The 254,043-nt window shown below is 38.1% G+C and overlaps 32 protein-coding genes, 4 long non-coding RNA genes and 6 pseudogenes across 48 annotated transcripts; 20 read left to right on the top strand and 22 right to left on the bottom strand.

Moving 5' to 3' along the window:
• The first annotated feature begins 4,181 nt into the window (after window positions 1-4,181).
• Window positions 4,182-6,245, top strand: LOC106445408 (GDSL esterase/lipase At4g26790). Of its 3 annotated transcripts, XM_022694799.2 has the most exons (5): window positions 4,182-4,259; window positions 4,429-4,505; window positions 4,592-4,989; window positions 5,323-5,812; window positions 5,882-6,245. In XM_022694799.2, exons 3-5 carry the CDS (start codon window positions 4,618-4,620, stop codon window positions 6,073-6,075), a joined length of 1,056 nt encoding a protein of 351 aa, XP_022550520.1. In that variant the 5' UTR covers window positions 4,182-4,259; window positions 4,429-4,505; window positions 4,592-4,617; the 3' UTR covers window positions 6,076-6,245. The 3 variants fall into 3 exon arrangements, with proteins under 3 accessions (XP_022550520.1, XP_022550519.1, XP_013742421.1); XM_022694798.2 differs by lacking the exon at window positions 4,182-4,259 and having other exon boundaries at window positions 4,361-4,505; XM_013886967.3 differs by lacking the exon at window positions 4,182-4,259 and having other exon boundaries at window positions 4,475-4,989.
• Window positions 6,246-6,482: 237 nt separating this feature from the next.
• On the top strand, window positions 6,483-9,211 carry LOC106445419 (pentatricopeptide repeat-containing protein At4g26800-like). 2 transcript variants are annotated; one of them, XM_013886986.3, is made up of 3 exons: window positions 6,483-8,287; window positions 8,384-8,807; window positions 8,909-9,211. In XM_013886986.3, exons 1-2 carry the CDS (start codon window positions 7,058-7,060, stop codon window positions 8,561-8,563), a joined length of 1,410 nt encoding a protein of 469 aa, XP_013742440.1. In that variant the 5' UTR covers window positions 6,483-7,057; the 3' UTR covers window positions 8,564-8,807; window positions 8,909-9,211. The 2 variants fall into 2 exon arrangements, with proteins under 2 accessions (XP_013742440.1, XP_013742432.1); XM_013886978.3 differs by having other exon boundaries at window positions 6,483-8,807.
• A 37-nt stretch (window positions 9,212-9,248) lies between these two features.
• LOC106445432 (upstream activation factor subunit UAF30) lies at window positions 9,249-10,294 on the bottom strand. Of its 2 annotated transcripts, none has more exons than XM_013886995.3 (3): window positions 9,983-10,294; window positions 9,673-9,869; window positions 9,249-9,579 (listed from the first exon to the last, which is right to left on the bottom strand). In XM_013886995.3, the coding sequence occupies exons 2-3, from the start codon at window positions 9,844-9,846 to the stop codon at window positions 9,445-9,447; spliced, it is 309 nt and encodes a 102-aa protein (XP_013742449.1). In that variant the 5' UTR covers window positions 9,847-9,869; window positions 9,983-10,294; the 3' UTR covers window positions 9,249-9,444. The 2 variants fall into 2 exon arrangements, with proteins under 2 accessions (XP_013742449.1, XP_013742457.1); XM_013887003.3 differs by having other exon boundaries at window positions 9,673-9,853; window positions 9,983-10,083.
• A 1,241-nt stretch (window positions 10,295-11,535) lies between these two features.
• LOC106445449 (small ubiquitin-related modifier 1) lies at window positions 11,536-12,913 on the top strand. Of its 2 annotated transcripts, XM_013887030.3 has the most exons (4): window positions 11,536-11,792; window positions 12,346-12,495; window positions 12,585-12,645; window positions 12,694-12,913. In XM_013887030.3, exons 1-4 carry the CDS (start codon window positions 11,715-11,717, stop codon window positions 12,705-12,707), a joined length of 303 nt encoding a protein of 100 aa, XP_013742484.1. In that variant the 5' UTR covers window positions 11,536-11,714; the 3' UTR covers window positions 12,708-12,913. The 2 variants fall into 2 exon arrangements, with proteins under 2 accessions (XP_013742484.1, XP_013742468.1); XM_013887014.3 differs by having other exon boundaries at window positions 12,585-12,913.
• Window positions 12,914-16,645: 3,732 nt separating this feature from the next.
• On the bottom strand, window positions 16,646-19,340 carry LOC106445470 (GDP-L-galactose phosphorylase 1). The gene is made up of 7 exons (XM_013887041.3): window positions 18,660-19,340; window positions 18,484-18,578; window positions 18,326-18,385; window positions 17,961-18,203; window positions 17,687-17,872; window positions 17,325-17,573; window positions 16,646-17,234 (listed from the first exon to the last, which is right to left on the bottom strand). The coding sequence occupies exons 1-7, from the start codon at window positions 18,769-18,771 to the stop codon at window positions 16,875-16,877; spliced, it is 1,305 nt and encodes a 434-aa protein (XP_013742495.1). The 5' UTR covers window positions 18,772-19,340; the 3' UTR covers window positions 16,646-16,874.
• Window positions 19,341-21,632: 2,292 nt separating this feature from the next.
• LOC106445472 (pyridoxal phosphate homeostasis protein) lies at window positions 21,633-23,450 on the bottom strand. Its single transcript, XM_013887045.3, has 7 exons — window positions 23,127-23,450; window positions 22,954-23,020; window positions 22,793-22,839; window positions 22,513-22,600; window positions 22,274-22,407; window positions 22,028-22,126; window positions 21,633-21,860 (listed from the first exon to the last, which is right to left on the bottom strand). The coding sequence occupies exons 1-7, from the start codon at window positions 23,346-23,348 to the stop codon at window positions 21,783-21,785; spliced, it is 735 nt and encodes a 244-aa protein (XP_013742499.1). The 5' UTR covers window positions 23,349-23,450; the 3' UTR covers window positions 21,633-21,782.
• Window positions 23,451-23,643: 193 nt separating this feature from the next.
• Window positions 23,644-26,076, bottom strand: LOC106375877 (stigma-specific STIG1-like protein 1). The gene has a single exon (XM_048744275.1). The coding sequence runs from the start codon at window positions 25,761-25,763 to the stop codon at window positions 25,314-25,316; it is 450 nt and encodes a 149-aa protein (XP_048600232.1). The 5' UTR covers window positions 25,764-26,076; the 3' UTR covers window positions 23,644-25,313.
• Window positions 26,077-30,549: 4,473 nt separating this feature from the next.
• On the top strand, window positions 30,550-34,339 carry LOC106360479 (mitogen-activated protein kinase kinase kinase 18-like). Its single transcript, XM_013800084.3, has one exon. It carries the CDS (start codon window positions 31,934-31,936, stop codon window positions 33,281-33,283), a length of 1,350 nt encoding a protein of 449 aa, XP_013655538.2. The 5' UTR covers window positions 30,550-31,933; the 3' UTR covers window positions 33,284-34,339.
• A 7,011-nt stretch (window positions 34,340-41,350) lies between these two features.
• On the bottom strand, window positions 41,351-43,329 carry LOC125579835 (meiosis-specific protein ASY2-like). Its single transcript, XM_048743706.1, has 5 exons — window positions 42,945-43,329; window positions 42,732-42,866; window positions 42,029-42,651; window positions 41,668-41,957; window positions 41,351-41,618 (listed from the first exon to the last, which is right to left on the bottom strand). Exons 1-5 carry the CDS (start codon window positions 43,327-43,329, stop codon window positions 41,351-41,353), a joined length of 1,701 nt encoding a protein of 566 aa, XP_048599663.1.
• A 4,096-nt stretch (window positions 43,330-47,425) lies between these two features.
• Window positions 47,426-51,314, top strand: LOC106445482 (imidazole glycerol phosphate synthase hisHF, chloroplastic). Of its 2 annotated transcripts, XM_013887054.3 has the most exons (19): window positions 47,426-47,686; window positions 47,766-47,848; window positions 47,927-48,021; window positions 48,110-48,213; window positions 48,306-48,475; window positions 48,581-48,695; window positions 48,787-48,842; window positions 48,933-48,971; window positions 49,089-49,187; window positions 49,302-49,364; window positions 49,450-49,512; window positions 49,604-49,686; window positions 49,773-49,881; window positions 49,942-49,995; window positions 50,158-50,245; window positions 50,491-50,528; window positions 50,612-50,717; window positions 50,811-50,977; window positions 51,060-51,314. In XM_013887054.3, the coding sequence occupies exons 1-19, from the start codon at window positions 47,518-47,520 to the stop codon at window positions 51,117-51,119; spliced, it is 1,761 nt and encodes a 586-aa protein (XP_013742508.2). In that variant the 5' UTR covers window positions 47,426-47,517; the 3' UTR covers window positions 51,120-51,314. The 2 variants fall into 2 exon arrangements, 1 of the variants encoding a protein (XP_013742508.2); XR_007317907.1 differs by lacking the exons at window positions 50,811-50,977; window positions 51,060-51,314 and having other exon boundaries at window positions 50,403-50,528; window positions 50,612-50,657.
• A 252-nt stretch (window positions 51,315-51,566) lies between these two features.
• LOC106445490 (pentatricopeptide repeat-containing protein At5g62370-like) lies at window positions 51,567-55,773 on the bottom strand. Its single transcript, XM_013887063.3, has 5 exons — window positions 52,674-55,773; window positions 52,497-52,537; window positions 52,136-52,410; window positions 51,922-52,026; window positions 51,567-51,844 (listed from the first exon to the last, which is right to left on the bottom strand). The coding sequence occupies exon 1, from the start codon at window positions 55,594-55,596 to the stop codon at window positions 52,804-52,806; it is 2,793 nt and encodes a 930-aa protein (XP_013742517.2). The 5' UTR covers window positions 55,597-55,773; the 3' UTR covers window positions 51,567-51,844; window positions 51,922-52,026; window positions 52,136-52,410; window positions 52,497-52,537; window positions 52,674-52,803.
• Window positions 55,774-55,911: 138 nt separating this feature from the next.
• LOC106445519 (NADH dehydrogenase [ubiquinone] 1 alpha subcomplex assembly factor 2-like) lies at window positions 55,912-58,360 on the top strand. Of its 4 annotated transcripts, none has more exons than XM_013887092.3 (9): window positions 55,912-56,117; window positions 56,359-56,415; window positions 56,542-56,594; window positions 56,708-56,759; window positions 57,008-57,073; window positions 57,168-57,227; window positions 57,756-57,798; window positions 57,911-57,952; window positions 58,121-58,360. In XM_013887092.3, the coding sequence occupies exons 1-9, from the start codon at window positions 56,006-56,008 to the stop codon at window positions 58,182-58,184; spliced, it is 549 nt and encodes a 182-aa protein (XP_013742546.2). In that variant the 5' UTR covers window positions 55,912-56,005; the 3' UTR covers window positions 58,185-58,360. The 4 variants fall into 4 exon arrangements, with proteins under 4 accessions (XP_013742546.2, XP_048600235.1, XP_013742563.2 ...); XM_048744278.1 differs by having other exon boundaries at window positions 55,933-56,150; XM_013887109.3 differs by having other exon boundaries at window positions 55,949-56,121.
• LOC106445502 lies at window positions 58,330-61,459 on the bottom strand. Its single transcript, XM_013887069.3, has 11 exons — window positions 61,180-61,459; window positions 60,835-60,956; window positions 60,597-60,745; window positions 60,441-60,504; window positions 60,327-60,354; window positions 59,980-60,194; window positions 59,538-59,795; window positions 59,161-59,259; window positions 58,996-59,046; window positions 58,804-58,894; window positions 58,330-58,720 (listed from the first exon to the last, which is right to left on the bottom strand). The coding sequence occupies exons 1-11, from the start codon at window positions 61,328-61,330 to the stop codon at window positions 58,545-58,547; spliced, it is 1,404 nt and encodes a 467-aa protein (XP_013742523.2). The 5' UTR covers window positions 61,331-61,459; the 3' UTR covers window positions 58,330-58,544.
• Window positions 61,460-61,756: 297 nt separating this feature from the next.
• LOC106445510 (polyadenylate-binding protein RBP45C) lies at window positions 61,757-64,739 on the bottom strand. 2 transcript variants are annotated; one of them, XM_013887081.3, is made up of 6 exons: window positions 64,334-64,739; window positions 63,733-64,201; window positions 62,698-62,753; window positions 62,478-62,608; window positions 62,135-62,393; window positions 61,757-62,033 (listed from the first exon to the last, which is right to left on the bottom strand). In XM_013887081.3, the coding sequence occupies exons 1-6, from the start codon at window positions 64,631-64,633 to the stop codon at window positions 62,031-62,033; spliced, it is 1,218 nt and encodes a 405-aa protein (XP_013742535.2). In that variant the 5' UTR covers window positions 64,634-64,739; the 3' UTR covers window positions 61,757-62,030. The 2 variants fall into 2 exon arrangements, with proteins under 2 accessions (XP_013742535.2, XP_048600234.1); XM_048744277.1 differs by lacking the exon at window positions 61,757-62,033 and having other exon boundaries at window positions 62,123-62,393; window positions 64,334-64,730.
• A 138-nt stretch (window positions 64,740-64,877) lies between these two features.
• Window positions 64,878-74,673, top strand: LOC106445539. Its single transcript, XM_048744276.1, has 14 exons — window positions 64,878-65,021; window positions 65,235-66,324; window positions 66,402-67,107; window positions 67,245-67,740; window positions 67,827-67,975; window positions 68,067-71,348; window positions 71,424-71,615; window positions 71,977-72,180; window positions 72,269-72,472; window positions 72,629-72,775; window positions 72,942-73,373; window positions 73,476-73,905; window positions 74,164-74,251; window positions 74,333-74,673. The coding sequence occupies exons 1-14, from the start codon at window positions 64,985-64,987 to the stop codon at window positions 74,538-74,540; spliced, it is 7,665 nt and encodes a 2,554-aa protein (XP_048600233.1). The 5' UTR covers window positions 64,878-64,984; the 3' UTR covers window positions 74,541-74,673.
• A 48-nt stretch (window positions 74,674-74,721) lies between these two features.
• Window positions 74,722-77,417, bottom strand: LOC106445550. The gene is made up of 7 exons (XM_013887129.3): window positions 77,033-77,417; window positions 76,526-76,666; window positions 76,072-76,437; window positions 75,712-75,957; window positions 75,468-75,560; window positions 75,181-75,381; window positions 74,722-75,106 (listed from the first exon to the last, which is right to left on the bottom strand). Exons 1-7 carry the CDS (start codon window positions 77,342-77,344, stop codon window positions 74,891-74,893), a joined length of 1,575 nt encoding a protein of 524 aa, XP_013742583.2. The 5' UTR covers window positions 77,345-77,417; the 3' UTR covers window positions 74,722-74,890.
• A 309-nt stretch (window positions 77,418-77,726) lies between these two features.
• Window positions 77,727-78,731, top strand: LOC106445558 (fatty acid desaturase 4, chloroplastic-like). The gene has a single exon (XM_013887140.3). It carries the CDS (start codon window positions 77,727-77,729, stop codon window positions 78,627-78,629), a length of 903 nt encoding a protein of 300 aa, XP_013742594.2. The 3' UTR covers window positions 78,630-78,731.
• On the bottom strand, window positions 78,700-112,679 carry LOC106445569 (annotated as a pseudogene).
• LOC125580165 lies at window positions 82,959-85,022 on the bottom strand. The gene is made up of 3 exons (XR_007317909.1): window positions 83,899-85,022; window positions 83,446-83,809; window positions 82,959-83,366 (listed from the first exon to the last, which is right to left on the bottom strand). It is a non-coding gene; the product is annotated as an uncharacterized LOC125580165 (long non-coding RNA).
• On the bottom strand, window positions 95,040-97,424 carry LOC111212585. The gene is made up of 7 exons (XR_007317908.1): window positions 97,153-97,424; window positions 96,935-97,047; window positions 96,721-96,768; window positions 96,315-96,655; window positions 96,087-96,232; window positions 95,910-96,001; window positions 95,040-95,831 (listed from the first exon to the last, which is right to left on the bottom strand). It is a non-coding gene; the product is annotated as an uncharacterized LOC111212585 (long non-coding RNA).
• Window positions 97,578-98,790, top strand: LOC106360488 (annotated as a pseudogene).
• A 2,490-nt stretch (window positions 112,680-115,169) lies between the features above and the next one.
• LOC106445594 (microtubule-associated protein TORTIFOLIA1) lies at window positions 115,170-118,970 on the bottom strand. Its single transcript, XM_048744279.1, has 4 exons — window positions 118,087-118,970; window positions 117,459-117,650; window positions 115,636-117,165; window positions 115,170-115,537 (listed from the first exon to the last, which is right to left on the bottom strand). Exons 1-4 carry the CDS (start codon window positions 118,807-118,809, stop codon window positions 115,340-115,342), a joined length of 2,643 nt encoding a protein of 880 aa, XP_048600236.1. The 5' UTR covers window positions 118,810-118,970; the 3' UTR covers window positions 115,170-115,339.
• A 1,001-nt stretch (window positions 118,971-119,971) lies between these two features.
• On the bottom strand, window positions 119,972-121,258 carry LOC106445602 (60S ribosomal protein L14-2). The gene is made up of 5 exons (XM_013887185.3): window positions 121,025-121,258; window positions 120,806-120,907; window positions 120,444-120,573; window positions 120,257-120,369; window positions 119,972-120,165 (listed from the first exon to the last, which is right to left on the bottom strand). The coding sequence occupies exons 1-5, from the start codon at window positions 121,025-121,027 to the stop codon at window positions 120,109-120,111; spliced, it is 405 nt and encodes a 134-aa protein (XP_013742639.1). The 5' UTR covers window positions 121,028-121,258; the 3' UTR covers window positions 119,972-120,108.
• A 165-nt stretch (window positions 121,259-121,423) lies between these two features.
• On the top strand, window positions 121,424-124,710 carry LOC106445611 (TBC1 domain family member 15). 2 transcript variants are annotated; one of them, XM_013887206.3, is made up of 12 exons: window positions 121,424-121,850; window positions 122,368-122,463; window positions 122,547-122,650; window positions 122,738-122,877; window positions 122,972-123,070; window positions 123,155-123,277; window positions 123,346-123,434; window positions 123,532-123,637; window positions 123,723-123,820; window positions 123,905-124,165; window positions 124,256-124,339; window positions 124,435-124,710. In XM_013887206.3, exons 1-12 carry the CDS (start codon window positions 121,761-121,763, stop codon window positions 124,444-124,446), a joined length of 1,302 nt encoding a protein of 433 aa, XP_013742660.1. In that variant the 5' UTR covers window positions 121,424-121,760; the 3' UTR covers window positions 124,447-124,710. The 2 variants fall into 2 exon arrangements, with proteins under 2 accessions (XP_013742660.1, XP_013742652.1); XM_013887198.3 differs by lacking the exon at window positions 124,435-124,710 and having other exon boundaries at window positions 121,464-121,850; window positions 124,256-124,360.
• A 419-nt stretch (window positions 124,711-125,129) lies between these two features.
• LOC106445635 lies at window positions 125,130-128,878 on the bottom strand (annotated as a pseudogene).
• A 319-nt stretch (window positions 128,879-129,197) lies between these two features.
• Window positions 129,198-137,080, bottom strand: LOC106445626 (DDRGK domain-containing protein 1-like). Of its 2 annotated transcripts, none has more exons than XM_048744280.1 (9): window positions 136,934-137,080; window positions 136,705-136,831; window positions 136,517-136,619; window positions 135,940-136,049; window positions 135,630-135,731; window positions 135,391-135,549; window positions 135,173-135,229; window positions 135,044-135,080; window positions 129,198-129,653 (listed from the first exon to the last, which is right to left on the bottom strand). In XM_048744280.1, exons 2-9 carry the CDS (start codon window positions 136,822-136,824, stop codon window positions 129,442-129,444), a joined length of 900 nt encoding a protein of 299 aa, XP_048600237.1. In that variant the 5' UTR covers window positions 136,825-136,831; window positions 136,934-137,080; the 3' UTR covers window positions 129,198-129,441. The 2 variants fall into 2 exon arrangements, with proteins under 2 accessions (XP_048600237.1, XP_013742669.1); XM_013887215.3 differs by having other exon boundaries at window positions 136,517-136,625.
• A 113-nt stretch (window positions 137,081-137,193) lies between these two features.
• Window positions 137,194-138,946, bottom strand: LOC106445643 (protein translation factor SUI1 homolog 1-like). The gene is made up of 5 exons (XM_013887236.3): window positions 138,744-138,946; window positions 138,096-138,176; window positions 137,764-137,969; window positions 137,548-137,601; window positions 137,194-137,460 (listed from the first exon to the last, which is right to left on the bottom strand). The coding sequence occupies exons 2-5, from the start codon at window positions 138,130-138,132 to the stop codon at window positions 137,416-137,418; spliced, it is 342 nt and encodes a 113-aa protein (XP_013742690.1). The 5' UTR covers window positions 138,133-138,176; window positions 138,744-138,946; the 3' UTR covers window positions 137,194-137,415.
• Window positions 138,947-145,668: 6,722 nt separating this feature from the next.
• Window positions 145,669-146,416, top strand: LOC106445652 (napin-like). The gene has a single exon (XM_013887245.3). The coding sequence runs from the start codon at window positions 145,725-145,727 to the stop codon at window positions 146,265-146,267; it is 543 nt and encodes a 180-aa protein (XP_013742699.1). The 5' UTR covers window positions 145,669-145,724; the 3' UTR covers window positions 146,268-146,416.
• Window positions 146,417-152,920: 6,504 nt separating this feature from the next.
• LOC125580166 lies at window positions 152,921-156,369 on the bottom strand (annotated as a pseudogene).
• Window positions 156,370-158,264: 1,895 nt separating this feature from the next.
• Window positions 158,265-159,041, top strand: LOC106445672 (napin-like). Its single transcript, XM_013887268.3, has one exon. The coding sequence runs from the start codon at window positions 158,326-158,328 to the stop codon at window positions 158,866-158,868; it is 543 nt and encodes a 180-aa protein (XP_013742722.1). The 5' UTR covers window positions 158,265-158,325; the 3' UTR covers window positions 158,869-159,041.
• Window positions 159,042-160,107: 1,066 nt separating this feature from the next.
• On the top strand, window positions 160,108-160,884 carry LOC125580167. The gene is made up of 2 exons (XR_007317910.1): window positions 160,108-160,743; window positions 160,805-160,884. It is a non-coding gene; the product is annotated as an uncharacterized LOC125580167 (long non-coding RNA).
• A 5,294-nt stretch (window positions 160,885-166,178) lies between these two features.
• Window positions 166,179-166,960, top strand: LOC106445681 (napin-like). Its single transcript, XM_013887279.3, has one exon. It carries the CDS (start codon window positions 166,236-166,238, stop codon window positions 166,785-166,787), a length of 552 nt encoding a protein of 183 aa, XP_013742733.1. The 5' UTR covers window positions 166,179-166,235; the 3' UTR covers window positions 166,788-166,960.
• A 397-nt stretch (window positions 166,961-167,357) lies between these two features.
• LOC106445688 (kinesin-like protein KIN-14M) lies at window positions 167,358-171,541 on the bottom strand. Its single transcript, XM_013887293.3, has 17 exons — window positions 171,347-171,541; window positions 171,007-171,204; window positions 170,709-170,853; window positions 170,514-170,623; window positions 170,322-170,441; window positions 170,037-170,240; window positions 169,771-169,947; window positions 169,618-169,692; window positions 169,378-169,524; window positions 169,161-169,299; window positions 168,980-169,089; window positions 168,678-168,839; window positions 168,399-168,607; window positions 168,237-168,318; window positions 168,045-168,149; window positions 167,859-167,963; window positions 167,358-167,774 (listed from the first exon to the last, which is right to left on the bottom strand). The coding sequence occupies exons 2-17, from the start codon at window positions 171,172-171,174 to the stop codon at window positions 167,595-167,597; spliced, it is 2,238 nt and encodes a 745-aa protein (XP_013742747.1). The 5' UTR covers window positions 171,175-171,204; window positions 171,347-171,541; the 3' UTR covers window positions 167,358-167,594.
• Window positions 171,542-172,697: 1,156 nt separating this feature from the next.
• LOC106360515 lies at window positions 172,698-176,360 on the bottom strand. The gene is made up of 3 exons (XM_048744281.1): window positions 176,142-176,360; window positions 174,954-176,050; window positions 172,698-174,860 (listed from the first exon to the last, which is right to left on the bottom strand). Exons 2-3 carry the CDS (start codon window positions 175,544-175,546, stop codon window positions 173,792-173,794), a joined length of 1,662 nt encoding a protein of 553 aa, XP_048600238.1. The 5' UTR covers window positions 175,547-176,050; window positions 176,142-176,360; the 3' UTR covers window positions 172,698-173,791.
• A 196-nt stretch (window positions 176,361-176,556) lies between these two features.
• Window positions 176,557-182,613, top strand: LOC106445701. Its single transcript, XR_001288531.3, has 4 exons — window positions 176,557-177,039; window positions 177,789-177,990; window positions 180,669-180,729; window positions 182,341-182,613. It is a non-coding gene; the product is annotated as an uncharacterized LOC106445701 (long non-coding RNA).
• A 1,397-nt stretch (window positions 182,614-184,010) lies between these two features.
• On the top strand, window positions 184,011-186,794 carry LOC106360525 (annotated as a pseudogene).
• A 1,959-nt stretch (window positions 186,795-188,753) lies between these two features.
• Window positions 188,754-196,636, top strand: LOC106376074 (annotated as a pseudogene).
• A 38-nt stretch (window positions 196,637-196,674) lies between these two features.
• On the bottom strand, window positions 196,675-197,567 carry LOC106376083 (probable histone H2A.3). The gene is made up of 2 exons (XM_013816131.3): window positions 197,275-197,567; window positions 196,675-197,109 (listed from the first exon to the last, which is right to left on the bottom strand). The coding sequence occupies exons 1-2, from the start codon at window positions 197,461-197,463 to the stop codon at window positions 196,897-196,899; spliced, it is 402 nt and encodes a 133-aa protein (XP_013671585.1). The 5' UTR covers window positions 197,464-197,567; the 3' UTR covers window positions 196,675-196,896.
• A 2,348-nt stretch (window positions 197,568-199,915) lies between these two features.
• LOC106376081 lies at window positions 199,916-201,601 on the top strand. Its single transcript, XM_013816130.3, has 2 exons — window positions 199,916-200,712; window positions 200,881-201,601. The coding sequence occupies exons 1-2, from the start codon at window positions 200,112-200,114 to the stop codon at window positions 201,513-201,515; spliced, it is 1,236 nt and encodes a 411-aa protein (XP_013671584.1). The 5' UTR covers window positions 199,916-200,111; the 3' UTR covers window positions 201,516-201,601.
• A 14,456-nt stretch (window positions 201,602-216,057) lies between these two features.
• On the bottom strand, window positions 216,058-216,917 carry LOC106373185. Its single transcript, XM_013813399.1, has 2 exons — window positions 216,595-216,917; window positions 216,058-216,511 (listed from the first exon to the last, which is right to left on the bottom strand). Exons 1-2 carry the CDS (start codon window positions 216,915-216,917, stop codon window positions 216,058-216,060), a joined length of 777 nt encoding a protein of 258 aa, XP_013668853.1.
• An 18,965-nt stretch (window positions 216,918-235,882) lies between these two features.
• On the top strand, window positions 235,883-237,016 carry LOC106373186. The gene has a single exon (XM_013813400.1). The coding sequence runs from the start codon at window positions 235,883-235,885 to the stop codon at window positions 237,014-237,016; it is 1,134 nt and encodes a 377-aa protein (XP_013668854.1).
• A 6,653-nt stretch (window positions 237,017-243,669) lies between these two features.
• Window positions 243,670-246,505, top strand: LOC106376087 (indole-3-acetic acid-amido synthetase GH3.5). Its single transcript, XM_013816133.3, has 3 exons — window positions 243,670-244,077; window positions 244,403-245,331; window positions 245,684-246,505. The coding sequence occupies exons 1-3, from the start codon at window positions 243,752-243,754 to the stop codon at window positions 246,265-246,267; spliced, it is 1,839 nt and encodes a 612-aa protein (XP_013671587.1). The 5' UTR covers window positions 243,670-243,751; the 3' UTR covers window positions 246,268-246,505.
• The last annotated feature ends 7,538 nt before the right edge of the window (window positions 246,506-254,043 follow it).

The following is a 254,043-nucleotide window of genomic DNA, read 5'->3' on the forward strand; positions in this document are numbered from 1 at the left end:
TGATGTAATTCATTTGATTCTCCACAGACTCTTCACCCTTTGCTTCTTCCTTGGCTACAGGGATCACACGCGTTTCTTCTTCACTCAAGAGCTCGTTTATAAAAACCAAGCTCTCTTTTGTCTCCTCAACGCATTCAACAACCAAATTCTCATCACCCAGATCTTCAAGAGTGTTCTCAACAAAGCCTACTTCTTCTTCATCGATGTTTGCATAATGACTCATGAATGTCATAGTCTTGGTTTGTTCTTCAGATCTTATAATAAGATTCTCATCTACCATGCATTCAGAGAGTGATTTAGACTCGTATATAGGCTCTTCAGCTTCATGTTGAAAATCATCCTCAAGCTGAGCTTCCTCTTCAAAATCACATTCCATGTATGTGGTATGTGCTTCATAAGTGTTGGCGTTGTGAAGAGGAGTGGCGCTTTCTTCTTGGTCTTCGATCATGTGAGAGATGTTGTTGTTGAAAGACTTCACATGTGCTACAACTCTATCCAACCTTGAGCTAAGAGCTTTGCCATTAGCATCTATCTTGTTAGAAAGAGAATCAAGTTGCCTTTCCATCTCAATCCTTCCCCTTTCTTGATTCTCCAACAACTTCTCAAGCATGTTGGTGATGTCTTCTTCATTTGAGTCTTGGGGGAAGTTATCTTCTTCTTCTTCATACTCTAAATCCCAAGGTTGGTGTCTCTCACCATATCTATATTGGTGTCCTTGACCAAAGTCTCCGTGTGGTTGATACTCCAATGAGGTGGTTGGTTCATAAGCTCTTTCACAAGATGTGGAGCTTCTAGATATCACCCTTTCTTGACTCTCTAAAATAGCCTTGAGCATTGATTCCAAGTCAAGAGACATGATCTTCCTCTCTTGTGGATGTATCTTGCAAAAGAGCAATCACTTGAAAGGGAATTAGTAACCAAACAAAGCAAAATAAAACATATGAAAATAAAACTTAGTCTCAAGAAAGTTTGAAATCCTAATGACAAATCTACTTAGTTCCCCGGCAACGGCGCCAAATTGATTACGCGTTTAAGCACACACCAATTAACCTAATGTGCCAACAATACCACAATCGAATGGTATGTCATTGTAGCATTTTAGGATCGAATCCACAGAGAACTAGAGACTTATAACACCAAGAATACACAAACCTTCCTAATCTAAGCAAACAAGAAGATAGATGATTTGTAACAAACTAATATCCTAGAAATATAAACAAGTGAATCCATGGGCTAAGGGAATTGACTTCAAGTAACTAAGATCCAATCTAGGTGACAAGCTTTCAATCAAAGTAATCTCTTAAGTCTAAACACAATTTTAGACAAGTCCTATGTCTAGGTAAATGTCCATTTGCTTAGAAATCATTAAACATCAAATGTCTTTGGCTTAATTCAATCAAGCAATCTTTAAGTTCAAGTTTAATAACTATCTAGCAATTTTAACATCAAGTGTCCTTGGCTAATCTCACTAGAGCTTAGTTGAGTTGATTCAAACACTTCATCTAATCATGTCTGATGAGAAGTGTTTAGAAATCAGGTTTAGAGTGATCAAGACTAAACAAGCATTAAAAATACTCAACAAGCAAGTTCATACAAGGATCTAATACAATAACACCATAGATCTTCACTAAGTTACTCTAATCTCCCTAACCCATGAATTCTTAAGGAAACTACTCACTAATCTCCATGAAAACACTTAATCTCATAATAGATTGAAGCATATTCAAGTAGATACAACAGAGAATAAAGATAAACAAGGATTAAACAAGCAAATTCAAGAGAATAAGAAGAAAAGAAACTAAAGATTCAAGCTTTCTCTCTCAAGAGTTCTTGTGTTCTTCATAAAAAAGTAGATAGATCCCCCATTATTGTCTGAAAAGTAGTTATATATTACTAAAACTCGAGCTGGGGTTGACCCATAAAAACAGATATTTTTCTCCGTAGTGACCATAAAAGGTCGCTACAAGAGGTCACTACGCCTGTAGCGACCTGAAATGCCCGCTACGGGTGGCCGCTAGGACACTTAGACGATTTTTCGCATTCTTGAACTCATAGCGACCTCATTATGCCGCTACGGAAGACCGCTACAGAAAGCGCTTCAACTATAGCGGTCTCTCTAACCCGCTACACACTCCCGCTACGGTACTTAGGCGCCTCAGCTCTATCTTATGTAGCGACCATCTTTTGCCGCTACGCCTGGCCGCTAGGAATGTCATATTGATATGTGTGTAGTATTTTGATCATAAATCCCTCAATACAGCTCCAAACGACTTGAAACCACCTCCATTGTAAAGCTAACTCAATTTCCAGTGTCTCCACAAATTTTGAGCTTCAGAAGAGATCTTTAAGGCCTTCATCCGTGTTCATCTTTCACTCTTTGGACTCAAAATCCCTCCAATGGTCTTCTAACTCATCCATGGTGCTCTCCAACACCTGATATGTACAAATGCAATGATATGCAACCTAAATGTGCCTAAATGATACTCTAAATGACCAAACCATGCAAGAATAAGAAGTTAAAAACATGTAAATTCACAAGATATCAGTTTGCCACTCGAGATTTGGATAATGTTTTCGTTCGTGTATGCTATGTGGGCTTGGAAGGTTATTTCTGGTCTCAAGTTTAGTCTCTGATTTTTTGGTGGTTGTCTTCCATTCTCCCTCTCTCAAGTTGTTTCTTTTCTTTCCATGTTTTCCTTGGTATAGGTGTGCGGAGTTAATCTCTTGGAGCTTTGATCCCTTCTATCCAGAGCTTTGTAGTTTTTCAGTTGCATGTCGTCTTGTATGTTCTTGTTTAGTCTGTGAGGTGTTTCTTACTTTTTAGCTACTGGTTGTGATTCCTGTGTTTTAGGCATATATTTTCCTGCTTTTTGGTGGCTTTGGCCTTTCGATTATTATTCTCCTTTTGGCCCGCTTTCTTAGTTTATGTGTTGGTTGTCTAGTTTCTTATTCTTAATTTGATTATCTTATGATACTAATAGTAAAATAAATATAATTTGTAAATGAAATAATAAAAATTAGTAAAAGTAATAAAATGATGAAAAGTCTTGCTATTTTTAGGTGTGAATAAATTAAATAAAATATATTTATATTATTTTATTTATTTCTTGAATTTTAGAGACCAATAAGTGTGAGAAGGATTAGATAATACACAATTAGAAATTGATGGAGAAAATTGCAATAATTTAAAAGAAGAACAATTTAAATACAAAAAAAAAACATGAGGACACATGTCAACAAACCCCCCTTCCACATGTCATAAGAAGAGAAAAAATCAACTTTATATATATAGATAGATTATTTTATGATTTAGTTGAAATATCTTTTGTGAACAACATTTGTTATTATTTTTAACATTTTTTTAACTAATATGAAGCTTTAGAATGTAAAATTTAGAGTTTTTAAATGTTTTGTTTTAATTATTAATAGTTTCATTTACGTTGTTTTGTCAAATTTTAGATATATATGACAAATATTCAACTAAAATTGATGGAATTGGGTATATCATGTCATTTTCAGATCCTAAATATCCGAATCCGACCCGGACCCGATATGAACCCGAAAAATTACGGGTATTTTATGGGTATTTTAATTATAGACCCGAACCGACCCGGACCCGAGAAGAACCGACCCGAACCCGAACCGAAAATTTCTAAGTACCTATTGGGTCTAAATATTTAAGACCCGAAAAGATCCGGATCCGAAAAGAACCGATCCGAATCCGATCCGAACGCCCAGGCCTCTTTCTAATAAGAGAACTACTGGTAAAAAAAATCTATGAAATCTTTGAAAACACCTATCCACCCATTACCAATCAGAACCCAACCACATCTAAACAAAAGAAGAGGTTATACAAAATCAAGGAAATAGAACTTACTTTAGGTGAACTAAAAGAAACAAAGTAACTTTTTAACGCTCATTGTCACATTTGACACATGAGCTACACTTCGTGACAAAAAAAAAAAAAAAACATGAGCTACACTTTTCTTGCCGTTACTTGTTGTTGTCGCTGCACCAACCAAACTATATGGGTGAACCAAAAAGCCCCAAAACGTGCAAACATAGATTACAAAAGCATCCGAGCGTTAAGAATAAACCAAACTTCATTGGATACTTTAAAGCTTTCTTTGTCATGTGAACACAATTCTTAGTTTGAAGACCCTGTACGAAAACAAATGTGACGACAAGACGTAGTCACACGTAGAACTCAGTGCGTGAAACTGGTCAGAAGAAGATGCGTTGCTATACACCTGAAGCTTGTAAGACTACGAATCCTTCTACTTCAAGTTATTCTTACCTGTCTCTCTTTTTAAGTAGATATTTAATACCGTTTCTTTGGTGCATACTATTAATGAGTCTTATCATTTTCGGCTCATTACTCACCTCAACTAACTCCAGACCAGTCTCTGTGGCCAAAATTAAACATAGGCTAAGGAGTATTAAATAAGCATTATCTAACAAAGGGACCAAGCTATTCAGTACAAAAAGAAGGCAAAGGTTGTCAGGTTTGGTATTAAGTACCTCTCCTTCCTCCAGTTATATGCTTGCGTTGGCTGTTCTTCCCAATCACTTGTGAGAGTCTTGTTTGCAGAATTTGAAAAACTTAACGTAAAAAGCATGCTGCGAAACAGAGTTCTTGCGTTCTTGCTGCTTGCAACTCAGCTCTTGGTGGAGATACCTGGAACGAGTGCGAAAGTAGCAGCACTTATAGTATTCGGGGACTCAACAGTGGACTCAGGGAACAACAACCAGATCTCTACGGTTCTAAAGAGTAACTTCCAGCCGTATGGCCGGGACTACTTTGACGGCAAAGCAACTGGGAGATTCTCAAATGGTCGGATAGCTCCAGATTTCATTTCTGAAGGTTTAGGACTCAAGAACGCAGTCCCTGCTTACCTAGATCCATCATATGACATTAAAGACTTCGCCACTGGTGTCTGTTTTGCTTCAGCTGGAACAGGCCTAGACAATGCAACCTCTGATGTGTTAGTAAGTCAACCATAGCTCCATGTCTTCAACTTCATACATTCTCAGTTCCAAAATAAATTTTTTTTAAGGTAAAATACTCATAAGAAAGTTATCTTTTATTTAAAAAGTATTATCAAATTATAAATTAAAAACTGCTCAATCAATTATAAAATAGGCTATAAAATATAACTGGTTACTCACTTACTCAGCTTTTGATAAAAAATAATATTTACCTAGAAATCTAAAAACATCTAAGATATTAGAACATAAAAATGATTAGAACATAAAAATGATTTTTAACCATGTTAAAAATTATTATAATGTAACCGACATGGTTTCTTTGAAATGTCAAAGTCTGTGATGCCGCTTTGGAAGGAAGTGGAGTACTACAAAGAGTACCAGACCAAGCTAAGAGGCTACTTGGGTAAAGATAAAGCTAATGAAGTTATCAGAGAATCACTTTACCTGATTAGTATCGGAACCAACGATTTTCTTGAGAATTACTATCTTCTTCCTCGCAAGTTGCGTAAGTACTCTGTTGATGAGTACCAAAACTTCCTGATAGGACTCGCTGGAGAGTTCTTGACAGATATTTACAGACTCGGAGCTCGTAAGATGTCTTTCTCTGGACTATCTCCTTTTGGATGCTTGCCACTTGAAAGAACAACACAGATCTTTTATGGAAGCAAATGTATAGAAGAGTACAACATTGCTGCTAGAGACTTCAACACCAAGATGCAGGATAAAGTATTTAAGTTGAACAAAGAGCTGAGTGGAGTCCAGCTTGTATTTTCAAACCCGTACGACTTGGTTTCAGACATCATACACCATCCCGAAGCATTTGGTTAGTACAAAGTTGTAACACGAGCACTGATGAAGAATTGTTCTGTTAATCTTTCTGATTGTGTCACAGGTTTTAATAATGTAAGGAGTGCATGCTGCGGAACTGGGTACTATGAGATGAGCTACTTGTGTGATAAAATGAACCCTTTCACATGTACTGATGCGAGCACGTATGTGTTTTGGGACTCGTTTCATCCAACAGAGAAGACGAACGAAATCGTAGCAAACCATATTCTGAAGTATGATTTAGCTCGGTTTCAGTGATAAATAAAAGTGTCATTAATCCAAGCAGAATGTTTTTTACCTACTACTACATTCTTTCTCCTACATGGTACCAATGTCTTAGTCAAGGTTCTTGATATCTCGTCAAGCTTCTAGAGTGTTGTATAAGAACCATTTTAATCGGTGGCCGTATAATTATCTTAAACATGCTCTATAATGTTATCAAGATAGATCAGATTTTAGTGTGAAGAAATAATAACGCACAAATGGAATTGAATCCTGAAGCCAAAAAGCATAACCGTTAACAGACGTGCCTCTCAATGTATATAGGAATAACATATTGTGATGATTCTACATCAAAGTTTTGAAAGACTAACATAAATATACATAAAGAATTTGAGCTAATTAATTTTGAATTAAAAATCTAAAAACTTTAACATGATGGTTAACTCTAATTAGAGAGACCAAAATAGGTTTTTTACTGGTCACAAAATGGAATTCAGTTTATAATATGTTGATAAAAACAATTATTTTACATTGAAAATTTGAAAAAAATAATATACTGTTATATGAAAAGTTCGAATCAACTCATTTATTATCAATTGATTTGATTTGAATTTATTTTTTTTTGTTTTTGCTAAAAAATTTGAATTAGAATTTCATAAAAGTTTAATGCATATATCTATTCGATTCCAGAATAAAGAGGAAATGTAATCTCCAAGTAAAAAAATATGTCAGTTTCAATGGTAAACAAGAAGAGCAAAATATTGAATTCGTGCAAACCGGTTCAATTTTGAAAAACCCGTTTTAAAGCGACTGGTTTATCAATTTATTCGGATCCAATATAAACCAAAACCCTAAAACCTCGATTGTCCGTTAACCGGTTATTTCTCTCTTGCGCCTTCTTCTCTGTCTCAATTCTCACTTCAGTTAACAAATGTATCCCCGGTTCAGGGTTTAGGGTTTATGGTCGAGCAACTCATTTGGGAGCGAACCCAAATCAAGCTGAAGGCAAGTCGATTGAATGCGGTGGCCGATCCCGACTGCGATTTCGTCGACGGCTAAGGCGCTTCTTCACCGATACTTCCCGAAGAACGGTATCATCGCTCCTTCGTTTCGGCTCTGCAAGTTTCGAGCTTTCTCTAGCGCTGTTGACTACCGAGAGATACTGAGAACTGGGCTTCGCGGTATCAAGCACGATGAAGCTGTGGACTTGTTCGGTTACATGGCTGAGTCTCGTCCCCTGCCTAACATCATCGAGTTCAACAAAGTACTGACTGCTATCGCCAAGATGAAGAGTTACGAAACTGTGATCAGACTCTGGAGTATTGTGGAGGATGATGAGGGTATAGAGATCTCGCCTGATATCTACACCTGCAACATCTTAGTGAAGTGTTTTATCCGCTGTTGTCATCCTTGTCTTGCTATGTCTTTTCTTGGGAAGATGTTGAAGCTTGGTGTTGAGCCGGATGTGGTTACGGGCAGCTTGTTGGTTAATGGGTTTTGCCAGATCAATAGATTTGATGAGGCTTTCTATGTGGCTGAGCAGATGAAGAAGATGGGTGTTACCCTTAATGTTGTAGTCTACACCATACTCATTGATGGTCTCTGTAGGAATAGGTTTTTGAATGAAGCGATTAATGTTTTTGGCCTTATGGAGAACGAAGGAGTTACTCCGAATGTGTTTACCTACACCTCTCTCATTAGTGGTCTTTGTAACGCTTGTAAGTTGAGTGAAGCCTCTCACGTACTTCGGCAGATGATCTCCAGGAAAATCGACCCGAATGTAGTCACTTTCACTACACTTATCAATGCGTATGTGAAAGCTGGGAAGTTTTCGGAATTTTGGGAGCTGTACCAGGAGATGATCAAGATGTCTATAGATCCTAATGTTGTCACTTACACTTCAGTGATCAATGGGTTGTGCATGCACAATCATGTAGATAGGGCCAAGAAAGCTTTTGAAGATATGCTAAGGAATGGGTGCGCCCCAAATGTATTGACTTACTCTACTCTTGCATATGGACTTTTCAAGTCCAACAGGTTCAACGAAGGGATTGAACTTTTAAAGGAGATGTCTGACAGTGGAGTTGCTGAAAACACAGTCTCTCGCAACACCCTTATCCAAGGGTGTATTCAAGCAGGCAAAATCAGTTCTGCGCAAGAACTTTTTGAAAGGATGCCTTCTGATGGTCTGCCTCCCAATATTAGGAGCTACAACATTGTGTTAGCTGGTCTATTTGTTTATGGAAAGGTAAAGAAAGCATTGAGTACATATGAACTTATGCAAAAGACTAGAAATGATCTTGATATTGTTACATATACTATCATGATTCATTGGATGTGCAAGGATGGTAAGGCGGATGAAGCATTTAAGTTGTTCTTCAGCCTAAGCAGTAAAGGAGTGGAGCCTGATGATAAAGCGTACACGGCAATGATCTCAGGGTTGAAGAAGAACGGCATGCTGGCTAGAGCGCATGCATTGACCAGGGCTTACCAGAAATACAAGCGGAACAGAGGAAGTATATAGGGGATTTCTAATGGGACACATTTACGCACTCCAAGCTCCTTAAGATATCTCTGTCCAAGCTCCATTCAATGGTATGCCTGCGCCTGGAAAGAGCAACACGTATCTGTTACAGAAGCAAGTGTATCAATGAAGAGGCCAGAGATTTGAAAAGGCAAGTTGGAGAATGAGCTGAACAGAATCCAGCAGGTTTTTCAAATCCATACAACATTGGTCTTTGAAAACATAAAGAATCCTGAAGCATTCGGTTAGTCATATAAGTCTTGTATCCTCTGCTAAGTTTTTATGAGTGTGTCAGCTACTCTTATAGCAAGAACTTTTCTGACCGTATTCTTATTCCTCTTGCAGGTTTCCAAAGTGCAAAGGGATACTAGGAGTTGAGTTACTTGGCTGATAGAATCGAAGCATTTCACAAACTGACTGTTTTACATCAAAACATTTCATAGGGATACTAGGAGTTGAGCTACTTGGCTGATAAAATCAAGTCATGCCACAAACTGACTGTTTTACATCATACATTCTTTCTTCTACTAACTAACTTTCATTATGTGTTGTTCTTACAAATTTGTAGCTTGTACCAATGATCAGTCAGGTTGCTTGGTCTAATTTTAACCAAGCTTCCAAAATGTTGTAAAAGAACCATTTTTATCACTAAATGTTTGTGAAAGTACTTAAGATGATATTTAGATGTTATAAAAGACGTTAGATCACTACCCGGCAGAGAGCAACCGTTTACAAAATAATACAGACACGGAATTTAATCCAGAAAACAGAAACGCTGAGAGACCACTTGTATTTCAAATATAATTCAACTATTAGAACAAGTATCATATCTCTATGTACTCCATAACAGAGATGAAAACAAACAAAGAATCCAATGTTCTTCAATTCGACTTTGGTGTCTTGGTGAAATGCAACTTGATAAGAGAAGGAAGATCAACTAGCTCCACTCGCTGCCTCCCAAGCAAAATGCTCTTCAGCTTTTCATCACAGTTAACCACATTCTTGTTCTTTGGATCCTTTTTTTTAAGAAACAACAATAAAACAATCAGGCAATGATACGAACAAAGAAACAAAGAAACATTATAACTAAATGGTCCCTTGTTTCTGACCTGGAGATTGTTGGTCTTGATGTAAGACCAGACACGCATGAAACAACCCAGACGAGAAATCTGAGATTGACCAAGGAAGTCACGCAGAGTAGATGGAAGGTTCACGAGGTCAATCAAATTCCCAAGCTTCTTGGGATTATCAGTTATCGCCTTCTTCAACCTCTGCGGCTGCATCTTGATTCTAAACAGCAAAAATTCTACGCCAATACACAACCAACACTAGAAATTCAACTACTGATTCCTCTTTGGGGAATTTTATCGAGCACTTAGTGCGCAATGAAAAGAAAACGAAACTCGAACTTAAACTTACCCAGGAGATGGTAATGTAAGCTAAACGCAACAACAAGTTAACGCAAAAGTAGCTGAAGCTTTTACACCGCAACAGTCGCAGTTTAAAATGCTTCGACGTTTGAAACGCTGTAAGCTTGCAACTTTGATAAAGGAAGAAAGTTAAAAGACTAGAGGCTAGGCTTGAGCGTTTTTAACTCAACCCGAAGTATCTACCTAGACCCGAACCGGAAAAACCGAAACCGAATCCGAACTGTTATACAAAAATATCTGAACGGGATTTATGAGTTTAGTATTTTGGTGTTTGGCTATAATCCGAATCGAACCAACATCCGAATTAGGATTCGAAGATATCCAAAATTAGTTAAATATGTTAAAGTTTTTATATATTAAAATGATTTAGATATTTTAGGATATTCAAAATATTTTTTTAGATTGTTTTAATTGTTATTTTGAATACTTTTTTAGTCAATTTAGATAGTTTAACTAATTTTTAATTAGATTTGTAAACAATTTATATATTTATCAATAAAGTTTTTAGCAATTTGGATATGGACCCGAGAGATACTCTCAAACTGGCAGAAACGAAATCGTTACTTTGGGTGGAAGCACAAAATTCTCAGACTCAAGATATGGAACGCACCCAAATTCAAGTATCTTTGATAATAACGAGTATACCAGGTAGATGGTGTTTTACAGACGGATCTTGGAAAAATGAGGATAGTTTTTCAGGGCAAGGGTGGTATAGTACCCTGGAAGGCTATGATGGACTAATGGGAGCAAGGAACTCGAGAGCGAGTCAGTCGCCACTACACTCAGAGATAGAGGCTCTTATATGGGCAATGAAATGTATGAGGAATCTTAGACAAGCATGGGTTACTTTTGCAACGGATAGTGCTCAATTGGTGAAGATGCTGTCGGAACCAGAAGAGTGGCCAGCCTTTGCAAGCTATTTGGAAGACATAAAAGTTTTAAAGAGGAGTTTTAACAGCTCAGAGATCATTCATATACCACGGACACAGAACTAAAAGGCGGACAGTCTCGCACGCAGTGTAAGAAAGCAACCGTCTTTTGTCGTCCATATGGATGCAGAGCTACCAGGGTGGTTCGCAGAGTCTACATGAATCTGCTTTTTTTGCTGACAAAAAAAAAAAAAAAAAAAAAAACAATTTATATATTTTGAAAAAAATTTGTCAATTTTTGGACGATTTTAAACATTGGTTACATCCGATCCGAACCGAATCCGAAAGGAACCGAACAGAAACCGATCCAATAATTAGTAAAACCCGAATGGTACTTCTGAGCATAACACCGAAAATCCGAAAATCCAAATTATCCGGACCGAAACATAACGGTCCACCGAACGCGCAGGCCTACTAGAGGCAGTACGGATTAATGTACGGGTTTGGTCGAATACATGTATTGGGCTACTAGTGATTAATGGGCCGAGGTACATCCATCCTATAGATTCGATTGATTTTGGATAAATCATAAATGGAAGAAGATCTATTCGTAAAGCACTCTCAGCCGTTGGATTAAAAAGTGAACCATCAACCGTCCGATAGATGCCCTACGGTTCTTCCACTTTATGATAAAGAGAGGTATCCGATGCGTCCTTACAAATTCGCGGCGTATCAATTTTGAGAGTTTCGTCAATTTAATTTTATTTATAACCTCTCAGGACGCTCTCTCACCCCATTCCTCACATTGACTATCGTCTCGTTCTCTCTCTCACCGGAAGTAGAAAGCTAACGATGTCTGCAACACAGGAAGAAGACAAGAAGCCCGGTGGTGACGGAGGAGTTCACATCAATCTCAAGGTCAAGGGTCAGGTAACTTCTCTTTCTTTCTTAGCTTTTGTTTTGTGCTGAGATCTCGTGTAGCGTGCGATTAAGGTTTTTCTTATTGTTGGTTGGTTTTAGATCCAAAACCTAGTGATGTTTGTGAGACATGAGTAGAGTGTTTTGCTTTCGTTCGCATATTATTTATCATAATTGTGAACATGTAACCTTAGTTTTATGTTTATCTGTTTTGTTTTTGGTTGCTGTTTGTTGCTGCTGTCCGAATGTTTTACCCTTCCCGAAGGATAAAGTTGAAGCCTTTGTTATTGTTCTGATGATTGTGAATTATTTTGTAAACCTTTTGGTTGCTGTTGTCCGAATGTTTTACCCTTTCCGAAGGATAAAGTTGAAACCTTTGTTATTGTTCTGATGATTGTGAATTATTTTGTAAAATAGACCTAAAACTTTTTGTAGTCTTTTCTAAATAATTTTCCATAGAAAAAAAAATCCTCCTTTAATTTTATGTATGTGCTTCACTTTACGTCTTTTTAGATTACATTAACAGTTGTTTCCTTTTTCTCCATGGTATTTTATTTTTTTACAGGATGGGAATGAGGTTTTCTTCAGGATCAAGAGAAGCACTCAGCTGAAGAAGCTGATGAATGCTTACTGTGACAGGCAATCTGTGGACATGAACGCCATTGCCTTCTTGTTTGATGGGCGTCGTCTTCGTGCTGAGCAGACTCCCGATGAGGTATAAACATTCCATCTAACCAGCCAGTTTTTTTTCCCTTGAAAGTTTCCACCTATTCTAATGGTTTGGGTTATTCTTTGTTACTTCAGCTTGACATGGAGGACGGTGATGAGATCGATGCCATGCTCCATCAGACCGGTGGCTGTGGTGGTGGCGGCAGCCTGACCCTTTCCAGGGTTTAGGGTTTCTTGATGTGTGATAGGACTGGCTAAGGAGTAATCGGCATTAGGATTTGCAAACTTGTTTCTTTTTATCGTGCAGACTTTTTTATTTTATTGTCACCATTGTCGTTAGAGAACTACATGAGGCTAAAAAAATCCTTTTGTCGATTTATGGTCTTGTTCGTTTGATATTGGATCTCAATATCCTATGATACTATTTTCGCTTTAAGTTATTATACAACCTGTTTGTTTAAATCTGTGAGAGGAGTCTAACTCGTAATATCTTTTATCTGTCGAATGATAAAAGCAATTAATAGTGATGATGAAATGGCTCATGTTTTTTTAGAATGGGGGGGGGGGGATTAATAATGTCCACTTAACTAATTTTGTTGAAGCTATTTTATGCACCAGATTTTAAGGCAGACAAATCTTATTGAAGTTTTCAGTATTAGTCAATTGAAATGGAGGACCGGGTTTTACCTTGCACTTCTAAGTATAAAAAGCTCAACTTCCATAACTGCATAATCTAGTTATGGTATCATAGTAGATGCAGCAGACAATCCTCCAAGCCGTAATATGATCAGCGATAGCTGTGTCTTGTAAGGAAAGTTGAAGCATCATCTGACTCTCATTATGTGCATTTGTAATCTAGGTGAAGCCTGCGTACTGCAATTAGAATTACGTCCTCGCAACTAGTACTGATGATGTGGTATTGTGTTTTATGTGCAGGCTTCTATTTCTCACTTCCCCACCTGCAGCAGCATGCCTCTATTGTTGGTCATTTTCTGACATAAACTTGGTAACAGAAGTATTTTACTGGATTTCATTGAACTTTTAAATATACGATCAATTTTTACGATGGATTCTAATGTAATTCTTGTAATTCAAATCAATTTTTTTTAGAGATATGTTAGTTGTGGAATGTGAAAAAAAAATGTCAGCTAACGAAGCGTAACCTGATAAGGAAGGAACAGTGGAATATTTCCTTCACGTTCAACCCTTTAAAAAAAATAGGAGGTCAAACATTTTTCGAGTGCCTCAACTCTTGCAGCTTCATTCAATGGCTGCTTAACAAAATTATGCATGTTATAACAATATCACAGTCCAAAGTACTGTCTGCGTACTCCATTTTCAATTGCTTCATGTACTCGACTCTCTCCTCATCAACCACCAATTTTCATATTCCAAAAACTTCTTGAATAAAGCTGAGAATACAAAGCACAAAGGCGTGAAGTAATAAGAGGCTGTGTATGGTGCACCTTCTTCTTCTTTGGAGGTAAGCTCAAGCTAATGGCTCTCTCAAACAAAGAACTAATCACATCAAATTCTTCCAACCAACATCTTTGTTATACTGAACATAGTTTAGCGCTTGACCCACGTTTTTTCTGCTGCTTCATGTTCTTGTTAGGCATGGCCTTCCTGCTGAGCATTCTCTCATCAGATTGCAGAGATTATCCAATTGTATCATCACTTGACGCTGTCCAAGCGAGATGGTCAATATCTGGTTGCGCCATAAAGAGAAACTAAGCGTTTCAAAGCAATGTAATAAAATCCAGACTTCATAAACGAGAAGATGTGAAGTGACTTACCTCTTCCATTAATGGCGAACCCTTGGCTAATTGGGAATATGAAGATGAGTAGGGGATTTTGTCAAACAGCCATTGCCTATAGCATCTATGTTAATGTCATTGTTACTTAAAATAAATTTATATATATTTTTTATGTATAATTAAAAACGAATTTATATTTATAATATCATATTTTCTATAAAAATTAATTCTTGTACATTGTGTTGTTATCTTAATGAATATATATGCATATATATATATATTTTAATTGTATAATTAAAAAGGAATTTTATATTAATAATATCATATTTTAAAAAATAAGATAATTCTTATATATTGTGTTGTTATCTTGAAATAATATTTTTTGTTATAAATTTTTTAAACTAAAATATATAACAATTTATAATAAAATATTAATCAAGTAAAAATATTTGCATAAATATATGTTCTAAAACATTTTAAATATTTGAGTGTTTTAAATGAAAAAAAAATAATTAAATATAAATAATTTGATGTTTGATTTAATTTTTTTAAAGACATAAACAATAACTTATCGTACTGGTTTGGTTTAAACTAATAAATATCTATAAGAAAATTATACCCACTGTTGAACTATAAAAGTTGTACTCTTCAAATTCTTGGAAGTAGCATCCATATTGAAAAGCAATATTTTGCCTATTAGATCGTTCAGAGTATTTGGCAAAACTGAGTCACCATCCTCAGATTTTTAATAATAATCAGAATCTATGTTGAATTTTGTTTTCAGTATATATATATTAACAAAGACAATAACACAATCATTATACCTCAGCCACTTCTTCAGCTAATTCATCTGCTGTCTTATGAAGAAAAGGATAAGCTATATTGTCAAAAATAAGAAACCTAGTTTCTTCAGTGGAATCAATTGAAAATAATATATAAAGTAAATAATATAATTATAAAATTAAACTTAAAATGATGATGACTAACTTTACTTGGCTAGAACTTCGATTACATTCCAATTACATAGTAGACAATCAAACATGACTGGGCCCTTATACCATCTTGGATTGGTGAACCATCTTTTCGCAAACAGCACACAGGACATAATACCATCTTGGATTAGTTTCCACCTACTTAACAGTTGCAGTGGTGACATACTTTCCAATCTATAAACAAATATATATACACACACATTTCAGCTACAAAGTCTAAAGTCAAGTAAAATATATATATATACAAATTCCTCTTCAATAAAAAAATTATATTTTAGAAACATAGCATATTGTTTAACATTTAAGTACCTCATTAGTTTTTTTAAACAGATTTTTAAGTACCTCATTAGTTATTAACAAACATTTAACAAACAGCGGACGGCTGAACTCCGGCTTCAAATCCACAAGCGAAAATCCCTAGCACTGCCGCATATTGCAGGAGGAAGAGCTCCAAGTTTGAGGAACAAGAGCTTTTGGTATGTTTTCTCATTATCTAGTTTTTGACTTGGAGAAGGAGAATTTACTCGCTTTTCAGAATTTGGCTTTAAAGAACACATTTAAAGAAAGTCAACAATCCAGACAAGAAGTGTAAGATTTTGTTTAGGGCTATTTTACGTATAAAAGTACATCATACTCCAGTAAAACTAGATTCCAATAAAATCTCATAGAAATTGAATAACAGGTGATTTGGATTCTTTCTAAGATTTTGTTTAGGGCTATTTTACTTATAAAAGTACATCATACTCCATTAAAACTAGATTCCAATCCAATCTCTTGGAAATTGAATAACAAGTGATTTGGATTTTAAGATGTGAATTCCTTTAATTTCCATTGAATTGACTAGTTCAATAACACTCCTTTAGTCTTGTTTTTTTGTTTAAAAAAAAGGATACATTGAATTCCACTAAAATTCACCAAAGTACTTGAATCCAATAACACTAGATTTAGCTCTGAATTTAAATTACATTCAATTTCTATTAAAGTACCTTGGAATCAAGTATTGGAATCTAATGGATTGATGAATCCACTATGATGCACTTAAAGATTTTGTTGTAATTCAGTGTCATGTATTTCTGCTGTGAAATTTTTGAGGCAGTTAAGATCTTGAATTTTTCTTCTATTAATGCGACAAAGGCTTTTTCATATCGTCATCAATTTATTAACGTTATCTCTTCGTATTATGATCTGCAAAACCTTTCACAAAATAAGTCCTTTTGTGCATGTCTTTGGATTAAATCAAATCAAACTAATGGCTAACACAACTGAATCAAACTGGGACTTGGGCCTCCCTGTAATCAAATTGAGCTTTCTTGCGAAGCAAGGAATAAGTTGTGCATTAACTCTTTTTTTCTTGAACAAAGTTGTACATTAACTCTATTTTTTACAACTGATGCCAAAAGAAACAACAGAGGAAGAAGACATATACAACCGTCCACGAGACCACGACTACAAAATATTCGAATTTATTAAATAATAATCACCAGAAGGAGAACATATGCATCATCCAAAACATAAACTTACAACCAGAAAAGGAGCCAGCAAGTCTAGGGCACAACACCCATAACCATCATAAGAAAACACCAACAAGTTTCAAATGCAACTGCCAAGAGAGTTTGCTTATTTATGCATATTATACAAAGACTAATTATACATAAAAACCACACTGCCACCGTTGTTCACTGAAGAACAAGGCACTCAGAGGCAGTCCCGTTGGTGATAGGACCTCCATGGGTTCGGTTGCTTTTCTGGTTAACACTGCCACTAGGGTTGTCCTGTCCAATTACGGTTCCTTCAAGCTCCTCCCCTTGGTAACTACAACCTATGGCTTCAAAGATGAGAGCATTAACCTCCTTAAACCTTTCCTCTGACAGAGAAGCTTCTGCTAGGAGCCTCCATGCGTTCTCCTCCGAAGCTCCTTCGTAATCCTCTTTCCTCTTGAGCACCATGTGACCACTTATCTCCCACACAGCTGGGTTCACTTGCGTCTCCAACACCTCCGGGCTTACTTCACCTAGAGCCTGCTTCTCTGCGTAACACTGCAATTTAAACATTCAAACTGTTATTTACTTTCATTAGATGGATTCAAAACCAAAGTGATCCAACTGTTTGCAAATTCAAAGTGATACCTGTGGCATCAGGAAGATCTGCCTTCCACAATCAGCGATGAGTATGTTGAAAGGAATGTTGTTGTTCTGGAGACAAACGCAGGCGTCTGATACAGTATCAGATAGGTCTTGCATAGAACTTCCACCTTCAAAGAGAAGACTTCTCACAGGGTAACTCAGAAGCTCTGAGATTTTCACACCACTAGCAGTAGTAACCATCTTCTTGGAAGGAGCTTTCTCTAATGGGAAAGGCATGGCCAAGTAATATGCCTGTTTCCAAGATAATCACCACCAAACCAATCAGACAAAACTCATCTGAGAAAAGTTGGCGGAAAACATAAACTAAAGAACCAAACTCCAATGGGAAAAGCATGGCCATATACCTGAAAGTGAAGATGGTTGATAGTGGCAAAAGCACCCAAGCTGTTGTAACCGAGTCTGAAGTAAGGATTAGCAGCTTCGGCAGCCATGTGAAGTGCAAGCAAAAGGCTTTTGTGATCGATCCTCTGAGGCAAGCAGTCAAGAACACGAGGAATCAGCAGCACGTGACCATACTCGATTGGACTAACCTGTTAAAAAGGCAATAAAGAATTAATCTTTTGCTAGATAACAAGTATTATCGAGAAAAATAAGTCAGTCTCTGCAAAAATTCTTTACATTGATGGCAACAACACTGGGAGAATTCTCAGCGTCAAGAGGCATGCACGGGAAGAACTGAACTTCACTATCTTCACCAGCTTCAAACTGGAAGAGCAGCTCTTCCTGGCCAACTTTAGTGAAGTTGAACTTGTTGCCATCAAAAGACTGCAAAACCTTGTCTACACGGAACTCGGTAGGCCTCTTCTTCAGGTGACGACCCTCGTTTAGCTGAGCAACGAAACCATACTTCCCTGGGATCACCTAAAACAACCAGAGAGACAATCTTAAAAACAATACGAAACCCATCTTGGATTCCTCAGAAGCCAACAAACATCACAAGATTGCCTTGAGAGAATAACCATAAAGTTAAGAAAGACAATTACTTTGGTCTCGCAGGCAGTGACATCGTAGCGAAAGAGTCCTCTTTGGAACCTATCCTCCCACTGAAACAAGAAGAAGTGATATTATAATGATTAGCCTCACTCAAACCACATAAATCTACAAACCAAACACCAAGGGACTCATGTTGTTTATGCTCTACCTCTCCGAGGACGAGGGACTCAAGAAAAGCCACCGGCTTCTCTCCGGCGCCAGATTTATCCAGCTTCTTGCAGGCGTACAACGGAAGCCTTGCCCCTGAACAAACCCTCGTCAAAAAAGATGAATTAAAAACAGGAAACTTTTACCAAAAAGCAACAATTTAGCTTCAAAGCATACCGTTAATGCAACAAGCACCGAGGCAGTTCCGTCCACAGCCGACGGATTCATCAGAAGCCTCATCCTTCTGGTAATTAGACACAACAGTCGGAACCCTCTTGATCTTCAACATTCTCACAAAGAAAGAAAGACTTCCCCCACACGAAAGAGCGACTCAACAGCAAAAAAGGAAATAAACAAAAGTTTATTGAAACCTAAACCCTAAAACCTAATGGAAAAGGAAAGAGATGATTTTGGAACCGCCTCCGGCTAAAAAGAGGAGATCAGAAGGGCTGCCGCCTTCAGACGGCAGAGCTCCACGTCCTCCGTGCGGCAAAGGATTAGTCTCGATTAAACAACCCTTGCGTACAAGATGGACATGAAAGCTAACACCCGTTGATATCCCGTGTATAGCCGTGATTGCCGAAGATCAAACGCCAGAGAGAAGATGACAGGAGAGAACGAACCCGACCCTCAAAACAGCTGAATCTACGGAGAGATGGAATGTAAAACTCGAAAAGGAGAGATCTTTCGATGTGGGTTTTCAATCTTAGAGAGATTAGCTTCTTTCTTTCGGGGTTTGGGGGTATTTTGCTGATAATATGTTTCGGGGAGATTGAATGGCTTTAAATAGATAAGGAGATGAGTGAACCATAGACGAGAGACGTCACAATTTTTTTTTATTTTTTTATATCAACTTTTTGTGTGGTTGTGATCCGGACGTCACGTGTCTTATTAGGTCTTTTCTTGGTGAGTTTCCTTTTTTTTCTTAACTCAATTTATATTCCAAATATTTTGTCAAATTGTAAAAAAAAAAATAGTTCCAAAATATGATACATTTAGTTGACGAAAAAAAAATGATACATTTATGATCATTTTTAATATATATTACTACATATTAAAACATTAACATTAGTAATATAAAACAAAAGAATATAAAATTATAAATTAACTAATTTGTTGTAGTTAAACTTAAAACTAGTTGATGTCAAAAAAAAAAAAAAAAAACTAGTTTAATGTAAAAACATAAAAACCCTTCATTACGTGATCCAATTTTTACAGCAAAAATTTAGTTAAGTCGGCTAAAAATACGAGATTAATAAGTATGCTTTATTATCAGTTGTAGGCATGGACGTTCAGGTCCGGATCGGCTATTTCAGATTTTCGGCTTTTTTTATTTACACTACTAGATATTATTCTAATATTTTATTAGTATGGATCGGGTTCGGATAATAACATTTCGGATTCAGTTTAAATTTGTATTGCATCCTAAAACCCATAAAATAACCATATAATTTTCGGATTCAGATATATCGGTTCTGTTCGGATATATCCGAAGTAAAATAAAATAAAACAAAACATAAAGAAAAATACTTAAATTGAATAGAAATTAATCTAACACAAATTGTATCGATAAAATAATAATAAAATATTAAATCAAACATGAAAACAAATATCATTTGTAAATAATATACATTACCTTATAGAAAGAGTAGACTTGTTATTTCAACGAGCAAATTAATGAAATAATTATTTATAACTAATTGAGTATTTAAGATATTTATCTAAATTTTAATATTTATTTTATATATCATATCAAGATAAACATTAAATTGATTATTTAAAATACCTATATTTATTTTAATTGTTGTAGTGACTATTAATTTCAGATTTTTCGGGTTTGGTTAATAAAACTTCGGGTTCCAATATGCTTCATGCCATCCTATAAGATTTTTTTCAAGTATTTTTTACATCGAATCGGATAACAGATCGGGTTTTCTGGTTTTGATTTTGGGTTCCAAATTTTGTGCCTAATAAGTTGAATTGATAATATTTTTTTATAACCGTGGAAATCCCAAAAATTTTAAAGTTCCGAAAACTAATCACACGAGTCCTTGCATCTAGATATACAACTAATACATAAATATGGTATGGCTAGGTGGGCAAGGTGAATCGAACCAGAACGGAAACTCCTATTAGAGCCCTTTTACCGCTAGACCCAGACAACTCGGTTGACGTGACAATGTTTGATCTACATTAATCTTACAACGCGAAAACATGACTTATTCGAATCAATGAACTCTGACAAATATCTTCAAAAGAGGAACTCTGACAAATAAAGATCACATATGTGAAAATTTAACAACTTGACTATATACATTTCCTAACCGTTAAAAGAAATGTTTTTTTTTTTTGCTAAAAAGAATTGCTATAAATACTTATCAATAATAAGTTATAGAACATTTAAACAAACAAAAACTCATAGAACTTTATTTATTTTTTGTTTGAACATATAAAGATGCTGTTATGTTATGTTGTTTTTATATAAAATTACATTTAGATTTTATATGGTCATGCTTTTTTCGTCGGACGTTGTGTGGTCGTAGCAGCTACTGCAAGGCTCAGCATGGGGTCGATATTTTGCGAACCATATCTTTTTGGAAGTTTTCGTTTACGTCATACAAAGTTACAAAATGAACAATAAAAGATGGGAAAAACATAAATGAAGATTCGGTGTCTAAGGGAAGGAAATAGCTCTTGAACCACATAATTTTGGTACGTGGTCCATTACTTGTCTGACAATCTCTACCATTTGGTACGCTCACCTTACTTTACCATTACCCAAATCGCTTCAGTGCAGGATCTAGATAATCATCCATATGTGTACAAACAGCGACACGTTACTATAAAGTAATAATAGTCTCAGTTACGCAAATAAACTTGATTACACATCCTGAGAATTAAGCTTCCAGGGATTAGGTTTGCTTTTCTTCATTGGTTTACTAACAGTTATTAGTGCAGAGTAAAATTAGAAACCGTGGCAAAACTAGAAAACAGATAAACATTTGAGAATAGCAGGAAGAAAAAACTAAGGTTAGTTAGTGAATAGTGATGACAAAACAAACTAATATAGCATTCAAATGAAAATAGGTTCAATTGAAGGTTATGCAAATTTATGCATAGGTTAGTTAGTCATGACAAAAAATTACTAAATCAATCACGAAACTAGGTTCAATATGTTGATTTGGTTGATAACAATGTGTTGATTTCTATAAAGTAACTTGTGAATACACATTATTTTAACCACAAATGAATAAAATATACATAATCTTACAAGAACAAGTATTCTGAGCAATGTAGTAGCTAAGTTGTTTTTTTGGGATAATCTCTTGGTCCGAAAATGGTAGAACCTACCCTCACATTGGTGCTTCCCATCTCAATCTGCAGTTCCATAAGTTAAAAAACAAAAACAAAAACAGTCAAAGATCATCTTCCACATTTAAAGTTACTTGGAAGATCATGAAAGTAAAAAGAACACATTCAAAATGATTCTACGTCAGCTTGGCTGCATCTCTGGGTGGGTTTTATAAGAGATACAAAGATATTACCGCTTGTTCGAAGTCACCAGACATGCCCATAGACAGTTCAAATTGATCCTCAGACATTCCAAGTGCCTTGCAGACCTCAGCTCGACAGTTTGTAAGTGTCTGGTCCAGATTATGGGGAGAAAAGAACAAAACTTTTGTAAGCAAATTAGTCCAGAAAAACCAAGAAGTTTGTATGTTGTGGTATTTGAACAAGAGCCTTATCTGAAACTGAAAGAAGCATTCAACAGAGTGGATGAAGTAACATACCCTGAAGTTCTCTGGAGTAGAAGTATAGTCAGGCATCCCAATAGTCATTAAACCAGAGAACACCAGATTCGGACATTGCATATTCACATGTCTTGCTAACTCCACAACACTAGAAGGCTCTACCCCAGATTTAGCTGCATCGATTTTCAGGAACAAAGAGTTAGCCACTGTATGAAGCTGGAGAAAAGAAATCAACTTTACAGGAATGAAAGCTCGGTGGGTAATAAAAAAATACTCACAAGCTTCTCCACTTGTGTTCACTTGGACCAAAACCTTAAGTGGGTGTCTCCCAAGACTTGAAACAGCTCGATCAAGATGATTTGCTACCTGTAGACAATTTGCACCAGAATAACACCCAACGAAAAAACATCTTTAGTGAACCGAACTGGTGCATCTTATAAGCCACATTTGTCAACGTTCCAACCAAAGTAGTTGCACACAGAACACGTAACAAAACTCGAGTAACTTGAAGAATCTAATCATACAATACAAGAGAGATATCAGGGAATGTAAGATTACCTTTTGTCCATCGACACCATGAACCATTGCCAAGTTTGGGACTCCAGCTGCAAACAGTTGATTAAAAGACTCTCACTTTCACTTAACTCCTGAATAAATGGGGACTCGAATTACAAAATTTGGAGCTTCGTTATTCAAGATGGGGAAATTTAAAGCCAGACCTAGTAAAGTTTTGGCCTTGTTGCTCTGTAGATGTCCCACGAAATGCCACTCTATATCTTCCGGAAGCTGAGCAATCAAAGTGAAACGAGAACGAGCTCTATTAGATTCAACAAAACTGCGAACTCGTCGAGGATTAGAGAGAGAGAGAGAGAGAGAGAGAGAGAGGGGGAACCTGTGGAGCTTTGTCGATGAATTCTTGAACGTAATTCTCGCCGAAGCAGCGGTGGCCGGCGTCGTAGATTTGGCGGATAAGTGCGACGGGTTTAGTCTTGGAGACGGCGACGACTCTTACCCGCTCCGGATCTCTTCCTACGCGCTCCGCCGCCTTACGAGCCCTGAGAATGACGGAGCGTAGCGCGGTTGCGGCGGTTGCCTCCACCGCAGGAGCTGCCATCGCCAATCGCTAGGGGTGTTTTCGGGAATCCTCGAATAATTGACCGGTCACACTTATTTCTCACTTGGTTTGGTAACGAACTACATGACGTTTTGAATAATTATTTTATTTTTATTGGTATTTGAATGGTTTATAAAAGCATGATTATTGAGAGGTTTCTAAGGTGAGCATCCGTCTTTTAACTTTTAACTAAAAAATTAAAAATTGGCTCTTAAATAAGAGTTTTAAAAAACGGTTCTTAACTTTTTTAGTTAAAAATTAAAAAACAGATTCTTATATTCCGCTAAGAACACCACTCTAAAAACCTCCAATAATCATGTTCTAATGTTTTTAGGTGGCTCTGTATTGCCAGCTCTAAGGGGTGGCAAACATGGCATATGCCATAGGTCCATCTTAAAATTAACTAAATTTAATGATAAAAATGGTCCATATTTATGTTTGTTTCTTACAAAAAGGATCTAAAATATCATGCTTAACCAATTATAATATATAAAAAAAATTTGTCCAAGGGTCCAATATAGTTTTAAGCCGGCACATGTGTTACTTTATTCATTCAATATGTTTTTGTGTTTATTTTCACAAACTTCGAAATATTATACTATTATTCTATGTTCAGTTGTGAAATTGATAACCCGACCGAGTACCGGAGTCTAGCTGGTGTCTTACAGTATCTCACCTTCACAAGGCATGATATCATTTATGGAGTTCAGCAGGTATACTTTTTCATGCATGCCCCCACGATGCAACATATGCATGCACTCAAGTGGATAATATGTTATGTTCAAGGAACTCTGACCCTCAGATTACAACTATTTCGTTCTTCTCTCAACGAGTTGGTGGCTTACTCTCATGTTGATTGGGCAGGCTGTTCGGAAGCTTGTTATTCTACGTCACTACGACAGGGTTTTGTCTCTACCTAGGTGAAAACATCATTTCTTGGTCTTCAAAACGCAACCTACAGTGTTTCGGTCAAGCGCAGAGGCTGAATACAAAAATATAGCGAATGCAGTTGCAGAAATTTGTTGGATACGCAATCCTTCTACTTGAACTACAGTGTCCCAGGCCACCATTGTGTACTGTGACAACACAAGCTCGGTTTACATGTCCAACAACCCAGTTCAGCATCAACATACAAAGCATATAGAGATTGACATTCATTTTAGACAGAAGATCGCCATGGGTCAAGTTAAAGTGTTGCACGTACCCTCCTCTTTACAGTACACAGATATTTTTACAAATAGCTTGCCAACTACATTGTTGAAAGACTTTCAAGGCAACCTAACCGTCAAATCAGTCGACTGCGGGAGAGTGAAAGAATATGGATTATTCCTCTTTCATATTCGAGATTTTGTTGTTAAGATTTACATGCCATATTCTTAGGGAAGTTGTACCAGGATCACTTGTATATATTGTAAACGTTACTCTGTAAATAAAGGGAATATAACTTCTTTTATGAAGCAAGCACAATGAAACAACCTAGATGACCTGCGGTCCGAATCCGGTGCCGCATTAGGTTGAGCTCCGAACCTGCAGAGACGAGATCTCTACTCCTAGAGCTATGGAAACTAAGTTTTCAGTATAGCGAATCCACTTCCTTTTGCCAAACTAAAAACCATGCGATTTATATCTTTAGCTCATTAGTAAGAATATCTTACATCTCTAAAAGACTTTACCATTCAGATTCATATAAATGTCGTTTAAGTTTGTCAAACTACATAACTCATGTGTATAAATTATTTTGTTACTTGAAGAGGATGTTCCTCGAGATCGTTTCTTTTTTATTCCTCCAAAACATAATGGGCTTCAGTATTGCACTCACCACTTATGTTCTTCAATTAACTGGACGCAACATCCAATATATATTTTAAATACATGTTCACGTTATCATAAATAGACCCTTTTAATTAGCTTTAGTTTCTTTGTTAGTACTTAATTAGTAGAATACGCCACCACCCGATGGATCGATCACGCGTAGTTACAGAGACCGTAGACGCATAACTCGTCCTGCTCACACGAATGGTTACATTGTCCACAGTGGCGTTTGTCGTAACTCAAGTAAACGCATTGGCCTTGACAACACGTCTGTGAGAACTTGCACTTGTTCTTACACGCGCCACAGTTCTTGTCGTCACTGGCCACGTCAATGCATTTGTTGTTGCAGCACGTCACCGTCGAGTTGCTTCCTCCCCCTCCGTAGAGGCTACATATCTCAGGATCCTTGTTGCAATGGTCCGCCGCGCTAGGGCTTCGCTCGCCTACTTCCTTCTGAGCCAAGAACCTGCTCGGCCTTGTAGTTTGCGTTCTCGGTGCATCAAAGCTCGTGCGTTCCACGGTGGTGGTGGTTCTGGTGGTGATGACTGCGATTGTGATTGCGGTTGTTATTGCGATGGTCACAAGTAGCTTTACGAGGGCCATTTTCTTTTGGATCTTGTTTTGGTTTGTGTGTGGGAAAGAGAGATAGAGGGAGAGTGATCGTTGGGAACTTGGGATTGGTAAGGAAAGTATTAGGTGGGCTTAGGGTTTTATAGTTGTCATCGAGTAGAGTTGACGCTGGAAATGCGGTGAAAAACAAGTGATTAGATATGTATTTTGCTTTTGGGGTTATAAATATTTTATGATTATATAGTCATTAAAGAAAAACAGTTCTATGCATTTAGACCAGAACTAAAATGGATTTTACCGCAAGAGATGATTAAAGTCTGAAGAATACGAAAAAAATATAGTTCATATGGATTCATCCCCCCCCCCCCCCCCCCCCCCCATCCCCCCCATAGGCTGACCTAAGGCAAGTCAAGCGAGTTGAACGGAGAAGCAAAGGCGTACATTCTTTTAATCAGCTTATTTTAATATCGGTTTATTATTGGTCGTGAGAATTAAGAAACATTGATTTACATTTCTAATATAGGCAAAATTATACGACAAGGTAGCTGTAACTTGTGTATTAAAACTCGTACCTCTTTATAATCTACAAACGGTAAAGATGCATGTTCATTGAAGATATAAAACTAATAGAAAATGTTACGGCTTGTAACTTTTTGTACACGTACAAACAACGATTCATTTTTATGATAATTCCCATACTTATAAAAAAAAAAACAATTCTTTCGAATAGCCATTTTTAAGTTTTTGTCACAAAAATAACCCTAAAAAATGACCAAATTAGCTCCTTTTTATTTTGAAAATTTTAGTTTTAATTTTTAATTTTTAAAATTTAAAACTCTATACCCAAAACTCTACTCCTTAACTCTAAACTCTAAGTCTATATTAGTTAACGATGGGGGTAAAAATACATTTTTAATCTTTAATAAAACTTATTTTGGTCATTTTATTCATTGTGAGCTATTTTTGTGACAAAAAATTAAAAAAAAACTATGCCAAAGAATTTTTCAAAAAATAAATATATAGAAAATGTCACTGATGCATGCAATTTCACATTAAGGGCATCATTAACTCCGATCTCTTAGCCGGAGTTTTTAAGTTATGATTTGATTATTTTTTTTTACACTTTTCAGCTAAGTGACGGCTCTTATATCTCTTATTTAAGAGACGATGCTTAATTTTTTTAGTTAAAATCTAAGAAAATCTAAGAACCGTCTATTACCCGAAGCTAAAACCTCCTGTTAAGAGACTGAGGATAACGATGATCTACGTATTTGAGAAGATTCGACGAGAAGAAGTTAACATAGGTACCCTCTTCTTGACACGACATGGTTGTTAGCTTTTGACTCATTTTCACGTTTTTGTATTGCCATTCACCTCCTATAGGTCGTGTATACGTCGAGTAATGTATAACCTAGACAACAAGAATACTACTTAAAGCTGTTCTGATTAATTATCAATTTAGTTGGTTAGAAAACGAAACTTAATATATAACTCATATATAACCAAGATTGCTCATAACAGACTTGAACAAACAAGTACTGGATCTTTACTTTCTTGATCCAAGTGATTTATCAAAAGTAAGTACAAAAAAACACTATGACTAGTAAATTTTCAATAATCTTTGTTTAGAACATTTAACATTGTACAAAAGATATATTTAACTATTAGTTTATAAATTATGTTTATTAATATAATTTACTACGATTTCTCGTACGTCTAAATTTCCGAATTGAACATTCTAAATGCCGAAAGTACAAAAGGTCAAGGGGCCAATTATTTTTATCGCATTTGTTACTCTTCAACTTTACGATATAAAGTCAACATTTAATATTCTACTGGCTGCACATTGACCTCTGCAGATTATAACGTGTGTCTGCATATTTTATTTTCATGTTAAGTATGAAACCACATGATTTACGGTCTTGTCAACAACAAAGTTGAACAACAAATGGCATTGTTCATGTAAAAGATAAGATAGAATTGGGCTTAGGTTTAGAAATCAATCTTATAAATATAAATTGGTTCTGCCACCAATTTGTACAATTGAGGTATCAATATGGGGCCTTCATCTAAACATGTAACAAAAAAGACTTATGGTTGTTGCCTTGTTGGAAATAACAATGTTCCCCAGAAAATTTAACTGAATATTTTGTGTTCATCTAGTAGTATACTAGTATCTAACAGAATTAACAAAAAGTCTGCATTGTTGCTGAAACAGGTTTTTTACACATATGATACAATATACCTTGGACCAAGGTCCTTGCTACATAACAGGAAAGTTATAGTAAGGCCTACGGAGTAGCTAGTATGATGTAATGATCTAAGACCATACAAAATTCAATAGTTTGTTCTTCATGTATGCCTCTATGCTTCATAGACTTACTGAGATGATGTAATGATATAAGATCATACAAAATTCAGTTGGTAGAAGTCGCCTTCACTACAAACCGTTACCTAAGTAGAAACAAATATAAACTCCCTATCTTCAAAAGTTCCTTCCTTTCTGATTCTCTCTCTCTCTAACCCCATCTCTCTCTAAAACCTCCACAAAACAATTCAAATTTTTCTTCGGGCCGGCTCTTGCCGGTGCCGGAGACATTCACTCTCCTCCCTTTCTTTTTTCTCTTTGCCTTTCTCCTCATCTTCTTCGTCCTCTTTGACATGCAAGCTGTTACTGAGTTGTTTGGTGTCTCACCGGAAAACTTCAAGTCGGAGGTGTCGTCTACCGGGAGCGGCGAGTCTAGGGTGTGGTGAATGCAAATAAGGTCATCATTTAGGGTGAAGTGCAAGGCAGAGCTGATTTTCTCTTTTTGTAGATTTCTAGAAAACCCTTCACGGCGGCGGCGCGTTGCTCAGTGGGTTCTCTGGTTTGGCCTCTACTTTCTGGTGAGACGGTGTCCCCAACGGAGGAATTGGCGGTGGAAAATGCTATTGACCTTTGGTTCTCGTAGTAAGGCGTGTCACAGAGGCCTCGTTCCGCCGGACTTGTCAACTGATGGATGAAGTCTGTTTCAGGTACATGGTGGTGCTCTACTTCCCAGCACTGGAGGCGGTTTCTCTAGCATCTTCAGTAGCATGGACCCACGGCATTGGAAGCTTTGATAGATGTTTTGGCAACATTTTTGCTAGACGTTGAGCCCGTATTTTCTCAGCACTGGACTTGCTTCCGTCTTTCTTTTTGAATTATACACAGTTTCCCCAAAGGCTTCCTAGGCCCAAGAGACTAATCTGTGTCGCCGGCGATGCCCAAATGTTAATTCCCCGGTGGCCGGGATTCGAACTCGTGATGGCGGGCACCTCAGCTGAGGTTCCTTTACCACCAGACCACGAGGCCCGGTTTGCTTCCGTCTTTCAGGCTATGAAGTAAGGTGTTTGAGCACGACAACGACGACCATGCACGAACTTGCACCGTATTACAAAGAGGGTGCATATGAGGTATGTTTCCTTGTTATTAGTGTCTCAAATACAGATTTGTTTAGATATTTTTTACCATTAAACTATTCTTCCTTTGGGTTTTCAGATTAGCTTCTTAAACATAACTGGATTTCGCGATTTTCCTCTAGGGGATTTGTCGATGATACATGTACTAAGATTAGTTGTTATTTTTTTTTCTCATTAGAGTTTTAAGTATTACTTCTGTAGTTATGTATTTTCTGATTTAAAACCTTTTAACATCCTTTATAGGTTTTGAGGTACACATCAGAGTACGTCTTTGTACCACTAACCGTTGGAGGTGGTATTAGAGATTTTACAGATGCTACCGGCAGGTACATGTTAAGATTTTTTGTTTCAGCCTATTTCTTTTGGACATGTTCTCCATACAGGTGAACTCTGTTTCAGGTAAGTGGTGGTGCTCTACTTCCCAGCACTGGAGGCGGCTTCTCTAGCATCTTTAGTAGCATGAACCCACGGCATTGGAAGCTTTGATAGCTGTTTTGGCTACGTTTTTGCTAGTCGTTGAGCCCGTCTTTTCTCAGCACGGACTTGCTTCCGTCTTTCAGGCTATGAAGTAAGGTGTTTGAGCACCGCAACAACGACCATGTCCGGACTTGCACCGTTTCGGTGAAGATGTTTTGGTCCAAGAGCTGAACTTGTACTCTTTAGTGACTAAAGCTGGAGCTTAAATGTATAATCTTGATTTGGTCTAGTTAGTTTGTGTCTTAATGCTTTCACCTGGTGTGGTCAAATATAGGTGGTTTACGAGGCAACTGATCTTCCCGGATCGTGGGGTGAGTTTGTAGTCATCAGGTAAATTAAAATTACAACAAAATAGAAGATTAGGCAGCGCATGATCCATCTATGTGTTATTATTAGGTGATACTAGATCATTTTGTTGGTAAGTGTGGTTGAATCTCTTGTAGTTGCAAATCATGTATTGGCCTCATAAGTTGAAGTTGAGAAAAAAGTATATATAAGCCATCGAGCTTTGCTTCATAAGGTCTTTTTTTTTAAACTGCTTCATAAGGTTATTTTAAAATGAAGTCAAATCCATGTATAACCTTTTTTTCCTGTAAAAGAAATCCCATGTATAACTACTTCCCCTAACAAAACTAATCAGTACGCAATACACGTTGTCTTCTCAACTCTTATAAATATGTTCATCTTTAGTTTTCTATATACACGCTTAATCTTGCGGTTAAAAATATACATATCCCAGTCTGGCACACCTTTGTCCAGAATCACATGCATGAATCCGCGTTTCCCATCCAAAACTTACAAAACTATATTATACTAAAATTTAATAACCGAAAAAATGTAAACTCTGAACTCACAACTGTATTCTCGGAGCAAAAGCAAACCCAAATAAATTGTCACAGCTTGCATTCTAATTAAAGACATTATCATCTTCATTCACATTTTAGATTCGACCACACAGTTTTCTTCTTTACAGCCCATTAAACAAATAAATAATAATTAATTTTAAACTTTGATGCGTTAATAAATCTTTTTAAGTAAGTGTGGCTTAATCTCCTTACCACGTTAAAATGGTCTGTACTTGATTTGCTCCACGCGCTTCCGTCACGTGATTTAAAACTCATGGCGGAGGATCGAAGTAACGGCGCCGTCCACTCTGTCTTCATGCCGTCGAAGCTGTCTTTACACATTCCCCTCAGGCCACGTAGCTCGTTTCACTCTCTCTCGTTATTATATTGCCCACACATATAATGCTACCAGAATCTGTACGTTACTATATGTGAGGATAGTGTGTTAAATGCAACAATTAACTCAAAATAAACTCTGCAATTAAGTAACATTATCAATAACTTAATGCTAATGAACATGCAGCTGTTGGCAGCTGTTCTTCAATCACAGGATGATATTGCATTGAACGCAATACCATGCTGATTTTTTTTTTTTTTTTGTAACTTGGCTTAATACCATGCTGATTTGGGATATTATACACTACATTTAAACTACTTTCTCCCTTCCTAAAAGATTACCTTTCTTATAAAAGATTATTATGCATATTAAAAATATAATAACTATTTACAATGATTTTATTATTTATTTTTACTATATATTTTTCAATATACATTTAATCAAATCATATGTAAAACTTCTTAATATCAATCAATGAAAGTACTTTAAAAATCTAGAAAATCTACATTTGTGAAAAAAAGAAAAAAAAACTATAAATTATAGTAACTTTTAACAATTGAGAAAATATATAATAAGGAATAAAAAAGATCTACATCATATGCTTAAATTTTTATTTGTTTCCTTTTATAATAAAAGTATGGTTATCCTTGGTATGAATCATGCTAAATATACTCAAAACGCATATTAAGTGACGTCTGTATGTCATCATAATATTCAGGCATCTTGAGTTTCGAAACTGCTATAACACAGAACACAAATAGTAATCTAAACATAAATAAATATTATTTTGATGACAGAAAAAAAAAACATAAATAAAGTGAAAGATAAGCTTAAAGTAGTGACTCTTAATTGGACAAAAAGAAATCAAGAAAAAAAATGTATAAAGAATGTCGTCTCCGAGTTTGAACCAAAACCCATGCCAAAGTCACATACACACACTTCAACTTACCCATAACACATACACACATAAATGAATTTGTATACTACTATATAATAAGCTTCTTATGAGCCATTTGCTTAAAACAATTCAAAACCTCTAAAGATCATTTCTCCAAACTCGCTAACCTCATACCTACTGTTTTTTTTCATTTCCTCTGTTACCAATGGATATTATTACTTGGACAAGAGGACCAATCATCGGTCGAGGCTCCACAGCCACCGTCTCAATAGCAGTTTCAAACTCCGGTGAGATGTTCGCCGTCAAATCAGCCGATTTCTCTTCTTCAGCGTTCTTGCAGAACGAGCAATCGATTTTGTCTACATTGAGCTCTCCACACATAGTCAAGTACATAGGCTCTGATGTAACACCGGAGAAGGAAGGATTGGCTTACAATCTCCTGATGGAGTACGTTTCCGGCGGGAGTCTTCACGATTTAATCAAAAACTCCGGCGGGAAGTTGCCGGAGCCGGCGATCAGATCATACACGCGTCAGATTCTCAGGGGTCTGAGTTATCTCCACGAGAGAGGGATTGTTCACTGCGACTTGAAGAGCCAGAACGTGCTGGTCGAAGAAAACGGCGTCGTATGTAAAATCGCTGATATGGGTTGTGCTAAACCGGTTTTAAAGTCTGGATTTTCCGGTACACCGGCGTTTATGGCGCCAGAGGTTGCTCGCGGCGAAGAACAGAGGTTTCCAGCCGACGTGTGGGCGTTAGGGTGTACGGTGATCGAGATGATGACCGGGGCAAGCCCTTGGCCGGAGCTAAACGACGTCGTTGCTGCAATGTATAAGATTGGATACTCCGGCGAGTCGCCGGAGATTCCTGAGTGGATATCGGAGAAAGGTAAGGACTTTCTGATGAGTTGTTTGGAGAATGATCCGAAACAGAGATGGACGGTGGAAGGGTTGCTTAAACACCCTTTCCTCGACGAAGACGAAGACGTAGAATCTCATCTGCAGAGTTCGTCTTCTCCGAGCACTGTGTTGGATCAACGGTTTTGGAACTCATGCGAAGCTTCGGAAAGTCGCTCGCTTTCGATGGATCACGAATACCCTTTTGCTGGTTACTCGGGTGCTTGGGATTCACCGGCTGATCGGATCGAGCAACTCGCCGGAGATGAGTTTTCAAGCGTTCCGGATTGGGATACGGTAGCTGACGGCGAGTGGATTCAAGTGAGAGGCGACGTTCTTCAAGACGCGGTATGCGTCGAGGAAACGTCGTCGTCTTCGCAAGAGATTGAAGTAGTTGACGAATGGATATCGGATCAAGACAGCTTGTTCTCGGAATATTCTCTTGACGGCGTCATTACCAGTTTTTACTATAATGTTTCTATTCAAAGAAATGTTATTGTATTTTATTATTATCGTGTTGGAGATCAAAATGTACCAATAAAGAAAATGTTTCGTTATACCAATGAGAATAAGAAAAACATTTATCCGTCAAATTGCAAGCTCTTTCTAATTCACCAACCAATTACGAACAACCATGTCCTAATAAGTCATAACAAATAGTTTTTGATTGCTCCATGGAGATAAATATATATGATATGCTTTTGAACGTTAAAGCTTGAACATCTTTTATCCGGTCAGGCTCAGCCAAACCTTTGATATCTAGAAGATGCAAACAAAATGGTTCTTTTTTTTTTGATAAAATACTTTGTCTTTTTGGGGGGTTAAAATACTATTTTCAAAGCTCGAAACAGAAGTCTTTGCGTTCTTCTTGGATGTCAAGTAAAGAAGCAACTTTACAATATGAGATTTGACTAGACAAAAGTATTTGTCCAAAAAAAAAAGACTAGACAAAAGTCAAATATGTAATTGGTCCAAAATTTACCTGCAGACGAAGATCAGAGAAGACCCCGTGTGTGAACACAGACGACTCTTTAGGGGTATATAATCAAAGACAACGTATGCTTACGACTAAGCCACTCGGTTTCACAAAAGAACCGACTGACAAATCATCCCATACGGTCAATTTCCACCATTTAATTTCTAGAAACACACATACACCGACACCGACGATTTCGCCGGTCTTGATAGTTGATAGTTCTACTAATGTGTAAAAGATCATTTGAATATTCCTACTTTTACACCTACACCTAACAAATACATTTTGATATTTTAAGTCAATGCCGTACAATTTATTAGGTAACGTCTCTAGAAATTCGTTAAAACATTATATTACCCGTACTTATCCAAGTACAACGATTTAAGAATACCATTTTAAATAAAATAAAATTTGGTCGACAGAAACTCTTATGATCAGAATAGAACAGTTACTTTTTATCATTCATTATCTATCTATTTTTTTAACATTCAGATTATCTAAACTATTGTTTTTTTGGTAAAAATATCTAAACTATTGTTCTAATAACATAATAATATTTCACACAGTTTCTTTCTTTGGGTTTTACTTCCACTAATGTTGGATAGATCTCACTAAGTGCCAAGGTCCAGGAGCTGACTCGGCCCGATCCTAAAACTGAGCCCAAGACAGGAGCGACGCGACGCGGCCCAGAAAAGAAAGCAAGACCCGCGCCGAATGACATCATCACATCGGGGTAAACGGTTCACCAACTCCCTGAGATGACCTGACAACACGCCATCATCTCAGGGAGTTGGTGACCAGATAAAAGTAGACATCATCTCAGGGAGTTGGTGAACCGTTTACCCCGATGTGACATCATCACATCGGGGTAAACGGTTCACCAACTCCCTGAGATGACCTGACAACACGCCACCGAACGACAGGAAGGAATAGGCCGAGGCTCCTACCACGGCGCAGAACCTACTCACTGACAATCCGCCGATCACTGTAGCAGGTCAGAAAGTAATCATGACGCATCCACAAAACCACGCAACTAAAATCTATAAAAAGAGGAAAACAGATTACGGAGAGGGGACAGCGAAATAGAGAGAGAAAGACTAGAGAGATAAAAGTAGAGAGAATCCTGAGTTTGTTTTTACGACTACGAGTTCTTCTTTTATTCTTTGCTTCGCCTTTTTGTAAACATTGTATTAAACGAAACCTTTGGCCCCCATTAATCATACTTATATCTTTGTTTAGTCTATAAATCCTCTGTTACTGGATTTAGGATTCAACAATTGGCGCCAACCGTTGGGCTGAAAAGTTTCTAACGCACGAAGTAGAGTCCACTAAAAAGCCGAAAGATGTCGTCTTTACCGACGTCATACGAGTCGGACGATCCGACCGCCTCCGATTCAGAAACTTCATACAACCCGAGAAGTCCAACGTCCCCTCTCTCGCCGCTAGGCGAACCAATCAACATCCCCCAAGACCCGCCGGCCGAAACGACGTACGACTCTCGAACCATGCTTTACTACATACTGAACAAAATCGACGAGATGAGTCAGCAGGGAGGAGTCAGAGCCGCAACAATAAATGAAGTTCATGCGGCGTGTCATAACTGAATCGACGAACTAGAACGCCGCGTAGCCAGATTGCAAAACAGGTCGGAAGTTCAAGCCATCAGAATTCGAAGTTCTCAGATGACGAACATACCACCGGCGAACGAGCTCCGCCAGGAAATGACCGCAGCCTTGACTGATCAAGTCCAAATCCTCAGAGACCTCCTGGTACAATTACGCGCTTTGACCAGGTCAACTTTGCGAGCACCAGACGTCACCGCTGAAGAAAATACCCCTACGACCGAGCGTACGAACAAAAGAAGGAACATCAGAAACCCAGAAAGAAGAAACCAAGGAAACAGAGCAAGAATTCTCTACATAGGAGGAGGACCTTCACCAAGTATCCTGACAGTCGCGCAACAGCAATCATACTGCCAATATCACCGATGCGCAGGCCACGAGACTACCTGCTGCAGACAACTAAAAGACGTGCTCTTCGGGAAATACCAAAGAGGCGAAATCTCGGTTCAAAATTACAATCCGTCTGGATTCAACACCCTCTGGAATCTAAGACAACAACTCCGACAAGAAAACCCTAGAGTAAGCGAACGAGGAAGAAAAAGAAACAGAGAAAACGAACCTGACTCCCCGCCATGTTTTCAACGACGAATAAACGTGATCATGGGCGGACTCACCTCTTGCAATGACTCAGTCAGATCCATCCGGGCGCATCAAAGAAGAGGCGACATCACGAACCGATGGAACGTTTGGAGCCGGAAGGAGATAAAGACCTTTGGAATTCCAACCGCAAATGACGACGCAACGACCTTCACTGACACCGACGCTGAAGGAATAAGTTTCCCTCACAATGACCCTTTAGTCATCGAGATCATGGTCGCAGACTGCGAAGTGTCCAGAGTCCTAGTGGACACCAGAAGCTGGGTAAACCTGATTTTTCAAGAAACCTTGCAGAAGATGGAACTCCGCGGATACAAATATAAGCCCAAAATCCGGCCATTGACGAGTTTCGCCGGGGAGACCACCTTGTCCGTCGGAACGATAAAACTGCCTGTTCATGCAGGTGGGATAACGAAAATCGCGACGTTCACCATAATAGACAAACCCGCAGTCTACAACATCATCATAGGAACGTGGTGGCTGCACGACATGGAGGCGGTACCTTCCTCATACCACCAATGCCTGAAGTTCCCGAAAACATTAGGGACGCACGTGCTAAAAGGAAGCCAAGGGATCGCACGGGCATGTTCCATCATGGGACCCGTGGAGATGAGGGTCCTGAGAGCTTGCAACGCCATCATCAGAGAAATCCCCACCGAGCAAACCATAACGGGAGAACCGCCGAGAGAAGCCATCGAACAAGTCCCCATCGACGACAATGACCCCGAAAGACGCGTCAGAATAGGAAGCGAGCTGAGCCCAGACATCCGCGCCGAACTAATCGACTTCCTCAAAGAAACTGTTTCGACTTTTGCGTGGAAAACAACCGATATGATCGGGATCGATCCCAGCATCATCTGCCACGAACTAAACATCGACCTAACCTATAAGCCGATTAAACAGAAAAGAAGGAAGCTAGGACCAGAACGTGCGGCAGCCGTAAACGCGGAAGTAGAACGCCACATGAATGCCGGTTCCATAAGGGAGGTCAACTACCTAGAATGGATTGCAAATCCAGTGGTCGTCATGAAAAATAACGGATCCTGGAGAGTGTGCGTAGACTTCACCGATCTTAACTAGGCATGCCCATAGGACAGCTTTCCACTACCTCACATAGATCGCATCGTGGAAGCCACAGTAGGAAACGAGCTACTCTCCTTCATGGACGCCTTCTTCGGGTATAACCAGATCCTGATGCATCCGGAAGATCAAGAGAAAACCTCATTCATCACCGTGAGAGGAACTTACTGCTACAAAGTCATGCCATTCAGACTCAAAAACGCAGGAGCCACCTACCAGCGATTGGTGAATGAAATGTTCTCGGATCAACTAGGAAACATAATGGAGGTATATATCGACGACATGCTGGTGAAATCATTCATGGCAAATAGACACGTCAACGACCTGTGGGAATGTTTCGCGATACTCAACGAATATGAGATGAAGCTGAACCCGGCGAAATGCACCTTCGCGGTGACATCTGGAGAATTCCTGGGATACATCGTAGCCAAAAGAGGAATTGAAGCTAATCCAAGAAAGATAGCCGCCATAATGGAGCTCCCGTCGCCCAGAAGCACAAGAGAAGTCCAGCGATTAACCGGCCGCATCGCCGCACTCAACAGGTTCATCTGCCGGTCCATTGACAAATTTCTCCCCTTTTACCAACTGCTCCGAGCAAACAAACGCTTCGAATGGGACGACGACTGCGAGAAAGCCTTCGCCGAACTCAAACAATACCTGGCGACGCCACTAGTTTTAGCCAAGCCCGAAGAAGGAGAGATCCTATACCTATACGTATCTGTCACGGGATCGGCGGTTAGCGGAGTATTGGTAAGAGAGGAACGAGGCGAGCAAAGACCTATTTTTTACATCAGCAAGACGTTGGACGACGCTGAGTCACGATACTCAACTCTGGAAAAGCTAGCGTTAGCAGTCGTAACCGCAGCCAAAAAACTCCGCCCATATTTCCAATCGCACTCCATCGCAGTAATGACAACGCAACCGTTGCGAAATATTCTTCACAGCCCAAGCCAATCGGAAAGGATGGCCAAATGGGCGGTCGAGGTTACTCACTGACTTCCTCATTGAACTAACGCCGGAATTAGAAACGTCTATACCAAATCCAGAGGCCGCATGGACTCTTTATGTCGACGGATCATCATCGCGTCATGGAAACGGGATCGACATCCGTCTCGAATCGCCAACAAAAGAAGTCCTAGAGCAATCTTTCCGACTCGCATTTCCGGCGTCCAACAATGAGGCGGAATACGAAGCCCTGATAGCGGGTCTTTGACTGGCAAAGGCAATAGGAGCAAAAAGGATAGACGCTTTCTGCGACTCACAACTGGTCGCAATGCAGTTCTCGGGTGATTATGAAGCGAAAAATGATCGGATGGACGCCTACCTCAAGGTCGTCCATGAATTAGCAGAAGGTTTCGCGAATTTCACCCTGACTAAAATTCCGAGAGGCAACAACACTTCAGCAGACGACCTGACGGCTTTAGCGTCGAGTTCTGATCCTACGCAGAAATGCATAATACCCGTAGAAAGCATAAAAAAACCAAGCATCGACATAACACCGAGCCTAAACCTAATCAACGAGCAGATAGCAATCGAGAACGACGAAGACGAAGAGGCAGAAGAAGAACCGCTAGAAGAAGACGAGCCGCATGTCGACTGGAGAACCGAAATACTCCTTTACATAGAAGACAGAGAACTTTCGGAAGATAAATGGGCCGCAAGACGCTTGAAGACCCAATGCGCGAACTATATGCACCTAGACGGAAATCTCTACAAAAGAAGCCCAACGGGAGCATGGCTAAGTTGCATCGACGGCGCCGAAGCCGACAAAGTAATGAGAGAAACCCACGATGGCGCAGGAGTTAATCATTCAGACGACAGGTCCTTAACCATAAAGATTAAGAAGCTCGGATTCTACAGGCCGACGATGGAAGCAGATTGCCAAAAGCACACAGCAAGATGCGAAAAATGCCAGCGACACACACCGATGATACACGCCCGTACCGAACTTTTTAAAGCAACAGCACAACCGTACCCCTTCATGAGCTGGGCAATGGACATAGTAGGACCTTTACCCCGGTCGAGACAACGAAGATACTTACTCGACATGACCGACTACTTCACCAAATGGGTAGAAGCCGAGGCGTACCCATCCATCAAAGACGAGCAAGTCAGAAAATTTGTATGGAAAAACATCATATGCGGCCACGGCCTACCTTATGAAATCGTCACCGACAACGGCTCGCAATTCATCTCCAACTACTTCGAAGATTTCTGCGCGAGCTGGAGAATCAAGCTAAGCAAATCAACCCCACGATTCCCGCAGGGAAACGACCAAGCCGAAGCAACAAACAAAACAATCATCGACGGAATGAAGAAGCGGCTGGAGGCCTGATGCACCCTAAGGAATGAACACTCGACCGGTAAGGAAAAATATGGACTCGATCCGTGAGGAAGGAGAACTGAAGGAATGAACGGAGACACAAAGGGTTGCGGATGGCCCAATGATACTACCTGACTTTGATCGTTGCCGGATGTGACGCACTGGTCCAACAAAAGAAGGATCGAAACTTGGAGATAAACTCAACAAGAAACTAAGAAATGTTCTAAACAAAGAACAAAGAGATAAACTCATAAAAAGGGGAAAATAATCTGTATTATTTCGTGGCTCTTAGGCCTTATTTATAGGATTACAAGTTGTAGAAATCCAAAGAAGAATGTGCTAAAAACAAGACATTGAAACTAGAAATGAAGACTTTGACTAAAGACCGAAATTAATGATTTTTGTCGAATTCTTTTTCCCATGCATGACCAAGACTTCCTTGCTGACTCCCTCTTGATATTCTTGATGAGAATGGGCTTGAAATGGACTGAGGAAAAGGCTGGTCGAATTTGGAAAGAAACAATTCCATAATGAACTTTTTATGAACTTTTCTTTGGGCTGAAAAGGCCCATTTCGCTCAGCAGCTGAAACAGCTCCATCTTCAGTGTTACTTAGCTCATTCAGCTCCAACATAGTGTCACTTAGCTCACTCAGCTCATCCAGCTTCAGAGTAGTGTCACTTAGCTCACTCAGCTCATCTAGCTCGCCCAAGTAAATGTCACTTCGCCCAGCTCGTCCAAAGTGGATTCTACCTCGACCATATGTCTTAAAATGTGAAGTTGGACAGGAAATGCAAGCTCCAGAACGGTTAGATCTGTCATCCGGCCATGGTTCCAGCCAAAGCTCCTTTCCGGACGCATGCGGGACGGTCCAGTACACTGCACGGTCAGTCTTTCCGGTACGGTGAAAAACATGAACCTCGGTTGAAATGTTCAGAACGTCCTGAACTCCATGCTGAGCTGGTTCCATGTACTGATCTGTGGACTGCGGCACATCAAGGCCAAAAAGGGATAATGGGCCGATGAGCTAGATGGAGTATTATGGTCACACCGAATCACTCCCAGACGAGCAACCGGTAGAACCCCGTTCTCATTATGTCACGGGGTGGAAGCAATGGCACCCGAAGAAGCCGCAATAACTTCAGTAAGACGCATGATCATGCCATAGGACGAAGAGCTGAACAACGAAAGACTTTGCCACCACCACGATCTCACCGGAGAGGACCGGGACCAGTCATTTGTCCGCATCCAATACTACCAGTACCAGGCGGCCAAGTACTACAACAAAAGGGTGAAAGAAAGACGTTTCGAAGAAGGAGACTTAGTACTCAGAAAGACATTCAAAAACAAGGAAGAATAGAAGGCAGGAAAGCTCGGCCCCAACTGGGCAGGGCCGAATATAATCTCAAAAATAGTCAGACCCGGCGTCTACCAACTCATGGAAATTGACGGAACGGCGGTTCCCCGCTCATGGAACGTCGTAAACCTGAAGAAGTACTACTACTAAGACGAAGCCAAAACCCCTCCTTTTAGCGCCAAAAAAAAGCAAGAACTACGAATGACTTGATCCCTCCGGGGTACGTAGGCAGCTCGTTTACGTGTCCAGTCATAACTCCAAAAAAAATCCAAGACCAAAGAAGAGCTTTCGAATAAGCAGATTTTTTTTTAACATCGTCACCCTGGCCAGGTGTTCGATATAACGCGTTCCACACGGATGCAGTGGCAAAATAAACCACACTCCCTAACTCCGACTTAAAAACTCGGGCTAGGGGGATAAAAAGCTGGGCCCAGACCCGCATCGTCGGTTTTTTAATACTCAGTAAATAAGTCGGGCCCATCTCGCACGAGTATTATCAATCCCGATTAAACGAGATAAACCGAGTCAAGTCTCGACCTCATAAACACCTGAAAAGCCGAGGGTATCTCGCAAAAAGAACAAAATCCAGCAAAATAACAAAGGAGCAAAAATAACGAAACTCAGACGAAATATCAAAGGAACAAGAAGACAAAAAACAGCAAAAAGAAGTCATTCAAACAAGGCCACCAACGACCCTAAGTCAAGACAACAAATTAAAAAGAGCACCAACGCCCCAGAACTAAACAAAGTCTAAAAGACTCCCAAAGGTAGCCTCAAACAACATTATCATTTTTAATACTAAGTCTTAAAGAAGAAGAAAGAAGGGGAGAAACCACGAGATCGTCATCCTCCAAAGCCGCGACCTCGGTGTTGTCCAGAAGGTCAGTGTATTCCCTCAAAGCCACCCGGTGACGCCTCAACTTCTCCGAAGGAATCGGAATGCCTTCCTCAATACAAACCTCAAGACAAGACACGATCCCGGTCATCTGGTTCTCCTTGAAGACAAGCTCCTTCACATGCTCTTGATCATCCAAGTACGCCCTTACCCGCCCCGATACTTCGCAACGGCCTCACGAACAGCCCGAGCCACCTCCTTCGCAGCACAATCTTTGCGACTTTGCTCGAGATAACTGATCCTCGCCCAAGAGCATTTTGCTGATCCCCAATCTGAGATCGAAGAATGGCCTCACGACTCGACGACGCCGCAAGCTCCGCCCGAAGAACCTCAGCGGAGGAACTTAAGCCGCCGACGGCAACCTCCAGCTCTTTGATACGAGTATCGCACGACTCCTTCTCCGCGAACATGTCCTCCAGCTTGGCCCGCACCCTCCGAAGATCCCTCTCGTAAAGATACACAAGCCGCACCGCATGGGCATTCGACTGCACCCAAGAAAGAAAAAACTTAAGCCAAGAAGAACAAAAGACCACCATGTTAAAGGAAAGAGAAGAACCTGAGCAGTAGAGCGAGACATATCCTTGAACTCCTGAGAATGCACTAGATTATCAACATCAGGAATGTCCGTGAACGCATTCCTCGGAAGACAGAAGTACTCGGCGCAAGCGCGCTCATCGTTCACAAAAGGAGTGTCGTTGTTATAACGGAACACCCGGGCATGGGGATCCCGCTGAGATCTCTTCTCTTCAGGGGCACCCTCCGTCGGAACATCTTCGGACAGACGCTTGAGAGACCTAGACTCTCGACCTTCCCGGACATCAGAACGGATGGCATCAGCCATAAAACCACCTGTCGGGGCTGTATCAGAAGCCCCCCTTTCAACACTAACCGGCTCCCCACCTTCAGGAGCAGCCGGATTCATTCCACCAGATTCACCAAACGCCCTTTCGGGCTCAACATCACGATTCAAGGGGCTGAACTGGGCCATTCCCATGTTTTCTTCCCGCAAGGAAGAACTCGTCACCTCATCATTCATAACACTCGAATACGGAGGGATGTCATGACGGGCGCCCCCGGTCCGCACCGAAGGAGAGCGAGCGGCTCGACAAGGCATCACGAGTGAAGGGGGACGCGACGAAGACCGACCACGAAGACCCGATCGACCGCCGGAGGGAGCACCTTAAACGGCTAAAAACAAGAAAATCGAGTAAGAGACGAGATACTAAAAGGAAGCCGTTCGCATAGAAGACAGAACATACCGGCCGAGATACGTGGAACGCTACAAAAGATACGATCACGATCGAAGTCGGACCACTGCTGAACCCCCAATTCACGAATCTTTTCTACTCCGCGAGAAAAAACCGCCGGCGGAGGAAGCAGGATTGGATGACGCTCTAGAAAAACCCCAAAAAGCGCAAAAATAAAGTCACACGCAAACTACGACGAAGAAAGAGATAAAACAAGAGACTCACTAGGCGAAGAGTTCCAAGTCCCTCTCAGGACCGCGTTAAGATCCGCCACAGAAGCCGAGTCAATCCAGACGAAGAAATAACGCTGAAACCACTCATGCGCCTTATTCACCCTCCCCCTAAGAATGTCGTGACGAGACTTAATATTTATGTAGAAAGTATTGGGAGTCCCTAAGTTCCTGCTAATATTAGCCAATTCCTCGAAGAAACGAAGATCGACATCAATGCCGACCTCTGCCCCCAAAACCAGAGCCGCAACTACATTCTGCATGGCGGCAAGAGTAAATTGAGTCAAGACGATATCCCGGGCAGCAGCATACGACGTCAGAAGACGAGGGAGAGGAAACCAGAGACGCAAATGAGTAAAAAATGCCTCGTACAGACACATCCATACGGGGGGGGGGGGAGGGGCGTCCATGGCCGAGCACGCATCTGTAACTACCTCGGAAAGAGGCAAGTCCTCGCGATACCATCAAGCATCGCACATGTCCGAACAGAGGGAAGCCCCGTCGGAGGAACGTCCTCCACTGGAGCATCAACCGCGTCCTCTCCGTCATCCTCGAGGTCGACAATGTCTTCATCATCGAATTGAGGAAAACGACCAGAACTCTGCTACGGTGTCGTCCGAACATTCCGGCGGAGAAAACTTCCTTCGTCGCGATGGAAAAAGGGCCGACGGGTAATCGGAGTATTATCACTCGTAGACTCCGATCCTCTCCCACCAGTCGGAGACGGAGGAAGAGACGGAGAAGATTGCGGATAATCCACACGATCCTCGACAGAAGCAGAAGAAAGGCTAGATTTGATTCTCATGATGAAAAGAAGAAGAAAGTAACTCGCCGAAGAAAGAGAAAAAAGTAACTACGGGAAAGGAGAGCGAAAGATGACAAAGAAGGAAAACAAAACCAATTTATAGAGAAAGGAAGCACAACTTCCAAGACCCAAAAGACAACAAAAACATTATAATTCAAAGGACGCGACTCTTCGCTGACGCCCTCCGCGATACACGAGAAAGAAGTTAGTACCAACCATAGGATGCCACGTCATGATAACGAACGCATGCCGAGCCGAGTCAACTCCCATCCACGACTCTTCATCGTGTCATCCTAGAAATCCCGAATAGACACTTAGGGGGGGGGACTGTTGTTGGATATGGGCCTCACTAAGTGCCAAGGCCCAGGAGCTGACTCGGCCCGATCCTAAAACTGAGTCCAAGACAGGAGCGACGCGACGAGGCCCAGAAAAGGAAGCAAGGCCCGCGCCGAATGCCATCATCACATCGGGGTAAGCGGTTCACCAACTCCCTGAGACGACCTGACAACACGCCACCGAACGACATGAAAGAATAGGCCGAGGTTCCTACCACGGCGCCGAACCTACTCACTGACAATCCGCCGATCATTGTAGCGGGTCAGAAAGTAATCATGACGCATCCACAAAACCACGCAGCTAAAATCTATAAAAGGAGGAAAAATGATTACGGAGAGGAGACAGCGAAATAGAGAGAAAAAGACTAGAGAGATAAAAGTAGAGAGAATCATGAGTTCGTCTTTACGACTACAAGTTCTTCTTTTATTCTTCGCTTCGCCTTCTTGTAAACACTTCATTAAACGAAACCTTTGGCCCCATTAATCATACTTATATCTTTGTTTAGTCTATAAATCTCCTATTACTGGATTTAGGATTCAACAACTAACTCCTCTTGGCTCTTACCACGCGATTGGCATTTGCCACTATCTTTCATCGTTTATGACCTCATAACATAAATTTTACCTCTAGATTTAAGAAAATAACTAGATTTTGACCCGCGCTTTCAAAGCGCGGGTTTATTTTTTTATTCTTTCAAATGTCAAAATATTTAGTAAATGTCATATTTCATATATTTGTGTTTTATTTTATAAAAGACTTAAACTTTTTATCTTTTTTTATCGTGTTTCATTTTAAATGATTATTTATGTTTAAAAAATTAAACTTTATTTTTTTAATGGATTAAGTTGGTATAACTCTGATAAATTAATTTTATTATGTGGTTAATATTTTTAATAAAAATAATTATATACTTTTAATAAAGATTTATACTTTTCAATGAAAAAATCAATTTTTTTTTATGAATGATTAAATTATATTAAGAAAAGAAAAAAAATAATTAAGAATGGTTGAAAAAAAATTTGAACTTGGACTCAATGGCCCAAAGGAAAAAAAAATCTGAGAATTGGATATGATTTCTTAATCGGTCCAAATGGCCCAAGAGAGATCTGATGTGGACAGTGGACTGGATCCGAAAAAATGGCCCAATATAAATGTGTTATTAATATTACTTGATTGACCTTAATGAAACATGCAATGTTAGTAAAGAAAAAACAAGTTAAGGTAAAAATGACAATAGGATCCTGATTTAATAGTATAGATCACAATAGGAGAGAGATAGAAGTTCATTATTTTTAAATAGTTTCTCTAATGCGAAAGGGACACGGTGACTTTAACTGACGACTCATAGCAGACGTCGTGATGGCTTCATAAAACACATAACATACAAAATTACTTACTTGTTTCAGAATTGGCATGTTATATTTAATGAGTGGTTAATGCCTAATTTTGACCACCGCACATCAAATTGATTAAATCATTCTTAGAACTTTCTTCATCCGTTTTCGGGATTTCTCCAAACATGCTGAAACCGTACCATGCTGATGAGGACGACCAAACCCGATGAGTTTCGACTCGAGCACCACCCGTGGTGACTAAGTCTTATGACAAAGAGATCGAAGAGGTTTTGGCGTCCAAAGAAGTAAGGAAGCGGGGAGTCCCGAGACAGACCCATTTTCTCATCAAGTGGAAGGGACTGCCAGAGGCAGAAGCAACATGGGAATCAGAAGAGGACTTGTGGCAATTCCGGGACATACTGAAGGCATACACGGCGACGAGGGCGTCACCGGCTTAGGTGGGGGAGGATGTCACGGCCCGTTTTAACCCAAAACGTCCATGAAGACAACCAAAGATCGGGTCGGGCCAGAGGTGAATCAAGTCCACTCCACTAAGTATTTTCTTAAGCTTTAAGTCTTTTGTAAAATATCTTAGGTAGGGAGAAGTGTAGAAAAGTGTGGAGCTTTGTAGAACCTTTGAGAAGGAACCTCACAACCGTTAGATCGTTTCGATCTGAACCGTCCGTTGAGGAGGAGAAAGTGTATATAAAGGGGTGATCCCCTCTCTTGTAAATCACCAAGTTTTAATAAGAAAACACTTCCACAAACTCTCTCTCTAAAAACGTCCATATTCTCTCTCTAAGTGCTGAGCGAGTTGTCCGAGAGGCTGACTTAGCAAACCACAAGGGTGAAAGTTGCTAAGGCCGCACGTCCTGATTGCTGTGAAGAAATCAGTCCGTGACAGTTGGTATCAGACCAACTGTCACGGACTGATTTCTTCACAGCAATCAGACCAACTATCACGCACTGATTTCTTCACCCGTTCGGTCTGTCCATCAGATTGTGGGTGAAAGTTAGTTGAGAAGCTTAATTCCGTCCCAAGAATTTTGAACAGCTCTGTCCATAAACGTCCAGTGAACCGGGGATCCCGGTCACTTACAATGTTCCGAGGCATTGTTAGTAAAGAAAGAGCAATCTAAAGTAAAAATGACAATAGTATCCTGATTTAATAGTATAGATCACAATGGGAGAGAGATAGAAGTTCATTATTTTTAAATAGTTTCTCTAATGGGAAAGGGACACGGTGACTTTAACTGACGACTCATAGCAGACGTCGTGATGGCTTCATAAAACACATAACATACAAAATTACTTACTTGTTTCAGAATTGGCATGTTATATTTAATGAGTGGTTAATGCCTAATTTTGACCACCGCACATCAAATTGATTAAATCATTCTTAGAACTTGAAAACATAGGTAAGAAAAATTAGCCGGTTTGGTACTACTGCAAATAAACTATCTGGTGAAAATCTCGATTGAATTTTGGTAGCTATTTATTCAGATAAATTTTTTTTTTAAAATAAAATAAAAAGGGTTGACTTGAGAACAAAAGGATGGGACGAGTTATTGTTGGCACACACACTCAAATATCATACAAAGTCCATAACCTCTCTTTTATTTTGTCCTTTTGCGTGTTTGCTCAACTTTCATGCCCTCCATTGGATGCTCGGAGTAGGTGAATCTATAGGCGACCCTAACCCCTAAACCATTATTTAATCTCGTTTATTTTTTTCGCCACGCTTGTTATTATTAAAAACAGCATGGTAGGAATATTTTTCTTCTAGCAAGACTTATGTAGGTCTTATAATTAACTCGTACTTTGATGTTATATTAGGAATGCAATTTAAGTGACCACTTTTTTTCTGTTATAACAATTTTAAAGAGTCAACAAAACTCACTTTAGAAGTCGCGTTATTTGAGTCAAGTGAAATCTAGGCCCAATATTCAAGGCCCAATTATAATATTTTAAGACACTCAGAAACGACGTCGTAAACAGTGATGTTTTGTTTAGTCGTGGCTCTTGACAATTGAGACAAGTGACGACGTCCTTTTGAATTAACAAATCGAAGCACAGTCAGTGAATCGCAATCAATGGAGGCTACGACGGCGGCTCCATTCTCATCCTGTGTCACTCCAAGACAAAACCTTTCTTCATCCCCAAGTTCGTTGCTCCTCTCCCGGAAAAAACTCGGCAGTGCTAATCTCAAATTCAAATCTCCGAGAAGCCTATCGGTTCGCGCATCTTCTGCCTCCGATTCTGGTAGTTTCTCTCACTTCAAATTCAATAAAGTTTCACTTTTCCGATCTCAAAGCTTTCGTCTTTTTCGTGCCGCCTCTAGTTGTGACTTTGCTTGACTACGGAGCTGGGAATGTCCGTAGCATCCGTAACGCTCTTCGTCACCTCGGTTTCAGCATCAAAGACGTAAGCTTTTTTTTTATTTTTCTCTAATCTACATGTTAATGTAGTGAGTGGTGTCATTGGGGGAACTTGAAATGTCAGGTGAAAACACCTGGTGACATTCTTAATGCTGATCGGCTAATCTTCCCTGGCGTTGGAGCTTTTGCACCCGCCATGGATGTACTTAACAAAACCGGGTAAGCATCACTAAGCTCTGAGGATCTCTATTTTGATTCAGGTGCTCTTTTAAGTTACACTGAACATGTCTTATTTGATGTTTTGAAGGATGGGAGAAGCTTTGTGCACATATATTGAGAATGACCGCCCCTTTCTAGGCATATGTCTTGGCCTACAACTGCTTTTCGACTTTAGTGAGGAGAATGGACCAGGTTCTGCTCTATTGCCCCCTCTTCATATTATCTCCTCTTCAACACAATCAGCATTATGATATCATATACTCTTAACTGTATATTTGTGTCAGTCAAAGGTCTTGGTGTGATACCGGGAACAGTTGGACGCTTTGATTCTTCAGCTGGTATAAGAGTACCCCACATTGGCTGGAATGCTTTGCAAGTGGGGAAGGATTCTGAAATTTTGGATGATGTTGGAAGTCGTCATGTGTATTTTGTTCATTCTTACAGGGCCATTCCGGTATGTATTTGAACAATCTCTTCTTTTTTCTGTCGTGTTTGTATATGTACCACTGTCTATCTCGTCCTCTTATGTTCATAGTTTTCGGTTTTGTGATTGTTGCAGTCGAATGAAAACAAGGATTGGATTTCGTCTACCTGCCACTATGGCGAATCCTTTATATCTTCCATAAGAAAGGGAAATGTGCATGCAGTCCAATTCCATCCAGAGAAGAGCGGGGGTATGATGTTTTACTCTAGTTATTTGTTGTTGATATCTTCATTACTTCATATATAGTATCTCATACTGATTCAGAATCTGGATATTCTCAGAGGTGGGGCTTTCTGTTTTAAGAAGGTTCCTGGATCCAAAATCACCCTTGAAACAGGTAAGTTCCACTCTAGCCTTGCGTGCACAACGTAAGCTTCCTGAGTTTTTTGGGTTTTGCTAATGGAAACTACACTTCACTTGAAGACAGAAACCAATGGAAAGGAAGGCTTCAAAGCTTGCAAAGAGGGTAATAATTTTTTCCTTCATTATCGTAGTGTCTTATCCACAGTATTGTTGGGTTTTCTCTTTACTATTATTGCAGGAATTTTTCTAATGATTATATATTTTTTTTCCATTTCTCTAGGTGATTGCTTGTCTTGACGTGAGGACTAATGATAAAGGAGATCTTGTAGTAACTAAAGGCGACCAATATGATGTGAGAGAGCAATCTAACGAAAACGAGGTCTGTTAAAATTGTTGCTTTAATGTTGTATTCTGAGCTGTGTTGACTAATCTGAGAGGTACTGAGGTTGACTATTTTATTGTCGCCGTTAAGTAATTAACCTTTCTTGTGCAGGTTCGTAATCTTGGAAAACCTGTGGATTTAGCTGGGCAGTATTACAAAGATGGTGCAGATGAGGTATGTTTTCTTGTTATTCGTGGCTCAAATACAGCTTTGTTTAGATTTTGTTTGCCATTAAACCATTCTCCCTTTGGGTTTTCAGATTAGCTTTTTAAACATAACTGGATTCCGTGATTTTCCTCTAGGGGATTTGCCGATGATACAGGTACTAAGATTAGTTGTTTCTCATTAGAGTTTTAAGTATTACTTCTGCAGTTATGTGTTTTCTGATTTAAATCTTTTTACATCCTTTATAGGTTTTGAGGTACACATCAGAGAATGTCTTTGTACCACTAACCGTTGGAGGTGGTATCAGAGATTTTACAGATGCTACCGGCAGGTACATGTTAAGAGTTTTCTTTTCAGCCTGTTTCTTTTGAACATGTTCTCCATAACGATTAAAATATCAAATTACTTTTGGCTCAGGTACTATTCTAGTTTGGAAGTTGCTGCTGAGTATTTCAGATCCGGTGCTGATAAAATCTCCATAGGAAGTGACGCTGTTTATGCTGCGGAAGAGTTTGTTAAATCAGGGGTAAGCTTGTACATGCCGTCTCATTTTGTCGAAGACGCTAATCCCCTTGTTTTTTTGTAGGTGAAGACAGGAAAGAGTAGTTTAGAGCAAATATCCAGAGTTTATGGAAATCAGGTATGTTAATCGCTTTACACTAGAACGTAAGTAGCTTAGTTACAGATTGAGTAGACAGTGAATATACATTTGAATGCGTTTAGATAGTTGTTTTCTTATATTCCCCAATTTACGTGAAGCAGCTTTTTCAGTTAATTGATTTGAGTTTTTTTCTCGTCACAGGCAGTGGTTGTAAGTATTGATCCTCGTAGAGTTTATGTGAACCATCCTGATGATGTGCCATACAAAGTCATCAGAGTAACTAACCCAGGTATGCCAGTATTCTCACCTCTTTTTTCTTTGCTTTGTCATGGTCTAAAACGAACATGGTTGAGGCTGGCTACATATCATACATTTACATGGCAAAATTGGGCTGCACTGAAAGCTCAAGGAAAATACTCAAAAAGCTATGTTAACTCTAGTTTCAGATGATATGGTTCATCTTGCATAGCCTTGAGTTCTTTGTACTAAACATTGAATAGAGTTTCTCCACCGATGTTAACTTGCTGTTGTTAGGTCCGAATGGGGAAGAATATGCATGGTACCAGTGCACGGTAAAATTCCAGCCAGCTTTTTTTGCATGTTATTTCTGAATTTTGTCTCATTCTTTAACACTATTGGTTCCTCTGACTAAAAGGTAAGTGGAGGGCGAGAAGGTCGGCCTATTGGAGCGTATGAGCTTGCAAAAGCGGTGGAAGAGTTAGGTGCTGGTGAAATTCTACTGAACTGCATAGACTGTGATGGTATGTTCACTCAGAAGTTCCTTTTAAGTCTCTAAAGCCGCGTTGTTCCAGATGTTAAAAATCATTCTATGCTTAATTTTCTGCGAGTTTCAGGTCAAGGGAAAGGATTTGACACAGACTTGGTAAAGCTCATCTCTGATGCAGTGGGCATACCGGTGATCGCAAGCAGTGGAGCAGGCACTCCTGAGCACTTTTCCGAGGTGTTTGAGACGACAAATGCATCTGCTGCTCTTGCTGCCGGCATTTTCCACCGGAAAGAGGTAACAAACCTTTTATATTCTCTTTAATACCTTTGAATCTAAAACCGAGCCTGCTAACTGTTCTATGCCGTTTTGTATGAAGGTACCCATCCAATCTGTGAAAGAGCACTTGCTAGAGAAGAGCATAGAAGTCAGGATGTAAGAAATTCCGTTTCTGTTCAAGACTTCACGTGCTACCATTATTCATGTCACACTTTCAACAAGATCGATTATTATTTTCAATAAGTTATTATTATAACAGATTAATCGATCACTGATCATTCCGTTGTATGAGAGTAGATGAACTTATGTTATCTTTTTATTTCATCATAAGAAAGCATATACGTTTTCAAAATTATTCACTTTTCAGTTTTCTCATCTAAAATTTTTATTAATAATACAAGAAAGAAAATGAAATCTGATGATCCTGATTCCTTGTAAAGGCCCTGAGAAATTAGAAAAGAAGTTCATATAAAATTCATAAGGGTATGTATAACTGGTTCAAGCATAACGGTGTGGGAGTGTGCCTTTTGCAGCTAAAATCTGCATTTTCTGTGTGCAAATGCAAAAGATTATAACGAAATAAGGAGGCCAAAATGCACTTCTCAGCTCAGTTCAAAAGATACATACATACAAACATACATAAACTGTGTTCGTTTAGACTCAAAGGTGTGTGTCTATATTACAAAATGTTGAGCGGATTTGTCTCTGTACTCTTCGTCAATGTGTTTCTGCTGTTATATTGTTCAGAAGGATGCAGCCAAGAGAGCATTTGGGCCTTCTCCACACCTCCTCCGATGAACAACATTCATCCGGTCTGCTGATCTACAAATCTCACTGCAGCTCCAATCAAACGAAGCAAGCCCGCCTGCGCCTTCCACTCACAATCTGCAGTTTCTCATTGATCAACATGGGAACTGATCCATACTAGGGTATAGATAAAGGAATTTGAATTTTCTCTTTACCTGTTGCACCACAACATAGCCTACGGTCATCTACATTCTCCAAATCCAATCCAAAAACAATATCCTAAAGAGACATCTTCATTCACGTACTTGTGAAGTATGATTCTGTATGCACATTTTTTCCTTAGTTAATACACAAATCAATATATAGATCGTATACACACAAAGCAGATTAGTTGTTTTTGATTTGTCAAGGCTGTAGGAAAGAACTCACTGGTTTATGGATATGTAAGACGCCAATTCCCTGGAAATTGCATAGAGCTGACCAGTGGCATGGCGGAAGTATATGACCCGCCTCTCCAAATTTCCATTACTCCGGTTCATGATATCTCTCTCCTCTAACAATGGAGATTTCATGGAGACTTGATTGTGAGATAAACATTAGTCTCTCTTGAAGTTACTTCTGAGCAAGAACGGGTCCAGATTTCATGCAACCAATGTAGACTCGGGGCGTCATCTGGTATCTTGCTAGTTCTTCTCCGAGCGTGGCTGCAAAAATACCCATAACAGAAGTGAGCATTGATATGACAAGAAACATAACAACTGAGATAAAGTAAAGAGGTTTATTCTCTCACCTCTACTAACATGCACGCATCATCAACTTTCACGTAGAAGTCTGCATCCCACAATGCAAAAGCCGTAGTCAATAAATTTTGTATCCACCGACATCCCCAAAGAATATTTTTCGGTTTATTTCCCGGAAAACTCGTAAACAGAAAAGTTAATGGGATAACAGAGCATTGTTCTGTTACCTGTCGGAGAAGAGAGTTCCCGCGCAGAGGAATCCGATCCAGAGAAATCCTTTATGTTGCCTCAACATCTTAATGTGTGTAGTCTAAGCAAAACCACGATAAGCTATAGAGAAAGAATCTCAAAGAGTGACTACGTGTGACTAATCGAACGAGGCCAAAAACCAAGAGCAGCCATGTCTTTAACTATTTTAACCGCTTCCATGGTCAATCCAGAGTAACAGAGACACTGAAGCAGCGTTTCATAAGAGTCTCTGTTTGGATACACACCATCCTTCTGCATTTCTAACATCAGAGCCAAAGCATCACGAGGTCTTTCACTTTTACAGAGACCCTTAAGCAGAGTACTGTACATAACTCGATCTGGCTCACAATCTGAGTCCTCAAACAAAGCTATAGCAGACTCAACGTCGCCTGCTTTGATATGAGCTTTCATCAGGATAGTGAAAGTCACCTGATTCGGAAGCACTCCTTCCTTTTGCATTGAGTGGAGATGGTTATAAGCTTCATCAAGCCTTCCCGCAGCACAGTATCCTGTTATAATGGCGTTGTGGAGGTATAAGTTAGGGACTAGAGACGTTTTCACTTTCCCAATCACTTCCATTGCAAAGCTTTTTGATCTGTAGTTGCATATAGAAGAGGGGATTGATGCTACAGGATTTGTCTGAAGAAGACGTCGAAGAAGCTCTTCTTTACCAGGCTCAACAAACACTCGTCTCTTTCGTGCCATTGCTCTCCATAAACCGCTAAGCAGTGTGATGTACGCAACGTGATCATGTTTCACCTCGTTTTCTCCCATTAAACCAAACAATGTAAAAGAAAACTTGAAGTCTCCCTTCTTCAAGAAATGACCAATGAGTGAAGTGTACAACACCACGTTTGGAGATAACCCGTCTTCCACCATCTTATCAAGATACTCACATCCTTTCTCGATCATACCAGTCTTCACGAATCCACTGATCAACACCGTGTAAGTAAAAGAGCTAGGTCGGACGAAAAGCTTGACCACTTCTTCAACCAACTCGTTTGCTTCGTTGATCCTTGCGTTTCTCGCGTACGCATTGATCATAATCATGTAAGCAATCTCATCAGGTTGAATCCCAGACTCGAGCATCCTGGCAAAGGTCTCTTCTGCCTCAACAACTCTTCCTCGTCTGCCAAGAGAACCAATGATTGAACTGTAAATAGCAACTGTAGGTCTCAAACCAATCTCCTCCATCACATCTACAACAGCAAAGGCAGCGTCTATGTCGTTATTCTTGCATAACTCATTAACAACTATCAAGTACGTATCAGGATCTGGAACGAATCCCCATTCTTGAATATGATTGACTAAAGACCCCAAATCTCCTATAAGACCTTCTTGAAACAGACATTTGATCACTGAGTTGTATGAAAAGGGTAAAGGCGTGCATCCTAGATTCACCATTTTCTTGATACGAGACAAAGCAGCGGTGAAGTTTCTTTGCGAGCATAGAGCGGTTGTGACAACGGCAAGTCCCTTGGCAGCTAGCTTTGCGTTTTTTCCAGCAACCTCCTCGAGCAAAGACTCAACTTTCACTTCAATGTTCTCAAGGCCATCATCAATAACCGGTGGACTTATTATCCCACATCCGTTATCCACAATCGCTTGTAAGATAACCATAGCGTACTTAAGCTCGTGGTACTTGGGAAGCATCTTCAAGAGCACAAAGTAAGTAATATGGTCAGGGACAACCCCGTTGTCTAACATCCTCATCAACAAGCCAAGAGCTTGATCCAACCCGCCCTTCTTATGAAACGCAGATATAAGATTCGTATAACAATGCACATTGCGTGATAAATCTTCTACCCTCCCTGCGCTATTCTCGAAAAGCCTCAAAGCATAATCAACATTCCCTTCTTTACAGTAGCTACCAATCATTATATGGTACGTGAAAACATTCAACCGCACACCTTTTTTCATCATTTGACTAAACATAACCCTTCCTTTATCGAGCACACCCAGCTTCACGAACCCATGGATCAAAGTGTTGAAAATATAAGTATCAAGCTCGCAACCTTTCTCAACCATCCGCGAGTAGAGCCGCGTCGCCATCGTCATATCATTGCCCTTGCAATACTCTCTCATCAAACAAGTGTACATGACCTTATCCACAAAGTATCCGTCAGCTTCCATATGATCAAACAGAGCCTCAGCTTCCGCAGCGTATCCTCTTGTACAAAACCCGTAGAAGAGAGACTTATAAAGATTAACCGGAAGAGGCATTCTCGTCATCTCACAGAGAGTATCTAACATCCCAACCGCTTCATCCAAGTGACCGTGACCGCACAGTCCTTTAAACAATCTCTTGCAACACCAGAGGCGTAAACCACCGCCACTCGCTTTGACTTGCTCAAAGTAAAGATACGCCTCGAGATACTGACCTTGATTACAAAGCTCGTCGACCACTAAGCTACAAGCGTTGGTACTAGGAACATAACCAGAAGCTAGAACTCTATCTAAACATGCTCTAGCCTCGTCGAATCTCCTTAACTTAACCAAACAGAGAACCATCGAATCCAAAACAGAGGAATCAGGAACGACACCGTTTCCGAGTACGCGTTGGTTGTAGAAAGTTTCGGCCGATTCAGGCTGGCCCATCTCCGTGAGCTTCCTTATCAATGCGCCGCAGCAGTGAGAGTCGAGTTCTATTCCGTTGTTGACTGCAAAGTCGGCAACTAAAGCTGCCTCTGATGTCGAAGAACAACCGTCGATGACGCGGCGAGTGACTTCACGAGCAGAGTCCAGGAGACCTCGTCGGCGAAGGTTAACTATCAACGACAAACATCTGGAGCGGTGGTCAGAGGAGGCGGAGGTTGTTGATGGGTCCGAGGGAAGAGCGCAAGTCGTAGCCTTTCTCGATTTCACTATGCGATGACACAAAGCCTTCACCTTTAACATCATTTGAAACCCACCCAAATCTCAAGGTTTGGCAATCGAAAGCTTCTTCACGAGTTGCAGAGGTGAAACAAAGAATCGTACTTTAGAGTAGTTAGTGAAGAGAAAGATAAGATTTTGAAGAGATTTTGGCAAGAATTAACGGCGAAGTGAAACGATGAGAGGCAAAGCGCGGGGTTTGAAACAGAGTCATCGAAGTCGTACTAAAACCCTTGTCATCGTCGTTAGTCTCTGTAAATTGGTTTAATGTGTTAACCGGTACATTTGGTCGAATTCCTTTTAACCTAAACCGGGTTTCCTACAAAACAATCAATTTTAAAAAGTATTAATCGGGTCGGGTCTTTATTCCAACCAGATATAAAGAAACAGTGGTTGATCCGGATCTAGACGGAGCAGACCTTTGATCGGGGAAACAATGTCGAGGCTATGGGGGAGAGTAGCCGGATTATTCAGAAGCAAGAGTTTCATCGGAGCAGACATGACTGGTAACAAGTACTTCTCCAGAATGGAGCAGATTGACGGTCTGGGCGAGTATTGTTCCTCCAATCTTACTGTCTTTGGTTTTTCATCCGAGGCTTGTTTTTTTTTTTTTTTTAATTCATGGGTTTTGAATTCGATTGATCAGCGATGCTTAAACGAGTCCTATTCTACGTGTGATCGTGTAAGAGATCATGTGTGTTGATACTCAATACATATGTGAAACTTTATTTATAACGTTTCTTGTTTTGTGCGCTTACATGTTCTGATTTGCTTCTTTCTACTTTGCAGTGAAGGAGAAAAGATGGGTTGTCTTTAGACGAGAAGAGGACCCAACCTCTATTCCTGGTAACTTTCCTCCTTTCTATCAAATGTTGCTTGTTTCATGGTTTCGTTTGTATTGATGAGCATATATGTAAATATATTCATTCTCTCTAGTTACATTGTCTTGTTTGATCAATGTTGTTGTTGTAGTTGAATGGATATGTTGGCTCAATGGGCAGCGAAAAAGAGCTCCTACTCCAGAGGTAAGATCAACTCCTCTTTAACCTGATATTATTTTGTAATGAGCATAGCGTTCTTTCACGTTCATGGTTTCGTTGCATTTAGTATCTGATGTTGGTAATTCTTAATGGTCCAGGAAATGGCTGAACTTGATGCAAGGCGTGAGCGAGTGAGGCTTAATGTTGCTCGTATGTGTTTCAAGTTTCTTTATTCATTCTTTACAAGCTACCTATCCTTCTACATGTCCGAACATTTATTTTTCATTGCTTTCGCTTTCATTGCAAACAGTTTATGACTTTTGGAACGAACCTATACGTTCTGAATGAACAAAGTCGCTGTTATATTAAAAAGTCAAGAAATTCTTGTGCTTTTATCCATTTGGTGTCGCTTTAATTTCTTTGTAAATGTTAATTGTTTTTTCTTTTGCCTTCTCAAGTTCTCAAGAAAGAAGAGGAGGAGAAGAAAGCCAAAGAAGGAACTGGACGCAAAATCACGAGCATCGGTAAATAACATTTAGAGAGTTCCCACAAAACTTGTTTAATTTGTTTTCTTCATTTATGAAGTGGACACTTAATGTTGGCTCTCTTTGTGTAAAGGTAAAGCTGAGGGTCCAGAATTGACAAGCTTTGTTCGCCATTTCCCAGCGGATTCAAAAGGTTCTACATTTTCTCTGTGTCAATTGATTAAGGGAGTCACCATAAAGTGCTGAAGGCTAGCCTCTTAGGTTTAGTATGATCTGATAAAGATTGTTATGGACAGGCATTTACACTTATAACTAAATCTGTCTTGGTAAAGTGTCTTTGGAATGACGTCCATATGCGTAATAAGAAATGCTTCTGAGGGAATTGGTGGATGCTTGTTCTGCTGTTCTGTGTGTATCTGTTGCAGTGATGATCAGAGTAGTGTTGTTGTTAACATAAATGAGAAACATATTGTGCATTGCTTTGTGAATTCTGCAGTTATGATGAAGTAATGATAGTAAAAGTGTTTCTGTACGTCCATTGTGGTTGGGATTAGATTAGAAGGGCAATAACAGTTTTTTCTCTTTGTCATTTGTTGATTCTTAGGGTGAGGTTTCTACAGTTGCTAGTTTTCGTATAACACAATAAATAATTTATTTATTCTGCCATAAACTCATGAAAGTAGGACTGACAGATTTTTTGTTTGTTTGTTAATGGTTTAAGGTGATAAAGCCGAGGAAGCTAGTAAAGAAGCAGATCAATCAAGGTAAAATATCTATGCACAAATCATATCTTGTGTTAAATCTTTTCACTTTGCCGAATGCAAGACACAGCATCTTTCACACCATAACCAAATGTTCTACACGTTGCTTTTACAGGGTCAAGGAACATGAATCCGAGATAGTTACTGCAGAACCAAAGTAAGTATACCTTTTTAACCTAACACACATATTCAGACTGATGTATATCAAACTTTTAACTTCTTTCTAATTGTTACAGACCACTAGCAAGTAGAATCTGTTCTCTGTGCTAATATATTTTTTGGTATGCTTAAATCCAAACTAATGACACTGATGATGATAATGCAGGACAACAGAGCCATCAGGGTCTGGATCATCATTTAGGCCCGGGACATGGCAGCCACCATCTTAAACATATCTCATTTTCACGTAGATAAACAACCAACTGATTCTTTGTGCAATCGTCTGTTTGTTTGTTGTAGTCTACGTAAACCAATTGGTTCGAGATGATTAAAAGAGCTATTAAGGACCCTAAAGTTGTGATTTCTGATCCCACATCAATGAAATGCAATTATTTAGCTCACCAAATATGGATTTATAGCTCACCCAAAGAATGATATAATTCACATTCTACACAGTTTTTAGTTTTTACCCAATCCAACTCAACAAACCAATGAATCAAAATAGCCAAAATCGAACAAAAAAACACAGAACGCATCTTTTTAAACCCTTATTAGGTTGGAGAGGCAAAAGAATAAAGGTATGGAAGCGACTATTTATGGAAAGTGCCAAAGAAGCCATTAGGAACCGCAACTGGCATTGGCTGATTCGTCGGGAAAGGAGGCTGCATAACCGGAAATTGGGCGGGAACGCTGTAAGGTTGCAGTCCAGCCGTCGTGAACGGCTGGGAAACGCATAGCTGCAACGGCTGGCCACTTGCGACTACACCTACATCACAAAATGGTTCATCCTAGTTAGGAGCAAAAAACATTGTTCTTTAGGATATCTACTAAGAGATTCAAGTATTTTACCTTGATGCTTCAGGTATTGGACATGTTGTGCGGGAGGTAGAGGACGGGAGAGCATAGGTGGTGGAAGAGGCGGTGTTCCTTGAACCAGATTCTGGAAGAAAGAAGATAGACGATGACACTACACTAAAGAGATTTTCGAACCAACTAACCCAATGACCATATAAACTTAAATTATATGCACCAAGTTCTTACCTGAGAAAGTGGCTGGGCAAATACAAACTGTCCTGATCTCGCAACCAGTACCTGGAGAAAGAGCATTTAGAAACATATACACCAAGTAAAGCTCCTACAGTGCAATTCATTATAACATATACGTTTTTCAAAAAGTGAGTTTTGGGATCTTCCATGAAATACAACCTGAGGATTTGGGTTTACAAACATTGGTGATGCTTGAACAGATTGGTATGGAGAAGTGAATGTCTGTGGTTGTGCCCTGTTAACAGTAGGCCCGATCATCTGCAAAAAGGTGGTACGCAAATGGAAGTCTGATTCATTGATTGCAAAAGAAAAACTAAGTTGGTGGAAAAACTAAAGAAGGCATTTTGTATTACTAAGTCAGGTCAATTCAAAGCGATCTATAATCTGGTCTTCTGTACTGACATTTGTTAAGGATCAGGCTCTTCGTGCTGAAACAAGTAATCTACTCTCAACTACTAGCTGATGAGGCCCCTTTCACATAATATGCCCGAAGAGACAAAGAAAGGCAGAGACAATACTGGAAAGATAATACTTACGTGCTGAGGAAAAGGAACACCGACAGCATTTCCAGCAGTCAAATTACCATATGGTACAAACTTGGAAGACGGAGATGTTTGGGGCATATAAGGGTTGTTCCCCAGATTTGGGTAAACAGCTTCAGGAACATGTAGCATGGGAGTGTTGTTTGGTATATAAGCAACATTTCCAATGTCAGGCATAGCAGTAGGAGCCGGTGAAAGACGTTTTGTATAAGATGGAGAAAAGGTCTTTGCCTCTGGATTCAACTTAAACTCCTGTAAGTATGTGGTCAAAGTATTAAAGATAGAAACTTGGTAATTAAGTAACAGATAAAGTGAAAATGAACCTCAAACTAAGCATATACCAACGACTCCGAAGGTGTTCTCAAAGAAGAAGGAATGGCTAACAAATCTTTAAGACCGAACAATCAAACAAACATAACATGTAATTAGGAATTACCTTAGCCTTTTTGACAGCTTGGATAGGTGCTGGTTCATTAGGAGGTGCCTCTACACCCTGCCACAACCCTGAGGTTTCATCAACGGCTGTACTTTGTGGGGATGAATTGTCACTGGAAGAGGGCCTTTCAGCAGCATCGTGACAACCATTACTTAGAGGTTCCATCACCAACTTATCTTCTTCTATTGGTTTAACTCTTTCGGACATGCTATCCACTGGATGATCATATGAATGAAAGTTGAGGAGAAGCATGTAAGAAAACACATCAACTTAAAAAAGAAGAAGCAGAAACAACTCAACCATAGCAATAACAAAGCCAAAAACAACTATGGAGAAAATGAACTTACAGCTAGAACTTGAGCTTTGGATATCAACCTGCAATAGGAAAATTAACAAATAAGTAGCTGTTAAGTAAAATAACTAAATCGAGCAATTGGTACTATCCATTGTGCAAGACTAACATTATCCAACGGGCGAACATCAGGAACTTTTTCACTAGGGTTCAAAATCTTGGCTCCTGCACGTCTGGTCAACAAAAGCATTCAAGAATCAAAGAAAAGAAAGAAAACTTATCTAAAGGCAACAATGGCCGCGTGACCAAGATAGTAACTGTTTACCTAAAATGATGATTTCTCCTTCCCTCAAAGCAATTATTTTTAGACTTGTTTGCAGCAGAGAAACGAGGCTCAGAAGGTAGAGTTTCAGTGACTGATCCAACATTCGCAACCTCATAATTGCCTGTAACATTTGACGGAAGCGAGACTCCCTATCAATTCAAAGCACGTCATACACACTGTCACAACACGAAGCTCTAAAAGATGATAAAAAGGGAAGTAAATAAATAAAAGGAGAGACCTCAGCAACTATTTGAACAATATTGGAAGACGTAATAACAAGTGTCTCCACCACAGTTCCGCTTGCTACGTTCGCTTTACTCTTCCCTTTCTTAGTTATTTTAGCATTCTTCAAAACAATGCCTAAACAGAACAAAAAAAAACAAATCAATAGACTGCTTAACCTATCTGATCTCATTGTTACATATAACAAACCAATTAACAGAATCTTCAATTCGATATCGAAGATAACGTTCAGATCTCTAGTGCGACATTGTACCCAATTACTAGAGAGGAGCTCGAAAAACACCAAATCAAGCTAAACATATTGATCGAAGAAGATCAATTGACCAAATGAGAAGCATACCAAAGCCGTTATCGACGGAAGCAGTGTAGAATAAACCGGAAAACACAGAACCGTCCTTGACGTGAACGTGAACCTGCGATCCGATGATGCACATGGTCGCTATTAACAGCGTTGAGTTCTTGTCGTCTTCCAATTTCCTTTCGTACCCCATCTTTTTGAGCTTTCAACGCAAATCCAAGTTTGATTCTCTCTGAAAATGTTCAAATCTGTAGAAGTATCTATCTATGTACCAGAAACGAAGAGATCTAGAGAGGTGCGAGGGAAGCGACTCTTCCTTATTTTCCCTCGTTCGTTCTCAGGAAGATACATGGGCCCTTACTTCGTATAACATACCCAGCCCATTTAGAACTATTAAAGACATTATTTGGGCCTTATTAGGCTCATTTATATCTCCCCGGATGTTTGGGGGAGAACCGGCGTGTATACACACATTTTAGATCATGTATTTGTCTTTATATGGTGACGACTTCATGACTAAGACTAGTCTTTTTACAACTGTTGGGAGTTCTTGACAGTAGATTCAAGAATTTTTATATTGACATTATGTTCTTACACGATTTGATGGTTGCAAGGAAAGTAGGAAACAGTAAAAATAAGCATAATGGTCGAATTAGTCAAATGACAAAAAGCCTTTTGTTACGACTTCAAAGGACGTCCAACAATAGTCTGTCACGCGAGAGAGAAACAAACAAAAGAAACCAAGAGTCTTGTATAGAGATATAGAGAAAAAAACTGAGACAAAGAGCTAATACACATCCACTTCCATAATTCATTCACCATTTCCACACGATGGTTCATTCACCAGACAGCTTTCTGCAACTTCAGCTCCATCACGACATACAGATCATGCTTCACTGCATTTCGGAATAACAAACAGAGGGAAAAATAAGTAAGCACTAAGCTCGCAACAGAACATTTATAACATTTTCAATTGCTTTAAACCTCAAACAAGTACCTGCTGGTAGCCACCAGGCTGCTGGTGGTAGTTTCCATAGCCGGCACCAGGGTAGCCACCATAGTGGGCGCTAGGGTCCTGAGGAGGAGGTGCATATCCGTAACCTTCATATCCCTGAGGAGGATACCCATAGTATCCCTGGTCAGGTTGAGTGACATGAGTCTGTTTGTTGTTAGGACTGCGACCCCATGAAAGACGAATGCTTTGTCCGCCAAGTTGTGTTCCATTCAACTGGTTCAGTGCTTGCTCTGCACATGCCCTGATGCACACATACAAGAGAAACAGATATGTCAAACACAATTCTCAAAAATAAAAATGAAGTTCATCTACACGGTCACACTACCTATTAGCATACTGAACAAATCCACAACGTTTTCCTGCTGGAATTTTCACATGAACAAGTTCGCCAAATTGACCAAAAACTGACTTCAAACCATCTTCTGTCACACTTTCATCTAAAGCTCCAACAAAAATCTGGTAAAGCAAAAAGGAATGCGCTTATATTCACTCAATATGCCCTCTACATAGAACAGACCTAAGGAAACCAAAAACAAAGCACGTACCGTTGTGTTAGTTGGATCACTTTCTCCGGGATTTCCTTGAGTGCTCTGATATGCACCTGCAAGTAACAGACAAGAGAACTTAGTTGAGAAAATTAAACTTCTACATTCTAAAGCAAACAGACACTAAAACAAACAGGTGACGGAACAAGTTGCAAAATTATCCAAAAATATCAGCAGATAAAGAAAGTGGCATATTTTATACAACTTGGAGATTCTGAAGCTAGTAGATTTACTTACTGAATCATTAACGGGTGTTCTAGGCGCAATGTGGATCTAACTTTGAGAAATTAGAGCACGTGACCAAAATTCTACGGGGATATCACATTATCACAAGTAACCTAAGTTCCTTGCATGGTCCGACACTCGTTACCAAAGTAATCAACTTGCTGAACCAAGATAACTAACTAACAACAAAGAAGTGTTGCTAGCATAAACTTAGAGGAGACCAGTAACTGAAAGAAGGAAATAAAAAAAATTGTAACACTAACTACTGAAAGAAATTGAACTGAGAGGCATGAAGAAGATTACAAAAGGATTTCATACTGGAAAAGAAGCGAAATGTAATGAACTGTGTAACATGAAAAAAATAAACTTAAAGGTAGGGCTTAAGAGTAAAAGACTTATGCTTGAAAAGTAAGGAGCTGAAACAGATAAATTAACTTCTTCTGAAAACATAACCAACTGACCTAAATGAGGCCACGCAATAAAGTGGTATCATTTTCAGCTGTAATCAGTTCCAGACAAAGCCTCTTGTTCTCCTGCTTTAAGACAACATGAGTTTTTTTCTCATAAGCTTTAGGATGTTTTGCGAAATTAAATTCGTAAGTGCTGAAAGGTATGAACCGGAAGGAAAAGGACGGTATTAAATATAATTTTAAGGCCTTAACTAATCAGAAAGATAAAGGTAAATGAATACCCCAAGGAATATACAATGAACTAACATAGACAGTTAAAAGACAAAAGCGAGTCATATCACCACTCTCAACATACTCATAACTCATCAGATATCTGGTTCAGCTTAATAGTAAAACATACCTGGTTGTTGCATCGTAAGAGGCTTCTTGTTAGCAGCTGGACCAGTACGCATAGGCCTGGATGAGCAGTATTGACCATTCATCTCAGTCATGGCACGAATCTGCTCACTCTCATCCCCAAACTTGACAAATCCGTACCCCTTGGACCGTCCAGTGGTCCTATCAGCCACAACTTTAGCGCCCTTGACAGAGGAATACACAGCCTTAAACGTCTCAGTGAGCATATAGTCGGTAACATCAGGTGCCAGATCTCCAACAAAAACTGTGTGCTCAGGCCCGTCAGCCTGGCGTCTCTCTCCAGCTCCAAGCTGAGCCCAGTTCAGCCTGAACGTCTGCTCACACCCCGGCATTTGAGCACCATTGTAAGTCTGCAAGATCCTCTCGGCTGCAGCGTGGCTAACAAACTCAATAAACCCATAACCTTCAGAGTATCCGCTCTGTTTATTCCGAATGACTTTAGCTTGTTGAACCTGCAACCACCAAAGCAAAAAAAAAAAAACATTGAGTCTTCACCAACAGTCATAAGGTTAAAACTTATAAAGAACGAAACTTTTTCAAATGAGTAAAAATTGATGCTTTAGATTAATGAAATTGACTATTACCTCACCAGTGAGTGTAGAGAAGATGTTCCTGAGGTAGCTCTCGTCCATCCATGGCTGGAGGTCTCCGATCCACAAGGACCGGATCTCTCCACCTGATCCTGGATTCTGAGATCCACCGCCATACTGCTGCTGTTGACCAAGAGACGGCGACGACTGAGGATTCCATCCTGCCGGAGGCTGACCCTGTTGCTGCTGCTGCTGCATCATCATCATCCACTGCTGGTGGTGGTAAGCTTGCTGGTCCCGCCCTGATCCTGCTGCAGCAGCACCGTTAGCGGCTGGAGGTGGCTGCTGCATCATGACGTTCACCTAAAACAATGGAGGATGCCGCTCGGACAAAAGGGCAAAAGGACAGAGAGAGAGATAAAGTTGTCTCTGTTTGCATTTTGTAGGAAAAGAAAAAATATCTTTTAATGATTTTGGACCTCACATGGCCCAATATAAAACTCTTCCGCCCATTATGAGAGCACTGCTACAACCCGGTTTAATCACAAACCGGTAAGAAGCGCGATGATTTCGATTCGCAATAACCGAAGATTTGACCGGTCTGGATCCGGTTTTTGGGATTTTTTTTTGGTCGGCGGTTTTTGGGATTTAAAACCCTACTTTCAGCTGTAACACGTCGCCGGAATCTTTTCTCACCTTTCAGACATGGTGGAATCAAAATCAGACATTCAAGAAGAACAAGGTACGTTAAGTGGTTGAGCTCTGCTTTAGCAAATTCTGTTTGATTTTGCGACCAAAAACAAAAAAAAAGTTTCGAGCTTTGTTTTGCTTAACAAAAAAGGTTTGTCTTTGAATAGCTGTGTTAAAAAAAAAAAGAGTCTTTGAGTAGCTTTGATTCTCTTGACTAGTTGTGAGTAGTTTACTTTCTAATTGAATCACCTGTTTGCCATTTCAGGAATGGTGGTGAACGGAGGAGGGAACAGTAATCTAGAGGTGGTGATGGCTTTTGGACCGTCCCACGAAGCTAAACTTAGGGAACTGTTGCATAAGCTTTGCTCAGAAGAGATTAAGCTATGCTCTGATGCCTCAAAAGAGTTTGTCAAGTTACTAAAAGGAGAAACCGGCGGCGATTTGTTGCGTTTATATTTCCAGAAGTCACCGGAGTTCGCTGAGCTTCTAGAGGCATGGAGGATTCGTCATGGAAAGCAAGGACTACACTATATATTCTCGCTTATCCAGACGGTGTTGAGCCATCCAGAGGGGAAAGGTAGATCAACTGATATCGGAACAGCTCTTGACCGGTTCTGTTTGTTACTTATTCAAGATAAAATGGATGAGATTTGCAAAGGATTAAATAGCAAAGAGAGTAAACAACAGAACGCTGCGCTTGGACTGTTGACTTCGATGGTTAGACGTGGTCCACGCTTGGCGTCAGAGATAGCTGGGAAGTTTGATTTTAAGGGTTTTGCGAAACTGGCGGAGTATAAAACGAGAGGAGGGGGTGGCAACGCGACGAGGAGGGCTTGTGTTGTGTTTGCAGTATCGTTCTTCGAAGTTGGGAAGCCGAGGTTGTTAAGCGATGTTTTACAGAAGAAGGAAATGTATTCGAAAGTCCTAAGAGGCCTTGGGAGAGACGATGATGACGACGACACTGTGGCGTATGTCTTGTCTACGTTGAATGACAAGATCCTCGTTGAGGAATCAATGGTTCTTCCTAGTCTAAGGAGTGTTCTTTTTGGGATTGCTACGCTAGAGCAGCTAGCCAGCATTTCAGCGAGAGGCGATGGTGGGAGTGTGAATGAGTTGGCACATGATGTTCTTCTTAAAGTTTGTACAGACCCGTGTAATGGATTGATGCCAGATGAAACGAGAAAGTTGACTGGCAATTTAGAGAGACTGCTAATGTTCATGAAGAAACTTAGAGCAACAGAGATTGTTTATCACAGGGATTTGCTTCTAGCAATTGTTAGGGGTAGACCGTCTTTAGCGTCAGCTTTCTTTGAAGAGTTTCCATACAATGTGGAAAATTTTGCATCACCTTCCTGGTTAGTCTTCTTTAGAGTACCAATGCGTATCTTTATTTTTACTTTTGGGTGCTGCATACTAACTGAAGTTATTGCAGGGTTTCTTCTATTTCATTGGCAGCAGATTTGGTATCTTCAGTAAGAAATTCATTTTCTTTTGAGTTTCTCAATCCAGATCAACGTTCTATGCCTCCTTCAGGTGGTTCAGAAGTTCAGACTATCATGAAAGAAGTTCAGACTATCATGAAGTGTATATGCCCCCGACCATTCAGCCGGTTGTTGATCACCAGAGGGATGCTTTGCCCTAAATTTTTTGTGAAACATGGGACCTTGAGATTCCTCTCGGAGACGCTTTTGCTCTGGGATTCGTTTGTTACGGCTTCTCATGGCTGCTCGGAGCAAATTCAGGCTTCTCTTGAGCGGGATGTCATGGGTGAGGTGAGAAGCTTTTTTCCAGATTCACAGGTGCTATTGACTGAACTGAAGTCTCAGAGCGATGCTAGTGGAATTCAAAAGGTGTCTTTGAAGAGAAAAGCAGTGTTGGAGAGTGGAGTAGTAGGTAGAGAAAAACGCATTAAGAGATCTGAGAAGGATGTTTTGGACGATGTGGCTGGTGATATCGTCATTGGTGGGGTAGGTTTGGCGGAGGATCCTGTGGATGCTCATATGACAGATGGGAAGGAATATCTTCAGAATGTTTCAGAAATTTGGGCTTCAGAGCGTTGTTCCAAGCCTGTTGATTCAGTCGAAGAAGCAGAGATGTACTTGCGCATAAAGATTATGGATGTTCTTAGAATTTATGTGGTACGTTGATTTTTCACATTTTGTACAAACTTTTGTTAAGATGTATATGCATTAATAGTAGGCTAGTAGCTTAGACATTCCTCATCTGTATTTGATGAGTTTCAGGTTTTAAGCTACATGTTTTTTCATCTTTGCAGCGTACTGTGCCTAATGTTCTTGAAGGATCGTTTGATGTCTTCATGAAATTTCTGCCTAATCAGCGTTCTTCATGGTTGCCAGCTGAATTGCAGAGAGCAGTCTTGTCTTTTCTAAATGAGTACATCAGCTGGTCGCCAAGGTCCCAAAGTGAGAGCGTTCCTACAAGAATGCCACCACTTATGTACATGCAGTTGGAAGTATTTGTGAATTTGTTTCTTTTCTCATCAGACGACAAGGTGAAGGATCTAGCGTACAGTTTAGCAGTGGTAGCTATGAGCAGCACTGGTGCTTTTGACAAAAATCCAAGTGAAATTGGTGCATGGTTTCGGTTTCTACAAGGTTTTGGAAAGACTAAAGGACCTCTTAAGGTTCAGGAGGCTGTACAGAGCACGTCAGCAGTTGTCATCTCCTTTTTATATGATGCAGTTAGGACAGTTGGAAAGAATATGTTCAAGTACTTGGATATTATCAGAAGTAGCCTGTCCCATTTAAAAGGTATTGCTACCTTCAAAATCAATATGTTCAGGTGATAAACCTAGAGGAATTTATTGATTGGTCCATCTTCTATGTTTTGGTTGCAGGTGTATCAATTGGTTTCAGCCCCCTAATTGTTTGTGTTCTGCAAAAGTGTGTGAAGCTACTAACTGTATCTAAAAGCCTTACTTTCCCGGAGAAGTCAGCAATATCTCTGTACGTTTCCGCCACGCTGAAATATCTTTTGCAAACTCAGGTAACTATACATCTGCAGATATATAGTATATATACTTTACCATGCAATCGCTTAAGATACCAATACCTTTTCTGTGTGTTGATTATTGTAGGTAGATTCCAGACCACTCTCATGTTTGGTGGAGTCAGTTTTGTCTGAGGTGGTTGATGATTCTAAGGATTCTCTATGTGAATGGTGGCCATTGAGAGCGTTGCTGCTTTTCTCACAATCTTTGTCAGACAAGAAACCTTTCATCTTGCATTACAGAAAGACAACAGGTCAACTTGCCGACGCTTCTTTTGCAGATACTCTTGACGAGATCAAAGGGCTGGTGAGACGTAGTTCCCCGGATGAAATTGCTGGAATCGTTCAGTCGTTCTTTTCTGCATTGATATGTGCAAGACCTGAATCGATTCTGAAGAATTTTGATTCTGTGATGGCTATTTCTTGGAGTCTCTACGGAACATCATTCTCAATCTTACAGGCCATCGCCTTTCTAGAAGAAAACTTCCTCGGAGACCTTTCAAAGCTATCGCCTGACTTACTGGTGCGAGGTTCAGAACTTACTGGGTCAAGAAATCTTCGTGAAGGAACAGTATATAGTGAGACTGTTTTTGATGACCGCTCATCCATAACTGAAGAAATCAAAAGTAAGATGGACGTTTGCGATACTGAATCTCCTGCCTTCCCTACTTTCTTAGAGCAGCTTCCTTTCCCTGAATTGCTTACCGCAATTAAGAGCATGGATATATCTTGGTTACCAAGAATATCAGAGTTACTGCTGCTAAAAGTTTCGCATCCTAAAAGTGATAGTTTTGAATCTATCAAATTAATACTCTTCCATCTCTACCATATACGATCATCTTACAAGGTTCAACCATCTCCGGTACTCTGTCAACTCTCTGAGATCTGCTTACGTCTCATCAAGCACTTTTTCTCTCAAATATCAGAGCTGGAACCTTCTTCAGAAAAAGTGCTTGCTCCTTCTGCAAAGTGGAAGCATCAAGTGGCCCAGACTGTTCTTTGCCACCCAGTTGTGATGGCACTGTTGGAGAGTCCCTTGGATTGTGGCACATTACCTCAAGTGCAGAATGTTGAGATTTTTCCAGAAACGTCACTGGCAACGGGCATGATAGTTCTTAGTGAAATAGATCAGCACATCCTTGATCTATTGGCTTCTACTTGTGAACACTTTTTGTTTGATGAGCGACACATTGTGCAGAAAGGGGAGCTCAGGGAGAATAAGTCAATTGTGGCTTTTAAAAACTTGGTGGAAACGCTTCTCTTGGAATTCAGAAGCAAGTTGAAGCTTTGTGTCGGTACTCAAAGTTACGCGCCGCTTCTACAACCATCACAAGTAATTCATGCTTTGTTGAGGTTTATATCACCTTTTAAACTCTTAAATCTTGCTCGCTCCATGCTGATTGATGTGGAAGAATTGGCAAGCCCAAATTTGAGTAAGATTGTCAGTTTGGGATTGGATATTGCTGGCCGGGCTTTCGAAATGCTTACATTGTATTCACAGCAGCCGGCTGCTAAGAGAAAGACATATGATTTGCTATGGGATTTAGAAGAAAATAATTATGACAGTAACCTCCTTGAGGAAGTCTATAGCCTAGCATGCAGGTTTTCTACCTCTTTTGGTTTGGTTTCGGCAGACATGTGTTTGCTTAAAGTTGGGGGTGGCATTTTCAGGGGGAAACATAATCAGCATAGTAGTGCTCACCTGTTGACCTTGATAATCTCACAGATTGTTGGTAGAACCCCTGAAGACTTGATTATCCATTGCATTAACCAGGCAAGCATGACCAGAGCCAAGATATTGTTTTATCTTGTGGAGTCCAGTCCCTTGCATCGGTCAGTCTTTGGACACTTTTTCTATACTATGCTAAGTAAGCAACAGGGTGACGCTGCGCTTACTGATGATCAGCTTATCATGCTTCTGCCTGCTGTGCTATCCTATCTGTCACCGGTTTTTGCTAAACCCGAGAAACCGTGTAGTAGATGTTTGGATATAACTTCATTTTATTCAAATATACTAAGAAATGGTTTTCTACAATGGCCGAAGTTTTCTTCTGGGTGCATCTTTGAAGAGAAATATGAAGAGATTCTTCTGTCGGCGAATGAGGATATCGACACTATGTTCAAGGCGAGTCTTCTTGGGAAGGCAGTACGTATGTTTCAGGAGCACTTGGCCTGGACTGAAAGTCCAACTAAAACAGAAGATCTCTTAAAGGTATTCCAGTCCATGTTTCCTCACACTAGTGCTGGCAAAGAGATGTTGGATTGCGAAATTAAGGAAGTGGACGTTCAGTCTGTAGACTGTATGTTCAATGTTGCCATCCGTGAAGTTGCCAAAGTCGAACTCTCAAGGATCTGCTTGTTTCCTGCGGATAGCAATTTCAAACGTCAAGCAGCTAGTTGTGTGAAGGAGAACCCCTCAGAAATGGGATCCAACAAAGAGAGTTTATTCACGGCGTTATTGGATTACTTAGTTGATAGGTGGCAATGTGTTGTCAAGAGATTTGATGGTTCTTTTAAAGGGAAGTCCGAGGAGAAACAAGACAAATGTGGGCTACTGTGCAAAAGTCTTGAAAACTTCATTCTGAGAAATATTCTAAAGTTTTTGGAAGACATGTGCGAGGAGCTTGTTCACTTGGATTCCCTTCCTTTCCTGGAGGGACTGATGAAGTCAGTTCTTCTGTACAGATTTGAGGACTCGATGACATTGAAGATACTGAGGGAAATTTTCTGCGTATTGTCTAGAGGAAAGTACTCATATGCGTCATATATACAACTCCTAATATCTCATTCTCAGTTTACACCGACTATCAGTTCTCTATCATCCTCACACACTGGTGATTTATTTAGGCCTATCTCCAGCATTCTAAAACATCTTATCATCCCAAGTCCAAGTTCTGTCGGAGTTGGAAGTTGTCGTCTCCAAGCACCTGACTATGTGAAGCAGTTGGAGATTGTCAAAATTCTCAGAGTGCTGCTCTCCAAATGTGGAAAAGATTCAGGAATCATTCTGAAAGAACTGCATTTTCTTCTTCTGTGTTCTTATGGTGCAACACTAAGAGAAATCGACATAGAGCTCTACAGGCTGATACGTGATATCGAATTAATTGACGAAGAGCACACGCTAGATGTTTCTGAAACAGGTTATTTGTGGGGCAAAGCTGCCTTGAAAATGAGAGAGGGACTACGTCTCTCTCAGGATGCATCTGACGGTGGTGAAGATGATTTAGTGGAAGATCTCCGACAGAGACTTTTCAAAGAGAATCTTTGTGTTGATCCCAAAATATGTGCTCTAACTGTTTTGTATTTTTCTTATCAACGGAGCGCAGAGGTATCTGATAACTCTTACCTATCTGACGATCCAATAAGCGAGGTACTGTCTTTTATTTTAATTCAGTTAAAAGTTCTTGCCATTGCATTTTCAAACAAGTCTCTTTTCCGTGTGTAGGACATTGAACGATATGATCCGGCTTTCATCCTGCGATTCTCACTACACTCATTGTCCGTGGGATATATTGAACCTTTGGAATTCGCTAGTTTAGGCTTGCTTGCAGTTGCATTTGTGAGCATGTCTTCAGCAGATCTTGGGATGAGAAAATTGGCCTATGACACTCTTAAGATGTTTCTGGATGTTCTTGAGGTAATAGTTATTTTATGTTTAACTTATATGTATGCATTGCCTGTTTTGACTGTCTACTGATGTTCTCCTTAGAACCTCTAGGTATTAACACTTCTTTAGTACATTGTATTTTTAGTAATTTAAAACTGTACACAGTATGAGAAATGATATTAAAAAGGGAAATATTTGGGCCTACAGAGAATTTGTAATTGCAACTGCTAAAAGTCATTTTTGGTTTGCTGGGATTATGGGTCCTAGGCCTACCAATCCTTTTCGCTCCTGTCTTCAGTTAATTGGTTTTACAAAGGAACATTGCTCAGATTTGTTCTTTGATTATTCCAAAGTTAGATTGCTTCTTTTTAACTAAAACTTTTTGATGTAGAGTGGTACGAGGAATAAGCAAGTAAAGTGGATTAAGCTTCTTCTGCTGTGTCTGAAAAATGGAGTCGAGGAACCATGGCAAAGAATCCCAACTGTTTCTGCTGTTTTTGCCGCTGAGGCATCTCTGATATTGTTGAATTCTTCTCACGAACATTATGTTCCCATAAAAAAACTGTTGAAGAGCTCACCTTCACTGAATCTTAGGGTACTTATTCTCTGAAAACTATGAAACATCATCTTTATTTTTCACACTTTGCCAGCACTGAAACTGTTTTTGGTTTTTCTCTTTGTAGGGAATACCTTTGTTTCATGAATTTTTGTGGAGCAGTACATTTAACTTTAAATCACAGAGGCTTTGGGAACTTCGCCTAGTGTGCGTGGGCTTGAAATCAGATGACGATGCTAAACTCTACATTAAAAACTCCATCCTTGAGGATTTGATGAGTTTTTTCTCAACTCCTCTTGCTGATGATGAAACTAAAGGACTAATCCTTCAGGTGATACTTTCTTTTCTAAATGTCACTTCGTGTTAATTTTGCATTATACAGCTTCAAACTTAAATTAAGGCTAACTCTGAAAACATATTTCTGTGGTATCTTTTTCAACTTTGAGCAATCCAATGCGACAAAATCTTAAATTCTTTCACTTTTCAGGTTTTGAGGAAGTCAGTCAAATTCCATAAGACGGCCAGACATCTAGTTCAAAATTGTGGTCTGTTTTCATGGTGTTCATCACTTATCTCAATGTTTACTACAAAGCCCATTAGAGACGAAGATTTTCGCTTGGTGGTTGTCTTGGAGGTATGTACAGTATCAGTCCATTAATGCTATTAGTCATGGTCAAGCGTGCACATTGTTTTATTGAATCAACCATATGATTATTGTCTATATTGCATCAAGACTCAAGAGTCCTTATGTAGAATAGTGTATTCGTTAATTGAATTTCTTTGTGATATTGCTTTATCAGGTTATAACTGATGTTCTTGCCTCCCGAAGCGTTACAGAGTGGTTGCAAGAGGAAGAGATAAAAGGGCCCTATGAAGAATGTGTTCAGAAAACCATAATAGAGTCCAACCACAAAAAAAAACGAATTGCATTTCCCCTCGAAGGGCTAATGGAAGTCTCATCGCGATTATGCAGACTTTTAGGTGATGGATTGGTTTCAGTACAAGAAAATAGTACTTTGGTTGATTTAATTCTGCAGATACTGTCTGCTACTCTAAAGATATCACAGAACCTACGAAAAATGTACCAGCCACATTTCACCATCACTATCGATGGGATATTACAACTCTTTGAGGCTGTTGCTAACTGCGATTCTCCTGAAGTCGAAGCTAGTGCAGAGCGTGGGCTTGATACTATATTAATGAGCACCCCACCATTTGAACTTATATGCATGGTATTTTTCTCCCTCTCTCTTATTCTCTGACTTATTGAGCATCCCTTCAATTTGCTTTGAACAGTTTAAAAAGTTTTTGTATTATTTGATATATTTGTTCAGGACGCAGACAAGCTGAGAAGGTTTCTTTTGTGGGGAACCTCGACAGCCTTGAAGAGTGATCTTAAAAAGGGATCTAAGCCAAGTGAATCTCATCAAGATACTAAAACACTCACTGAAGAACCACAAGAGGAGACTATGGTAGCAAAGTTTCTACGTTGGCTGTTGGCTTCTGTGATTCTTGGGAAGCTTTATTCTAAAGCTAATGATTCGGAGCCGGCAGTCTTAAGTAAAACAACGCCAGAATCTTTGTTGACGTTGTTAGAATACTTTAAGACAATGAATCTCGAAGGTAGCGAGACGAAGTCAGAGCACATAATAGGGGAAGTAATCGTATACCTCCAACAGCTTTCGTCTACAAACTACAGTGTTCTCCCCTCTGTTGTTTGTGCACTTTCTTCCTTGCTTCTTCGTAATGGCCTCGAAATTGCAGGTATGCTACTTTTCACCAACTTATATAACTCTTGTGCTGGGAATTGAACTTTGGGATGGAATAGGTTTGGGTTTTGATATTGGAATGAAGCTTGCTGCATGAATTTCGGTTGGTTAGAGATATCTGCTGAAACTATAGTCTTTGATGTGTTCGTTCTTAGGTGTTAAGCTACATCTGTGTATGTCCGTCCCAATATGCTCACGTGTTTCTGCCTATCAACATGTCTGAAACTTGAAATTTTGCTATTCTTCTGCATAGGTTCAGAGTCTGATGGCGATTACAAGCTCATCAAATCTCTGTGTTCCAGAATAAGCAGTCCTCCTGAGGCTACACCAGACTGGAGATGGTAAACGATTCATCGATTGTTCAGTCACTTTGTACAACTTTGTTCATCATTCCAAAGCTTGACCTGATTTTTTATCCGCAGGTCATATCATCAAGCACAGAAGGATCTTTCATCCGAACCGGCCAGAGATCTGCAAAAGATCGATGAACGCCATGCATGCCAACACCTTCTGCTGATATTCTCTGATATGCTAAGAGTAAAGCCAGGGGAGTCTCAAAAGGTGTTGCTTCATAAAAGTTTTGACATGTCTAGTTTATTTGATTGGGAAAGAGGTTTAGTTGAGACCTAGTCGTTTTGTTTCATCATCCAAATCAATCAGTTTTGCTTTATCAGTTATCAGTGACATAAGTTATTGATTGACACATTGAACCGTAGTCAAGTTTTGTTGTATCAATGATAAATGTTACCAAGTGATTTCCATATAAAGTTAAGAGTAAAGCAAATAAAAGCTCCCAGCTAATGAGCCCACGGAAGATAACGTCTGAACTATTTTATACACAAAATGTATACATAATCTTATTTACTTTGAATCCAAGTGATTTCTAATGTATCTGAAGAGACCTTCACGTGTGATTCGTGGATCATTCATTACACGAAAGTCATACCTAACAAACAGACAACACAGTTCATAAGTTGGTTCTAGCAGTTCTTTGGTCTGTGGTACTTTGGAGGTAGAGACGGGCAGTGTTCGTTCATATGCGGGTATGGCTCCATAGTGTTGTAACCGGGAAGCTCCATTCTGTATTTCCCAAGTATTTGACAGTACGGAAGCTTTACATCATCGTTGTCATTGCACCATGTGGGCAAACGGCTTGCATTGTTCTCGAAAAACTTGAGCATGTAAGCATCTTTGATCTGCAAAAAAATTGATTCCTCTGTTCAGTGTGTGTGTAGTATCTTCTAGATTATGCATATGTTAGTTCCCTTACCGTGAATTCAGTGACTTGGATGGAACTAGAGATTGGATCAAACAAGCCACCTTCTTTGTACATTTCGAGGATGAAGGCGATACAAGAAGTTGATTTCCCATCGCTATATATCCAATGATCTTGTTCAGGAACTGCTAGCAACTCGTCAAAAGAGGATCCACGCTTTTCGACTTCCACGAGTACATCAGGAAGATCAAGACCCTGCCATTTCACAACATCTCAGAGAAAGAACTAAACAAAACGAATAACATGACAACAGAGAAGAATTTTGAACAAAACGCTAATACCTCTGTCCCGAGACGCTTGTTAAGAGCTTCATTCCAGATATTAGCAGCATAATCAGGCTGGATTTTGCTCCAAACCGTCATGACAGAAGCAACCTGAAAACATATAAACACAAAAGAAAAGAAGATACAGAGCAAGGATTCATTAACCTCAACAAAGATGTTGTTTAAAGAGAGAACAAGAAAGAGACAAATTAAAATTTATATTTTCATCAACGCAAAGGTTCTTTAAGAAATGAAAACGGACAAGATGAGCATCCAGAGGAGGTGGGTAGTTCCCGCTGATGGTATCGATCCAGCTAAAAATCAAGTTGTGATAGCCATACGGTTTACCATCCATGCTGCGAGCATATTCCCATGCAGCTGTAACATTAAACCTGGCTCGATAATCAGGATGCAACGGTAGCAATGCAATATGGGGATTTGCGTCATCCTTGGTTTGTTCGAACTCCCACCACTCTTCCCATGGCAATACCGCTATCACATCTTCTCCCTATGACCCAAGGAAAAAATCATTGGTATAAATATGAACATGTCATGTCAAGTTCACAGTAACCATTTGCAAATGATGTTCAAACAAAATTCATCAAAGCATTTCAAGTGTTACCTTTTCATTTTCATTCCCGGATTCACCAACCCATAGTTTCCCATCAGAATCCCTTAAACAGACAGCAGTGTGGCCAGCATAAGCCCCGCTTACCCACTTCTCAAGGGTCTCAAAACCACCCCACCGCCCACGGATCTTTGAGATAGCTAGCATGTCTCCAGAGTGGATTTCATCGGTAGTAATGTTAGTAACCCAAGGCTGAGGACGAGCATAGAAATTAGCACCCATATGCTTCTCAAGAAACGCGATGTTAGAATTCTCCCCCCAACCAGTATTGGTAAAGAGAGGGAAGACATCCCACAGAGCTCTGAGAGTTCCCACCATCCCTGCTTCCATGAGGAATATAGAAACTCCTTTCTGCTTAACCTGATCAAACGTGAGAATCATCCATTAGACAAATGAATACTCAAACTGAAGGAAATACAAAAAAAAAAAAACAGCAGCTTGAGCTTACATATTCATACTCAGCTTTTCCTTCCCACTCGTTGAACTCCATGGTGTGCTCCCTTGAAATAAAGTACCAATCCCATGTCACACGGTATGGTGTCACAAAGACATAAATATCCATGCAAGTCCAACTATGTGCCTTGTCAACCTGCATAAGCTTGAATCAACCTTAAGATACAAATCAATCAAAAAAACAGTTTGACACAGTGTTATAAAAATTGGTCTTGGCAACTTATTGGCAAAATCGGACCTAACTAGAACTTAAAAATCAGTTTAGGCATTCAGAAAACGGTGTAATCATCCACCTAATAGATAATCCTCTGTAAATCTCGTAATTACCGACTAGTGATGTCTTGAACATGTGAAACACATGATCCTATACAAATATGGAAACAAAGCAAATGAAGTAAAATCAACGAACAAGTCTCTCTCTATTAGGAACCTTTAAAACTCTAACCTTTCAAAACATGCCCCAAAAAAAAGAAAAAAAAAAAATTAATCATTTCGTAACAACCTTAATGTGAAGTGTACCGCCGCCGTACTCGGAACCGGACTTGTTATTGAGCTCCAACCAAGCCTTGTTCTCGTAAAAGCAAGCACCTTTCCACTCCACGACGTCGTTTTTAATAGAGGCGGCGCCGATGTAAGTGGGGAGAAGGTCGACGGCGGAGTTTACAGAGTTGAGAAGCGGCCACGAGAGCTGTCTGGGCAAGAGAGGGAGCAGGTCTCGAGGGTGAAACGGTAATTTTACGGATGAAACGGTGAGAAGCATCAGTACGGTAACGGCGAAGATGATTGCCGGTGACGACGATGAAGAAACCGCCATTGCTAAGGGTCAAGTGTCTCACTTTCCGTGTCGAACTCGCAAACTGTTAATGACTTGGTTTAACGTATTTATTCGAGTATATTCTTCAGGTACATGTCATGAAAACTTTATTTTAATTTTTAAATATATGTTTTGTTTTGGGGGTGTAATAGCTATTTTAAATATGTTAGGTGTTAGTTCGTGATTTTAGAAACTAAGAAGCCAAATTCTGAAACGTTCTAAATAACGTTTCAGAGCTGATCATCACTAGTGATCAGTGTAGCCCCACGCATCTCTTCCGTACACCACAACATAACTTTAGAGTAATCTCTTCCTCTTTATCATTGGCTTAAGCTTCCATACAAATTTGGTGTCTTCCACACATCATCTCTTTCAAATTTCAATGGCTGTGTCATTTCAAACCAAGTACCCTCTAACACCCATCACCAACATCCCAAGAACTCATCATCGTTCTTCGTTTCTCCATGTTCGTGTCACGTGCTCTGCTACTACCACCACCACCACAACCACAAAGCCTCAGCCTAACCGTGAGAAGCTTGTGGTTGAGAAACTTTTTGTGAGTCCTCCTCTTTCCAACGACCAAACTCTGCAGTCTACGTGGAGTCACCGCTTATGGGTTGCAGCAGGTTGCACCACCTTGGTGGCTTCTTTAGCTAAGTCTGTCATTGGAGGGGTTGGTTCTCATCTCTGGCTTGAACCAGCTTTAGCCGGTTATGCAGGGTACGTCTTGGCTGATCTTGGCTCTGGTGTGTACCACTGGGCCATTGATAACTACGGTGATGAGTCAACGCCACTAGTAGGATCTCAAATCGAAGCGTTTCAGGGTCACCACAAGTGGCCTTGGACAATCACCAAAAGGCAATTTGCCAACAATCTACACGCTTTGGCACGAGTCATAACCTTCGCGGTGCTTCCACTAGACCTTGCCTTTAACGACCCTGTGGTTCATGGCTTTGTGAGCACATTTGCATTTTGCATAATGTTTAGCCAGCAGTTCCATGCTTGGGCTCACGGAACTAAGAGCAAGCTTCCACCTCTCGTCGTGGCGTTGCAGGACATGGGAGTGCTTGTTTCAAGGAAACAGCACGGGGAACATCACCGAGCACCGTATAACAACAATTACTGCATTGTGAGTGGGGTTTGGAACAAGGTTTTAGATGAAAGCAAGGCCTTTGAAATACTGGAGATGGTGTTGTTCTTCAAGCTCGGGGTGAGACCGAGGTCATGGAGCGAACCAAACTCTGAGTGGACAGAAGAAACTGACCTCTCCAGTAGCCAAGCGTAACCAATAGTTACAAGGTGGCTCTACAGGTGTTTGAAACACACAATTATTTATACATGTACAAGAAAATTGATGGAATAAACAAATAAGATTATTTTTACGTAATTTATATGCAATACAGAGTGAGTTTATTGAGTACAAAGCATGAAGAAAAAAGAGAGCATGTAATAGTTTTTAAGTATCAGAACCAACAAATGAGTAAACAGAAGAGACACAAGGGAACCAGTACTGACATTTTCCGTCTTTAATGCCATTGTCGATCATTGCAAGGCCCTCCTGTAAATAAATTAATAGTAAAATTACAAAGTTTCAGGACCCACACTGGTTCGTTGGTTGGTTGCATTGTGTTAACCATATTGGAGAAAATGCATACCTCTAACAAAGTTTCGAGAGCATCTATGACCCGACCTGATGTCCACGAGAGCCGTCTTCGTACTTGTTCCACAGTCACAAAGCCTTGACCCTGTGGGGAAAGCAACATGAATCCTCTAGTTAATTCAGTTAAAGGATAATGCAAAAGATGAATGTTATGATTATAACCTGAGCCAGCTCCAAGATTTGGTTATGGTCTTTGTTGAGCTCAGTGGGGACTGAACGGACAAGCTTTTTCTTGCCAATTGTGATGACCTCAAATCCACTACCCAATACCTAAGGAAAAAAAAAGCTCAAGATATTATCAAGAGCAGTCCAAAATTTACTTTTTCTGTTGAAAATCTGAAAAGAAAAAACACAAGTCAGATAGTACCGACTTAAGAGAATGGGAGAAGACGACGTAACTACTGTTCATTGATTATTCAAACGTTGATTGTCTGTAGTTTTTAAAATAGTTTCTGGCTTTTGTTTTTGAAAAACTACTTTATTTGCAGCTCAAGATTTTGTCAAAAATGATTTTCTAAAAATCAGGAAAACTAATTTTTCAAATAATTACGTAAAAACCAAAATCTGTTATTTCTTAGCTTTTGACCAACGTTGATGTTTCTATTTTTTATTTTATTTATTTTAAATGATCTTTCCTTTAATGTTTGTCTTATGTTTGTCTTCTTTCCACTCTCATGATATGTTCCCATTTCACTAACATCATATCATCAAATAAAATTCTTAACTTTGTTAATATTAAATAAATGGTTATACTTACAATTAGACCAATTATTTTCATCCCAACATATGATCGAATATTTGTGTGTGTTGGGATGAAAATAATTGGTCTAATTGTAAGTATAACCATTTATTTAATATTTACAAATATTCGATCATATGTTTTCATACTAGATTATACTATTAATTTACATTAATAGTAACTATGCAATAAAGAAATAAATGAAAAATAAAATATCATAATGACAAATGGTTGACGATCATATTCATATAATTTTAAACATTATGTTCCACATTTTCTTAATATCAAAATTTTACAATTTGTAAATTTTTATTCATATTTATAATGTTTCAAATTTCCGGATAACTTATCATTAATATAGATAAATTAAATTAACTTTTTGGAAGTAAACATATTTCATCTGATGATGAATACTATAAATTTATGTGTGTGTTTATGATAACATTTTATATTTTTACTAATTTTAGAAAATTCAAAAAAGTTTTGTTAAATTTATAAAACGAATTAACGGGCTTTTGTTTCATTAAATTTAAAATAATGATAATTACGAATAAGCCATTAATAAATATCATTTTGTATATAAGGGAAAAATTATGGTATTTATATATTAAAGATTAGAATTTTTTTAAATATAAAAATATAATTTAAATTGTTATTTTAGATTTATTTTATTATTATTATTGATTTTTAATTGTTTATTTTTTTCAAAAAAATAAATAACCAGAATTTAAAATCTAAAATCTACAATAACCATTCAAGTTTTTTCAAAAAACTAAAATTTACAGAAAATCAAAAACTAAAATCAAAAACCAAAATCTAAAAATCAAAAACTAAAATTTAAAAACCAAAAACCAAAATCTAAAAACCAACCAAACAATCATCACCTTAGTTTCTTAAGTTGCCAACAATCAGAGTGGCACAGCGGAAGCGTGGTGGGGCCATAACCCACAGGTCCCAATATCAAAACCTGGGAGAGTAGGGAGAGTAGGGGTAGCTATGAACCTTTATTTCCAGCTCAACGGCCATACCGAGAGATCATGTTTCTTCGCCGGCGATGGGATAGTCTTCACGACCAATCCCGGCACCGGTGATTGCGCCTTTGTATGCCCCTCCTCCTCCTCCACCACCACTGCATTTTTCCGATGATTGGTTCAATGATTCTCCCTTTCTTTTTCTGTCTTATGTAATCGCAATGCTTCAAAAAATGTAATTGCAATGTAATCGCCGTTAAATTAAAAAAAAAAAAAAAATATTTGGACGGCCTGATAAGAACGACAAGGCTAAATTGGTATTTTATCATGGGAAATACTCTAGGATAGCAATAAAAAAGTTTATGTCACAAATATAGACTCTAAGAATCAAAATGACCAAAATGTTTCATTAAAAAGGTAAATATACACTTATACCTTTAGGGTTAATTAATCCAAACCTTAAGGTTTAGAGTTAAGGGGTGGAGATTTGGGATTGAGGTTTAAAATTTTATAAAATAGAAAATAAATATTAAAAATTTGAAAATAAAAATTTTAAAAATAGTTTCAAAAAGTATTTTCGAATTACAAAAAGAAAATTTGAAAAAAAAATTATAAAAAAGTTCAAATTTGAAAACATACAATCTAAAACTATTTTTTATTATTTTTATATTTTTATATTTTTTATATTTTTCCTTATTTTTTCTTATTTTTTCTTATTTTTTTATTTTTTATATATATAGGATATTAGTGTCATTTTACCTATTAAATAAAACATTTTGGTCATTTTTCTTCCTGTGGTCGATTGATGAGAATCGACCTTTTATCATTCATTTAACCTAATTCGTTTTATAAAATGACAAAATGGGTCTTAATTCTATTTATTTTACCTATTAAATAAAACATTTTGGTCATTTTTTTCCCGTGGTCGATCGATGAGAATCGACCTTTTATCATTCATTTAACCTAATTCGTTTTATAAAATGACAAAATGGGCCTTAATTCTATTTGAACCAAGGTCCAGCATTAGTATACCCATGACATTTACCACCAGGCTACATGTCAACGACGATCCATAATCAAAGTGTATTATGATCCAACTGGAAATTTAGTGTACCAAATGATCCATAATCAAAGTAAGGTGTGTCTAGCCATATTCCCATGTCAATCAGAAAATTCGAGTTTTGTATAAATACGTTCATCTCCTCCTACAAAATATCACAAAACCAAAATCATATATAAAATCAAGTAAATATGAGTAATTTAGTTTTCATAGTTTCTTTTATTTTAATGACCATTGTTTCTCCGATTTTCAATGCTAAGCTGGTACGTAGTATCACTTGTGAAACGGCGAAAGCCACAGTAGAACCTTGTTTGCAGGGGACCAGGATACCAGGTCAGGAGCCAACGGAAACTTGTTGTAATGCTATTTATAGCATAAACCGCCAAGCAACGACGAAACAAGCTCGACAAGATCTTTGCAAGTGTTTAAAGATGTTATAAGTTCATCTCCATATTCAAAACTTATCAACTTGCCTGAACTCTGTCATATTTCTATGGCTGTGCCTTTTACCCCATCAGTTGATTGTAATGGGTACGATTGATTTTTATACTTTTCAAATTAATAATTATTAATACTAATTTTATGTGAAACCAAAAAAAAAAATTGTTACATACCGTTTGAAACCTTCTACCAATATTTCAAATTCGTGTTTCCTTACTTTTAAATAAATAAAAGTGAAATGTTTTTTTTTCTTTAGTTAGTTTCTAATTTAATTTTTGAATTTTTAATATATTTTCAGCATTACAGTCTGAAGCATAAAAGAAGAAAAATATGCAAGGGGCAAGAAGATTATTAAATATTATTATTAATGTAATACTATATTTTCATAAATAATAAGATACAATTCTATCTCTATCCATCATTTGTGAGCATATTTTCTTTTATCAAGACACATGATGCACAAAAATATTTTTTTGGTAAAACAAATTTCATTAACAAACAATAGAAGCAGAGAAAACAGAGCACCAAAGCGAAGAAAAGAACGCACGCAGAGTGGTAACCGAATAACACCCAGACAGAGACGATACAATTTCAAAGAACCGCGAGAAATCTGAGAAGACAAGGAATGAACAAACAAAAAGAAGACCACACTTAAAACCCAAAACCACCTGCTACAAAGAAGAAACAGAGACCGGAAGACTCCATATTAAATAATTATATTGATTACCATAATTTTTTCTTTCATTATTATATATATATATATATATATATTTTATAAACATTAAAAATTTGATAAAGCATTATTACTCATTCTATAATTTTCACAATAGTTAACATAAAACATTAATTGTAAGATTTTTTTTGATTATTTGACAAGTATAATTAATTAGTAATAGTCTTACCTTATATTTTAGATCAAATTAAAATAATTAAAAGTTAAAAATCATGGACCAATCAAATTATAACAATTTTCTTAAGATTTCATCAATGATCAACACCTCATCCGAATAAGTGACTTCTCAAGTAACATTAAACCTGGCTCGATAATCAGGATGCAACGGTAGCAATGCAATATGAGGATTTGCATCATCCTTGGTTTGTTCGAACTCCCACCACTCTTCCCATGGCAATACCGCTATTACATCTTCTCCCTATGACCCCAAAAAAAAGTCATTGGTATAAATAAGAACATGCCATATCAAAGTTCAGAGTAACCATTTCAAGTGTTACCTTTTCATTTTCATTACCGGATTCACCAACCCATAGCTTCCCATCAGAATCTGTCAAGCAGACAGCAGTATGGCCAGCATAAGCTCCGCTTACCCACTTCTCAAGGGTCTAAAAACCACCCCACCGTCCACGGATCTTTGAGATCGCTAGTAAGTCTCCGGAGTGGATTTCATCGGTGGTAATGTTAGTAACCCAAGGATGAGGACGAGCATCAAAATTAGCACCCATATGCTTCTCAAGAAAAGCGATGTTAGAACTCTCCCCCCAACCGGTATTGGTAAAGAGAGGGAAGACATCCCACAATGCTCGGAGTTCCCACCATCCCTGCTTCCATGAGGAATATCGAAACTCCTTTCTGCTTAACCTGATCAAATAGTGTGAGAAACCATTAGACATATGAATACTAAAACTGAAGAAATACAAAAAAAAAAAAAAATAGCAGCTAGAGCTTACATAGTCATACTCAACTTTTCCTTCCCACTCATTGAACTCCATGGTGTGCTCTCTTGAAATGAAGTACCAGTCCCATGTCACACGGTACGGTGTCACAAAGACATAAATATCCATGCAAGTCCAACTATGTGCCTTGTCCACCTGCATCAAAAAACGCAATAGCTTGAATCAACCTTAAGATACATCAATCAAAAACAGTTTCACAGTGTTGTAAAAATCGGTCTAGGCTATAACGGTTTAGGCGTTCAAAGAAAACGGTCTTGTCGTCAGCCTAATCAATAATCACCTATTAATTTGACGGAGGAAGCAGTGAGAAGCATCAGTACAGTAACGGCGAAGATGATGGCCGGAGACGACGAAGAAACCGCCATGGTTGGTTAACGCCGTTAGTCAAGTACTGTTTCCCTTTCCGTATCGAACTCGCAACTCTTAATGACTTGGTTTAACGTATTTATTCGAGAGTATATTCTTCAGATACAATGTCATGAAAACTTTCTTCCTTAAATTTCATATTTATATACAGTACTAGGGTAGGTCCGTCCTACGGGCGGGAAGTTATAATAAAAACTATTTTATATGAATTTATATTAATTTTGAAGTATTTAAAACTATTATTGATTGAAAATGATATTAGAGTAAAACCCACCTAAAGCTGGTAAATGAATAAAAAAAACATTATAACCATAAATTCTCATGAAATTTTAATAAATTATTTACAAACATTTAGTTTGGTTTCAACTAAATATGTCATTAAATTTCACTTATTTCTTAGATTGTTTTCAACTAAATATATCATTAAATTTCACTTATTTATGTTAGAATTTTTTATATTTTGAGAATTATTATATTTTGAAAATTTATATATTTATTTACAGACTACTACATTTTTGAAAATATAATAATTTTTTTTGAAAATGGTCTATTTATAAAAATTGTCCATGATTAAACGTCTAAAATAATATAATATATAATTTAAGGTTGTTTATTGTTATATGTCTTGTTGAACTTTATTTTGTGATATAAATTAACATAGCTTGATATAGTATACATAAATTTATCGTTAATTATATATGAAAAATGTTTATAAGATATTGCTCATATTTTTATAAGATATTGCTCATATGTTTATAGATCCAATAAGTTTATGTAGTTCGGATATATTATATATAAATTTATCTGACAAAAATTTTCGGAAGATATTGTTCAATAAATAAAATTTTACTTAAGAGTTTGGCTGATTAAATATATTATATACAATTTTAAGCACATATTTTTATTGTAAAATATTTTAAGTAAATCGTTAAATATTTTTTGATCAGTTAAATTATTCATAAACCTTGATATTGATTTATTTGTGTCAAATTAAGTTGGGAGAATTGCCAAGTGTGACTCAAAACTTGGAGTCAAACCAAAACAATACCCCAACTTGGGTCAAAGGCAAAAGTAACCTAAAAGGCTATTGAAATTACAACTATCCCCTTGTGACCAAACAAAAAAACGGAATTTTTTTTACGTTTCTACCCCTCGCAAGTCGTCTGTTTAGACGACTTGAAAATAAGTCGTCCAGACGACTTAACTGAAAATCGTCTGGACAGTTAGTCTTAAACATTATTTAAAAATTTTGTAAAAAATATTTTGATAAGTGAAAAATGGGAATTATGTAATTAACATATGTCTTAGGAGGTATAAATTAAGATATAACAAATTTCAATTGTTTTCAGCATAGATGAGTGAAAGTAGTGAGTCATGATATTCTTTAGTTTATGTTTCATCAACATATGTTGTAGTATTGTATGTGTTCTTAGGGTTAGATTTTGGAAAGCATTAAAACCGTTTTTGAAAATTTTTAAAATTACTTATGCGTGTTCATTTCTGTGTATAGTAAACACTATTTAAGTATAATTTGATTTTATAACGTGGTTAGTTAGTTAATCTAGTCATTTTAGTTTAGGGGTTCATTTTAGGGTCTAGGACGACTTAATATTTTGTCGTCTGAAAACAGACGACTAAATATTAAGTCGTCTGTTGTACATTATCAGCCAGAATAAGTCGTCTAAACCGGACCAAACCTTAAAGTTTACCAATGTACTTTTAAAGCTAACCGGATTATTTACCCAATATATAAGGTGATTTTTTTTTTGTTTCATTTTTCGCGAAATTCAGAAACCCTAACAGTTCTCTCTCAAAACCCTAACAGTTCTCTCTCAAAGGCGATTTCGAATTCCCACGATTTCCGAACAAACCATCGTTCTCAACGTCGGCTATCTATCTCACTTCATTCTCACCGTTGTCGCCGCAGCTTCTTCTAACCCTAGCGCCGCCGATTCCTCTAAACCCTAGCGCCGCCGATTCCTCTAAACCCTAGCGCCGCCGCTTCCACTATTTCCGAACAAACCGTCGCCCTCGCCACCGTGGTCACCAACGTTCTCACCGCCGCTTCCTCTAAACACTAGCGCCGCCGCTTCTTCTAAACCCTAGCGCCGCCGCTTCTTCTCTGTAAACCTTAGCGCCGTTTCTCTGTAAACCCTAACGCCGCTAAGTCATCAATCTCGAGGAAAAGATGAACATAAAACGTTGTCTCTATCAATTTACTCATTCTCACCGTTTCACGTTTATTTTTTCAGATCTATAACCGCAATGACGAGTACTCCAACTCCTTCTGCGACTGGAAGACTTGTAAGTAATTTAAGTCGTCCGGCTTTGTCTTCCAACTGGACGACTTAGTAGATGACTTAAATATAAGTCGTCCATTTGGAAGACTTTCCAGACGACTTAATTATAAGTCGTCTACTAAGTCGTCTGGACTTATATTGTTGTCTTTGATTATTTTGCAGACAAAAAGGATGGATATTCCAGAACTCCCCCGTAGGTTATACACATCAGGGGAAGAGCCAGAAGCCCACAATAGCATTTCGTATCATACGGATAACAGCAAGTTGCATACTGCTCTTAGGAAAGCTCTTACTGATGACGAATTTGAAGAGCTCAAGGAGTCGAGTTTGGGAGTTTTCATCAAGTTCAAGGAGCAGGGATTTGGTTGGGCTTCAAGGCTGGTTCACTACATGCTCAGTTTCAAGCTGGACATTAAGAAGAAGTATGAGATGTGGTCTCTCGTTGGTCCAGAACCTTTGAGGTTTTCACTGTTAGAGTTTGAAAACCTCACTGGTCTAAACTGCGAGTACATCGAGGACCTTGAGACACCAAAATGTGACGTTACCCCAGAGATGGTTTCTTTCTGGGGGATGCTGGGAGTTCATCTGGAAGCTGGGCCAACTACTGATCAGATAATAGCAGCACTGAAGAGATGCGGGGATTGGTCCAGGGAAGATCGCAAGCGGCTCGCGTACCTCTCCATCTTCACTGGATTCATTGAAGGGAGAAAGTTTTCAACCGCTACACGATCTACTCTGGCAAGGCTAGTGATGGATTTAGAACGGTTTGAGAATTATCCATGGGGGAGAGTCGCGTTTAAGGTGCTGATGGACTCTTTGTGGAACAAAGAAATTGCTGGCTGTTACACCGTGGATGGGTTTATACAAGTTCTTCAAGTCTGGACGTACACAGCTATGCCGGAATTGGGTGCTAGTATTGGTGGTCCCAGAGCAGACAGTCCGTCTCCACCGATACTGGCTTACGAGGGCAGCAGAGGCCGCAGATCAATGAAAGCTGCTATCTTGAGTCAGGTATTTACTTCAATCCAAAAGACTGCGCAGACGACTTATTATAAGTCGTCTGGAAGGTCGTCCAGCTTGACGACTTATCGGACGACTTATAATAAGTCGTCTGGAAAGTCTTCCCAGCTGGACGACTTATCGGACGACTTAATTAAGTCGTCTGGAAAGTCTTCCATCTGGACGACTTATTAGACGACTTATAATAAGGCGTCTGGAAAGTCTTCCCAGCTGGACGACTTATCGGACGACTTAATTAAGTCGTCTGGAAAGTCTTCCATCTGGACGACTTATTAGACGACTTATTATAAGTCGTCTGGAAGGTCTTCCATCTGGACGACTTATTAGACGACTTATAATAAGGCGTCTGGAAAGTCTTCCCAGCTGGACGACTTATCGGACGACTTAATTAAGTCGTCTGGAAAGTCTTCCATCTGGACGACTTATTAGACGACTTATTATAAGTCGTCTGGAAGGTCTTCCAGCTGGACGACTTAGTAGACGACTTATAATTAAGTCGTCTATTTAGTATTTTTTTTCAAATATCTAACTCGATTCTTCTATTTACTGCAGACCCGCGTGATCAACTTTGTTGAGAAGGACATTAGTGAAATGTGGCCAAAATGGGACTCTGAGGTTGAGGACCTGCCCGCGGAGAACATCATTAAAGTCATGTATGAGCGGAGACCGTGGAAGTGGACCATGGATTGCTGGGAAGTCACTGGTACTAAGGTCAATACAAAACCTAAGGTTGTGACTCCATCGAAGAAGGCCAAAGAGATGGTTGTGTTGGAGGAGGAGGAGGAGGAGGAAGACAATCCAAGACCTCGGAAGAAAGCTCGTAAAGAGGCTCCTGAAGAGGCTAGAGAAGAGGCTAGAGAAGAGGCTAGAGGGGTGACCAGAGAGGAGTTGGAAATTATGTTCAAGGGCGTAGCTGAGGCTATGAAAAAAGGGTTTAATAAGTGCATGAGGGAGTTTAGGAAGTTGTCTGATAGATTGGAAGCTGTGGAGAAGAAGGTTGGTGTCACCAATCAGGCTACCCCTCCACCTCTAACCAATCAGGCTACCCCTCAAGATAAACAGCCTACCCCTCTTGCCAAAGAAACCGGGGGTAGAAACAAACAGGCTACCCCTCATGCCAATGAAACCGTGGTTAGTAACCAGCCTCCTCCTCATCAAACCAAACAGCAGCCTCCTCCTCCTCAAAAGAAACAGCAGCAGCCTCCTCCTCTTCAAAAGAAACAGCCTCCTCCTCAAAAGAAACAGCCTCCTCAAATCAAAGATGTTAGTATCAAATCCAGGGTTAACTAGTTGTCCAGACGACTGTAAAAGTTGTCTGGACGACTAGTTGACCCTGGACGACTTAAACGTAAGTTGTCTGGACGACTAGTTGACCACGGAAGACTTAATTTTAAGTCGTCCAGGGTCAACTAGTCGTCCAGACAACTTTTATTTAAGTCGTCCAGGGTCAACTAGTCGTCCAGACAACTTTTATTTAAGTCGTCCAGGGTTAACTAGTCGTCCAGACAACTTTTATTTAAGTCGTCCAGGGTTAACTTGTGTGCAACTTTTATTGCAGAGATGGTTGCCGGAGGATACAGCAACCGAGGCGAACTCGGTAAATAAAGCAGATGGTGTCACCTCCAAAGAGATTGTTGCTGTCACTTCCACCGATCACCAACCGAGCCTCGCTTCCACAGATCAACAACCGAGCCTCGCTTCCACCGAGCCAAGCGATCCAGTTTCACAACCGAGCCTGGTTGTATTGGACAAGCGTGCAAAGAGTAAACGAGCGAAGAAACCTGCTCCTACTGTGAGATCTCCTTATATGGCAGAGAAAAAAAAAGATAAAGTGGCAGCCTATAATCCATTTCCGCCAGTAAACAAAGAAAAGTTGAAGGAACTCGCTGATTGGTTGAAAACTGATCCGTAAGTGATTGCTTTACCCATAATAGCTTGATTTAGTCGTCCAAAACTGATTGCTTTTTTGTTTGCAGTCATTATTTAACTAAGATCGAGGACAAACCACGTACATCACCAACAAGGTGGTACCACTTCCTCCGGACAGCCAGAGGATGGCTGGAAGACTGCGTAAGTCTTCTGCACACGATTTAAGTCGTCTACAAAGTCGTCCAAGTAGACTACTTTCCAGACGACTTAAAGATAAATCGTCTGGAAAGTCGTCTACTTGGACGACCACGTAGACGACTTAAATATAAGTCGTCTTCGTCTGGTAACTTCTAACTTGTTATATTTAATATGCAGCATATAGATGCTTGGATTAATGTGCTAAGGCAGAGGTATCAGGAGAACCCACAAGCTTTCAGGAGCGAGCGAATGTGCTTCCTGGATCACAACTTTTCTCAGTCTTGGAGAGAGCAGTATCAGCTCTTCAAAACATCGGAACCTGATCACAAAGGTTTAGGAAGAGTTCTACCTGGTGGGGCGTCGTATTTTTATGACGGATCAATACCTTCATTTTGCCAATCAAACAAGAAGTGGGGGGAGGACATTGATGATATCTATGCGCCAGTGAACTTGGACGACAAGCATTGGGTTGCTATTTGGATATCGATCCCTAAGAGGCACATAGTCGTCTGGGACAGCATACCTTCATCTAGTGTACCAGACGCATGGGATGCGATAATGGAGCCTTTTCTCCAGATGGTCCCTTATCTGCTTGTTGAGTGCGCAGCCACCGACGAAATGCGGGTCAAATACGGGTTGGAGCCATACACATATGAGAGACCGCTGAAAGGTGTACCCACGGCCAACAATGGTGATTGTGGCGTGTACACTGTAAAGTACATTGAATGTCATGCGCTCGGGGGCTCCTTTGACCCTAAAGACTTTGCTAGGTGCAACGCGAAGAAAATGAGGGATAATATGGCGGTGGATATATGGAAGGAGCTTGTTGATCAGCATCTGAAAGAAAATGTGGATGGTGATAAGTTCGTGGGCATGTATGATTTTTGAACATGATTTTTGAACATGATTTTTTAACATGATTTTTGTATTTGAACATGATTTTTTAACATGATTTTTGTATTTGAACATGATATAAGTTGTCTGGAAGAAATAAGTCGTCTGGAAGGTTTTCCAACTGGACGACTTACAAATAAGTCGTCTGGAAGGTTTTCCAACTGGACGACTTACAAATAAGTCGTCTAGAAGGTTTGGACGACTTATTATAAGTCGTCTGGAAGGTTTTCCAACTGGACGACTTACAAATAAGTCGTCTAGAAGGTTTGGACGACTTATTATAAGTCGTCTGGAAGGTTTTCCAACTGGACGACTTACAAATAAGTCGTCTAGAAGGTTTGGACGACTTATTATAAGTCGTCTGGAAGGTTTTCCAACTGGACGACTTACAAATAAGTCGTCTAGAAGGTTTGGACGACTTGAAGGGATAGTAGAAGGTCGTCTAAAAATAAAATACACTTGAAGGGATAGTAGAAGGTCGTCTAAAAATAAAATACACTGGACGACTTAGTAGAAGGTCGTCTAAAAATAAAATACACTGGACGACTAAATATTTAGTCGTCTGGACGGGTAATCAAGACGGGACGACTTAAATTTAGGTCGTCTGGACAACTAGTCAACTGGTTGTGTACATTGTGGTTTCGTATGGCCAGTTTCCTTGCAGTTTGAGCATCTCCGTGCCCTGTGTTTCTTCCTGGGTTTGTGTCCTCTCATCCTAGATAGCTCCAACCAAGATTGCCATCTTGATTTCTTCGGTCTCCCCCGACCACGCTTTAGTTCTGGAGGAAAGCATTCTCGTTCCTCAATATGTTGTGACACGATAGGATATATATTCTCTGAGTATCCTGCATACAGATAATTCTTTGAGTACAGTGGACATACAAGTGTGGAGATATGCAAACCAGCATGTATTCCAGCAGCTATAGCATGAGAGCAAGGTATTTTCTCCACTCCATAGACACCACAATCACACTTTGCATGTTCCAAATCAACCACACAGTCCATTTTGCCACCTTTGACAAAGAAATGCCATCCATCAATTGGTTCGACCGTCATCATACCCGCTATCTCTTCTCGAACAGCAAGCAAGTATTCAACAGCCCGGCTATGTTCAGTTGTGAGACTCAAAGCATCTTGTCTCCTTTTCCAATACCATTTTCCTAACTTCTGCCTTATGAACTCCAGCAGGAACGTAATCGGAAATCCTCTTGCTCGCTTCAGTGCGGAATTAATAGATTCAGCAATGTTGCTTGTTTTTATGTTGAACCTGTTCCCCTTACAATAAACCCTTGACCATAGCCTGACGTCGGCTTTCTCCAAATACGTTGCAAGTTCCGGGTTTGCACTCCGTATCTCAGCCATGTACCGGTCAAAATCGTAAACCGTGTGAGCATAAGCAGCCCCTTTCACCAAGTACATGAGATGTTTCCCTTTAAACTTTTTGACAATGTTATCTTGAAGGTGATAATAACATATTCCTCGGGTTGCCCAAGGAAACACCTTATCACACGCACTTTTAATGGCCTTGTGCCGGTCGGAGACTATCACCAGAGGCTTGTCATGAGATATACAACTAGCCAATTTTGTGAAAAACCATTCCCAAGAAGGTATATCTTCCTCATCCACGATCCCAAAAGCCAATGGGAATATCTGAAAATTGCCATCTTGTGCGGCTGCAACTAACATAGTTCCTCCATACTTTCCACTTAGGTGAGTTCCATCCACCACAATGACCCTTCTCTGATACTTAAAACCTTTGATAGAAGCTCCAAAAGAGAGAAATAGATACTTAAATCTTTTCATAGAATCAAGTTCTATCGCCGTGATAGAATCAGGATTTGCAATGGAGATTTGCTCGAGATATGATGCCAGACGCGAATACCCTTCTTCTGCTGATCCTCTCACCAATCTTTGTGCATATAACAGTGCTCTGTATGAAGTGGTGTAATCAAGCGCCATGCCAAACATGTTCCTCATTGCATCAGTGATATGCTGCGGAGTTATCCCATCAATGATTCCAACACGATCAATGAAAAGACTACCTACATACTTCGGAGTACAGTGTCTCCGCTGAGCGATTCGGTCTCCCGCTGAGCATAAATGTTTTTCCACATACTTTGTTACCCAAAACGTGTTTGTCCCATGTTTGACACTCGCTCTGACCTTCCATCCACAATAGCTAACCGGACATGTTGCCACAACGAGAGTTTTCGTTGATTTGTATAATCTGAAAGAAAACTTACCCCTCACTGCTGCCAACCGCAGCTCTGAAAGCAGTGCACCCTTGCTAACAAAACTCTGGTTGACATAGATGGTACCATTCGATTTTCCTCCTTCAATAGCATTTGTCTTAGCATATGCCTTTTGGATTTCTTCAAAACAAATATTATCATCATCTTCCTCGTCCTCATCTGGAACCTTTCCATAAAGACTGTAATCCCCACCATTCTGATCCGTTTCACCAACAATAGAATTATCAGCATCCTCCTCCCCATTTTCCTCCTCCCCATCTTGATTTTCATCTTCAACAAACTCATTATCACCAACATCTTCATCATCACCACCAACATCTTCTTCCCATTCACCAGCTTCATCATTATCACCAACATCTTTTTCCCATTCACCAGCTTCATCAATATCCCTTTTCTCTGAAACCGTTTCGACCTTGCTGCGGCTTGATACACAAAGACATACTCTATGGGTTTTGAGTATCTCCAGCAAGTTTCGAACTTGTCTATCACTTGTAACATGAATGGGAAGACTGCCTGGAGCCATCATCATTTCTGCTGGTAATGAGTAGCTAATCTCCACACTCACTGTTCTCATGTCCAGGTTATAATCTTCTTGAGCCATTGCAACAAGTTCAGCATGTGTTGAATCTTCATTCAATAAAAACAATCTTGCTCCTTTGAGATCATCAACCACAAAATCCCAACGGAAATCTCTCAACAACCATTCTCCATACACTGCATGTAACTGAAAAATCATCTGCAAATATTCAAAATAAAACACATTAGTAAACATAGAGAAAATGAAGAAGTTCAATAAACATTGCCGCAGACGACTTAGCATTAAGTCGTCCAGAAGACTTAAAGGTAAGTCGTCTAAAGAGGTCACTTTTGCAATTGAAAATTAAAAGGGACGACTTAATTCTAAGTCGTCCGGCTTTGTTTGTTAAAAAAAAAACTTCAGACGACTTATATATAAGTCGTCTACGAGAAACGGGCTAGTTTTGCATTTGACCGAATCGTGTCAGATCTTTGACTATTTCTGGACGACTTATAATTCAGTCGTCTCTGGGAAAGTTAAAATTTTAATATTTTATGAAAACTTGACGACTTACGTGTAAGTCGTCCTAGGTTAGTTTTGTAATTGAAAAATAAAACTTCATAATTTAACTTTAACCAGACGACTTAATATAAAGTCGTCCCTCCAGAAGACTTAATTTAAAGTCGTCCGGGGAAAGCAAAGTCGTCCAGAATTTTTCCCAATTTTCTGGTCAAACCTTGCTTATCCCGGACGACCTTAAATTAAGTCGTTTAGCTGGACGACTTTCATCTAAGTCGTCTGGAGAAAGTTAAATTTCAAGTTTTATTTTTCAATTACAAAACTAACCTTAGGACGACTTACACGTAAGTCGTCAAGTTTTCATAAAATATTGAAATTTTAACTTTCCCAGAGACGACTGAATTATAAGTCGTCCAGAAATAGTCAAAGATCTGACACGATTCGGTCAAATGCAAAACTAGCCCGTTTCTCGTAGACGACGTATATATAAGTCGTCTGGAGTGTTTTTTTTAACAAACAAAGCTGGACGACTTAATTTAAGTCGTCCGTTTGACCAGAAGACTCATCAGTAAGTCTTCTACATACAGATGACTTACTAGTAAGTCTTCTACGCGAACAGATCTTGAAAAAAAATTCAAATTCGTACCTTAAACTAGGTGAGATGACTTCGTTTGCACACAGGGTCTTCTCCAACCACCCAGAACCTCAAACGAAAGCAACCGTAAGTAAAAACGAAAGAAATATGGCTCTGTCAACCATACCCATATTTTGAATCAAAAGCTTGAGTTTTTTGGATGAATATAGAGAGAAAGTGAAAGAAATGTTGTTTTTAGTTCATAACAATTGAAACAGAGAGAGTGTAAAGAGATTTACGTGCATTAAAGGGCATTAAAAGCTCCAAACAGTTCGTACAAGGTTGTTGCCACTATTCATTGCAGTGGCAATATTGTAAATACTTGAAGAAGATGAGGTTGAGACAGTAAAGAAGCCATTTTCGAAAAAAAAAAAAAACAAAATGTTAATGGCATTTTCGTAGATAAAATGCAGGTGTGGGGTTAAAATCTCAAAAAAAAAAGGAGTCAAAAGAAAAGGTTAGTTTTCTGTTTGACTCCAAGTTTTGAGTCACTTTTGCAAAAAACCCAATTAAGTTAGAAGCTTCATAATTGTATTTGGATAGTTTCTTCCCGATATATGTGTTACTTTGAGAAGATATATTTAGCTATAGCCATTATTTTTGGAAATTGATATAACAAAAAAGAAATTATATTGTGAACAAAAGCTTTGAAAATCTGATATCCAAGTAAATAAAAGAATTAGCTTAAACTCCAAAACACAACTACCGCAGCTTCCTTACTTCTTAGGGCGCACACATTGTGTGTAACTGAGAGCTTTTATTGGAGCTGGATCAGAGAAGCCTTTAACTGGGATGCTCTTTAGAAAAAAGGGACACATAAGAAAGCAATTCGTCAGGGCTTATGGAGCCACATAAAGTACCATTCTCCCATAGCAGAAGGACAATTCCGTTTCTGTCTAGACCCACCGGTGAATTATATGAATCATCATTCAGCAACATCTAAAGGTTCTTCCATGAGCTTTGGGTGAACTGAAAGCCATTTCTAAAAAAAAAACATTACCCACTAAAACAGGCACTCAAAATTATTAGCAAAGACCCCAAAAATGACATAGTATATGTCATCAGCTCCTCTAAGAGAAAAATATCGTTCCTCGAACAAAAGAGAGTGTACATGACAAAAATTATGATTCTACTCAGTGTATATCTGCCGGTAATTTTTTTTTTTGAACAATTCCTGCCAGTAATTGTTAATGTCTAAATTTACCAACTCTCGTAAGATAAATATGGCTAGCAGATTTTAGAAAACTGCAATGATACCTTAGAAAATAGTTCCCACCACTAACCACTAAATTAAACAGGAAAAAAACAAAAGGCGCAGTATGAGAATATAATATAGCCCACATACAGAAAGATGTCCCCTGCAAAAAACCAAGAGATGTTAGTTTCAATCTGACTTTTGTACAGAGGAGAAACAAAACTAAAATTTGCAGTCATACCATCAATATGTGTTGCAAAATCCACTTTCATAACATCGTCGTATTGAAGTACAGTCTTGTCTCCGGAGTTTGGTGTCCAATGAGCAGCAACCCTGGAAGTTAAAAAACATCAGAGATGAACATGAGTACTAAAGAAGAATAGTGAATTGTGGATAGGAAGAGAAAGTTGAAACCAACCAATTCAAAGAGCATCCTGTAGGGAAAGTAATACCAGCTTTCAGACCATTCTCTGATATAAGTTTACGAACAGTATCCTCAAGTGTCTCGCATACATCAGTCGTCAACATTCCAGGCTTCACTATGCTTCTTACATATTTTCTAACCTGAAAATTTATGAAGAAAAATATTAAAATATTCCAGGAGAAAAAATAATCAGTAGTAATTTAATATGTTAAAGAGATCAACCTGGCTATGAACTTCTGCAGCCTGGCGTACAGAGTTGTATATTGGCTTTTGTCCAAACGCTCCAAATCTCTCTCCTCTTCAGATGTTGTTCTCCACAAATTGCTACATTACAGAGATCAAGATCCATAGTCTTAAAATCTAATAAAGTTCAACAGAAGCAAAAACAAAAGCTGTATGGACTATATCGACACGCATATTGCATACTAAAACGTATTAAAAATATTCCCTTAAAGCTAAATAGAGTTGTATGAAACTTCCTTGTCCTTATACTGTTGGATTTCACCTTCAGGAAACTCTCCAGATGGAAATAGCTTAACGACAGGGATTGTTGGGTCGTCTTCCTGCAAACATAAGACAAACCATTAAGTCTTATTTGAAAGAAAAGAGAGAACGAAACACTTCTTACATGCTTTTACTCTTATTTTTCTTCTTCTTCTTCTTCGTTAAGTCTCAGCTTGAAAGAACAAAAGAAACATGCAATATACTAATCAATCAGCCATGAATCAATCTTTCTGGGCCTGAATCCAACTTTCTTCCGGCAACCGGAAGACAACGGAAACATTAAAAATGTAATAAAAAAAAAATCTAGTTATGAACTCAAGCTGAGGAATAAAACAAACCTGGGAATCAAGTCGCAACATATCGACTCCCATGAGTTCTCCACCGCGTCGGACGTTTCTAGCCTCCCAATAACGGAGAAACCGCACTTTAAGGTGGAGGAGCAGTGTCCGATCTTCAAATCGGAAAGGAAGATTGTATGTTAGCCATTCTACTCAGAATAAGATTAATGGTTTGTGAAAATGAATAAGGAGATCGTTCTCATAGCATGAAAGCCTACTTTTTTATAGTCGCAATTCCACCGCCTCCCATATTAATGATCGCATTGAAGAGAGATTGTGGGTCATGGATTTAAGCAACGACTTTAAGAAGATGAACCTGTAACTGATTGACTCTCAGAATTTTTAGGAAGAAGATGAAAGAACTCTTTCGAAACCATAGATCGAGTTTAGCTTTCGTATGGCGGAGACGAAGAATGGTTTAATCCCTAAATCAAAAACGTTGCGTTTCATTACATATCGAGTTGCTCTTTATTTTGTTTGGATCAATTCCGAACATAAAACCTGTATACAAATTGAAACCCAAATCCATTAATTTATATATATAGATAAATAGATGTTTTGATAAAAAAAAAAAAAAAAATATATATATATATATATATATATAGTATGTTTTGTTTTTGGGGTCTAATAGCTCCTTTTCGAAATGTTAGGTGGTAGTTGGTGAATATAGAAACTAAGAAGCCAAATTCTGAAACGTTTCTATAAGTTTCAAGAGCTGATCATCTCTATTCTCTAGTGATCACTATAGCCCCACGCATCACTTTAAGTGAATCACTTACGTACACCACAACATAACTTTAAAGTAATCTCTTCCTCTTTATCATTGGCTTAAAGCTTCCATACAAATTTGGTGTCTTCCACACATCATCTCAAACCAAGTACCCCCCTAAGACCCATCACCAACATCTCAAGAACTCACCGTCCCTCACTTCTCCATGTTCTTGTCACCTGCTCTGCTACTACCACCACCAAGCCTCAGCCTAACCGTGAGAAGCTTGTGGTTGAGAAACGTTTTGTGAATCGTCCTCTCTCCAACGACCCAACTCTCCAGTCTACATGGACTCACCGCTTATGGGTTGCAGCTGGTTGGTGGTCTCTTTAGCAAAGTCTATCACTGGCGCGGTTGGTTCTCATCTCTGGCTTGAACCAGCTTTAGCCGGAAATGTAGGGTACGTCTTAACTGATCTTGGCTCTGGTGTCTACCACTGGGCCATCGATAACTATGGAGATGAGTCAACGCCACAAGTAGGAGCCCAAATCGAAGCGTTTCAGGGTCACCACAAGTGGCCTTGGACAATCACCAAAAGACAATTCGCCAACAATCTACACGCTCTGTAACGAGTCATAACCTTCACGGTGCTTCCGCTAGACCTTGCGTTTAATGACCCTGTGGTTCATGGCTTTGTGAGCACATTTGCCTTCTGCATAATGTTTAGCCAGCAGTTCCATGCTTGGGCTCACGGAACCAAGAGCAAGCTTCCACCTCTCGTGGTGTCGTTGCAAGACATGGGGGTGCTTGTTTCGAGGAAACAGCACGGGGAACATCACCGAGCACCGTATAACAACAATTACTGCATTGTGAGTGGGGCTTGGAACAAGGTCTTGGATGAAAGCAAGGCCTTTGAAGTATTGGAGATGGTGTTGTACTTCAAGCTCGGGGTGAGACCAAGGTCATAGAGCGAGCCGAACTCTGAGTGGACAGAAGAAACCGACATCAACATCAGCCAAGCGTAACTAATAGTTACAAGGTGGATCTCTGCAGTATCTGATCTATACGGTGTTTGTTTGAAAACACAATTATTTATACATGTACAAGAAAATTGATGGAATAAACAAATAAGATTATTTTTACGTAATTTATATGCAACACAGAGTGAGTTTATTGAGTACAAAGCATGAATAAAAAAGAGAGCATGTAATAGTTTTCAAGTATCAGAACCAACAAATGAGTAAACAGAAGAGACACAAGGGAACCAGTGCTGACATTTTCCGTCTTTAATGCCATTGTCGATCATTGCAAAGCCCTCCTGTAAATAAATTAATAGTAAAATTACAAAGTTTCAGGACCCACACTGGTTCGTTGGTTGGTTGCATTGTGTTAACCATATTGGAGAAAATGCATACCTCTAACAAAGTTTCGAGAGCATCTATGACCCGACCTGATGTCCACGAGAGCCGTCTTCGTACTTGTTCCACAGTCACAAAGCCTTGACCCTGTGGGGAAAGCAACATGAATCCTCTAGTTAATTCAGTTAAAGGATAATGCAAAAGATGAATGTTATGATTATAACCTGAGCCAGCTCCAAGATTTGGTTATGGTCTTTGTTGAGCTCAGTGGGGACTGAACGGACAAGTTTTTTCTTTGTTGAGTTCAAATTTACTTTTTCTATTGAAAATCTGAAAAGATAAAACACAAGTCAGATAGTACCTTTGTTGGGCCTAATTATTAAGCCTAATGGCTCAAATAATATACGGCAAAATGTGAAAATGAAATGGGTCTTTGGGTTCTTACAAAAAGCCTTGCTGGCTTTAATGAAATAAAGTTAACAACATCCCATATTGGTTGGGAGAGTTGATTTTGAGGAGTATATATATGTCTTCATGACATGAGAGGTTAAACAGCTCAGAGGAAGAGAGAGCTCCCCACGCGCGCGCCGCCGCCGCCGTCCGGCTCGGTTGGGCTTGGGCTTGGGCTTGGGCTTGGGTGGAGGGCCTTTGGCCCGATAAGAACTATTCTTTTTGGACCAAGTTAAGCTCAACGTTTTGATGACTGTATTTTGTAGAAGCCGGAAAACCGGAAGGTTCAAAACAAACTCGAGAAGAAAGAGACAATGACAAAAACTCAGAAACTGAGACAAACGTCGAGATTTTTATAAATGATATTTCAGAAAATGAAGAAAAAGATGAACCTCGAAGGAGCAAAAGAACTCGAAAAGAAAAATCTTTTGGAGAAGATTTCCTAATGGCATTTTTAGTAGAAAATGTTCCAAAAACTTTGGCAGAAGCCATGGCTTCACCAGAAGCTCCATTCTGGAACGAGAATAACATCAATAAGACTGATGATAGCAATCGCAGCCTTAAGAGACCTAGAAATCCATCAAATGGATGTAAAAACTGCTTTTCTAAATGGTGATTTAGAAGAGGAAATTTACATGAAACAACCTGAAGGTTTTTTCATTCCCGGACAGGAAGACAAAGTATGTCGACTTGTAAAGTCACTTTATAGGCTTAAACAAGCTCCTAAACAATGGCACGAAAAATTTGACAATACAATGATGTCAAATGGGTTCAAAATAAATGAATGTGACAAATGCATATACTACAAAACTACCAAAAATGCGTATGTTTTGCTATGTCTATATGTAGATGATATGCTCATTATTGGAAGCAATAAAGACATTATCAATCAAACAAAGAACATGCTCAAAGGGACATTTGAGATGAAAGACTTGGGATTAGTAGATGTAATTCTCGGGGTTAAAGTCACAAGAAATTCAAACGTAGTTATCTTAACCCAATCTCATTATGCTGAAACAATATTAGAGAGATTTGAAAAGTACTCTAAGAGTACGGCAAAAACTCCGTTAGATCCCCAAATGCACTTGACAAAGAATTCAGGTGAAGCGGTTTCACAAAACGAGTATGCACGTGTGATTGGAAGTATCATGTACTTGACCAATTGTACTAGACCAGATCTAGCGCATGCAGTAAACGTACTTAGTCGATATACAAGTAATCCAGGTCATACACACTGGAAAGCTATAACGAGGGTACTCAATTACTTGCGCTACACCAAAGATTTTGGGCTTCACTATGGTAAAGAACCAGCAGTTTTCGAAGGATACAGTGATGCTAACTGGATATCAGATTCCAAAAACTCAAAATCCACGAGCGGATATGTCTTTACACTAGGAGGAGCAGCAATATCATGGAAATCTACCAAACAAACAGTGTTAGCCAGATCTACCATGGAATCTGAGTTCATAGCCTTAGACAAAGCAGCAGAAGAAGCTGAATGGCTTAGAAATTTTTTGGAAGATATTACTATGTGGGAGAAACCTGTGCCAGCCATACGCATACATTGTGATAGTCAATCAGCAATAGCTCGGGCTCAAAATAATCTCTACAATGGTAAATCTCGTCACATCAGAAGACGACATAAAACCATTAGACAACTTATCTCAACTGGTGTAATCACAGTAGACTACATCAAATCGGCTGACAACCTAGCGGATCCATTTACTAAAGGTTTGCCACGAGATGTTGTTGCTAAATCATCAAAAGGAATGGGTTTAAAGCCTATAACGAATGAGGATGCATGATTGCAACCCTACCTATCATGATTGGAGATCCCAAGACGTAGGTTCAAACGGAAAACAAAATCAAGCAGAATCTAACCAAAGCACTTGAGACAAAGTAGTCTCTTCCCAGCTCCTAAGATGATAAAAGTGCTAACAAATGTGTGAAGGATAAGCATAAGCTTTTAATGATTCCATAGCTTCTAAGCGGGGTATTACTCAATACTTTTCATGGTCAATCACCTAATGAGTGTGAAATGGGGCCGTTTCTAGGAGAATGAATGCAAGGCTATATTCTCTAAGTTCACTCATGAAAACCAGGTATAGTTCAGGGCCACAATGAACACAATAGAGAACTAAGTTCTACGAGAAAATGAAGCTGCGTTATGCATGTTGTCTCGGTTTACATAAAACACCGGTTGGTTCAAGACATCATGTTCACCTTCTGGTAAAGTAAATCCGACAGATATTAACTATGAGTGGTTCAAGGCTTAAAAATGCCACCAACTCAAACACAGTGAATTTTTCGCAAACACTCTCGATAAGTCTGTCTAGTCTAATCATGATTAGAATAAGTATAGTTTTTTCTTTAGAGTCTATCGAGTCTGCATTTAGTCTGCATATGTTTTAGAAGAGTCATTTCTATTCATGTGGGGGGGATTGTTGGGCCTAATTATTAAGCCTAATGGCTCAAATAATATATGGCAAAATGTGAAAATGAAATGGGCCTTTGGGTTCTTACAAAAAGCCTTGTTGGCTTTAATGAAATGAAGTTAACAACATCCCACATTGGTTGGGAGAGTTGATTTTGAGGAGTATATATATGTCTTCATGACATGAGAGGTTAAACAGCTCAGAGGAAGAGAGAGCTCCCCACGCGCGCGCCGCCGCCGCCGTCCGGCCGGCTCGGCTGGGCTTGGGCTTGGGCTTGGGTGGAGGGCTTGGGTGGAGGGCCTTTGGCCCGATAAGAACTATTCTTTTTGGACCAAGTTAAGCTCAACGTTTTGATGACTGTATTTTGTAGAAGCCGGAAAACCGGAAGGTTCAAAACGAACTCGAGAAGAAAGAGACAATGACAAAAACTCAGAAACTGAGACAAACGTCGAGATTTTTATAAATGATATTTCAGAAAATGAAGAAAAAGATGAACCTCGAAGGAGCAAAAGAGCTCGAAAAGAAAAATCTTTTGGGGAAGATTTCCTAATGGCATTTTTAGTAGAAAATGTTCCAAAAACTTTGGCAGAAGCCATGGCTTCACCAGAAGCTCCATTCTGGAACGAGAATAACATCAATAAGACTGATGATAGCAATCGCAGCCTTAAGAGACCTAGAAATCCATCAAATGGATGTAAAAACTGCTTTTCTAAATGGTGATTTAGAAGAGGAAATTTACATGAAACAACCTGAAGGTTTTGTCATTCCCGGACAGGGAAGACAAAGTATGTCGACTTGTAAAGTCACTTTATGGGCTTAAACAAGCTCCTAAACAATGGCACGAAAAATTTGACAATACAATGATGTCAAATGGGTTCAAAATAAATGAATGTGACAAATGCATATACTACAAAACTACCAAAAATGCGTATGTTTTGCTATGTCTATATGTAGATGATATGCTCATTATTGGAAGCAATAAAGACATTATCAATCAAACAAACAACATGCTCAAATGGACATTTGAGATGAAAGACTTGGGATTAGTAGATGTAATTCTCGGGGTTAAAGTCACAAGAAATTCAAACGGAGTTATCTTAACCCAATCTCATTATGCTGAAATAATATTAGAGAGATTTGAAAAGTACTCTAAGATTACGGTAAAAACTCCGTTAGATCCCCAAATGCACTTGACAAAGAATTCAGGTGAAGCGGTTTCACAAAACGAGTATGCACGTGTGATTGGAAGTATCATGTACTTGACCAATTGTACTAGACCAGATCTAGCGCATGCAGTAAACGTACTTAGTCGATATACAAGTAATCCAGGTCATACACACTGGAAAGCTATAACGAGGGTACTCAATTACTTGCGCTACACCAAAGATTTTGGGCTTCACTATGGTAAAGAACCAGCAGTTTTCGAAGGATACAGTGATGCTAACTGGATATCAGATTCCAAAAACTCAAAATCCACGAGCGGATATGTCTTTACACTAGGAGGAGCAGCAATATCATGGAAATTTACCAAACAAACAGTGTTAGCCAGATCTACCATGGAATCTGAGTTCATAGCCTTAGACAAAGCAGCAGAAGAAGCTGAATGGCTTAGAAATTTTTTGGAAGATATTCCTATGTGGGAGAAACCTGTGCCAGCCATACGCATACATTGTGATAGTCAATCAGCAATAGCTCGGGCTCAAAATAATCTCTACAATGGTAAATCTCGTCACATCAGAAGACGACATAAAACCATTAGAAAACTTATCTCAATTGGTGTAATCACAGTAGACTACATCAAATCGGCTGACAACCTAGCGGATCCATTTACTAAAGGTTTGCCACGAGATGTTGTTGCTAAATCATCAAAAGGAATGGATTTAAAGCCTATAACGAATGAGGATGCGTGATTGCAACCCTACCTATCATGACTGGAGATCCCAAGACGTAGGTTCAAAGGGAAAACAAAATCAAGCAGAATCTAACCAAAGCACTTGAGACAAAGTAGTCTCTTCCCAGCTCCTAAGATGATAAAAGTGCTAACAAATGCGTGAAGGATAAGCATAAGCTTTTAATGATTCCATAGCTTCTAAGCGGGGTATTACTCAATACTTTTCATGGTCAATCACCTAATGAGTGTGAAATGGGGCCGTTTCTAGGAGAATGAATGCAAGACTATATTCTCTAAGTTCACTCATGAAAACCAGGAATAGTTCAGGGCCACAATGAACACAATAGAGAACTAAGTTCTACGAGAAAATGAAGCTGCGTTATGCATGTTGTCTCGGTTTACATAAAACACCGGTTGGTTCAAGACATCATGTTCACCTTCTGGTAAAGTAAATCCGACAGATATTAACTATGAGTGGTTCAAGGCTTAAAAATGCCACCAACTCAAACACAGTGAATTTTTCGCAAACACTCTCGATAAGTCTGTCTAGTCTAATCATGATTAGAATAAGTATAGTTTTTTCTTTAGAGTCTATCGAGTCTGCATTTAGTCTGCATATGTTTTAGAAGAGTCATTTCTATTCATGTGGGGGGATTGTTGGGCCTAATTATTAAGCCTAATGGCTCAAATAATATATGGCAAAATGTGAAAATGAAATGGGCCTTTGGGTTCTTACAAAAAGCCTTGTTGGCTTTAATGAAATGAAGTTAACAACATCCCACATTGGTTGGGAGAGTTGATTTTGAGGAGTATATATATGTCTTCATGACATGAGAGGTTAAACAGCTCAGAGGAAGAGAGCTCCCCACGCGCGCGCCGCCGCCGCCGTCCGGCTGGCTCGGCTGGGCTTGGGCTTGGGCTTGGGCTTGGGCTTGGGTGGAGGGCCTTTGGCCCGATAAGAACTATTCTTTTTGGACCAAGTTAAGCTCAACGTTTTGATGACTGTATTTTGTAGAAGCCGGAAAACCAGAAGGTTCAAAACGAACTCGAGAAGAAAGAGACAATGACAAAAACTCAGAAACTGAGACAAACGTCGAGATTTTTATAAATGATATTTCAGAAAATGAAGAAAAAGATGAACCTCGAAGGAGCAAAAGAGCTCGAAAAGAAAAACCTTTTGGAGAAGATTTCCTAATGGCATTTTTAGTAGAAAATGTTCCAAAAACTTTGGCAGAAGCCATGGCTTCACCAGAAGCTCCATTCTGGAACGAGAATAACATCAATAAGACTGATGATAGCAATCGCAGCCTTAAGAGACCTAGAAATCCATCAAATGGATGTAAAAACTGCTTTTCTAAATGGTGATTTAGAAGAGGAAATTTACATGAAACAACCTGAAGGTTTTGTCATTCCCGGACAGGAAGACAAAGTATGTCGACTTGTAAAGTCACTTTATGGGCTTAAACAAGCTCCTAAACAATGGCACGAAAAATTTGACAATATAATGATGTCAAATGGGTTCAAAATAAATGAATGTGACAAATGCATATACTACAAAACTACCAAAAATGCGTATGTTTTGCTATGTATATATGTAGATGATATGCTCATTATTGGAAGCAATAAAGATATTATCAATCAAACAAAGAACATGCTCAAAGGGACATTTGAGATGAAAGACTTGGGATTAGTAGATGTAATTCTCGGGGTTAAAGTCACAAGAAATTCAAACGGAGTTATCTTAACCCAATCTCATTATGCTGAAACAATATTAGAAAGATTTGAAAAGTACTCTAAGAGTACGGCAAAAACTCAGTTAGATCCCCAAATGCACTTGACAAAGAATTCAGGTGAAGCGGTTTCACAAAACGAGTATGCACGTGTGATTGGAAGTATCATGTACTTGACCAATTGTACTAGACCAGATCTAGCGCATGCAGTAAACGTACTTAGTCGATATACAAGTAATCCAGGTCATACACACTGGAAAGCTATAACGAGGGTACTCAATTACTTGCGCTACACCAAAGATTTTGGGCTTCACTATGGTAAAGAACCAGCAGTTTTCGAAGGATACAGTGATGCTAACTGGATATCAGATTCCAAAAACTCAAAATCCACGAGCGGATATGTCTTTACACTAGGAGGAGCAGCAATATCATGGAAATCTACCAAACAAACAGTGTTAGCCAGATCTACCATGGAATCTGAGTTCATAGCCTTAGACAAAGCAGCAGAAGAAGCTGAATGGCTTAGAAATTTTTTGGAAGATATTCCTATGTGGGAGAAACCTGTGCCAGCCATACGCATACATTGTGATAGTCAATCAGCAATAGCTCGGACTCAAAATAATCTCTACAATGGTAAATCTCGTCACATCAGAAGACGACATAAAACCATTAGACAACTTATCTCAACTGGTGTAATCACAGTAGACTACATCAAATCGGCTGACAACCTAGCGGATCCATTTACTAAAGGTTTGCCACGAGATATTGTTGCTAAATCATCAAAAGGAATGGGTTTAAAGCCTATAACGAATGAGGATGTGTGATTGCAACCCTACCTATCATGACTGGAGATCCCAAGACGTAGGTTAAAAGGGAAAACAAAATCAAGCAGAATCTAACCAAAGCACTTGAGACAAAGTAGTCTCTTCCCAGCTCCTAAGATGATAAAAGTGCTAACAAATGTGTGAAGGATAAGCATAAGCTTTTAATGATTCCATAGCTTCTAAGCGGGGTATTACTCAATACTTTACATGGTCAATCACCAAATGAGTGTGAAATGGGGCCGTTTCTAGGAGAATGAATGCAAGGCTATATTCTCTAAGTTCACTCATGAAAACCAGGAATAGTTCAGGGCCACAATGAACACAATAGAGAACTAAGTTCTACGAGAAAATGAAGCTGCGTTATGCCTGTTGTCTAGGTTTACATAAAACACCGGTTGGTTCAAGACATCATGTTCACCTTCTGGTAAAGTAAATCCGACAAATATTAACTATGAGTGGTTCAAGGCTTAAAAATGCCACCAACTCAAACACGGTGAATTTTTCGCAAACACTCTCGATAAGTCTGTCTAGTCTAATCATGATTAGAATAAGTATAGTTTTTTCTTTAGAGTCTATCGAGTCTGCATTTAGTCTGCATATGTTTTAGAAGAGTCATTTCTATTCATGTGGGGGATAGTTGGGCCTAATTATTAAGCCTAATGGCTCAAATAATATATGGCAAAATGTGAAAATGAAATGGGCCTTTGGGTTCTTACAAAAAGCCTTGTTGGCTTTAATGAAATGAAGTTAACAACATCCCACATTGGTTGGGAGAGTTGATTTTGAGGAGTATATATATGTCTTCATGACATGAGAGGTTAAACAGCTCAGAGGAAGAGAGAGCTCCCCACGCGCGCCGCCGCCGCCGTCCGGCCGGCTCGGCTGGGCTTGGGCTTGGGCTTGGGCTTGGGTGGAGGGCCTTTGGCCCGATAAGAACTATTCTTTTTGGACCAAGTTAAGCTCAACGTTTTGATGACTGTATTTTGTAGAAGCCGGAAAACCGGAAGGTTCAAAACGAACTCGAGAAGAAAGAGACAATGACAAAAACTCAGAAACTGAGACAAACGTCGAGATTTTTATAAATGATATTTCAGAAAATGAAGAAAAAGATGAACCTCGAAGGAGCAAAAGAGCTCGAAAAGAAAAATCTTTTGGAGAAGATTTCCTAATGGCATTTTTAGTAGAAAATGTTCCAAAAACTTTGGCAGAAGCCATGGCTTCACCAGAAGCTCCATTCTGGAACAAGAATAACATCAATAAGACTGATGATAGCAATCGCAGCCTTAAGAGACCTAGAAATCCATCAAATGGATGTAAAAACTGCTTTTCTAAATGGTGATTTAGAAGAGGAAATTTACATGAAACAACCTGAAGGTTTTGTCATTCCCGGACAGGGAAGACAAAGTATGTCGACTTGTAAAGTCACTTTATGGGCTTAAACAAGCTCCTAAACAATGGCACGAAAAATTTGACAATACAATGATGTCAAATGGGTTCAAAATAAATGAATGTGACAAATGCATATACTACAAAACTACCAAAAATGCGTATGTTTTGCTATGTCTATATGTAGATGATATACTCATTATTGGAAGCAATAAAGACATTATCAATCAAACAAAGAACATGCTCAAAGGGACATTTGAGATGAAAGACTTGGGATTAGTAGATGTAATTCTCGGGGTTAAAGTCACAAGAAATTCAAACGGAGTTATCTTAACCCAATCTCATTATGCTGAAACAATATTAGAGAGATTTGAAAAGTACTCTAAGAGTACGGAAAAAACTCCGTTAGATCCCCAAATGCACTTGACAAAGAATTCAGGTGAAGCGGTTTCACAAAACGAGTATGCACGTGTGATTGGAAGTATCATGTACTTGACCAATTGTACTAGACCAGATCTAGCGCATGCAGTAAACGTACTTAGTCGATATACAAGTAATCCAGGTCATACACACTGGAAAGCTATAACGAGGGTACTCAATTACTTGCGCTACACCAAAGATTTTGGGCTTCACTATGGTAAAGAACCAGCAGTTTTCGAATGATACAGTGATGCTAACTGGATATCAGATTCCAAAAACTCAAAATCCACGAGCGGATATGTCTTTACACTAGGAGGAGCAACAATATCATGGAAATCTACCAAACAAACAGTGTTAGCCAGATCTACCATAGAATCTGAGTTCATAGCCTTAGACAAAGCAGCAGAAGAAGCTGAATGACTTAGAAATTTTTTGGAAGGTATTCCTATGTGGGAGAAACCTGTGCCAGCCATACGCATACATTGTGATAGTCAATCAGCAATAGCTCGGGCTCAAAATAATCTCTACAATGGTAAATCTCGTCACATCAGAAGACGACATAAAACCATTAGACAACTTATCTCAACTGGTGTAATCACAGTAGACTACATCAAATCGGCTGACAACCTAGCGGATCCATTTACTAAAGGTTTGCCACGAGATGTTGTTGCTAAATCATCAAAAGGAATGGGTTTAAAGCCTATAACGAATGAGGATGCGTGATTGCAACCCTACCTATCATGACTGGAGATCCCAAGACGTAGGTTCAAAGGGAAAACAAAATCAAGCAGAATCTAACCAAAGCACTTGAGACAAAGTAGTCTCTTCCCAGCTCCTAAGATGATAAAAGTGCTAACAAATGTGTGAAGGATAAGCATAAGCTTTTAATGATTCCATAGCTTCTAAGCGGGGTATTACTCAATACTTTTCATGGTCAATCACCTAATGAGTGTGAAATGGGGCCGTTTCTAGGAGAATGAATGCAATGCTATATTCTCTAAGTTCACTCATGAAAACCAGGAATAGTTCAGGGCCACAATTAACACAATAGAGAACTAAGTTCTACGAGAAAATGAAGTTGCGTTATGCCTGTTGTCTCGGTTTACATAAAACACTGGTTGGTTCAAGACATCATGTTCACCTTCTGGTAAAGTAAATCCGACATATATTAACTATGAGTGGTTCAAGGCTTAAAAATGCCACCAACTCAAACACGGTGAATTTTTCGCAAACACTCTCGATAAGTCTGTCTAGTCTAATCATGATTAGAATAAGTATAGTTTTTTTCTTTAGAGTCTATCGAGTCTGCATTTAGTCTGCATATGTTTTAGAAGAGTCATTTCTATTCATGTGGGGGATTGTTGGGCCTAATTATTAAGCCTAATGGCTCAAATAATATATGGCAAAATGTGAAAATGAAATGGGCCTTTGGGTTCTTACAAAAAGCCTTGTTGGCTTTAATGAAATGAAGTTAACAACATCCCACATTGGTTGGGAGAGTTGATTTTGAGGAGTATATATATGTCTTCATGACATGAGAGGTTAAACAGCTCAGAGGAAGAGAGCTCCCCACGCGCGCGCCGCCGCCGCCGTCCGGCCGGCTGGGCTTGGGCTTGGGCTTGGGCTTGGGCTTGGGTGGAGGGCTTGGGCTTGGGCTTGGGCTTGGGCTTGGGCTTGGGCTTGGGTGGAGGGCCTGGGCTTGGGCTTGGGTGGAGGGCCTTTGGCCCGATAAGAACTATTCTTTTTGGACCAAGTTAAGTTCAACGTTTTGCCAGTTATTTCGGGAAAAAACAGCATACAATTTTATTTAAAACGACAAGTAGTTTGTCTAAAAAATAAAAAACGTCATGCATGTTATCCTCTCGAAAATTTAAAACGAGATAAGAGAGAGTCGGAACTCAACTTCCCTCGATCTCCGCGAGATTCTCGCCCACGTGCAGCAGCTGTTGCGGGAAGTGGGTCTTCTCCGGCTCTTTAAAATATCGTCTCTCCTCTTCCTTCATTTAGAATTTTTTTTCCCTGATCGAAATCCAACAGCAAAAAATCCCTCAGCGTAAGTCTATATTGCGAGAGTGTTTCGTAGAGTTTATAGTTCGATAGGGCGATCATGAGTGAGGCGTGATTCGCCTACCATGGTTGTATCCTGGGACTCTATATTCGTACAGTCCCGTCTCACTAACGGAGCGAATATTTTGAGTTAAGGAAAGAGATCATATCTCGCCTCCATGTCTATTTGCGAATACGGTTTCTTATCGTCCTCGTATTCGTTTTTATATATTCGTCTATTTCCTTAACTTCGCTTTTATTATGTCGTATACATCGGTCCGGTTTTCCGGCTTCTACAACCTTTAGCTTGCTAATAGCTCGGAGACAATCATCTTCGTTGACAGCTTCACTGTCTTTTTTCCTTCTCTGACGAAGATGGTTGCAAAGCTCTTGCAAGCTGATCAAACCTCCATTGAGGGACCTTGTAAGCATGCAAACTTCAATAATCTGAACGCCTGTTTGATCAATTTACACTACTGTTCAGATAGATACGCCAGTGTTTACGTTCCCTTATCCAAACATAGACTTAAGAAGTCATAGCAAACAAATATAAGCCTATCTTCTATGGCATTAGAAGAAAAACATGTCAGGTAAGGAAAGAGAACAAACATACCAAGTTCATAGTAAAAGTCACCAATTCCCAGGAGCTCAGCCCAGAAGCCCTTGTTAGAAGCTAGTGGATCCACACCAACTTTAGCACACATTTCATGGAACTGAGCTCTAAAGGCTGGATTTTTACGAATGTCATTCTGCAACCATAGGCAAAAACTGCTTCTTTTCCAGTTAAATTAACCACACTAAATCCAACAGATCATGTTACTTATGTAATAGCAGAAACCATCATAGGAACAAATACATAAACTTCAACAGAAAAAAAAAAATTTGGACCTTGTGTTTACGAGCGAACTCTTCAAGCTGGGACTTGAACGTGGCGAGCTGTTCTTTCATCATATCCGTTTGTACTTTACCACATTCTCTCCTAATAACCGGTACTGATCCTGATTGATTTTTTTCATGGAGATCATAAGAGTTATAGCGAAAAACAATCGATATGAGGTATAGATTAGAATATCAAATCTGGTTTAGAAGTAAAACCCGCGCAGCCGCGGCCTTTTGTAGCCCTCCGATTCCTGGTCGTCGCCGCATCTCTCACTGTTTTTTTTTTTATCTTCGCAATACTCCGATTGGGAATAATAGTTCCGACTTAAGGGAATTGAAGAAGACGACATAACTACTGTTCATAAGTATTTTGTTTCCATACGTTTCAACAATCAGAGTGGCGCAGCTGTTTGATTCAATAATGGTGTTTATGCTGAAATGTTTGTTGAATCAATACAATAAAAGAATCTAAAAATGATGATTAGATTTTTTGAGGCTTAAGAGAAATCTTGAAAAAATCAAATGAGAAATGAACATGAAAAAGAGTATAAAAGAGATCATATTGATTATAGATTACATTACAAAGATGTTTGAAGTATAAAGTGAACCTATGAATCAATTAGATCTCTATATGAAAGTGTCTCAAGTCTAAGAATGGAGAAAGAGTCCCCCTTCTCAGAAGGAGATAGTTCCTTATTTATAGAAGAGAGTTGTAGGGTTTGATGGTAAAATGGGCCTAATTTGGTTATCTAATGGGCCTTGAGGGAGGATGTAAATCCACCTCCAACAGTAAGCCCCCCAAATTCGTAGAGAGAGATGAAGTCGATCTCTATGAATTTTACGAATAGGGTTTATTAGACAATTAAATAGACACATTCATGCCTATGACGATTTAGACAAGTTTACTTTGAACTTGTGCCTAGTAAAAGACGAGTTTGCTTTAAACTCGTGCTTAGCGAAAGACGAGTTTAATGGACTCACGCTGAGACAAAGGCGAGTTTACTGAGAACTCGTGCCTAGTAGAAGGAGAGTTTCTGTAAACTCATGCCTAGCCAAAGGCGAGTTTTTGTAAACTCGTGTCTAACAATAAGCGAGTCGACTGCAAATTCGTGCCTAATAACAAGCAAGTTCAATTTAAACTCGTGCCTAAAATACAAGTTTACCGAACTATTGCCGATCGTGTGTCGAGCAAGTTGTGGCGTGTATGCTTGATGAATGCACTGTTTGCTGTCAAGAAAAACATGGCGTGTCCGAGATCAGAGTCACCGGCAAGGGCAGCGTCTCGTAGAGCACCGTCTCCGGCAAGAGTGGTGGTTAACACGCGCAGCAACGCTATGCAAAAAGTCTGGTCTCGAAGCTTGGGTTGATGACACGGCAGTACTTCAGAAAAGCTCATATCGGCTGTAGCAAGCTTGTCTTGAGAGCTTGCTTGACGAAGAAGCAAGGTGTTGATGTCGCTGAATTTTTCCTTGAAGAAAAAAGAGCTTGATGTGAACTCGTTGGTGAGCTTGAGACAACTTGTCGAACTCAAACGAACTTGCGGAGTTAAGTGGGACTGCAAGAGAGCAGTTCGCTCTGTGATTGGCATGTTGTCGTGATCGTTGACTTCGATCTGCAAACAGGACAAGTTCGAAGACTCGCTCGATGGCGAGAATTTAATTAGTAAATTTATCACCACGATAGTAATAAGAAGTACTATTTCATACTGATAACTAATTCAATTATGTAACGTGAATTACGATGACAAGCACCTTAGAGTTGTTTAATTATTTAAACCAAAGCTACAAGCCTACCGTAACACACTTACGTAGCTTAAAAGTGATTAAAGTTTGTGATGATTTAATAAAGGAGCTTATCTTTGGTGGTGAGGAAGAAACAAGCGTTGAGGTTGCCGAACTTTCGTATCTTGGCAAAGAAGTTTTTGTGGTCATCATTTCAAGACTTCGTCCTCATCATAACAACTCATCTTTGGCAAAGTCTGACTTGATGAAAGCGTTTCATCATTTCCATCTCGTCCTAAGAAACAGGGGCAAGCCAAGAAGTCAGGTGAACTAGCAGCTAAGAGACAGGCTAACGCTGATCAACACAGGAAAAGCCTTCTCAGACTGTAGTCCAGAACAATTCCAAGCCTCAAATGAGATGCTGAGCAAGTGGCTGAGCCTTCGTCGCCGTCAAGTGTTGAGTTTAGCCGAGAACCATTCCAGTAAACTCAGCTTCTTGTGACGAAGATGCAATGACATTCTGTCACTGATCCTAAAACTGCTCGCGGCAAGACTACGCCGAGATAAGTGCGACGAGATGAGGAGAAGCCTTTTTGATTCTTGCATGCTCGTGAGCTCAAACTTTCAACAAGGCTGAGAGAAGCACCTTGTCTTATATAAGCTTCTGACGGCAAGATGGTGAGACTTTAGAAGAAAGTTTCTAACTTTGGTGGGTCTTTCATAAACAAGCTTCTTCCTTTATCTCATCAGCTTAAGAACCAACCCACAACCGCCTCTGTTTCCCTCGCCAGAGAACGACGATGTTACCATCCCGAGAGCTTTGTCTGAATGGTACAGCTACTGCAAGAGAACCTTTGTCCATCGACGGAACACACCGTAATAGCTTTGCTTGATCTTTCTGTAAAAGACTCAAATCAGAAAGCAACAAGATTAGCACCAGATATGCTTCTCTGTTTTGCGCCGACATGGTGGTCATGGTGAACTCTTGTCGGAGGAGAAAAGTTTGTGCCAATTACGGAAAGCCTGTCTCGGGAGCTTGAGTGAAGAAGTAAGACCTTGCCGCCACTGAGTTCATCTTGAAACTCGTTTACAAGTTGGCAATGTGCCAAGTCTGCAACTAGCGGCCACTGACGAAGCTTGAGCCATTGCTGAGTTCATCGTTCTTGAGAGCAATACACCGATATCAAGTCTACAGCTTTGCCGACATCAAACTCTGAGATATCGTCAGCTTTACAGAACAGGTGACGAGGTGATTGATTCAAGATCCCTTTTTTCTTCTTCTCTTATCCTTTCTCAGCCTTTACAAACAAAAGGGTGAGATGATAAGAACGTGACGAGGTGATTTCGAGATCTGTCGTCTTTGAGCCCAAATTGCCTAGTTGTTGTAGGTGTCTATGGAGTCGAAATCGGCGAGAACAGATCCATGATTCTTCCCCGTTCTAGATGGATCGCAATGGATCGAGACACAGACACAGACTAGTTGAGAAGTCGTGGACGTTGAAACTCAAAAAATTGGGCTCCTGCTCCTTCAGTGGAGAATTGGGCTTGTGGGCCCAACTGATATGCTTGACCGAAGATTTACAGAATCACGACTGCCTAGATGAACCGAGAACGCCGAGATCACACTTGATTGCAAAGAAGCCCGATTTCTTTGAAGATACTTCTTTGAAGTCGAAAGCAAAGCTTTCTCATCCTTTTTCTAGAAATCACCATGGTCTGACGAGATCTTAATCTTCTAGTTGCTGGACCGAAAACATGAGGTGAAGTTAGATCTAGGATTCTCCCAAGTTCAATATGCTTTTGAAGATAGTTTTCTTTGGTCTCCTCTTTCTAGCGCCAACTGTTTGATCCAATAATGGTGTTTATGCTGAAATGTTTGTTGAATCAATACAATAAAAGAATCTAAAAATGATGATTAGATTCTTTGAGGCTTAAGAGAAATCTTGAAAGAATCAAATGAGAAATGAACATGAAAAATAGTATAAAAGAGATCATATTGATTATAGATTACATTACAAAGATGTTTGAAGTGTAAAGTGAACCTATGAATCAATTAGATCTCTATATGAAGGTGTCTCAAGTCTAAGAATGGAGAAAGAGTCCCCTTCTCATAAGGAGATAGTTCCTTATTTATAGAAGAGAGTTGTAGGGTTTGATGGTAAAATAGGCCTAATTTGGTTATCTAATGGACCTTGAGGGAGGATGTAAATTCATCCCAACAGCAGTGGAAACGTGGTGGGCCCATAACCCACAGGTCCCAGGACCGAAACCTGGCTCTGATAAACTTTTTAATAAATTGTTTAATATATTTTTTTTCAGACAGATATATATATATATCCAACCGCTCACAGTATCTCGAAACACCTTTAAAAACGACATAATGAAATTGTGAAACAGAGACCTCATGATTACGTCTTATGCTTATGTATGAACAACAGTACTAAAGCCAAGCTCTGTTCCGACAATACTGTATCTTACAGACATAGGACATTTGCTTCAGAAAACTTTTAATGGAAGAGAACCAAGACAAAGACAAAATCTCTCACAAGTTCAAGTTTATTTGTCGAATTGTTGCAGATCGATTTCCCAAACTGAAGCGAGCTGCATCACGAGCTCTTCCGGCGCTGGACCTTCCCAGTCTTCAGGCGGATCCATGGTGGAACACGCGTCTTGTAAGTTGAACAAGATATCACTCTTCAGTTCCATTGGAACTCCAAATGTGTCTGCACCGTCTTGTAGAACCAATTCCAGCAACTGCAAATGACATAACAAGAGAGAGACACACACACACACATGTTAAGATCGAAATCATATGATTCTTGGAACCTAATGTCATGTAAAAGAAGATATACCTGTTGAATCCAAGATAAGCAGATGTCGTAGAGATTGTGATCCAAGAGAAACTGAGCGATGAAATTAAGAGCTTCGTTTGCAATCTCATTTGACATCTGGTCAAGAGAAGGTCCTGTCTTGTCCATCAGCTTGATAATCAAATGCTGGTCACCGGCGCAAAGGACTTCTGCGTAAGCAGAATCAATGTCACCAACACGGAGTGAGTGCATTGCACTACTCCATGAACTCCATATCGGGTCACGTTCCTGCCCTTCGCTTTCTTCATCTCCCATGGCTTCAGCTTCAGGGACAGCAGCAACTCGGGTTGGACGAGTGACTGCACCATCCTCGCCTGCTACTCTAATAGCTTCAAGTGTAGCTTCATCCTTTGATGCTTGCCACACACTTCTTGCTGAGGGACCTTCACCATATCTAATAGTCCCAGCTGCCTTGTTATCCCAACCTCTTCTGCCATTTCCCATGTGCTCATTCTGGTATTGATCCGACCGGGGTGATCTTCTTGGCCCACTTTGTCCGTTTCTTGAAGCACCATGTTGATGCATGAACCAGTCATCCGGCATGTCAGAACCCCACATCCTGCCCCTCATAGCTCCATCAGGTTGTGAGCCTCTGTCTCCTGGACCTCGGCCATTATATTTTCCAGTGGAGTAGTTTGCAAAGCTATTATATTTGCCAAATCCAGCTGTCTGATTACCCCTACGACCTGATGATATTGAAAGATCTCTTGCCATATCTTCAACAATCCTCTCTAAACCCCTTACCCTGCCCTCTAAGGTCACCATACTGTCATGTGAACCACCAATAAACTCCTGGAGCATGTTCATAAGGTTAGTCTGTTGTCTCTCTAGCTGCAATAACTGCCTCTGGATCGCCGACCAATTTCCTCTGTTGCTTGTGAAAGATCCGTCAGAATGGTTATCAGTATCGATGATAGCAGCGTGATTTCCGGCTGTCTGCTTTCCATTTACACCACCAGCCTTATCATCAGCAGATGTCCCAGCCTGTGATATGTTCCCGTCAGACCTACCTTTTACCAGTTTATCACTCCCAGACTCTAAGTTGTGGAACTTGGAATCTGGAAATCCATGATCATTTGATTGGATATTCTTGAAGCGATTTGAAGATCCCATGGCATTGAGATCATCGGGTCCTAATTCTTCCTCATCTTCGTTTTTACATCTACGAGGAACTACTACTTCCACGGATTGCCTTCTTTCTAGTCTTTGGAAAAATTCAGGATTAAAGTCCTTGTCACTTAACGCAGGTGCTTTCTTCTTCAACATGACTGCTGCTTTTTCAGGAAGACCTCCTTTTGCTTTAGAAGCAGAATCCAGTGAGAGTATTGAACCATCGGATCCCTCCTTTTTCATTAGATCAGATAGATTAGACCTTTTATCCCCGTTCTTCTCCGAACCAAGCTGCTCACCAGATGAACTCTTTGACTCATCTTGAGCACCATCTACACATTTTCCAGAAATTTTTTTCCATAACTGTAGCGCCTCTGTCACAGTTTCCCTGACAGGTTTAATCTGTCCAAGAAAATATCATCATTAAACTGTTTTTAGAAGATCACCACATAACCTAACTAATATGTTTTCCATGAATTTAGCACTTCACAAAACATTCATCCATTACAACGCTCACTAGTGAAAGAAAACTTATAGATGACTGAAACTTAAGATAATGCAGATCACTGTAAATAAATAAAAGACAGGATCCGGTGATTATTCACAAACAATCATTGATCTTATGATTTTTTAAACACGTTCATGGTGTAACTGGATCTGTTCTAAATACTATTTAGAAAAAAGAACGTAGGTACCTTGTCAAAGCGACAGGTCTCAAGCGCCGCAAGAGTGGAATCTGTTCTGTCCTTTAGCAAACTGGTAGAATGTGATGCGAGTGAAGTCAAAGTCTCAGCCGCAGCCTTTCGCGTTACCCAATCTGTACTTCCAAGGCAATCATGAATACTTTCTAGCAATGACTCCAAGCTCTGAGGCGCAATGGCTCCTACCTGAACAAAAATGATTGCTCTGTTACTACTCTTTTTTCAGACAAGTTAAACCATTGAACCTACTAGCAACGAACTATCAGAAGCAAAGAGACAGAGAGCTTCTTAAACCCTCCACAAAATTTCATTATCCTAGTTAACCGAAATGAAAACAATAAACTTCAGCAAAACCGAGAATAAAAAATTGTCGGATAAGACTTAACCCTTAAGCAGTAAGGTCAGGTGATAGAATGGATATACATACATACTTAATCTCAAAAAAATCTATTTAACAATTGTAATATACAACTCAGCCCATCCAACAATAAGATACTGATCTATTGACACTAAGCTTCCTCAAGAATGGCACTAAGTTCAACATTCAACATATTCTTCCATTCACCACCACATCAAACATAGAGCCTATTTTCACAAGGAGGCTAAGTGGTTCCGAGCAAACCTGAGAGAGACTCGAAACAACGGGCAAAAGGGAAGCTTTAGCCAAGAAACTAGAATTGCTCAAAAGCTTGCAGATTCTAGGGCAAAGCTTTTGGAAAGAAGCAACGGGAGGAGTAGCAGCTGATTCCACCATCCTAGCCATACACATCGCCGCACCAGATTGCACCACTTTATTCTGCTCCCCCATTGCCTCAAACAACGGCTTAACGAACAGTCCCACCGCCAACGTATTGCTCCCTTCCTCTCTCCCCTTGAGATATATCCCAGACAAAGCACCAATCGTATCCCTACACGCGTCCCTAACCCCCGAATCGGAATCCTTCAACCGTTTAACGATCTGCGCGATGATCCTCGTGAGATGCGCCGCGGTGGAATCGGAATGCAGGCTGCAGACGTAGGAGAGGAGGTGGAGGCACTCCTTTTTGACGGCGGGTTTGGGATCGGAGCAGGAGTCGTAGAGGCAGTTGAGGAACATGGGTAGGGTTTCGGGGGTGAGGGATTGGATCGTTTTCTCGAGATCTTCGACGGCGATCTGGTACGTGTCTCGATCGGCGAGTTTGGAGATTGAGGTGAGGATCTTCTGCTTCTGCTCCACCATGGCTTGGAATGAAGTGAGGGAACTGGAATTGGAGTTGGAATTGGAGGATGACCTAGCTGTTGCGTTCGATGATCTTGCTGGTCTCGTTGGCTTCGCGGCGGAAGCGGACGACGAAGGCGTGCTCATTCTGAGAATGCTGATGAGAGAAGAGATGAATTAGAGAGGCGATTTTGGAGAAGGAAGGTGAGATCTGTCAGTGGAGAGAGTAACAATGGTTAAGACTGGGATTAGGAAAACGAGTCGCCCAATCTTTAAGCTTTGTCAAACTTTTTTGTTTTCAAATTTTAAAAATAAAGAAATTATTTATTTCACTGCTGGAATATTAATTTGTTGCGTAAAAAGTGGGCTTCGTACTTCCGGCCCAACAAATTTATCTCTGTTTTGTTGGTGCAGTGAGTTTATGAGTTACTTGTTGCAAGATGACGATGGTCAAATCACTGAACCACGCTCCATCAGTGCCGGGTGAGAGATTCTTCTCTCTTCCAATGATCTTCCTTAACATTCATTTCCAAAGAGTGTTAATGTTCAAGTTAATAACAGCTTGGACTACCCTGGAGTTGGACCTGAGCATGGTTTCCTTAAAGACGTGGGACGGGCTGAGTATTCAGCGTTTCCGATGGAGAAGCCTTAGAAGGTACTCTACTTACTTGGCACATCATTTTTTGTTGTCTCTTTAACATGTAATTAGAACTTGCATTTGATCTCCGTGTGTAGCGTTCAAGAGAGTGTCTCGATTGGAGAGGTTATATAATTCCGGCGTTGGGGACATCACATGCGTTGCTCCATCTGGAAAAGCTTTGTCCGACGCTAGCAGATGGAACCAGAATGGTCTTAATCTTCGGCGGGAGAGGTGATAAGGATGTTCAGACGGCCATTAAGTATCTTGAAGTTTAAAGAGAAGATTACTTTTATTTTCAGACAGTGACTACATTTTATTTTCGTAGATTGTCTCGATTGGAGGGGAAAACCCAAAATAGGAACAAAGAATGAAGGAGGAATGTATCCTATAAAATAAGACTTCTCTATTGAAAGTTTGATATTCTTATAAGAAACAGCGAACTATTGTTGGCTCTTCAATTACCTGTTTTGTTTCCCTGCCATCTTAATTTGACCAAAACAAAAAAACTTAACAACTTCATTACAATTAGTTTAATTCCCAAATAAGCTTATTTCGAGTTTGTTTGTCTTGTTTGCTCATAGCAGTTCTTTGTTTCTCTTATAAGTTTAAACGAAGAGATTAAAGAAAAAGGCAATAAGCAAATGGAACTTTTGTAAAGAAGAGGTAAGATGAAATAACAAACTAAATTTTAAGAAACAAGGTTTCAAAATCCGACAGATAGATATTGATGTTGAGATTCGTAAAAACACTAATTGCCAATCAAAAGTACAAAAAAAAAACAGATAAGCAGATAGTACTCAATCTGATCAAGCAGTGATCTCCTTCTTGAGTTTAGCAAGCTCTTGCCTGACAACGCCAGCTTTCTGCAAACAAACAAAGACAAATTAACAATTCAGTTAAGCACAAGACCCCAACACAGTCATAAAATCACAACAAATTAACATACAGACTGACCTTGATTTTGGCCAACATGATCTTGAACCTGTCGAAGTCATTGAGGCTAGCCCTACGCTTCTGAACAATGAGCTTCCTACCCCATGAGCTCTTCTCCCACTTGTTCTTCACGTCTGCAAACACTTTATCGGATTAGACCAGAACAACTAACAAGTTTCAACATTAACACACTGAACTCATCACTAACCAGCCTTTTCCATGGCCTCGATCAAAGCCTTCTTCTTTGGGACTCTGTTGATCTCAATCACGATATCGGTAAGAGACAGCCTCTTGAAGTTCATCTGGATTCTCTCCATATCAGGAGCATCTACCAAAGCCTAAATAGGCCAAGAACAAAACAAAGACCCAATAAGAAGAGTCTTTAAGGGTAAAGGTATAGTCTGTATCATCAAATCAATTAGCTATAATAATCACACATCGATCAAAACCAATTCGCAACAAGGCAATGTTCATAAAATTTTCCAACCAATGAAAGATCTACGGACTAAATTCTCAGACAGCTCAACTTCACAACAAGAGATAGATAAGGGATAACACAAACAAACTTACCCTGTTCTGGTCAACGACGTCGACGATGACGACAAGCTTTCCATGATCTTTTCCGTAGTTGACAAGTGCAACTCTCCCAATCTCCACGTACCTCTTGAACACCTAAACAATCACAAACAAACATGACAATCTCAGTGACAACCACTTCACTCAGGAGCCACCTAAACCCTTGTCCTCCATAAAAATCGAGAACAAAGAAACTGGAAATGTAAACCTCACCATTTTCGCGGCGGTGGATTTGAAGGTAGATGCAAAGTGAAGGAGCAACGGCAGCTGAAGGCGTCTTACCACTCGCTGAAGAGACTATTTAAACCTAAAGTTTTTTTTTAGGGTTTTCCGTTTTGGGCCGTTTCTTTTTAAATAAAAACTCAATAGGCCCACCCATATAATGGTTCAACTTCAATAACTAAAAGCCTAATTATTAAACGGCGTCGTTTATCGTGGCTTGCTCTTTGCCCTTCTCTATCAACGTTTAGTTTGCATTTCGTTAATAATCATTCCACCGATCATCTGCGACAGAATGTTACACAAGTCAACTATTTTTAATTACATGGAATATTAAGGATTCTGTTAGAGAAATAAATAAAAGAAGGGGGTGACAGCAAAAATCGAGACTCCGACTAACTGTCATGACTAATGAGACCAGGTCATCGTTATCAGAAAAGAAGAAGATACTTATTATAAGCGACGACCAATCAAACAAACAAACAAAAAAAGAGAAAACTAAAGAAACACAATAACAAAGTTTCTGTCTTTTCGACTCCAATTCACTGGGTCGCCCCCCCCCTTCAATTCTCGATCTTTTTTTTTCTTCAAAAAAAAAATCGAGAAATTTTAAACAAATTTCATCGTTGTCGATCGAGTTTTGGGGATTCCGATCCAGTGTTATTGGTTTCTTTTTTTTTTCTTTTTTTTCTCCGGGTAAATATTTGCGTGTATATTTGGGTGGTGGGAGATGTGGGGAGCTGCAGCTGAGCCGGCTGATTCTTATTACCAAGTTCGTCCTGAGTGCACAGATGTGGCCAAAACTAGATTCAAGATCAAGGTTACATTCTTCCTTTCTGTTTTTTTTTTTTTTTTGTGTTGGCGATTAAGAAAGCGTGATTGCATTATCCAGATTCATTGCTTATTGATCTTGTCTGGAATGCAATTGTTTTCTTTATTGAATTATGTAGATCATTGTGTGCTTGGGTACATGATCTCTCCTAATGAGGACCCATTGATCTTATGAGCTGTTTAAGCTCTCAGATCTATTCTTTCTTGATCACATTTTATATTTTTTGCTTGGGTACATGATCTCTCCTAATGAGGACCCACTGATTTGTGTGTTTAGAGAAAGACAGGGACTTGATTGTCTATTTTTTTTGTGAAATATAATTATCAAAAGCTTTGAGAGGAGTTTGGCACACAACAGTAATTGACAAGATACATATAAGACAATGTCTTTCTCATCGGTTATGCATTTGATGTTTGGCACTAAAGTTGCTTGCATAAGTTTGGTAGTTGCATCATGTTAATCCACTCAAGTTTCTGACCGGTCATTTTGTGATGGCTATGTGCAGCCAGGGAAAACTCTAAGTGTAAGAAAATGGCAGGCTGCATTTCTCCAAGACGGGACTCTCGATATTGGCAAGACTCTAAGACGAATCCGAAGAGGGGTATGTCATTTTCCAAAACTCTTTTTTTTTTGCCAAGATTTGTTTTATGGCTTGCTTTAATCTCTTCTACAATTGATCTTTAGGGAATCCATCCATCAATTAGAGGCGAAGTATGGGAGTTCCTACTTGGCTGTTATGACCCATCAACTACTTTCGACGAAAGAGAGCAAATCCGACAACGCAGAAGGTATATATTATTTTGTCCTTTTCTCCTTTATATGTGTATCATATATGCTTCCACGTTGCTTTATTTATGTGTTAATGTCTCCTTCAGAAAGCAGTATGCTTCTTGGAAAGAAGAGTGTAAGAAAATGTTTCCTGTGATTGGAAGTGGAAGTTTCATTACCGCGCCTGTAGTTACTGAAAATGGTCAACCCAACCTTGATCCTCTTGTTGTTCAAGAAATAAACTTAGGTAATAAAAAAAAAGAATATCATCTTCTTCCCTTTTTTTCCCATTAGCTTAAGTTTTTTTTTCTAATTCCATGTGCTTCTTCTCTCTCTCTCAGGTACAAACTCAAATGGTTCAGTTTTCTTTAAAAAGCTCACAAGTCGTGGACCTCTTGATAAGAAAGTTATCCAATGGCTGCTATCACTTCACCAGATCGGTTAGTGTGACTTTATCATCATCATGGCTTCCTCTTATCTCCAAAAGTTCGCTCAGTTGTTTAATTTTTTTTTATTTTTGTCAGGTCTTGATGTGAAGCGTACAGACAGGTCTTTGGAGTTTTATGAGAAAAAGGAGAATCTGTCCAAGCTTTGGGATATTCTCTCTGTTTATGCCTGGATAGACCAAGATGTCGGTTACTGTCAAGGTAAAACCAATGGTTTTATATATCATTGTGTCCTCTGTTTATTCTGATTCTAGTTGCTATGATTTCAGGAATGAGTGATCTTTGTTCTCCAATGATTGTTCTTCTTGAAGACGAAGCTGATTCATTCTTTTGTTTTGAGAGATTAATGCGTCGATTGGTACTAGTTAACCCTTAACCATACTTTCAGTGTGTCTTTTTGTATTTGGTTTGGTACTAAACGTTTGTGTTTTTGTTGTGTTTTTCGAAATGAAAAGCGAGGAAACTTCCGGAGCACAGGGAGATCTGTTGGAGTTGAAGCTCAACTTACTCATTTGTCTTCAATTACTCAGATTATTGACCCCAAGCTTCACCAACATCTAGGTATAACTACTACTACTACAGCTTTTTTGCCTCTCTATATGTAACATACTCATCTGTTAACCAAGCTCTGGTTCTTGAAATGAAGATAAACTAGGGGGAGGTGACTATCTCTTTGCCATTCGGATGCTAATGGTTCAGTTCAGAAGAGAATTCTCGTTTTGTGACTCTTTATACCTTTGGGAGGTAATGATTATTTGTCTCTCACTCTCTCTTACATGTATTAGTCTTTCTTCTTAATTCTCAGTGACAAACTCTGTTCTCTTATAGATGATGTGGGCTCTCGAGTACGATCCTGATCTCTTTCACGTGTACGAGGCGCATCAATGCGGGAGTGAGAAAGTCGAAGTGTCCAACGGTAAACCAAAGTCGATGAGCCAATGCGGAAAGTATGAGAGGCAAAACATGAGGAATGGAGGCAAAAGCGCCGAAGGTCCTTTGCCTATATCGGTTTTTCTAGTGGCCAGTGTCTTGAAAGACAAGAGTTCTAAGCTCATGACTGAAGCTCGTGGACTTGATGACGTTGTTAAGGTTAAAAACATAGATACGTCTTTCTTTTAACTTCTGTTTTACTCTGGTGATCACATTCCTCATACCATTTACTTATGATGATGCTCTTAGATACTTAACGACATGAGTGGAAACCTGGATGCCAAGAAAACATGTTCTGGAGCTATAAAGATTCACAAGAAATATCTGCGAAAGGTTATCTCTAAGTTTCTTTGATCTTCTCTCTGAGCTGTCTTTGTGTCTCTCTTGCTGAAATTCTCATCTTATGTTGTGTTCTTCTCTTATTACAGGCTAAGAAGTAGCACTGCCGAACATTCATGATTCTCCTGCTTAAACCCATGGAATCATGATAAAACCTTTTTCATTATTCCTTGGGTAGAAAGCAATCTGGAAAATCTTGGAGGCTTGAATTAATACACCCAGCATATACACACAAATACACAAGAAAAAAACATATTTGTAAGCTGTTCATAAAAGTTGATGTTGCATTTATATATGAACAACAAGATGGTTTCTTTTTGTATTTACCAAAGGGGGAAATGAAGATGGAAAAATACTTTTCTTAAGTTCATAATGCTCATTTTCTGTTATAGAAATTTTAAATATTTTTTATGAAGAAAAAATGTATGCAAATGAGTTGGCAGGATAGGATCTTCTAAACCAAAGTACAACTTGTAGTAATGGGCAAAAGTGTATTAACAAACCCATTAATGGATACATGTTTATTTATTCGATCTCAAATCTTAGAATAAAGAGATATATAAACATTCTCTTCAAGTTACTTAACCATGGCAAAACACATAATCACCCTATGCATCTGCAGCCACTGGACTTATGTTTTTGTTTGATGGACTGTTGTGTATTTTGATGTGCCAGAGTCGTTACCAATCAATTTTTTAGACAGATACACAATTTGTAGTAACGGCAAGAGTGTATTCAGTGCGATTCACTCTGCATCAGTTCCTTTGACTAATGGATACAAGTTTCTTGGACCAAACAAAATTTTTAAATAGAGGTACATAACAATTTTCTTCAAGTCCCTTCACCATGGCTAAACAAAAAGCAACTTACATAAATAACTAATGCAAACACCTCTTAAAACGAACACATGAACACAAGAAATGTTGTGATCACGAGGAGAATCGAGGGCAAGAATCCAATACCAGATAACCTCTTCCCGGAACTCTTTTTAGGAAAGAACTTAGGAAGCTCACACTCTTCTCCATTGAAGAAAACTCTCTTAGGAAACCCATCTCCTCTTGGGATATTCAAACTCCCCAAATGCTTTTTAAACGATATAACCGACTGCATTTTCCCTGGCACCTTGGGGTCTCTACCAGGGTGCGTCCCGTTCGTGAGACCGATCAAGAAGTTCATACCACGAACTCCTTGGAAGAAAATGGTCTGGTTCTTAGGTGGAACTCTTGACCCATTGAAAGAGTAAACATTCTCATAGCCTAAACCAGCTTTACCCAAATCCACAGCAGCAAACCAGTCCTCCACTGCATTAGCTCCCCAGTTAAAAACCGTCACCCTCGCCGACCATCCATCAGCGTAGTCAGAGTTAACGTGCCAGTTTAAGCTGATTCCGCAGTTGTCAGGACAAGGAAGCTTCTTTGGGAACGCCATGTGTTTCCTCTTTGCCCATACTTTTGCCTTGAGCGTCCGGTTTTCAAACGGTACTAAGAGCGAGTCTGGAGGGAGGAGAAGCTGTCTGGCGTTGGCGTTGCATGTGTCGGTGTCGATGTCTCCGCAACCGCAAGCACATGTGTTGCAAGGGATGGCTGAGTCGTTGTAGAAGGCTGAGTAAGAGACGCAGCAACGAGCGGCTTTTGGTTTAGGTTTGGTTATGTTGCAGATGACTTGCCAGGTGGCAAAAGCGTAGGTGGTAGCTTGGAGACCGCTCGGGTCAGGGAACCCGGTTGGATCCACCCTTACTGGTGGTCCACACTTGTACTGTGGATTGACTATACCGTCGATTTTCCAATGCTGAGGAGGAAAGAAAGCTGTTCTGTTCTGATCAGGTGGCACCTTGTATACCTAAACCAAACACATTCAAACCCTAGATGAAAAACTCCTAACTAGTCTGAGCACATTTACTTGGAACCAAAGAACCTAACCGTACTAAACAGAAAAAAACAGAACACAGAACCAAATTTCATCTGAACAGCTCTTTTATCTCTATTATAATAAAACTAAACCGAACCGGAACCAAACCAAAATCTAATTGGGTATCCGAATTTTAAAAAATATAGTTTATATATTTAAAATATTAATTGTATTTAGTGTTTAAATAATCAAATATCATAAAAATACTATTTATAAAACTGAATTACCCAAAATATAGAATTGTCAAATATATTTTATTCGATCTTTTAAAAAATATCCGAAATTCGATATTTTTTTCAAAAATTTCGAATGACTTGAAAATTGACCCGACAAAAAAAAAATCGAAACCGAATTGGACCCAAATTTTCTTTGACATTCACCAGTACTCTTGACCTTGTTACCCGAACCGAATCTAAAACTGAATTAACCGAACCAAATTTCAATAATCCGAATGAACCCTATATTACTATTTCTAGAACCGAAAACTAGAAAACCAGAAAAAACAACAGAAACCGAACTGGACATGCCTACTCCTAACTATTTATTCACCAAACACTATACTCGTTTTGTCTTTGGGGCTAACCTGTAACTGAAAGATGGCTCTGGACTTAGAGGCATCCATGAGAGCTGGCAAGAGAGTTCCATTCTTGCAGCAGAAAGGCAACATCCCGAGGAGTTTATCTTCTTTACGTTCAGCTGGTAAGTCTTTGATAATAGGCTTCTTCTGACAAGTAGCTACCTGAGAGAAATCAAGATCCCCATAAAACTGTCCTGCCTTGCTGTGCAAGCATTCTGACGGGTTCTTCTCAGCTGAGTAAGCTCCACGCAAGGAGTGGATGAACTCTCCTCGCATCCACTCCCATGTTAGATTCCAGTGGTCTAACCGTCCCAATGGACTATCATTGTCTATAGTAACCTGTTCAAAACATATAAACCCAATACTTTATGTATATATGAATCTCTCAAGGTTATATTGGTAGAACTGATGTAATAAATTGCCTGCGCCATGTAGTTGCTTGTGTAGGCTTGAAGAACATCATATATTATATTCAAGTCTCCATGTCGTCTAGGCGTGAACTTGGTTTTGGCTTTTTTCTTAGCTTTAAACTTAGGGTTCCTCTTACAACAAACTTGCATTGTACCACCTGACTCAAAAACCAGACCGGAAAAGTAAGAAAACAGTCACAAAAGTAGTTTCTTGCATAACAAGTAACTTAACAATTTTATGAGTTAAGGTTTTATTTACCTTTTGAAGTAGCAGCAGGGCATTGCCATCCATCATTAACAAGCTTGATCGATTTCGGAAGTGGCGTAGCCGTACCTCTACCACCGAAAAGCGTTCCTGTTATCTCGATATTCGTTGAGATCTTAGTGTAGTCACCAGCTGTTTCTATCGAGGTTTTTAGATCTGTATTAGGAGAACCAATGAACGTTGTCCCATTACTTGCATCGTAAGGAAAGTCACCATCCGATGAGACAGCTCCCGTAGCAGAAACAATTATCTCTCTGTGACGATACCCTACGAACATTTCCCAACCTTTGACCTCTTCTATCCCCGTGTTCACGATCATAGCCGTTGCCTTGAACGACCAGGCTTGAGCCGTGGCGTTTTTGGTGCGTGGATATAGCTTTTCGCGGCCGCCGGAGTTATATGACATGTAAACTCCATTGCAACGGGCAAGACCTGGCGGAGGAGTGTCTGTTTTCGTGGCATCTTCGCCGTAGTCTTGAGCACGAGATAATGTCGGAAACAGAAGAATGATTAGAGGTAATACAAGGAGAAGTAGGTTTGAATGAAGGTAACGTATCTTCATCTCTACCGTGTTACCAAGTTTCTTAGGACGCAAGAAAGAGAAAGGAGAGATGATCAAGAAGCTTAAGCGAATTAGAGAGGCAGAGCATAACTGTTTCTCTTCCTCTAGTTTTTTTTCCCTGCTTCTCCGGAGAAAACAGAGATAAAACAAAAGGAGAATACTAATATCACAAAAAAAAAATGTCAATTCTGATTGAACCGGATCTGACCAAAGTGTATCAAAACCTCAACTTAAACCGAAACAGTTAGAAAGCAAAATACATTTGAAGTTTAAAAATCTTTCAATCCAAAACCACCAATGCTTTGATTTCATTTATGTTTTTGTTTACAATGTCAAATGGAATGGATCAAACGGGGATTCTCTTACCGGTTAAGCTTAGTTCTCACTTAACCATTTTGTTTTCCGTAATCTTATTAAAAAGATAAGCAACCATGATCTCAGACAAGAACTTTTCATGTGAGTACAAAAACTGGTAACACATTAATTGAACAAAGTGAGACATCAGTATCTTTCTCTATACATGTAACTGATCAGCATGGACGAGCAGGCAGGAGAGAATGTATATTTTGTTTGCATGTGGCTGGACGAAATTGGTTCTGGACAACATTCTCTAAGATGAAACATACTTTTGACTTAACCGTGGCTGCGAAAATTTGATCACAGCTACATAAGTCAAAAACATTTTCCATCTTGAAAATGTTGTCCTGAGCAAAACTCGTTGTTTAAGGCAAGCAAATCTCATGAGAGATCGCTTAAAACATGATTCGAAGAGTAACCTTTTTTTAAGATGGAAGAGACAGGAGAGAGCTTTAAAATCTATGTTCATAAAGTGAATAGTATAACAAGGCTGAGTTTATGCACTGCCACTGATGGATTCTCGTCCACGTTTCTGTAAAGTTTACACGCATCAATTCAACAGCTTAAGACTTTGAAGAATCGTTGAAGCACACATCACTGGCAGGCATGGATGATGCATGAAGCATTAGAGCAAGATGGTGGTGTTGAAGTATATAAAAAGAGTCGAAAGATGTTTCAGAGTACGTTCACTCATTTAAGAGACATTGAAGTTTGGTCATTATCAAATTGAATCTCTCCTCCCACCTACCATAACCATTATTATGGATACATAATAAATACACCCATTATCTTACCAACCACTATCTCGTATGTATTTTTCTACTTGTTACAACTTTAAACCCATGGAATATGTAAAAGATACTGTATAATAGATTTTCATGAACTGCATATAGATGTAAGGATCTTATACTAGTGAAATCAGAACAAGACCTATGTATGACCAAACCACTAAGGGCTTTTTCTTACTCTTGTTTTTCTGACAAAAGGATTTTACACGAGAATCTGTGAATGGGTGAACTAAGAAACTGAGATCTCTTCCATGCCGCTTATTTCTCCAGTTAGCTGATCTTGTACTTTGGGCTCCAAGTCGATGAACTGGTTCGACTTGCTCGCTAGATGTGAGATGCTTACTCTTCCTTGACGCTTGATGTAATCGGCAACAGCATTCATCTCTTCCATTGATATGTAAATGTATTTTCCTCTATCGTCCATAACACCAGAGAGCCGTCCTGAATAAAAGTGAGGAGGCTTTTTGATACGAGTGAGGCTATACGACCACCTATCTTATATCAGTACAGTCGCAGGGCCTATAAGGGAAAACAGGGGGAGACAGTTAAGGGCCCAAGTGAGGGCGTGATGAAGTAAAAGATCTAGAAGATGGGGGAATAATGGATAACAGCAGAGCGATGCAGTTGTTGGTCACGAATAGAGCATGAGTACGTGATCAGCCAGTAGTATAAGAATAAGGAGAAGACGTAGGTAAAAGGCATCAGTTGTATAATCAGGGTTTTCATGGAAGAGAGGAGATACTCCTAAGAAAAACTCGATTGTACTTATCTCTTTTCATCAATAAAAACGTCATTTCTCTTATTTGGGTTTTTTTTTACAAGTTCGATACATCAAAAGTGTATCAAATTGGTATCAGAGCCCTCGAATCTGTGAAAATGCCACCGAAGAAATCTGACATGGATCTTACCTTGGAGCAGATGCAGCAGCAGCTGAGCCGTCTTCCGATCTTGGAGCAAGGGATGAGTCGTATGGAGACGATGGAACAGTCGCTGAACGTGATGCAGCAACAGCTTGCGGTCATGTTCAGTCGATGGGAGATCGACCAGCAGGAGAAGGAAGAGGCGCAGAAGAAGCTTCGTGAGGCGGAGAAAGGAAAAGCGCATCAGACCGATGACTCTTTTCCGGAACCGGCAAGCGGGAGCAGACCCACTTTCGACGGTGACCGTAGGAGCCAAATGATGATGCCAACTCCTATGGGTCCTCGATCGGAGGGGTTTTTTCACCAGAGCCAAGGCTCGAGCCAGTGGGAGGGGACACAAGCATGGCGACATGCGGCTCTCGCTAGGCGTCTGGATCTACCTTCGTTTTCGGAAGAGGAGGCTGAGAGTTGGGTGTTGCGTGTGGAGGAATTTTTCGAGCTGGGAGACATGACGGAGGACGAGAAGTTTCGCGCGGTGCGGATGTGTTTCACCGGCGACGCTTTACTGTGGTTCCGGTGGGAGCGCAATCGAAACCCATTCCGGAACTGGGCTCAGTTGAAACATCGGGTGCTCGAGCAGTATTCCATGGTGCTCGATGTTTCTTCCGGGGAGCGGCTGTAGACCCTCCGTCAAGAGGGAACGATTAAGGAATACAACCGGGATTTTATTGGTCTAGCTTCAAACGCGCAGGAACTTTCAGATCCGGTTCTGGAGTTGGCGTATTCGATCGGGTTGAAGATGAAGATCCGGGCTGGTATGAAAATGTTTGATCCCCGGAACCTTCAACAAATGATGAGAACGGCGATTAAAGTGGAGGAATGGTCCGGTGATTCGGAGACGGTGGGCTCGAAATCGGCAAAACCCACTTTTGGGGCCCAACCTACTAAGCCCAATACCACCTCTACTTCACCGACTAAGCCCAAGCCCAACACTTCGACTCCTGCGTCTACAACGATTCCAAAAGGGGCTGGAGCTAGGGTTACAACGGCTCATGGTCGATTGAAACCTCCGTTTCGCCGTTTGACACCGGCAGAGGTGGAAAAGTGGAAGGCTGAGGGCCTGTGCTACAAGTGTGATGAGAAGTTTCACCCTAATCACCCTTGTCAGCAAGCCCAGCTAACGGTACTCGTTCTTCACGCAAATGGGGTGGAAGAGGAATTGTCGGAGGAGCCTCGAGAGATTGCGGTGGAGGCAGATGAGGTGGAGGCGATGGTTGTCGAGATCTCCATCAACTCGGTGGTGGGTTTCACATCTCCTCGCACAATGAAGTTGCGGGCCACTTTGTTCGGAGAGGATGTCATCGTCTTGATCGATAGCGGCGCGTCACATAACTTCGTCTCGGAGAAGCTGATTCAGAAATTGGGATTACGACCAAGCGCAACAGCGGCCTACGGGGTGTTGGTGGCTGGTGGCGTGAAAGTGACGGGCAAGGGAGTTCTTAATGACGTCGAACTGAAGTTACCATCTTGTACGATCACCACCAGCTTCTTACCTTTAGAGTTGGGAGTAGCTGACGTGATTCTCGGGGTACAGTGGTTGGACACCTTGGGCGAAATGCGCGTGAATTGGAGGTCGCAGTGTATGAAGATTTGGCTCAATAATGAGTGGGTGATGATAAGGGAAGATTTGAGCTTACATTCGGAAGCAGTGTCGTTCAAATCTCTTTGGAAAGCAATGGGGAAGGATGATGAAGCTCTCATTGTTGAGTATGGAGGCATTCAGAAGAATGAAGTAGGTCTTGCGGTGGCAGCAGACGGCGACTGGGCCGAGTTGTTAGGCCAATATGCGGGGGCGTTTGCCGAGCCAACGGAGATACCTCCTTCTAGAGGCAAAGAGCATAGCATCACACTTGAGGAAGGGGCTAGACCGGTGAGTGTTAGACCATTCCGCTATCCTCAGGTCCAAAAAGCAGAGATCGAACGGCAGATAGCTTCGATGCTGGCAGATAATCCAAGAGAGTGGAAGCCCATTTTCGAGTCCGGTTCTCTTGGTCAAGAAGAAGGACGGTAGCTGGAGATTCTGTGTCGACTGCCGAGCCTTGAACCGAGTAACCGTTGCTGACAAATACCCCATTCCGATGATCGACCAACTGTTAGACGAGTTACATGGAGCGAGAGTGTTCTCCAAGTTGGATCTGCGTTCGGGGTATCATCAAATATTGGTGCGACAAGAGGATGTGCCCAAGACGGCTTTTCGCACTCATGATGGGCATTATGAGTGGACTCTCCAATGCGCCGGCGACATTTCAGTCCTTAATGAACAAGGTCTTTCGTCCTCATTTGCGCCAGTTTGTTCTCATCTTCTTTGACGACATTCTCGTATACAGCAAAGACGAGATCACACATCGCGAGCACTTGAAGGCGGTGTTACAAATACTGGAGGAGAAGAAGTTGTACGCAAATCTTAAAAAGTGTCAGTTTGGGAGCTCTCAGGTGGAATACCTTGGCCACATCATATCGGGCCAAGGCGTGGCGGTTGATAATGAGAAGATTAAAGCCATGTTGGAATGGCCAGAGCCCAAGAATATTAAGGCATTACGAGGATTCTTGGGGCTTACTGGCTATTATAGGAAGTTTGTGCCACTATGGAAGCATTGCGCGACCGCTTACCTGTCTGTTGAGGAAGGATCAGTTTGGTTGGGGAACTGAGGCAAGAGGGGCGTTCCAAGCTCTACAGAAGGCAATGACTACGGTTCCGGTTCTAGCCATGCCCAACTTCGACATTCCTTTTGTCGTGGAGACAGACGCATCCGGTTACGGGTTGGGGGCGATGCTTATGCAGAATCATCAACCGATAGCCTTCTATAGCCAAGCTCTCACTGAACGGCAGCAGCATAAGTCAATCTACGAAAGGGAGCTGATGGCAATTGTGTTTGCGGTTCAGAAGTGGCGACACTACTTAATTGGGAGGAAGTTTACGGTGCGTACTGATCAGAAGAGCCTGCGGTTTTTGTTGGAGCAACGCGAGGTGAACATGGAGTATCAGAAGTGGTTGACTAAACTGCTTGGGTTTGATTTTGAGATAGTCTATAAACCCGGCCTGGAAAGTAAAGCGGGAGATGCTCTATCACGCATCGTGGAGGTTAAGGAGTTGTAAGCGGTTTCAGTGACTACAGTTCTTCAGCTGGAGGAGATTGCTAGTGCGGTTGATAAGGACCCTGAACTGCAGAAGTTGATTTCTGAGTTGAAAGTCAATCCTAGTACACATCCAGACTTCATGATGGTACAGGGCCGACTCCTACGTCAGGGCAAGATGGTTGTTCCCCGAGCTTCTCCTCTGATTGGAGTGATTATGTCAGAGTATCATAGCGGCAAGATTGGGGGCCATGGAGGCATTTTAAAGACTCAACGGCGCATATCAGAGTTGTTTTTCTGGTTTGGGATGCTCACTCATATTCGTCGTTACGTAGCCGCGTGTCAGGTGTGCCAGAGACAGAAGTACTCTACCTTGGCTCCAGGGGGATTGCTCCAACCTCTACCTATTCCGGAGCAGGTTTGGGAGGATATTTCGATGGATTTTGTGGAGGGTCTTCCTCGTTCTCGCGGTTGGAACACAGTGATGGTAGTGGTTGATCGTTTGACGAAGTATAGCCACTTTGTGGGGCTCAGTCACCCGTTTACAGCGACGGATGTGGCACTGATTTTCATACAGGAGATAGTAAAGCTGCACGGGTTCCCTCGAACGATCGTCTCCGACCGAGATAAGGTGTTCACAAGTATGTTTTGGAAACAGCTTTTCAGGTTGTCGGGAACACGCCTCTGTTTCAGCACCGCGTATCACCCTCAATCTGATGGTCAAACCGAGGTGACTAACCAAGGGATGGAGACCTATCTGCGTTGCTTTGCCAGTGAGAAACCGAAGACTTGGTCTACCTATTTGGCTTGGGTGGAGTTGAGTTACAACTCTGCGTACCATTCCTCACTCAAAATGACTCCGTTTCGAGCATTGTACGGGCGAGATCCGCCTACTTGGATCAAGTATGAAACAGGTTCCACAACAAATGCGGAATTGGAGGGTCAGTTAGTGGAGAGAGATGCAGCCTTACAGCTACTGAAGGAACATCTTCATCGTGCTCAACAAATGATGAAGCTGCGGGCTGACACACATCGCAGGGAGGTCGAGTTCGAAGTGGGAGATAAGGTCTTTGTGAAGTTGAGGCTATACAGACAGAGAACGTTGGCTAGAAGACTGAATGAGAAGCTAGCTGCACGTTTCAATGGGCCATTTGAGACCGAGAGCCGAATGGGGAAGGTAGCTTACAAGCTTAAGTTACCAAATGACGCGCAGATCCATCCCACGTTTCACGTTTCACAGTTGAAGAAGACGATAGGGGAGGTTACTGAAGTATTGCCACTACCCACACAACTCAATAGTGAGGGAGAGTTGGTTGTGGAACCGGAGGGGTTTGTGTCAACAAGGGTCAATGGAGGAACATGACAAGACGAGATTTTGGTGAAATGGAAGGGTTTACCAATTCATGAGTGCATTTGGGAGTGGGTGTCTGCAATAAAGAAACGCTTTCCGAGCTTTGACCTCGAGGACAAGGTCAATTTCATTGGGGATGGTATTAATACGAGTGAGGCTATACGACCACCTATCTTATATCAGTACAGTCGCAGGGCCCATAAGGGAAAACATGGGGAGACAGTTAAGGGCCCAAGTGAGGGCGTGATGAAATAAAAGATCTAGTAGATGGGGGAATAATGGATAATGGCAGAGCGATGAGTCATAGACAAGGCACGTGCAGTTGTTGGTCACGAATAGAGCATGAGTACGTGATCAGCCAGTAGTATAAGAATAAGGAGAAGACGTAGGTATCACTTTTCAGATCTTAAAAGTCCCATTACGGTTTCGCATGAGTAGCTACCGTACGAATCCTAGTTCAATGGTTGGATAGAGAGAAAATTTACCAATGCTCTCCAAAGAGGCGATCCTATTGATGCATTCCTACACCAACAAACAATTGAATCAGATTCAGACTTAGAACAATGACAAAATGTATTCATATTTGCTTCATAGAAGATGTAGCCAGCAGAAACCTGAGTTCGTAGATTAAATTCTGCAGCGAGATCTTCAAGTGGAACACATTTCTGTTTCTGCAATCACATAACAAATCAAAAGGAAAAGCTACTTTTCCTGCACATTGATAAGGGATGAGACAACACTTGTATATATACATCATCATTAAGTGTGTTTCTGTTGGCAGAATAACGATTATAATGGGAGGTGGGAAAGTGTTTGATTATTCAAGATATACCTTTATGTATTCAACAAATTCTGAAAGCAAATCTTGGTTTCCACCCTGTACTTCCTCTATAGTACCTTCAGCGTCAACTGAGAACTCCCCTTTCCATTTGTCAAACTCTAACGCAGCAGCCTCTTCTTCCTTGGCTTGTCGTGCTTTTTCTTCTTCTTCCTACATAACAGCCAAGTTCAGTATTTACTAGAGCAGGACGCCTAAACAGAAGAGAATTGGAGATGAAATAATTGACCCACCAGCTTCCGCTCCTCTGCCTCGCGCTCCTCATCTTTCTTCCTCCGCATCTCTGCATACCAATCTTGTTTTGTACTCCTTGACTCACGTGCAGCTTCTTCAGCCTTTACCAGAACATATGAAGAGAATTTTGATCAGGAAAGACTTGCCACGTACTATTCTGATCCAAGGGTAAATGCTCTATCCTTGAGCAACAATCTAAGACTTTCACAGTTGGGACTGTAACTGGTGAAACGATATTCCTATAATTTCCTATACTTAGTACTTGTAGAACATTAGAAGAATTCATGGCGACAGAGACTGTTTAGGCACCTGTCTTTGTTCTTCTCGTTCTTGACGCTTCTTCTCCTTCTTCTTAGATGCTCTGGCTTGATTTCCAATGGCTTCACCTTCTTCTTCATCTTCACTCCCACTGATGTTTTCTGTTTTCAAATGTACCCAAATAAATAATCCAAGCCCAGTAGTTCATTTGTTTTCAGACCCTCCCTAATCATAAGCTAGCTTTAAAGCAAGATGAATAACAGGTTTCTAGTTCTCTCAGGCTTGACAGTAAACTCTAACCAATAACACACGGTTGTGGTCACCAGCTATAAAAGTAATCAGAAACTTGATATTCCATTCATCTGAAAGCCAGGTCATTATTTTTCAGACCCTCCCTAGCTTTGCAGCAAGATGAATAACAAATTCTCCAAGGCTTGACAGTAAACTCTAACCAATAACACACGGCTGTTGTCAACAGCTATAAAAGTATCAGAAACTTGATATAGATTATCATCTGAAAACCATGTCTTTTATTTGATAGTTGATACTGTCTTTATACTTGGAAAACAAAACTCAACACTTGACACTTAACAACGTTAAAGAGACACAGAAGCTGTAAAGTACGAACCTTGAACGTTAGATGCTGAGGAGGAGCTAGCACCAGCAGAAGCTGCGGGTCTCCGACGCATTCTACCCCCACCACCAGTCCCACGTACCACGTTTTCACGTGCCTGAACCTTTAGGCAACCCCAAAACAGAGGAATTACGTAACAATCCATTTCGCAACAATGACAAAAAAAAAAATTGAGAAGTTACCTGCGGCGGTTCTGCATCTTCCTCACGTGATCTAGCATCTACCCGACGTTTCCATAAGAACAAAGGAATCACTGCAGCTATGAGGATCATCGACACTATCAAAGCGAATATCTCCTCCATCTCTTACCTGCGATCGAAATTTAACCCAAAAAAGGGAATTTGAAACAGTTTTGAGAAAAATCAAAATATAATAACGAAGCGATCGACTCAGATCGTTCCACAATCTAACCTAATTTTCATAGTTTAACCTAAAGCGTCTTGCTCGAGGATTGCAGAGCTCCCTCCACCTTGACTCGCAAGAGAAACGATCGACAGGGTTAGTTTCGTAACTGTACACGACTCCCAGAATCCTCTATACGAGTCAGAGTCTTTGGTTTTTTTCTCTGTATAATATGACTTGTTTAGTTTCATGGTTTGTTATTAAGAAATTTGCTATACGGATCCAAGAGATCTATCTTGGTAAGAAAGATAATCAGAGAAGAGGCCAAGTTAACGAGAAATTCTTAACATTCTCATATTAAAGAAGTGGCAAAGCCAAAGTACATAAGATGGTAGTCTCTTAGTATCATACCAAAGGTGAATAGAGAGAAAACAGCAACAAGAGAATCAAAGATGAAAGTTGAAGAAATGTTTTGGAAAGGGAGGATAACAGTAATGATTCACTAGAGCAGAATGAAGCAAACGGCCTAGGGAAACTGCAACACAAGCAGCTCAGAAACCATGTATCTTGATGTTGTCCTTCTTCACAAGGCCAGCCTGTTGCAAGAGAAAAAGTAAAAGAAAATGAGATAATGCAACAATGTTTTTATGTTAGCTTTGTTCGTGAAAGAGTGTGATTATTACCTGGACTAGGAACGTGGAGACGTTCTTCCTCTGGTCGCCTTGAAGCTGAATAACCTACAAATTTTCACAGTAGCACAATTAAAGAGAGAGCACACATACAAAAGCTAAAATTCTTAAGCCAAGTCTTTAACTGTCTGTTTGCATTATTTGAATGATACTACACCAACTGTTAAAAACAGTAGTTGATGATATACCACGGAGCTTCAAAACACGCACCTGTCCGAGTTCAGAGTCTTGAACCACAGTTCCGTTGCAACAAAACTCCTTCTTGAGGTCCTTAAGTATCTTGCTGTAACTATACTCTTTCTTCAGCCCCTGGACCGTTGTCAAGCTTTTCCTACCATTGCGCTGCTGCACACGGATGTGGACGTACTCCTTTGTTCCCGCACCTGAGTCCTCAGCATTAGCATCAGCAAACGGGTCTGCAGAAAAATCAAAAAGAAACTCATTAGCCCTTATCAAATCCAACATGAGAAACATTTAACAAAATCATATGAGCCAGATATGCAGAGGTATTTCAATCAACAATGGATACAATTGGAGCTTACCGAAGGCAGTAGGGACCTGGGAATCAAGTTCAGACATGAAACTTTGTTGATCTGGTGGGCAAACTACAGAGAAACTGAGACCTGAGAAATAATACCAACATCACATAAGAATTTGACAAACACAAAGAGAAGGGCAACAACACACAGTATAAGATGTAAAGTCTCAAACCACAATCGACTTAGGTACTGAGATTATTAACTAGGGATAAAATAAACATAACACGATAACAAATCAATAAAACACAATTCTAGTACGAGCCACATTCAATTGGAGATTACTGATAATTAATAGTATATAATCAAATGGGAAACTAAAGATTATCATCACCAACTGAAGATACGAGATGGGCAAAATACCATCTGATCATATCCCAGACACGATTCAGTCAAATTACCCAAACAATGTAAAGAGGAAACATCAATCCATCAAAAGACTACGTTTTTTTCTTTTTCAAATTCAGCTACAATTATAATAGATCATAAGCAAAAGCTCGCGTCCGATCTTCAGACGGAAAAAAAAAAAAAAAACGAACCAGAAACGCAATAAATTTCACCTCGAAATTATGGAAATCAAGGAAATTACAAGATGTAATCTGCGATCAGCTAAAGAAAGAAGACAAAACGTGGATAGAAGAAGGGCAATTCTACCTGATTCGAGGAGTAGAGTTTCGAGGATCTGATTATCGGGAGAAGAGAAGAGAGAATGAAACCCTAGATTCGGATAAAGTGCGACTTATGTTTCGGTGGAGGAGAGGAAGACGTAGTCTCAAATTATATTTTCAAGGTGGACTTGGGCTTTGTACTTAACCCCTTGGTGGGCTTGTAATTGGACTTCACACGTATCCACTTGGTAGATTTGATTTGTCCACTACACCAGCTCCAATTCCATCAGATATGTGAGAAGATAATACTAAAGTCGGTGATTATCCTTTGTTAAATAATAGTGATTGTCCAGTTTGGCACACGTGGGGCAACAACGCCTATCCTTCTCATGTTGCAGATGTCATTTTTATAATGAGACACAGTATACGTGTCTTTTTACTTCTCTACTATAAATACCTCTTCCCCTTTGTATTTGTATTAAGGGGAAAATAATAAAGACTCTCAATTCTCTACTCTCTCGTTGTTATACAAAACATAAACATACATATATAATTTATAGATACATCTGAGTTAGTAGTTTACAACACGTTATCAGCATGAAGTTCTGACTAACTGAGGTTTATCAATCCGAAAATTTTTAAACCAGTCGAAGTAATGTTTAAATTTATGTGTTTTAATATACTTAATTTATTTAAATTTTATTATTGTTCCGGAGTGAGAGGCTAGGTCTTTTCTGTTTATTTTCGGGATGATAGGCGTTGCCTTCCCCGACTGATCGTTATGGTAAGCTATGCCTTCACGATCAGAGAAACACGTGGTAGACGTTGCCTCCGTGAATAAAAAAAAAATAAAGATTAAAAATGGCAGACTAAGTCTCCTCGGACCTTGAAATAAGTAAAAGTCAAAATGGTATACCATGTCTCCTCGGACTTTGAAAAATGATTAATATGGTAGTCTAAGACTCCTCAGATCATGTGGTAGGCTAAGCCTCCAATTTTATTTATGCTCTTTAAATTTTTGCAATTTAAATTTATGCCTTTAGTTTCTGCATTTCAATTTCCGTCTTTATATATTATTATTCTATGAATTCGGTTATTATATCAAATTTGACAAATCTCAAAATAAATGCCCTTGATATTACGGGAAATAGTTATATGACCTGGGCAGCGGGTGCAAAGATGCACCTGAGAAAAAATGAGCTTTGAGAAATCATCGATAAGTTGAAACTATATCGGATGAGAAAAAGATAAAGCCATGATAATTTACACCACTTTAATGATGGTTTATAAGATGAGGTGTATCATGAGAAAGATCTAGAAGATCTTTGAATAATCAAATCCTTGAAAGAAAGGATTCACCAAATTGTTGGAGTTGATGTAAATCCTCCGTGAGAATTGAAAAGAAAAGAAACTCATGATACTAAACCATCAAATTGGTCCTTCTTGAAAAGGACAAGGATGTGGATGCGGTTGAAACCGCTATCGTGGTCGTGGAAGAGGATGAGGAAGAAGATTCCATCCCTATGATAATAATGGAAATTTCCACGAAAAATGAAAGTGGTCGGGTGATAAAAGGCAAACAGAAAAAGTTTGCTATAGATACGGCCAGAAAAAAATTGGGTACGTTGTTTTCGTACGCCAAATATTTAGCCGATCTGTATCGAGATTCAAAAAGAAAAAGAGAAAGGAAGTGAAATAAACTTCATCTCTTATGAGCCTGGACCATCTTTTCATAGCTTGAATACTCATCTTGATGATTCAGATTTTCTGGTTGGTCCAGAAAATGAAAATAAAATATCGATGTGATATAAAAATTATCTTCCTGAATAAGATTTTGAGATTCAGGATAGAGATAGATGTACTTGGCAGATGTTGGGTCATCGTACATGACTACTAAAGGTAACAAATATTTCTCCTCTCTCAAAATAAGTAAGTATAATATCTATTACTATAAAATTTATTATTAGCTCTAGAGGAGCTTATGATGAAAAGACATGCATAAGAAAAGGATGGCAAAAGTATAAATGAGTGGTAAACCTGAAGTTTACTGATATATAGCCATCTCCAATAATGTTATCCACATTATTGTGAAATGTTGAAAAACCAGAAGTTTTTCACATATAGTATGTCAAAAAAATAAAGGAAACCATCATGGTGATGAATCATCAAACAAGTTCACTAGATGTGATTTCTTTAAGCAGACCCCAAATTAAGATCTCACTCTAAGGGATTTGAAACATAATTCATCCCAAATGGGAAAACTGAATATATTATTGGTTCTAGAGTGGGATTCAGTACGAGATTTTAGACATGGAGTGTCATCATCTCGAGGGAGAGAATTAAAAAATCCTAGTAAGTGGAACATTGAAAAAATTATGTTCGCTCTCGAAAAAGAACTTGATAAAGTAAATTCGAATAAGATGATCCCCATGATCAGGTGTAAACATGCAGTTGTGCATGTAATAAAGACATATACAATCCAGAGGGATAAAGTATATGGATAATTAGAAATATGCTCGCAAGTTTGCTAGAAGCATATGATAAGCTGATGGAATGAGATATGTGAAATGTATTACAATGAAAAGTAGGATAATCCATTTACAAAATGTCTGCTAGACATTTTGATTAAATAATGATATCTCATATTCCAGCTGAAAATGCTCCAATAAGAAAATAGTGTCCTAAACGGACGATATATGAGCCTATGGCACACTAGAGACGTGATAGACCACTTTGGTTCCAAAGAGTCCTCGAAAAAGAGCAAAAATATAAATAGAGGATGAATCTCATGATGAGACCATTGATATGGTTAATATAATAGTCAGGTACCTGGGTAAATCATTGATGATGATAAAGAGATCTCGATTAACCATATCAGTACGAATAAAAAGATGGAACCAAAGAGAAAATAGATTGTCGACAATAAATAAAAAAGCGCTATATAAATAAGGATTATGAATCTACCTCTATGTATGAGGGTAGAGTGAATTGATTGGCCATCAATTCGATATAAAGTTCGTTAGAAAAACGAGATATTTTTGGACTAAAAGTCCAAGGTATATATTTCTCCAGAAAATGAAATGAAAGATGACCTTGAGGTATGAAAAACGGCTTGTTCCAAGGTCACTGGAGTAAATTTAAAATAGATGCAATATATTGAAATGTCTGGGAGGACAAAAACGACTTGAGTTGCATCTTGATATTTAGAAGTCCCTGGAGAGCTAAAGATGCTCTCGGAATGTATAAAACTTTGGAAGAGTTAGAACAAGCCGTATATAAGGTATATTGAACCGGTAACTGGTGATATGTTTACGGCATGATTTGCCGATTGCCATTTTAATGAGGATGAATTTCTAGCGTTAGGGAGAGGAATTTGAGAAATTCCTAAAGAGATTACATGGTGTACATAATCGTTGTTACACCTTTGTCCCCCTACGGATCAAAGAGAGCTGGAAGTTCAGAAAATTGTGCATTTGCAAACCAGTTACCAGAAGATACGACATGATATACCCGCTGAAAATGTTCCATCAAGAGTTGATGTTCCTAAAAAACAAAGTGATGGTAACAAAATAAATGAACCTAGGGTTCAGTTAAAGAAGGGGAGACTAGCGGGTTCTAGAGATAAAAATCTCCGAAAGAAATTGGTTGAGAAAAGTTGCAAGGTTCCTGAAGAACCTGATACTGAAAAATGTCTGAAAGAAGACATAAGTGGAAAGGTTCAAAGAGAACATGATACTGAAAGATGTCTGAAAGAAGACATAAATGGTAAGGTTCCAGAAGAACCTGATATTATAAGATGTCTGAAAGAAGGCATAAGTGGAAAGGTTCCAGAAGAACATGATACTGAAAAATGTCTGAAAGAAGGCATAGATGAAAAGGGTCAAGATGAACCAAATAAAGATGATCCAGATGACGAAAAGTGAACAGAAAAGTATGAGATTTCCATCAACTACACCCTTGATGAAAAGTTATAAGATAAAAGATGTTGATGGAATGTTCTCCTTTTCTGTCCAAAGAGATCGATCATAAAAGTGATGATCCCGATCCAAGGTCCATTTTGGAATGTTAAAAAGACATGATTGGGAGGAGTGGCAGAATGCCATTCAAATTGAATTATTCTCCCTAAATAAAATGAATGTCTTTGGACCTATAGTCATAACGCCTGAGAATATAAATATTGTTGTGTATCAGTGGGTATTCGTGAGAAAAGTAACACGATATAAAACCTGATTAGTTGCCCAAAGATTTTCTCAGAGACCGGAAATTGATTTTGAGGAAACGTATTCCCCGGTAATGGATGCAATTATGTTTAGATTTTTGATGAGCCTAACGGCATCTAAAAATCTTGAGATGCATCTCATGGACGTTGTGACTGCGTATTTGTATGGATCGTTGGATAACGATATATATATGAAACTCCCTAAGGGATTGAAAATGCCAGGGGCATTGAAAGAAAAATCCAGGGAGATTTGTTCGGTCAAGTTACAGCAATCACTTTACGGATTAAAGCAATCCGGACGCATGTGGTACAATCGCTTAAGTGAATATCTTTTGAGTAAAGGATATGTAATAATGCGATATGTCCATGCGTTTTTATAAAGAAATTGTCATTTGACTTTGTGATCATTGTTGTATATGTAGATGACCTAAACATAATTGGAACTCAAAAGGAGGTTGATGATGCTTGAACTTATATGAAAGAGGAGTTCGAAATGAAAGATCTCGGAGAGACAAAGTTTTGTCTTGGGCTCCAGATAGAGCATCTCCGAGAAAGAATAATTGTGCATCAATCAAATCATACGAAAAGGTTATTGAAACGCTTTTGTATGAATAAAGCGACTCCTTTGAGTACTCCAATGGTAAATAGATCTCTCGATGTTGAAAGAGATGTTTAAAATATCCTGGTAAGATCTTATATAAATAAGTACTTTGGAGATGCTAATGGTAATAAAGCATATATGAGCTTATATATCTTGCGAGTTGTATTTGATTAAATATACTTTTAGACACTAATGTCTTTGCGAGATATAGCTCATTTCCTATTTACGGAAATTAGAACGGCGTCGAGAACCTATCTGTTCTCTCCAAGGTACGTATTGATTTAGGAGTAATTTATCCTAGAAACCCCGAGTTTGGTATGTTTTGCAGATACATGATATTTATAAAGTCGAAAACAAACCGGCTATGTTTCTACAATTGGTGGAACCGCGATCTCTTGACGGTCCCAGAAACAAACTCTGGTTGCGACATCTTTGATTCATGCATAAACTATTGCGCTTCACGAAGTATGTCGAGAATGTGTGTGGCTTCGGTCAATGAGTCACCACATACGAGAATCAAGCGGAATAGTTAACGAGAAAGATCCGACGAAAATATTTGAAGATGATTCGGCTTGTGTCGCTCAACTCAAAGAAGACTACATTAAGAGTGACAAGACAAAGCACATCCCTCCAAGATTTTTCTCGTACATAAGGGAGCTCGAGAAAAATAAAGAAATGGACATCAAGTATGTACGGTCATGCGACAATCCGGCTGACTTGTTCACAAAAGCCCTTCCCACTACAACATTCCGAAAACACGTTTATGGTATCGGAATGCGGCATTTGCGTGACCTCTGACGAGAAAGCTATGTCCACTATTTTTAGGGGGAGATTACGGTAGTGTACTCTTTTTTCCTAGTCATGGTTTTTGTCCCAATGAGTTTTTCCATGACAAGGTTTTTAACGAGACACTACGTAATACAAAAAAGATAATCAAGAGGGAGTCCTAGAAGATAATACTAAAGTTGGTGATTATCCTTTGTTAAATAATAGTGATTGTCCAGCTTGGTACACGTGGGGCAACAACACCTATCCTTCTCATGTTGCAGATGTCATTTTTATAATGAGACACAGTATACGTGTCTTCTTATAGCATGATAAGTTCTTAGAGCATCATTATTGGTGGGATGAAGAAAGAGAGAAAGATAGTCCTTTGTTTTATTTTTTTTTTATTTTTTTTGGTCGTTGGAGAGTAAGGGACAACCCTTAATTTGGGGCTTTTCCCTTCTCTTTCTTCCTCGGTTCCCACCCCTCTCCTCTAAAGGATGCTGTAAGGGATTTCCAATAATGATGCTCTTAGGATAGGGTTCTTAGCGGAATATAAGAACCCGTCTCTTAACTTTTAACTAAGAACCGGCTCTTAAATAAGAGATTTAAGAACCAGTTCTTAATTTTTTTACTATTTAAGAACCGGTTCTTAGTTTTTTTAGTTAAAAATTAAGAGACGGGTTCTTATATTCCACTAAGAACTCTATCCTAAGAATTCTCCGTTAATCATGGTCTACTTCTCTACTATAAATATCTCTTCCCCTTTGTATTTGTATTAAGGGGAAAATAATAAAGACTCTCAATTCTCTACTCTCTCGTTGTTATACAAAACATAAACATATATATATAATATATAGATACATCCGAGCTAGTAGTTTACAACAAGATATTCTTCTTTTTTTTTCTTCATCGGATACATATTCTCCGATCGATATTATGGGATTTAATAAGTTGACTGACTTTATGTCTTAACGATCCCGAATTACATGGTTACGTGTTCTCACACTTTCTTTTACGAGTGTTTATAACCTCGTGCTTAAACTTTAAATTTTAGTTTACCATGTAATTGATTATGATCAGTGCCATTGTGTGATTCTTTTTTCTTAAATGTCTTAACTTGAATTAACTAAATGCTTAAAAGGAAATTCGTTTTTTATAAAAAAATATACAAAATGTCAGAATATGAACTACACATCATACATGCATGGTTGCATGGCATGTAGACGCGGAAACTTGTCACTCCTCCACATTTGAGATTCCAACACCTAATCGCTACAAAAACCTTATAGATTCTCCCTTTCTCACAAACAAACACATTCATGCAATGTTACACGTGATCTCCATGCAGAACATCTTTCACGCCTATAAATACCAACCAACACTCCACTTCCCTCTTCACTCAAACGAAAACAAGCAAAAAACATACACACAAATAGCAAATGGCCAACAAGCTCTTTCTCGTCTCGGCGACTCTCGCCCTCTTCTTCCTTCTCACCAATGCCTCCATCTACCGAACGGTCGTAGAAGTCGAGGAAGATGATGCCACAAACCCAGCCGGCCCATTTCGGATTCCGAAATGTAGGAAGGAGTTTCAGCAAGCACAACACCTAAGAGCTTGCCAGCAATGGCTCCACAAGCAGGCAATGCAGTCCGGTAGTGGTCCAAGCTGGACCCTCGACGGTGAGTTTGATTTTGAAGACGACATGGAGAACCCTCAGAGCCCACAGCAGAGGCCACCGCTACTCCAGCAGTGCTGCAACGAGCTCCACCAGGAAGAGCCACTTTGTGTTTGCCCAACCTTGAAAGGAGCATCCAAAGCCGTTAAACAACAGGTTCGACAACAGCAAGGACAGCAGGGACAGCAGCTGCAGCAAGTAATTAGTCGTATCTACCAGACTGCTACGCACTTACCTAAAGTTTGCAACATCCCGCAAGTTAGCGTTTGTCCCTTCCAGAAGACCATGCCTGGGCCCTCCTACTAGATTCCAAACGAAACCCTCGAGTGTATGAATGTGGTTGTCGATATATGTCAACGCCACACTTCATCGCGTAATATGTAAGGTCTTATCTAGGATGTTTGAGGCTATGTAATTAGCACTACTCCATAATAAAAGAGGATTTTAGTGTTTTATTCGGTGTGCATGCTCTCTAAGTGGTTCAAGATTTTAGTTTTCAAGCAAATTCCAATCAAAATTGTGCGTTACTTACATCGGCTGTTTAACGGCGTGCAAAACACCGATCGAACTGATCTACGAGGGCATATGCCATCGTTCAATCTCTGACCAAGTCTCTTACAATAAATTAATGAATAATAATACTAATTAAGCAAAAAGAGAGAGAAGTGAACGATCAGCTCTTCAGACCACCTCCAGGACCCCTAATGGGTACTGAAAATTAAATTAGTGTTTAATTTAGTGATTTGAAAGGTTTAGAACCTCTATTAATCTATTTAATTTTTTCATCTTCTATTGGTAGAACTTCATTGAGGTACTTAAAAAATAATTTATTTTTTTTAAAGTTGAATGATTTGAAAGACCATGATACATAAAATTTTCAGGGGAATTTGTCAAAACTAACCCACAACTTAATTTTAATCCCAAACATATACTCAAACTTGAATCAAATGCAAAGCTAATATAAAAGCCTTGTGAAATTACAGCTCAACCACTTTTTCTAAGTCATTTTTACGAATATAGCCCTAGTAAATCGTCTGAGTCGTCTGAGATGTTGGAAGTCGTCTGGACGACTTCAAATTAAGTCTTCTGGTGTAGTTGATCTTAAAAATAACTTTTAAATTTTTTAAAAAATATTTTGATAAGCGAAAAATTAAAATCATCTAATTATAAACAGTTTTAAGTGATATAAATTAAAATATAACAAAATTGAATTGTTTTCAACATAGATGAGTGTAGGTAGTGAATCATGGTATTCTTTGGTCTAGGGTTTGACAACATATGTTGTAGTATTGTATGTATACTTAGGGTTAGATTTTGGAAAGCTTGAATGTTTTTTTGAAAAATTAATTTTTTACCTATGCATGTTTATTTTTGTGTATAGTAAATACTTTTGAAGTTTAATTTGGTTTTATGAAGTGTTTAGTTAGTTAATTAAGTTTAGGGGTAATGTTTATGATCTAGACTACTTACATTTCAGTCGTATGGTGAAGAAATTAAAACAGACGACTTACATGTAAGTCGTCCAAATATTTCCGCCTAAAATTTTTTTAAAAATTATTTTCCCGCTTAAATAATATAAACCAGACGACTTACTTGTAAGTCGTCTAGAAAGTGTTCTATTTTAGTTTCTCACTAAAAATATTTTAATTTCCCGCTAAAAATATTAAAACCTTCTGGACGACTTACAAGTAAGTCGTCTGAATCAAACATATTTAACCTAATTGAATTTTTTGTCTCCCTATATAAAGAAAAATTTACACATTTTCTCTCCTCCTCTCAAATGGCTGCAACAAAAATGTAATGTTCATCACTCTAAAAGTCTTCAACCTCTCTCTAATCTTTTTGACTTGAAAACACCAAACTTTATATGAATTTTTCAGTTTTGTCTCATGTCTTTCTTAATAATCTATCTTTTTTGCAGGTTTTTAATCAGATGGTACTCATCTTCCACTCATTTAAAGGTAGATCTATTAATTTTAGATATATATTTTTGTGTGTTCTATAAAGGTAGATTTATCTAATCTTCCACTCATTTTCTTTGTTTTTAAATCATTTGAACGTTTTTGGATATACAGGTTTTTCAGATCTGGATTTGATATGCAAGATTTTCAGATCTGGAAGACTTCTGGGACGACTTACATGTTAGTCGTCTAAAATATAATGCACTCGACGACTTCCAGGAAGTCTTTCAGACGACTTCCATTTCAGTCATCTGGACTTCCTGGAAGTCGTCTGGACATCATGGAAGTCTTCTGACGAAGTTTCCCTTTCATAATAGATCTGAGCATTTTGGTAAGTTTTTATGTCTAATTTTTCTTCATTTGGTAACTTCTTGTTGTATAAAGTTCTTACTTTTTTTCCCAAACTAAAACTCTCCAGACCCACTCTAATCTCTTTGACTTGAAAACACCAAACTTTATATGAATTTTTCAGTTTTGTCTCATGTTTTTCTTACTAATATATCTTTTATGCAGGTTTTTATTCAGATGGTACTCATCTTCCACTCATTTAAAGGTAGATCTATTAATTTTAGATATGTATTTTTGTGTGTTCTATAAAGGTAGATTTATCTAATCTTCCACTCATTTTTCTGTTTTTATGCCATTTGAACGTTTTTGGATATGCAGGTTTTTCAGATCTGGAAAACTTCTGGGACGACTTACCTTTTAGTCGTCTAAAATATAATGCACTAGACGACTTCCAGGAAGTCTTCCAGACGACTTCCATTTCAGTCGTCTAGACTTCCTAAAAGTCGTCTAGACTTCCTGGAAGTCATCTGGAAGTCGTCTGGACTTTCTGGAAGTCTTCTGACAAAGTCTTCTTCCATATCAAGTGGAGTCCAAGCTTGTCTTTGTAGAGGAATGATCTATAATAGTTTTGTTTGTGTTATGTTTTGTGAATTGCATGTCTACTCTTTTAGTTGTGAATTTTTTGTAAAATCAGTAATAATGTTTCCCAAGATGTAATACATGTGCTAACAATGTGTTTACACATTTACAAATCAATGAAATAAACTTCAGTAGCCTTTTTTCAATAATAAACAAATCAATGAAATAATAAACTTCAGTAGCCCGTCTTCCGCTGATCCTCTCACCATTTCTTGCGCATATAACAATGCTCTGTATGAAGTGGTGTAATCAAGTGTCATGCCAAACATGTTCTTCATTGCATCTTTGATATGCTGCGGATTCAACCCATCAATGATTCCAACACGATCTATGAAAAGTCGACCAATGTACTTCGGAGTACAGCGTTTCCGCTGAGCGATTCTGTCTGGAATGGAACATGTATGAGTTGCCACATACTTGGTTACCCGAAACGTTTTAGTCCCATGTTTCACACTTGCTCGGACCTTCCATTGACAACCACTAACATGATATGTTGCCACAAAGAGAGTTTTCGTTGACTTGAATATTCTGAAGGAGAACCTACGCCTCACCGCTGTCAACCGCAACTCTGAAAGCAGTGCATCCATACTAGCAAAACTCTGGTTGACATAGATTCTGTCTACAGATGATCCTTCTCCTTCACAACCATATGCCCAAAACAGATTTCATCATCTTCTTCCTCATCCTCGTCTTTAACCATTCCATACTCACTATAATCATCAGCATCAGCGACAACAGGGATGTCAGCATCCTCTTCCCCATCATGATCCTCAGCTTCATGCCCCTCCTCAGCTTCATCCCCCTCCTCAGCTTCATGCCCCTCTTCAGCTTCATCCCCCTCCTCAGCTTCATCCCCCTCCTCAGCCTCATCTCCCACATGATCTTCATCCCTTTTCTCTGAAACCGTTCTCATCTTGCTAAAGCTTGATACACAAAGACGTACTTCATGCATTTTAGTTATCTCGAGCAAGTTCTGAACTTGTATATCACTTGTAACATGAATAGGAGGAAGGTCTGGAGCCATCTGTTGTAATGAGTAGGTTAACTCCACAGACTCTATGTTCATGTCCAGGTTATAATCTTCTTGAGCCATTGCAACAAGATCAGCATGTGTCGAACCTTCACTCAAAAATAACATTCTCGCTCCTTTGAAATGACCAACCACAAAATTCCAACATCCATCTTTCAACAACCATTCTGCATACACTGCATGTAACTGACGCATCATCTGAAAAAGTCAAAATAAAACACATTAGCAAACTTAGAACAAAGAAAACGAAAGTTTATTAAAGATCGAAGCGGAAAACTTCAATCTAAGTACTCATGATGACTAAACTATACGTCGTCTGGTCAACGCAGAGGTTATTTTTGCAATTGACTTTGAAATCTGTTATTTCAGACGACTGAAAAATAAGTCGTCTACTTTTGTTTGGTTTAAAGAAAAAACTCCAAAAAAGCTAGACGACTTACATTTCAGTCGTCATGGGTTAGTTTTGCATTTGACTGGATTATTTCAGAAGTTTTACTTTCCTGGACGACTTAGATTTCAGTCGTCTCGTGAAAATTAAAATAATAATATTTTTTTTAAAACTAGACGACTTACAATTAAGTCGTCATATGTTAGTTTTGCAATTGAAAAAGAAAACTTCAATATTTAATTATATATAGATGACTTACAATTCCGTCGTCCGTCAGACGACTTACGTGTAAGTCGTCCAGGATTTACGAGGTTTGACCAGAATCTCGGAATAAAATCCTGGCTGAATTGTAAGTCGTCTGGGTATGATTAAATATTGAAGTTTTTTTTTCAATTGCAAAACTAACCTATGACGACTTAATTGTAAGTCGTCTAGTGTTAATAAAATATTGATATTTCAATTTTCACCAGACGACTGAAATGTAAGTCGTCCGGGAAAGTCAAACTTCTGAAATATTCTAGTCAAATGCAAAACTAACTTATGACGTCTGAAATGTAAGTAGTCTAGGTTCTTTGAAGATTTTTTTGTAACCAAACAAAATCAGACGACTTAACTTTAGTCGTCTGAGAAAACCGATTTCAAAGTCAATTGCAAAAATAACCTCTGCGTTGACCAGACGACTTCCAGGTAAGTCGTCTACAGCCAGACGACTTCCCATGTAAGTCGTCTGACGAACAAATCTGGAAAAAAACTCGATTTCATACCTTAAATTGGTGAGATAACTTCCTTAGCACACATAAGGCTTCTCCAAGCACACATAATCTCAAACGAAAGTGACCCACCCAAAATCGTTAGCTTCTATGACTCTATGAACCATAAAAAATGTAGAATCAAAATTTTGGGTTTTTTTAGCTCGTTGTGGAGAGAAAGTGAGAGATATGTTGTGTTTAGTTCACAAGAATGGAAAAAGAAGAAGGGTAACTCGATTTTGGGAGCATTAAGAGCTTGAAATTGGTTGTTCATGATGGTTGGGGTATTGATGACAATGGCAATATTGTAATTACTTGAAGATGATGAGGGTGAGAGAGTAAAAATGTTATTTTCGAAAAGAAAAAAAATTGATGGCATTTTCGTAAATTATATGAACTTGTGGGGTGAATAGGGCAAAACCAATTTCCAAAAAAAAGGAGGTTAGTTCTGTGTTTGACTTTAAGTTGTAGGTCAATTCTGCCAAAAGCCTAAATTTTTATTAAAAATGACATAAAAGCATATTAAAAATGCAAATACAAACCGTAAACGAGAAAAACAGATTAGTTGAAATCTTGATTTGTTCCAAATTTTTGCCATATATTCTCAACCAAATCCGCTTTCAATCGTTGATGTATTGTTCTATCACAAACTTGATTCTGAATGCTCATCATATTGCCGAGATTTGAAGGCATATCTGTAGAAAACGAGAAATCCACTTCTGAACTTCGGTTTGAATCCGAATTTTTGAAAATTGAAATATCAAACTGAGTGTATCCATCTCGTTCGTCTTTTACGATCATATTATGTAGAATGATACATGCTCTCATTATCTTTCCAATTTTTATTTTATCCCACAAAAGAGGTGGATTTTTTACTATGGCAAATCGAGCTTGCATGACCCCAAAACCTCGCTCGACATCTTTACGTACAGCTTCTTAAAGTGTAGCGAATAAAGATGCTTTTGGACCTTGCGGAAGTGGAATAGATTGGACAAAAGTAACCCATTTTGGATAAATATCATATGTGAGATAGTAAGCCATTTGGTACTCGTGTCCGTTGACAGTGTAGTTAACTTTCGGAGCTCGACCTTGTAATATATCATCAAAAACTGGTGATTGATCAAGAACATTGATATCGTTTAATGTGCCTAGAGGTCCGAAAAACGCGTGTCATATCCAGAGGTCTTGTGAAGCTACAACCTCTAGAACAATTGTTGGCTTTCCTGATCCACGTGTATATTGTCTTTTCCATGCGGTTGGACAATTCTTCCACTCCCAATGCATACAATCAATGCTTCCTATCATCCCGGGAAATCCGCGTAGCTCTCCAATATCGAGTAGTCGTTGAAGATCTTCTGGAGTGGGTCTTCTTAGATACTCATCTCCAAATAAATTTATGATTCCTTGAACAAAATGTTCTAAGCATAAAAGCGCGGTAGTCTCACCAAGTCAGAGGTATTCGTCGACCGCATCAGCTGGGCAACCATATGCCATCATACGAATTGCTGCCATTTTCTTTTGTAACGGAGAGAGACCGAACCTTCTAGTAGCATCTCCTCTTTGTTGAAAGTATGATATTTCAGCGGAGAGTCGATCAACAATACGCCTGAACAAGGATTTGTTCATTCGAAAACAGCATTGAAACATGTGCGAAGGATATGTTGCATCTTCACTAAAATAATCGTTCCATAACTGCATGTGTCCTTGTTCTCGTTGTCTTTCAATGTATGCTCGTTTATTTTTTGGCGTTGATGTTTCTTGACGATCTTCATAACGAGTGAGAAGATTTTCAAATTGTTGATCGAAAATTTGGTCCAATCTCTCCTCCATCATATCTTCGTAATTATTATTAGAAGAAGAAGCCATTTAGAAGAGAAATGGTAAATGAATTTTTTTTTTTTTTGTATAAAAGAAATGTTGGATGTTGTTTTCTTGTACGATGGAAAGAGAAGGGAGGTAAACAAATAAAAGAGCTTCAAACTTGTTCTTCTACACTCAGAAAAAAAAGAAACAAAGGAAATATTTTTTTTTAATATGGTATAAGAGAAATGTTTGATGTTGTTTTCTTGTACAATGGAAAGAGAAGAGGGGTAAACAAATAAAAGAGGTTCAAACTTGTTCTTCTACACTCGGAAAGAAAAGAAGCAAAGGAAAATTTTTTTTTAATGGTAGAAGAGAAATGTTCTTTTACACTCGGAGGAAACACAACTTAGAAAGGAAACACAAGTTGCTTTACAACTTGCAAACCAGCTATGCAGCACGTTGGTTTTCTTGTACTGTCTTCTTGTCTTTACAAGTCACATGTTCCTGTCTTCTTGTTCTGTCAATGCACTGGATGATCCACATGCTACTTTATGTCACACGCTCTTCTTGTCTTCTTTATGTCACATGCTATTGTCGCTTTACCTGCACAAGCACGAGACAAGTCTCAGTACAACACGAGAGAACAACACACACGTCTCAGTACAATACACGAGAGCAACAGAAGAACACACACAATTTCATTAATATGTCACATGCTAATACAAACTCGACATCAAGCATAAAGCAACGAGAGAGAGCAAAAGAAGAACACACACAATTTCATGCTAATACAGACTCCATTAACTAACAGACTCGACACAAACATCATAAAGACACAAACAACATACATACTTGGCAATTTCAACACAAAAATCATAAGACTCAAACTAACATATCATTAATAAGCTTGTTTTTTAAGGCAATTTCGAGTTCAGTTAATGGTTCAGTCTTGGCAATGAGGCTATCAAGCAATTTTTGCTTGTTAAGAGTTTCCTTCAAAGCAAAATCCGCTTGCCTAATCTCCCAGATGCTCTGAAATTCCCTCCTCTCCTTCTCTTCCTCTTCCAAAGTAGCTTGCTTCCTCACTGGTTTTTTTCCTTTTGCCTTTGCTGCTTAAACCCCAACTGGCCGACCCATAGCTTCCTCTCCATGGCCATCTTGCACAGAGGATGATGATTGTGTCGTCTGGGCATCCAACTTCCTTCTTTTAGACTAAACTTTATCCTTAGTAGAAGAAGCTCCACTCCATTCCTGATCATAACGAAGTTCCAACCATGCATGCTCCATTGTGAACTTCTTCTTGTAATCATCAAAGTAAATCTCGTGAGCCATTTTCAAGACGTCATTCTCGTTCTGTCCACTCGATCTCTGTTTCGTTGCAGCTTCATAGCACCCAACAAACTTACACACGGCTTCATTGATTTTCCCCCACCTTGATTTACAGTTGTTGTCTCTCTGGGCTGCAAACCATCGAGCTTGGGACTTGCAGTATAGTAAGCAGCAATTCGTTTCCAAAACGTACTTGCTTTCTGCTCATTCTCAACCACTGCATCCTTGGAAGTGTTCAACCAAGCACTTATCAGCACACCATCTTCTGTTGGTGACCATTTATGCCTCTCTTTACGGTCAGACACAGTCTCTGCGTCTTCATTGCCATCTTCATTCCATTATGAACAGAAAACAGAGGCATCAGACGCAGAGACAGACTGATAAGGCTCACGAGGGACAGACTAATAAGGCTCATGAGGGACAGACGCAGAGACTGACTCATTCCATTGAGTGTTTGGTTGTTGACTGGTCAAGAAGTTTTGAAAGCTATATTGTTGAATATAAGGATCCATACGAGTTTTGGAGAAGAGGTTTTGAAAGCTAAAAAGAAAGAACAAAATAGAAGGAAATAGTTTTGGAGAAGTAAATAAATTTGGAGTCATGGTTTATAGTTGTTAAAGTTTTTTGTTGTTGAAGTTTTAATGGAAAGTTTTAATGGCAAGTTTAAAGTTTGAAGTTGGAGAAGTTTTAAGTTGTTAAAGTTTTAATGACAAGAGAATCAATATCCCTTTATTATTATTTGAGGAGCATTATAGATAATTAACTTTTAGTTCATGTGTTATTTTCAAAATTGTCATTTCCTGCGTGGCAGCACCATAAACCCTCTCACATCTTATATTCAAAAATCATTTGTTAACTAGATTAATTACAATAATTGTCATTGCTTGCCATTGATCATTTGATTATAATTTTACTAATATACTGTAAGCTTCTTCATTACAATGACTAACAAAACATTGACGTCCATGTTTAATGCGTTTTCATTATAATTCAAACTTACGGGCGTATAGTCATTTATTCCCAGATCCGGTCCACAAAGTTAATTATATATGAGATAACGATTTTGTAGATGGTATAATCCGATACATATATAACTAAAATAAGTATAATTTATAACACGTGTATGTGGACCATCTATAATGATTCGGATTATACCATTATGTGCATATGTATCGGATTTAATGTAACAAAATATTACCGTTAAAATTATAATCTCTTCACAATGTTAGCAGAACTCTAACATATGTTATAAATTATACTTATTATAGTTAATATTTAAATAGAGTGAGACAAAAATATATGCACACGTTTTTACAAGTATTCATCATATAGCATTTTATAATATGTTAGACATTATATATATAAATGTGATATAAGTATAATGCCTAACTATAGTCTAATTCAAAAAAATGTCTAACTATAGTGTCTACAAATTAATTTCGTTTAAGGACTTATCGTAACAAGGGGATGTCTAACTATTACGAAATCACGATGGCCCATATAACTCCGTTTAAGGACTTATCATAATTGTAATTGTAAACCATGATTAATGATTGCTACGAAATCACGACGTCTAACTATTAATATTAAAAAGAAACATGATTTGCAATAACTTTGTTCAAATCTGGGTGAAAGTTAAAAAGACACTTCTAATAACGTTGCAATATATATGATATATATGAAAGTTGAAAGGAAACTTCTAATAATTTTAGTTGTTCTATCTCTTAATGAAACGTGATTTGCAAGGACAACCGTAATTAATGATTGTTAAAAGGAAACTTCTAATAACTTTGATATATTTTTAAATTACGAATTTGGTAACGTTTTGGTAATAATACTTGAATCAAATCCGCCATTATTTTTTATAAAATTTTGGTAATAATAGGGAGTCGATTATGGTTACAAAATTTTGTCAACTATTAATATGTTGTATATAAGGAAGTTATATTGTGGATTCAAATTATTCGAATCAATTAACAATCGTGAATTTTATTTATTTTGTTCAATTGTAATTTATAAAAGGAAGTTCGATTATAGTGTCTACAAAATTTAGGTAAGTTACGATTACCATTGGAGCCCAAGTTATGTGAAATTAAATACAGTAGAACATCTATAAATTAATAATGTTGAGATTTTGAAATTTAATTAATTTATAGAGATATTAATGTACAAAAGTTTCCTTATTTAGATTTTTTATTTTAAGATATATTTATTCTAAGATAAAAAAAAATATTTGATTTTAGTGTATAAACATTAATTATTATTTTTTGAAAATTCACATTTATATTAATTTTATTATATTATTTGGTGTATATAATATATATCGCATAGAAGTTAAATGTGCTTTTAGATATAATATTACTAAATCTCATCAAAATTTATTAAGTGTTAAGAAAATATAAAGATAATTCTATTGTGAATATAAAACAAACAATATAATAGTAGGTTCTTACTTATATAAAATATGTATATATAGAAATTATTAATTTATAATTTTAATGGGACCATATATTTACATAGAATTTTCTAAAAAATTATTATCTTATTATTTTATCTATTGTGTCAAATTTTGAACCGACCCAAGTTGGGATCGGCAAAATTTATTAATTTATAGAGATTATTAATTTATTGAGTATTAATTTATAGAGGTTCTAGAGTATGTAATAATATATTTAATTACAGTGTATCATTAATCACATGGGCGCTGCCTTCTTAATATAAATATATGTTCTCTAAAATTCATCGACTCACCACACACTTCTTCTCGACTTCCTAATTATCAAAACATTCTCTGGAGCAAACAAATGGTTGGCTTTAACTCCGTTTCAGAAAGTGGTATATCAGTTCGTTTAGTGAATTTTTTAAGTATGTATGTTTTGTTCGGTAAACTAATTCTTAGTTATTTCTCTCTATAGGATTGCAAACCAGAAGTTCTGAAGACCCTTTATCAGTTTTTTATTTGTTTCCTTGTAATTTGTTTCTTTCGTATTTTATTTTTCTATTACTTATGTTTTAAATATTATAATCATAATTTTATTTATGAAATCAATAATTATATTTCCTATGTTTTGTTTTGTCTTAAATTCATAATAAATTAATAAAAGTTATTGCATACTATTATATATTTTTTACATAAAATATATCTAATTTACACATAACCAACTACAAAAAACAATCTTTTTCAAAAAAAAAACAATATTTTTCAAAAAAAACACTTAAGATTACATTATATTCACACTTTCGTTCCATATATATCATTAGATCTAATATTTTTGTCTATAACTTTAAAATTTCTAATATCTGTAAAATTATTTAAAAAAATTTCTTTTGATCATTCACTCCGCGTATGGCGTGGGTTATCACTTAGTGTATACGCTAAAACAACCACGCAACCTAAATATCAAAACTAAAGTTCATTTAATTCTCAACCATTTTCTAAATCACGTAATCAATATCATGCTCACCATTAAAAGCAAATCTACTTAGACAGAAAATCTACCTTACCTCTTCTTAACTCTGAAATTAAAAGACATAAGCTTTGATGACCATGAATCCATTGCCTTTCTTCCACAACCAACAAAGAAAGTAAAATTAAAAGTTATTCTCTGTAAAGAAATAAAATGATCAAATATATATAAAAAATTATCGATAATATATACAAATTATATACAAATAAGCTTATCATGCGCATGGTGCAAGTTTTATCCTAGTTACATATCGAATGAGACGCATTTAATTTTGACCATGACTATATATATCAACTTTAACTCAATATTTCTGATTAAGCTCCCAATATATATTTTCAACTACCTCCAGAGTATATAGACTCTCATCCCACTTAATGAATGTTTTTATTTTATTTTATGAAGTTAAGTTTTTACCTTCTTTTTTAAAAAAATATCGTTCATAAGATGTCACGCCAGGACATGAACTACACATGCGTCACACATAGCATGCAGATGCGGACGATTGTTTTTGTTCGTCATTTGTCAATCACTTCAAACACCTAAGAGCTTCTCTTTCACAGAACACACACACACACACACAATCATATGCATGCATTATTACACGTGATCGCCATGCAAATCTCATTTCTCACCTATAAATTAACTCCTCAGCTTCACTCTTTACTCACACCAAAACTCATCATTACAAACAAGGTTAAACACATACACAAATGGCGAACAAGCTCTTCCTCGTCTCGGCAACTCTCGCCTTCTTCTTCCTTCTCACCAATGCCTCCGTCTACAGGACGGTTGTGGAAGTCGACGAAGATGATGCCACAAACCCAGGCGGCCCATTTAGGATTCCAAAGTGTAGGAAGGAGTTTCAGCAAGCACAACACCTAAGAGCTTGCCAACAATGGCTCCACAAGCAGGCAATGCAGTCCGGTAGTGGTCCTAGCTTGGCCCTCGCCGGTGAGTTTGATTTTGAAGACGACATGGAGAACCCCCAGGGCTCACAGCAGAGGCCGCCACTACTCCAGCAGTGCTGCAACGAGCTCCACCAGGAAGAGCCACTTTGCGTTTGTCCAACCTTGAAAGGAGCATCCAAAGCAGTTAAATCCCGGGTTCAACAACAGGGACAAATGCAGGGACAACAGCAGCAGCAAATAGTGGGCCGTATCTACCAGACCGCTAAGCACTTACCTAGAGTTTGCAACATCCCGCAAGTTAGCGTTTGTCCCTTCCAGAAGACCACCCCTGGGCCCTACTACTAGATTCCAACGAAACCCTCGAGAGTGTATATACCACGGTGATGAGTGTGGTCGTTGATGTATGTTAACACTAAAAAGTCATCGTGTGTGTTTTATAAATAATGTACGTTAAAATGTTCGAGGCTAATGTAATAAGAACTACTCCGTTGACGGTAATAAAAGAGAAGTTTTTTTTATACTGTTGCTCCATCCTAAAAAGTGATAATTAACGACAGATACGCCCAAAAAAACAAATTAATATACTCACAATGAATCAGTAGTCTAATGAACATGTTAGACTAAATGTCTAATTAAGCCGTTTTTGCCAAAAAAAAAAGGGTTCAAATCGTCCATTGGGATCAAACAATGACTCAATCAGGTTTGATCAGATACTCGAAATCCTTTTTGATCGCATTCTCATGAATCCACTGTAATATAACGATTTCCTATGTTGTAAAGCCTCTTTAGTAGAAAAATAACGATAAGCAGCAATATAAATGTATTTCAGTTTAAGATTAGCACTACAAGAAATTTGGGTTTTAATAGCAGACTAGTATAGCATTTTTTTCGATTGTGCTATTGTTGACATACCTCTTACTTTTAGATAGCGTTTGTGAAAATGCAAATACTATCTTTGGTTGGTCCGATTTTAGGAGGAACCCCTATCCCGGAGCCAATCCCCTATTGGTCCTGCGTAAATGTTTTTTCTAAACCTAGTATACATAGCATTTTCAGTTTTGAAACGCAATGCATAATTAAAATAATTGATTTTTCCTTTCACCCTTGTTTCGCTTTCCTACTCACTATATTTTATTTGCCTCCAAAAACCTTAACACTAAATTTAAACCCTAAAGTTTTAACACAATCCCTAAACTCTAAATAAACTTTAAATTCTAAAATTTTAACATTAAATCTTAAATTTAACTTCATATCTTAATATATAAACTAAAAAATTACTATTTTCAAAAGTTAATCTCAAATCTTAAATCAATACTCCAAACCCTTAACCCTCAAACCCTTAACCCTCAAACCCTATACTCAAAACTTTATTCTAAACTCCAAACTTTAAATCTAAATTCATATCAAACTTTTCTAAAATTTAATACAGTACAATTTTTACCCACATGCTAGTCTTAACTTTTATATATATATATATATATATATATATATATATATATATATATATGTATGTATTTTGCAAATCTTGAATTTTGGAGTTTAGGGTATGTTTAGAGTTAAGATCTAAATTTAAATCTGAAAAAATTCAAGTTTTTAGAACTATGTACATATCTACTTTAAATGAATTAAACATAGAATTTTAATCAAACTTATAATAAACATTAAAATTAAAGAAAGATTAGAAACAAAAAAAATCTGTCGATGTACAACAAGATATAGAACCAAAATACTACCAAAATAAACTTTACTGTCCAAAGTGAAAATAAAGTAAAACAACTAAAAGAAAAAATTCCTATTGGTTAGTTCATAAGCACAAGGATTGAGCTTTTCACCGTCAGATGACGGGATCCTCATCCAATGGACCAAAATTATTTTTTTATTCAGTTCTGGAATTTTTTGAGCAAACAGATCTCATATCTTTCGACACATTCTCTTAGACAACTTCATCTCCTCATCTCTTTCTCCTTAGGCTTTATTCACTACTAGCCCCCTCATTCTCTTTGCCAATCTCTGCTCCATTTCTCTCTACCCTCGCGAGATCTCTGCTCCATGACTCATCTTCTCTCCCTTTGTCGATTTATCTTTTCTTCATCTTCTTCTCTCTTATCAAGAATACTAGATCTAGAAGCAGAGGCTAAGCATCGATGTTTCTCACGATACTGACAAATCTCATTCCGCCGCGAGACGCGGCTGAGGTGGTCGACGACTCCGACACTCGCGGTACTCTCTCTCTCTCTCTCTCTCTCTCTCTATGTTGAATATGACTTTTTTGTTTGTTAAGGTGGTCGCGAGCAGAGATGGTGGTGCGGCGGGTGAGGACTGGAAGATGAAGAAGACAACGAAGTGCATGGATTGATGCGACAACGAAGCGCATGGAAGAACACAACGACGAAGGTGGTGGTGCGATGGGTGAGGATTGGAAGATGAAGACTACAACGAAGGTGGTTGTGCGGCGGAGTTTAGTTAGTAATTAGGTTAAAGCTTAGTTTAGCTTTTGGTTTATTATTTAATTAGATTTATTTTTATATTTTTGTAATCCAATTTAATTATAAATCAATTTAAGTAATAAAGAAATTTTAAATCTATGAATTAATTTTAATTATGTTTTTATTTTTAAATAATTTACTAAAAATAAATATAAAATAAATAATTTTAATATAAATAATAACAAAAAACAAACACTATTAAAAAATGTTTAATTGCATACAAAAAAATGCTATAATATATGACAATAAGATAGCATCACGAAAAACCGCTATCTAATGTGCTTGACCTACTATGACGGACGATGATACAGCGCTTCATAAACCGCTATCGTATCATTAGATAGCGTTTTTCGCCCGCTAAGAAAAACTTTTTTTCTTGTAGTGATATAGTTGTTTTCATCACAGCATAGCATGATAAAAAATGATCACTTAACAAATATAATGATTTTGTTTATCTAATGCTTGTCTATTCAAGATTTAGAACATTAATGTGATGTTTTGTCCACACATTGATAACGCAGACACACTTAAGGTTAACTAGAGATTGATCCGCACATCTGCGCGGATATTGATTCTTACATTTTTATACATTGATATTTATTTTTCATAATTAATGTTATATATTTTACATGGGTCTTAATATAACTAATTGTATTCAAATGATCTAGACCGAATAGGGTAATATTGTTATTTTTGGTACAAATATCCTAATCGATTTCAGATACATTTGTAATTTAGATATTTTTAGGTTTATATACATCATTACCAAACTCATCCATACCGAGAAGAACCCAACTCAAAATCCACACATAAATTTATAATCAAGTGGGACCTAATTTCAAAAAAAAGCGATACCCGAAAAGAACAGCCCGTACTTAATTGGATAGCCAATGTTCATGCGTTACTGATTTTATAAACTAATAAAAATGACTCTAACTGATTTTATAAACTAATAAAAATGATTATTTCTATGTGTTTGGTTAAATTAAGTGAAATAGAAAGAGTTTTTTATTTAGTAAAATAATTATATGGATTGAAAAATTAAGTGATAAAAAATGTAATACATTTTTATTACATTGATTTAAGTTATTATTTTATTCATAAAAACATGTCTTTGAATTATTTTTTGGCTTCGTAATTTTCCACCGATTGAAACTAAAATAAATAAATAAATTTTAATAAAACAAACTAAACCGAAAGTTTAAACATATGAAAAACTCAGTTATTTTACATTTTTGATTTTATAATTGGCACAAAATTAATATTAATTAACTAATAAATAAAAATCTGCTATATTATTATTATGGTAATATAATTAATGATGTGATGTATTGATAAGATAATATAATTAATGAAATTGTTAAACTGAGTGAAATATGGAAAGACAATTAATGTAATTATATTAATGAAACTAATAAAAAGACATTATACTTCTTTTTTATACTATTATCCATGTTTTCAAAAAATTCTTATTTATAATGATATTCATGTTTTCAAACAATATCAAATAGATACTTCAATTTTAATAATAACTAGATCTTGATCCGTGCGTCCGTACGGGTGTTTGCTTTAATTTGTAAGAACATTATAAAATTCATAACTATTTTAAAAATTATGGTATCGTTATATATTAAAGTTTGACTATTATTGTATTTGTAATATGAATAAAGGAATACTAATACATTCATATATTAATATTTTTGTTTCATTGTTTATTTGATATTATAACCCAAATATTATAGTTATTTATAGTATTGTATATTTAATTCTATTTCGGTGGTCCATAAAAAAATTAGAAAGAATGTTTACTCAATCTATTAGATCCTTCGTATTGTATTTTTTTATATATATATTGAAAACAATTTTATAATGGTTGTTGAAAAATAAATTTGTAAAAATTAAATTTTGAATACATGTATATTTTTGAATCAATTTTTGTTTTGAATTTTGTTTAATGATTAATTTAGAAAAATATGTTTTTAGTTAATTAGATTCGATCAGTTGCACAAAAAAAAGTAATTAGATTGAGTCATTTTTGAAATCTGGTCGAAACAGATAATTTATAAAAATATAATGGACATCAATTTTTTTAATAACATAAACCCATTATTTTTTTTAATATACTGTTATTAATATTTTCACACAACATTATATTTCTTTTTAATTATGTTATTCTTGTTTCCAAGCATTTCCAAAGGTACTTCTACTTTAATAAGATAAAAGATATAATATTGCAAAAATATGTTGTTATTTATTTTTTCATGTCACTATTAAATATAATATATGTCTCATCATATAATTAATCGTGTTTTTTACCTACCATCATATAAGTAATCATATAATTAATAGTATTTTATATGTATCATCATATAAATAATTATAAATATTATATTTTTAAAACTTAATATGAAATATAAAAATCATAATTTACGTTGGTGATTGAAATTGCTTTGTATTGAATTTTTCTTAAATAATTTAAAACATTTTTATAATGGTTATAAAAAACATTTTAGTAAAATAAATTTTTGAGTATATGTATATTTTTGAATCAATTTTTGAGATAAATTAATTTTAAATTAATATTTTGATTTGAAATATGTCTATAAAATTTAAATTTTGTTTTATGATTATTTTAGACAAAAATATTTTTAAGTAATTAGATTGGGCTAGCCATTTTCGTATATTTTAAAGCTGACTCATATATATTGTTTTCATAATATAATGAATTCCCAATTTTTCTTGATAACGTAAGCCCTTTACTTTTTTTCTTTAATATATTGTTATTCATGTTTCCAAACAACACTATATATTTTTTTAACTTCTATCTTCTTTTTTTGTCATCAACGTATATACATACTCATACAGACTCTGTGAACCAAGCCGGGAGATGTTGATCCATGTGAACGACGAAAGACGGTTGCTTTCTGACACTACGTGCTAGGCTATCCGCCTTTGTATTTTGCGTTCTTGGTACATGGACAATCTCTGATCGGAGAAAACTTTCTTTCAGGAATTTAATATCTTCTAAATAACTTGCAAAATCTGGTCATTTTTCTGATTCCAAAACCATCTTCACCAATTGAGAACAATCCATTGCAAACGTAACCTGAAATTGACGTAAATTCCTCATACATTCCATTGCCTAGAGTAGTGCTTCCATCTCCGCATAGAGAGGAGATAGACTAGCCCGAACATTCCTCGCCCTCATCTGCCCATCAAAACCTTCTAAAGTACTGAACCAACCATGTCCGGAGAAAACGTCTTTCTCTTTTCAGGAACCATCTGTGAAACACCATCTACCTGGAATTAACGGTAATGACTAACCTCTACCTGTGATACTATCCTCTGTTTCTTTGCTATATGCGCTTCAGTCCAAAGTGTGGACTATGTTTCTGCTAATTTTAAATTCTATCTATGTTACCAAACAAAAACTTAAAGTACTTCTACTTTAATAAGATAGATATAATATAGATATAAGTTATATAAAGATTAAGCACCAACATTAAGTCAAGTAGTGACCACGTTTAGGTTTCAAGACAACTTCTTCTCTTGTTTCTGGCCTTGGAGGAGAAAATCACATCCAAGACTCAAGCGATAATTCAACCGCACCGCAGTACCTGCAAAATATGTAGAGTTATTCTTGGGTTCACCCTCAAGAGGTTCACCAACTAATAGGATTTCATTATTTTAAATTCGATATTTTTTAGAAAAGAAAACAAAATATTATCAGGTTATATTATATTTTTAAAATAAAAAATAGTAGTTACAGAAAAAAAATTTAAAAAAATATTTTTGACGTCGTCAGCAAAACATTAAACCCTAAATTCTAATCCCTAAACTCTAAATCCGAAACTCTAAACCCTTGGATAAATTATAAACTCTAAATCAAAAACAATAAACACTAAAACCCTAAACCATAAATCCTAAACCCTAAACCTTTGAGCGTTTTAGTGTTTAATATTTTTGATTTAGAGTTTAGGATTTATCCAAGGGTTTAAGATTTACCCAAGGGTTTAGGTTTTAGGATTTGGGGTTTAAGGATTAGGATTTAGTTTTTTCTTGACGATGTTAAAAGTATTTTTTTTGTAATTACTACTATTTTTAATTTATTTTTTATTTTAAATATATAATATAACCTGATAATACTTTGTTTCTTTTAATAAAAGATATCGAATTTGAAATAACACAATCCTATTGGTTGGTGAACCTAGAGGTTCGCCCTAGGGGGCGAACCCAAGAATAAGTCAAATATGTATATAGACTTTCGTCCCATTTTAAACCAACTTAATAAGGGTTTTCTATTTTATGAAGTAATTTTTTACTAGAGGTGGGTATTTGGATATCCGTTCGGGTTTGATTTTGTATTTATTCGAGTTTTAAATTTTTGGAGTTAGAAAGTTAAACTTCACTCGGGTATTTATACATTTTGGTTTGAATTTATATAAGATTTTTGCGGGTTTGGTTCCGGTTCAGTATCCATTTAAATTACTTTAATAAAATAAAAAATATATACTTAAAAATTCTAAAAGTCCAAAAATAAAATAACATATAGCATATAAGTTTGAATAGTTTATGTCTTAATATCTAAATTAAAATAAAATTGTTTTGTTATTGACATTTGGAAGGAAAAATTGTTACGTATTTTGAGTACTTTTGGTATTTTGAATATATTTTAGCCATTTTGGATTTTGGCTGCTTGTATATATTTCTAGGTATTTTAGACACTTTCAAAAATGTATAGTTTTAGATATTAGATTTAAAAAATTAATGTATTTAGATAAATAATATATATTTGGATATTTTTGGATACCTAAAATATTTCAGTTCAGATAAGTTTGGTTTCGAGTTCTTCAAATACCAAAATTTTGACTTCATCTGGATATTTAATCAGATTCGGTTCAGGTATAGTATTACTTTTCAGATAAATTTCGATTCAGTTCTTCGGGTCTGGGCATTTTGCCCAGCACTAGTTTTTACCTTCCTTTTTAAAATAATCGTTCATAAGATATCATGCGAGGACATGAGCTACACATAACATGCAGATGCGGATGACTGTTTTTGTTCGTCACTTGTCACTCACTTCACAGCGATACACACACATGCATGCATTATTACACGTGATCGCCATGCAAATCTCCATTCTCACCTATAAATTACGTCCTCAGCTTCACACTTTACTCAAATCAAAATCATCATAATTACAAACAAGGTTAAAAACATACACAAATGGCGAACAAGCTCTTCCTCGTCTCGGCAACTCTCGCCTTCTTCTTCCTTCTCACCAATGCCTCCGTCTACAGGACGGTTGTGGAAGTCGACGAAGATGATGCCACAAACCCAGCCGGTCCATTTAGGATTCCAAAATGTAGGAAGGAGTTTCAGCAAGCACAACACCTAAGAGCTTGCCAGCAATGGCTCCACAAGCAGGCAATGCAGTCTGGTAGTGGTCCAAGCTGGACCCTCGACGGTGAATTTGATTTTGAAGACGACATGGAGAACCCCCAGGGCCCACAACAGAGGCCCCCGCTACTCCAGCAGTGCTGCAACGAGCTCCATCAGGAAGAGCCACTTTGCGTTTGCCCAACCTTGAAAGGAGCATCCAAAGCCGTTAAACAACAGGTTCGACAACAGGGACAACAGCAGGGACAGCAGGGACAGCAGCTGCAGCAAGTAATTAGCCGTATCTACCAGACCGCTACGCACTTACCTAGAGTTTGCAACATCCCGCAAGTTAGCATTTGTCCCTTCCAGAAGACCACGCCTGGGCCCTACTACTAGATTCCAAACGAAATCCTCGGGAATGTATATACCGCGGTGATGAATGTGGTTGTTGATGTATGTTAACACTTCATAGTCATGGTGTGTGTTCCATAAATAATGTACGTTAAAATGTTCGAGGCTAATGTAATAAGAACTACTCCGTTGACGGTAATAAAAGAGAAGTTTTTTTATACTGTTGCTACTTCATAAAAAGTGATAATTAACGACAGATACGACCCAAAGAAAAACAAATTAATCTTATCCAAAATGAAGCAGTTGTCTAATGAACATATGATAGACTAAAAGTCTTATTAAGCCTTCAAGACCAACTATAAACTATCATCTATTGGGATCAAACAATGACTCAAATCTGGTTTGATCAGATACTCAAACTCTTTTTGATCGCAGTCTCATGTATCCACTATAATATAACGATTTCCTATGTTTTAAAGCCTCTTTAGTAGAAAAACAACGTTGAGCAGTAATATAAATGTATTCAGTTTAAGACTAAATGGTGTCATCACAGCCATAGTACATGATAGAAACGGATCACTTAACAAATATAGTATGATTTTTGATTAAAAACAATAAAACAAAAACAAAAACATATATAGTATGATTAATGTAATATTGTTTATCTAATGCTTGTCTATTCAAGATTTCAGAACATAATATATGATTTTGTCCACACAGACAAAACAGACACACTTAAGGTTAATACAAGTTATATACAGATTAAGCACCAACATCAAGTCAAGTAGTAACCACGTTTAGGGTATCAACATAACTTCTTCTCTCTTGTTTTTGGATTTGGAGGAGAAAATCTCATCCAAGACTAAGACGATTATCCAACGGCCTGTTGTTAACTTGACGGTGTGCAGTTCCAATCTCACAAGCATTCACTCTTGCTGCGAATCTGAGGGAGCACAAAGACTCACCAGTCGAGGAAGGTTCCGGTGTGATGTTAACAAACATTAGCGTCTTCGAGTCGCCACCTAAGCAAGGCTGATAACAGAATTCGACAAAATATCATTTCTGTTCGAACATATGATAAGATGGTGAAATGATCATGTAATTTTGTTTCTTTACCTGAAGAAGATAAGTGAGCTTCGAGTTTCTGAAGGGTACGTGATCTTCTTTCTTGGCTAAGGCGAATATGACATCGCCTAGAGACGATAAACTCTTGTTGATTGCCTGAACAAGAAGAAAAGAATCATTATTCATGAGGTGCCTCTAAAGAATGTGTTGTGTTATTCATTTTCTTAAGATATTTACTTGAGTTTCTTTTAGTCTATCACCGGTTGATCCACTCTTAGATAAACGCTCACTACCGGCAAGATCAATCAAGTTCAAGACACCTTGTACTTGTTGTTCTGTGCTCTGTAAGAAAAAAAAAAAAAAAAAAGAAAAAGGATTTGGTTTAGGTGAAACCTCTCATGTTGTTCTAGTAAGAAACTCAATTAGTACCTCGTTAAAACCAGTGATTCTTAAGGTGAAAACGAAATGGCTTCTAGATGATTGCTCATTCATCGCTGTCTTCCCTACAGACCTGTACAGAATTTAAAGAAACAGTTTGCATCATTAGCAGCTTCACTCAAAGATGAACAATTCTTCAAAACAGATACTTGCCTGTTCCGAGCTGCATGATCTAAGAGAAAGGAAACCTCTCTGCTGCTTCTAACATCAACAACAGTAAGTTCCACAACATGTGTGTTCCCACTAGCATCATGTTTGATTGCATACTTCTGAGGAGAAACGCCATTGTCTGCTCTCACAGCTTCCTTGTTTGTTGACAAGAGATCTCTAATTGTTTCGTTGTATATTTCCAACATAGACACCTATCATATAAACACATAACAGAATCAATATGTACACTATCTATCTCTAAGTCCCTAGGAGATTTGTTACCTGCAACTCATACTTCCAACCCTGTGATCGAAGAGACTGCCTCGTTTGAAATATTTGCTCCAAACATCGAGGAATCAGTCCTTTTTCCTCAGGGTTCCCTGGCCTGCCCATCATTGTATATGTTTTTCCAGATCCCGTTTGTCCATATGCGAAAATGCAAACCTGAAAATGTTTTAATATCAGCCTCAGTCCAAGAATATACAATGAAACATAGCATTATTATTATTTTTATTATTATTCTGTAGCTTGATTAACTTGTTTGACAGTATATGAAAATGAGCAGATAGAGAATATATAAGTACCTTGTAACCATCAAGAGCACTCTGAACAAGCTGAGAAATCTCTACAAAGATATCTTCTTGTGATGCATTAGGTACAAAAACCTTATCAAATGTGAAACAATGCTTTTGTCCTGTCCATAGCAGAACATCAAATGAGTCTCTTTCTTCTTTTGTTATTTCAAGAATCAAATTTTATCATTACCATTTTGCATCAAGTCAATGCCACGACCAAGTGCTTCCAGAGATGTAGGGTAGGAAATGGTTTTGGCCTCCTCACTAGAATTCTCACCCGTTAATAGAGGTCTAACCCTACAGAATACGCGTATGTTTCCCTTCAGCTCCTGCAACATTTAAATGTTTTCAGAATCAGCCAAGTTAACTCAACATTACACACAAGGGAAATGGACAAAATTTTTAACCTGTATGGTATTGTGCAACTTCTTCCGTAGCTTTTCTCCTTCGATGAGTTTAAGTTCAGCTTTTTCTAAGCGAGCTTTCAGCTCCATAATGCTTTCCTTTTGCTCTTCAAACTCGTTCATTTTCTCAAAGGTTGACAAATCCGCAACCTAACCAAACATGAACAAATACGAAATAAGAATGTAAAACATTTTCATATAAATATTCATTTAAATGTGTTGAACTCAAGAATGTGATGAGACCTGCAGTTTCCTCTCAGAAGCTGCTAATTGATCTTGTAGCTCTTGTAGCTCCTTATTTTGAGAAGAACACTTACTCTATAGAAAACGAGAACACATAATCATTTAGATACTTTTTTGGAACATACAGGAGTGCAGTCAAGGATGAAAATAAACCTCAAGCTCATTTATGGTTCCTTTGAAGTCATTTTGCTTGGTCGCTTCAGCTTGCAGATTTTTAACTTCTGTAATATGGCGGTCACGGTCATCCTTGACCTGCTGAATCTCCACCTTGAGACTAACAATTTCGTTCACCAATTCATCTTTTTGCTTCATGATATCTTCTTGAGACACCTAAGGAAAAACAAGACACACACAGGTCATACCATGATCTAACAAAGAGCTTTCTCTCTTTGATTGAATAAACTGCAGATTCAAATCACCTTTGAGGCAGCAAGCTGATCCTGCAGTGCTTTGAACTGACCCTTTAAGTTGCCAATGTTTTCTACAATGCCGGTCCGTTCTTTCTCTCCTCGCTTTATAGTTTCATGGGCTTCATCAAGATCACCTTGGATCTTGCTATTGTATAGTTGCAAGCTGGAGTTATACTCTTGCAAGAGTTTGTACATGTCATTCACAGCTTGAATCTGAAACACAGAAGAAAAAAAACATTCAGTGTCAGCTATAACAAACCATTTCTCAATTCGAAACTTTCAGAGATTCCTCACCCTTTGGTTAGCTGTTTGAAGGTCTCCTTGCGTTTTCCCCAGCTCTTCTGTGAGAGCAGCTTGCAACTTCTCAACCGCAAGTCTTGCTTCTTTCTCTTTTTCAAGCGAACCAGTTGCAGCCTTAACAAGAACAAAACCAACTTAGAAAACCACAAAAGACGAACTTTTAACCAGAATCTAGACATTTCTTACCAATTTCTCAGCTTGTTCTTTGGCAAGTTGCACCTGAACAGAAGAAAAATTCTTCCTCAGCTCATGGATAACCAAGTTCAGCTCTACTTCCTTCTCTTTCAAACTAACCTCTGCAAGCAAATGCATTCACGTTAAGTTTTCTTTTTTTTTGTTAAATCCCAAATGTCCATAATAAGAACCAGCTCTGTAACACACCCAAGTCTGCACAATGCTTCTCGTTCAACCCCATAGCGTTCTTCAACTTCTCTTGCTCAAACGCATAGTCTAACTCAAGCTCTTGAAACCATCGAATGCAAAGCCTAAGCCTTTTCACATAGTCCATAGTATTCTCGCATCTCTCCTGCAAAACCAAGCATAACACTTATAGATTAAGCAACTAACAATGTCGAGACTAAACTACAAAAAAAGGAAAACTCTTTTGATAGATAGACTTGTTCTAGTAAAATTGCATGAAACTGAGAGATCTAAGAAAGAGAGAGAGAGAGAGAGAGACCTTGTAGTTGTACTTGCTCTTGTACTTGATTCGCTCATGAAGAAGAGCGTCAACGTCTTCTCTGGTGAACTCAACGGGACCATACTCAGATCCTTCAGTGCTCGTCAGATCTCTAGCTCCCGGAAACGATTGCCGGATTCTTCCACCGTTGGTCATCTCCCCAAACATTTTTTATTTATTTATTTTCAGAGACTTGAGCTAAGAAAACAAACACTATCAGTGAATAACAAGCTATAATAAAGACTGAAGCTTTCGGTAAATGGTAGACAAATTCCAGATTTTTAGAGTTTTTTTTCAGAGAAGAACATGCAGACAGAGATTAGAAAGGAAAGAGAAAGACCTTTTGTTGTAATAATGGGTTAAGCTTTAAGTTGTCGTAAGTCACCGTTCTGTTGTTCCCCCGTCGCTCTCGCCGGTGGCTACTTCTATTTCTGTTGTTGTTTGGAGAGAGAGAGAGAGTGTGATGAATGTGGGGCCGTTGATTGGATCTTAATTCACCGAGCTTATGCGATCACATCCGTTGCTTTATTTATTGCTTTTTAACATTTTTTACGAAATAAATATTGAATATTTTAATTTAAATCGTAGAGAAAATTTAATTGATTTTGTTTTTAATTGGAGGAGGTAAAGCAAATTTATTTTTTTGTGAACTTGTCTCTTCGAAAAACTCGGAAAAGGTCAAGCGGATCCATTGTATTTGTATGTTTTTCCCCTATTCCCAAGTGTTATATTCCAGTTTTTAAGAGTCCTTTTCTATGAAAATCTGCTAGTTTAAAAAAATAAAAGTTGGTATTGATGAATTCAATGTATTAACCACTAACTAACGTTATGTAATTCAGCTGCAACTAGATAACTCTTGGAATTTCAGATATGAGTAGATATTGCACTTATTAGTTCATGTACAACGTGTATAGGTGACAACTCTAAATCTAATATTATCGGTTCATTTGGATGAAAGAATCTAACGTTTCTTGAGCTATAGATTTTATTACATAGTAGTAGTTGGAAAAGTTATAATTTCGTCAAAAGAAAAGTTAAAAAGTTATGCTATATAGTACGTACGCACAACAAGAAGTCTTCATTCTTTTTTATATAGCATAAAAGTTTGATATTTTAATTGGTTAATACTTAATACCACTACTTTACAGGAAAAATTCACAGAGTGAAACATGAATGTGACATCAATAAACGATTATGAAGAAAAGCTAACAGCAGGTGTCGGTAAAATACTATACGTCGGCAACATGGCGTTTCAGACGACAGATTCCTTTCAGAAAAGTTGATTATTTTAGATTTACCTGAATTACCCTTTTCTTTGATCCAAAACTACAAGGCTTGTTCACGCTCATGGGCCTGGAGGTTATGGGCCAAACTGTCCAGTTACATAATTTTCTCTTTTTTTTGGAAAACAATTTCTCAGTTTTAGTATAATACGGTGAAAACCATCCAGAGTATTGAAATGTGTCTATAACTACATGATATATATGATAATATATGTCACATGTACAAAGTAAATAAATATATGGTGCCAACATCCCAATTGGTTTTAATTGAATTTAATGAAACATTTTGGAGTCAATTCGTAATTAAGAAACTTAACTCCGATTAAGGCAAAACCCGAGCCAACTCCTTCACCCGCGACTCGTGTCTTGTTACTTCTCTTGTTTCAATCCCCAATTTCGAAGATTAGGGTTCATATCTGGAAAATAAGATCTATTTCAAACAGAGAGAGAAAGAGAGATGGAATTGGGTGGCGGATCCAACAATAGGCGACGAAGCAAGGCAATTGCAGGCAGTGTGCTTTCTTTTTGTGGGCTACCGGCAAAGATATCTCAAGCTTGGACTGACAAAAATCCGGGTCAAAGGTTCTATGGATGTGAACGATACAAGGTACAACAATTGTGCTTTCTGATATGTTGAATTAAAGTGTTCCTTACTAAATTCTTAATTTCGTTTTCGTTAGCGGAAAGGTGAATGCAATTTTTTTCAGTGGTTTGATTAGGAAGAAGCTTTTGGATGGCAAAAATAAGCTTTGATTGAAGTGAGAAACCAAATTCGCAAGAAGGACAAGATTATTGCGGAACTGAAAGTGACAATTTCTGAGCTTCGAAGTGATTTGGTCAAGAAAGAAGAGGCAGAAAAAGACATCATTAACAGCTTTCTTAAGCGATAAATCTTTCTTATTATGATGCTTTAGACATGTATTGTCCTTATAAATCTTTGTAATGGTTTGAACATCTTTGTAATGCTTTGAACATCAAGTGGTATTTCATTAAAAATAGAGTTTCATCTCATTAGTTTTAAACATTCATCATACATAAACATTCAAAAAAGGCGATTCATCATAAATAAACATTCAAAATAAAGACATATCTGAGTAATGCCGTAGAAGTTCAAAAAAGACATAGCATAGACAAATTAAGCTTGTGTAGCAGGTGGTGCAGTTGAGGAAACGTCCTCAATTGCTTGTTCCTGAGCTGCTTGTTCCATGTTGAGGCGCCTACGCTTTCTGCTTTCTTCAGACTGCAAGAAAATTGAATAAATCAAACACAACAAAGACAAAAGATTGACAATTTCAAATGAAATATACCTCAAGAGGACACTTCCTTGAGTTGTGGCCTTCACCACCACATAGACCACAATGACCTATTCTTCCTTTTCGATCAACTTTGGTCGCATTTTTCTTGGGAGATTCATTCATTCCTTTGATCCTTGCCTTCCCTTTTGGTCTTCCAGGAGGTCTCTTGTATGGCGGTGCTTCAATACGGTCTGCACCAGATTTCTTCTAAAACTTTGGGCCATTGACAGGACTCAACCCATTCATGTACAGACCTTGCCACTTCGATGTCAGATAATAATCTGAAATAAAATCTTCAACCTCGAGACCGTTCTCACGGATAACAGATACAACATGGCGACATGGAATTCCAGATAAGTCCCATTTCCTACAAGCGTAGCTACGAGATGGCAAATTCACACTGTAACCATTTTCAAATTCAACACACTCATAATCACCACTTGTGCTAGGCAAAGAATAACAATGCTTAGCTTCATCACAATACTTTTCAACCTCCTTTCTCGCCTTCTTTGTAACGAGACCCGTCTCATCTTTCGCTGTCTTACATCTAGTAGCTATCCGCTGCATTGCATCTCTTCTAATCAACTCAAGCATCTGAATGAAAGGCTTCTTTCTTGCTATCTTCGAAGTTCTATTGAAAGACGCAGTGAAGTTGTTGTGTGTATCAGAACAACACGAACCTATCCGGAAAAAAGCCCTGCACCAAGTAGAAAGATCCTTCTTCAAAAGCTCGTCAGCTGCTAATGGATCAAACTGTTTGAAAACATCCAAACTCTTCTCATAGTATGCCTCATTGTAGCTACATGCAATACGCCAGAAGAGTGGCTTCAGTGTATCAGACTTATGATTCTTCTTCAGATTAGAATAAATGTGCCTAGCACAAGCTCTATGTTCAGCTCTTGGCAACTCAACTGTAACTCCATGAATCAATCCCTTATGCTGATCTGAAATGATTGTCACAAGATCACCCATGCCTAAACCCAAATCAATCTTCAACCTGTGAATAAACCATTGCCAATTATCATTGCTCTCAGAGTTGACCACAGCCCATGCTATTTGACATATCTGGTTATTGGGATCCCTTCCTATTGCAATGAGAATCAGTCCTTGAAGAGAGCTGTGTTTGAGGAATGTCCCATCTAATCCAATAACCGGCCTGCAATATTCCTTCCATGCCACACGAATTTGGTGAAAGCAGATATACATGGAGTGGAATGCTTTCGCTCCATTTGGTTTTGTTGTTGTATTGATCTTTATTTTGCTATCAGGATTTGAACTGCATTTGAAAAAAATAAATGAAAACATTTAGCTTATCAAGAACAATATTAAGAAACAGTTACTCATAAGTATATTTAAATAAAAATATTACCGTAATAGTTCCATCTCATAGTCATTTAGCCTTGCAAAATGCTCATTGCACTCGGCCTGTAGCTTATCAAGAACAATACGCCTCGCAATCTTGGCCTGCTCGGGAGAGATTATGATGTTGAACTTATCCCTAAACTCTTCTCTAATCATTGGAGCACTCATTTCAGATTCCTTCCTGATTTTCTCCAACATAACTTCAGCAATGGCAGGGCTTTTGATGAGTTTACTTTTCCCTGTGGGATGGCACGTATGTGTGTTAACATACACTTTCACCATCCATTTCTTGATGGGTCTCTCTAATGAGCAGTATATACGCCACACACATCCTTTACCACCACATTTAGCACCAATCTTTGTCTTCTCCCATCTGCTGAAGACTATATTTCTTCTCGTTTTCAGAATATATTTGATCACTTGCTTCTTGAACTCTTCACCGCTGTAAAAGGTCTGCCTAAGACTAAAAACACCATCTAATTCACCCCTATTAGCCATCCTCTCAGCTTGTTCCTCTTCATCATCAGATAACTCCTCCGTGTCAGGATATACCTCCTCCTCGTCTGGAATCTCCTCATCATAGTTCTCATCCCTAAACATCTCAACATCCTCTTCAAAATTTCTGTCAATATCCTCTTCTTTATCAGATTCATCACTCGCTTGATACTCATCTTCACTCTCTCCTCCTTCATGATCACCATCAGAATTATCATCTTGTTGCTCAACATCCAACTAGTCACCATCAACAGGTTCGTTCCCAGTCACTGCATCCACCACAACACCATCACCAGTAAGAACATCAGTTTCAGGTTTCTCTATGAAGACATCAAGCTCCTCGTACCAACGACCATTAGAACTCATCTTCTTTTTGGTTTTCTCGTCTCTTCAAGCAACTCCTTCTTCTCTGATATATCCTCAAATGGTAACTTGTACCACATTCTCCCCACTCTAACTATCTTAACAATGATCTTCCGAACTTCCTCATAAGCAGCATCACCATTGACTTCAAACTGCTCCAAAAGACCATCGACATAATTTAGCTTCCCATCTTCAGCTTTGAACACACCCGAGTGGAAGCCGTTAATCTTCACTGATATTGAATCACTATTATCAAAAAAATATCATTAGAACATCGTAAAGACATCGATTGATTCCAATCATCGAAGTAAACAAGCAAGGGTTCAAAGATTCTTACCTCGTCGTCGCCATATTTCTTCTTTTAGCTCATTCGGATTCGATTAGACCAAAACTCAATCGATTAGACCAAACCCAGTTACAATCACTCTCTCTGACTCTGAAATCTCTCTCAGTTTCTATCTTCTTCGAAATCTCCAATTTTTTTCGGGTTGGAACCCTAAGGAAATCGATTTGGGGGAAAATGGTTGTGTCGAGTCGGGTTTACGCATTGGGTCCGGTCGGGTTTTGCCTTAATCGGAGTTAAGTTTCTTAATTGCGAATTGACTCCAAAATATTTCATTAAAATCAATTAAAACCAATTGGGATTTTGACACCATATATTTATTTACTTCGTACATGTGTTGTATTATCATATACATCGTGTAGTTATAGATACATTTTAATACTCTGAATGGATTTCACTGTATTATACTAAACATCGTGTACTTTTTATCGATTCTGTTTCAGATGCTCTCTCGCAATGTGTCGTCACAGTTTCATGTGAAATCAATGAAAAAGAAAAACGCAAAAGCTGTTTCAGATTCTCTAATGGTCCCGTGAGGTGGTGGTGGGCTCTCTAAATTGCCTGTGGCAACAATCGCAATTTCTTAGCTCTAAGTTCTGGAATTTCAGTCATAGTCGTCGAGAGTTTTTGGTTAAAATTTTCAAACTTGATCGAATTTTGGGGGAAGAGTCTGATTAAAAAGCTCTAGTCTTTCCGCAATTTAGCCACTGTTTACTCCATCGTGTAGGGGTTTGATTAGATAAGAAGCCTTTTGGAACGATGCTAAGGGGATATCAAAACAGTAGCTGTTTATATCCCTGGGTGATTTTGCTTTCAGTGTTCTCAATAGTAACAGAGTTCAGGAAAAGACGAGAATTTCTATGGCGCCAAGGGACGGGTCAATGAGCAAATGGTATGTACTGTTTCTGCCTTTCTTTCTAGGTTCGAAATGCAAGCATATAGCTAGTTGTTCGTGCTGCTTTGGATTATATACTTTTATGTTGTCCGTGATGAAAGTCAGATAAATTTCGGGCACTGAGGTTGCTGTTTTTGTACTGATTATTTGTTTCCTGAAAGATTCTAGGTGTCCATGGGGAAGTAGGTTTCAGTTAGGTATGTGATGTTTATTTATCGTTTGTCCTGCATTTTATTGTCTGGGGGTTTTCAGTTTGATGTCAGTTATATAATACGTTTTGCTAGAAATTGGATCAATGTGGAGACATCCACACATCATTTATCATTTCTGTCACAATTTTCAGCTCGAGCTTCTCACTTACCTTGGTTTGTTTTTGATGTTATAGACCATGTCTTTTTTTGCCTGTTCTGGAATCTAAACCATGGCACAGTTCTTGTTAGTATTGTTTTTTTTTTTATATCTGATTCCACCTGCATATGACCACTGCATCACTAATTAGCTGTCAGTCCAAGGCAAGGATTAGCACAAATAGGGATTTATCCGTAGACGGGTATATAGTTTTACAGAGTTGAGGACTCTGTTAGTAATCCCATGTCTATACGTTTGTACATCGGTTCTATGCATATTTACAGGAGACTTCATTCAGTTTTTTTTTTTTTAACTATTCCTCTGTGAAGCTAGCTTTTTCTTTCAGTTACTATTGTCAACATATACAGTCACTCAGACCTTCTGTTTTCCTCGTAAAGGTTTTAGACATAAAAGAAGCTGAAAGGGAAGATGATTCTCTATTGTGTCCTTCAAGAGATGCCAGTCCTAAGGGAAAGCTATTACTTTACTTCTCCAACGCCAAACAGAGGAATTTATGGATGTGGAAACTTTTGAAGCCACAATGGAATATAGAGAGTTTCATAACCACTCTTGAAGCGCCTGCACACTCACTTGTAACCTGTAAGTACTCCATTTGTTTTCTTTTTCAGATTGAGACTCTCTGCCTATTTTTAATTATTGTGTGAGATTGGTTACAATGATCACATTTGAGGGAAGAAAATCAAAATACGTAATAGCAACTCTTTAACATCAGTTCTGACCAGTTTACTGGCTACTCAAATTTATGTGTTTGGAACATCTTGACGGCTCTACTGGTTCTTGTAAGAAATCTCAAGACACAGCACACCTTTTATCTCTTTAAGATTGACCTTCTCTGCCTTGTTTACTTCATAAGTTTGCTGGTGACCTTTGCAACTAATATATAATCTTATCATTTTATTATGTTGCGTGCACAGTTTGGTGGATTGATGTTTTCTTCACACTAACAAAAGTGTAAAATTAGTTTTGAATGCTTGGTAGTGATTTAAGGATTTTAGACGATCAGTTGAATAACATCATTTATAAAACAATTAGAATCAGTCGAGTCAACGTGAGTCAATTCTAAGCTTCTTGACTAATTAAACAAGGATGATGTGAGTTTATCCTCCTAGAATTAGTTAATCACTCAATCTTAAACAAATGATTTTGGGTGTGATTGGTAAACATGTGGCGCAAGTGAGAGTAATTAACGTTGTAGAAAGTGACCCTAGACGTAAATGTTTCTTAAAATAAGAGGGACAATTTCTGCTGTATACAGCTGTGTTCAGCTGAAAATCTTTTCTGAATTTTTCCTGATTGGTAAGTATTGAGCTTAGAGCTCTAAACTGGACGAGACCATGTCCATTAGCCCATATCCGTTTGTCCATTTATTAATTGTGGACAAAGAATGACCATTACCATTAAGGACCATGTTCATTAAGGCCCAAATCCACTAACATCCATATTTATATGGGCTGCCATGGGGTCCATTAAAGATCATATAAGAATATTTTGAATTTCAATCTATAAACCTAAAAAAATTCAAATATAAATTCATAAGATTAAAATTCATCCATAAATTCATAAGTACAACAATACATAAGTTCAAAGATCACACAAATAACATCGGTACATAGCATTAGTTCATAAATACTTAAATATCATCAGTTCATAAATAGCATCATAAATAGCATCATAAACACAATACAAATGGATAGAACGAAACTCAAAGAATCAATCCATATCTACACAAGAACGGATACAAACAAACTGAATGCGTACAGATCCTTTTATCTTAGAAGTGACGAGAAAAATCTTATAAATATAGGAAACTCAGATCAGTAAACTTGAACCTATCTCAAATCTCATAAAACCCAATCTCAGATTCGCAGATCACAAACAAAAATCCATCTCAGATAAAAAAAAACCCAACTCAGATCTCAAACAAAATCATCAATATGAACAAACCCAAAGGATGGAAACTGACCGGAGGAGAAGATGAGAACAGACGGAGTCACAGGAAGAAGTTGAGAACAGATGGAGGAAGGGAGGAGAAGTGGAGAACGGCCTGAGGATAGGAGAAGAAGTGGAGAACATACGGAGGACAGGAGGAGAAGTGGAAAACAGACGGAGGACAAGAGGAGAACAGAGAGCTTCGTCATCGTCGCAATCGCCAAAAGAGACGCCGACTCGCCCAGTTTCGTGAAAAGAGAGAAATGAAATTTTTTTAATTTTTCCCCAAAATTGAAAACCCTAGAAATTTTTCTTTATTGGGCCGTTCAAGTCCTCATTGCCCAATTCCATAAAAACCCATAGATAAATTGGTTTCCAAACTCTGACCACTTAAAGCCCACCTGGAAATATTGACATAATTAGTGGAAGCTCAAATGTATGTGGACATGGACGCCCATCGGACAGCCCACCCAGTTTACAGCTCAATTTGAGCTGAAGATAGAATAGAATATTTAAAATATTTACTCTAAAGTGGTTACCCAGTCACACTCTTTATCCAATAAACTTAAGTATTATATAGTTTAGTCTGGTCAATGGAGTCGTACATGTCCCTTAGACTATGATTATAGGGAGTGCTTAATGTCGGTGCTTAGCATAATTTTGATTAAAAAAGGAAAAAATAAGTGTAAAGCGAAGCGGCGACGCTTAATTGAGCGCCAGAAGCGACGACGCTTAGGGGCACGCGTCATAATGTCTCGACTCTATCTCTCTCATCTCTTTCTCTCTTTCGTGTTCTTTCTCTCCTCTCTATCGCTCTCACGAAAGGAAGAAGGTCAATCGCTCTATCTCTCTCATCTCTTTCTCTCCCGCCGGATGAATCAATCGGCGATTCCGCCTCTCCTTCTTGATTTCTCTTCGATGATGACACCATCGGAGTCTCTCTCGGTGGCTCCGCCTCAAGGTCGTGAAATCTCGTCGAAGACTCCGAATCTCTTTGTTGATCTCTCGTCGACGATGAATCATTGGACGTGTCGCTCGGTTCCTCTACTCGAAGCCTCTGCCTCTCTATCTAGATCGTCGACTCCAATTCCAAATCCTTCATGCATCTCTTAATCGAAAGGTAAGTCAACGATTTGTTTTTAATTTTTAGTTATGAATCCTTCATGCATGTCTTAGATTTGTCTTAGATTGTGCTTGTTCTAATTTGTTTTGGATTTTTTTTGTGTTGTTACCGGTCTGTTGATTCAATCTCTTGTATTTGTTTAAACTTCGTGATGAATTTATATGTGATCTCTGATTGTTTGGATTTTTTTTTCTGACTTTGCGAGATGGTGATCGTTGAAGACACATGAAGCTTCCTCAAACAAGAGAACTACAATCGCAACACAGGTAAATCATATTCCTTTGATCTTTTCAATTGATTGAAAGTGTGATAAAGGTTCTGTGAATAGATTGGTAGGTCGTTGTTGAGTAATGGTTCGCTTTGAGGCTAATTTCGAATTGTAATCGCTATGAATGTGTGTTAGATTAGTTTGTAATAAATGATTGTGTTAGAAATGGTTCTCATAGAGATGATTGTGTATCTGTTCTGAATTTATTCCTTTGTAATAAATGGTTAGGTTAGCGTTAGTGAATGGTTGCTAATAAATGGTTAGATAAAAATGGAGTTGAAGTGTTATGAATGTGTGTTAGATATATGTCACCTCGTTTTGGTTGGGTGTGTTATTAAAGACAAAGTCTTTCTTCTTCTCTTCTATAAATTGTTTCTTCTTCTCTTCTTCTCTTCCATCTATCTAAAAACAGAGTTATTGTCTTCCTCTCTTCTTTTAATCAACCTCGGGTATGGATTCTCATCCATATAGGCAAACGCCAAAGTTTGTTGAACTGCTTACCAGTCAACAAAACATTGTCTTTGGTTTGTCTGAAGATAGTCTCAACTTATCTTCATCACAAGTCCCTCTTTTTGGCTCCCAACCGAGTGAAGATTCCAACTTTGGCGACAGCACTCCTGCAGGGCATCGAGAAAGGAGGAAATGGACGCCAGGAGATGACGTTCTGCTCATCAGCTCGTGGCTTAATACAAGCAAAGACCCTGTGGTCTCGAATGAGCAAAAATCCGGGGCTTTCTAGAAAAGGGTCGCAGCATACTTCGCCGCAAGCCCTAAGGTACAAGGCTATGAAGTCAGAGAGGCGACCCACTGCAAGAACCGTTGGCAGAAGATCAATGATCTAGTCAACAAGTTTTGTGGGGCTTACGAAGCTGCGAGTAGAGAGAGAAGTAGCGGTCAAAATGAGAATGATATTCTCAAACTAGCTCATGAGATATTCTTCAACAACCACCAAAAAAAATTCAACCTTGAGCATGCTTGGAAGGAGCTTCGAAACGATCAGAAATGGTGTGAGCTTTATACTTGCAAAGCCGGTGGAAGCGGAAAGAGGAGGAAGCTTGATGATGGTGCGCATTCCTCAACCTCTCATGCGTCTGAAACCATGAATGATGAAACTGATGAAGTAGCCACTCGTCCCCCGGGTGTGAAGGCATCAAAGGGGCTTGCTAAGAATAAGGCAGAGACTGAGTATCAGAGGATGTGGAAGATCAAGAAGGAGGATATGGCTATGAGGGACATGCTTTTGAAGATGAAGCTGCTGGATAACCTATTGGCAAAAACAGAACCGTTAGCTGAGGATGAGGCAGCGCTGAAGTCGAAGTTCATAACTGAATTGTTGTCTTAATCTAAGTTTATGCATTTAAGTTAATGTTTTCTAAGTCTAATTAGTTTAAGATCAAGTCTAAGTTGTTGTTGTCTTATTGGATTTAAAAACTCTCTGTTTTCTGGAACTGAATATGTATGTTGTTGTTGTCTTGTTATGGATGATATAAGAACTCTCTGTTGTTTCAATGATTATTATGGCTGATCTGTGCTTGTGTTTTATTTGATCATAACACTCTCTTTGTTTTATTTGATCATAACACTCATTTTTGTATCTTCTTTATGTCAGGTCTTGGCTGATATGTGTCTTCTCTTTGCTTGTGTCACGGACGAGCAGTCATGGAGCGTGGAAGACTGTCTTCTGTCTGCTTGTGTCACGGACGAGCTGTCATGGAGCGTGGAAGACTGTCTTCTGTCTGCTTGTGTCACGGATTAGAGTCTCTTGTCTCTTTTTTTTCTTGGTCACAACGTCTTCAATGTATTATTTTGTCACGAGATCTTCAATGATGTATATAATTGTTGTATCACAAAATCACATTTCTACAACACCATCTCTTCTCTCTTCTGGTTTGTGGAAACAATATCATCACTGCAAACTCTACAACACAAACAATCTCTTCATCTCTCATATATTCACCATCTCTCTTTTATTCATTCTCAACACCAATCTCACGCAAACACTACAACACCCATCTCTCATTTATTCACCATCTCTCTTTTTATTCACGAAGTAATCAATTTTTTTTCCAACGAAAATGACATCTTCTTCCCATAACACTTTTGAGGGAGTAGATGATGATAGTTTTGATCAATATTTTGATCAATATCATGATCAACATTTTGATCAATCTTTCGAGAATTTGACCAATGCTTCGGGTGATCAAGGAGAAGAAAGGAAAAGAAGGAAAAAACGAATTCATATTGAAAGAAATCGTGAAGAAGGCAATGTCCGTTTATGGAACGATTATTTCAGTGAAACTCCAACTTACCCTGATAATCTTTTCCGGCGTCGATTTAGAATGAACAGGCCATTGTTCATGCGTATCGTTCTTCGACTCTCAAATGAAGTTGATTTCTTTCGATAAAAGAAAGATGCTCTCGGAAGGGCTAGTCTCTCTCCCCTTCAAAAGTGTACCGCGGCCATTCGTCTCTTGGCATATGGTAGTGCGGCTGATACAGTTGATATCCAGCACCGACTGTTTCAGCGCGGCGAGCTCGTTTATCGTCTGCGCATCAAGACCTACGGGGGTTTGGGCCACGTCATCATCGGCGACATCTTGGTTGGTAGTCTGCGTTGGTGCTGCACCAGTCGCTCTCTCTGTGTTAAACAGATGTCTTCGGTACTGCGCCGTCGAAGCTTCCACGTTCGCAGCGAGGGGGGCTAAGATCTTTGCGAGTGCTGCGATTTGGTCGGTCGCCGCTTTCTGGGCCGCATCTTGTTGCGCAAGGCGCGCCATGATAGTTTCTATTGAAGCGGGTTGGAGTGGTGTCGGAGTCACAGGGAAAGACGCTGGCGTTACTTCAGCGGCTTCACGATCTTCTCCAGAGGAAGAGCCGTCGTTACTCGTCGCCATCTTGTCGACATTACTTTTCTAAAGGTCCCACGGTGGCGGTCAACTGTTTGATCGGGAAACGGTACGGAACGAGAGAACGTTCAGTTTTTAGATGTGGGTTTAAGCAAAGACGTCTTATTAACGGTCGGAAGAGTGTTTCGTCGGTTACAAGGAAAGGAGATGCGTGAAAAGAAAGGTACCAGAGCCTTGAAGGCTTTACCGGAGAAATACGACAAGGCGAGATAACAAAAGTAAAACCCTAATCTGGACGCCCAGTGTGTATCAGTGATTTCGGATCCCTCTTACGTTTTCTTTCCTTCCCCTTTTATAGCTGACCTCACGCTCTTCCGTGACCTAGTTTGTGTCGTCTCTGTGGGCTTTAACTCGCTGGGCCGAGAAGCCCACGATGTCTCGTGGAGTCGTTTCCTCGGGGCGTTTAGTCGAGAAGCCCATCGAAAGCTCTCTCACATTACGCCGAGAGATCGACCCTTCAAGCCGCCGCGCCGAGCCGATGCTCCGCTTCATGTGGGCCGGGCCGTCTGTTCTTCGGACCTTGAGGGATGGTCGAATTTACCATCTACAGGGGAGTGTTTCCTCGGTCTTGGCTCTCTTCCCTCTCCTGGTTTCTGTAGACTTGTCAGTTGATCTCGTGGTGTCTCTTCCGGTGAGGCCATCGGCTCTGGTCTAAGGTTATCTGCTTCGGGTTCTCCGTGGTAGTGGCGCGTGGAGTTAGGATTTGTGGATTTGTCAACTGCGGTCTTGTGCTCTGTGGCGGCGCGTGCGGTTCCATCCAGTCTCGGAGGCTTGATCTAGGGCGTGTCTCTGACCTTTCTCTTGGGGAAGGTGCTGGTTTGATCTGTCTCCTTGGTTTCAGGTGCGGTGGAGTGGCACTTCCGGCGGGTTCTCCTTCCTGAATAATCGCTCTTCCTTGCGGCTCATCGTCTTGTGTGGTCTGTCGTGTTGCTTCGTTAGCAGTCGCCTGGTGAAGCTGTCAATGTTTGTATTGGCTTCTTTGTGTTGAGGTCATCCTTCAGAACCGGACTCTAGGCAAGCCGCATTCTACCGGGTCCGGTGTCTCCTTGTGATATGTAGACCACCTATTGTGAGCTGCTGTGGCTCAGAGACAGCTTCGCTTTAGCTCGCTAGCTTTGTCTTCCTGTCTTGCTCCGTGCGTTTGTCGTTGGTAAGGGTGGGTTAGCATAGTTTTAGCGTAGTGTTGTTTAGATTAGTTTCTTGTTCTATTTAGTTAATCATCCGCTTATGTAACTTTCTGTCACAAATTAAAAATGGTAATAATACTTTAACATGTTTACCAAAAAAAAAAAAAAACTAACACCATGTTTAGGAAGAAAAACTAACAGCATGTGTAGGTAAAATACTATACGTCGGCAACATGGCGTTTCAGACTACAGATTCTTTTCAGAAAAGTTGATTTATTGGATTTACCTGAATTACCGTTTTCTTTGATCCAAAAACACATGATGAAAATTTTGGGATCAGCACATAAATATGCCAGTTTTATATTATAAAATGTAAAAGAGCTTAGATAGTAGTATCTTTTGTGATTTAAAATATCGTTTGAGAATTCTAGTCTATTTTAAATGTGTCGATTCTCTTCAAAAAGATGCATGCACAAGATTATTTGATTTTTTGTATATAAACCGTAATCAGTTGATTATAACGACAACTAGGATAATCATTTTACTCTTGGCCAAAAAAAAGAAAAATCATTTTACCAAAGTAGTGTTATTCAACCATATATTTTAATAGAATTTAAGTCTAAACACTATCTATTATTTGAATGATGATTATAAATTATATTTTGAAATCTAGTGTTATTCAATGAACTAGGGATCTTCGACCCGTGCTTTTGCTTTTTGTTCCGATTTGGTTAGTCGGCATTATCCATCTCCTTTTTTAAATCGATTTTTAGCATTTATTTATAAAAGTTAGTCTATCAAACATGTTGGTTTTGTGTAAAACGAAAGTGATATAACGAAAGTGAACGTGCGAATGGTAAAATTTGACAGTCTCCTCGTGTCACCCCACCACGTACTTAAATTCTACTTTCATGCATTTCTTGATTCTCTGAGAGGTTTGGGATGAAGCGTCTTCATAGTGAAAAGAAACTTGGTATCTTCTTCTGAAGGTTCCAACGGTCTCCCACTTTTTAAACATTTCTCTTCTTATGATCATTGATGGTGTTTGAGTGTTTTGTTCACCATCTTCATTCTTCTTCTAAGTTTTATACTCGTTTTGCTCTCCTTTCACTGCATGTACATCCGCTAAATACTGAAATAAAAATATTTCAAACATTTGTTTATATTAAAAATAAAATAAAATACTTTTCATTTAAAATTTTGCTTCTGTTGTTCTTAATTTAGTACATAATTGCTAGATGCTGAAGCAAGGGTATGACAACGTCATAGGCAAGACCATAGACTGAATCTTTTGCCAGCTTACAATCATGCACAATAAGTGAATTTTAAAAAATATGTTACCTACTATCAATAACAGTTGTTCCACCCGTTTCCAACAACAGTTGTTCCACCCGTTTCAGCTACTCCGCCACCAGCATCTCCGATTACACCTCCACCAGCAGTTACACCAACCGTCTCACCACCACCAGCTCCAAAGGTTGCACCAGTTATCAGCCCAGTAGCTCCGCCTCCACAACCACCACAAAGCCCGCCTGTGCCAGCTCCAACCGTCTCACCATCGCTTGCACCCCGCCTGTGCCAGCTCCAATCGTCTCACCATCGCTTGCACCGGCCTCTCCCCCACCGGCATCACCTTCTCCACCACCAGCTTCACCGCCTCTAGCGCTTACACCAATAACTCTACCACCAGCACCAGCTCCTACCAAGCACAAGAAAAAGCACAAACACAAGAGGCATCACCATGCCCCAACTCCAGCACCCACTCCTCCAAGCCCTCCATCTCCTCCAGTTCTAACAGATTCCCATGACACGTCTCCAGCACCATCACCATTTCAGAACGTGGTAACACTCTCTTACTAAACTACAATCTTTAAAAAGAAACGCACTATCACCAAACTGAATTATATAACAATCTTTAATTTTTGGTTTTACAGAACGGAGTAAATGCCTTGAACCAGCTAGAAGGAAGAGTAGCAATGTGGCTCAGCACTGTACTGGGAACTCTCCTCATGCTGGCTATCACAGCCTAAAGTCTCTAGCTTTCTTCTCACTATATCACCTATGTATCAACTCCAAAAGCTACATTTTTCCCCATTGTATACCAAACTTCTCATTGAGTTAACCTCTGAGGAGTCCTTTGATTCTTCTTCTTCTGGATCAGTGAGAGACCCTAAAACAGTAAACAACTGATTCCTTTGCTCGCATGGTCCCTCCTCTATCACAGGAACAGTTCTTGACCTGGAGAAACAACAAAAGTATGAGATTTTTGTTGACCCATGAAAGGAAAGAGCTAAGCTTTGGGACCTGTGTTGAAGAGCCGATGTAGGAAACAGCTACGCTATGATTATCATCTTCTACGTGAGACAATAAAAAGATGATAATCAGAAACAATTAAATATAAAAGAGCCAAATTAACAGATTCGAAAAAGAGTCTCTTATGTTCGAGGAAATGGAAACAAAAGGCTTGAGAAATCCATGGAGATGTGGTTCTCTTCCAGATTACCGATTACCAGCTTCAGTTTCAGCTTGCGACAGCCATGGAGTTTCAGCATTCAAATATCTCAACTTTTTTTTTTCCTATACGCGCTTCATTTGTCTTTATTTTCACGACGAGACTTTGAGAGTACTCAAAACAGAGTCACATATCTTGTAAATCAGGTTTCGTCTTGAATCAATTTAACATTTATTCAAAACGATAAAAGAGATAGCCAAATAACTGTTTAGATAATCGCTCAAGTATTTACCATGGAAGATTTAAGTAGATGATTTAGCCAGTGAAGGATCTTAACCTGAAAAAGAGATGGAGAATTAACCAAACTTGTCAGACATTTCAAAAAAAAAATCAAACAATAGTGAAAATCAACTCAGCCTTTTGATTAACAAACATCATTCGGAAAAATAAATCCCAATTGACAAAGCTAGACTGAATCCGTCAAAATCCAGTAACTAAATTCAAGCACTCATATGTGCATATCAGCACGAATATTTTACGTAACAGAAGCATGAACTCATTAAATCGACAAAGAGGAAACATATCTCATGATTACCTCCGGAAGATTCTTGCTCATCCATCACTTGTTGACACTCCTTTGCAGAGAAGATACTCGATCGACTTCTATTTTTTCGAGACAATAAATTATTATTGGAGTTCATAAGAAAACTGAACTCTAGTGCAAGAGGAAGGAGACGACAACCCTAATCAGCCAAAGGCGACGCATACTGAACTATTATAATATAGATTATTTAAATCCAGTTTTAAAAATGAGTTTCGATTCTTCTTCACGTACTGGACAAAAGAATAACCTATCATTTAGAAGTAAAACCAATAATATATGAAAATCATAAATCTTCACGCTTTCTTTTTATACAATCTCTCCAAATCTATATTCTTAAACTAAAACCAAAGAATCTTTAGTCAGAGAAACCCATTATAAATCGTCAAAACCTTAGGAAAAATCAGTACAAACCAAATTATATTTTTTATATCATGTGTTTTTATATATCACCATATCTTACTTATCTCGACTCTTGTACATGTATTAAGTTTAGGACGAGAGCTTTGATATCATGATTAAGCTTGTTAAGAATGTATATTATGCAATCATATTGTGTTAGGTCGATTTGGGATGAAATATTTTGGATCAGCACATATTGCCATATGTCAGTTTTATATTATAAAATGTAGAAGAGCTATAGATGTAGTATCTTTTGTAATTTTAAAGATCGATTTGAGAATTTCAGTCTATTTTTAATGTGTTGGTTCTCTTACAAAAAGATGCATGCACAAGATTATTTGATTTTGTATATAAATTCATGATTAACTACAATTAGAATCAACACAATAATGAAGCAAGGTTCTCTCCACAGCATGACACATCAGATTTTTAAATGCATGAGGGATTGACATGTCATTAAATGAAAAAAACTGTGAAAACCAATCAAAACATTTTGTCTCTCCACGTCACTTTCTTCTTCTGTTTAATCGAACATCAAACTATTTCCTCATTCTTCTCTTGTTACCTAGAAACTTAAATACTCTTCTTCTCCTTAAGCGACTTAAGATAATATCATTATTATAAAGGGACTATGACTACACATGATCAAACGTGAATCATTATTAAAATCTCCTTTGTTTTCGTCTTACTTACCCGAGACATCTCCCTCTTAGAGGCGGAAGAGTTCTTGAATGGTGGAATTTAGTGTTTGTACGCGGTGGCCATAGACGGTTGTGACGGCGGAGCAACAGTGGAGCTTGGCGGAGGAAGTTCGAGAGTTGTGTCTCATGTAGTTGCCGGCGTTCGAGAGTCGTGGCTCTTTCTGAGAAGAATAATCGTAGATGGATCCATGGTCGATTTCGAACACACCGGCTGTCATGACGTCTGCGGTGGCGTCGGATCCGCTAACCATCAGTGTTCGTCAGAGTTGAGGCTCCTTGCTAGCTCTTCTCACCCTCGCTTGAGTATCTTCTCTCTTTAGATTTTTTGGGTCGTAGATCTTGCTGTGTTTTTTGTTTCGATGTCTTGTCTAATCCTCGTTATGTTGGTCTTGCAAACGTTTTTCCGGTGCCGGAATGTAAGATTCAGATACCCTTTTGGGTTAATATTTTAATATAATTTCGTTTAAAAAAAAGAGATGAAAAAAAAATATGTGTTAATTGATCAAGAGAAGAAACGCAGCAACAAAGGAAGAAGAAGCATGAGATGAGATGAAGAAGAAGATGAAGCAATAGTCTGAGGTAAAGAAGGAGATGCAATAAAAGAAAGAGACGGCTATACCCAGAGAACAAAACAAAAAGAGAAATTAGGTTTGGTTTAGACACTTGGGTGACAAACTTTTTTTCATTTTCTTTTAATTTTTTAAGATCGGTTGACTGTTCGGTTTTCATTAACCGAACCGATCCTTACAATTTTGAAAAATGAAAGAAATGGCACTTTAAAATAATAACTGAAAACTGAATTCAATTTTATATGTGATTGGTTTTGTGTACTTAGCCGAGTAATAAACCGAATTATCCAAAATCCGGTTCGGTTCAGTATAGTTATAAGGTCATTTTTATTACAACTACAATTATAAGAATGATTAAACAAGAAACTTCACTATAAAAAATTAAAAGTGAGAAGAAAGGGTAAGAAAATAATTGGTATATAACTATTTTTTCTATCCATTATGTTTGTTTGTTAAGATCTAAAATCTTTTTACCAAAATCATAAAATAAACCATCATAAAATAAACTCGCGCATTTGCGCAGGGCATCAACTAGTAATCATTAATTCACTATTGACATACCGTATAGATACGAGAGACCAGACATACATTGGAACTAACAAAAATTAAATTCATATTTGGGATCAATACATAATATTTGGTTCACAAAATTGTACCCCAAATTGTTTCAAAGTAGATATTTGTGCAATCCTTAACAATTACCTCAATACCTCCAATACAACTTCCATTAAACCATTAAACACCAGGCACCAGCAGCGAGAATATCGTCCAGATCATAATATTGACCTTTATGGTCTTTTCCACTGTTTTTTTTTACAGAGTAGATGGCCTACTTATAATAAAAACAAATGCATCAACGTGGAGATTCTTGTTTTTCACTCCCGCTCTGAAAAGTATTGTGGAAGCTTACAGAAGTCGCCGTCGCGTAATGTATACCATAGAACTTCTTTATACAAGTGATAAGTTTCATTCTTTTCCATTTAGCAATAATGGAGATGGGGTTATGAAGGATGATTAATCTCGCTCATGTAAGCCCTTTTCTGACAACGCTCATGTATTCATTAAGTTACTTCCACATATCGACTTTTGCAAATCTGAGAAGTAAGTTTAAGCCAATTCATTCATAAAGCTTTTTATACAGTGTGTCAGAATAGACTAGTCATAAATGGATGCAGTTTTCTTTTTGGCTTTCGATTATTCTAAAGTTTAACGGGTGATTAAATGATTTTTTTATCAAAGAAAACCAAAAACTCCTTAAAAATCTACAAAACATTGAAGGTCTAGTCTAACTATACCGTTAGATCATATAACTATACTGATAGATCAAACCTCTTTGATACTATCATCTCCAAATGGTTCACTACGTGCTATTATTTTAAACAACATCTAATTTTATTTTCTAAAAAATGTTCAAAAAAATTTCAGTGATTTCATTTTCTTGTTAGAATTTTTAGTTTAATTGATTCTTATTTTTTTAAAAATAATATTATAAGAATCAACAAAGTTTTGTTTCAACTTCTCAATCGTCTGTCTTAAGAATCAACAAAACAAATAAACAAGAACAAAATAAAGTAAAAATGTGTCATTTGTTAAAATAGATAGGCTTTCAACCTAAAATCAACTAGTGGTAATTAGGTTGACATATTTATTTTATATACTAATTAATGTCTCTTCCAATTACTGATATGTGAGACTTTGTCACTAATATGCATGGTCGAAATGATGGTTCTTCCTTCGGTCAATCTTATAATGTTCGGAAAAAGATTGATAGGTCAATTTTGGAGCGCATCCATGTAGATCAAATTAGACTGTATAGATCATAGTCATATGAGAGAGGTGAGAGGGGGGGGGGCAGCTGTCCCACATGAATTATTAGGGAAAAATTTATCTTCATTGGTTTTTTGAAAAAATTATGAATAAGTATTAAAATCCATTTTAGTGCCCCATGATTTTATATTAAAATTTCATATTGTCCCGGTGAGCCTTTTGGCTGGCTCCTCCATTGATCATGGTTTGATATTATGTTAAATCAGATGGTCTTTCACATAAAACGAATTAGTGATAAATAAATTAGCTTATCTATTTTATATATTATTTAATATCATTTCTAACTTCCGATGTAGGAAATTTTATCATTAATACCATCACTTTAAGAACATTTAACAACAACATCCAATTAAAGTTGTCAACCACCTTTTTTGAAATTGATCAGGAGACATCCGTTTTTGTTTCCATGTTTTTTACTTTATTTGACTTGAAATCAAACCTAAAGATCTTATATTTATCGGTTTCAAAATAATATTTAGAGTTTTTACACATATTAAAAAAATTAAAGTTTAGTTATTAATGCATATTTTTTTGTAATTTTATATTTCTTATATTTTTGACTAAATTATATTTATTATATTTCTAAATCAATAAAATTTTAAGAAATGCAATTGATGTTTTTGAAGTTTATAATTTTTTATTAGTTGATTAAAAAGTGTATTGAAAATATAAAAAAAATATTTTTTAACATAATTTTTAAAAAACAGTCATCTTTTTCGGGATGAAGGTATTATTTGTTAATCACATTATAAAATCTAAACTTTCATTTTTAAATCAAATTTACAACTAGGTAGTAACACGCGCCTTGTGCGGGAAGTGATTATTAGTTTCGTTATTTTTAGTAAAAAGCATTAAATCTGTTTAATCTGGCTATTGGTTCGGTCTTAAGTTTTTTTTTCTGTTTTTAATCTTCTAAAATATAACTATTATTTTAAATTAATATTCATTTTAGTTTATTCGTCTAAAATGTTTGATTTTTTGGTTTTTTCCTGTAAAAACCAAAAATACATCTTATTTGTTTGTTTTCATGTTATGAATTTTAGATAATTGCCATGTCGAACCAATAGTTTCATATTATAGTTTCTAAGCAGATAATCGTATTAATAGTAATTAAAATCTAACAAAAATCTTAGAGAAAATCTTATTGAGACAAATCGGAGTTGAGAGTGTCTTTTTTTGCCAATTTTCCCTATTATCAAATCATTGTGAAGCTGTCACGTGTCTATTATAGTGTGAATGCATTTATTATAATGCTTTTTTTTTTAATGTATAATGGATTTATTAAAGAAAAAGAAGGTTAAACCAGTATTGGATAGATATTCTTAAAGATTCTCAAGATAGCCTTTAGATTTAAGGATCAGAATAATTGTGCTGGCATAAAATCATTAATTTTTTATATTTTCTAAACAAAAACATCATTAATTATTTATCTAACCACAAATCAACCAAGAATAAAATAGAAGGTATATTATTATTGATCATATAACATTAAATGTTAATAAATTTTACATAGAAAACCGAAAACGTCATATAGTTTGGAATATACAAATTTTTCTAAAATGACTTATATTAAAAAAAAAGAGGGAGTATTTCCCAAGCATCATCCAAAAAGGTACGCGGAAAGAAAACCCATCTGATTATGGGGCTCTAATCATCGCGAGTCTAAAGTTTGTTTTTTATCATTTCATTTTCGGCTGAAGATAGAATGCCCACCAAAGAGAGAGAGCATCTATATTCTATATGCTCCACCGAGTCGTCTGTATTCTTCGAACCTAGCAGATTAGTAAAGAAGGAGACAATCATGATGTCCTTTTAATATGTACGAGACGTTATCCGTTGCATCCCGCCAATGTCGAATTGCATTCCATGCGAGAAGGAAGAGCTTCTCGTCGGAGCGGCGTCCGTGGGTGATTGTGAAAACCCTAATCCCAAACAAGATGTCGCCATTTTCCCTAACACTGTCTCCCAAGACTGGCGCATGTCTTGAAAATTATACTTGTTGCCAAATGATTAAAATATTAGTTCTTTTATTTCCTTTCGAACACTATCATTACCATACTTATTAAACAGATTTAGTTTTAATATTGTGTGTGAGAGACTTCTAAACATTGAAATGCTATTTTTCTAATGCAGAACTTTTAGCTTTTCTTCAAGTGCCGGGGTTCTTTGGAACATCTGCTATTAAACCTCTGGTATGGAGTGTTTGTCCCCGTTCTTGGGGGAGATTTTGCGTCCCATGTGTGACTCAATGTGCTCCCGGGTCGTTAATGCCATAAGGTTCAAATCCAACGTCCAAGCTCTTAACAGTGTGATGGAGAGATTAGTTGAGCTTAAGGGCAACATAAATGAAGACCACAAAGATAAACCATTTAGACTCAAGATAATGGGGTGGCAAAGAAATGCTGAGGAGGTTATCACTAAAGCAAGGTCGAAACTTGAGGAACGGGTTTCGTGTGGTAAGTCCTTGAAATCCAGGCTGAGCAGGAAACTCGTTACGATTCTCAACGAAGCTAGAATGCTCGAAAAGGAAGGTTTAGATCTTTTAGACATGATAGCTGCGGCTACTGCACATGAAAGAGTTGAACATGTTCCGGGAGTTTCAGTACTTCATCAAACAACGGCTTCAAATATGTTGGGTAAAATTATAGATGGTTTGAGGAGCAGTGAGGTTCAGAAGATTGGTATTTGGGGTATGGGTGGAGTAGGGAAAACGACATTGGTGAGGACGTTGAACAATAAGCTTCATGAAGAGACTGCAACTCAACCATTTGGCTTGGTGATCTTTGCTACACCATCCAAAGACTTTGATCCAAGAACGGTCCAAAAGCAGATTGCTGAGAGACTGGATATCGACACCAGGTTGGGAGAAACTGTAGAGAGGCTGGCAAGAAGGATCTATGTGAGGCTTGAGAAAGAGAACAACTTCCTTCTTATTCTTGATGACGTGTGGAAAGATATTGATTTAGATCTTCTGGGCATTCCACGAACAGAAGAGAAGAAGGGTTCAAAGATCATTCTCACTTCCAGGTTTCTTGAAGTCTGTCGTAGTATGAGGACAGATCTTGATGTTAGGGTGGATTGCTTGTGCGAAGAAGAAGCTTGGGAACTGTTTTGCCAGAATGCAGGAGAGGTAGCGAGATCAGATCTTATTGAGCCCATTGCAAAAGCCTTTTCACTTGAATGTGGCGGGTTGCCCCTGGCTATCATAACAGTCGGGACAGCTATGAGAGGAAAGCCAAATGTCATGTTGTGGGAACACGCCTTGAATCAGCTAAGTAGATCGGTACCTTGGATCAAAAGCATTGAAGAGAAGATCTACCAGCCTTTGAAACTGAGCTACGACTTCTTGGAAGGACAAGCAAAATCTTGTTTTCTTCTTTGTGCTTTATTTCCTGAAGACTACTCCATTGAGGTTACGGAGCTTGTGATGTATTGGATAGCTGAAGGATTCATGGAGGAACAAGGTTCCCACGAGGAGTACATGAACGAAGGAATCACAATTGTGGAGAGCTTAAAGGACTAGTGCCTGTTAGAAGATGGTTCTCGCAGTGAAACCGTTAAAATGCATGATGTTGTCCGAGATTTTGCAATATGGATTATGTCTTCCTCACAAGATGATTGCCATTCGCTTGTCCTGTCTAGTACAGGTTTGCAAGAGATTAGACAAGACAAATTTTCTCCTTCTCTTCGATGGGTTTCTTTGATGAACAATAAGCCCGAGAGGCTCCCTCGTCTACCAGAAGAGTACTGCATGGAAGCCTCAACCTTACTGCTACAGGAGAACTATCTTCTACAAGAAGCATCAGATGGGTTCTTGCAAGCATTCCCAGCTCTTAGGATTTTGAATCTAAGTGGGACACGCGTGAACTCCCTGCCCCATTCCTGTTTGCAGCTTTCCAAACTTCATTCTCTTTTCTTAAGACCTTACCGAACTACCTTCTCTAGAAACTCTTTCTAAACTTGAGCTACTGGATCTACATGGCTCCCGTATCAAAGAATTCCCAAAAGGGCTAGAAAAGCTGGAGAGCTTTAAACACCTTGATCTTTCAGGAACAGTTCACCTCAAAACTATTCCAGCTAGAATTGTTTCGCGGTTATCAAGTTTGGAGACACTAAACATGAAATTAAGTAACTACCATTGGAGTGTAAAAGGAGAAGAACAAGAAGGCCAAGCAACAGTTGAAGAGATTGCATACCTTGACTGTTTACAGGTGCTGTCTATATGTCTTATTTGTTCGCCGTCTTTTCTGAAGAAGAACAACTCTTCTTGGATCAAAGTCTAAAGAAATTTCAAAATTAATGTGGGCTTTAGCTACGTTTTGCCTATGATACACGATCAGAGGACACTAGCAATAAGTGGTCTCAACTTATCACAAGTATCCATGGAGTGGCTCTTGGCTTGTACAACCTCTGTAATACTGAACAGTTGTCAAGGGCTCCAAGGAATGATGAAGAAATTGGTCACTGGCAGCAAGACATTCGTGAATCTGAAATCTCTAACGATTGTGAAAACTAGTATCAACTCTAGTGGTGGTGGGATTGAGAAGGCAACCAGCAAAGGATCCTCCACAAGTCCAGACACACTTCCATTTCTGGAGGAACTTGGTCTGCACGAAGTTAACTTTGTATCCCTTTCGGAATTACAAGCACAGCTATGGTTGAGATTGGTAGCTCTTAAACTACTTCTGGTCAGCAAGTGCAATAACCTTAAAACACTCGTTGAGATAGACATGTTCACTATGCCAAACCTGGAGGAGATAGAAATTAGCGACTGTAACTCCTTGCATAATCTACGCCAAACTATTGATGGTCCACAAGAACCTCTCCTACCAAAGTTACGTGTCATGAAACTGAGAAATCTTCCAGAGCTGGAGAGTGTTTGCTACGAAAAAGAGACTTGGGAGTGTCTCGAACAGGTGAAAGTCATGAACTGTGGTCGGCTATATACTTTGCCCATAAGCTCCAAAACTTGTGGAAGAATCAAGGAAATAAAAGGAACTATAAGTTGGTGGAAACATTTGAGATGGGATGATCCTTCTACTTTAGAAACTCTTGATCCTTGTTTCAAGCCATTAAGATTACTTGGTGAAGAAATGGCACCCATATTTGGGGAGCACTACTTGTGGGACAGTTGATGAAGAATCTAGCTAGGTCCATCATCCCAAGAGCACTACTGTCTTTTCTCTGTGTTCTCTAATATTTCAATTGTGGATGTGCAAAACTCTCTTTTGTTTATGTTTGGATGTCTTTCCTTTGTTCGAGTCTTGAAAATGTGTGTGTGCAAAACTATATCAACAATGTTACGTTTTTGGATACATAAGTTTGGTGCTTAAAAGGATAAACATCAAGACACTGCAATAAGTCAACAAAGTGGAGTATTATTACAGTACGAACCCCTAAAGCATGTAGAGTCTGAAACAAAGAGAAGAAAGGTTCTTCATATATTCACACAACAGAAACAAAATATCATATGCAACTACAACTAGATCCACACAGCTGTTGTGTAACCGTCCTCTACTACTTGTTCGCTCTCACATCAAACCATTTTCCAGCGTTACCTTCTTTGTCACATAGGATCTCCTAATCTTCTTCATCGGTAGGCTTAGAGGAACCGGCCTTCTTGTTGGGGAGAAGGAGATTGTGGATGTTAGGCATCACTCCTCCATTAGCAATCGTCACATCTCCAAGTAGCTTGCTTAGCTCCTCGTCGTTCCTCACAGCAAGCTGAATATGTCGAGGCACAATCCGAGTCTTCTTGTTATCTCGTGCTGCGTTCCCGGCAAGCTCAAGTACCTACACAAATTAATCACACCAAATTAACAAACCCACGTTTACAGATCCGTTAAAGAAACCTCAATCGGACCCGAGATTAAACCTTTCGCTAGATCATCAAATTCGAAAACAAGGAAGCAAATCTAAATTGGTGATCAATATCTATTAAAAGAGTCTGTGATTTACCTCGGCGGCGAGGTATTCAAGAACGGCGGCGAGATAAACCGGAGCTCCTGCTCCAACGCGCTCGGCGTACTTTCCGGCCTTGAGGAATCGGGCGATACGACCAACGGGGAATTGGAGCCCGGCCTTGCTACTGCGAGATGTAGCCTTCTTCGCCGCGCCAGATCCGAGTTGTTTACCCCGACCCGCCATCTCTACTACAGCTGAGAAGATTGAATTCTCTAGAAAGGCAAACTAGGCCTGGGCATCCGGGTCTTCGGGTCGGGTTCGGATCGGGTTTTGTCGAGTCCGGGTCCTTCGAGTCCTAGCAATTTAGACTCATATAGGTACCTATAACTTTTCGGATCGATTCCGGATCGGGTTTTGTCGGGTCCGGATCGGTTCAGGTCTATAATTTCAAAACTCGTAAAATACCCAAAATTTTCGGGTATATTTCGGATCCGGGTCGGTTCGGGTATTTACGACCCGAAATAGACCCGAAATACCCGAATTGGATCCGAAAACCCAAAACATACCCGAATTTTATCCGAATACCCAAATTATATTTTCTAAAAATCTAAAATTTCACCAAAAACCTACAATTATACCCGAAAATCCAAACCCAAAACTTAAAAAAAATCCGAAATATCAAAAATATACCCAATCACCTAAATATACCTAGTATATACAATTATTTGCGGGTACTTCGGGTACCCGAACGGGTCTCAGATAGGACCCTGACCCGAACCGAGACCCGCAGGTCCAAAAAAGACCCAATAGATACTTAGCATGGATCTGAACCCGGAGCCGAACCTGTATTTTCGGGTCGGTTACGGTTCGGGTCTTCGGATCCGGGTAAAATGCCCAGGCCTAAAGGCAAAGAAAAGTATATGGACGACGTGTAATTGAGACGATAACAATAACGAGTAGTTGGTTACAGCGAAACCCGCCATGAGTATTGATAAGTATCCCTGACCAATGATATGACACTGCACGGATCGATAGTTGTGACCGTTAGATTGTTTTTCATTTAAGGGATGCGATTTGGTTTCCTTCGGTTAGGCACTTTCTTTTTGTCTCTCTTGAACTCGGACTGTTTCAGTGAGTGGTTACATGGGCTAATTTGGGCTTATTAATTTTAGCCCAAAGTAGCATAACCTTTTAATTTAACATTTTTGGCCCATGTTGCTTTGGGTCAAGTCCATGCTCTATTATTTTTGCCTTTGAATCCAAACAAATTTTGTATCATTATCAGTTTATCACAATCATTATTTGCAGTTTGGTTGGTTAACATTCACACGACAATTTTTGTTCAGTGAAGGTTTTGGACCAGAAGCTAAACTGATCCCCAGTTTTAAACTATAAGATATTGTCACATTTTCGTCTAACCAAATGAGCAAATGTACCATCGCTTTTACTATTGTTGATAGTATAATCCTATTTTAACCGCTCAAAATTCCTTTACAGTTCCACTAAAACTCCATCACTACTAATTGGATTCTTATTCATTTCAAATCGTCGGTGACTTTTTGTGCAATCCTAACTCAGATGCACAAATGTTTATTCAATAAACTTTTTCTTTTGTTTAGAAGGGTAACCAATTCTTGTTAAAGTGATTATATTGGTTCATTCTACGAGAAAAGTGATTATATTGGTTCATTCTACGAGAAAAAGGAATTCCGATTATCATTTACCATAAAATCAAGCTACAATTTTTGCTTAATTTCTCCAAGGATGGATAACAAACAGAAGAAAACAGGATGTAGACATTCGAAAAGGTGCATGTCATGAGCGTGGTGGTGGGTGGCCATGATGTTACCAACCTTTGAAACAAAAATAGGTGGATCTCACACTTATTAAATTGTTCATTAATGTGGGATGTGGAGATGCCTACGTAAAAATCACAACACAATCATTATTTGTTTACATAAATAATGGGAAATTTATTCAATCAGATCATTTTCTAAGGGTACTATGTGTATACAGAAACTTCTTAGGGATTCTTAGAATGGAGTTCTTATCGGAATATAAGAACTCGTCTCTTAACTTTTAATTAAAAAAGTTAAGAACCGGCTCTTAAAATTTTTATTCAAAAACCAGTTCTTAGCTTTTTTAGTTAAAAGTTAAGAGACGAGTTCTTATATTTCGATAAAAACATCACCCTAAAAACCTCCAATAATCATGCTCTCTGGTCGTATTGAAAAATAATGTGAGAACCAGTTAAATTTGGTTTTGTACTTGTTTGGAATTGGCAAATCAAATTTCCAAAAAAAAAAAAATTCACTCAAATAGTTGTCCGGAGGACAACATAATGTGGATGAGTCCTTCTGGTCTGACAGTATGTGAAGACTTCACTATTCTAAATATAATTCAAACTATGCAAAATATTGGAAGCATACAGTTGGGAAATGTGAGGCTGTATTTTTAGCCAAGAGACAACCAAATCATATACAGTATAGCCTCGTGAGTCAAATAGTATCAAGCAACTTGACAATCTATGGTCCATAGATAATTAAGTTACCTAAGTACGATCATCGTTGTCTCGCCAACTCATAGATTGTTAAGTTAGTTAAGTACGATCACTGATGTGTCTACATATGGTCCATAGATAGTTAAGCTACCTAAGTACCATCACTATTGCGTCTTGATTATAGTTTTAAACTTTTACTTAGCGTATCTTTTTTTTTTTTATCTTTGACACAGCAAAAGAAACTCATGGTTGTGTCTCTTTCTTTTTGACCTTTTAAAAACTGAAAACAGAAACACAATCTAACATTTCATTTCAATCATTCTTTTCGTTTTTGCTTCTTTCGTTCTCATATCCATCAGAAGACAAAACATTGGAGAGAGAGGATACAACAATGGAAGGCTCAAGAACAAGAACTGAAAAGAAGAAAAAGCTACCCAGTGTTTGGTTTTCACTCAAGAAATCTCTCCACTGCAAATCTGATCCCACCGACGTACACGACCCGAGTTCCAGAAGCAAAGAGACAACCAAGAGATCAACTTACCGGTCCGGTTGTTCAAGATCCATAGCCAATCTCAAAGACGTAATCCACGGAAGCAACCGACACTTAGAAAAGCCGACGACTTGCTCTAGCCCTCGTTCAATCGGAAGCAGCGAGTTTCTCAATCCCATCACTCACGAGGTCATCATCAGCAACTCCACTTCCGAGCTCAAGATCACCGCCGCCGCCGGCGACGTAGACTCCTCCACCGGAGCAAGGGAGTTCGTGGGAACTCTGAGACCAGGAACGCCGGTGCATTACTCCTCTTCAAACAGGAGCCAAGCGTCGAGAAAGGCCTCGTCGGAGAGAGACAGAGGAGGAGCAGCGTTTAAACAGAGCAGGAGAGACTCCGCCGTTGTCAACGGAGACGATTCCTCTGTTTCTTGCCATAAATGCGGCGAGAAGTTTAGCAAACTCGAAGACGCAGAAGCTCATCACCTCACCGAACACGCCGGTAATAACACAAAGTTTCGTACTTTACGTCATAAAGTTTCTAACTTTTTTTTTTGAACTGAATAAAGTTTCTAACTTTTTCTTTTTTTGAACTGAACAAAGTTTCGAACTTTTTTTTTTATCAATAAAGTTTCGCAACTTTCAACCCAAAAATTTTCATTTTCGCCAGTGACAGAGCTCGTGGAAGGAGATTCGTCGAGAAAGATCGTGGAGATGATATGCAGAACAAGCTGGTTAAAGACAGAGAACCAATGCGGGAGAATCGACCGTATCCTGAAAGTGCACAACATGCAAAAGACTCTAGCGAGATTTGAGGAGTACAGAGACACCGTCAAGAACAGAGCGAGCAAGCTACAGAAGAAGCACCCGAGATGTATCGCCGACGGAAACGAGCTCCTCAGGTTCCACGGAACCACAGTCTCGTGCGTTCTAGGGGTAAACGGGTGCACGAGCCTTTGCTCGTCGGAGAAGTGCTGCGTTTGCCGGATAATAAGAAACGGGTTCTCGGTGAAACGGGAGATGAATAACGGGATAGGGGTTTTCACGGCGTCGACTAGCGGGAGGGCGTTTGAGTCGATCGAAATGGACGGTGGTGATGGGACGACGGAGAGGAAGGCGTTGATCGTGTGTCGGGTGATCGCCGGGAGGGTTCATAGGCCGGTGGAGAATGTGGAGGAGATGGGCGGGTTGAATGGGTTTGATTCTTTGGCGGGTAAAGTTGGTTTGTATACTAATGTTGAGGAGCTTTATTTGCTTAACTCTCGAGCTTTGCTTCCTTGTTTTGTGGTTATCTGCAAGCCCTAAATCAACTTTTTTTTTTGGGGTTAAGTTGTGTGTGGTATCAATAGAGTTTTAACAACGCAAAGTTGGAATATTGAGTTCACAGCTATGAAAGTATTTAGCATTAAGAACGTATAAACTGTAGTTGTGTTCACGTAAAACCTATAACAACAAAAGTTCATTTGAGACTTTTTGCTACTATTGTTGGAGCAAGTGGAGTACGAGAATAAAAGAGACTAAAGTTTGAAGAAGTTACATCACGTCTTAGAAAGCCGAAGTTACATCACCGAAGAGTGGAAGCTGAAGTTACATCACGTGAAGAGTGGAGTAACTTCAGCTTCCACTCTTCACGTGATATATAAAATATATCATACATTAAGATATGATGGTTGTTTTATATAGCTTAGTGGAGTATTACGTTTCCTTAATTTATGCAAGTAGAATAGTTTTTTTTGTTATCTTCAAAGCTATATAAAACAACCATCATATCTTAATGTAAGCAACAAATTTTGTCTTTCTTGATGCAATACTTGTCTGTGATTAATTACAACTATTAGTTCTCCTCCTTTTCTTAATCAACTTCTATCAGGTTGTTTTGGCACTGATCTCTAAGTGGAAAAAGACAGAACGTTTTGTTCGTAATGGTGTTTATTGGCTGTTAGATTCATGTGGAATAGAGAAATGGAGAAATGGGGGGGGGGGGGGGGGGGGGGGGGGGGGGGGGGGTTAATGCACACAATAAAAAGGGAATGGAGGTTGAAGAGCGCCAGAAAGATGCTTTTGTTTCACGGGTGGAGGATACTGGTCAATGCCAAAGCAATAACTTGTAGACAAATAATAAGTCTAGGGCAATATATAATTGGTTAGTCATGCCCTATTTGGTATTTTGCACATCTCGTGTCAGAATATGTGAAGAGAAAAAATAATGAGCAATATGTTCTAACCATGAAAATGGAGCTGATGCAACTTTATTTCTCTTTTAGTCGTTATCATTCGTAATATGAGGCTCATACTAGGGATGATAGTGTTATCTAATTAGCATATTCAGCTTGAATAATGCCATATGTTTTAGCTAAAACCCCTCGTTAGCCAAATATGTAATACATATAGTTCGCCGTAAGCAATGTAGTTTTTAGTCGAGAGTCAAACTTTGAAGTTTGAAGTGTTGAGGGAACTTTGATTACTGATGGATTTACAACAGAAACTCTGACGTGCTACTCCGAAATAATATGCCTTCCGGCCTAGAAAATCAAATTTGAATCATAATAAAAAGGGTGCAATTAAATTTGAAAACATCAGGCTTACATACATCAAACATGATATGGTCATGCTGTTGTTTATAATTGAAAAGAAGAGTGAACAAAAATATAAATCTCGCTAACATACTGTTTGAATAAGGCAGTCCATACAAATTGCAAAGGCACTGAGACAAAGCTTGCATCAAAAGTGTCTACAAGACTAGGACTACTAAAAACAATCTTAACACACAACTAGACCTAATTACACTCCGTACCCTTTTTTTGTTGCTAAAAATGTAAATATCATTAACAATGCAATGAAAGCCTGATTACAAGAGAACTTGAAATCAAGTTTACTAGATAGAGCCGCAAAAAAATGTAAAAAGACTCATAACATCAAACATAAATCAAAGCTTGACTAACTAGAGCTAAGCGATGAAGTTCAAATCAGTATCAAGCGACAGCAATATAATCCTAAACAAGCGCTTCCTAAATCCTAAGTTAACCTGCTGGATGAAGGAGAAGGTCTAGTGGTTGTGATTTGCCGCTGTCAAACCAATCGCCATAGGACCACAGACTTTTAAATGTTCAAACCATTTTTGAGAAAAGTTTGATTATGCTAGGTTAGTTAAATCTGATTAATTCATCTAAGTCCATATTATGTTCTTTCTAAACATGTCATAACATAAGATAAGTCCGATAATGTACATGCGTTAATTGTAGACAACAGAAGAATTGTTTAACCTATATTGGTCACTCATAAGTTACTAAGTTAGCATGCTTTCGTGTAACTTCATGTGCTAGTTATACATGTTTAGCCTATGGTTTGACGGGATCTCGTGTGGAAGCACTCCCAACTGTGAGAAGGTACAAGTATGGCAGAGAGATGAATGAAGAAGGTTTCTATTGCAGCTAACATGAACTTCTATTGGTTCATTTGCTAAAGGTTTCGCTTTGGCAGTATGCCAGTATACAATACAACCTTTTCTAAATAAACAACTTCTCGGAATCGCAAAAAGCTTTATTAGTGAATTCTTAACAAACACTGTAGCCTGATCAAAACTACAAGCAAACTAAAAATAGACAATTCGTTGTTTATCTCACTGCTTGAGTTTGTGATTCAAGGAAGGAAACTTAAAATTGATAGAAGCATCAATTGTTTGATGAATAATTTCCTCAATACCATATTTGTACTAAAATATCAAGATATAGAGAGAAGAGAGCACAAGAACTTAAACTGTATCACTAAGGTTAATGAATCATGTACATGTGGGTCTGTTTATATACAAGTATACACGTGTATAGAAGCGTATACAGAGCCTCTGTATCTATACAAGTATATGAGACTAAGTATACGTAATATAAAACCCCAGTTCTCTTAACTTCTTTGAAGAAATCATAGACGTCATCAAACCTGGTCTCTCTTCCAGATCATCATCTACCCTATAAACCAAGAATAAAATTGTGAAAATTTTGGTGTAAAAAAAAAAAAGAGTCAATAAAATCATTTGAAGATTGTAAAGTTTCAAGAACTTACTTATCAATATTGTCAACGCAACATATGCATTGACCTTCAGCTTGTGGTTCTTCTATCAGAAACAAATGCGCCATGCAAATATCTTGTATGTGTACCAAACCAATCGAACCCATTCTTTTGTTCACTGCTGATAGTATCCCAAACAACTAGGAGTCACCTCAAAACCAAAATGGTAAATAATTATGCCCAGCATATCAGTTTATATTTGATAACAAAAAATATTATATATACACACACGCACCTGTTATTGGAGAAAGAGAACTTGAAGGCTTGATGGGAGTGAAGGAGTAAGAAATGGACCCTAGACAGTAGTTGGAATGACTGAAACAAGATCCAATCATCATTCTTTTTCATATCTAAATGATTCTTCCTCTTATACGAGTTTCGATAGTACATAAATCTGTCGTCCACACAAAGTCCAAATCTATTTATAACGTGCCTAAAGGAATTGTGTCATGTAATGGACTATATAATATTGTAATAATATTTACCCATCCACTTACTTTTGTTTAATAAGTACATGATCAATGGGAGTCTTGCAACTCTCGTCCACGATTGATCTCCACCGTTCATTTTCATCTTTGGCTGTGAGAGTACTGATGGATGATGAAGACAACTCTCTTGACTGATTTTGACTTTAGACAAGAACCAAGTACGTTATGTACGCCTTTTATCGCCGGATCAATGACTTTGCTCTGGACATAACTCATTAACTCTCTGAGATTCAAAACCCGTTTCGTTTTGGTTAAATCCAAGACCAGACATTTGAAATAATTTAGCAAATAGTACGTGTTCTTTGATCTTAACATGAGACTTCCATCACCTACTACATTTTAAGTTGAAAAAAATAGGTACGTGGAACAAAACCGTCGTACCGAGATTGACGTGATTCGGTGAGATGTCATGTCAAACTCCATGGAAGCCGCTACATGGAAGAGTAGACGCCGTCACAGCCTTCAATGGCGTCAACAAAACTGCCATCATCTTGAAAGATCCGCTCGGAATAATCTAAGCCGTTCCGCGTTCATTTCCTCTCCACTTGGTTTGAAAATATTGAGATTTTGCTTCAAACTATTATGCATGCAAACCAGATTAACCAATAACATTCCCATGAATTTTATTTTACAAACGAAGTTTCAATTCAGTTTAATTGTATTAAAAATAACAAATAATTTCACCGTCGTGCAAGAACTTATCATTGATAATCATATTAGTTTTTCTGAAAAAAGAAGAAATAAAATAGTTCTTTAGAAAACAAGAGAATACCAAGATCTCTGAGGCTATCTCTAATCCCAACTCCAAAACACTATATTTTTAGCATGATTTTAGCATAAAATTTCTACGACGCAACGTTAAAAGTTACACTTTTTATTGTAACATTACAATTTTACACTAAATTTACTGTAAAACTATAGTGTATGTTGCACTAAAATAGTGTAATTTTTTAGTGTTGGGTTAGAGAATTTTTGTCTGACAATCATATTAAAATGATATTTTGGAGTTGGATTGGAAATTCAATGTAGGGTTTTTACCAAAACTAACCCACAACTTGATTTTAACCTCAAACATATATTCAAATTTGAATCAAATGCAAAACTAACCTAAAAGCTTTGTGAAATTACAGCCCAGCTCCTTGTGACCAAACAAAAAAACAGAAGTCATTTTTACGAATATAGCCCTAATAAGTCGTCTGAGTCGTCTGAGATGTTGGAAGTCGTCTGGACGACTTCAAAGTAAGTCTTCTGGTGTAGCTGATCTTAAAAGTAATTTATAAATTTTTTAAAAAATATTTTGATAAGCGAAAAATTAAAATTATGTAATTATAAACAGTTTAAGTGATATAAATTAAAATATAATAAAATTGAATTGTTTTCAACATAGATGAGTGTAGGTAGTGAATCATGGTATTCTTAGGTCTAAGGTTTGGCAACATATGTTGTAGTATTGTATGTATTCTTAGGTTAGATTTTAGAAAGTTTAAATGGTTTTTTGAAAAATTAATTTTTTACTTATACATGTTTATTTTTGTGTATAGTAAACACTTTTGAAGTTTAATTTGATTTTATGAAATGTTTAGTTAGTTAATTAAGTTTAGGAGTTATGTTTAGGGTCTAGACGACTTACATTTCAGTCGTCTGGTAAAGAAATTAAAATAGACGACTTACATGTAAGTCGTCCAAATATTCTCGTCTAAAATTTTTAAAAAAATTATTTTCCCGCTTAAATAATTTAAACCAGACGACTTACTTGTAAGTCGTCTCGGAAGTCTTCTATTTTAGTTTTCCGCTAAAAATATTTTAATTTCCCGCTAAAAATATTAAAGTCTTCTGGACAACTTACAAGTAAGTCATCTAGGAAGTCGTCTGAACCAAAAATATTTCACCTAATTGGATTTTTTGTCTCCCTATATAAAGAAAAATTTACACATTCTCTCTCATCCTCTCAAATGGCTGCAATAAAAATGTAATGTTCATCATTCTAAAATTCTCCAACCTCTCTCTATTCTCTTTGACTTGAAAACACCAAACTTTATATGAATTTTTCAGTTTTGTCTCATGTCTTTCTTACTAATCTATCTTTTTTTGCAGGTTTTTAATCAGATGGTACTAATCTTCCACTCATTTTTAGGTAGATCTATTAATTTTAGATATATATTTTTGTGTGTTCTATAAATATAGATTTATCTAATCTTTCACTCATTTTTTCTGTTTTAAAGTCATTTGAACGTTTTTGGATATGCAGGTTTTTCAGATCTGGATTTGATATGCAGGTTTTTCAGATCTGGAAGACTTCTGGGACGACTTAGTCGTCTAAAATATAATGCACTAGACGACTTCCATTTCAGTCGTCTGGACTTCCATTTCAGTCGTCTGGACTTCCTGGAAGTCGTCTGGACTTCATGGAAGTCTTCTGAAGAAGTCTCCTTTTCATAATAGATCTGAGCGTTTTGGTAAGTTTTTATGTCTGATTTTTCTTCATTTGGTAACTTCTTGTTGTATAAAGTTCTTACTTTTTTCTCAAACTAAAACTCTCCAAACCCACTCTAATCTCTTTGACTTGAAAACACCAAACTTTATATGAATTTTTCATTTTTGTCTCATGTCTTTCTTACTAATCTATCTTTTTTGCAGGTTTTTAATCAGATGGTACTCATCTTCCACTCATTTAAAGGTAGATCTATTAATTTTAGATATGTATTTTTATGTGTTCTATAAAAGTAGATTTATCTAATCTTTCACTCATTTTTTCTGTTTTAAGTCATTTGAACGTTTTTGGATATGCAGGTTTTTCAGATCTGGATTTGATATTCAGGTTTTTCAGATCTCGAAGACTTTTGGGATGACTTACATGTTAGTCGTCTAAAATATAATGCACTAGACGACTTCCAGGAAATCTTCCAGACGACTTCCATTTTAGTTGTCTGGACTTCCTAAAAGTCGTCTGGACTTCCTTGAAGTCGTCTGGAAGTCGTCTGGACTTCCTAGAAGTTGTCTGGACTTCCTAGAAGTCGTTTGGACTTCCTGGAAGCCTTCTGAAAAAGTCTTTTTCCATATCAAGTGGAGTCCAAGCTTGTCTTTGTAGATGAATGATCTATAATAATTTTGTTTGTGGTCTGTTTTGTGTTGCATGTCTACTCTTTTAGTTGTGATATTTTTTGTAAAATCAGTAATAATGTTTCCCAAGATGTAATACATGTGCTAACAATGTGTTTACACATTTATAAATCAATGAAATAATAGACTTCATTAGCCTTTTTCTTATCTTTGGATCTCTTATATGCAATAATAAACTCCAATGGCCTTTTTCTCATCTTAATAAACAAGAATGTTGGTAGCTTCATACTGATACAACATTTTAAGAAGCATTTTAACCCTTCTTCCAACTCATAACAATAATCATCATTAGTGTCTATAACAATAATACTTAAGAGATGGAAACAAACAATAGTAACTAGTCAAAGCATATCATATTTTTTATAAGTTTGTGTTGAAAAACTTAGTCAAATTTAGTAAAACTAAGGGAGAGAACATATTTTGAAAATATGAGTTTTACATATCTTGAAGTTACTTATCACTCTTAAAAATACAAGTTATTCAAAAACTAGCATAGAAGACTTAAAAACTAGCGGAGAAGACTTCCACGGAAGTCTTCTAAGATCAGTTAGAAACTTTAATTAACGTGAATGTTGGTAACCTCATAAATATCACCAATTTAGTTATAAATTTCATTCAGTAGCCCAAATATTTATTAATAAACATGAATTAACAAGAAAATGTTAAAATAGTTTTAGAAAAAATGCAAGTTTATTAAACATTGACGCAGACGACATCCACAGTGGTCATCTAGTAGACTTCCAGAGAAGTCGTCCATTTAGGTCGACGCAGATGACTTCAATCTAAGTCTTCCAGGCGACTAAAATATTAGTTGTCTGGTCAACGCAGAGGTTATTTTTGCAATTGACTATGAAATCTGTTATTTGAGACGACTGAAAAATAAGTCGTCTACTTTTGTTTGGTTAAAAAAAACTCCAAAAAGCTAGACGACTTACATTTCAGTCGTCATAGGTTAGTTTTGCATTTGACTGGATTATTTCAGAAGTTTGACTTTCCTGTACAACTTACATTTCAGTCGTCTCGTGAAAATTAAAATAATAATATTTTTAAAAAACTAGACGACTTACAATTAAGTCGTCATAGGTTAGTTTTGCAATTAAAAAATAAAACTTCAATATTTAATTATATATAGACGACTTACAATTCAGTCGTCCGTCAGACGACTTACATGTAAGTCGTCCGATATTTACGAGGTTTGACCAGAATCTCGGAATAAAATCTTGGACGACTTACATGTAAGTTGTCTGGGTATAATTAAATATTGAAGTTTTTTTTAATTACAAAACTAACCTATGACGACTTAATTGTAAGTCGTCTAGTTTTAATAAAATATTGATATTTCAATTTTTACCAGACGACTGAAATGTAAGTCGTCTATGAAAGTCAGACTTCTGAAATAATCCAGTTAAATGCAAAACTAACCTATGACGACTGAAATGTAAGTCGTCTAGGTTCTTTGGAGATTTTTTTGTAACCAAACAAAATCAGACGACTTAACTTTCGGTCGTCTCAGAAAACAAATTTCAAAGTCAATTGCAAAAATAACCTCTGCGTTGACCAGACGACTTTCAGGTAAGTCGTCTACAGCCAGACGAACAAACAGATCTGGAAAAAAATTTGATTTCATACCTTAAATTAGTGAGATAACTTCCTTAGCACACATAAGGCTTCTTCAAGAACACATAATCTCAAAAGAAAGTGACCCACCCAGAATCGTTAGCTTCTTTGACTCTATGAACCATAAAAAATGTAGAATCAAAATCTTGAGTTTTTTTAGCTTAATGTGGAGAGAAAGTGAGAGAGATGTTGTGTGTTAGTTCATAAGAATGAAGAAAGAAGAAGGGTAAATCGATTTTGGGAGCATTAAGAGCTTCAAATTAGTTCTTCATGGTGGTTAGGGTATTGATGACAATGGCAATCTTGTAATTACTTGAAGATGATGAGGGTGAAAGAATAAAAATGTCATTTTCGAAAAAAAAAAAAATTGATGACATTTTCGTGAATTATATGAACTTGTGGAGTGAAGAGGGCAAAACTAATTTCCATAAAAGGAGGTTAGTTTTGTGTTTGACTTTGAGTTGTAGGTCAATTTTGCAAAAAAGCCTTTCAATGTATAACTATAGTGTTGCATTTAAACAGTTTAACTTTTAGTGTTGGGTTGGAAAATTTTGTCTGGAAATCACTCTAAATTAGTATTAACAGTGTAGCCTCTTTCGAGAAGAGACTTAACAAACCAAGAACCGACGTATCCATTTGCACCTGTCACGCAATACGTCATCGTTTCTTCCATCTCCATTAGATTCCATTGTCTCTCTTCTTTGTCTTCTCCAAATGCCAATGTTGGTTTACAGTTTACAGTGTAGATTATTGATTTTGGCCTGTAACGCATACCACCGCTTTTTGTTTTTTGCGCGTCTGTGCTATTTTAATATTGCTTTGGTTTGGTGTTACCTTTTTATTTATGGTTTGACAAAAGTTGTGTGTTTCCAAAACCTGACATTTGGAAAAGTACTAGACAAACATATTTTTCTTTTCTTTTCTTGTTTTTCGTTTCATAAGGTAAGATTGGATTAGGCGGTGGTTTTTTTTCTGTCATATGGATGTAGTATTAAAACAAAAGTGACATATAACATAAGCTAGTTGTCAACAAAACGACACCAGAACCATCAGCCCACAAGAGGAGGCAAAGTTCAAACAAAGGAAATTTACAACCATTTGTGGTGTTATCATAGTGCAAGGGTAACCTACAACCAATAGCATTGGTGTTGTTATCATAGTGCATTTTGATACACGCTAGAAACTGGGAAATGCAAGAAAAGAAAGATAACACATATACAACATCATTGGATAAGACTTAGAATATTTAGAACATAAGAAACAGCTGTCGAAAACTTGATCGCTGTGTTTGGTGTTGTCATCCAGCGAAGCGGCTTCTCTTGTGTAAGTTGTGTTTGGTTTACCTCCTTAGTTCTTCCACATCACAGAGAGATGGATTCCAAGACATTTTGTAAGAAGGGTGAGATGATATGGGCTTCACTGGGCTTAGCCCATACACCCATACTTTACTGAACAATAAAACTAAGATCGTAGCAGCACATCATTAGCGGTAGCACTAATAAAATTTGTATGTTTTTTGAGATACTTTGTCAGCTAATCTAGTCAGAAGACTTTTAGTTCTACATAGTGGACTGATTATTACCTAATTCGAATTTAAAATATTTTCCAACTAATACTAGAAATGGCTAAATTGCATTTGTTAGCGGATTACCATGTAAACTAACCGAATCGAAGTCAAAATCCAAATTTTCTATATAGCTGTAACTATGGTTTAAAAAAGACTCGAATCCTGGAAGAGTATTGTAACACATTCTTAAGTCTCATCTGCCACTTGTCCAGATCCTCTGTATACTAATTGGGGATCTCTTAAAAAGTTATAACCTGAATTTTGTAAAAATTTTAAAAAATTTTGTCATATGTGGCACTTGTGTATGTCTTCTAAATCCTATTTCAAAGAATTCTAAAACTCCTTATATATACTATAGTCTAAAAAATATACTCTCTAGCAAAATAATATTTCGCACGCTATAGTTGGTCGCATATATCAAATATTTATTGTTTAGCAGACTTTCCTTAAATAAAACCTACGAAATTACCTAATGTGATTAAAATATATATATAGCAATTAATAATTTTAAAAAATAAAGATTTGATAACAATTTATATACTTTTATCATTTTTGTTGATTCTTTTATTATTAAAATAAATTACATAATTACATTAATCATATAATAAAAATCTTAATAAAAATCTAGATTTTTTTGTATATGTTGTATTTTGAATTTTTCAAAACGAGTATAAATTACTAAAACTATTAAAAGTATCACATAATTTTGTTTTATAATATGTAAATTTGCATTAATAAATATAAACATTACAGTATACAGAATTTTGTTTTATAATATGTAAATTTGCATATGTGCATTGATTGGTTCATTTGGACATATGGTATAATAGTTTGTAAGTATCGTTACTATATTAACATTCCAAACCACCATACATGTAATTGTTGATGGAATTTAGTTTTTTTTTTTTTTGAACAACCTGTTTCTATTATTTATAAAGTGGTGGGTGTTGTCTGGTGAATGAAAAAGGAGAACAGTTGGGAAATTACATAGGCACAAACCTCATCATGTGACACCCTAAAAAGACCTTCATCTTATACCCACTCATACGCACACACACAAATCCACAATAACCACCAAACCTATAGTATATTCATTATTAATGAAGAATCTATGACTGCAACACACACCATGATTCAACAATAGAAGGGAATCTTATCTTAATAATCCAATTTCGTAAACATTATTTTCGCAATCAAATAAAAACTTCCTTCCTGTTTGTTATCAGTATCATCTTAATCTTCTTCTTCGTCATCTTCCAATTTATCGCACTAAGTAAACAGCCCAAGAGCTATTTTCCCAACATTCCATTGGCCCACTACAAACGGTAATATCATGTTTAAAACCCTTTGTTTGGGTAGTCTTTAAATCTTTTCCCCTACTTAGAAAATTCATCGTTACATAATTCAATGGATGTAATGGAATCATCCTAACAAAAATTTCTGACCTCCGTTTTATTTAGTGAATAGTTTCTGTGGAGACCATATTGTTTTACTCTATGAGCCTAAAGCGATTACAGTGTACATATATTTTTTCCACTTGTGGTCTTAATCTTGTTCCCCACCTTCTTTGGTTTCGAAAAAAAGTTCATCTACCTTTCTTCTTTCTTCTTTCTTCTGACTATTATATTCCAATTCTCTTTTTTTCTTACAACATATCATGAACAAACTCATCATTTATTATTGTCAACCACACTAACAATAACAAGAAAAAGGCACTAACCACAACAAGAAAATAGGGCACTTGTTCATGGAATCATCAAAACAATCCATCCCTAAATGATGTCCTCTTTTATGTAAAACAAAATGATGTCCTCGCATCTTAACATTTTACAAAAAAAAATGATTTCCTCTTCTATGTTCTTCTGCACATCTAGAAAGCTTCTCATTACGCCAAAACCAGCAATATCATGATTGGATAGAAGCATCGTCACACTACTCGATAGGATGAATCTATTCGATCCCACTATCAATCACGTACATCAAAAAGACATGTACAGTATCGTAGATACACTTTCGTAGAAAAAAAAAGTAGAAACTCTTTTGTTTTTAATGGACACCGAGTTCATAATCAGTATAACTCATACATAGCATAATTTCACGTTTTTATTTTAAAAATTGGCAAACAGCTAATGAATAACATATTGCTTTAGTTTTCAATTATTATATTACTTCATTTAAAACAAAAAGTAAGATATTAACATATTAAATAATAAATAGGGGACAACAAAACGTTAACTAGAAAAGAAATGAATGAAAGGAAATCAAGTAAAGGACACGTATTATCTATTTCGTTTCTAAGAAAGAAAAAGTTAACTACTTTACTGGTTGTAGTTGTAGTTGAAGTTGTGATCTTGTAGGTGAAGCGGGCGTTTGCTTACGTGCATGGACCCATCGGTTATGATTTTAGGGGACACGAATTAACAATAATGGGCTGAAAAGTTCTTATGACCTGACAGCATATTTGTTGCACGTCTTTTAGGTTAGAATTCCTTAACATAATATAATATAAGATACAATCTTTTAGATTTTAACTAAAAAAACTAAGAAACGTCTTTAAAATAAGAGATATAAGAGACGTGTTTTAGTTTTTTTAGTTAAAAAGCTAAGATACCGTATTTTGTATTACGCTAAGAACTCCAGCCTAAAAGACGTGCAATAAACATGCTTTAAGTCCACTTCATGGTTTCACCTTATCCCTGTTGGTACTAACTTACATGGTCTAATAACATTTTGAATTTGATGCACCTTATATGATATAAATATAATCTTAAGTCAATACTAAGCCTGTTCCTGATTAATTTTTGCGTAAGCATTGCCACAAGAGAAGGACTGTCTTGATTTGATTCTGGACAGATTTTATGATTTGCGTTATGTTTATAAACTTAACTTTTTGTTGTACATGGAAACAGTATATCAGTGTGTAGTACTTTTTTACCCAACATTTCGCACATGCACACTATCAAATCCAAATTATATTTATATCAACGTAACTAATATACAACATTAGACTATATAAATTTCGCTCACCACGATTAAAATTTGTACCTAATTATCATAGATATATTATTGATATGAATTGGTAACTACAGTACAAAGGTATAGCTCACGCCTTTTTACCAAAAAAAAAAAGATGGTATGTTTACGAACGAGACGAGGATCTTTGTTTTCTGCGCGATAATGTTTCTCGTCTTTTTTATTGACTATTTTATTTAGATACTAGGAGGGTGAATGGTTGTTGTTGAGAGTATGGTTGAACATTTTATCCGTTAAATTTGATTCGATTTGTTATTCGTTTCGATTCGATCCGAAAATTCTGGATATCCGTAAACTTTCGAAACAAAACAAATACTAAAAATCAATATCCGTTAAAATCGAAGCAAATCACAAATATTAAAATTTTAGAAAGCAGATATCTGATCCTTCAATAAATAAATACATGTATATTTTGATTATATTTAAAATTTTAAATGTATAAAATTATATAATTATTATTCTAACATATGATTTGATAAATTCTATTCACATTATTACTTATATAAAAATATTACATAAAAGGAAAAGAACGCATTTATGACAATTATAATTTTTTTCTTAAGTTTTTTATTATTATAATTGTTAACTAAGTTCAAAAAATTTACAAAATATGTAGATTCACTACTTCTTTTAATTTTTATCATATATATCATGCAAACAATTATTTTACAAAACAAATTTATATCAAATTTTTAAGACTATTTGTATTAATGAGAACATATGAGATATCCGTAAGTATTCGTAAATATCAGCAAATATCTATTTATTTTTAGGATATCCGTTTTTCCGAATATCCATATTTTTCCGAAGCAAACCAAATCGAAAAATTAGATATATATGACATACAAAGCAAATCACAAATACCTTCAAAAACACGGATATCCGATCCGTGTCCAGGTATAGCCGAGAGTGTTGTCCATAGCGCTGATTAAATTTACAGCATTATCTATAAAGTAATCAATTTTTTTCTGAACCGATTAAAAGTAATCAAATTTTATTTAAAAAGCTCTGTTCACAGCAGTTTGGAAAAGAAACGTATGTGCATGTGATTTACTAAGGTCATGTTTGTTTACGTGTCGTGCGACCTACGACTTACGACTAAGATTCCGTTCATTTACGTGTCGCGCGACCTGCGACCTGCGACTAAACATGCGATTAAAACTATATTCGTTTACGTGTCGTGCGACCTGCGATTTGCGACCTGCGACCAGTCGCGCGATCAAAATTTTCTTAATTTTTAGTCGTCGTTTTTTCTGGAGACTTGAATGGGAATCCACGACTGGTCGTGCGATCAGTCACGCGACATCAAAACGAACAACAACCTGCGACTTGCGACATGCGATCAATTGCAGGTCGCATGTTACGCGACAACAAAACGAACAACAACCTGCGACCTGCGATCAGTTGCAGGTTACAGATTACGCGATAGATAAACGAAAATGGGTCTAAGCTAAATATCAACCGTTTAGTTTTGTGGGCTTTCAAGAAAACAAAATGTAACATTTTATTTAACACTTATTCAATGAATAGTATAAATAATAAAAACCATAGTAACAACCATTCACCCTCGTAAATATATAGAAAATTTTAATAATCGTCATTTTTCACTTCGATGTATCATCGTCATTCTTTTTTTTTTTTTTAACATTATCATCATCATTCTTTAATAGAAAATAATGGAAGATAGGACAAGTCACAATACTGAAATAACAAAAAAGCTCGTGGTAACAACTATGACGCTACATAATTTTTTTGTTTATAAAAGGCATTCATATTAAAAAAGCAAGAGAAAGAAAATGGTTTACATGCCTATAAGGCCATAGTTAAAAGGGCAAGGCCGAGTAGAGTTTATATTGGAACACATATCAATGGAACTGTCTGACCCACCTCAGATATAGAGGCCCAGAGTGAAGAGGTTACGACATAAGAAGCCGATGAAGTTAGGGGAGATCGATAGAAACTATGATCTGAGAAACCAGAGTTGAGACATCGCTGAGGAAGCACGAGTGTTGGAGTGGCGAAAGCTCTGGATCCTATTCCGCAGCTGCTTGTCTATGGTGGAGATGAAAATGTCAGTGGTTTTGAAGGTTTGGTTATGGAGTCTTGAGTTCCTCTCATGCCAAATCCAGTAGATGGTTCCCTGAAACGCTAGAAGTGTTAGCCGGCGAAGATTCCTGTTGCGCACTGCATGCAATTGGTCGATCAAGGCATCCCAAGTAGTGGTGAACTGCAACTGACACCAATCTGAAATCGATCTCCACACGATCCCACCGAAGGAGCAGTCAAAGAACAAGTGATTTCTTGATTCATTACTGGAGTTGCAAAGTAAACACTTGGGGTCAACTTCAAGTCCCCACTGAAGAAGTCTATCTCGGGTAGGACAACGGTTATGCATGACGAGCCAGGTTAGGAAGCTATGGCGAGGGATCCCAAAAGAGAACCAGACCAACTTCGACCACGATACCAGAAGAACAGGACCTTTGAGGTGAGTATATACCGCTCCAGTGCTGTACCGAGAACTAGTTTTCCTGCCACCTCCCACTCGTAATGGTCTTGTTCATCGATGAGGGTGACAGTAGTGAGATGAACTTGTATAGCTAACTGATTCTCTGATCTTGCAGGAGGAAGAAGCCAATGATCTTGGTCATAGAGCGAAGCAACCGTAGCAGTACTGGGGATGCCAAAGCGAGAAGTAGAGGCACCGAGGAAGTCTTGTAAGTTACCAAATGGCGACCAGTTGTCAACCCAGAAGCTTGTAGTTTCACCATTCCCTAGCCGTCTCCTGAGTAGTGGGTGAATTTGGCTCCTTGTCTTGATCATTTTATTCACCAGCCAAGAGAAAGAGGGACTTGGATTAATGGTCCAGTAGTTGCTAATGTCGCCTCTTAATATCACTTATTTGAACCAGTAAACCCAGGCAGAAGACGGGCGAAAGAAGATCATCCATATCAGTTTGAGAATACACGCCAAGTTCCAAGAATGAAGGTCCTTTACCCCAAGTCCACCATGCGCTTTAGTAAGCGTTACCTTCTCCCAAGACACTTTTGCTGATTGATGTCCCTCACTTTTTCCATTCCAAAGGAATAAGACACATAAAGAGTTTATTCGATTTATGCAGGCTTTAGGAAGTATGGAACTCGAGCACCAGAAAGTAGAAACACCAGCAATGACTGTTTTTATAAGGAGCATCTTCCCGCAAATGACCAAGCGGCTTTGTAAAATTCTGAAGAAAGACCGTTTAGACCCGGGGCTTTGTTAGGGTTTAGAGAGAACATGAGTTTAGTAATCTCCTCTGAAGTAGGCATGAGTATAATTTTGTCCTTTTGTTGTTGCGTGCATATGAAATCAGTTAGCCCTCGGAACCAAGCAGTGGGTGATTGAAGAAGGGTGATCTGGATCGAGAACAGCTTTGAAATGGCCAACGGCATGTGCACTCATCTGTAGAGGGTCAGTTAGGAGAACACCCAAGTTGAGCAGAAACGATCTGATAGCGTTGAAACTGGCACGTGTTTGGCAGACCATGTGGAAGAATGTGGTATTAAGATCCCCTTCACGAAGCCAATTGATGATTTCTGTCTATAGAAGCATTCCTCAATTTGCCGAAGCAACTGCCATTTCTCATAAAGAACATGCTCTGCTTCAAAGGTTTCTGGTGATGGATCAGTAAGAGCCTGTACATGCGCAAGTTGTAACAAACTGTGAGTAGTTTTAACCCTCTCCTGAATATTTGAAAACTCTCTATTTAGTTGTTTTAAACTTCTCTTTATGCATTTCAGCTTCCAACACAGTGGAGTTAGGTTGGCCGACAAACTTCCGCCTTGAAACCAAGAGTCAGACACTACCTACAAGAAGCTCGGGTGTTTAGTTAGGTAGTTTAGGAATTTGAATGGTTGAGTACCGGCTTTAGATAGGATAAAGGCGAGGTCTATAAGGCATGGGGAGTGGTTAGAGGGGACATGAGGGATGAATGAAGCTAAGGCATGGAAAAACTAGGTGATCACATCATCATTAATAAGACATCTATCTAACTTCTTCGCGACATGGGAGAGTAGTCTCTTGTTTGACCAAGTGTGATTAGGACCTTGATATCTGAGATCAAACACACCTAGTTGATAAAGACAGTCTCTGAATTGAAACATCCGGGTAGAGTGCTTGTTGTGATTGAAAGCAGAATGGTCACTACTGTAGAGGATTTGGTTGAAGTCTCCACCTATGATCCACGGTTTTGAGTCAAGACCAAACGTAGTGTGGAGATTCAAGAACTCGACCCATAAATCATTGCGTTCATCGCTGAGGTTAGAAGCATATATGGCAGTGTAGATAATGGGGAGGCAATTGGGTAGAATGAGCTCACAGGTGACCACCTGGTGAGATTGCAACAAGATACGCACTTTAGCGGGATCCTTTCAAATTAGTATGATGCGGCCATCTTCATCAGACAGGTGATTTGAAGTGTAGTGCCAGCCTCTGCAGACAGAGCTCATGAGGGAGGCCAGAGGAAGTTCCTTGATATGTGTTTCTAAAATACTACCAAAAATGGGTTTATGGCTATTGAGCCAATCCGAAAATGGTCTATGTTTATCCGGATCATTCAGACCACGAATGTTCCAAAAAAAAAGCTTCGCACTCATTAAGAAGATAAGGGTGGGTCTCCAGCAGGCTGGAGAGAATCAGTAACTTGAAGTGGTAAAAAAGGGTTAGAGACAGAGGGTGGGTCAATGAAAGGAGAGGATTTAATATAGTTTAAAGTTCCAACATGTGGAAAATTAAGAGGAGGATGGGCTTTTGAGTAGGTGGAAGAAGGTTTTTGATGGGTGGGTGGGGGAGAGGGAAGGGGAAGAGCGGCAGCATTTTAAAGACGGTTTAAGAGCTTTGTCAGAAGGACTTTGGTGGGAAAATGGTAGACAAGAGTCTTTGGAACCAAAACAAAAAAGGTTAGGGAAAAGGTTCTTTTTTACAGCCGAGGGGCTAGATGGCAAGGAAACTGATAGAAGAGGAGGGAGGTCAGTCGGTGGAATGGAAGAGGTGCCAGTAGAGGACACAGAGACAGTTTTCTTGACAGGTACGTAGTGTTTGCCTTTAGGAACTCCTCCCGAAGCCTGCTTACGAGAGTCATTGATAGGAGTTTTACCATTTTGTTTCTTTGCAGATTCAGTAGCAGTAGGAGGGTTCTTCGGTGGAGTGTATGTCAACCAGTTACGCACCACATGACCTAGTTCTTTGCAATGGGAACAGATCGGAGGCAGCCAAGGATAGTCAACTTGAACTTCAACCACTTCTCCATTTTGCCTCTCAAACTCAACTACACGAGGTAATGGTTTAGTGAGATTCACTTCTACTTTGACATGAGACAGAGTGAGACTGACTAGGTTTAGTGTGAAATCATCAGTCTCTTTGGGTTCACCCACTAAACCTGCAACAAGACTGAGACCCTGCTGATAACGGAGATCAAAAGGGACACCGGTAAGATGGGCCCAAATCTGGATGGAGCTAAGAGGAGGAGTTGAGGCCGAGTGAGCTGACGACCACTGAGCGGTATGAAACATCGAGTCTCCAACATACCATATATTTTTCTCAAGTATCTTTTGTCTCAAATAATCACTAGGGATACAGACAATGGCTGAGCGCTGAAGGGGATTGTTGTGAATCTCAAGCTTTCTTCCCTTTTCCCACATGTGGGAGAGGACACTTTGGATTTGGTTGAATGGAGGGGGGCGCCCATTGAAATAACAGACAATGAAATCTTTGTGCAATTCAGCTCCTTTATGGAAAACAGAGTCAGGTATGATGACGTGAGGTCTGCCATTGTCTGCCAGCAGCAATGGAGCAAGTCGCTTGAGTGATTTATCCCCTTTAACTCGTAACTGGTCAGCCAGCGTCGGAGGAAACTGAGGAGCAGCTACTGACGTAGGAGGATTTGAAACAGGGGGTTTGAAGGAAAGGGAAGGATGGAGGGATTTGGAGGGTTGTTAGTGTTTGAGGATAGGGTTTCAGTAACATGGGGTGGGTTTGTGGAGGGTTTAGGGTTTAAAGCTTTATTAGTTAGGAGAGGAGAGTTGTGTGAAGGCGAGAAGAGTTTGTAACAGTCTGAAGGGTTAGCAGTTGAAGGTAAGGTTGAGTTTGAAATTAAAGTTTGGCTAGGGTTTCCTGTAGCAGGAACAGTAGTTTGAGATACAATCTCAGTTTGGTTTGGAACAAAAATGGTAGGAATTGGACAGTTTTCAGGAGAAGACTGGACCATAGTTATGTCTACTATCACTAGAAACAAATTCTGAGTCGCAGAGACCTCAGCAGTTGGGGGAGAAAGGTGGGATCTACGGGCAGCGGAGAGGGAAGTTTTGGATGGGATGGTAGAAAGGGGAGGGAATTGAATGGGGGAAAGAGATGAGGATGGGTCAGGGGGGTCAGGCGGGAAAGGCGGAGGCAGGTGAGCATCACCGGAGGTAGGTGACAGTGGTTTCGCGGCGAAAGAAAGACCAGGTTTGCCCCAACGAGACCGTATCGGTAAGCGTGTCAGAAAAAAACTGACATACAAACTCACGGGTTTTTACGCTACATAATTTTGTACGTAAATCAAACACACATGATCCTGATTTTGATCTAGACTGAAGAGAAGATGATGATCAACAACCTCCCCTGAATGATGACCTTAGAAGAATTGTTCAAGAAGTGGCTGGTTCGAGACAATATATGAAATGATTACATCATATTGCAATAGATTTATGAAATACTCATGGGTAGACATATTATAATTTCTATTATGCAAAAATTTATGTTTTATTAAAAATGGTTAAAGATGGTTAATTTAGTTTATGGAAATTTTATTATTATTATTTGTTATTTATTCAGCAAAATTAAATTTATTATAAATTTATTTCATATTGTTTATATATTATTTAATATATATATAATAGTAATCTACATCTAATTTTATACCAATTAAGATTTATAAGAAAAATAACCGTTCAAATTTTACAACCAAATTTTACAGCAATGCAATATAAAGCTATGATAAAAAGTTCAAAAATTTAATCTATGAAAAAAAAATTAAAGTTACAAATCAGGTCTTAGGTTGGAGATTATAGTCTGATATTTTCTTCTAATTAATCAAAACCGTTGTTAAACATATAGTGAAACGACCACAAAAATTGCTGGCACATTATAGAGGCAAGTAAAAGGCTTGTAATACTTCAAAGTGCTGACTTTCCAAAACATTTTAAGTACGATATTGATGTGAAATAAGCTGCGAAGATAGAAAAGTGAGTAGATATGACCTTTATATGTTATATAATCTTTTAGATAGTTTAATTGTGTTACCCTCTTTATGACCCATCTTGTCAACTTTATTTTGGACACATGGCTTTTATCTTAGCCTAAAGGCTGGGCTAAATACATGCCATGAAGTATAAAACTGCGTTTTCCCAAGTTCATAACTATTTTATGGAAAATAAAGTTAATCAATCATGACTAGTAGAAACTGGCCTTTTTTTACTGTAATGAAATATTGCAAAAGGTGAAAACCGACATACTCATTTTATTGGTTAGTAGCATGTGGCTTATGTTCGTGCCCATCAATTCTGTTGGTTTTGTTGTAAACTTTGTTGGCTTAAAGTTTTCTCACACAAATTAAATGTATAGAAGTTCGTAAGTTTGTGCGTCTTTTCTCTTACCAAATGAAGTCATGAACAAATAAACATTTCAAACTGATGAGATATTGGTAATACATTATTAAGGAGATAATCCTATTATCAATTAATAAACCCTTTTACTCTATATGTATAGAAGTTCTCAAGTTTGTGTGTCTTTTCTCTTACCAGATGAAGTCATGAACAAATAAACATCTCAAACTGATGAGATATTGGTAATACATTATTAAGGAGATAATCCTATTATTAATTAAGCTATATTTTATATAAGAAAATGGCTAGACCATATTGTTAGAAAATTAGAAACTAAGAGCCTTCAAAATGGGGTTATTAACGGAATAAAAAAAACCGTCTCTTAACTTTTAACTAAAAAAACTAAGAACTGGTTCTTAAATAAGAACTCCACCCTAATAACCTTCGTTAATCATGCTCTAAACAAGTTGCAGCGTATTCACTCAAAACGATAGATGTGAAATGATGCTTAACTATCATTCTGGTTTTCAATAGTAACTACCGACTGGTTTATTTTTTAAGATTCTGAATAAATACGTGTCCAAGTCTTAAGACCATGATTAACCCAGGGTTTTTAGAGTGGGGTTCTTAGCGGAAGTTAAGAAATTGTTTTTTAATTTTTAACTAAAAAATCTAAGAACCAGTTCTTAAAGTCTTTATTTAAGAACCGGTTTTTAGCTTTTTTAGTTAAAAATTCAAAAACAGTTTCTTAACTTCCGTTAAAAACTTTTTCACAAGAACCCCGGGTTAATCATGCTCTAAGGAAAGGAAGGGTTGAGAAAAAGGTAAGTGATAACGAAACTGTGAAGACATAAGCAGTCGATGAGACTCTAAACAGTTAAGTAGTTGATTGACTCGACCTTTCTCTCATGCGGGAAAAGAAACACATAAAATTTTGAAAAAGTAAAAAGAAAAATGTGGAAAATAATTGAATAGTTTTAACCCCAAATCATACAGCTACACATTTGTTTTGTTATTTGTCTATATAATATTAATCACTATACGAATGAACATATGCCGGCAATTTAGAGATAAAATCCTTGAAACAATTGTGAGCAAATGATTATATCTAGCTCTAAGCCATGAATGTGTAGCCATCAATAAGTACGACTTCACTTAAACTGTTAAACTCAACCTTACAAAACTGCCATCATAAACTAAGTAAATTACACTGGGTAACGCCAATACAAAGCATGCATCAAAAATAAACGAAAGCTAAAGATTTCTCTAAAATCTTTGAATTTCTTGCTACAGCCAATAACGTTAAAACTATGTATCTTAAATTATTTAACTGATAAAATATATGATGAAACTAGTTGATAGGTACCTTTCGAGAAATTGTATACTTGTACTTGGGGATGCATTCATTTTTATATATCTCGAGCTATCTCTCTACGTTTTCCCAAAGGGGCAAACAAGAATTTTCGAGGGCATAAGTAGAAATATATAAATAGCGGAGTACTGAAGACAAACGAGAGAAGACATGAAACTCAAATTGTCAATGCTTCTTCAAGCCCAAAAGCTTTTTTGAGTATTGTTAGTGGGATACTTTAATAGTTACCTCTCAAAAAGTCAAAGATAAGGATAAACTCAACATTTCAATTTACCTTTTCATCATATGAATGTGGGATCCCTATAAACATTTTACTTTCTTCGCCCACGAACGATCTATTTCAATATCGGTAAATGATTCATGATATGACATCTCAAATAACAATGTTATCAAAGTTACTTGTTTCCGGATTTTGTTTTGTAAGATTCTTAGAGAAACAGTTTTAAGCATAAATATATACTCAAACTATAAAAGATAAAAATCTATTTTTAAAATTTATTATCTTGTGAATTTGTTTATTCTTATGAATTTAAATTCAGATTCAATATACACGTCCGGTGGTATATTTATATATAGATATTTTTTTTTTGAAAAAAGGGCTGTATATTTATATTTGTTTCATCCAACCATACAATATTATAGTTTGAGTATATATTATCAGTGGTCATTTACAACATTAATAAATTTTTAAAATAGATTTTTATCTTTTTCTCGAACTCATTGTTTTTAACATGGCTTTTCACGAACTCGTTTGTTTTTATTTCTTTAATCTTGAAGACTTAAAGTGGGTCGGGAAATAAAATCAGTTGCAAAAAAAAAAAAGTGGGTCGGGAAAAGAATCGATCAAGAGATCAAGTTAAAGAAATGAAAAGTACAGTAGCAATAGAATGACTAGCTCTTCCATTGACCGATGACATTCCTCCGTATTTATAAGCACAATGCTTAAGCTAAAGAAAGATTAAAGATTATATTACACACATGCACAAATAATCTACAAATAGGAAACCATGATTTATGTCACTAACTTCATGCAGATTTGATTTGCATCAAAAGATGAGAAAATCTTTTTTTTTTCTTTAACAAAAATCAAAAGATGATAAAATATTAGAGAGAAAAATACAATCCCTGAAACTCTTTTGGACTGTATCAAAGGCTCAAAGCGTAGCGACTTTTTCATGTGGTTTATAAACAATTAATTCCCTAACCAATCAACTTTCGTTAATGTCCCTTTATTCATTACATCCCTGATCTTATTTTAGTTTTTTGTTTAAAGCCCTGATCTTACTTTAGTCAGACACGATCCTCCCTTCACGTTACGTATACACATACAATATGGTGAAACAAACTAAACGGTCTTACGGTAATTAAATAGTGGGATCTACCAAAACACATACCATACCTAAACCTCGCGTAAAAATTGCATACACAAATTAATTTAAATCCAAAGTTGGTTCATTTATTTTCCAGTTATGTTGTTTGCACTGCACACGTAAAATTTACACAATGCTTAACTAAAACCATGATGAAGCGACTTATCTCTATTAGTAACAGATAACTTGTAGTTTAATTTATAGCTTAAACCTTAGCTAGTCCAATAAACAGCTGGTCCTGTTGTGAAGTAACAAAGACAGTCCTACTTATCAAGACAAGAAGAGGCTGTACACTAACTATTATAGGCGAGTTCTTAATATTTTTAATCAACAGACTGTTGTTCATCTACTCCTTAATTGTATTTCAATTTAACATCTTAACTGTAACCCCTTTTATTTTTCAAATAAACGTCATCATCAATGGAACTAACCATGAATAAAAGACTAATTATTATATAAATCCATACTTTTTTGAAAGATTATAAATCCATACTTACTGCGGTGCTTATCTAGTCTGGCATGGTTTGCCACTTAGACCATGGGCTTCAGCCCGACGTTTATTTTGTAGTGGTCTGGTTTGCGACAACTTTAAACAGTATGATAAACTTGATTTAAGAAATAAATTACAAATAATAAAATGTTGATTTACAATGTGTACACAGACTTTAACTAGGACAGAATTATTGCGCAGTGAAGAAACAACATGTTTTAAAATATTAATTTAGAGGTTTAAGAAAAATAAGATATTACAAATTAGCCAGGGACCACATTAATATTGATTTACATAATTAAATGAACTTGGTATTAACAACAGGGTAATACGACTGTAAAGTCATTTTTTTAAAAAAAAAAAACTAGTAGTATTAAGTACTCCCTCCGTATCAGTTTAATTGGTGTTTAAGGATTTTGATTTTGTTTCGAAATAAGTGATTCTCACAATTCTATGTGAATTTAATGTCATTTGAAATTTTTGACCAATTATAAAATACTGCATTTTTTTTATTGGTTGAATTAGTTTTATTTAATATTATTTTACGCAACTAAATCTAATTACATAAAAGTTCATATTTTTTTAATATCTGTGCAAAAACTTTTAACAATAAAGCAATATACTCTCTTTCCTGTACCCTGATATAAAAGCAATAAAGTCATCTTCAGGATTCAACGAAACACATGCACGTATGTAACACCATAATTTAGGTTAAGGTCGACAACGTGATCTTTAATATTTAACCCAACTACCATGTTCAGTTATCTGTTTTCGTTCTTTTTCTTCTGGTGCGAAACATCAGACATGTATATATGTGTTAAACACAGTGTTCTAAAATACGGTCTAAGCACCCGACTAGACGGCGTTTAAGCGCTATACGGTAGCTAACCGTACTATTTTTATGTTATTCAGTGTTTTATGCAGATTTATATAATTCGGACCAATAGCAGCGTTTAGACGGACATTATGCGGTCTACGCGGATACCTAGACGGATTTTAAGCATTAATATTCAAAAAATAAGCTAATAATAATATTATTATATTTTATTAATGTTATTATTTATATTATTTTTACTTATTTTATGTATTTATATGATTGTAGATATTAGTATAATTGTTGCAAAATCATTTTAAATTTATCATCTTCATATATTTAAAATGGCTTTAATTTTTATAATTTAAACTATTTATATATGTTAAACTATATACTTATACATAAAATTGGATTTAAAATATATTTATATTCAGTTTTTTTCAAAAATAATGTATATATATTAATCTTATACTTATATTTCGTGTAAAAGTATATATCCGTGTATATACCCTTGTTTAGGCATCCGCCTATACGGCTATGCGCTATACAATCATCTAACGCGTAATGAACGCCTAGCGCGTTTTAGAACACTGGTTAAACAAATATATGCATGGCTATTTATGCTGATATACTATGTAGTCAGTATATACCAAAAATATGCTTTCATTTTCCATGGGATGTAAGAAAACAGAATGATGTCGAGAAAAGATTTTACTTGCAAAGAAGGGTAATTCCGATGATAAGATACGTGGAAGAAAACTCTTTTGGATTAAAGTTAAGACTAAAGACTGAAGAAGAAGAATTAAAATGAGACAGGTAAAAAGAAAAACCTCTGAGATAATTTCGGAAAGTCTATGTGATATTAACTTCGGTGTCTCCCGCATACCACACAACCTTCCGTATATAAATGAGCAAAACACAAACTGCGAAAGAGTGGTGAGACTACGGATTTCGTTGAGAAGACCTAAATTCCAAAAACCCACATTTTCTTAAGTTTAAATATTACACATATATATGTATCCCTGAACACCTGGTCACACCTGCTTGTTGGTGTGCGAACATGTTGGGATATTACGTGCAAAAACAAAAACAAAAACAAAAACAAAAACATACTATAAGTAAATAAAACCATAAATCATCAATTAATAGTTAACCGTTCGAATCACTTAGACATTGAACTTTTGGTATGGTGTCCTACTGTCCTTCACCTATGAAATTAGTCAGATTTTTGGTAAACCTAAAACTTTACTATCTAACACTAAACACACAAAAAGAAGGAAACTACGAGTTAGATAAAGTTTTATTTCTTTTCCAATTCCTTAAAAAACACTCTTAACACTCAACTTATGTTGGAATCACTGTGAAAAGATTTTTTTTAAAATAAATATTTAACATTCATTCAAAAAAAAAAAATCTGCATTTGCATTTCTGATTGGAGCCTGTGTTTTGGCATTTTGGAAATGGTCACTTATTGGAGCCGATTCGTGGGTCTTCCCAATACCAAGACTTAGAATGGTACTTCCTCCGTTCTTTAAGGATACATATTTTAGAAAAAAAATTTGTTTCTAAAAGATTCATTTTTTACATTTTCAATGCAAGTTTTATTAACTAATTGCAAACTTCAAAAATCTTAATTGCACTAATTGGTTTTTTATTGGTTTAAAATTGTGGAAAGAAGATAAACACAAAAAATTATGCAAATTTAATGTGTTTTATTAAAATGTGTGAAAAAACTAGAATATAGATTTTTTAGGAACAGAGGAAGTATTAAACTATATTTATATCTCTTTTTGAAATGTCGTAAAGCTAAAGAATGTTTTATATTAATCTAATTATCGTTGATAACATATAATATATAGACATACACACTATACGTACTATATAGTCAAGCAACTTACCAAATTATTTGACTCCTGAATACAAAGAAGAAACTAAGATTGTTACGCTCTGTCGTACGTGTTTATTTGTTAGGCACCAATTAACCCTATCCGATTAGAGCAAATATCAACGATTAGATTTTTATCTTTTTCATTTCATCGATTAATTTGTGTTGATTAAAGTGTGATACACGTTTGGCTTAGCATTTTAAGACATATAACGACCGTGTTTTGTCATCTACATATAACGAACGTTAAAGTATCTAATACCATTGTTTGGTTGGATATTGAAATTTCACCAAATCAGATGGTACTTCTGGGGATTTTGTAAAAGTAATTATCTTATAACTTATTAAGAGAAATCGTTTTTTTCAGGTAATCAGAAATCCTACGTAGGTAGACGTTATTCTTTTATTACATTCTTGGTAACATTTCTCTTGAATATTCACAAACAACATACATAATAGAACATCCACGAAGCCCACTCAACTCAAAAAGAACTTTCTCTCACTAACACACTGTTTCAAATCCCTAGCTCTCACGGTACCTCGTTTTCTGTCCTTTACCGGCGTCAAGCCCGGCGTCAAGCCCAGCGTCGGTTGCTCTCTTCTGGTGCTCCGGCAAGCTCCTACCCGATGGGGAATAGAAAAGGCCAGAAAAGGCTTCTCCTAAAATCCCATTAGGTGCGCATGTCTCCGGTTCCTTTGCGACTGGTGCTCCACCGACCTCAGGTTCTCCAAACGATTCTAAGATCTCAAAAGAGGTTTTGGCCTCTCTACATACGGCTTCTGCGAGTGAACTCCGGGACCCGATTTCAGAATCAGTCTCTAGATCTGAAAACACAAGCAAAATGACCATCTCTCCAACGTCACCAAGATCCATCAGTGGCTCTCTGACCCCCAAGGAGGATGCATCATTGCTCATTACGGCTTCTGCGAGCACGCTCCAGGATCCGATTTCAGAACCTACTTTTGGATATGGAAAACAAAACACTGTTGATACAATGAACTCTGCAAAGGTCATTCAAGTGACTAACCCAGGAAAATCCCAAACGTGTGACGAAAAGGAGGAAGGGGAGCTATCTCCTGAAAACCCTAAACGCGTCTCAGAATCTGAAGCAGCTATACCTAAGACTGGTGATGTAGCGGCTCCACTGGCTAACATTACTGCTGGAAAGGGTGATGAGAGCCATGAAAACCCGAGCTCGGATAAACTGGATCTGTGGACTGGCTTATTCAAAGGAAACCCAACGAAACTGTATAAAAAGGGTGAAAGCTACCTGCTTCCGTTAGGCGAGTCTTGTGTTACTATCCCAAATTCTGTCATTGAAAAAAACAGAAGATCATGGGACAGTTTCATCATAGGACAATTCTACTCTGACCCTCCATCTCAAGGCACCATTCAGATGATAGTAAATGGCATATGGAGCAAGCAATTTAGGACATTACAGTCTCTAAAATGGAAGGGTTCGCTTTTCTTTTCCTGATCCTGAATGCCTCTACACGAGCCTATGTCCTCAAGCAATGCCTATGGCAAATTGAAGGTCAAACAATGTTTGTAGCAAAGTGGGAGCCGGGTATTGTTCCTACGAAGCCAGAACTGACTACTGCTCCGATTTGGTTAGAACTGAGAAATGTCCCTCTTCAATTCTTCAATGAAGAGGCTCTAGAACACATCGCAAGTCAAGTTGGTGACCCAAAATTCCTCCATCTGCAGACTGCTAATAAAACAAACCTGGAAGTGGCAAAGGTCTTCACTATCATCGATCCCAGAGTGCCACTGCCAGAAGCTGTTAACACAAGATTTGAATCAGGTGAGATCAGGCGTATTCGGGTTTCTAGCCCCTGGATGCCACTGGTGTGCTCCTTCTGCAAAGAAATAGGTCACCCCCTAAAGCGCTGCAAGAAGGCACCCATCACCTGCAAGATCTGTAAATCGACGTGCCACCTACAAGCTGATTGCACTCGTGCAAAAGGTAAGGCAGGTGTGAAACAAACCGGCAATAATGGGCTTCAAAAAAACCCTATTGATGCTCGGAAAATTCCTTTGGCTATATATCAAAGCGAGCTAGCCCTCACATCACAGAAGAAATCTAAAGCCTCTTTCACAAGAATGGAACTTGGTGGAACTAGCAATCCTGCAGGAATTGGGTTAACTGTCGCCAATGGTGATTGTCCCCCTGATACAGGAAACACTGAAACCTTATCGACAGAGTCAGACTCTTCGGACATCGACTCTCCTCACTCGCCTCTCAGGGACGACCCGGGTTCCCAGGATGTCATCTCTTCGCGTCAGAAGAAGAAGGATAGGGGCAGGGGCCCCAAAATCAAGTAATATATATGTATACAAACTTTTTTGGCTGGAATGTACGTGGTTTTAATATCGTCAGCCACCGTACCGGATTTAAGAAATGGTATAAGGAGCATAGACCAACTTTTGGATGTCTCTTGGAAACTCATGTACAGCGTAGTAAACAAAAAAGTTTGTAAACTCTCTTCTCCCCGGATGGGGTTATGATGCTAATTATGATTTCTCTGATTTGGGAAAATTTTTAATTCTCTGGCACCCCTCTATTCAAGTCACGATCATTCATAAGTCTCTTCAGATGGTGACTTGTCTTCTCAAAATTTCAGACTATACAACTTCGGTTCTTGTTTCCTGCGTCTACTCGTCTACTTACGCGTCTACTGACGAGACTATCAGGTCATCTCTCTGGTCCGATATTATTGATCTCTCAAACTCTTCTGTAATTGGAAGAAAAGCTTGGATGCTGGTTGGTGATTTTAACCAAATTTTAAAACCGGAAGAGCACTCTTGTCCTCGCACTCTGAATGTGGACAGAAAAACCAGGGAGTTTCAGGATTGTCTGGCTGATGCATCCCTCACTGATCTCAGCTTTACTGGTCCTACTTTCTCGTGGTGGAGCAGTCAAAAATCAAGTCCTATTGGAAAGAAATTGGATCGTATCTTGGTCAACGATCAATGGCATGCCCAGTTCCCCTCATCTTTGGGTATCTTTGGTCCTATGGATTTCTCTGATCAAGCCTCGATGTCTGTTATCCTAAAAATGCCTCAACTGAAGCATCGTATTCCCTTCAGATCCTACAACTTCCTGCTCCTCGACAGCGAATTCCTGCCGATGGTCGTTTGGTTATGGTTCTCTACTAACATTTTCGGATCAGACATGTTAAGAGTCTCAAAGAAATTAAAGATGATGAAGAACCCGATCAGATATTTTAACAGAGACAACTATTCAAATCTGGAGAAGCGAGTGGAGGAAGCTAGGTCTGATCCTACCAAAATTCAACTTGATCTTCTCAACTATCCAACAGCCACCCTAGCTTCTCTAGAGGCAGAAGCTCAGAGAGCGCTAGGAATCCTTCTTAAAGCAGAGCAATCTTTTCTTTATTAGAGGACTAACATTTCTTGGTTGCGGGATGGTGACTGTGGTTCTCATTACTTCCACACGCTAATGGCCACTCGTCGCTCACAGAATCACATTCATATCTTATTTGGCCCCTCAGGTGAACGTTTTGAGACTCGGAACTCGGAAAGCAATACATGATCACTGTCTTGCTCACTTCTCAGAGTTTCTTAACGTCCCTGATTCCCCGCCGTTGTTTGATCCGCAAGATTTAACTCTTCTGCTCAATTTCCAATGCTCTGAAGCTCAGAAAGTCAGGCTTCAGGAAGATTTTACCAGTGAAGACATAAAGGAGGCTTTCTTCAGCCTACCAAGGAATAAATCATGCGGACCAGACGGCTACTCTTCTGAATTCTTCATTGGATGTTGGTCAATTATTGCCCCAGAAATTATCTCAGCCGTAAACGAATTCTCCAGGGAGGGAAAATTACTGAAGCAGTGGAACTCCACAACGCTAGTTCTCATCCCAAAAACCAGGAACGCCTCAAAGATAGGAGACTTCAGACCGATATCCTGCCTCAATACATTATACAAGGTAATTTCTCGACTTTTAACTGTTCGCTTGAAGGAGGTTCTTGAACATGTTGTCTCCCATACGCAATCAACTTTTATGCCTGGCAGACTCTTGGCAGAAAATGTCCTGCTGGCAACGGAGCTTGATCAAGGGTACAAAAGGTCTAATATCTCTCCTCGTGCTATGTTGAAAGTTGATCTTCGTAAAGCTTTCGATTCTGTGCGATGGGATTTTGTCATTGCCACTCTTAATGTTATGGGCTTGCCTCAGAGATATGTTAATTGGATTTCCGAGTGCATTACTACTGCCTCTTTCACAATTTGTGTAAATGGAGAATCTGGAGTTTATTTCAAGAGCAGAAGAGGCCTGAGACAGGGGGATCCTTTATCCCCTTATCTCTTTGTCTTGGCAATGGAGGTCTTCTCAAGATTACTCAAATCTCGCTATGAGTCAGGTTATATCAGATACCATCCCAACGCTGAACCCATAGACATCTCTCACCTGATGTTTGCGGATGATGTCATGGTCTTCTATGATGGTAGCAATTCATCTCTTCATGGTATTTCAGAAACTCTGGATGACTTTTCCAGCTGGTCCGGCCTAGAAATAAATCAGAGCAAGTCGGAGTTATTTACCGCCGGTCTTGACCAGCTGGAAACAAACACTTCTATGAATTATGGCTTTCTTATGGGGTCCCTACCGATCTGTTACCTAGGACTGCCATTGATGCACCGAAAGCTGAGAGTTTCAGAATATTCCATTCTGCTGGATAAAATCTCAGGAACCTTTAAGGCGTGGTCAGCAAGGCACTTGTCTTTTGCAGGAAGACTTGTTCTTATAAAATTTGTGATCTCTGGAATCATTGTCTTTTGGATAACAACTTTCATCTTACCAAAAGGTTGTATCAAGAAGATTGAGTCTCTCTGCTACAAATATCTTTGGTCTGGACAGATTGAGGGCCCTGCCTTCACAAAGGTATCTTGGGCTGCTTGTTGTGTACCGAAGAGAGAAGGTGGATTAGGTCTGAGCCGTTTTGAGACCTGGAACAAAACATTATGCCTTCGATTGATTTGGCTCTTGTATGCGGAAGGGGGTTCTTTATGGGTGGCTTGGCACAAGTACCACCATCTTCGCAACTCAAGTTTTTGGTCTCTAACTGAGCACACTCAAGATTCATGGCACCGGAAGTCTATGCTAAACCTCAGACCTCTAGCTCGTCCATTTATTATCTGCACTGTCCAAAATGGGAACATGGCTAGCTTTTGGTTAGATCATTGGACACCGTTGGGACCGCTGCTGGACACTCTCGGAGTAAACAGACCTAGGGCTCTACGAATTCCTTTACATGCTACTGTCTTGGAAGCCACATGAGCAGGTCTGTGGCGTCTACCGTCACCAAGATCAGATGAAGCAGTGTCACTTTACGCTTATTTGACCACAATAGAGGTTCCTTCTGAGAACCAAGGACCGGATTTTTATTCTTGGAGAGTTGAAGGATTGAAGCTGCAATCTTTCTCTTCTTCCAAGACTTGTAGTGTTATCAGAGAAAGGCAGCCACACCGACCTTGGTTCCAAGCGGTATGGTTCAATGGAAATACTCCCAAGCATGCCCTTAATATGTGGGTTGCTGTTCAAGATAGACTTCCTACCCGTGTAAGACTTGCGGCTTGGGGAATGCTTATTCCAACCTCTTGCTGCCTCTGCTCACCTTCAGAAGAATCAATGGATCATCTATTTGTTGATTGTCCCTATACCCAGATTCTATGGAGTTTGATGCTCAGAAAGGTCTCTGAAGTGTCGATCACTTTTACTTCTTGGTTGCAGTTACTGAGTTGGTCATCTTCGGCTTCCACCCGGTCACCGCGAACTTTAAGGAGTATTGCTGTCCAAGCTATCATCTACTACACTTGGACTGAAAGAAACAACATAGTTTACAAGAACCAGGTGCTACCATCCCCTGACCTTTTCAAGCTTGTTGACAGAACAGTCAAGAACTCAATCTCTGCTCGTAAGACCAGAAAGCATTTCAAGAATCTCATGGTCCTTTGGCTGATCTAGTAAAGCGCCTATGCAAAATCTTTTATTGGATAGCATGTGTTTTCTCTGTTTTTGCCATGCTAAACTCTAGTTTATAAAATCATCTTGTAAACTCTTTTCATATATATGATATTTATAGTTAAGCAAAAAAATAAATAATAGAACATCCAAAAATAAAACTCTAAACGAAAAAAAATATAATTTCACGAAAACAATATAGTTTTTGTCAAAGATAAAACTATATAGTTGAAAAAAAAGAAATATACTTGAAATATTTACTTTCGTTATATAGATAAGATACCCTTCCAGTGGCAGGAGGTACATTGAAGGGAAGGGAGGGGGGGGGGGGGGGGGGGAGGGGGTCAACTGACCCCTATGATTTTTTAGAAAACAAAACTTTGCTTGTATTTCTAGAAGAAAATTTAATAAAAAGTTGTAAATTTAGTTTATTTGACCCCTCTAATATTTGCTAAAAATCATTTTGAACCCAACATTAAATTATGTGGCTGGCTCCGCACTGAGGCCTTCAATCTATTTATATCGTTTCTGATTTGATCTGAAAACATCTAATATAATTTCACTTCATCTAGACGATAATAATAGGGTGAATTAAATTTTAATTAGTAATGATCAATTTTATTCTGGTAAGACTTATATAGAGCTTCACGTTGATTGTGTTTTAAATATAAGAAGAAAGAAACGAAAATTTCCAAAAGAAATGCGTTCACACTTAACAAAATATTGAAATAATACTCAACTTAATTTACATGGATAATGAGCAAAACAATTCAATTCGATCCCGCAAATTAAAAGAAAATAAAAATATCGGTTTCAAAATAAACAACGTGAAGGCACCAAACTAGTAGAACAGAAATAATCCCGTACACGTGTCAACCTATCAACTATGGTGTCCAGCTGTCTGGCCCCCCCAATATAGGACTTCCGTCTCGCCGTAATACATTCCATCAAAAACTACCGTGAGAAATTCCCAATGAACGCCGTTTTTGAGAGATGGAATTTTGTTAGCTTAGGGTATTAAAAGGGGTTAAAGTTGGTTGCCGGTGATTTGTGGGACAACCCGTACCAGAGCAATGCGGATTAACCAGATATTGCCTGTTTCAGAGAGCTAGTCTGATTGAGATAGTTAATGAATTTAATTACTATTTGTTTTGTACATGATTTATGAGTGATTTGAGCATGTCTATTGGATGAGTGATTTGAGTATATCAGTTGTAAAAATAAAGTAGACTCGGTATTGCATCAAACCATCTTTTTATATATAGAAACCCTTTAACCTAATCTTCATTCGCATTATTGTATTATAAATTAGTTACCCGCATTATCTGACCCAAATGTCTCGGATAATCTGTTGTCATACCAAAAACTGTACAATCGGCGGTAGTACTTGCGTCCATTGCTTCTGAGTTTTGTATAAAGTAAATTATGATTCTATATGTCACGATTTGTTTTTTTCTTGTTTCGTTTCTTTTTAAGTAAAAATCATGGAATTGAATTTTAAATCCATAATCTATCATAATATTCAAAAAATTCAAACTTTAAAATTGTACTCTATGTTAAAAGAAGTTTGAAGATACTCCCTCCGTTCCCCCGATAATGAGATTTTTTAGATTTTTTTCTTGTTCCACAAAGATAGATTTTTTATATTGTTAAAGTACTTGAAAAACAGTTTCAAAAAATTTTTTTTATAATTTTGATGAACATTAATTAAGAATATTTGAATTGATTAAATTTCATTGATAGAAAGTTATTGGAAAATGTATAATAAAGTAAAAAATAAATTAAATTATAAATATTTATTAAATTTTTAATAAGCGTGCATACTCTAGAAAATCTTACTTTCGGAAAAAACTATAAAACACAGAAAACTATATTACTAGGTCATCACACATCTGGTTGAAGATTTGTTTGTTTTTAGTACGTCGTAGTATTTTCTCTTTTTTCCATAAAAACCATAATTTGTAAAGTGAATTTCTTAAAGACAATGCAAACGTACTGGTGGTTGGTTCGTTATCCTTACAATTATATGCCAAGTCAACTCAATTATATGTCAAAGTCGAAATCTCCACGATAGTTAGTTAAAGTCGCATGGAATTCTATAATAACGTGTATATATTATTTTTTGTTCACAAATGAAAAAAAAAGGAAAGAAGAAGACCAAAATATCCAAGGCGATCTCTAGAATTCTCTAGGAGAAAAACGAAACTCAACTCGCTCTTCGATTCTACATCAATCAATCACAAATTCATCATGCAATCGGAGGATAAACACCAAGAGCAGGATCAGAATCATCATCCCTATCAGCAACCAGATCCGACGAAGGTGATTTGGAAGGCATTACAAAGGATGAAGCTCGGAGCTGATAGATCGAGATGGTCTGTTCATGATGATGCCCAGAAGGAATTCGAAAAAGATCATCGACTCTGCCTTGTAGCCAAAGGCCTCAATATGGAGCATCAAAACTCGCCTGGAATCAAGGTAGCTCTACCCAAGACTTGGCAACTCGTTGGTAAAGTGGAGGGTCAGATTAACGATGATGGAACTGTCAACTTTTACTTCGATACCGAACACCATCTACTTATGGTCCTGGAGAAACAGCCATATACGTATCGAGGATGGTTGGTGGTGTTGGATAGGTGGATCAATAGAGACAGTCCGACCTTCTTAAAACAGATCCCCTTCAAGATCCGAGTTGAAAAGCTTCCTGATGTCTACAGGCGACATAGTATTGTCGAAAGTATTTGCTCGAGGCTGGGGCATGTTGAAGAGGTCACAATTGTGGAGCCTTCTATTTTCAGAGAAGCTGAAGTTACTGTCAAGGTGTATTTTGATGTTGATGATCAGATTACCCTAACGCGAGAAGTTGAAATTATTAAGGGTAAAACTCCGGTGGAGCTTGATTTTCGTTATGAAGGCTTGCAGAAGTTTTGTCTTCTCTGTGGGAGTCTCAGGCATGAATACGAACTATGTAGTGAATGTTCTAAGATGCAACCACGCCAGTTTGAACTGATGGATATTGGAACTAACCCATATGCCTCAGTTCAGGAGAGAGATGCAGCTATCAGAGAGTACATCACTATAAAGGAGACTGGAGAATCTTCTGGTACTGCTACTCTTATGCAAACAGAGCCGCCTCCTGCACTCGCAGCTCCTAGACAGATGACACAATCAAGGGGCCAGGGAGTAGTCATCAACCCAGCTGAAGCCGCTCCAACTCAAGCTCATCTGCAAGTCGTTCCAGCGACCTCTGCTCCAGATCAACGGGCTAAGAGAAAGACACCAGCTGATAAAGAGGAACAGGCTTCAACATCAGCAAAGCGTATCAAAACAGAACACCCCAACTATGGTTCGGTGGTTCTCCTTAAACCACAAGGAGAACCATGAGGCTCTTGCATTGGAATTGTCAAGGTTTAGGAAACCCCTTGACAATTCCACATATAAAAGATATCATGAGATCTCACAACCCTGATATAATGCTTCTAGTGGAAACTAAGAATGTAAATAGTGTTGTGCAAAACTTAGCTAAAGATCTTGGGTATAAGAATGTAGAAATCGTATCAGCTAGTGGAAGTAGTGGTGGCGTAGCCATATTTTGGAGTGACAGGGTTAAGTTATCTTTTTGGGAAACCCTGACTTGTATTGTACACATATGACTGTGGAAGATGGCGCCAATACTTTTTGGTTGACTTATATATATGGAAACCTTGTTTTAAAGTATCGTCAGAGACAGTGGTCTCAGCTAATATCATCTGAACAAGAAGGTTTTTGAAGCATAAGCCTCGTGTGATAATAGGTGATTTCAATGACATCAAAAGAAGTGGGGAGAAGCAAGAAGGCATACCAAGGACTGTTCGTTCATGCTCTTGCTTCACTCGCATGCTTACTGTACTTGGCCTTCATGACGTTAAGACTTTAGGTGGGCGTTTCACTTGGTTTGGAAAAAGGTCAAACTACTCCATTATGTCCAAGATTGATAGGGCTGTTGCAAACTGTAATTGGTTAGATATATATCCTTCAGCCACTGTGTCTCTTCTTACCTGCATCGGGTCAGATCACAGATCTTTGCTTCTCAATACTGATGGCACAAAACGCAAAAAATCCTCTTTGTTTAGATATGACAGCAGGTGGAGGCTCTATCCTGGTCTGAAACATGTTGTGGAACAAGCTTGTAATCAACAGAATTCCAACGTATCTAATGGGAACATTCATTCAATCATCTGCCATTGCCGAAGGGCTTTATCTAAATGGAGGAGTAAGCAAAATACTAACTCGGGGAAACTCATTCAAGAGATCAAGCAGGAGATACAACGGGTATATGATTCCCCCATTATAAATTATGATATGCTTACTGCTTTAAAGGCAAAACTGCAGTTTCGGTACAGGCTCGAAGAGGAATTCTGGAGAACAAAAAGTCGTGTGCTCTGGTTGCGAGCAGGAGACAAGAACACCAAGTACTTCCACAACAAAACGAGACAGAGGAGGCACTATAACAGGATCAATCACATTCAAGATGATCAAGGGAAGTCACTTTCCAGAGCAGTAGATATTCAAAAGCATATAGAAAACTATTTCCGTATGTTATACAAATCTAATGGGAGCTTTCTCGATAGAAATCTAATGAATGGTATTCCTGCAACAGTATCTGCGGAGATGAACCGAGCACTTACTGCTCCAGTTACTGAGAAGGAAGTGAGGGATGCTGTCTTCAAAATGAATCCTGAGAAGGCTCCTGGACCTGATGGAATGACTCCAAGTTTCTATAGACAACACTGGGATGCAATCAAATCAGGTCTCATTTCTTTTATTAAGATTTTCTTTGAGCAAAATAGATTGGATCCTAAGGTTAACCAAACCCATATATCTCTCATACCAAAGATTGAGAACCCTGCTACAATAAAGGATTACAGACCGATCAGTTTGGCCAATGTCGTTTATAAAATCATCTCGAAGATCCTTGCTGAAAGGTTGAAACCATGGCTGAATGATATAATTACTGAGAATCAATCTGCTTTCATTCTGGAAAGGCTCATCACAGATAATGTTCTTATTGCCCATGAGTTAATGCATTCATTACATACTAAAAACCTTAGCAATAAATTTATGGCTTTGAAGTTAGATATTGCTAAGGCTTTCGATAGAGTTGAATGGAAATTTATAGATGCAGTGATGGAAAGGATGGGCTTCTGTCAATAGTGGAGAAGATGGATCATGCTGTGCATTACAACAGTCACATACTCGGTGCTGATCAACGGGGAACCCACAAAAATTATAAAGCCAAGTCGTGGACTCCGTCAAGGTGATCCAATTTCTCCCTACTTGTATATTATCTGTACTGAAGGCCTTTCTAGATTGATTAAGCAGAACATTCATAATCAGAAGATCCATGGTTTCAAGGCGTCGAAGAGTGGTCCTGCCATCTCTCACTTGCTTTTTGCAGATGATTCACTTGTCTTTTGCAAAGCAACAGAAGAAGAAGGTCGTAACCTCTCTGCTATTCTCGCCATGTACCAGAAGGCATCAGGGCAAGAAGTCAACTATGCCAAGTCTGCCATTTCTTTTGGAAAAGGTACACCTTCTACAGTTCAATCAAACATATCTACCATCTTTGGTATCACAAAAATTGGAGGGTTTGGTCGTTACTTGGGGCTTCCTGAGCAGATAGGAAGGAAAAGAAAAGAAGCTTTCCATTATATTGTTGATAGGATTAAAAATAAGTTAGATAGTTGGTACTCAAAATTCCTTTCGACTGCTGGGAAGGAGGTTCTCCTAAAAGCGGTAGTTACGGCTTTACCAACATATACTATGTCCTGCTTCCTATTGCCAAAGACATTGATACAGGAAATCACTAAGGCAATGCGGAAGTTTTGGTGGTCTGCTTCTCCAGATAAGCATTCAATTTTGTGGATAGCATGGAACAAAATAACGGCCTCCAAGAAAGACGGCGGATTAGGAATCAGAGATATGATGGCTTTTAACAAAGCGCTGCTTGGTAAACAAGCTTGGAAGTTAGTTACACGCCCATCATCCTTACTTGCCCGTGTTTACAAGGCCAAATATTACAGGAAAACCGGTTTCATGGAAGCACGTGCCTATCAAAGTTCAAGCTTAGCTTGGAGAAGCATTATCCAAACGCAACCATTCCTTAGAAAAGGAATGCACTGGGCTGTTGGCAATGGTGACCAGATCAGAGTCTGGCGGGACAACTGGCTGCTTGGAGATCCTCAACCAACGCCAACAGGTCCTGGTAGGTTCTTTTATCCTAATCTTAAGGTTAAGGACTTGTTCTTCCCTGGAGCATTCTCATGGAATCAACCTCTGTTGAATCAATTATTTCAACCTGAGGATGCTCTGAGAATATTGCGCCTTCGCCCAAGCATAACAGGAACCCAAGACTTGTTGTATTGGAAACTCAGTAAAACAGGATCATACACAGTTAGGTCAGGCTACTATGTGCAAAGGGCGTTGGACAATGAAAATGCTCAGCAAACTCATGTCATTTCCTCTCCTTCTGTGCAACTACGAAATCAGCTCATACAGAAAATTTGGACACTGAAATTACCACCTAAACTCAAAATTTTCTGGTGGAAGGTGCTCCACAATGGCTTTCCAGTTGCATTGAATCTACATAGAAGGGGCTGCAGGGTTATTCCTGAGTGTCAGCTCTGTGGAGAAGGTATGGAAACAATACCTCATTTTCTGTATGAATGTCGAGTATCTAGAGAAATCTGGCAGTTAGCTTACCCTGACCTTTCCCGGAGCCTAGAACCTCATACTAATCTCTTGATGTTTGTCCACAAAATTGTAAATGAGGATACAAGAGATTTACCAAGTAATCTAGCTTGGTTTATAGGGTGGAGGATATGGAAGATGCGGAATAGGTTATTATTTGATAATAACCGGGAACATATCGTACAGGTCATTAAAGGATCTTTCATGGATTTGAACTTGTGGAAGGAGGCTATATACTATAATGAGCCTGACTTCCCAACTCAGGTTAAAGATCATCGACCACACTCCATCATTGATGTCCTCCCGCAAGAATCAATGCTATATTGCATTGCTGATGCCTCTTGGAAGTCTGAACATGAAGCTGCAGGCATAGGGTGGTCCTTATACAGTCGACAAGGCACTTTCATTATGCAAGGAAGCTCAGCAATTGCATCAACAAATTCAGCCTTTGAAGCCGTGGCAGTGGCAACTTTGCTAGCTGTTCAACAATTACATAGACTGCACTACAAGAATGTTATATTTCTAGGTGACAACGCTCGGTTGTTTAAAAGCTTGGAGCCTACTCGAGGACGTGAAAATACTGCTTGTCATGAAGCTTCTACGATGGTGCAGGACATCCTCAATCTGGCTAAGCTAAATGATTACTCTTTCAAACAGGTCCCTAGAAATTTAGTTTATCATGTTGATCAATTAGCAAAGAGAGCTAGACTATCTAACCAGCAATATGTAATAACTTGGCTCTCACCATAAACCATTGTACTTGTCTTCAATGTTGAATCAAATGAAGTTGTTGCCAAAAAAAAAAAAAAAGAAGACCAAAATATCCAGACTGCAAAAAACAATAGTACTAATTATATACTGGGTGCATAGTCCCGCGCAAGCGCGGAGTCGACTACATTATAGGTATATTGTATAGTTTTGTTTACGGGATTTTATTGTTTTTGTCTATAATGTGATTGATGAGACTTTGGATATTACATAGGTTGATGAGTTTGATATAAGAATGAACGACGAAGTCATATGTTGATATTTTTATATCTTATATGTTCAAAGTTGAGGGTGATGAAACTTGTTAGTGTTTAATTAGGTAGTTGTTTGTATATAAATCAAATAGTGCATGGAAAAAGATAATAAATTTGGATTTAAAATGTTAGGGTTTCAAAATAACTGGACCTTGAATCTGTGATTTAATCTAATACTGAAAAAACTGTTAGGACTTCAACTCCTTTTTTTCTCTATGTCAGGAATGTAGGCACTAATTTCCCGATTCATGTAGGTAAAATTGTTTTTTAGTTTGTGAGATTGAAAAGCGTAGATTGATTTTAAGCATGATTGATGAGAGGTTTACTTGCATCAGCTTCGTCTGCCGTGGGTGTTGAGTTTCGTCGGCGCCAGATGTTAGACATGCAAGAGAGAAGATCTGAATATGTTAATTTCGTGTTTTGTTTTTTTCTTCTCTTGTGTTTTGTGGGTTCCACTCTTTGCTCAGGCTGTACAAAAGATGAAGTCTGGCTGGGCCGTCTCACTTCTCTGAAGTATTCGCTTGATTAACCTCCCACCAACATCTATCTTCTGATTCTGTCTTGAAGTCGAGGAGCTTCCAGAAAAATTAGCTTCCATCTGTTGTTTCGCTTGGAATGAAGAGTTCTGAAATGCCTCATAAAAAACATATTGGCAAATAACTAATGATTGTCATCAACTATCACAATACTAAATAGAAAATAAATCAAGGTTTTTTGTTCTGCACAAACTAAAATCTTACAACAGGGTTGTCACGGTCTTTTTTCAGGAGCAAGATCTTTTTCTTCCCAGAAACCATAGTCAATGCAATTCTTGGGAGAGAGCTATCCATGACAGAGGCTAAAGTTGCGTAGATGAGAAAATAGATCAGAAACACAATAGATTTTTTCAGATAAGGAAAATATGGGATAAGTTGTTGACTAATTACCAGTTTCAGTTGTTGGTATGTCATTCCACTTGAATTTGCCTGATTGTAATCTTGCTTGGAGCTGCCAAATATGCTATGTTTACCAATTTCTAGGTTTGTGTTCGCAATCACTTGGAGCATCTAGCAGCCTCAAAACGATCGACTTCCACAATAGAATCTGCTTTCAAAAATGACACGTAATGATTAGCATGTCTGACGGAAGTAAACTCATGAATCACGGAATCTGCAAATAGTATTATCCAACAAAGAATCAATAAATAAATTAAAACAATTATGTTAAATAAGTGTGATAGATCGAAGATTAACTTACCTTTTCATCGAGGAAAAGAATCGTGATTCCCACAAACTCCCTGTCTTTCTTGAAGTTCAGGGAATCCCAGAAGCGGAGGAAGCCAGAGGCTATGCTCTGACTACTAAGACCAAGACGGAGAGACTCGAAGGTTGAGTGGCGGACGTTGGGACGCCGGTTTGACGAACTGGAGAGGCAGAGAGAAACATTTTCTAGAAGATGGTTAAAGCTAAGAGGAATCAATGAGTTTTGTGGAGATGCAGATTGAGTTCATCGAAGATGAGAATTATATATATATGGTTTATAGATGAGCTACAAATCAGGAACATTTATGATCAAGCGATTTAAGATGGGGATATGAAGAGTTCACCGGTGAAAAAATAGATTACGAACATACACACGGCGCAACTCTGTAACTCAGATTTGTTTGAGACAATGATGAAAAGAACTCATATTAAACTACAACAGTTTACAATATAGGAAAACCATAATTGTTGCAAACTTAAGCTTTTTTCATATAACGTGATGAATCCCATTTAAAAATGAAACCCATAACACACTTGTAGCCTGTAGGTCCGACCCTCAGAGGAAGCCGAAGAAGCAAGGGCTTCCGACCTTCATAAATATATATTAGGTTCGACCATCAATGTACAAAGGTATCAGTTAGCTTAGTGGTATAAATGTTGGTGTTTATATTTCAATAATCTGGGTTCGAGCCATGGACTTGACATTTTTTTACACGTTTTAAAAATGGGGCCCACAAAACAATGACGTGGCGCGCTGAACGAGCAAAAACTGATCTATTATAATATAGATTTATATAGTGATAGATGTCCTTTATTCATCCAGTACGGGTTACGGAAAAAAAAAAGAGTAAGCGTTATAGTCCCCTTTATGTTTGCATAAAAGAATTTGATTTAATTAGTGCAATTAAAAGCAAGATTAGTAAGCGTTCACTTAATTGCCTGATTAACTAATTAATAAATGACCATTATACCCCTCACCGTTCTCCACGTACATGCCGGGTTTCACCTTCCTCTCATTCCCCTCTATATATATGGGCTCTTCTCTTTCCTTCTTCCTCACACACTAAAAGCTCCTAAAAACCAATACAATTCTCAAATCCTTTTCAACTTTTCTCTGAAACCAAACCATGCCTGAAGCACCGAAAAATGAATCTTTAGAGGTTTTCGACCTGACGCTCGACGAGAAGAACAAGAGGAGGCTTCAGTTAATCGAAGAGCTGACCTCCAACGCCGACCAAGTCCAGAGAAGGGTCTTGGAGGAGATCTTGACCCGCAATGCTGACGTGGAGTATCTCAAGCGACATGACCTCGATGGTCGCACAGACCGAGACACCTTCAAAAACGTGATGCCGGTTATAACCTATGAGGATATCCAGCCTGAGATCAACAGGATCGCTAATGGTGATAAATCTCCTATCCTCTCCTCAAAGCCCATCTCTGAGTTCCTCACCAGGTTCGTCTCTAACATTCTCTATTCTTCTTCCTGATGCTCTGTTTTTTTGCTTGTGTTTCGGGTCGATGCTCTGTTTTAGCTTGTGCTTGCTCTGTTTTTGCTTGTGTTTTTTGGTCAATGCTCTGTTTTTGTTGTATTTTTGGTCGATGCTCTGTTTTTGTCTCTTTTTCATGTTTATTTTGAGTAAGATTGAAAGATTCATAAGTTGTTTTCCGGTGATGGGTTGTTTAATAAACCCAAAAGATCGATACTTTAACATCTTTTTCATGAATTTTTCTCAACAATCAATAAGTCTAACAAGTCTTTTTAATATGTTCTTTAACAGCTCTGGGACATCTGGTGGAGAGAGGAAGCTAATGCCAACGATCGAAGAGGAACTAGACAGAAGATCATTTCTCTACAGCTTCTTGATGCCCGTGATGAGCCAGTTTGTTCCTGGTCTTGACAAAGGCAAAGGAATGTATTTCTTGTTCATCAAGTCTGAGTCCAAGACACCAGGAGGCCTCCCTGCTCGTCCTGTCTTAACCAGTTACTACAAATCTTCCCATTTCAAAGAAAGACCTTTTGACCCTTACACCAACTACACAAGCCCCAACGAGACCATCCTTTGCTCTGACTCTTACCAAAGCATGTACTCTCAGATGCTGTGTGGCTTATGCCAACACCATGAGGTTCTCCGAGTAGGCGCTGTCTTCGCCTCTGGTTTCATCAGAGCTATCAAGTTTCTTGAGAAGCATTGGACCGAGCTGGTCCGTGACATCAGAACCGGTACTCTAAGTTCCTCAATAACCGATCCTTCGGTGCGTGAAGCCGTCGCCAAGATCCTTAAACCGAGCCCCAAACTCGCAGAGTTCGTGGAGTCAGAGTGCAAAAAGAAATCTTGGCAAGGGATCATCACTAGGCTATGGCCTAACACAAAGTATGTGGATGTGATTGTGACCGGGACAATGTCTCAGTACATTCCAACTTTGGATTACTACAGCAATGGCTTGCCTCTTGTCTGCACAATGTACGCTTCTTCCGAGTGTTACTTTGGTGTGAATTTGAGGCCACTCTGCAAACCTAGCGAGGTCTCTTACACGCTCATACCAACCATGGCTTATTTCGAGTTTTTGCCTGTTCATAGAAACACAGGTGTTACTAACTCCATCAATCTACCTAAGGCACTCACTGAAAAAGAGCAACAAGAGCTTGTTGATCTAGTTGATGTTAAGCTTGGCCAAGAGTACGAGCTTGTTGTCACAACTTATGCCGGTAAGAAAATCTTCTATTAATTTACAAAAACAATTCTTTAAATAGCATTAAATTATTATTTTGTTTAAATTGACACACAAAGGGAAAAGTCACTAAAATAGTATTACTTAAAAGTTAAAAAAAAAACATGTTAGTTCGATTTTAGTGAGTATAGTTTAGGGTTTAATATTTATGTGGTAAGATTGGGTTTAAAGTTTAGAATATAGAATAATAAAGTGGTATTTTTTTTTTTGATAAAAATTAAAAAAAGATATTTAAGAAATTTACCCTTAATTTATAGTAAAAAGATTAAAAAAATTAATGGTTTAATTAAGTCTAATGCTTGTCTGCTTTTTTTTATTTTTTGTTGCAGGACTTTGTAGATACAGAGTTGGTGATTTGTTGAAAGTGACTGGCTTCAAGAACAAGGCACCTCAATTCAGTTTCATATGCCGCAAGAATGTGGTGTTGAGTATAGATTCCGACAAGACCGACGAGGTTGAGCTTCAAAACGCAGTCAAGAACGCAGTGACACACCTCGTCCCATTCGATGCATCTGTCTCTGAGTACACGAGCTATGCGGATACAAGTTCTATCCCTGGCCATTATGTCCTTTTCTGGGAGTTATGTTTGGATGGAAACACACCGATCCCTCCTTCAGTCTTTGAGGATTGCTGCTTAGCCCTAGAAGAGTCTCTCAACACTGTTTATAGACAAGGAAGGGTTAGTGACAAGTCCATAGGCCCGCTTGAGATCAAGATTGTTGAGGCAGGGACATTCGATAAGCTCATGGATTATGCGATCTGCTTGGGAGCATCGATTAATCAGTATAAGACGCCGAGATGCGTGAAGTTTGCTCCAATAATTGAGCTATTGAATTCAAGAGTTGTTGATAGTTACTTCAGCCCCAAGTGTCCTAAATGGGTACCTGGTCACAAGCAGTGGGGAAGTAACTAGGATGGAACCATGAACTGTGAAGACTCTCTTTGAAGTAGAAGTTTGGGACGTGCAACTGATAGCTTCTGTCTCTAATTTTTAGTTCGTTTTGTTTTGTATCCTTCTAATTAATATGCATAGTCCCTCTGGATTTGAAAACCAGTTGTACAAAGGCAATTCATGTGTTCTCCAAGCAACTCTCTGTTTCACTTTCTCGAGCCTCTAAACTTTCTATTATTAATGCCTAATTGTTTGGACCTTTAACCTTGCGTACTAAGCAACGTTAAACAGCAATTTCCTAAGCTGATTTTGTTAAAAGGAGAAAACCAATTTCTTAAAAACAACATCGTGGTCACTAAAATCATGGATGTGTAGAAATAAAATAAAGATAGTGGACAATGAAGTCTTCTAACTTAACTGGAAATTAACTGATTGCTATTGTTTATCAGATGGTAGTTTAACATTTTGTTGTCACTAACCTAATGATACTACCTTTTTTTTCCTTTTTTTTCTGTGACACTTTGTGACACTTTTTTGTGACACCTAATGATACTGCTTAAAATAATAAAATATGTCACAACTGATAGTGTGGGGGAATTCGTTTTTAACTCAACCATCTAGTTTATATATAGACGACACAAATGATCTTGTATGGGGAGAACAAAACTTATTAGTAGAGGGGACGTACACATATTAACAAACATTTATGCCATACTAGTGAAGAAGATAAGACGATATGTTCTGAGATAGTGTGACTCTTCTAACATTTAAAACCTTTACAAGAAAAGAAAAAGAAAGGAAAACGTCTGACTTTTTATTGATGGAGACCCAAAACCGAATAATTATTGAACTTCTACTACAAGTGCAGTGTCTTGTCTAGATATTTAATACACTATCTTTTTTTTTTTCCCTCAAATTGAAATTATATTGATCAAATGGGCCTAGCCCACGGCCGAAGCCCAAATTCACCGGTTTACAACCCACAAAACCCAAATATGAGATGGGCAACAAAAAAGAACGGCCGAAGCCCAAATAAGAAACATGGCCTAAGGCCCACAAACGCTACGCCGGGCTTGCTCTGGACGCGCGGAGAGGAGGCAGAGCAGAATACGTGTAAGAATCTGGTTCATCCGCCCGCCACGTGTCGCCCGCCTCAACTTAGTCGCCCCATCCTCGCACAGCCGACCGACGCTTTCCACCGTCACAACTTTTCGCCGGAACTCCGAGCCTACAGAGCCTCCGCGCCATCGGACTTCTGCGACGCCTTGTCTTCCCGTCGGAGAGTTCAATCGTTGAACGAGATCTCTTCCGCCTATGAACCACCGGGAACCCTAGACAAGCACGACGAGAACCACCGCTAACCTCCTCTTCAAACAAACGTAACCGTCGCCGGAGATCTTCTTCTTCTTGAGATCTCAACCGCTGCGACCCACGGGTCCAAATCTGACCCACGACCCACCTCAACCTTCAAAAACTCGAAACCGTCACCTCAACCCAAAAGACCTGGGATTCCACAACGGCAGCGCGGAGCTTTGTTAGCCTCCACCCTCCTTGACCAAAAGCCGGCGAAGAAGGAGCTGATTGAGCCTCCTCTTCCCGGAAGCTAGAACGGCGTCGGTAGAACTGAGAAAGCCTCCACCTTACCACGCGACAAGACCGGCGATGATGGATCTAGGTTAGCCTCCATCTCCCGGGTAAAACGACTACAACATGCAAGCCGCTCCATCTCCACCGCAAGCCTTCAAAACGGCCGCGCCGTTACTCCAAAGCCGACTCTCCTCTGATGGAAAACCTCGGCGTCAGAGCTCCGACAAGGCAACCGTTGACGGATCTGTGAAGAGGAAGCGGTAAAGACCAAAAATCAAGAAGGAAAACAAAGCTCCGGCGATGGCACGGACGCTCACGCGCTGGCCGAACGCCGGAGTAGATCTCCCTTCTTTCTCTTCTCTCTCTTCGCTTTGCTCTCTCCTTTAGTAAAAAATAAATTTAATACTAGAGTATTTTTGATTTAATACACTTATCTATATAGACAATATTTACCGTTAAATGTTTGCAATAATGAAAAAACTGTACTTGAGTAATACTTCTTAGCCACTGACTTTAAAGATAAGGTTGTCTTGTCTCATGTCACAACCCATTCTTCAGTGTGATTGATAATTAGTTTCACTAGTTTGAAAGATTCTGAATTTTACATGTGCTCCTCATAGAATTTTTAAGTTATAAACATGAGAGCTAAATAATTTGTTAAATAGCTTTGAATAACATCAGATTATAAGTTTTTATCAGGATCCAGTCCATCCAGATTTATATAACAAACTATAAAAAAGTGTTAATGTTTCAAAAAATAACCAAACTTGTTAACCCTTGATCCTTATGAAATTTTATACGTTTTGAACCCGGCATAAGAAAATGTATAGTATTTTTTTTGGGAGGACAGGGCAAAAACAACAACTGACTCGAGGATAACAAAACTGTAAATAAGTTTAGGGGCGGGAACCTAAACCCAACAAACCCGCGCAGAACCGACCAGTTCACTGCTACTGTCTGTGGGGACTCAAATACAGAATCATCAGGTGTACCGTTTTCTCCATAAGCTTACGTTGACTAGAACCCACCGACCGGAGCCGATAAACAGTTGAACACACGGCTATTCACGTGATACTGTCTTTTTTGTTCTTATCGTCTTAAATTTTCAAGAGAGTATTGGATCTTAAGGACGTCGATTAGTTACTGGGGGATATATATAACATACACATTTTATTTTATAAAGCAAAACTTATCCTATATTTGTGCATGTATGATGTTCCATTTGTATGCAGCATGTCCATACCCAGTGAGGTGGATCGGAGACAATGAACCTAAGAAACACACTTTTTTAGCAAAAAAAAGAAACACACTTCCGTAATTCTTATATTTACAACTAATTAACAAACATAACTAGTAATGCTAATAGTAATAATTTATTATCGAATTAAAGAATAATACACTTTGGGATACTAGAGAGAGTTAGAGATGGCGCAGACAAGAAGTCGGTGTAGGATTTGGGAGGTCACTGTTGGACTTATTTGCTCAGAGACACGGACACGTGCGACGAAGAGCCCATTGACTTTAACCGGGTCCCTTTAAAACACCTCCGCACGCGTGGTAGACACTGCTCTGGTCTTCTTGGCCCATTTTTACTGTTAAGTAAATCGACGAGCTCTTCAGTTCCAGTCTCCTTTTATCTCCAACGTTGAATCATTTTTAAGAAGACAAACAAGGATATAGAGTATAGACCTTTTGATTTATTTCCCTCTTATTGAAATTATTATGGATATACAGTAGGTCATTAACATACTCTGCAGTGCCCGGTTAACCACAAACTTTCATTTGTTGGACCACAACAAAATATAAAACTAGAATATGCCGTTTTTGTACCTCTTTGAGACGACACCAGTGATAGTATATATGTTTATAAGACCATCAGCAGCTGTGGTTTTAACACAATCCTCAGTAGCTAATCCTTAACTATCTATCTTATTAAAACTCAAGTACAAAATTGGAGTGTTTGGAGACTTGAATAGGACTATTAAAAAAATTTGGAGTGTTTGGAAACATGAATTGTAGTCTTTTAAAAAATTAATTTTGTTTGTAAACAAGGATATTAGTATTAAGAAAAAAAATAATGGGCTTATGTTATTAAGAAAAATTAAAAATCCATCATATTATAAGAAACTATCTATCTGGCCCAGATTTAAAATATACGAAAACGGGTCAATCTAATTGCCTAAAACTTTTTCTTTTCTAAACTAACCATAAAACAAAATTTAAAATTTATACACATATTTCAAATCAAAATAATAAATTAAATTTGATTTATATCAAAAATTGATTAAAAAATAATACATATATTCAAAAATGGATTTTTACTAAACTATTTTTCAATAACCATTATAAAAAAATGTTGTCAATATATATAATAAAATCTATCTTATTAAAACTCAAGTACAAAATTGGAGTGTTTGGAGACTTGAATAGGATTATTAAAAAAATTTGGAGTGTTTGGAAACATGAATTGTAGTCTTTTAAAAAATTAATTTTGTTTGTAAACAAGGATAGTAGTATTAAGAAAAAAAATAATGGGCTTATGTTATTAAGAAAAATTAAAAATCTATCATATTATAAGAAACTATCTATCTGGCCCAGATTTAAAATATACGAAAACGGGTCAATCTAATTGCCTAAAACTTTTTCTTTTCTAAACTAACCATAAAACAAAATTTAAAATTTATACACATATTTCAAATCAAAATAATAATTTAAATTTGATTTATATCAAAAATTGATTAAAAAATAATACATATATTCAAAAATGGATTTTTACTAAACTATTTTTCAATAACCATTATAAAAAAATGTTGTCAATATATATAATAAAAATACAATACAAAGCCCAATTTGAAATACCAACTCAAATTATGGTTTTTATATTTCATATTAAGTTTTAATAAGATAGATATATGTAATTATTTATATGATGGTACGTATAAAATACTATTAATTATATGATTACTTATATGATGGTACGTATAAAATACGATTAATTATATGATGACAGTATACGATATATAATAATGAATAGGGATGGGATTTTGGGCACCAATACGGGTTTGGTTCTGATCGGTTTGTGTTTAGGGTTTTCAGGGTCAAAGATTTAAGCCATGTTAGGATGTTTCTAAATTTTGGTTTGAGTTTGATACGGATCTTTGCGGGTTTGATTCGCGTTTGGATAACCCATTTAAATTATTTTTAAAGTTTTAAATCATTATCTATTTAAAATTTCTCAAAATCTATAAATAAAATAATATATTACCTATAAATTTGAATAACATATGTCAGAATACCTAAGCTTAACATATCAATTGGCTTGATTTAAAATTTTGGATACGAAATCAATAATTATTTTAAGTATTTTTGGTGATTTGAGTATACTTTAACTATTGCAGATATTTACATTTGACTATATATATATATATATATATATATTCAAGTATTTAAACCAATTTAAAAGTATCATTCTTAATGTTTTATATACGTTAAATCTAAAAAAATTAATATATATATAAGTATATAAATCTATTTTTAGATAAATTCGGGTACCCGAATACTTCGGTTCGGATCAGATTTGGTTTTCTAAATAACAAAATTTCGAATAATTTGAATATTTAATCAATTTATGTTCGGGTTTGGTACTATATTTTCATATTGGTATCGATTATGTTCCTTGGATTCATTTTGTAAAACCCTAATAATTACATGAAAAACAAATATCAACATATTTTTCAAAATATACACCCGCGCGCCTGCTAACATTAAAGTTGAAGTTGAAGTACACATTGGGATTGTTGGCAATATAAATAGTAGCTAAAAAAAATAGTACTATTTAGAAACATGGATAGCACTAAGTTAGAAAAAAAATGGGCTTATGCTACTAAAAAAATTGGAAGTCCATTATATTAAAAAGTAATGGGTCTATGTTACTTGATATATATATATTCAAATCAAAATAATAATTTAAAATTAATTTATATAAAAAATTCATTCAAAAAAAAATATATATATATATATTCAAAATTTGATTTTTACTAACATATTTTCCAATAACTATTATAAAAATGTTTTCAATATATATAATAAAAATACAATACAAAGTTCAACTTCAAACACCAACTTAAATTATGGTTTTTATATTTCACATTAAATTTTAAAATATAATATATGTGATTATTTATATGATTGTACGTATAAAATATTATTAATTATAAGAAAACTTATTTGATGGTACGTATAAAATACATTAATTATATGATAACACATATTTTGTAACCTATGATGACACATATAGGATATATAATAGGGATTAGGGGTGGGCGTTCGGGTTCGTTCTCGGGTCTTTTTGGGATTTCGTATTCAGTTCAGATCTTTGAGGATTTGGTTCGGATTTGGATAACCAATTTAAATAAGTTTGGTTTAAATATTTGGATAGATAATTAATAATTATTTAAGTATTTTTTGAGTTTTTAGTATTTTTTTTAACTATTTAAGATATTTACATTTAACTATTTGTATATATTTTCAAGCATTTATGTGAACTTAAAAGTATCATATATATTCTGGATGTTTTTATATATATTAAATCTAAAAATAATTAATATATATAAGTATATAAATCTATTTTGGATACCCAAAATATTTCGGTTCGGATTGGATTAGGTTCCAGTTCTTCAAATACCAAAATTTTGAATAATTCAGATATTTAATCAATTCCGGTTCAGATTTAGTACTACTTATTCGGATTGTGATCGGTTTGATTCTTCGAATTCGAGTTTTTTGCCCAACTCTAAATAGTGACATAAAAAAAAATAGCATTATATTTTTAAAAAAATACACCCGCACGAGCGTGCGGGTCAAAATCTAGTTAGGATTATAATAGTAATATTTAGCCGAGAAAAGCTAAGGATAAGTCCTAAGCTAAAGATTAAAATGTGTTGGTCCTTGTTGACGTGGCAGAAGTAATTGGTTCCGACTCGTGTAGGGTTTCGCGACTTCGTTTCATTTGGACGCAACACGAAAAAAAAATCAGAGACGGCGATTAAGGCGATTTTTCTCTCGACCGCTAAAAAGATAAATTGAAGGGTTCTCGTCACTAAAGAGGATACTCGAAGGGTTTTCGACGGTAGCGAAGGTAAATCGAAGGGTCCTCTTGTTGATTTAGGGATTTACGCTAGGTTTCATTTTGGTTTCTTCTCAAATTAGAGTTCAGATTTGGTATTTCAATCGATTTATATAATTTTTGGAGATCAGTTAGCGTTTGATAACGATTTGTTTTTGAATCGATTTTGGGATTGTTTTATTTCTAATCAAGGTTTAAAAACGATAAGGGTTTCAATCGATTGGGGGATTTTTGCGATTGTAGTAAGTGTTTCAAAAAGATTAGTCTTTTATAAAGATTTCTAATCCTCTTATCCTATGTGGTCTGACTCTGTTGAGCTTATAGAAATGTAGTCCAAAAATTGTTTGATTATGTGAATTGTTTTAACGCCTCTGTTGCTATGATTTCAGGTTAAGGAAACATGGGACGATATAGCTACAACCAGCCTTCATCATCAGAGGAGTATGATATAGATATAACTTCGCTTCTTCAAGCGGAAGCTGATCTCTACTCTGACGAAGCTGACAGTAGGCACAACATAGCAGAGCCGGTTCAGTACCTTCCTCAATCTGAGAGTGATGATGGAATCCCCAAGACATGCTACTGTGGTGGTGAGGCAGTTGTTGAAACTTCTTACACAAGCAAAGATCCAGGGAGAAGGTACTTCACTTGTGGGAATGCGGATGATGGAGACTGCCATGTGTGGAAATGGTGGGATGTGGCGGTCATGGAGGAGTTGCGTGACTATCAGAGACAACTTAGGGAGGTAAAGGATCAAGCTAATGAGAGTGACGAGAAGCTGGTTAAGGTCGAGCAGATTGTGGGGTAGTTAGCTAAGAAGAAAACAGGGATTGCAAATGGCTATCCATTGCTTGTATGTGTGTTGCTTAGTGTAGTATTTCTACTATGTATGGTGGTCATGTTCAAGTGGGTTGCAGAGAAGGAGAATGTCTTAACAGAGAGCATGGTTAGTTTCGTTCCTTCTGTTTATAATTTTTTTCCATATTTTCTTGAAAAACTTATGACTCTTTTATCTCATGTCTGTTCAAGAAGAGCTTCAGGAAGAGCTTCAGAGGATGAAAATGCGATTGTCTAACCTTTAGAAG

The sequence above is a fragment of the Brassica napus genome, chromosome C1 (genome assembly GCF_020379485.1).
Source record: "Brassica napus cultivar Da-Ae chromosome C1, Da-Ae, whole genome shotgun sequence".
NCBI classification, from domain to species: Eukaryota; Viridiplantae; Streptophyta; class Magnoliopsida; order Brassicales; family Brassicaceae; genus Brassica; species Brassica napus.

What these genes read in the sequence shown, in the direction of transcription:
- LOC106445470 (XM_013887041.3), bottom strand. Translation starts at nt 18,771, where the DNA reads ATGTTGAAGATCAAGAGGGTTCCGACTGTTGTGTCTAATTACCAGAAG. An exon ending in AGTCCCTCGTCCTCGGAGAG is followed by an intron (nt 18,386 to 18,483) that starts GTAGAGCATAAA and finishes TTCTTGTTTCAG; the next exon opens with TGGGAGGATAGGTTCCAAAG. An exon ending in AGATCTTCCTGATGCCACAG is followed by an intron (nt 17,235 to 17,324) that starts GTATCACTTTGA and finishes TTTAAATTGCAG; the next exon opens with TGTTACGCAGAGAAGCAGGC.
- LOC106360479 (XM_013800084.3), top strand. Translation starts at nt 31,934, where the DNA reads ATGGATATTATTACTTGGACAAGAGGACCAATCATCGGTCGAGGCTCC.
- LOC106445550 (XM_013887129.3), bottom strand. Translation starts at nt 77,344, where the DNA reads ATGGCGGTTTCTTCATCGTCGTCACCGGCAATCATCTTCGCCGTTACC. An exon ending in GCGGTACACTTCACATTAAG is followed by an intron (nt 76,667 to 77,032) that starts GTTGTTACGAAA and finishes AAGCTTATGCAG; the next exon opens with GTTGACAAGGCACATAGTTG. An exon ending in CTCCTCTGGATGCTCATCTT is followed by an intron (nt 75,561 to 75,711) that starts GTCCGTTTTCAT and finishes ATATGTTTTCAG; the next exon opens with GTTGCTTCTGTCATGACGGT.
- LOC106445432 (XM_013886995.3), bottom strand. Translation starts at nt 9,846, where the DNA reads ATGCAGCCGCAGAGGTTGAAGAAGGCGATAACTGATAATCCCAAGAAG. An exon ending in TCAAGACCAACAATCTCCAG is followed by an intron (nt 9,580 to 9,672) that starts GTCAGAAACAAG and finishes CTTAAAAAAAAG; the next exon opens with GATCCAAAGAACAAGAATGT.
- LOC106445419 (XM_013886978.3), top strand. Translation starts at nt 7,058, where the DNA reads ATGCGGTGGCCGATCCCGACTGCGATTTCGTCGACGGCTAAGGCGCTT.
- LOC106373186 (XM_013813400.1), top strand. Translation starts at nt 235,883, where the DNA reads ATGCAATCGGAGGATAAACACCAAGAGCAGGATCAGAATCATCATCCC.
- LOC106445672 (XM_013887268.3), top strand. Translation starts at nt 158,326, where the DNA reads ATGGCGAACAAGCTCTTCCTCGTCTCGGCAACTCTCGCCTTCTTCTTC.
- LOC106445602 (XM_013887185.3), bottom strand. An exon ending in CGAGGCCATGGAAAAGGCTG is followed by an intron (nt 120,370 to 120,443) that starts GTTAGTGATGAG and finishes AAGTGTTTGCAG; the next exon opens with ACGTGAAGAACAAGTGGGAG. An exon ending in TCATGTTGGCCAAAATCAAG is followed by an intron (nt 120,166 to 120,256) that starts GTCAGTCTGTAT and finishes GTTTGTTTGCAG; the next exon opens with AAAGCTGGCGTTGTCAGGCA.
- LOC106376083 (XM_013816131.3), bottom strand. Translation starts at nt 197,463, where the DNA reads ATGGCGGGTCGGGGTAAACAACTCGGATCTGGCGCGGCGAAGAAGGCT. An exon ending in TTGAATACCTCGCCGCCGAG is followed by an intron (nt 197,110 to 197,274) that starts GTAAATCACAGA and finishes TAATTTGTGTAG; the next exon opens with GTACTTGAGCTTGCCGGGAA.
- LOC106360515 (XM_048744281.1), bottom strand. Translation starts at nt 175,546, where the DNA reads ATGTTTAGGGATGAGAACTATGATGAGGAGATTCCAGACGAGGAGGAG. An exon ending in TATGAGATGGAACTATTACG is followed by an intron (nt 174,861 to 174,953) that starts GTAATATTTTTA and finishes TTTCAAATGCAG; the next exon opens with TTCAAATCCTGATAGCAAAA.
- LOC106445502 (XM_013887069.3), bottom strand. Translation starts at nt 61,330, where the DNA reads ATGGGGTACGAAAGGAAATTGGAAGACGACAAGAACTCAACGCTGTTA. An exon ending in TTCCGTCGATAACGGCTTTG is followed by an intron (nt 60,957 to 61,179) that starts GTATGCTTCTCA and finishes TGTTCTGTTTAG; the next exon opens with GCATTGTTTTGAAGAATGCT. An exon ending in CCAAAGCTCAAGTTCTAGCT is followed by an intron (nt 60,195 to 60,326) that starts GTAAGTTCATTT and finishes ATGATCATCCAG; the next exon opens with TGGATAGCATGTCCGAAAGA.
- LOC106445558 (XM_013887140.3), top strand. Translation starts at nt 77,727, where the DNA reads ATGGCTGTGTCATTTCAAACCAAGTACCCTCTAACACCCATCACCAAC.
- LOC106373185 (XM_013813399.1), bottom strand. Translation starts at nt 216,917, where the DNA reads ATGATCAAGACAAGGAGCCAAATTCACCCACTACTCAGGAGACGGCTA. An exon ending in CTCGGTACAGCACTGGAGCG is followed by an intron (nt 216,512 to 216,594) that starts GTATATACTCAC and finishes CCCTCGCCATAG; the next exon opens with CTTCCTAACCTGGCTCGTCA.
- LOC106445688 (XM_013887293.3), bottom strand. Translation starts at nt 171,174, where the DNA reads ATGTTTGGGGAGATGACCAACGGTGGAAGAATCCGGCAATCGTTTCCG. An exon ending in GATCATGCAGCTCGGAACAG is followed by an intron (nt 168,319 to 168,398) that starts GCAAGTATCTGT and finishes AATTCTGTACAG; the next exon opens with GTCTGTAGGGAAGACAGCGA. An exon ending in GAATCACTGGTTTTAACGAG is followed by an intron (nt 168,150 to 168,236) that starts GTACTAATTGAG and finishes TTTTTCTTACAG; the next exon opens with AGCACAGAACAACAAGTACA.
- LOC106445482 (XM_013887054.3), top strand. Translation starts at nt 47,518, where the DNA reads ATGGAGGCTACGACGGCGGCTCCATTCTCATCCTGTGTCACTCCAAGA. An exon ending in CAAAATCACCCTTGAAACAG is followed by an intron (nt 48,843 to 48,932) that starts GTAAGTTCCACT and finishes ACTTGAAGACAG; the next exon opens with AAACCAATGGAAAGGAAGGC. An exon ending in AAGAGTTTGTTAAATCAGGG is followed by an intron (nt 49,882 to 49,941) that starts GTAAGCTTGTAC and finishes GTTTTTTTGTAG; the next exon opens with GTGAAGACAGGAAAGAGTAG.
- LOC106376081 (XM_013816130.3), top strand. Translation starts at nt 200,112, where the DNA reads ATGGAAGGCTCAAGAACAAGAACTGAAAAGAAGAAAAAGCTACCCAGT. An exon ending in TCACCTCACCGAACACGCCG is followed by an intron (nt 200,713 to 200,880) that starts GTAATAACACAA and finishes CATTTTCGCCAG; the next exon opens with TGACAGAGCTCGTGGAAGGA.
- LOC106445681 (XM_013887279.3), top strand. Translation starts at nt 166,236, where the DNA reads ATGGCGAACAAGCTCTTCCTCGTCTCGGCAACTCTCGCCTTCTTCTTC.
- LOC106445490 (XM_013887063.3), bottom strand. Translation starts at nt 55,596, where the DNA reads ATGATGTTAAAGGTGAAGGCTTTGTGTCATCGCATAGTGAAATCGAGA.
- LOC106445626 (XM_013887215.3), bottom strand. Translation starts at nt 136,824, where the DNA reads ATGGAGGAGATATTCGCTTTGATAGTGTCGATGATCCTCATAGCTGCA. An exon ending in CTCAGCATCTAACGTTCAAG is followed by an intron (nt 136,050 to 136,516) that starts GTTCGTACTTTA and finishes ATTTGAAAACAG; the next exon opens with AAAACATCAGTGGGAGTGAA. An exon ending in AATTTAATCTACGAACTCAG is followed by an intron (nt 135,081 to 135,172) that starts GTTTCTGCTGGC and finishes TTGTTGGTGTAG; the next exon opens with GAATGCATCAATAGGATCGC.
- LOC106445472 (XM_013887045.3), bottom strand. Translation starts at nt 23,348, where the DNA reads ATGGCAGCTCCTGCGGTGGAGGCAACCGCCGCAACCGCGCTACGCTCC. An exon ending in GAACACAAGTGGAGAAGCTT is followed by an intron (nt 22,408 to 22,512) that starts GTGAGTATTTTT and finishes AAATCGATGCAG; the next exon opens with CTAAATCTGGGGTAGAGCCT. An exon ending in CTGGTGACTTCGAACAAGCG is followed by an intron (nt 21,861 to 22,027) that starts GTAATATCTTTG and finishes ATGGAACTGCAG; the next exon opens with ATTGAGATGGGAAGCACCAA.
- LOC106445519 (XM_048744278.1), top strand. Translation starts at nt 56,006, where the DNA reads ATGTCGAGGCTATGGGGGAGAGTAGCCGGATTATTCAGAAGCAAGAGT. An exon ending in GGACCCAACCTCTATTCCTG is followed by an intron (nt 56,416 to 56,541) that starts GTAACTTTCCTC and finishes TTGTTGTTGTAG; the next exon opens with TTGAATGGATATGTTGGCTC. An exon ending in AGTGAGGCTTAATGTTGCTC is followed by an intron (nt 56,760 to 57,007) that starts GTATGTGTTTCA and finishes TGCCTTCTCAAG; the next exon opens with TTCTCAAGAAAGAAGAGGAG.
- LOC106445611 (XM_013887198.3), top strand. Translation starts at nt 121,761, where the DNA reads ATGTGGGGAGCTGCAGCTGAGCCGGCTGATTCTTATTACCAAGTTCGT. An exon ending in AAACTAGATTCAAGATCAAG is followed by an intron (nt 121,851 to 122,367) that starts GTTACATTCTTC and finishes GGCTATGTGCAG; the next exon opens with CCAGGGAAAACTCTAAGTGT. An exon ending in GCTATCACTTCACCAGATCG is followed by an intron (nt 123,071 to 123,154) that starts GTTAGTGTGACT and finishes TATTTTTGTCAG; the next exon opens with GTCTTGATGTGAAGCGTACA.
- LOC106445510 (XM_048744277.1), bottom strand. Translation starts at nt 64,633, where the DNA reads ATGATGCAGCAGCCACCTCCAGCCGCTAACGGTGCTGCTGCAGCAGGA. An exon ending in TCTCTACACTCACTGGTGAG is followed by an intron (nt 64,202 to 64,333) that starts GTAATAGTCAAT and finishes TGGTGGTTGCAG; the next exon opens with GTTCAACAAGCTAAAGTCAT. An exon ending in TCTTACGATGCAACAACCAG is followed by an intron (nt 62,754 to 63,732) that starts GTATGTTTTACT and finishes TGTTACTTGCAG; the next exon opens with GTGCATATCAGAGCACTCAA.
- LOC106445539 (XM_048744276.1), top strand. Translation starts at nt 64,985, where the DNA reads ATGGTGGAATCAAAATCAGACATTCAAGAAGAACAAG. An exon ending in ATGTTCTTAGAATTTATGTG is followed by an intron (nt 67,108 to 67,244) that starts GTACGTTGATTT and finishes TCATCTTTGCAG; the next exon opens with CGTACTGTGCCTAATGTTCT. An exon ending in CTAAAGGACTAATCCTTCAG is followed by an intron (nt 72,473 to 72,628) that starts GTGATACTTTCT and finishes TTCACTTTTCAG; the next exon opens with GTTTTGAGGAAGTCAGTCAA.
- LOC106445408 (XM_022694799.2), top strand. Translation starts at nt 4,618, where the DNA reads ATGCTGCGAAACAGAGTTCTTGCGTTCTTGCTGCTTGCAACTCAGCTC. An exon ending in ATGCAACCTCTGATGTGTTA is followed by an intron (nt 4,990 to 5,322) that starts GTAAGTCAACCA and finishes GAAATGTCAAAG; the next exon opens with TCTGTGATGCCGCTTTGGAA. An exon ending in ACACCATCCCGAAGCATTTG is followed by an intron (nt 5,813 to 5,881) that starts GTTAGTACAAAG and finishes ATTGTGTCACAG; the next exon opens with GTTTTAATAATGTAAGGAGT.
- LOC106445594 (XM_048744279.1), bottom strand. Translation starts at nt 118,809, where the DNA reads ATGAGCACGCCTTCGTCGTCCGCTTCCGCCGCGAAGCCAACGAGACCA. An exon ending in TTGTTTCGAGTCTCTCTCAG is followed by an intron (nt 117,651 to 118,086) that starts GTTTGCTCGGAA and finishes ATTTTTGTTCAG; the next exon opens with GTAGGAGCCATTGCGCCTCA. An exon ending in GCTTATCTTGGATTCAACAG is followed by an intron (nt 115,538 to 115,635) that starts GTATATCTTCTT and finishes TGTCATTTGCAG; the next exon opens with TTGCTGGAATTGGTTCTACA.
- LOC106376087 (XM_013816133.3), top strand. Translation starts at nt 243,752, where the DNA reads ATGCCTGAAGCACCGAAAAATGAATCTTTAGAGGTTTTCGACCTGACG. An exon ending in ATCTCTGAGTTCCTCACCAG is followed by an intron (nt 244,078 to 244,402) that starts GTTCGTCTCTAA and finishes GTTCTTTAACAG; the next exon opens with CTCTGGGACATCTGGTGGAG. An exon ending in TGTTGTCACAACTTATGCCG is followed by an intron (nt 245,332 to 245,683) that starts GTAAGAAAATCT and finishes TTTTTGTTGCAG; the next exon opens with GACTTTGTAGATACAGAGTT.
- LOC106445449 (XM_013887014.3), top strand. Translation starts at nt 11,715, where the DNA reads ATGTCTGCAACACAGGAAGAAGACAAGAAGCCCGGTGGTGACGGAGGA. An exon ending in ATCTCAAGGTCAAGGGTCAG is followed by an intron (nt 11,793 to 12,345) that starts GTAACTTCTCTT and finishes ATTTTTTTACAG; the next exon opens with GATGGGAATGAGGTTTTCTT. An exon ending in CTGAGCAGACTCCCGATGAG is followed by an intron (nt 12,496 to 12,584) that starts GTATAAACATTC and finishes TTGTTACTTCAG; the next exon opens with CTTGACATGGAGGACGGTGA.
- LOC106445652 (XM_013887245.3), top strand. Translation starts at nt 145,725, where the DNA reads ATGGCCAACAAGCTCTTTCTCGTCTCGGCGACTCTCGCCCTCTTCTTC.
- LOC106375877 (XM_048744275.1), bottom strand. Translation starts at nt 25,763, where the DNA reads ATGGCCCTCGTAAAGCTACTTGTGACCATCGCAATAACAACCGCAATC.
- LOC106445643 (XM_013887236.3), bottom strand. Translation starts at nt 138,132, where the DNA reads ATGTCTGAACTTGATTCCCAGGTCCCTACTGCCTTCG. An exon ending in AAGACTCTGAACTCGGACAG is followed by an intron (nt 137,602 to 137,763) that starts GTGCGTGTTTTG and finishes GAAAATTTGTAG; the next exon opens with GTTATTCAGCTTCAAGGCGA. An exon ending in TCTCCACGTTCCTAGTCCAG is followed by an intron (nt 137,461 to 137,547) that starts GTAATAATCACA and finishes CTCTTGCAACAG; the next exon opens with GCTGGCCTTGTGAAGAAGGA.
- LOC125579835 (XM_048743706.1), bottom strand. Translation starts at nt 43,329, where the DNA reads ATGTGTCTGTACGAGGCATTTTTTACTCATTTGCGTCTCTGGTTTCCT. An exon ending in GACTTGGAACTCTTCGCCTA is followed by an intron (nt 42,867 to 42,944) that starts GTGAGTCTCTTG and finishes GGGTTTTTCTAG; the next exon opens with AGCGTCATCCAATCCTGCTT. An exon ending in CGTTCCACGTATCTCGGCCG is followed by an intron (nt 42,652 to 42,731) that starts GTATGTTCTGTC and finishes TAGCCGTTTAAG; the next exon opens with GTGCTCCCTCCGGCGGTCGA.